The 288,358-nt window shown below is 47.6% G+C and overlaps 6 protein-coding genes and 2 non-coding genes across 9 annotated transcripts in view; 4 read left to right on the top strand and 4 right to left on the bottom strand.

Annotated features, from left to right (window-relative positions):
• Nufip (nuclear FMR1 interacting protein 1) overlaps positions 1-484 on the bottom strand; it is a 3,966-nt gene extending 3,482 nt beyond the window's left edge. Inside the window, exon 1 of the mRNA XM_075669904.1 lies at positions 1-484. This exon is cut by the window's left edge and continues 3,482 nt beyond it. Within this exon, the coding sequence (XP_075526019.1) occupies positions 1-345 (345 nt within the window). The 5' untranslated portion in view covers positions 346-484.
• Positions 485-5,316: 4,832 nt separating this feature from the next.
• On the top strand, positions 5,317-35,596 carry LOC142557788 (adiponectin receptor protein-like). The gene is made up of 2 exons (XM_075669906.1): positions 5,317-6,816; positions 35,298-35,596. The coding sequence occupies exons 1-2, from the start codon at positions 5,770-5,772 to the stop codon at positions 35,409-35,411; spliced, it is 1,161 nt and encodes a 386-aa protein (XP_075526021.1). The 5' UTR covers positions 5,317-5,769; the 3' UTR covers positions 35,412-35,596.
• Positions 35,597-105,909: 70,313 nt separating this feature from the next.
• On the bottom strand, positions 105,910-184,655 carry LOC142557784 (choline transporter-like protein 1). Its single transcript, XM_075669894.1, has 16 exons — positions 184,598-184,655; positions 164,527-164,601; positions 163,551-163,622; positions 142,856-143,004; positions 142,551-142,619; positions 142,293-142,380; positions 138,824-138,887; positions 135,049-135,157; positions 132,465-132,549; positions 128,466-128,513; positions 126,448-126,519; positions 125,156-125,412; positions 122,620-122,858; positions 120,442-120,608; positions 119,743-119,937; positions 105,910-106,080 (listed from the first exon to the last, which is right to left on the bottom strand). The coding sequence occupies exons 2-16, from the start codon at positions 164,578-164,580 to the stop codon at positions 106,030-106,032; spliced, it is 1,719 nt and encodes a 572-aa protein (XP_075526009.1). The 5' UTR covers positions 164,581-164,601; positions 184,598-184,655; the 3' UTR covers positions 105,910-106,029.
• A 16,109-nt stretch (positions 184,656-200,764) lies between these two features.
• On the bottom strand, positions 200,765-229,022 carry MCPH1 (Microcephalin). The gene is made up of 9 exons (XM_075669883.1): positions 228,644-229,022; positions 228,296-228,570; positions 227,076-227,169; positions 225,235-225,385; positions 214,937-215,175; positions 213,386-213,643; positions 212,411-212,623; positions 207,264-207,363; positions 200,765-203,737 (listed from the first exon to the last, which is right to left on the bottom strand). Exons 1-9 carry the CDS (start codon positions 228,734-228,736, stop codon positions 203,664-203,666), a joined length of 1,497 nt encoding a protein of 498 aa, XP_075525998.1. The 5' UTR covers positions 228,737-229,022; the 3' UTR covers positions 200,765-203,663.
• A 25-nt stretch (positions 229,023-229,047) lies between these two features.
• eIF3i (eukaryotic translation initiation factor 3 subunit i) lies at positions 229,048-257,773 on the top strand. The gene is made up of 8 exons (XM_075669890.1): positions 229,048-229,136; positions 229,676-229,856; positions 230,505-230,570; positions 235,593-235,742; positions 237,099-237,337; positions 237,893-237,982; positions 240,392-240,558; positions 257,662-257,773. Exons 1-8 carry the CDS (start codon positions 229,134-229,136, stop codon positions 257,741-257,743), a joined length of 978 nt encoding a protein of 325 aa, XP_075526005.1. The 5' UTR covers positions 229,048-229,133; the 3' UTR covers positions 257,744-257,773.
• On the top strand, positions 235,978-236,052 carry TRNAS-GGA (transfer RNA serine (anticodon GGA)). Its single transcript has one exon. It is a non-coding gene; the product is annotated as a tRNA-Ser (tRNA).
• A 1,118-nt stretch (positions 257,774-258,891) lies between the features above and the next one.
• LOC142557776 (aminomethyltransferase, mitochondrial) lies at positions 258,892-283,558 on the top strand. Of its 2 annotated transcripts, none has more exons than XM_075669888.1 (8): positions 258,892-259,103; positions 265,443-265,674; positions 267,286-267,431; positions 269,636-269,717; positions 272,606-272,751; positions 276,702-276,888; positions 278,449-278,571; positions 280,108-283,558. In XM_075669888.1, exons 1-8 carry the CDS (start codon positions 259,008-259,010, stop codon positions 280,323-280,325), a joined length of 1,230 nt encoding a protein of 409 aa, XP_075526003.1. In that variant the 5' UTR covers positions 258,892-259,007; the 3' UTR covers positions 280,326-283,558. The 2 variants fall into 2 exon arrangements, with proteins under 2 accessions (XP_075526003.1, XP_075526004.1); XM_075669889.1 differs by lacking the exon at positions 258,892-259,103 and adding an exon at positions 259,162-259,253.
• Positions 283,559-286,875: 3,317 nt separating this feature from the next.
• Positions 286,876-286,950, bottom strand: TRNAS-GGA (transfer RNA serine (anticodon GGA)). The gene has a single exon. It is a non-coding gene; the product is annotated as a tRNA-Ser (tRNA).
• Positions 286,951-288,358: the final 1,408 nt, after the last annotated feature.

The raw sequence follows: 288,358 nt of genomic DNA, 5'->3' as shown, positions 1-288,358 counted from the left end.
CAACTTTTCGTGGAGCGCTACAACCGCCGGGCTGGCCGCGAAGTCGCAGTCCTCCCTCGGACATGACACGTGCTCGGCGCAGTGGACGGAGAGCTCCCCCTGGCTTGCGAAGCCTTGATCGCAGTTGGCGCAGCAAAAGTCCCACACCGGTAAAGGACGCTTGAATCCCCGTTGAATGGCGGCAGCGCGCTGCTGCCGTGAAGCTTCTCCGCCGACGCTGTTTGACAGAGCTGGGATACCGAAGCAGCCATCACCGACAACACAGGGACCCGGCGACGCGTCTCCATTTAAAGTAGATGCGGGACGGAACGGGTTGTCCAGTACGTATTTCTCAACAGCAGCCATTTTAGAATGAGCATTCAACGTCGCATGAGCGAAGTTTGTCAATGCTCACAGAAGCACCATAGGAAGCATTCGTCTTGCGTGAGCAGCGCTACTGACGCGCACGTGTACGAAAAGTTCATTGGCGTGAGGTAGTGTGACCACAGAACACCTATACAAACTTAGAGAAGGGAAACTGTACCTTCCACAGTGCTACGGAAATAAGCGTAGCGGTGGCGCCGTGAACTAAAGTATGCGACCACAGGTGGCGCTGTACAACCGGAAACGGAAACGGGGTTTTGCGCAGGATGGCCGCTTTACCAGGTGTTCTGTGGCTTTACTGGGTTTCTGGCTGCTGCGCCTCGATCGTGCTCCCGCCAGTTTAGTTGCTATGTGGCAAACCTAGCGCCTAAATTTATATGTAGGCGCTACATTTGCCACACAGCAACCAAACTGGCGGGAGCACGATCGAGGCGCAGCAGAATACATGTAGCGCTGAGTCATATCGAGTTAAGGCACACTCTGAACTGACTTTTAAGGGCATCCCGAGCGGTTTTTCGTTTATTACGCCGCCGTTGCCCCGAGTTGTGCCGCCGCGCTCCAGCTGTTGCATTTCGTGTAGGGCTACTGACATAATGCGGTTTCCAGGTGGCACGATGGCCTCGACTGGAATAAACGCACACGACACCAAAGATTGAGCAAGCCTGAAAATATTTTATTTTCATTTTACAAGTACAATAAAAAGCACACGTCTACGCATCCACACAAACGCGGTTACATAGTCAAGAACATAGTCAAGAAATGGCTCATTAATAAGGGTACCACAAACGCACAAGAAAGAAGACCTAAGCTACAAAACGTACGGCCGGCTGCTAAGTATAATAATTTCCCTGTCACCGCGTGTCACTTTTATACAGCATCTTTACAGCACTACCAGGCCGGGTAGTTTGGCGGAAAGAACGCAACAGCTTACGGCCGTCAGCTGCCTCTTCCTTACGAGTGTCATAATTATCCTAATCTCCGCATCAACGTCGTGCAACTCCGCATACAGGTATCTGTATCTGAACCATATGTGCCAGCTTATTACATGTGTAGTGAAATTATCATAACCACTGCGTCTTATCAAACGTATTGGTTTTGCAAATGCGCATTACAGCTGACGGAACAACATACTGTAAGAGAAGCACAAGAGAACAAGGAAAAAAGGAGGGTACAACACTTGAAGAAGAAATGAAGAATTAGTAGGCGTACAGCAAACAAGCGATGACGGAGAACACACAATGATGCATCGGGTGTTCTGTGACATCGATTTGCGTAGTTACGGTGTTATGGAGATCAACGGCATAAAAACGTACCTTCAAGCGTACTTCCTCAACCTCCGCCGCATTCATTATGATAATCAACGCCTAAACAAAATGAGGCACTATTTTTTGCCAAGCGTAGACCTCTTTACAGCAAGTCTATGTAATGACTCGCAGACGAAACCAGCATGCTTTCGAAAATGTTTTACCGCCGTAGTATTCGAACGCCAACGGCCAGGAAACACATCGATGCCAATAGGCTGTCGGCTGTCGGTGGTTATTCAAGTACAAAAACCTTGACGCTATGACTAAAAAGCAGCTTCAACAATCCAATTTAAAAAAAATCAACTGCCTATTTGCCTGAGGTAAAGAAACATCCTTAGACACCTCGACTGTTTATGTCAATGGTTTGTGTAAAGTAAAAAATTCAGCATGTTCAGCGCCCCTAGCAGAAAAAGCACAAATTAAAGTATTCGACCAAATTACAGTAACTCCACTTGCGCGCTCACGCTGAAACACGCCTCGATTGATTTTTCGCCCTCTGTGGCCATTTGTTGAACTTGAGAGTGTGCGGGGCCTGGTGTGACCACAGAAGAGGCGCGACAAGCGGTGAAATTTCCCGGCGCCGCTAGGGGCGCTGAAGCGCGCTGGTGTGCAAGGACGAGCCGCGCCGCGGTCCACTGTAGCATGTGGACATAGCATAGCCATAGTGCAGCTTCTTTAGCGCCAGCGCGAGGTCTGCCTTGTAGCAAAATCTATGGTCTGCCGGGGCTGCAACGTTACTAGATGGGCGTAGGCGTGTAGACCGCGCTTGTTTGCACGTCGATTGTGATCACTGTGATTATTTTGAGGTGCGTAGTGCGTGATATTGTGCTGTTCATTTGCTATGTATTAGATAACGCGACGGGCCCTCTTGGCGTCGAAAGCGCGAGCATGTTTTGTACCCGGGTGCAGAAGCTGGTACGGAACGTGGAAATCCAAGGCCTCCCTTTGTAGACCGGCTACAGACGCAGCTCAGCTTGAATTGTGGTCGTGAAACATCAAACGTGCTGACAACGAGTTGACGACAGAATGTGCCCTTGGCGAACCTCGAACGGACCTTGCGGCATGTGTCACCAGAAAAGCAGCTGAATGCAATGCAGACAGCATGTTCGTGCAAAGATTTGACAGGGGAGGTCTATTGTACCCTGGAGATGAGTTATCGGACGCGCTCATTAAAGTGCTACAGGATCCATTCACATTATTTTTTTTCAACAGAGAAGCTTTATGCCTTCAGTGTGTGTGATTTTGTGCAGTTCTTGAGCAGTTTAGCACTCCGCCAAGTGGGATGCGAGCTCCATCGCAAACAGCTCACTGCAAAAATGATCCATGGGACGTATTCTGAAACGTTCGCCGCGGCGAAACTTTCGCGGCGGCGAACGTTTCAGAATACGTCCCCAGTTTGTGGTGTTAACTAGGCTGCGCTTTTTCACATTGAACATGAACAAGGTTCTTCAAAGGGAACGCCAGAAACATTTGGAGTTAAGGAGAGTGAAGTAGAGCCTACATCTAAGCTTGGTCTGATGAGTGCATGTGGATTAGTGTGCTACGCAATAAAGTACGTGTTTCCTCTCTCCTTGTGGACCTATACCAGAGCAGCGATGAAAAATATGTAGCGCATGTTGAAATTCGCCAAAGTGCCCACATATGTCCTTTTTTTTTTAAACAGAACTAAAGGTTCTTAAAGGACATGTTGCTGGCGCATGCGGACGTGAATACTGAACTTAACGACGCGGTGATGCTATTCCCCGGCTTATTCCCCATAGCCCCAGCGTTGTGTTTGTCTATTTGTGTGTACGATTTTATCTGCGCCCATTGGCTGCATTTGGGTCAGATGACCGAATGACAAAAGTCTGCGTTACGGGTTGTAAATTTGGGTTCACGGCCCACGTTCGCTTCCGCTAACACTATATGCAAGCCTTTTAGTAACGACCAACTCGTCCAGAGTGGCCTTCAAATGTGGTCTTCCTACTTTTTTTAACTCTCATATGGCTAAGCATCTGCAAATAACGCATCTTTCCATTGTTTGCTCCCCGAAGAAGTGTCGCGCCTATTGTAGTAATGGATCTATGAGCTGCAAACACTTCGTGATGCTTGCAGCGCGCATTACATTAAAAGAACTCGGTGCCCTTCCACCCTGTGAAGAAAGATGACGAGTGAAGCTGTGTATGTGGGCCCCTAATTAATGACGAACTGCACCTCCGCCGCGGGTCGGGCTGGCATTTCACCATCTCCAGGATCGGCCCACGTATGGGGAGTTTTTCGCTTGCCACGCCAACGACACGAAAATTTCTTTAGACGGTAGAGGCTGGTAGAGGTAGCTGTAAAATTGTGGGGATTTGCGCAATCGCGCTGCCGCAGTCATCTATTTTGCAATCCCTACACCTCACCCCCTTCCTATGCCCCCTTCTGACCTTATCCTGCATAGAGTAAGTAAATAGAGTGACTCTATGATATTCTGACTCCGAACCGGTTGTCAGCGGTGGCGCTCCACTCGCAATGGTTCGCGGCGAGGGCGCAGGGGCTGACGTCCCCGAAGGCCCCATAAAATTCAAACGCGACGCAAAGCATAGAGTTTCTCACTATAACACCTAGAGGGTAATCTGGCGCCACCGTCTATGGGAGTTTCTTAAGGGGGCACCGTGCCGTCATGGGAATGACGGTATATGTGTCTGCGAGGCTCATGTTGGCTGGTGTTGTAAGAGGCTTCGTCTAAAACGTGGATATGGCTACGCAAATAACGCGTTCTCAAAGTAAAATCTTCATAAAATGTTTCCATTCACGCATATTACATCTTTACTCACCCACGATGCATGACCAAGTGAAGAAAAGCAAGAACAGACGACCAACTGTTTCAAAGCGAGCGCGAAGTTTGTCGTCTGTCCTCCAACTTTAGCGGCCCGCTGACACTTTTTACGTAACATGTAGTCGTACATGTAATAACAAGTTCTCATAGTTAAACAAAACATGTTTTCGCGTAATAATAAAGCTAAAACAGCTTTTTACGTGCTGTTTTAGTAGAAAATAAATTATTGTGACAGACGGAACGGTACTTGCCAAGCGCGTCTTCAAGGTGTCCTGCCTCTACGAGAACGATGCCAATCCGAAGTCACAATATACCGGCATTCCCATGCATACCACCATAGAGTTTCCTACAAAATTTTGTAGGAAACTCTATGCATACCACAGTGCAGCAGCGCCAGATTTCCCTCTAGGTAATGTAGTGAGAAACTCTATGACGCAAAGTGACCGCGACGCGCCTGCGAGCTACTGTGCGCCGCCCCTTCAATAGCCACGAAAGCTGCACACCAGCTGCAAGTTGCGCCATCTACAACTTTCATCGCTATTCTGTGCAAGCCAGCCGGCTCCCGCCCGTTACACTGCCCCACTTCTAGCGTTTGTCTAGACCCGTGTGCCTCGGTCGCCAACTGCTGTCGTAACCTACTATACCCACTGTACCTATGGTTCAGCGTTTAAAACGCGGTGGTGTAAATGTTTAATTTTGAAATACCTATAAAACACAAGCCATACATCTTAAAGACCTAAAAGACGTCGTAAAACGAAATTATACTCTTCAACGTTCTTGATTCAAAAGAGTCATCATTTTCACCGATCGTTGTTAGGGGACGCTGCAGTCGTGTTTCCGTTAAGATTCTTAGAGTTTCCGCTTCATATTGTGTTGGGGTGGTCGTGGTGCTAGCGTCGTTATGTAATGATTTCAGAAATTCCCCTTAGATGCAACTGTCGCGCATGACATAGCTGGAGGTTACTTGTGAAAATTATCCGCTTATGGGTGACGGGTTTCTCCCAATGTCAGCGTAACCCGACAGCGTTGTTCTGTGACCCGACGTCAAGATATAATCGTGTGCTGTTTGCACGTAAAGGAAACAAGAGTCGCAGTGTAACATTCGATAACGACGGGGTCGGTTTCGCCCTAAATTGCGCTCTCCCGTCAGGGCACCACCGAAGAGCAGCGGCGGCCCGCGGGTGACAAGAGCGGTCTCGGCCGGGACACTTGACAATTTTTCGTCGTCGGAGGGACCCTTGTGACCGACGACAAGCGCGGACGGGTGACCTTGGCGGCAGCGTTTCGTGATCAGCTGCAGCGATGATGGAGGTGCGCGAACGTCGCGGCGCGTCCGCATCGGCGGCCGCCGCGGTTTCGGGCAGCGGCGGAGTCGTCGTACTCCGACGAGGAGCGACCACTACGGCGGCGCCCGAACTCGAGGGCTTCCTTGACGAGGCTTGCTTGGACGAAGACGAGTCGTCGCTCGCGCCACCCGGCACCCCTGCCGAAGACGAGGAGGAACAAGGCGTAGACGAGGAGCTGTCGCTGCCGGCGCGCGCCGCCGAGCAGGCCGAGCACCTGGTGCGCAAGGTGCTCGAGGAGGCCGAACAGGCCGAGCAGCTAGTGCGCAAGGTGTGGGAGGAGGCCTGGAAGGTGTGCCACTTCAGCTCGCTGCCGCAATGGCTGCAGGACAACGACTTCCTCCACCGGGGTCACAGGCCGCCGCTGCCGTCGTTCTCGGCCTGCTTCCGCTCCATCTTCCGCATCCACACCGAGACGGGCAACATTTGGACGCACTTGCTGGGCTGCCTGGCGTTCGTCGGCATGGCCACATATTTCCTCACGCGGCCTTCGGCCGAGATCCAGTGGCAGGAGAAGGTGGTGTTCGCCAGCTTCTTCGCCGGGGCGATCATGTGCATGGGCATGTCGTTCACCTTCCACACCGTCAGCTGCCACTCGGAGAAAGTGGGCAAGCTGTTCAGCAAACTCGACTACTGCGGCATCGCGCTGCTCATCATCGGCTCGTTCGTGCCATGGCTCTACTACGGCTTCTACTGCGACACGCAGCCCAAGCTCATCTACCTGACCGTGGTAGTGGTGCTGGGCATCGCGGCCGTTGTGGTCTCGCTGTGGGACAAGTTTGGCGAGCCGCGCTACCGGCCGCTGCGGGCCGGCGTCTTCACGGGCTTCGGGCTGAGCGGCGTGGTGCCCGCGCTGCACTACCTGATCGCCGAGGGCTTCCTCAGCGCCGTGTACGAGGCCTCCTTCGGCTGGCTCTGCCTCATGGGCGCGCTGTACATCGCGGGCGCCCTCTTCTACGCGCTGCGCGTGCCCGAGCGCTGGTTCCCGGGCAAGTGCGACATCCTGGTGAGATACGTCGCCCTCTAGCGCTGCTTCCAGTCTCGCTAATACGCTACGGCGCTCTTTTCAGGTTCATTCGCACCGGCGACGAAGCTGTATGATATTCTAAAAAGCTCATTCACACCGGCGACTTAGGTTGCGCGACCATTTGCGAATGGCGACCGTTGTCTTGCCTCTGACCTGCACGTGCCTCCTCGGCATCCTTGTTGGTGGAATCTGCATAGATGAGCTGGCATGGCGAGGTGTAGGAGTCATCCGAGAGATAAGAGTATCGTTTACACGGAGGAGTGGCTGTTCACACTGCCTGTCGCTTTCCGTCAAATGCTTCTTTGGCGACTAAGGTGACACACCCGCAGTCAAGTTGGCTGTTCGAGGTGTGCTGGCTGTCTAAACGTAAGAAAAAGAAAAGAAATTGGATGAATGTCAATACCAGTGCTATTGCTTCTTGCCTCTTACCTGCATTTGCCTCCACGGCCTCTTGGCTTGCAGAGTCTGCATTAGGGAGCTGATGTGGCTAGGCGTAGGCATTGTCTAAGCGAAAAGAAAAGGCCATTCAAATGGGGAATTATGAAAGTAAATGCAATTCTTATGTCTGCTTCTTGCACTCTTCATGCCTAAAGGTTTTCGATGATAGTGTCCAATGATAGTGTCCAGAATACACCAGCACTTCGACTGCTTTTGCTTTTTACCTGCAGGTGTTGCAGTGAGATCCTTAGTATGGCTGCGTGCAGCATTGTAACACTTGGTGGAGGATTTGCAGTGGTAGCCAAAAATATAAAGAATCATCCTTGTCTCCATGAATGTTTTCAATTTCTAAATGCAGTGATAACTATCACTACAAGGCCCCCCACATCTATACAGCAAGTGCCACAGCTCGAAATTGAATTTTTCCTTTAGTGTTTCACAAGGTGTCTGATATGTCCACATTTAATGTGATCATTTTCTTTTTATTTATCCCAGTGTGGAGAGAGCATCATTAAATTGTTTTTAAAATTTTTATTTTTGCATGGCTTTTTTTGTTTGTTTTTGAGTTTATGAAGCAGCAGTCTATTAAGGCTAAAGTGACTCATCTAATGACAATCACCAGCTTTTGTTTTGCAGAAAAACAATGCATTTCCTGACCCATTGTTTGCTATCCAATTACTCGCATAATTTTGCAGAGTATTCTACCTATATTGACTTTCTTGGCCTCCACTAAAGAGTCTTGCATTTCCAAATACCATTCTTTCTTAAAAAATCATTTGACACTTCTCATAATTTCTCTACCTTGGGCTTCTGATGCTATGCATTCATCATTTTTGCTTGTTTCCGACTAGAAATCTCTTCTGTAATTTAGAGCTTAAATTTTACCTTTGGAACACACAGAAGGGCTTGCCATTGCATATCTGCAAAACAGGGAAACATGTTTCATTAAACATTTGCAAAATCCAATAGAAGATTGATGAATGCAGCTTGCAGTGCCATTTTACTGAATGAGCCATAAAAGTAACTCATCTCACTTGGTAAATTAAAGCACATATTAGTGTGATGTACAACATATGTTACACTAATGTGGTGGATTCTCTTTCTGATACAGCAAAATAATCGGTGTGCGAGAAAAAGTTATTTTGCAGACCCCTTGTACACACTGATTTATGGAAAATGACCTGGAGCTGTCCACAGGATGTACTTATTTTACCTGCGAGTATGGTCAACAAAAATGTGTCCGAGCGGCTTAGTAGTATTTGAGATTATGTTGGTATTGCATATGTGCGTGTTGTCTAAAATAATTGAATTTTGAAAATGTTGTAGGGATCTGATGTGCATATCTGCAGTTTATGGATACATGTAAAAGACTCAGCATTAAGTGCAAGTGAACGGTCCCACATGCTCGGAGTCGATCATGCAAATAGATTCTCTGCACACATTTGTGACCAGAAAAGATATGACACATGAAATAGGATGCAAGGACGTGTTGAAAATATTGCACAGTTAATAAAATGCCTATGCTATTAATATGTGGGTTCATGCACCCGACTTCGTCCGTATTAGGCACTTGCCTTTTGATTGCTTCCTGACACAGAAATACTCGGCATCAGGCTGTTTTTCCGCTGTGGCCTTTGTAGAAGCATGATTGTTCAAAGTGCAACAATTAAACACATTCTATGACTTGCTTGTAGATTCTCCAGTACAATTCCGGTGCGCTGGTCCGCCTGTCCAGCAATTTCCTACTAAAGGGAAACCTGCAAATAAAAACATTCCGCATGTAAAAAAATGCTCTACTGTGACGCTTCTCAAACGATTGTGATGTATGACAGGAGCTGTCTACTCGCGTGATGTTCTGAACGAGAAGATACATTCGTTTACCTACATGTGAAGGTATACGCCAGAGCACTTCTGGGCTTGGGTGGCACAAAAGGCAGGAATGTGCCATTGCGTCCGATGTCGCCACGCGATCACATGTCAAACCTAAACTGTACGAAACTACTACGCATCCAAAAAACAAATTGGAAAGCGAAATTCGCGCCATGCTTTATTGCATGGATGCGTACATCGTGACTTATATAAGTCACACACTTAGCAAGTGCTTTCTGTAAACTTAATATTAACGCATCACCTTCATAAAGCCGTCAGGTATGCGTTTTTAAATGACAAAAAGGTGACCTGGGAGGGTATTCCGTAAGAGTCCACCTAGTGGACTGTCCATTTCGGCCGCTGCTGATTGGATGCGGCTGTACGAGAGAGGTGCAGACGAGCGGCCCTGGCCAATCAGCAGCGGCCCAAATGGACAGTCCACTAGGTGGACTCTTACAGAATACCTCCCCTGTTCTTGTTTTCAACTCTTTCAGTAGTAACTGCGCTGGCCGCATTGACCAGTGGCCACAGGGCGGCGTCCTAGCGGTTCCCACTTGGTCGGGCCAGCGTTCCCTCTAGAGTTGGCCATGTATTAGACAGTTTTAGTATAGCGTACGCTAAAGAATAGCGTGTCGTCACTGCGCATGCGCTGAACGCTAGACGAAATAAAGGGTATAGCGGGCGTACGCAACGCAAACGAGTTAGCGCTCTTGCGTGGTTTGCGGAGTTTGCGTGAAACATGGCAGCGGTCCCGGCTGCCCGCTTCGAATTGAATTTGGCGTTGCTTCTGTAAAACGCACTTCGTCCGTAGCAAATGTTTGTGTAAACGACTTTCGCTTTGTCTCAGGCCGCTTCGACGACAGAGTATTATGGATAACCTCGTGGTGTCTTCGAAATCGCTTCTCGTTTCAAACGAGTCGAAGCCTAACGAAAGAAACATTCGAGATGTCAGCGCCAGGCGGGAAATAGCCGCAACGTCGGCATATAAGTTTTCTCTCTCCCTCTCATTGACAGCCATGGAATGAAACCGTTCACTTTCATAAGTATCAGGATGCAAACATTCTGAAATTTGTCCTGAGCACTTGTCTGCATCCTATAGTGTGCATGTTTGTATCAAGTTCTGGGGTTACAATCGCAGTGATCTACACATATTGTTATATTGCAACAAACAAATTTATTTAACTTTGTTTTCAAATCTACAATGTGGCCATGCACTAACAACTACATTAATAAGCAAAAAAAAACTGCAGATTCAGGGTACGTGTTGGAATCTATGCGAAGTGAAGTTTTTGTGAAGTGGTCAATTAAATGCTGTTAAAGTAACTGTGATATATACAATTTGTCTTAATTTCAACAATCGAACATGTCATCTTTTGCAAGGTTTGCTTATGCACCGCATAGGTCACAACCTTACTGTCATGTAATCTTTATGCATTACACTGTTCACAAACCATACCGAAACGCAAATGGCAGTTAATGTAGATGCACGCTGCAAGACATCAACACAGTGACGTTTGTTGAGCAAGGAATGGTGCGAGGTGTATGCAGATGAATGAATGACGTGCTTATGTACTTATTTATTTATATACCTCGCAGGCTGCAAGGTTGGAGTATTATGCGAGGGGGAATAAAAAAGTTGTTACAAAAGGAAGAAGGGCACAACATTAAGAAAAAACCCAGCAAAAGAAGCAGTACCAATACATTGCACCAACTAGCCCAACGTGTTTTACTGGCACAACATTATACAATACTTAACAATAACAGAAAAAGTTACTGCCCATGCACCCTGTACAGACGGTAAACCAGCGAAGCTGAAATATGCAGCCCCGGTGTTTATCACTGGGTTAATTCCAATGGTTTGTTCAAGTCTTTCTATATTATTGGTTATGTCTGTTTCTTAATGAGGTTATGCACATGTTTGGCTTGGGTTTATCACATTGTTTATTTGAAATGCCACACATTGCGCTTTGCAAGATCACCATCATGGAAAGTGCAATGAGTGGTTCATTGTGTTAATCCAGCGGGTCCTCTTTCTGAATTATGTTACGCACTTGTGTTTTGTAATGCGTTAATCATAATGTTTATGACTCAGTTATGCACTGTAGTTACGAAGTGACACACCGGGGCTGCACATTTCATTTAATTAAATACAGGGACACATTTTCGAACCTATTGGGAAGTCGGAGAGAGACTGCTGCACGCGCGCTCTGCTGCTAGAGAGAAACGACGTCACTATCGGTCTTGCCAATGGCCCACCACACCTTTGCTGTGAGATAATAATGACATCATGATCTTGTCTTAACCCCATCCCCCTCTGTGTCCCTTTCCTACAATAATATGCAGATAAATGTATGTTTGAAATGGGCATAAGCATTTCTATGTCTACCCAACAAGAAATTTCTCCATCCATCATGCAAGACGAATGCAATGGCTCACACCCCCTCAAACAATGGCTCATACCCCTACACTAGGGTTTTTGGGATCGGACCATGAGTGCTTCGCCTAGGCATATACAGCTTCACTGTAAAAAGAATGAAACAGGCTTAAAGCCTGTTTCACATGATGCGATTTTCGTCGCACCGGAAGTGCGATTTCCGTCGTTTGCGATGAAAATCGCAGTCGCAGTGCCGACCCCCCGATTTTCGGCTGCGACCAACCGGTTGGTCGCACAGTCACACCGTCGCACCGATCGCTGCGATTTTCCGTCGAAATTGCGCGGAGAGCTGTCAACGGAGCTATTTCGCCGGTTTGTTTTGGAAAATGGCGTCTCGCACGACAAGTGCAATGCGCGGAGACGTGGATCGTCGAATTCGGTACGTACGCGAAGAAAGAATAAAAAACTTGTACCGCAGATTGCATTCTCCGATTTCTATGCGATTGTTGACACACTACACAGCAAATGAAGTGCATTTTCACGTTTGCTTCGTACGCCTTTGCGAGTTGTCAGTGCTAGGAGGTGTTCGATCCCCAGCAGTCGACGAGGTCGTCAGAATTTTCTTTTGCTGAGTAGCATACAGAAATCGCGCTTACGGAGCAGCTTGAATTATTTCAACCTTGGCAAGGGCAAATTACAAGACAGCAAAGTACCCGAAGTTTCAACGTTGCGCTGAACGCGGTACCGTTCAGTTGCATTTTCTTGTCCGTTTTCAAGCATGAATTTCCCGATGCATCTTGAAAGCTTATCTTGCCTCTTATTAAATTTGACAGAGCGAAAGTGTAGGCTATCGTAATGAATTTGCTACGTTAGCATTAAATCCGTGGCTTGAATAAAACATGACATGCACGTTAAGTTGCACCTCTTTTCTGGGTAATTTTTTTTTCTTGCACAGAAACCAATAAACATTGACTATGTTGCGGGCTTTGTATCCTTACTGCATCTGTATGAACACTTGCTCTGCAAGGTAATTAACTGTACAGCTAGTAGATTAAGTAAATTGCTTGCTATAGTGGCACAGCGACAACGTACCCTCCTGCACAATCATATAGAACTCGTGCAACAATGCGAAAAGTAGGCAAACGGCCTGTTCTTATGGGGATAAAACAGTATAAAACGACACGCTGAAGAAAAGTAAATCAAAGCTGTGCAGTGAAGTCAGCCAGTACAAGCAGTTCTTGCATGTTCACGGCTGATTGAGTGTGCAGAAACATTCATGCCTTACATGTTTCTAGTAAGTTTCTAATAAGTTTGTGATCACATATATTAGTGTGTAAAACCATATAACGATATCGGCTGCGATTACTATCTTTATAAGTAATTAAATACCATGCTACTTGCAAGAACATATATAACCCGAGGATTTTAGAACAAATTTCTGCATTTCAACTATACGCAATATGTGGTTTATTCAATAAAAGAACACAAACTGGGCTTTTTTGCAATGACAAACTTATTCCAAACTTTACTTACATACAGGCAAGAAAAAAAGTTTTCGACAGAAATATTGTTCAATTTGTTCACCTGCCACTGTGGCTATAGCATTCTGCTGCTAACACAAGGCGAGGGGTTGTTTTGCCAGCCATGAAGTCGCATTTCGATGGGAGTCATAGGTAATAAAAAAAGCTCTTGCACTTAGACTTAGTTCATCACCTTTTATTGAACCCTTACACTTCAAAATACTATTGCATAGGGGGGCATGCTTATGCAAAATCTAACACCAATAGAAAGCAAAGGGCAGAATTGTAAAACAACCATGTTTCGTGATAATTCGAGTGTGTAAATATTCATTGCATCAATATGTATTGTTCAACAGCACTGCACAAATAAGCATGATCAGGTATAGCAAGTACTCTGTCAGGAAGCTGGTTCTACAGATGTATAATGTCAAGGCATGAATGCTCATACTACATATATGTCGCACACATAGCACAAAGAAAACCTTTTTCAAGAGTTGTCCCTTCTGGCAGATATGAGTGGGCCATAAGCAGCAGAAACTTTATTGCAGGACATTGTGTAATACCGCTTATGAAAGAATTGAGAGTGAAGAGGCTTTTAACAGCAGTACCTCATGCTGCTCTAATAAGAGGAATGATGAGCAAAAACATTTCTGGTAGAGCACTTAAACAGTAACTTCCTGAAAGGCAGAAAATTCCAGGTGAGAGTTGGAGGTACATTTGGCCCACACACACCAACAACACGGGCATACTACAAGAAACACTACAGCCTATGGTGTATTACAGTCTATGGGAAAGCTATCTTATACAGAAATCAAGAATGATGCAACAAGCCCTCGACAACACTGCAGACTTTCTTGGCCAGTCTGGCCTCTCGCTTTCTGATGAGTCAACTCATATCAACGTCGGAAAAAAAAGAAAGACTAGAATCAAGAACTACCCCAGATTGCACATTGTGATCCACATAGCTAGACAAATATGCCCACAAGTCAACATCCACAAATCCTCAGCTAGTGTAAGCCCATGACGGCAGAGCCAGCACGTGGATGAAACAATTATGCAATGCCTGGACGCAACTTCCACACATGGTGAAAAGAATAATCTCGAAATAATGGGGGTGGACAAGTGGATACTATAGAAAATCGCAGATGCTGTGCTTGTGTCCAAGGTATGGTACGGTATGAATTACCAGCAGCACACAAAAAAGACAACTCATCGAATACAGGCATCGGGTAGTAATAACAGGTCTTTCCAACTTTACCATGCTTGAAGACCTCTATGAGAAAGAGCTAACGAACAAGCACCTAGACAGTAGAGTTGCAGCCTGCAGCACAAATTCTTTGTCTCAAGAGCTCAGAACCTCGTCCCAAGGTACTATGCCAGCTAGCATATGAGATGCAAAGACGACTACCCCTCCCTTCAGAAACACAACCTCGGGAGTGCCTGAACTTGAAACACAACAGGCCCATACCGTGGAATATGGGGGCAAACAATTAGGCCAGGAGACTATATGCAACTGCCAAACACACAGAGGAGGTTGCTAATCATGAAGCTGCAAGCAAACATAAGGCACATATGGCATGGTAATAGCAGTGTAACAGTAGTATGACACTACATAAAGCTAAACCCCATATAAGTGAGTACCATTCCAGGTCATCCTACACCTAGAAAAGCTGAACTGAAAGATATCAAAGCAGCACTTGTAGTGCAGATTACACCCTGCACAACACCCTGCATGGATTCACCAGAAACTATTTGGGCCTGCACATCACACAAGATTGTCAGGACAATCAGGAGATTGACACGCGACTTGCAAGCACATGGCCAGAAATTATATTACAGGATACATAGCCGTGCAGATATTCCAGGACACAAGCGGGCTTATAAGCCCGACATAATAACTGAAAACTAGATGAGTTTCTGTGTATTCATTATTAACTAAAGTGCAACAGATTGACAACAGACAAGAACGAAGCGCTCTGTGTGTTCACTTCGTTCCTGTCCATCGTATTTCTGTTGCACTATAGTTAATTACTATAGATTCTAACACCAGAACTTGATACAAACATGCACACTATAGGATGCAGACAAATGCTCAGGACAAACTCCAGAATGTTTGCATCCTGGTACTTATGAAAGTGAACGGTTTCATTCCATGGCTGTCAATGAGACGGAGAGAGAAAACTTGATTGTGTTCGTGGAATAAGAACGCATTGATAAGCTTAGACATATAGTCATTGCTTAACACTTTCGAAATGAATAATTATAGCTTGCTATCGACATTGAAGCAGCCTTTCGACAGCAAGAAAAGAAATAAGTTTTTCCAGCTCTGAACATTGAATTGCAGGAAATGCAAGCAGACACAAAATTCTGCCAATATAATCTGTTTAGGAATACCAAATTGGAACAAACATTGAGGCTTGCATTTGTACTTTCTCTGGCTGAGCAATCTAGTTTGAAATGACTCCCATAAGCATGTTGTAACAATGTTGATCTAATACAGGTTAAATGCATGACTAGCTAACACGCCCTAACCTACGCTCTTTCTAGCTTAAGAAATCTGGAAGATTGCTATAAATTACAGTGAAGAAACTATAATATCTAATAACATTAATAATATAATAATAATATTAATTTCCACAGAACAGGCTAACCGTGAGAGGCGTGCGAGGCTGAGCAGAAAGCTGAAAAATTCTACGGCAAGTGCGCCTGCCGTGGGCCTACGATCCTGCATTATGAATAACGCGTACTGATCTGGTCTTCTTGTTAGAAGTTCCGAGTATACTACCAGCGCGAGACACGGGACAACAAAGTGGACGAGAAGCGTGTCTTTTAGAATGCTATGTTACAACGTACAGGTTTCTACAAAAGTGACGGTAACTGCTCGAAACATTTGATGCGTCGGCTTTTGCGCCTTTAGAAATATTTATAGAGGGCTCCCATATATATATTCGCAGCGCAAGCACGGCGATGGACGAACCAGGCTAGCGCTAAGGTTGAATTTCACAACACAATTTTCATTCCACGTCGTAATCACACAGATCGTTTGAGGCTTCGTTCAGGGGCACACGCGGGCGTTCGGGTTGGTGCTTCTTGATGCGTTTGGCGTAAGAATATGGCTAGGAGCAGGCACCACATATGCGCAATGACGGGCAATACACACGCATCATTTCTCCAGAAGCTGACGCCTAGCACGGGTAGCGCGAGGATCTTGTTGGGCTGACACAACTTCGTGGCAGCCGAATTCCGAATACTGCATATACGGTGAGGGCAGCTATATGAACTTGTCGATAGGCCATCTTGTAGATTGTTGTAGCGCAGGCAAAACTAAACGGTCATAGAAGGTAGATAAGACAACACACAGCGCTGAACCATAGAAAAAAGAATTGCTGAACCACCTGCAAACAGCTGTTTACGTGCGCGATGTCGCACTGAACTACAGAAACCGCCGTCGCGCACTCCAAGACAAATCTTAACTAACGGTTTCAAATTAGTAAGCGTACATATTATTTGCTTATAATCAAGATAAGTCAATAGTATTATAGCGTAAATGTTTTATTCACTAAAATGAAATAATTATGCAGCGTGTGCCACGAAACCTGGCAGTAAGCAACCCAGGGCGTCGCACCAGTCGCATTGTTGAAATCGCAATCATGTGAAATGAGCCCTCTACAAATCGCATTGCGACGCGTGCGACAGCACCGATTTTCGTTGTTGCAGTCGCAGCATGTGAAACAGCCTTAAAGGGACACTAAAGGTTACTATTAAGTCAACGTGGACTGTTGAAATATCATCACAGAAACCTCGAAACGCTTGTTTCGTTCCAGGGAGAGACTTATTTTAAGAGAAAATGCGTTCTGAAGCGTCCGCGTACCTCTAGCGCAGTTCAAATCGCCCGCCCTCCGATCGAGGAGTACTGACTCATAGTGACGGTCTCATAGTGACGTTGCGCCATCGGTGAGTAGAACGGCGTCCGCAGACGGCGCTACGGCTTTTCTGCGCAAAACGCGAACGCGCGGCCAGAAACAGAGCCAAGACAGAGCCGACAGCAGAGCGAAAGCGGGAGTATGGTGGCTAGTGGAAGGAGAAACGCGCGTCCATAAGCCGGTACTTTATTCTATGACGCAAACTTCGACGCTCGTCGCAATGGACCCTGACAACGACAGATTGGCTCGCGATGGTGGGCTCAACTTCAGCGATTTGAGCACCGACGAGCGCGACCTGCTGCTGACGGCTCGCACTGCCGGCGTCGTTGCGTACTACGACGGCGGCCTCGACACCGGCTCTCCGGAGCGGGAAAGCAACGAGGGCTTCCCACGACATCACATGGACGTGGCATTCTCGCTGCTTGTTCCAAATGAAAGCTTCGTGAACCAGCGGAACCCTCACAGCACGACGCGATAACGAAACTACTGAAACTCCAAAGCGTGCGCGGCGCAGAGTCGAGCGCGCAGAGTCGAGCTTAAACGAAACCTTTCGAACACCCATATTCTGAAGGGTAACGTCAAAATGTTATTTTTTCTTAGAATCGAATAGACGTAGACAAGTAGCATTTTCTTCCGTCTTATAATCGAATGAAATGATATTTTTAATACGAGTAGTTGAGTATTAGTAACACAAATTATGAGGAGTCCTTTCGTCATCGGGCTAGTACCAGAATGTCGCTGTGGGGTCTCAAATCGTGTCATGCATTTACCTCAATTTCTCGGTTACTAAAGCTCTGTTCGCGATTATATTGACGCCTTAGACGTTCTAGAACATTGCTCTACCACTTTAACTTGAGTTTCTGGTAACCTTTAGTGTCCCTTTAAGACGTGCTGCGCTATGGCGCTGCAACGAGGTGGGCAACGCAGTCCGCACAACTTCGAGAGAACGGCCTTCGTAGCACGGGACGGCCTCTACCAGTTCAAGGTTAGGTCGTTCGGCCTTTGTAATGCCGCGGAATCCTTCGAAAGAATGATGGACTCCTTACTTCGCGGCTTTAAACTTGTTTAGAAAACACCTTACAGGCCCTGTCGGGCATTGATTAAGGGGGGCAATGTAACAATGAGCTGTTGAGTACAATGGAAACAACTCAAAAATAAAGCTAACACAAATGTACAGTGGCTGAACTAAAAAAAACAAAAAGCACATAATGCTCAAGCATAACAGCAAGTAAGATGAAGGAGATTAAGTAAAACGCGCGCACAGTCTTTCACGAAATATTTTACGATCGGTTATCGAGACGATTTCATCGGGAAGAGAGAGAGAGAAAAACATTTATTTATCATGAGTTTGGGCGACTTCCTCGCAGGACCATTCCAGTGAGATATGGCACGAGATACAGCAGATAAATTGATAGCAGTAGTTTTACCAAAAATGCGCTTGAAGCTAAAATGTTTATGTAATCTTGAGGACGTACGGGCGGGGCTTTCGAGGGGTAATATGCATGGCTTATCGGAATGAACATATTTGTGAAGTAGATTGAAGCAACCTTGGGGCGAATTTCTCGGGGCTGTAAAAAAATATCGAGCTTAATCTGCGTTATACTGGAGTTCCGATCAATATTCCGAGTGATATATCGGGCAGCTCTGTTCTGTATGCGTTCTAGCATGGTTATTAAATATTCTTGGATTGGTGACCATACAGCGGATGCAAATTCTAATTGTGGGCGTACAAACGTCAGGTATGCTCATTTGCGCACGTCAGCAGATGAATTTTGCAAGTCGCACCTCAGAAAGCCAAGCATCTTAGATGCAGTTGTGCAAATTGTAGTAATATGCGAAGACCAAGAAAGGTTACTGTGAGGGTTACACTAAGGTATTTGTAGGTAGTGGCAACGTTGGGTAGTGGTACGTGAGAAAGTCGTATTATTTAAGCTGTATGTGAATATGGAGCTCGTGCGCTTGCGTCAGAACGATATTTGGACATTTGGAAGGGTTAATAAACATTTTCCATATGTCACGCCAGTCGATAATAATGTGAAGGTCATTCCGCAAGGTGGTATGATCGTTAAAGGGACTCTGGAACGATTTTGGCGATTTTCTACAAACTTACTGAGTCGTTAGAGTAGGTCCTTCCGATCATTAATTGAAACATCCAAGTGCTCCGCGTAAAGCGTGTAATTTATCATAAAGTTTTAAAAATGCACATCGCTGCCGATCGCAGCACACTGCTCGGCGGAATTTTAAGCTGCCCCTAGCCATATGACGGATATCACCCATATGACATCACTGGGGCGAGCTATCCGATTGGCTGACCAGGGCGCGTGATCGATAATTTTTCCAACTTTGTATGATGTTGTTTGTAATAGTTGGAATGTTAGTTAATTTGTTTTTATAAAAAGAAAGTAACATAAAGGGAATGCACAAGAATAATTTTTCAGTACACTTAAGCACTTCCGGCACACAGCAAGTGTCGTCTGCTTGTGTTACAACGTGCTCCCTCTTTGAAGAGAGCTCCGCCGTCAGTGTCGGTCTGTCTTTTCGCGAGCGCTATGATTCGACTTTGTTGCGTTGTGGACTGCAAACGTAGCGACTGGCAATATGTCAAGCTGCGACATCGTGTCCCTCTGCAAGCCAGTAGACGAGCGGTCTGGCTGCAGCGCACTTGACTGCCGCTATCCGATGGGCGCCAGGATTTGCGCGATTGCGGCCGTCACTTTACACCGGAAGATTACTAACGCAATAGCGTTTCGCGAGTCCGGTATTAGGGTAAACGCAAGCGCAAGGGGACAGGGCCTGGCCGTGTCCCCTTGCGTGTCGTTGCAGGGGATGAATAGAAGCGCAAATGTGAATGGTCTGCACGGTGCAGCCACCTGGTGGCATAGAGCTCAACCAGACACAGTAGCAGTAACAATATGTAACAAAAAACAAGTAACAAAAAATTCAAATTTTTAGCAGGAGTGTAATCGTTAACACGGTTGTTTTTGTAAATGTTTAAAATGTTTTGCACTTGGTTAGAGCAATATTAGCTCTTTCTTTAGCTGGTTAAGCTCTGCGCCAACGGGTAGCTGAACTGTAGAGACCGATATCAGGCAGCTCACGTACGTCTATGCTAAAGTTCCTTCATCAGCTTGAGTTTATGCCTCCGCTGTTCCGTCGAAACGTTCACCGAGAGTGTGATTACCGGAATACCAGACACATTTGGCGCTACGACAGAATGCTCGCAACGCACGCTGCTTCGATAGCTCCCGCTTGGGGTTGACGGCCAAGCCGCTAGCGGAGACGTTTCGCGCGGGCGAGAGCGGGCTCCAAAACAACCGGAAGTGGACGATGTGACGTCGCATCGTGACGCAGAACCAGTGAAGGCGGAGCTTACCCCCGATCGCTCGGCGAACGAGTTGAGAAGGAAGAGCATGGCTAAAGAAGAGGGTAACTTGTAATCGCTTGTAGCTCCATTAATATGTAACGCTTCGCTCAAATTGTGGTGCGAATGTTCTACTTAAGCTGTACCCTACGCGTCTACAAAATTTGTCCGAACCGTTGCAGGGGCCCTTTAATGGAATTAATCGATCGGTAAACAACGCATTCGTCGGCAAACAGTCGTATGCAAGAGGAAATGTTTGGAGATAGATCGTTAATTAACCCTTTGGGGTAAGATTTTTTTTCGCCATATGCGACCACGCAGGGTCGATTTTTTTTTATTGCACATTTAAATTCTTCAGAGGGACCTATTTCGAAAAAAAATTGCCGTAATTTTTATAGGGTGACCGTAAAGTGAGAAAAAAATGTTTTGCATTGGCGTATATGTACTGTTTATTCATGAAGAACAATAAAAAATGGCAAATAGTGTTATAAGAATTTAAAAAAAATGGCGCATTGTTATACACAATGTCCACACGAGAAAAATACACAAGAAGAATGCGCACACGAAAATTTTTCGCAAGTCTCAAATGTTCCTCTTGCACTAATATTTTTTCAGCGTGTGGTAGCCCTTGAAGCATGGCTCCACACAGAGCGGTTTGTTTCACTCAGCGCGCATGTACCTTGTGCTCTTGCGACGTTTTTGCTGCCGAGTGGTGTTGGCGCAGACGTGGCACCTACTCTGGGTACTGCTTCCCTGAGCAGCCGTGGGAGGCAACTTCTGAATAAAGTGCCAAAAAAGGAAACGCATGCACGGCGGCATCCTTCGTATGCGGACCCCTGGGAGCAACAAACGAGCAACAGGCCGCCACCATTTTTGAGTGATAAGAACGAGATATCCATCAGTTTTGCGAGCGAAAGAAGCCGAAAGCGCATGCGAAACGAAACCAAAACTAACAACCGCGCGCCCGCGAGGTTGCCAATGCGCTAGCGGTAGCAGACGCGCCGTAGGGAAAAAAAAACTATACAACGAAAACCGAAAGAGAGAGACGCGAGAAAAAAATTCCATGTATTCTCACATAGTGGCAGCACATGCCAGGCAAGAAAAAGTTAGGAAATTAGCGCGCGTTTTAAACGTACAGACGGCGCCGTAAATATACGGCTTCGACCATTTTCGGACCTATTCGCGGTGCCGTATATTTACGGCATCGACCCTCAAAGGGTTAATATTAAGAAAAGCAGAGGCCCCAAGACGCCCCCCCCCCTCCGCTGTGGTACACCGGACGTGACCTCAGTAATAGGACAATCGTTAACAACGGTTAACTGGCGACGAAGCAATCAGAACTTTCTAAGCCAAGAAAGGGTTAGTGAGTCGTTACCTACACTCTAAAACAAAATTATATCCTTTGGTTTATATCTTGCCACACAACAATAAAGGTCATCTGTCTTGTCCGCATTTCCTTTCTTTAACGCTGCGAGCCCGGTAATTCCCAGTAAAGGCCGATCCACACGACGGACCAAGTCTGCGGGCCGATCGGTCACGTGATGCGACGTCACGGCCCGCCGCGGCCCGGTCCGGCGCAGAGCACATCCACACGGCGGACCGCCATATAGCAGACGGCAGACCTACCAGCGACACTAACGCTTTCCCCCGGCCCGTGTGCTTAGATTTAGGCGCACGTTAAAGAACCCCAGGTGGTCGAAATTGCCGGAGTCCTCCACTACGGCGTGCCTCATAATCAGAAAGTGGTTTTGGCACGTAAAACCCCATAATTTGATTTTTTTAACGCTTTTCCCCGTTATCTTGTGATCATTCCGGCTCGAGTCCCACAAAGCAGGGAACTGCTAAATGAGGGATACAAAATAAAAAAAACTTCCTCGTCACTCCAAGAGGACATGGTGTTTAAAAGATATCTGCTGCACCCACGTGTAGGCCGAACGGCGGACATGAAACGACCGGCTTTTGCTGAGCCAAAGACTAGATTGGATTTGGCTGAAGACACTGTGTTGCCGGACAACATTCGTTGGCTACGCCAAAATCGCTGCTGTTTGCATGCGGTCCGCCGCCAAAAGTGAAGCGGGAAAAACCTCGGCGATTTGTCGGACCGCGAGGGCCGCGGTCTTGCGCGGGCCAACGGTGGGCCACACGAACTGGTGACGACCTATCACATGATGCGCGGACCGTGGTCCAAAAGAGCAAGTTGGTCCGTCGTGTGGATAGGCCTTAACGAACGGCATGCGCGTTATCAGCATGACATAGCATTCCCGACAGGAAAGTAGCGGGCGCGGCGTTTTAAAGAAAGGAAACGCAAGCAAGGCAGATGACGATTACCGTTGTGTGGCATATATACATACGAAAGGGTGTACCTTTGTCTAAGGGTGTAGATCAGATATTTTAGAAGTGAGCCGGCAATGGGCAACGTCTATTGAGAAGTCCAGGAAAATTGCGTCTATTTGTTGACTGTTATTCATACTGATGTGTAGATAGGTGGTGAACTCCAGTAACTGTGTTTCCCCAGATAGGCCTTTCCTGAAGCCATGCTGTTTCTGAGGAGGAGGAGGAGGAATAAACTTTTATTCTAGAACCAGCACTTTATGATGGCCGGGCCTAAGCCTCCCACGAAGGGACGTCGAGGGCTTGCCTCGCCGCCGCATCGCGGGCGTGCTGGGTCGCCCAGGTTTGGTCGTCGAGGGCGGAGCTCCGCAGAGCCTCATGCAACCTCGACGAGAGAGTCGTGGTGTTAGTCTGGGTGTACTGTGCTGGGCACTCCCATAGCATATGCGGAAGCGTAGCCGGGTGAATTCCACAGCACCGGCAGTTGGGGGTAGTGTAGACGTCCGGAAATATACGGTGGAGGCGGGCGGGTGAAGGGTACGTGTTTGTTTGTAGTAGACGCAGGGTGGTAGCCTGCGCCCGGCTGAACTTTGGGTGAGGCGGGGGAAAGATTCGGCGACTGAGGTGAAATGCCTTAACGAGATCGTTATAAGTTGTCAGACTTTCCCTGGTGTCCAACTCATCTCCAGTGACTCCGGCGCGGTTGACTAGACCTCGCGCAATGGAGTGGGTGACCTCGTTGAAATTGGGGAGGTGTGGGTGGACAGGGCCCGCATGGGCCGGGATCCATGTTAGGGAGATTATGCTGTCTTTAGAGTGTGGTGCCTGGCAGAGGATGCGAAGAGCTTGGGGAGAAATACGGCCTTTGCTGAAGTTAGTAACGGCTGAGCGAGAGTCACACACTATGGTGTGACAGGTGGGATCTAAAGTGGCCAGGGCGATGGCCACTTCTTCAGCCGTCTCGGAAGTGGGGGTAGTGACGCTGCAGGCGTGGCGTAGGGCTCCATCGCGTGTGGCGACGGCCACAAATCGTGTGCCATGGGAGTATTGGGCTGCATCAACAAATGTGACGCCAGGTACGTGGGCAAGGGCTTTTATGATAGCTCCGGCCCGAGCTTGGCGCCGGGCCCTGTTGTATTCAGGGTGCATATTTCTAGGGATAGGGTTATTTTTTTTTTAGGTGCGAGTACATGTGCAGGCGATTATGTGTTCAACTAGTTCGTATGACACAGATGTTAGCGATATTAGGCGATAGTTTTCAGGCCTGTCTATCTCCAGTTTTAAAAATAGGGGCAACCTTCGCAATCTTCTGGTCAATGGTCAAGACACCAGACGATGAGAGACGACACCAGGGGTGCGATCGGAGATGGTTGTTCGGCGCGTTCGTTCGGTTACAGGCGCGCGCGATTGGCCTACTCCGCGCAGACGTCGCCAGCCGCGGGGCGCCGCCCCGTTTTTGGTGACGTCAAAATGACGACACGCTGCTGTCAATCATCCGCCCACCGAGCATTTCGTCCGAACGCGACGGGAGTTGAGAAGTTTGGAGCGATCATACGGCTTCGCATGGTGCGTCTGGTGGATTGGATTGGATCCGACAGGCGGCCTTTTCGGCTGCGGAATGGCAGGTTTGAATCCAATCCATAGTTTAATTCTAGAAAATGGCGCTTCCGTTGTAAACTTAGGTTGTTGCGCTGGCTTTTCTAGAGGAAGGAGGAGAGCAGGTGGCGGTGCGAAACGCGTTTGAAGAAATGGCAGAAAGTGAACTCCGGCGTCGTTTTTGTTTCTCGAAACAAACAATTCGTTGGTTGTACAGAGAAATCGACAAGATCATCGGTGCCAGCGAGCCACTGGGATGTTGTCGCTGCCTCTTGAAAAGTGCGCCACTCTTCCCGTCGTTTTTTTTTTTTCCTTCTCGCCGTGCGCGACACCACCTAGGGACGACGCAAAGAACCTAATAGTTATAAATTGCAGTAGTCACACGTACTACTATTTGAAAACGTGTTTGGGCTTGAGAAGAAAAAATACATTTTTTTAGATAAAGATTTCATTCAATTGGAAGACGAGAAACATTTGGCTTTGTAGTATACTGTTTGCAAGCAGACGAGAAACGACGGAGGTAAACTTCCGGGGAGGTCACCGCTTCCTGATTGGCTGCTCTCTCCGCCGCGCTGTCACAAATTTTGCATACTGCAACTTTGTGACGTTGCAGCAACTGAACAGAACGCGTATCGAACAAAATATCTCCGATCGCGCCCCTGATGACCACAGCATACCGCAGTACGGTGTGGTAATGGTCCACATGTCTGCGTTATCTAGACGATGTCACAGTTAAGACTAAGATGGGCTAGTTGGCTGCTGGCTTGATGGAACATGCTTATAACGGCGCGATTTGAGGACAGGACACAGAAAGAATGCGGCTGTCCTGTGGCGACTGTCCTGTGTGCATTCTTCGTGTCCTGTCTGCAAATTGCGCCGTTATAGTCATGTTCCATCAAGATGTCATCGTCTTTTGAGCAACTTTCACGAGTCACCTCACGTGTCTATCGGCATTCTTGCTGTTTTCCGACGCGCCGGCCTGCAATTGAAGTCATCCAAGTGCCACTTTGGGCGTCGTCAAATTACCGTTCTTGGTTGTGTCGTCAGTGCCGCTGCCGTTCAACCTAACCCTCACAAGATTCTTGCTGTCCAGAACTCTCCTAAGGAGGAGCTTTGCTGGGCTGTGCTCGTATTTCCGTCGTTTTTATCAAGAGTTTCGCCGAAAGCGCTCGCCCACTCACCGACTTACTTAAGAACGACGTTCTTCAAGGGGAGTATACGGTAGCGCGATTAAAAGACGGGACAAAAGAAGACATAGGGACACACACAGCGCTAACTTCCAACGAATGACGTTCCTTTCAGATGGGGCCTTGCTCATTAAAGGAAAGCTGAAGAGTCTGTCGAATTCAATAAGACGCTCATATACGGATACGGGAACCTTATAAACCATGCAGGTAAAATTTTGGGGGGGATTTTTCACTTAGGAGCGACGTAATCGTCGGTTAAAATTGCGCTCTAGCTCCGCCCCCCGTCGAGCGCCGCGCGCTGCTGCTGACGCTGACGATGCGAGCGGAGACCGGTGTGTGTGTGTAGTGATTTTTAGAAGAAAGGAAGAGAGAAGTGCAGTGCCGTAACTGTCTCTCAAAGGAGGACACCTCAACAGCACTGCACAGGGTAAGGGGAGTGGGGAGAAAAGGATCAGGAAGAGAAGGAAAGAAAGCGGCAAAAAAAAAAAAAAGACAAGGTTGAAGAAGGAGCGATGCGGGGCTTATAGCCGCGCTCTCAGCTGCGTTTCGCAGCAAAAGTCAAGGAGGGCAGCAAGCACTCTTTTGACGATAGAGGCGTGCGCTGCGGGAAACAAAAGGGCTCCCTCCGTGTCGCAAGGCAGACCCACGCGACGATACGAGGCACAAAGCGCAGTGCGCTCAACATCAAAGGATGGGCAATGCAACAGGAGGTGCTCGAGAGTCTCTTCTTCGCCGCATTCCACACATGCGGGGCTGCCAGTTCCGTGCAGTCTGTGCAATCGGGCGGCCGTGCTGTAGCAGCCTACGCGCAACCGCAGGAGAAAGGAGCGGTCCCAGCGGGAGAGGCTGGCGCGGGGGAGGAGGCGAGGGGGAGTCCCCGCAGCAACACGTGAGTCAGGATGATGAGCGCGGAGGGTGCGTAGAATAGCCGTCTTCGCCACGTCGAAGCGAGTGACAGAGGTGGCGAGGGGGAAGCGAGCCGAGAGAGCTTGCTTCGCAAGGGTGTCGGCTGCTTCGTTTCCGGGGAGGCCAACGTGCGCGGGGACCCACTGCAAAACCAAGTCGCAGCCCTGATCTACGACGTGGCGCAGTTTCGATCCCACGCGCTGCACAAGTGGGAGACCGGCGTAGTCTTTCTGCAGCATAGACAGAGCCGCGCGCGAGTCTGTCAGGATCGCAGCAGACGAAGCACCGCACTCGTGAAGAAGGTCAGCCGCGAGGTCGATGGCCGCGAGCTCGGCGACTGTCGATGAGGCAGGGAAACGGAGACGGCACTGCCGGGACGCAGAAATGTCCGGTGCCGTGCACGCGGCAGCAGCGGAACCATCGCTGGAAACGTCAGTGTAGACGAGGAGGCGGTCGCGTAGGTGTTCGTGAGTCAATGCAGCCGTCTCCTGCTGCATGGCACAAAGTGCTGTTCGGCGCTTGCTCGTGACGCCCGGGACGCTGGTGTTAACGTCAAGCAGCGGGGAGGCGTGCGGCGATGGCGGCAAGGGAAGGAGCTGCGGCAGAGACGCGATGCGGGTGCTGAAGTCGGTGGCATGCTGACCCATGCCCGAGCCCTCGAGGTTGTGGAGGCGGCACACGAGACGCTGGCCCTGTGGCGACCGTTGCAGACGCTCGATGTGGTGAAGCGCCTGTTTCCTCGCACGAAGTGAGGGCGGCCAGTTTCCCGCTTCGGCGAGAGTTGCCCCCACTTGCGAGAAGCGGGGAAGCGCGTACATCTGGCGAACTGCAGTGCGGTGTTCGACGTCGACGGCCCTCCAGTTGGCTGCACTGGCGTTGGTAAGAGGCAGCGCGTAGAGCGCTCGCGAAGTTGCAATCGAGTTATAAACTCGGAGCGCAAGGTGCGGTGTGCAGCCACGGCCACGGGAGCGGAGACCGGAAACCGCGGCGTAGTGACCTCAGCACTGGTGTTCCGTTCCTTCGCAGTCTCGGCGACCGTGCCTGACCGTGCTTATTTCTGCGTGCATGCCGTCCTAATCTGCTTCGCTCGACCCTACATTCCCTTGTTTATGTGTATGTAGAGTGGTAGTTGACGTGCGCAGCATCAATTGAACTTGTAGGCCGATCATGCCGGCGTTCTGTGCAGCCTACGGTTGCACGAAGACCGGCGGCCGCGACGATGTTCGGATGTTCCATTAGTTCCCGCAAGACAAGAAGCTTTCAGCTAAGTGGGAGGCTGCTGTGAAGCGAAAGAACTTCAAGCGCTCAAGAACAACAGTGCTGTGCTCTAGCCACTTCCGTGACGACGATTACTACGAGAGATTATCAATAATGCGTGCTTTGGGTTCTTCGTGTTAGCACGCTGAACGGAAGGTGCATGTTTATCTCCCACCCTTGACGCAAGTTTCATCGCCAAGCGCTGCGAATTTTCTATTTGCACGTGTGTTGTGAAACAGCCTGCATGCAGCTACCGTAACGAAGTGCAATTGTAAGTTTGCATGTGTTGGAAAGCCGGCTCACGCCAGGACGCTGCGCTCCCCCTTCTCTCGCACACATAGAGAAACGTAGCCGACAGAATTCGCCGGTTACGAGTAGCGCGCGAATGGCGCGCTGATGAAGGTTCTATACTACACGTACTACAACAGCCGGTAAACTTTTCCTGCGTTTAAACCGTCTGCGTAGATTGCCGACAGCTTTGGGGAGCGCACAAATGCCGAAGATCGCATCACCGCTTACGTTCTACGAGGAGGCATGCAGGAACATAACGCTACAGTTGTTTGCCCGGAAACGTACTCACTGGATCGCTGAGTGCAGCTTAGCAAAAAACATACTCGCCAAAGAACATTTCCAACACGAAGTGATGCTAACACTTCGCCTTCGTTGGCGTGGAAAGCACTGCTTGCACCAGCATTTCTTGCTTCTTGGAGAGGCCGGCTCTTCGCAACCGGCTCGTACATATAAACCCCATACAAGTGATCTTGCACGCGACAGCGACGAGCGAGGCGATGGCTGTCGCGTTCACTCGTCGCCTACAAACCGAACTCCACGCGAGCGACGGCTTTGAGCGACGACTTCCCGGTATGAGGCCAGCAATATACGCGCCGAAACTAGCGTGACGCGTGCTTTATCAATTTAAGTTGATGTATTTTACTGTAAAAAGGAGCACAAAATATTTCTGAAGGTCTTGCATTAGGTTCCTATTCTTGCACGTGCGAAATTCAATAATTTGCTCGTTCCGTGCGACAAACAGTGGTATTTGAGTTATGTACATCCAGTTCCGGCTTCGCACTATTGGCTAGTCGCTCATAGCACTTCCGGGCGACGAGTTCTAGATTTCTAGAAACGAGCGATCGAGCGACAACACCGAGCGATCTGCTCATCGACGGCCTGTTTTGTCGCTCGAAGCCGTCGCCGTCGCGCGCAAAATCGCTCTCGTGTGGTTTGGACTTAACGCCCAAACTCCTCAGAGAAACGCAAGCTCTCGAAATTTTCCATGACCGTCTCAGCAAAACAGCACCAAACTACCTTGCACCGTGCTTCATGTGTAGCGGCAGCAGTCGGTCCGGACGAACACCATTGTTGACTTCACGAGGCGCCCGACCAATCACAGGCGGAAACGAGGCGCGCGAGCTGCCCCGAGCCTGCTGCTGCAGTTTTCGTCGAAATAAAATCTGTTTGCGCTTTCTTTCGCCCGATTTCGATGCGATATTCGAATTCAGAGGGTTGAAAACCATGACGTACTGCTCTTCACTCATTTTTTCTGGAAAAGCTTTCAGCTTCCCTTTAAGTCAAAGCCTTCTGCGCCCTCGTACGCTTGCTCACGGCTCCCGCATTGCTGGCTCATTATGATCTGCCGCCACTGAACTTCATATAGATGCCAGTGGCCATGGAATCGGGACTGTACTTGTTCAATGGCAGCATAACGCAGAGCGCGTAATTGCATACGCCAGCCGCCTCCTGTAACTCGCCGAGAGGAATTTTTCAATTACCGAATGGGAGTGCCTGGTATTAGTTTGGGCAGTTGCCAAATACCGCCCCTACATGTACAGCCACACATTTTCTGTGGTTACCGATCACCACGTCTTGTGCTGGCTCTACTCACGTAAGGACCCCACTGGATCATTGGGTAGATGGGCGCTACGGCTCCAAGAATATTAAGTTGGTGTTTTATGCAAGTCGGGCCGTTTCCACAAGGACGCCAACTGCCTCTCCCGTTATCCTGTCGACCGCCATGAATATGATGCCTATGACGCCGACTCTTGCGTCCTGGCAATTTCTGATCTGCACGACATCCGCACTGAAGAACGGCATGATGACTGCTTACGTGTTCTCATCGATCGTCTCAATTCTGGACATTTGGAGCCCACGCTGCACATGTTTGTGCTCCACGACGACTTTCTCAATGGCCGCAGCTAGCGCCCCGAAAGACCAGGATTTTCGCTCGCTGTACCACGCCATCTCCAGACATAATTTCTTGAGCAGTTGCGTGACGCCCCTACGGCAGGCCACCTCGATGTTTCGCGTGCTTACGACTGCGTACGGCGCCGCTTCTACTGGGCCAGGCCTGTACCGCTCTGTGCACCGCTGCGTTGCAGCCTGTGCGCTCTGTCAGCGCTGAAAAAAAAAAAAAAAAAAAAACCTGCTGTGCTGCCTGCTGGACGCCTTCACCCCATCGATGTGCCCTCGCAACCATTATTACGCATGAAAAAGTAAAAAAGAAAGATTATGGTTCAGTAATTATTCATAACGCTTCTAAATAAGGCAGAAACGTTAGAACTATACGACACACTTCAATTAAGATGCTGCCTATTCCTTCGAAGTATTAAATATATGAAACACAGAGTTCTCTTGGGGCATTGGGAAACCTAGCAAATAACAGCAGCGTGACACTTTCGAATAGTTGCTTACAGATTTTTTTTAAAGGGACTGGCAACCAATTTGTATGGTACCCGTTTTTTTCTTTGCAACGGAAAGCTTACCAATCAGTGTCCAATCATGAAGTGATAATGCGGAAAACGCCTTGGAACATTTTTTGTCAGAATTTTTTAGCCTGCATTGAGGATGTCGTGCTACAGTGTATTCGTGGTCTGTAAACATGCTGGAAAGTGATAGGCGAGCACAATAGCGATTATACGCCGGCATTGGTGGGAAGCAGACAAGTGTGGCTTTAGCTGTAACAAAGTAATGTTTTGCTTATCAAGCCGATATTCCTACAATACATGTTTTATGAAGCTTTGAATTATTTTTACAATCGAAGATGGTGTCCGAATCTACGCTCCAGCAACGGCTCCCTCCAGTTAACACAAACCGATCTCGAAGGCTATGCTTAGCCAAACCAGGCTAAGTGGTAGGATATGGCAGCAGTGCTATTATTGCGAGGCTGGAACCCCTTCACGGCACAACTCGGGGCACTAATTAACCAGGGTTGCAAGATCTCTCCAACCACAGGTAGCCAAATTGGCCTCCGCAGTAGCCCACATGTAGCCAAAAGCGAAATTTTCGGGTAGCCCAAAAGTAGCCAAAAAGCTTCGTCTTTTTGTGAAGTCATTTCTTAAGCATAGTGAATTAATTTTCTGCAAGAATACCTACGTATCAGTTTTTCCACGCATGACCTCCGCGCGCATCGTCACAGAGGCCATGCGGCGCGGACAGCAGATGCTGCGCAAGCGCAGAGACGTAGGCATATGGAGGCAAATTCACGATAAGGCACACGCGGTCTTCATTGCAAATGCACTGTTTTTTTTTTTTTTTGCAGAGCACCAAATAATCACGAAAAGAACAACACAAAGATAGCACCCCGCAATAAACACGCTAAGTAATGGCATGCTTCAGGCGTTCAGTATTGTTACTTACAGCTCATAATTTCGCGTAACACCACACAGTGCACTAAACAAAATACTACAAAAAATTTCAAGACAGTCTAACACAGTAGATGGCGGTTGGTACAAAATCTAGTACGATATATAGGCATAAACAGTATGCTATGATTAAGCATCACGTGCTTATTGAGAAGTGGAACTGCTTGGTCCGTACGAAATGTCAGAGCTGAAACGGGACAAAAATTCTTGGCCCGGTTTAAAATCCTTGCAGCAGCCTCTGTTCCTGGCCAGGCCAAACTTCCCGTGGAAGAGCGCAACCAATTTCACTTTCGACATTCTATTTCGAAGGTCGGTTTTAATTAGCGAGACCTGGCTGAACACTTGTTCGACGGCGGCATTTGATAAGGGTGGCGATAGCAAAGACGGGAGGGGGGTTTGGAGTTGTTTCGGGAACGGATGGCTGTGGGGCAACGGAAGAGGATGCGTTCTGCGTTGGCGTTGGAGCAGGGGCAATTTGGACGGGAAGGGTAAGAGCGAATTGCCACGTAATGCGGCAGACAGAAAATTCAGCAAATTTCGGTTAGGTTCAGCCCGGTGTTCTCCCTCCGTTCTGGCGCCGATGTCACCCGCGGCATACCGTCAACGGGAGCTAAAAGCTTCCCATGCTTAAAACGTAGAACGGCGAAAGCTCACATGTGGAGACAGCATGGGTCTATGTTCGCTGGCGCGCGCGCGCGCGGGTAGCGTTAATTCGCGGATGGAGACGTGTTTCCTGAGGCCAGCTTTCTTGATTCAAATTATCAAAAGGCCGCGATCCTTGACCTTTTGACATGCATATGTGTTCTCTAACATATAATTTCCAAATTTTGATCTTGTAGCAGACGCGCTCAATTTCTTCAACCAGCTATCGTCTGCACATTGATTCCAGCGTGCTTTTCATTTTTGCTTAACTATTTTTACTTTTTTTTACACAGGAAACAGATGCAGCCCAAAAATAGCCATATAGCTAAAAGGAAAATTTAGACGCCAACTCGGACAAAAACTAGCCCAATTCGGCTATTAATAGCCCAATCTGGCAGCCCTGTAATTAACTCGCATACTCGTGCATGCACGTACAACAGCCCTCAGTGATGCATTGAACAGCTCTGCACGCTCCGCTCGTTACCAGAAAAGCAGCGTCGCTCGTTAGCGTGCCCTTTTTTACTTCGTAACACACATAGAATATGGGGCAAAAACCTAATAATGTATGAACTCCGCTTTTAAGCCATACACATGCCCTTATTAACAGCCGGCTCACGTATACTGTAATCTCATATACGACATTCAAAGTGGTAAGACTTCACCGCCAGGCTGCGCGACTTACTTTGTTACTCTTTGCCAATTTAAAATTATAATTCCTACTTAAATCGCGAGCAGCGTGGTGGATTGTATCGCTATAAATCATGGTCATTTCATTTCCATCGACGTCTCACAACACTTTCTGCCAAGTTGTCTATCCATTTAAAGGTGTATTTGATCAGCACACATTTACCATCGCTCGTAAACTTGGCGTATTGTTCCTCCTATGTTCGCAAAATTTTACCTCAGTTGTAGTTGTAATTATGCCGGAGCAGCTCTCTTAAACTGGTCGTAAAATGGTCTGGTTGACCTCCCTGCCTTTCCTCTCTTTGCTATCTCTCTCTCTTAAACTGACTGACAACCAATTTTCGTGGCTCTTTTCTTTAATGCAATGGAAAGCTTACCAGTCAGTGTCTAATCATGAAGTGCCAATGCGGAAAACGCCTTGGAACATTCTTTATCGGAATTTTTCACTCTGCAGTCGGGATGTAGTTGTTCACTTGAAGCATGCTGAAGGTGGTGATAGGTGAGCGCGATGTAGCCATTGTACGCAGGCATTATTAAGAGGCAGACGACAAGTGTGGCCGTAGCTGTAACAAAGTATCATTTTGTTTATCAAATCTATGTCCCTGTGATTCATGTTTTCTGAATTGTTAAATGATTTCTGTGATAATAGCTACGTGTTTTCGTGGCTTCCTGTCCAACTACATTGGTATTTAACCAATCAAAACAGAACTAATTGGATCGAAAACGCAACGACGCCTTTACACGTGATACGGAGTTCAGCTTGTTGCCGTAGCCACGCTTGCGTTTTTGATTTCCGAAGCATAAAATAATGCGCAAGTTCCTAATAATATGGCAACTGCAATTTTAAGCAGTAATTATGATGTACTTAACAACAGTCGACTTCGTACAGTAATCTCATAGACTACATCCGAAGTACGAAGACGTCACCGCCAGGTCTTGCCACTTACTGGTTCTTGAGACTTTGCCAATTTCAACTTACAATTCTTGTTTAAATCGTGACCAGGGTGGCTTGTATCACTATAAATCATAATCAATCAACGTCTCGCAACAGATTCTGCCAAGTTGTCAGTCCCTTTATAACAGTGGAACGCGATAGCATTGAAAGATCCCCGACTGCTTCTCACGCTTTCCGGCAACTGCAGTTTATGTAACCGTAATGTTTACCGGGAAACGCTGGTGGCGAACGCTATGCACAAAGGCGAGCCTTCTGGTGGGAACACAGCCTCTTGCGTTGGCCGATCCCGAAGGTGGTGCACAGCCGCGCCAAATTGATTACATCATTTTCAGGTTTCTGTTGGTGTTTCACGCTTTTAATATTTAAGTCTGAGAAGATTTAAAATAAAAGGCATGCGCTGTCGGTGTTTTGTTTCATGACACTTGTTTGTGGTCTGTCATTCTCAAAATTCCGAGGAATAACTTTGTCAAGACTGTAAGACGAGGCATGAGAAACTATAGTGATAGAATGGTGCGGCAATATAACCCGCATGTACCGTATGCCATGTAGCAAGGCGTGATATATACGTATACCTAAAATTTTCGCTCACAGACAACTCTGCCGACACCAACACTGGATTTTCTGCGACACGCGGCCCTCAGCGCTATCGCATTAATATAGTTTGACTTGCTCCGTGAAAGCGACGCCAAACAGCTTCTTGGTTCCGTACAGCTACGTGGCTCGCATATTTTTAAAATTTGGCACAAATTACGTGGGACACCCCGTATATGATATGCAGAATCTGGAAGCGCTTGCCTCGATATCAACGCTGACAGCATCGTGAACGCACCCTGCAAGATGCGATTCCTCCGCTGCCTAGGATTTGGCGCTGCTTTTCAGCTTGAAAATAGGGTGCCCGAACGGTCTCCCCCTCGCCGCCGTGGTGGCTTTGGCGTTGCGCTGCCCGAGGTCGCGGGATCGAACACAGCAGCCGCGATGGGGGCGAAATGCGAGAACGCCCTTGTGTGCCACCGCCCAATGGGTGCGCTTTGCAAGGAGCTCCAGCTGGTCAGAGTTAATCCGGAATGCCCCACAATCAGCTCTTGGTTCTGGCACATGAAGCCCCAGAATTGAATTACACTTGAGTGGTCACGTGGCATTAAAAGGTTCGACGGTGCGTTTCGGCTGGCTTGCAGTGAAGTAGGCCAATTAAAGTCTCAGCCGGGGCTTTGCCGGTGGTGTATGTGCGTACACTACGGCGACCCGGAGTGTGTGCATTCTGTGCGCGCTCGGTCCGATCGAGTGAGAGAGCCCAGTGACGGGAGGCTTGGCAAGTTGAGCTCAACGCGGGGGCAAGTGTTCACTAAGCCCCGCAAAGGGGATGGGGGGGGGAGGTGAGCGCTTCCGTGTGTCGGCACACAGCCTGTGTGACACGTTTTCGCGACCTGCACTTGTCCCATGTGCATCGGTGTTAACTCACCAATAAATGAATGTGAATACGCTTTATTCTCGCCATCATCTGTTTCGGTAGAATTTCTTTCTGCCGCTGTTCCAGCTTTGCTCTTTTCTCTGATTGTTGAGCGAGTGTGACGATGTAGCGCACATAGCTTTTGGAGCACCTCTTCCCCAACGCACTCTATCATCGTGATAACGTGACCACCTTGGTGGTCTTTACGTAGACTTTATTGTGAGCACTTCTGTGGGTTTGAACTTCCCCGTCTGTGCATCGTGTCTGTCTCAAACCGCTTTACCTTTATTATTGTACCAGCGCCCCTTTTTTGTTGTTGTTGTTCGCAGTTCCACAGCCACCAGATCTTCCACATCCTGGTGATTGCCGCCGCCTTGGTCCACTACCACGGCATCACCGAGATGGCCATGAAGCGGCTGACCATGGGCGAGTGCCAGGACTGAGGGCGCGGCGCTGCTGCATCGGTGGCGGGAATAAATGGAGAACGCTAGGCTTTTTTTTTGCAAGCACTGTCTGGTGTCTTTGAGGAAAGTGTGGATCGCCGGGTGTACAAACGAACGCAAGCAGACAGAGGCGATCTGAGTGCGCTATATTGTGCATATGTAAATATTTCTTTTATTCTACCCTCTTTCCGTGCCGTTTCGCTCCTTTCTCCACTGTTGACTGCGTTTCAGGTGTCAGCATGAGAGCGCTGGATGGGTACTGCGGTCAGTAGCAATTCTTTCTTTATTTATCTAGTTATTTAATATAAACAACCAATTACTACTATATACTGTCACTGTGCTTGCGGGTGCGATGTACACGGGGTGACTGTTTGAGGTATCTTGCGAACCTGTTGCACTGTCGAGTGCACTTGAGTTATTATTAATTCAAAGTGCAGATGGAGCGTTGCTGTACATGTTATCTTGAAGCGTGCTTCGTACTTGGCTCCTGCTGCGCGCACTGCGCTTCGATCACTTTCTCGTAACTCCAAGGCCAATTGATTTCATTGAGGATTGCCCGTGAGGCAGGACCGTCAGATGTCTGCTGCAGATAGCAAAAGGGAGCTGCGTTTGTGTGCGCGCCGAGGAAAATCGCCTGCGAGCCGAAACGTCGGGCGCGAGGAGCCGCGTTGGCCGGCGCACGTCGCTCGCGTGACCGCATCCGTGGACGGGGCACGTTCTTCTTTTTTAATGCAAAAGCATTATACATCCCGTGAGGCAGAAAAGCCAATAACCTCTGTTTCGCAACGAATGGTACCAAAAGTCAATGTGATGTCATCAGCGTGTTGTACAACGTCAGCAGTAATACAGAAGATAGTGAATGGTAGAACAATGTCCATTAGTAGTAATTATGGGTAATTAATGTCAATTAGAGTGAAGTTAAGGTTAGAGCAACTTAAAGTGACTGAAGGCGGAGTAAAGTGAATTAAGGTGAAGGTGGATTAAGAGGAGACTTTAGCTCGACAACGCCTACACCGCCTATTCAAATACATGGCAAACGCAGAAATGCTTCTCTGAGAACTCTTGGGTTGATTTTAATGAAATTTACGCCATTTGAGAGAACTGAAATTCTAGTGGCTGTAAGAAGCGGAATTTCGATTCGTGGCCTCCATTCCATTGCAAGAATTTTCATATAGTTGTGTGCTTAAAAAAATGAGAAGCCCGTTTTTTTACAAACTTGTCCCTCTGCATCTAAAACATATATCGCCGTTCTGTAGATTCATCCATCGGAACGTCCAAAGCGGACAAATTTGAAATATTAATTTGTCTTATGTGAATTTATTACAATGTTCACGAGTGTTTTGCAAAAGTGGTACTCGCATATTAGTGGTGTGCTTGTGAAACATGTATGATACATGAAATTTGTCCGCTTTAGATGTGCTATTAGATGCAATTTACAGAGTTGCTATATCGTTTTTCATTGCTGAGTTCGAGTTCTAAACTTCATAGTTTTGTTTTCTCAAAAATTTGCAATTTTTGACAAGTTTATAAAGACATCAGCGGCCTAAATAAAATATCCGCTTCCTACACTCGCTAGATTAGTCACTTTCTTCTAAGTGCAAAAAAAAAAAAAAAAAACTCATCAAATTTAGTGCAGTGGTTGCCGAGGAAAACGATTTCTCCGTTCCCGTGTGTTTAGATAGAAGCTTCCGAGCTAATGCGTCGTCTTTAGGTTGGTGCAAATTAGAGCAAGGTGGATTAAGGTAGAGTTGTGAATGACACGTGACAATGTATAACGTCAAGTATCATGGACGTAACCAATTAGAGAAGTCATGTTTTAGCATTCACTTCACGTAAGGCTACTTAAGCCACTGTGAATTTTTTTAAAAATCGACCCAGGTTGTTTGAAACCAATCCTAACTCATAGGAATTGAACCCGCGACCTCTTGCGCTCCACGTGCATAACGTGGCAGCTGCAGTGTGCATGTACGCTTGTTTTCATGCACGCTTGAATGTGTTGACGCTGCTAATGCTGTCGTGTTACCTCGCCTTGCCTATACCGAACTGTCTTGTCACGTGTCACCTCGCGCGTAGCAAGCTAAGCATTGCGAACGAAATAAGTGCCGTCGAGCGGGTGTTAGGACGTTGATCATTACTGTGCATAAAGATAGGCACGGGCTCGACAGGATAAAGAGAAAAAAGGGGTCACTTGCATATAGTATAGCGTATACGTGTTTCTAAAATCTCTATAAAACCGAAAAAGGTATCGGAAGTATCGTACAAGGCTTCTGGGGACGAGTGAAAGGCACTTGAATACCTACAAAGATGTGAGCGGGAGAGCGGATGATCCTGTGTTCACGTGAAATGCACTCCTGACCGGTGGAGAGGTATTTTTCCGTGCCACCGGAATTCAGCTCGAGAATCGATCTTCACTGCCTCCGGCCCAAAGATAGCGCGCTTCAGTTGCCTCCGTGGGTTTATCGATAGCACAGATAGCAGCTGTCGTAGCGGTGTGGCCTTAGCCTGACAGGGTTTAGTCCAGAGATAAAGCACGCACGAGGTGGCGGGCGTGCTTTGCCGTGCATAAATGGCGCCGTCGACGTTCTGTTTCTTGGAAGGAAAGCCGTGAAGTGGCTCCTGGCCTTGTACTACGTTCGGCGATAGTCCGACGCTGTACTTACTGTGAAGTGTCGACCACGACCACAGTCTGTATGCACGGGGCTATATTTAGTGCTGGCGCGCAATCGGTAGGGCTTTCTTTTTTTTACCTACACTGGCTACACGAGTGCAGCTAGTGCAGGAAGTCGCCATTCTTTATTTTACTTGGTGTAGCACAGTGTAGCTCCGCCCGCCTACACGAAGCTATTTTTATAGCTGCAGTGCAGCATGAAAACTACTTTCTACACTGGTTTTGATGAGTGTAGGCAGCAGAACAAGCAGGCTGGCGTTGCAAACGCGTGACGCTATTTCGTCTGGGACTGTCTGCGCTGATATAGCGACGGTAGTGAATATTCGCTGCAAGGACGCTAGCAAAGTGCTGGCGTGACCAAGTGTCACAGAGGAAGGTTAGCTAATCTTCTAAGAAGATAAAATTATCTTACAGATGTTGCGGGCTGTGTCAGACTACGCGCTGTATTATACGCATTGGTGATTTGTCTTCGTGCACTGCGCATTCGCGATGTATTTCGCTGCAATTTGTCTGTATTTGTGGATAGAGGGAAACTCGCACATTGGCGTTTAGTTTCAGGCAAAGACGCAGCCAGTAGTAAGTGCGAAGCCAGGCGCTTTTCGTCTGCTGATGCACAAGACGACGCGCTGTTTGCTCTGATTGGCTGCAGCCCAACGAGCGAAGTGCAGAACACGACGTCATAGCCTCTGCCCGGCACTACACTCGCCTACACCAGCCGGCATGAAGTGTAGCTAAAAAAATTTGCCTCAGTGGACATCGGACTGTGCAATTAGTTCAGCCAAATGGACCGCGTTCCCACGTGTGTATGCCACAGTACGCATTCGGTGTCCGTAAACGCAGTTAATCACGAAATAAAACGTTGGCGGCTCCGGACCACATCGTACACAAGTCGTGAATTCTGCAAGGTCGATCCAAATAAGTCGCGAACTTCGGCCGAAAAGCGGTTCAGAACCGATTGTCACCGACATCAGGAAGGGTGGTTATAGCAGCAGCAACTGAAGCACGGCGATGTGAGGAGGGAACGAATATTAAGAAAGAAAAAGCTTTTTTTTTTTCGATTTAAGCGAGAAATAGTTTGATTCAAAGAAAATAAAATTCCTAATTGGATTGCATTCTTGGGTTTTACGTGCCACAACCACGATTTGATTATTAGAGGCACGACGTAGTGGTGGCCTCCGGATTTATTTTGACCAACAAGGGATCTTTAACGCGCTTTTATAAATTCTAATTCTTTTTTTTATAATTGCTTACTTTAGCTGTTTTCGTGCGGCGGCGCTGGCCGGCGGGCTTGGCCAAGCCTTACGATGCGGCCAGCACTCTGCCATACTCCACGCCCAAATATTTATTCGGCCTCCAAAGAAACAATGTTCTGTTCAGGCGTGTGATTCGACACCCGCGCGGCCGACGTTTTGCTGCGTCGCTTTCCGCGCCGGCAGCTCGAAACACCCATCGAGTCGAGTTGCGGGGCATTTCAAGATACCACCCTAATGGCAGGCCACCAGAACAAATTTCACGCCTTTAATAACGAAAATGACGTCATTTCTGTTTCATTGCGATGTCATTTATTGGGACACTCCAGGCGCATTTCTGCCGTCGGCGTCGCGTGAGGTTCCGTATTAAGTCCAACGGCGACAAAATCGTCGCCGTATGCTGTGCGTGCGAGTGAAAGCGTGCGAGGATGAGCCGGCGATCGCGGCTCAATCTCGCGCACGGGATGGAGGAAAGCTTTGAGGAAGCGCGCCGCCTTCCGTCGCGCGCAAGGCTCATGCAGGGGAAACGTATGGTGGGAGGGGGTGGGGTCGTTCTACTCCGGGCCGCTGTATCATGAAATACATGAAAGCCATCTGTGACGGGGACAGAGTCCGCCGCGCGCTGTGTTTTCGCGACTTCGCGTTGATGCGAGACGCAGCACGAAGGTCGATTCGCTCGTTGCTTCTGCCGCCGCGCTTCCTTACTCCAGCGTTTTGACAGCGAGTTTCCGCGGTCATCGAGTGAGATTTGTTCATGTTTGCTTGCGCGCGCGACACCATGCTTGTCAATGTAGTTAGTATGCCTATATTTACAAGTTTACACGGCCCATATGACTACTATCTTTACTTATAGCTGTCCACTAATTTTCTATCGCAATCGATGATTTGCCGCTTGCGCGAAACTGCGAGAATTTAACGGATGTGGCACCACGTTATTTTTTCTTTTTCTGAGTTCCCTCGTCACGCAGATGGCGCTATAAGCCCCACGCGCACGCGCCGCCCAGTGTGTTGAATTGTCACCAACTCACTTGCAGGACACCAAACAACCACTAGCGTTGGGCTTCGAGGCACAAGACAGCGTCGCGCCGTCCGCGGCGACGGCGGTGGCTGACCCGGCCTCGGAGACGCTAGAGAGGAGAGTGCGGCCCGCAGCCTCACTGACTCACGAGGCGCTCAGTGATCCGCGCTGAGAGTGTATTGTCTTGTTTGCAAACACATGCGCATATCCACTGTGGGGGATTGGCCAAGAAGCAGGCGGTTTCCAGTATGGTTAGTTCAAGCTAGATTTGTATAGTAGAGCGTGGGCGTATAGATATGTGATTTAGAAGTTTAAAAATATATTGTTAGGAATTTTGAGATAAACTAATTTTACATAAAGAAGTGAAATAATAGAAACAATTGGTAATGTTAGACATTCAGCAAGGTACTCTTTTTGTCTCTCTGACGAGCGGCTTCGACTGCCCGTGCACGCATCTGTGCCCTCTCTCTTTGGCCCCCTTCTCTCTTCCCCCTGCGTAGGGTTGCCAAACAGACTATTGACTGGTTGACATCCCTGCCTTCCTTATATTCCTTCGTATCTCTCTAATGAAATTGTAAGCTGCGAGAAAAGCATCCCTCTGGCTGGCGCCCAGTGATGTCGCCCCAAAAGAAAGAATGGTTGGCGAGGTTAGCGATAGCCCAAGTTTTCGAAATTAGTTTTCTAAGAGTTTTCTTTGTCTAGAAAATCGGCGGCACGAGTAATGTTCAATAGATTCAGGTGCGTTGCAATAAGAGCATAGAAGGGACACAGCGGGAACAGACCTGCGTAAGAAAAAATTTAGAACCGGAGTATATCTCAATTTTGTAAAGGAAACTTCCAATTGCCTTGAAGGACACCAATTATTATTCCGTGGGAAACAAAAGTGGCGGAATTCAGAACATTGCAGAATTTTGCGATATAGAGAAATTTCTGCACCTGTGACATAAGCTGATTTCGGCAAACCAGATATGAAAGGGTCATTGAGGGATGCTCGTGCGAGTGAATCGGCCATTTTCATTCAAGTGCAGCTTACAGTGTACCAGTACCCAAACCAAGTACGAAGGTACCATCGAAGAAAATGTTCGCAGAATTCTTGAATTTAAAGATGCAGTAATTGATGTGCATACACACAGCGAGTCGGTCAAAATAACAGCTAATGGGTCATTTTGAAGAAACTTTCGTAATGCTAATGAAATCTCTAATAATTCTGCCTGAAATATGGGTGCGAAGTCGGGAAGGCGAAGAGAGTTAGACCATTGAAGAGATTCATAGGGAAGATACCCACTCCTGCCTCCTCATTGCACATAGAAGAGTCGGTAGCTATTGTCAGTGGCTAGCTGGTGTAGGTGGTCTTGTAAGCTATTAATTGAATGTCTTCTTGGTAACAGTATAGCGCGATTTGGACATATGTCCTCGAACTCGATTTTGAAGTCTGGTAAGTCATCATTCGAATGGCAAACTTTACGTATGAACATGTGTAATTGTTGTAACTATGCTTGCACAAATATCTTGGAGCTGTGTAATCTCAACCACGATGCTTAAAAAAAAAAAAAAACTCTGGACGGTTCAGTGATAAATACATATTGCGTACGTCTTTTCAAAAAGCCAAATTTTTAAATATGTCTGAACCGTAAGCATGCGGAATCGGCAATCTAGGGTGGGCATATGAGCTTCCTGATATACGACAGTGTTGGCAGCAAATCTATAGGTAGCCCGAGGCATAATCGTAGAGCTTCTATTCCTACAGGTATGAGAGGTTTAATTTTGCAGGCGGGACCACCGCAAAATAATACGCAGCCGAATTCTAATATGGGCTGAACATAAATCTTGCATATTAAAGGTATCCCTGCGTAGTCCAGAGCGACGGTAGCTAAGCCGGCGGAGCATAGCTACGGCGCGTTCCGACTTTGTTTTAATATGTGCAACGCGACTGCGGCAGGTGAGTTTGCCGTCGTAAATAACACCAAGGTACTTGACTTCGTCAACTTGAGGAATGATTTCCTGTAGGTATTGCAGAGGTATATGCACCTGTGCAGTTAATGGGAATGCTAATACCGCAATTTTGCTAATATTTAACGACATGCATAACCCCTCTAGCCATGTCTCCAGCATTCCTAAGTAATTCTGCAACGACTGTTGTAGCGAATGTATATTATTTGCGGATGTAAAAAATGCGATATCGACCGCATGAACATAAACATGTACTTCCGAAGACAAAGGAATGGTGCTTAGAAAAAGGTTAAAAGGACACTAAAGTGAAAAATGATTTCTTCTGCATCAGCAAATGACCGTTCTACAACACCAAAAACACCACTCTTACAACGATAAGACGTTTGGTAAGACAGAAAAAGCGCAAGAACGAAATACGGGTGGCGACGCCTACTTAAGTTCCCGCACCTGGGGGCTGTGACGTCTTGGATTTTGACGGCATCTTCTAGGGCCTACTAATTGTATATAGCGGTCTAAAGGAACCAGATATTAAACATGGCAAGTTTCCGGAACCTTTATTCAGCCAACACGGCCCAAATGCGAAAACATACTTTGGAATCCCTGACGTCACGCTGACGTCCGGAGCTGGGGTTTCGGCGCGAAATTCAAGTACTGATACTTGGACCTTCATTTTCTCATGTAACAAACTATTTTTTTTTAAATGACTGCATGCAGGGTTCTAAAACAATGCTTCATTAGTCGAAACTGATTTATTGTTTCGCTTTAGTGTCCTTTTAAATAATATATAGGGGAAAGAATGGAACCCTGTGGTACACTTCCTGTCCGCTTGTTGTTTAGACGTCGAAATACAGTGTTGGTAGCAATAAAACTCTCTATTCGTTATAAATTCATAGATCCAAGCGGTTATATATTTCGGGAAATTCGTAGACTGAAGCTTATCGAATAGAATACAATATTCTAGAGTCGTATGCTTTTGATACATTTAGCGTCACCAAACTCTCGTTTGCGGTGAGCAAGTTTAATGCGGCTCTCTAAATCTACATGGGCGCACCATATGGAGTGGCCGGGACGAAACCCAATCTGAGTAGCACTGGGAAGGGTATCGTCCTGCATAAAATCTGTTATGCGGCCGTGAACAACCCTTTCTATTAACTTGACGACATAGGAAGTAAGAGAAATTGGTCTTATGTTGTCTAGGTCAAGTCAAGCTGCTCTTTCTTCAACAGTGGAATAATTTTAGCTACTCTGTACTCTCTTGGAACCCAGAATATTTTAGACAAAAATTTACTATATTTTGTTGGTCCTGAGGCGCATAACCAAGCAAAAGTTTTAGCATTCCTATTGTAATCCTATCTGGACCTGAAGCTGACGCTGGTAATGATCTAATAATGCCCGCAAGCTCTGTCGCTGTTACTTCTGCAAAGTCGCCTCCCGAGGGAGGTTTGGATAGTCCTATCGGTAATTTATGCGTCAAACGTCGCGCAAGTTCTTGAGCAGTTTTCTCAGGTAACTGATAATTATTTTGTTGATAGAATGACAGAGTCGATATTCACGGGTGCCAGTATAACTTTAAGGGATAGAAGAAATTTGAACAGCGCTTTTTGTTGCTACGCTTCGAAAGATATGTGCAGTGCTTTGAATCATACTCGTCCTTAGGTTTTGAGGCTGTTTGCTTAAATGTAGCCATATATGTATGATCAGCCCAATTAACAGGACATTGGTTTTATATAAGTTTTTTCCATGCAGATTTTTGACGTCTAAAATCTCGATCGCAGTCATAATTTCACCAGGGACAATGTGATCCGACCTTAGTAGATTGCACAACAAATTGAGCCGTTTTTATGATTGTTTTAGAATTGAACAGAGGCTCATTGCTTTAATATCCGTCTTTACGCCTTGCTGAGCGTTTAAAGCTGATTTTAAGCAACTTTCAGATTTGGAATAATTAACAAAAGTGCGCACATGGCTATCTAAACTAGTCAACGGGGTAATCTGTTAAAAAATTATAGGGAGGTGATCACTGTTAGTACCGGAGCCAACAGCGTTCCAGGAGATGACAGAAATGCCCGAGGTAGCAAACGTAAGATCTAGGGCAGATCGCGATTGACCCCGAACGAAAGTATGTACTCTCGAACTTAAACAACTGAAATGACTTGATAAAACACAATCCCACAAGCGCTTGCCACAAGTGGCCGTTCGGAAACTGCGCGATACATAATGAGAATTAAAATGCGCCATAGTATGACGTTCTTCTGGCTGCAAGCAATAGAGGTATCGAGATAACTGGTATCTTGCACTTCAGCGGGGAAGTAGGTGCTAATTGTATGAAAAGGCGTGCAACCAGGAAGTGTTATATCCATTGCTAATATTTCACAGTCTGGTGACATCTGGTATGCTATAGAAGCTTTATGGCAAATCTTTGCTGATTAAAAAAAAAAGAATACCAACGCCTCGGGAAAAGCGATCCAATCTAAAACATCGGAATTTTTTTAGATGAGAAGTCCGACTAGCTGGAAGCCAAGTTTCTCGTAAAATAATATCGGCAGAATATTTAGAAGCAAGATATAATAAATCTGTTGCAGCGGAAAGAATGGAACGAGAGTTCCACAAACTTCCTGTGGTGAACAAATCAGAGTAGCCAAGACTGCTTGGTCTCAAACGCTCTCCTTCAAGAAGTCCTTCAGTAGGAATCTCTCTCGCGTACTTTTTTGCCTTGGAGTTGGTGGTAGAGCTAGATTTTTTCTCTATCGGTGACCTTGTTCGTTTAAGAGATCGGGGGTCCATTTCTACATCTTGATTTTATCTGTGTCAGAGAGACAGATGTAGTCAACTTTCTCAGAAGTTGATGGCTTTGGTGAATCATTGCTAGTCAACGGCTGCGCTGTCCACACTTCACTGGGTGGATTCCGCGGTAGATTCGGCGCCTGATCCTCAATGTTAGCTTTATTAGTAAGCTGAAAACACTGAGCTATTTGTGAGGACATCACCTGAACAAGGGAGTCGGTGAGATCTGTCACAGTGCGCTCCATTGCATTTTAACGCGACAGCGTTAAGGAGCTCGTGTCGCAGAAAAGCCGGTGTCGTCGGCGTCGGTGGCGTTGGCCGTGAGCGATAAATCCCAGCAGGCACTTCATGAATAAAAAACAACTTGCAAGATGGGCTGGGTGGGAATCGAACCAGGGTCTCCGGAGTGTGAGACGGAGACGTTACCACTGAGCCACGAGTTTTTTTTCTTTATTGCTCACTGAGCCACGAGTTCGATGCTTCAAAGCGGTACAAAAGCGCCTCTAGTGAACGCGGTGTTGCCTTAGAAACGAGCTGTTTCTAAGGCTCAGGCGTGCGTCGCTTGCTCAGGCGCGCATTTCGTTGTCGTGCCGAACGCTGCGTTGCTCCACGCTCACCGCGTCCGATGCGGGGCGCGTAGTCGCTGCGCCGTAGCCCATTGTCTTACACCTCTTGGCGGGTCGACGGGAACGCTGTCGCGTTCCATTCTTGAAGGCGAAGCTTAAGCGTCCTCCAATTTTTTTCAAGTGTCTTAAGTATAGAAGCTGCAACAGTCTGAGGGGTTGAATTTTCCATACACAATGTTTGACGGGCCGTTATACCAGCATATCCTTGAGTCCTGCTCTGAATTTCTTCAAGGGCCTCGCGACGAGAGCATCGGCGTCTATCAGTTATTTCAAGGATTTGCACTTCTTTTGACCTTGCAGGGCACTTAGGCTCATCTGCAGGGTGAGCACCACTGCAAAAGCAGCAGGACTCATTACGGGAAGAACAGCCATTTGAATTATGACCTTCTTCACAAATCCGGCACCGTGTGTTGGACCTGCAACCTTTTATGGAGTGCCCAAACCGCCAGCATCTCAGACACTGAAGTACACGGGGTGATAAAGGCTCAACTCGGTGTATCAACGGTCATGCCTTGATTTCAGATGAGCGGTTCATTCCAGCAAATGTGGCAATGACTGTTTCCGTGGGCATACGCTTATTATGAAGGACACGGCTGCAACGATACACAGAAATCACGCCTTCCGCTGAAAACATTTCCAAAATTTGTGCGGGAATTATGTCGGCACCGCGGACTAGGCCTTTGATATATGCAAGGTGATGAGGAATGAAACTGCTCACCCGATGTGTCTCAAAAACATTGCACTTCAGTGTATCTTGTGCACAAGCCTAGTCTGGCGAACAGCAAAGAATGGCCCCTCGGCCAAACTGTTGAACCTCGATGATTTGTTGAAAATTGGCCGAGGCCATGCGGAGTTCGGTTTGAATCACTCGGGAGTGAAGCCACGGGTACGCTGCTGGTCCCACAGCGTAAGAAAAGCTTTACCGGGAAATCAGGTGGAAGAACAGAACCCGACCAGGCGGAAGCCTCCTGGCGGGACGATGAGAGAGACGGTGCAGATAAGTGGGAAATTGCTCGAACGACTTAACAGATATTGCAACAAGAGGTCAAAATCAACTAGGTCCCCTTCCACTCTGTGAAGTTGGTTGAAGAGCGAAGCTGTTTAGCACACGACACATAATTTTGAACAAAGGTACGTTGTTCTCTCGATGGGCGGTCATCGTGACTAAACGTACGCACACTCACTCATTGTCTTGAACGGTGGTCATTATTTCACTCGCGACCGCATTCTTTGATAATGTCAAATCGACGCACGTACGCCGCTGGGTGGTCGGTTGGGCCGGATCGGTGTGGCATCGCAAGGGATATGTCTGCGACACGGAACTCGTAAACCGCTCCCTTTTCGGTACCGACACATCCACATTGAAATCGCCGACAACGACAATAGGTGTGGTGTCTTCACAGCTAATTGACGCAAAGTGAGTAGCCATGAACCTTACGGGACTATGAGTCGCTGCATTTTTTGCTTAGTCACGGGGGTATGATCTATCTATGATGACAGTTTTCGACATGCTGTTCTGTATGTTGTATGCGTGATTAGAAAGAATTTAGGCACTGCTTGCTTCACTTTGCTGAGTGCTTGTAGCCTCTGCCTTACAGGGCTATGAACCATTGCATTTTTTGCTTGCTTACGGGTATGAGCCATTGATGATGATAGTTTTTGTTCACGGAGAAGAAAAATGCACGATACCGTAGCCATATACAGCTTTGCTGTAAAACAAAGAACAAAAGAAAACCGCCAGCTACTAGAGCAGAACCAGCGTTCCAAGATGAGACTGGGCACACGCTCCCCTTGTCATTTCTCGTCTTCTCGATTTACTCTCGTAATTTCTCGATTCTATTTTCTTATTCTTTTAGCTGTTTTTTACGCAACGGCTAAGGTACAAAATTGTCGCCCACGTGATACAAAGGGAAAAGCCATATCATTATCATCGCCGATGAACGGCCATGTTTTGAACGTATGGGCTTCTATGGAAGCTTCGATACCAGGCATATTTGCCTTGGATTCTGTGAGGAGCTCGCTGGGGCGACCTCAATATGTTACATAGCTGCCAACTTTTATTATTTTATCGCAAATTTCCCTGGCTTTAGAGCTTGTTTACGATTGTCGAATGTCCCTTCGGCATTTAATGATTTCACATGGAAATGATAAGAATTGATATCCACGCACTGGTGGATCTATGCGGGCTTGCGCATGCTTTTCCCCGTGTCCGAGATAAATGCCGGCACGACGGCAGTGGCAAACTGGAACAGTGCCTCTCTACACGCCTTGATGATGATGATGATGACGATGTGGTCAACCCATTGTGTCGGGTGGACGTGGCAACCACGCCCAAGCCAGGATGACGTTCTACTGCCTACCTGTTAGAGCAAAGCAAGCGCAGGTAGGAAAAAGGGAAGAGAACGCCAAAAGGAAAGGCGAGAACACTGATTCGTCGGTGCCCGTCCGCAAGTGCCGCTCGCCATAGAGTTTCCTACAAAATTACTAGAGGGAACACTGGCGCTAGTGTCTACGTGAGCTACAATGGGAGCGGTTGTCCCAGCATGGGAATTATGGGAAGTACATGGATTTGCCTAAACTTCGTCCTTTTTGGTTTCAAACGGCTTTGTGACTTAGTAAACTCGTCATTTTCAACAGTTTATTGCGTAATAAATAATTAAATAAACATCATTAAAATTGCCCGACTGCAGGATTCGAACACAGGGACTCTAGTACAGAAGCCTGATATTGAAACCATTAAGCCACGGATGCATGTATCGACAAGCGAATGAAACGCACTTATGAATTTATCGCGGGCATGCCAGTGCTTTGAGACGCTTGGTGCGTTTCGATTTGGGCACATAAACAAGCTCAATCATTGCAATTAATAGCAATTGTACGCGTTCCCCGGCGTCTTCTACACTTCGAAGAATATAGATTGCGCTGAAATATACGACAATAAGATTTATATAGCGTAATATACAAAGCCACAAGAACGTCTGAATCCACAAGCACGAAGATCAGACAAATCCATGTACTTCCCATCATTCCCATGGTAGGACAACGACTGCAGCACCAGAGTTCCCTCTAGTAATTTTGTAGGAAACTCTATGCCCTCTAGTAATTTTGTAGGAAACTCTATGCCGCTCGCCACCATTCGAGGCGCTTCTTCGTCTCCGCGACTGCGGCTCTGTCTACACCGCATGCACCGTCCTCTCCACTAGTCTGGCCAAGGGCAGCCTCCAGGGGTAAACCCTGCGCGACAGATGGCCCAATGCCGTCGCACCGTGGCACCACATGTTCAGCGTTTTCGCCCTCCTTTCCGCACGCCCGACACCGCACGTCACTCGCGTCATTGTTTATGCTTCGAAGGCGCGCAAGCGTATACGGAGTGCACTGGCTCTTGCTTCAAAGAGCATCCTGCTCCCAAGGGAATTGTCATGTAGGTGCACCATGCCAATAGTGTTCTTATGACAACGGTACACAGCCAACGTCGACGTCGCTGCCATATTTCTCATCCAACGTGTTTCTTCTTCATCCCGCGCCCGTTTTACCCAATCCGACGATGAGTTTGCACCGATAGGGGAGCGAAACAGGCCGTATTTACTTTCTATGCGGTGTAAGCGCCTCACCCACGGTGTGCGCATGCATGTCGCTGTCAAGTAATCAAATACACGCCGCGCCCACCGCTCCCGAGGCATGTCATGTCGAGCAGGCGGCCACGGCATGTGCGATTTTGCTGACCGCCTCCCGAGCCTCGAAGCTCGACCAGCCTAGGTCGCCCTGTATAGCCTCGTCGGCCAGCGCACCATGGCAGCCGAGAGCTATCCGACCAACCTCTCGCTGGCGCTGCTCCAGCCACTCACGCGTGGGCGCCGAGAGGCAGTGCGCAGCGTTTGCGAACGTCAGCGCCGGTATACGTTAGCGATTTTCCATAGGTCGCGAACCATCACAAACCGGTTGCATCCCCACAGACATAGGCGACGAAGGAGGCACTGCGCCGGAAGTGCCTTCTCGCGGAGGATGTCCTCTTGAGGGCCACAGAGCTCCGGTCCACATGATATTTGTACTCCCACGCCGAGCACACCATCAGAACCTCGTGTCCTAGCCTTATATCGCCCTCATTCATGCCTCCATGGGCCCGCGAGGGGGACTAAGGTGAATTATCTCTGCCTGACAGATGTCAATTAGCTCCTGTAGGTCCTGAGGGCACTCCACCATCTATGCAAGATCGTCAGCAATTGTTAGCGTCCCCTGGAAGCCACCCTGGTTCAGCCCATGCATCCGCATTCCATTCAAGAGGGAAGGCCGGTTAGAAGGAAAGATGGTTGTTGATTTCGAGCTAAACCTGACGTGCGGAGACATTCTACTGTTTGATTCCTTGGCCAGAACGAGTTTTTCTGCATGTAGAGACATTAGCGCCGGGTCGTTCTTCGAGGACCATTATTTCTCATTCTTGGTGACCCTTGCCTCTCACACACACGATGTAAAGAAGACAGTATACGCGTGGTGTTGAAATTTTCGCACTGCACCGAACTAAGCCGGAGGTTTAAGGGACGCCGAACAGCGACACGACACGAACAGCGAACAAGAGCAGTGTTACGTCAGTTTAACTCTCCATTTGTTTTGGTGAGACAACCTCCCTGGCGCCCCTCTGAGGCCATCCTGGACCCACCCGTACTATTGTATTTGTGGCGTCTAAATTAAGACACTACATTTTCATTCATTTGGCATTCATTACTGACGTAAGAAATGTAGACAAAACTTTGGAATGGTGCCTCAGCGTGTCATTGCGCTGATGAAAAGCGCGCGCAGTTGCCGCGTTGTCTCTTCGGCTCCATTGCAGTTCGCTGTCAAATAGCTTTTCCACATCGTTGGAGCAAGTTAACGGTGTTACGTTTCGCCTACGACGCGCGGTTTAGCCGGCGCGACTGCAACAAAGCGGCAGACATTTTGGCCCGTTCGGCGTCGCCGCTACGCTCCCCGCCAAGCGCGTCCAGGCATGTTCCGATGCCACGTGTCTTCATGTGCGTGTGTGAGTGTATGTGCCATTGTGCCCGACCGGAGGCGCTACGAGAGTAGAAGTCACCTTCTCCTCCCAGCCATTGCGCCCGACCGAAGGCGCTACGAGAGTAGAAGTCTCCTTCTCCTCCCAGCCATTGTGCCCGACCGAAGGCGCTACGAGAGTAGGAGTTACCTTCTCCTCCCAGTCTTTGCGCCCGACCGGCGGCGCTACGACAGTATGCGTCACCTTATCTCATTGTACAATCACGTGCTCGTCTATTGAGGGGTTCCTTCTTGCCCTCAACTGCGAGAGTATAAAAGCAGCTGCCCCCGGACGCCAAAGGAGGGCTCCGATTTCTTCTGTGGAGTAAAGTGCTCTCCCGTCTCTCTACTTCGGTCAACCTGACTGCCAACTCTTTGCGATGTTAAAATAAACAAGTTGTTTTGTTGTTACCAGTCGACTCATGCTTTGCCGGGACCTTCGGATGCTTCCAGTTGTACCCCAGGCCGCCAGGCCAACGCTACCCTTGGGGCTTGCGACCCAGGTGCAACCACGGGCGTCAGCGCCGAGTTCCCAACAGGTCGTACCATCGGTGCGACCACAACAACCGTTGCCATCGGTGGGATTCAAACAACGGCCATCCAACTCGCTGTGGAGGTCACGCCTTGTTGTTTTGAAGATAAGCCTATCTGTAGCCCATAGTTACGTGCAGAGCCTTATCACGCCAAAACGAAAGAAAAAGGAATGATATTTGGTTGTGTCGGTAGTTGGCGCGCGTGTTAACGCTTCGCGGCCAACTTGCCCGAAAGACACGGACGCTGATGATGAGTGATACCTTCGCTGATGCGCTTCGCTTTCTGAAACACTCTAGTCAGAGGTGCACGTGGATGCGCTTAAAATTTCGGGGCGGCTTAGTTTCGCGTTCATGCGGTACATCCAACTGATGTTCATTGGACATGGGTAAGTACAACGTCGATCTTAATGCAACCGTGCCTGAAGGCACCGAAAGGCGTCCAAACTTTTTGAGCACGTGTACGAACCAGGGGGAACTAGTGAAAGTCGGCTGCCTCGTGCCACTTGCGCTTTTCCTCTGCGTACCGGATACCCAGTTGTCGTCTTCGTGTCCGGTGACGCCGATCCACACTCGCAACGGGTGACGGCGGTTGGCGTCGACTGATCGACGCGGCGAACAGGCACATCCCGCAGCTGTAAAAGAAAGGAAGAAAAAACGCTGCGAGACGTGTCAACACCTTTAACATCCACAGCGCTTGTCTCAGTGTCCGCATGATTCATTGAATTAATGATGATAAGAGCGGTTGCTCGTAGCTCTTGTTTCGCAACGCAGAAGCGTTTCTTGGTTAACCCTTAATCCCAACAACTTCTTGTCAACGGAGCTGACGTCATCGCCGGCACAAGATTGCTGCACGCGAATTGGCTCCTCGACATTTACTGCTGACCACGCGCGTATAGCTTTCGTGCGAATGTATTTAAATATATTCTTTCTCTTCTAGCTTTTTCTTTTTTTAATCGACCAGTGTCACGGCTTGTCACCTGTTCGCCGTCGGCGCGACGTCGTCGACGGGGTGTACAAGCCCGTTGGTCGTTCCGTACTCGAAGCGAACACAGTGAGGGAGTCAGAGTCGGGAGAAAGCTCACAACGACACACAATTTAAACTAAACAAAAAAAACACGATAACACTAACACGCATGCACTTAATCTAGATCAATTATGAAAACGAAAGAAATATAACGAACAGGTAACAGTGCAGCGGAACTGATAGTTTGGCGAGTTGGTACGAATTTATAGTAAAATATTTTTGCGCGCACAATTGACGACACAATGAAGGTATAGTAAAATATTTTTGCGCGCACAATTTACAAGGACACAGTGAAGGCGCTCGTGTGTCCCCCTTCACTGTGTCCTTGTCAATTGTGCGCGCAAAAATATTTTACTATGAGTTAACAGTGGATATAGAAATTAACACTACACAAAACGCACTTAACGGTAGTCAACTAAACAGAGTTCAAAAGAAAAATGATGGCATACGGATGGCCAGGCAGCAGCAAGTCCATAAAGCATGGAGTCGACGGCATAGCTTTCCCGAAGGATGCTGGCCAGCCGATCTCGTGGATGCGGTTGCTGGACTGGGTTTCCCGGGAGTCTAGGTCTGACGCCTTGCCTCGAGCAGGTTGAGCTAACTTGAGGGGAACTACCGTGAGCTTCGTTGCAGACGTTGGTTTGACCTCTCTTACGTCAACTAGTAACTCGCTGTGCAGACAGGGCTAGGCGGCCCAGGCGATACCGGACGGCACGAGCTCCTTCACGCTTTTCAGCAGATTGTAGGCTCAGCTTCGAGACTGCCTAGCTCTGTCTAAAACCTGCGTTGAAATAACTTATCATTTCCCTAGTTCCCTGTGTTGGGGAACGGCAGATATTGGTGACGATCCAATCAAGTTCGCTCAATTGTATCCCGGCTCCTCCCAAGGTCTTGGCCGCGCCCCTTTTAATTAGGGGCGAGTGAACGGGTGGTTCCCCCCTGCTGTTAGAGGTCGCGCACTTGTACTGCACCACACAGGCACACCCTTGAGTGCGTGGTGGGCCTCTATTGTCCGTTCACGAACACAGGAGAAACTACGGCAGCCGGCCATACGGCGCCGTCGTCACACATACACTGTCAGCAATTCGAGGACACAGGATTCCACAGAGACGCCCCACATTTCGGAGTATTCGCACCCGTGCCTTCTTAGCAAGCTTCTCTACGCACGCGCGGGACAGAGAACGCACAGCGGTTCCTACAGAAAAGCCGTCGGGGCGTCACGGCCGCGCCGACGACAAGAAGACAATAATACCTAAACTTCTTTCGGCCGCTTGCCGGAGTAACCGTCTCGCTCGCCGGTTCCTATTCTCGCGACCTTTCGGCGCCCGTTGATCGGTGCTTCGCCCGAATAATGCCGCATCCTGACAACCGGGTTCAGTCGATTGATATTTTGGTGTCAGCAAGGTGTTACGTTTCGCCTACGACGCGCGGTATAGCCGGCGCGGATGCAACGGACGCCGGGGCTTCGTTCAAAGCGGCAGACATTTTGGCCCGTTCAGCGCCGCCGATACGCCTCCCCGCCAAGCGCGTCCAGGCATGTTTCAATGCCACGTGTCTTCAAGTGCGCGTGTGTGTGTGTGTGCATGTTGGTGCCCACGCTTGTCAAAGCGCGGCAGCCGGGGAGAGGAGCTCCCCCAACTGTGACGCGAGGAGGTCTGACGGCGCCGGCCCGGCGGATGCGTCACCTACTCGTCTCAACGTGCCCGAGCGGCGCCGTCACGTGCGCGTCTATCGAGGCGTTCCTTCTTGCCCTCAACTGCGAGAGTATAAAAGCAGCTGCCCCCGGACGCCAAGAGAGGCTCCGATTTCTTCAGTTGAGTTACGTGCTCTCCCGTCTCTCCACTTCGGTCGACCTGACCGCCCGCTCTTTTGCGATGCTAGAATAAACAAGTTGTTCTGTTACCAGGCGACTCATGCTTTGCCGGGACCTTCGGATGCTTCCAGTTGTGCCCCAGGCCGCCAGGCCAACGCTACCCTTGGGGCTTGCGACCCAGGTGCAACAACGGGTGTCAGCGCTGAGGTTGCAACAACTGTCTGCCAGCGGTGAGATCGCGACAACGGAGGCCAGCAGCGAAGATATGCAGTTGACTGTATGCTGAGCAGCACAACGACCATCCGGGAGCAGTGCAACGAGCCCTGTGTGATGACTGGTTGCCTGCAGCGGAACGACTGCGCTGAATTCTTGGCTGCGAGGTTTGGTGAGTGCGGGACTTTCTTCTTCTGAGTTTTGCCAGGCTTTTGTTAGTGTCAGAAACAGAGCTGGTAATTGTGGTTGTCGTTGCTGCCGGGTTAGTTTGCGGCAAGACAATAGTAGGCAGTAGAGAAAGCAGCATTCAGAGCAGCCATGGATTTGAAGTCGTTGCGCAAACCGAAATTGCTGGAGCTTGCAAGAGAGTTGGGTCTGGATGTCTCAGACAAACTCAGAAAACCAGAACTGCTAAGGGCTATTTTTGAGTTAGAGGCTGAGGATGACGAGCTGTCGGAATGCCTTGAGACTATTGAGGAGAGGGCAAAAAGACAGGAGCGCGAACTTAAAGAGCAAAAAGAGAAACAGGAGCGCGAACTTAAAGAACAGAAAGAGAAACAGGAGCGCGAACTTAAAGAACGAGGCCTTCTCTGTGCGCTGCGCTCAAGAAACGCCGAAGGACGCCCGACTTCGGTTATGAGCATCATCGAGCGACATCCCTCCGGACAGCGGATGCAGTCCCCTGACCATCGGGATCTCCTTCCCCCGGCGGGGCGGTCTGTTACGTTTCGCCTACGACGCGCGGTATAGCCGGCGCGGATGCAACGGACGCCGGGGCTTCGTTCAAAGCGGCAGACATTTTGGCCCGTTCGGCGCCGCCGCTACGCCTCCCTGCCAAGCGCGTCCAGGCATGTTCCAATGCCACGTGTCTTCATGTGCGTGTGTGAGTGTATGTGCATATTGGTGCCCACGCTTGTCGAAGCGCGGTAGCCGGGGAGAGGAGCTCCCAACAACTGTGAAGCGAGGGGCCGGCCCGGCGGATGCGTCACCTACTCGTCTCAACGTGCCCGAGCGGCGCCGTCACGTGCGCGTCTATCGAGGCGTTCCTTCTTGCCCTCAACTGCGAGAGTATAAAAGCAGCTGCCCCCGGACGCCAAGAGAGGCTCCGATTTCTTCCGTCGAGTAACGTGGTCTCCCGTCTCTCCACTTCGGTCGACCTGACCGCCCGCTCTTTTGCGATGCTAGAATAAACAAGTTGTTCTGTTACCAGTCGACTCATGCTTTGCCGGGACCTTCGGATGCTTCCAGTTGTGCCCCAGGCCGCCAGACCAACGCTACCCTTGGGGCTTGCGACCCAGGTGCAACAACGGGTGTCAGCGCTGAGGTTGCAACAAAGGATATTCCTGTTCCTTGGTCGCAAGCTGAGAATGGGAGGCGAAATGCGGCGTACCACGTGGCTAATAATGGCTGCATTTCCCACGAAAATAGCGTGGCGTGGACGGGGTGCAACGAGGTCGATCGCCTGCTGCAGAAAACCAATTGCGGCTGGTCGCACTGGACGGTGCAACGTGTAGGCGGGTAATTATACCATATTTATTTATTTATTTATTTGAGTACCCTAAGGGCCCGTTAGGGCATTGCGTAGCGGGGGACGAGAAAGTTCAAGCGTAAGTGGAATGTGTACAATGCAAATATATGAAGGCACTAAGAACCTTAAAAAGTGATCTAAACATCTAGCTGAAACAACTTGCAACATAATACTCGAAGAATAAAAACGTGGCCACAGTGGGATTTAGAAATACAAGTGTGGAAGCGCAGTATTCTGAACACATTTCTTTAACTTTTTATGCAAGGTGAGTGACAATAATATAACGTTCCTCTTGGCCGAGTTGCGAAATAATGTGAACTTCGCTTGTTAGTGGCGGTGTGCATGCTTAGCCGATATATTGTAAAGGAGAAACAGGCAACACGCGTTCAATTAGAAATAGGTGTTACAATTATAAAGTTGTATATCGCTTTGCAAAACGTCCGATTAGACAGTTTCTATCTTTCTATTAGGCATTACTGCTTTCCCGTTTACTGCAGATGCCCCGAAATACAAAAACATACCCCGTGACATGTCCTCTTGTGCACCGTGATTTCAGCGTTGCCCAGCAGAGCGCTTGGCAGCGCTGTTGAAAACGAACATAGCATTTAGCCGGGTGCGCTGCCGCTGCGCCTGCTTATCGCTATCGTGAACCGCCGCGAGGGAAGCACATCGGTGGCATAAATCGCACAGCTTACGCCTGCGCCACCGCCCTGTCGCCTTTTAAGCGGCAGTAAATTTACTGCCGCTTAAACCCTGCTAGGTGCTATTTTCGTTTGTGCGAGAAACGAAGACGACGAAGTGTCTTCTTGGCAGAACACTTGTTTCTGTGCTCTGTGAATTTTTTGTGAAATCTTCGCCTTTCGAGGTGCCTCGCCTCCCCGTCTTGCGGCCATGGACGCGGAGCATGGCAGAGGCCCGCCTGGCCAGAAGTCATCACGGCCGTCAACCGCAAGGAAGCGAGTTGGCTCCCCAGTGACACCGAAGCCACCGAGCTGTACTCTATGTCGGAAGGGGACTTATCCGACGACAGCTTCATACCCGTCCGGAGTAAGAGGGCGAAGAGGAAGATCGTCAACACAGCGCCGTCAACTCCTGCGAGTACAACGACTATGAAGTCAAGGCCTGCGCGCTGGCCACACGTCATCATCTTTATGCCGTAAGAACCCTCAAGCAACCTACGATTGATGAGCAGGCAAGCCCTATTCATTTTTTTTTGGAATGTGCGGTGCCGGATCAAATTAAATACATCAGAATTACTCCACCCAAGAATATACTCGCCATAGACGTGTACAACGCGAGTGCGCTTGGAAAACTTCTAGAAATCCCGGAGCTAGGCGGAATCAAAATGCGCCCCTTTATCCCGATCGACGACACATCCATAACCGGTGTAATTTACGACATTGACATTGTCATTCCCAATGATGACTTGCCTATAGCCTCACAAGCCGGCAAACGAGGGCACGATCGTTACGCAAGTGCGTCGCCTTGGGAATACGCGCTGCGTAAAAGTAATCTTCAAGGGGGATTGTATACCAACCCACGTTAAATTCGGACATTTCCGACATCCGGTTCAACCATTCATCCAGAAGCCTCTTCAACGCCATCAGTGTTTCAGACTAGGACACGTCAAGGGCGTGTGTCCCAATTCACTACTGTGTCCCCGTTGCGCTGAATCTCATGCAGAAGAGACCTGCGGTGCCGCGGTTCTGAAGTGCGCCAACTGTAGCGGCCCTCACGCGGCCTCGTCGAAAGACTGTCCCCGCATCAAGAAGGAGCGCGGTTCTCAAGCGAATGGCCAGAGACAATTCGGCCCACAGGGAGGCAGCCGAAGTAGTCCGGCGTCGACGTTGGCACCATCGTACGTCTTCAAAGAAAACACATGCGTGAAGTTATAGTACCCACTGCACTGCGGCACCACTTAGTCGCGCCGCGAAAGGGCCCAACACTTCCACGAGGGAATCAGATAAGATTCTTTCTTTAGAGGAATGGCTTACGCTACTGAGCCGCCTCCCTTGCTAAGGAACCTCGGAAGGTCGCGGCCTCACCTGAGCTTTCTCCGGCCATGAATGATTCACCTAAAACAGATCCTCCAGTCATCTCGGTGCTACTTTCCCTCATGGAGGCCATCCGAGCGATTTTAGTGGACATGGGGACAACGTCTTCTCGAAGCGCACTTAAAGTGCTGGACGCCTTAAGCCCAGTGCTTGATCCCATCAACTAGAAAGATGGCTACCCATACCCCATCCTTCCGAAAAAGAAGTCAAGGCAGCATCCGTCATCCAGTGGAACGCCAGAGGGCTAAAATCACGTCTTTCAGATTTTCGTCAGTTTGTGTACACCAATGTGTTTCCACTCATCGTCATTTGTGAGCCTAACTTGTCGAAACCAATCAGACTGTCAGGGTACGAAGTTATCATGTCATCAACAAATGGTGCATGCAGCAAAATCATCGTTTTTGTTCGTCGTGAACTTACCTATGTTTTGCAACCAAATGCGCCCCACGACGACAATCAATATATGTGCATCACTGTTAAAAAGAACAAACTCTTGTTTACTCTCATAGGCGTGTGTATATCGCCTTCAAGCAATTTCGATACTAAAAGTTTAGCGGATATGTTGAGTGTTTCTCCCGCCCCATGGGTCATCATAGGAGATGTCAATGCACACCATCCAGCATGAGGAAGTACAAGGACAAATGCAAGAGGACCAAGATTAGCAAGCATCGCCTACAACTATGGCCTTACTCTCCTGAAAGATGGTAGCCCCACCTTCGAGGCGTGACATACGGCAGCTGCCTCGACCTTGCTTTCGTCTCCAACTCCCTCGCCAGATGTGTGAAGTGGTTTCCAGATATTGAGACACATGGGAGTGATCACATTGCCACCTATCTGAATATCAAAGGCTTGTCGCCTAGATCTGGTCCACGGAATACCATTCGGACGATTCAATGGGCCAACTTTAAATCTGATATCGAAGATGCTTGCCGCGAGGGTCTACCTTCTGGGTTAGAGCAAACAATTAATATACGATGCAATACGCCATTCGCATGATGATCTCTTGCGCGCGAAACGACTTCGACATGGAATTAGAGCGACTTCGAGCACATCGTCGCCGGGCGGAACGTCGATATCGGCGTATAAAATCAATCCATGACCTTATGGCAGCCAGGAGGATGTAAAATAAGATTCAGCGTCGTATGGATAGATTAGAGTCGGAACGTTGGGCAACGTTTTGCCAGACACTAGACCCCTGCAAAGCCACTGTCTCACATTTGGAAAATGGTGCAAGGTCTGCGTTGCCTTCCGGAACAGCGTTTTCCATTCAAGGTGCTCGCGCTTTTCCAAGGGCGGCAAGACATCGATGTCGCAGAAGACTTTTGTGCGCGGATTGCAGACCAAGCGACTCATCTAGATCCTTCAGCCCGAGGTGACGTCCCCCATTCCCGTAATTGCCGCATGGACCTTCCTTTTACAATGGAGGAGCTCGAGGCGTCACTATAGCTCTCTGCAGGCGCTCTTCATCTCCGGGTCCAGATGGTATATCATACCGAGCCTTGTGCTATCTCGGAAAATCCGCAGGAATAGAATTGTTGAGCCTTTACAACTCCTCATGGCAGGAGGGAAATGTTCCTAATGAACGGAAAGTAAGCCGCCTGGTGCCACTCTTGAAGCAGGCAGATCCCCACTAGAACTCACCTCTTATCGCCCAATAGCGCTGACCAGCTCTGTAGGAAAGATGATGGAACGGATGGTCCTTGGCCGCCTGGAATGGTACCTTGAACACTACAATATTTATCCGAATTCCATGGCTCGTTTCCGACGTGACCGCTCTTCCATCGACAATGTAGTTGATCTCGTTTCATATGTCCAGTACGAAAGGTCCCGTAAGCGTTTATCTGCAGCTTTATTCATAGATGTGAAAGGGGCATACGATGACGTATTACATCAGGCCATTCTCGACGCTCTTGCGACGGTTGGCCTAGGTGGTCGAGTCTTTTTGTGGATTGCAGATTACTTATCTGCAAGATCATTCTTTGTGTTAACTGGCGATGGCCCAACTACGCGACGCTATACCAGCAGGGGCATTCCTCAAGGCGGTGCTCTCAGCCCGACGCTATTCAACCTCGCTCTTGTTGGACTTGCTGAATACCTGCCAACTACCATCAACATTTCAACGTACGCAGACGACATCTGTGTCTGGACTTCAGCAGTCACACGTCCTCAGATACGTGCGTGGCTTCAAAGAGCGGCAACTATGACAGCGAGCTACTTGTGTAAGCAAGGTCTCATCATATCACCAGAAAAACGTGCACTATAGTGGCACTTACTCGCAAACCAATGACGCTTTATGTTATCTGAATCAACGGGCGGACAATTTCCTATGTCAGAACTCACAGATTTCTTGGCGTAATTATTGACCGAGACCTCTGTTGGAGCCCGCACGTGGCCTACATGAAACTGCGCCAGACAGCAACTTCCCAGTTGTTCGAATACTTGACAGGAAAGACGTGGGAGATGTCAGTCGACGCAATGCTGAAACTCTACAGAGCTCTCTTTCTCGGTTTTTTAAAGATATCGTCTACCTGTACGGAACAACACCCGCAAGACAAATATTCGTGTTCTGCAGGCAGCACAAGCTCAAGCACTCCGAGTTTGCCTTGGTTTGCCCAGATGCACGTCAACAGAGGCAACTATTGCGATTGCTCGGGACCATCCAATGCAAACTCAACTCACATTACGGTGGAAGCCCTGAGAGCGCACATCAGACATTTTGCAAGTGCCCCTATCACCACCTTGCAACACTACCTTCAGACAGGCACCAAGCATCATTCTCTAAAACTGTCAAGTACAACGACAAACTTCCCTCGGGCTTCGCCGCTGCATCTAAACCATCGGTACCCCCCTGGTGTCTTATCAGCCCGATAGTACATCTCAGTGTACCAGGCATCGGGAATAAGTCTGAGCTGTCGTCGCCTGTGCTGAAACAACTGTCTCTGCTTCTGCACGAGAGGTACGGGTACAGTGTACATATTTATACTGATGGTTCCAAAAACATCCAGTGTTCGTGCGGTGGTGTGGTTGTCTCAGCAAAAGCTATTACCATCAGCTTTAGGACTGACAACCCAACGACATCGACATCTGCGGAACTAGCTGCTCTTCGCGCTGCACTTTGTTTCTTCAATCGGGAACCACCTCGACAATGGTCAATCTTCAGTGACTCAAAAGTAGCCCTATATATAATCTGTGCTATCAGCTCTGCGTCGGGGGCCGTTCGAACAGCTCGTATTCAATATTAGGTGCCTACTCCATACATCACATGAGAAAGGACACTACGTTGTCATATGTAAGAGGCATGGGACACAAAAAGAAAAGAGGACGATGTGCGCCGACCGGTCCGAACCGCACGAGCCCTCGAGGCGCGTGACCTGAGGTGTGATCGGAGGAGAAGCGGCGCCAAGCTGGCATTATCGACATGGCTCTGGGCCAAGAAGGTTGGAGCGCCAGCTTCACACTGGCGACGGAAGCCATGGAGGTTCGGACAGGCCCGTGAGGCTGGCGACCCAGGGTATGACCGTCGACCTCGGCGACGTTCGAGCGAGGCTTCCTGGACATGCTGCAGCCTTCCACGGCAGTGCCGGGCACTCCTGGAACTGGATCCCCCTTCTTCGGCAGACCAGCACGGACGGTAGTCGCCGGGGCGTCCCGCCGGCACTCGGAGAAGCGGCGTAGCCCGATGTTAGGCCTAGCCAGGCAGGCCGGAGTGCCGCGTCACCGACATAGTTCGGGACACCGACATCCGAGACGGAGGAGCTGGCCGGCCGATACCAAGGAAGCAAAACTTGCGCAGTCGGCGGGAGCACTGACGGTGACCAAGAGCCGACGCACATCGGACTTGGAGTGACGTGCGACAATAGAACCTTGTAAGAGCGTTCCTTTTTGTTAGCGTGCAGCCATAGGCCAAGGTTGCCGGACTTTCGCGCGAAACGCGCTAAGGACGCACGTAGGCGAGGATAAGGACATTGTTTTGGCTAAGCAAGTGTGGATTTTTATATTTTGCCAATTGAATATTGACTGTTCCTTTTCGAGTGTTTTATTTTGGGTTTGTTATTAGTAAAGTCTACTTGCTGTGCTTGCCTGCGTCTCCCGACTCCATCTCTTCCAACATCCGCTAAGCCTCGAGATCAGGGTGACGTACTTAACGTTTCAGTGGCTGCCAAGTCACTGCGGCGTCATAGGAAACGAAGACGCCGATACTACCGCTCGGGCGGCTCTTGAAGACACACAGGAAGAGGCCATACCACTTTCACGGTCCGACGCAGCCAGCGGACTTCGAGTGCTTGCACAGGAGATCACGCTCTCTCTATGGTGCTCACCAAGCGGCCAGACTAACCGTAGCAAACGTCAATACCACATGCCCTCTTTGATGCATCTCTGTATGCCAACTGGACTCCGCCGAAGAGAGGCCGCTCTGCTTTATCGTTTATGGCTTGGCGTGGCATTCACGAAATCTTACTCATTTCGCATTGGAATGGCCGACAACGCACTCTGCAATGCCTGTATTTGCGAGGAGACGCTAGAACACATTCTGTGCGACTGTCCTGAATAGAATGTTCAGAGACAGTCCCTGGCGTCCGTTCTCGCGCACCTTGACAATAGACCATTGTCAGTTGAAACGATTTTCACATATCGCCGACCGAAGACATCGCAGCTGAAGGCGACGAATGGAGTACTTCGGTTTTTGAAAGAGACGGACTTGGACAAGCGGCTGTGACACTGATGTCACGTACCACTAAGAGTGACGGACTGTAACTGACGATGTCTGTGCTGTGCTATGTGCTCTCTCTCTCTTCCCCATCTTTCATCCCCCCAATCCCGCTGCCATGTGTAGGGCAGCAAACCGGTTGAGCTAAACTGGTTAACCTCCCTGCCTTTCCTTCTCCACTTTTTCCTTTCTCCCTGTGCAAGAAACGTTTGGGAGCGCTGCAATCACGACGCGCAAGCGGGCATGTCACTTGGTATTTTTTTTATTTCGCGGGCATCTGCAGTATATAAGCGGAAAAACACCAATACTAAATAGATAGAAAGACAGAAACTGTCTAATCGGACGTTTTGCAAAGCACTCTACAACTTTCTGATTGGAATTTTTTGCCTAACTTCGTTGTTTCAGAAGTTCGTTAATTAACCTCGACTAATTATTCATTAAGCATAATAAAAAAAAATTACCGACGATTGCGTTACTTCCTAATGCGAAATTTGAGCGCAGCAAATAAGCTGTTTCACCTTTTCGATAGATTGAGGCAAAGAAATCGAGCAACACATGTATGCGCTATCACAGAATTTTTTTTTTATATTTCCCGTACTCCTGGATCATCTCGACGGCGGCGACGGTAAGCTTCTGCTTCGGCGGCACGCACCTCTGCATTCTGACGGCGACGGCGCTGGGCCTCTACTCTGGCAGCTCGTTTAGCAGCAGCAGCAGCAGCAGCAGACGGAGGACTTCCATCGGTCGTCTCGCTCATGGCTCAGAAAGAACTGGCAGATAATTTCGCAGTGGCGAACGGCAGCGGCAATTTCGGCTCGGGCGGTGCACATATACAGATCCGCCGCCACCGATCTGGCTCTCTGATTGCCACCGCACAGGGCGAACGGCAGCGGCAATTTCGGCTCGGGCGGTGCACATATACAGATCCGCCGCCACCGATCTGGCTCTCTGATTGCCACCGCACAGGGGTTGCATTGGAGGAGGAGCGAAGAAAGGAATTAAGTTCGAGCCGGCGCTTTGACAACCGGAGACTCGCAGGAAGAGGGGGGAGGGGGGCGGCGTGTACACCCAGCGGCAAACGATGGGGGCAGAAGCGCGCGCAGCAAGCGGACAACACGATAAAGGGAGGAGGGAAGAGATAGCAGCGACTGACTGATGCCGCTGACGCCGATAGTGAGTCAACCCCAGCTGCGGAGTTGGTTTCAGGGACAACGCCGCCGATGCCGACACAAACAATATGATACCCTCGCTTCCGCAGCGCTAAGAACCAGGTGTTACGTTTCGCCTACGACGCGCGGTATAGCCGGCGCGGATGCAACGGACGCCGGGGCTTCGTTCAAAGCGGCAGACATTTTGGCCCGTTCGGCGCCGCCGCTACGCCTCCCTGCCAAGCGCGTCCAGGCATGTTCCAATGCCACGTGTCTTCATGTGCGTGTGTGAGTGTATGTGCATATTGGTGCCCACGCTTGTCGAAGCGCGGTAGCCGGGGAGAGGAGCTCCCAACAACTGTGAAGCGAGGGGGTCTGACAAGCGCCGACACGACGGCTGCTCCACCTTCTCTTCCCATTGTGCCCGAGTGGCGCCGACACGACGCTGCGCCACCTTATCCCATTGTTCCCGAGCGGCACAGTCACGTGCTCGTCTATAGAGGGGTTCCTTCTCGCCCTCAACTGCGAGAGTACAAAAGCAGCTGCCCCCGGACGCCAAAGAGGGCTCCGATTTCTTCTGTTGAGTAAAGTGCACTCCCGTCTCTCTACTTCGGTCAACCTGACCGCCAACTCTTTGCGATGTTAGAATAAACAAGTTGTTTTGTTGTTACCAGTCGACTCATGCTTTGCCGGGACCTTCGGATGCTTCCAGTTGTACCCCAGGCCGCCAGGCCAACGCTACCCTTGGGGCTTGCGACCCAGGTGCAACAACGGGCGTCAGCGCCGAGTTCCCAACAACTCGCGCCAGCGGTGCGATTACAACAACTGTCTGCCAGCGGTGAGATCGCGACAACGGAGGCCAGCAGCGAAGATATGCAGTTGACTGTATGCTGAGCAGCTCAACGACCATCCGGGAGCAGTGCAACGAGCCCTGTGTGATGACTGGTTGCCTGCAGCGGAACGACTGCGCTGAATTCTTGGCTGCGAGGTTTGGTGAGTGCGGGACTTTCTTCTTCTGAGCTTTGCCAGGCTTTTGTTAGTGTCAGAAACAGAGCTGGTAATTGTGGTTGTCGTTGCTGCCGGGTTAGATTGCGGCAAGACAATAACAGGCAGTAGAGAAAGCAGCATTCAGAGCAGCCATGGATTTGAAGTCGTTGCGCAAACCGAAATTGTTGGAGCTTGCAAGAGAGTTGGGTCTGGATGTCTCGGACAAACTCAGAAAACCAGAACTGCTAAAGGCTATTCTTGAGTTAGAGGCTGAGGATGACGAGCTGTCGGAATGCCTTGAGACTATTGAGGAGAGGTCAAAAAGACAGGAGCGCGAACTTAAAGAGCAAAAAGAGAAAGAAGAGCGTGAACGTAAAGAAGAGAAAGAAAAAGAAGAGCGTCAACACGCTTTGGAAATGAAGCGTCTCGAGATAGAGATGGAACGCGCTCGTAATGGAAGTCAGGCACACGGTGCAGGAGAACGAGTATTGTTCAAAATGACTGACCTGATGCGGCCGTTTAAGCTTGGAGAGGACATTGGTTTGTTCCTGGTTAACTTTGAGCGAACGTGCGAGAAGCAGGGGTTCTCTCGGGAAACGTGGCCACAGCGCTTGCTCACTTTGTTACCCGGCGAGGCGGCCGACGTAGTCGCTCGCTTGGATAGAGAGGAGGCAGAGGATTTCGACAAAGTGAAATCGAGTCTGCTAAAAAAGCACAGGCTGTCAGCAGAGGCGTTCCGTCGGAAGTTTCGGGAAAATGAGAAAGGCAGAAGTGAGTCATACACAGAGTTTGCGTACAGGCTTATGTCAAACATGCAGGAGTGGCTCAAAGAAGAGAAAGCGTTTGGTGACCACGATAAAGTTCTGCAGTGTTTCGGGCTAGCACAGTTTTATAGTCGGTTACCTGAGAACGTGCGGTACTGGGTCTTGGATAGGCCAGACGTTTGTACGGTGGCTAAAGCCGCTGAGCTAGCCGAGGAGCTTGTGACGCGTCGGGCTCGCGGAGCTAAGGACGGTCAAAAGGGTGAATTTGGCTCGAAGTTTGAGAGGCCGAAGTTCACACCCATGAGAGCAAAGGGGAACACACGTAGTGCGGATGCGAGTGAAAACAGTGCGACCGAACCTTAGGAGACGGCGGCAGCCGAAGCCGAACGCAGAAAGCGGTTCGAGATGAGGCAAGCGCGCGTGTGTTATACGTGCCAGAAGCCGGGTCACTTTTCGGCGCAGTGTCCGGACAGAAAGCGGGTCGAGATGAGGCAAGCGCGCGTTTGTTATACGTGCCAGAAGCCGGGTCACTTTTCGGCGCAGTGTCCGGAAACAAAACCAAAAGTTGTGTTTTTGTCAATATGCAGCACTGACGAGAACATGAAGCTTCTCGAGCCTTACATGCGAGACCTCCTCGTGAACGGGAAAGAGTGCCGAGTGCTTCGCGATTCCGCAGCTACGATGGATGTAGTTCACCCCTCTTACGTAGAACCCCATATGTTCACGGGCGAGTGCGCATGGATCAAGCAAGCCGTGGAAGCTCATAGCGTGTGTCTGCCCGTAGCAAAAGTGCTTATTGAAGGACCTTTCGGAGCGCTTGAGACGGAGGCGGCAGTGTCATCTATGCTGCCCCCCCAGTACCCGTACCTATTTTCAAACAGGTCCGATCACCTCCTGCGCGAGAAGGGGCTTTTGTTTGGTGAGGCTAGCGTTCAGGCCTTAACCAGATCGAAGGTTCGGGAGCTCGCTGCAAAGGCGGTAGTTGCGGGGCCGACGTTATCAAACAATGAAAAAGGGTCAGAGGCGCAGCAAGCCGATATTCAGAGCACGCCCGAACTGAATAAAATTGAGTCTGTAACGTTAAAGGCACCAGATACTGGAGAGGAAATTGCCGATGCGGGAAAGTTAGAAGAGCTATCTGCAGATTTGCTCATCGCGCCTACGTCAGACGGACTTGATAGGTTGCTAAAAGTCAGCCGGTCGGCTTTGGTAGCCGAGCAAAAGAAGGATGGCAGCCTAGAAAACATACGCTGCATTATCAAGGAAGGTATCGCCAAGAAAAATGCTCGCTTTGTGGAAAGAGGTGGGGTCCTGTACCGGAAGTATCTAGACCGCAGGGGAGTGGAGTTCGATCAGCTGATCGTGCCTCAGTGCTACCGCCAGGATCTGTTGCGCTTGTCGCACGGGGGTTCGTGGTCCGGACACCTAGGAGTTAAGAAAACTAAGGACCGTCTCTTGCAAGAGTACTATTGGCCAGGGTGTTTTCGGGACGGAGACCATTTCGTGAGGACATGTGACACCTGTCAGCGGGTGGGCAAACCAGGGGACAAATCGAGGGCGCCGTTGAGATTGGTACCTATCATTACGGAGCCTTTTAGACGGCTCGTTATTGATACAGTGGGACCTCTGCCGGTAACAGCCACAGGGTACAGACACATTTTGACTGTGATCTGCCCAGCGACAAAGTTCCCTGAAGCAGTGCCGCTTAAAGAACTCAGCTCAGTTGAGATAGTCAATGCACTACTGTCCATATTTGCGCGAGTTGGTTTTCCTGCGGAAATCCTATCAGATCAGGGCACAGTGTTTACTAGCGCTTTGACGACAACTTTTCTCGAAAGGTGTGGGGTAAAGCTGTTACACAGCTCAGTGTACCACCCACAGTCGAATTCCGTTGAGAAGCTCCACTCCGTCATGAAGCGCGTGTTGAGAGCCTTGTGTTTTGAACATCAAACTGACTGGGAGCTGTGTCTGCCTGGGGTGATGTTTGCATTACGGACCGCGTCGCATGCGGCTACGGGGTTTTCGCCAGCTGAGCTGGTGTACGGTCGCTCGCTTCGGTCTCCGCTTCGCATGCTTCGAGAATCGTGGGAAGGCAGGGGCGACGACCCAGTCGTGGTGGAGTACGTGCTTAAGCTCCTCGAACGCTTAAGAAGGGCACAGGAGTTGTCAGGTGAAGCAATGGCAAAGGCCCAGCAGAGGGCCAAGGTTTGTTATGATCGGACCGCCAGGGCCCGTCGTTTTGAGGTGGGCGATGAGGTCATGATATTGCGCACATCGCTAAACAACAAACTAGACGTGCAGTGGGAGGGCCCAGCACGAATTGTTCAGAAACTGTCGGACGTTAACTACGTGGTGAGTCTGCCAGGAAAGCGGAAAGCACAGCAAGTTTTCCACTGTAATCTGCTCAAACCTTATAGACAAAGGGAAGCAGTGGTGTGCATGATGGTAAACGTTCCTGAAGAGCTTCCGGTCGAGCTTCCGGGACTAGGCTCAGTGACGAACAGGGAAGACACCGATCAAGTCATTAGTGACTTAATCAGTAGAGCATCGCTGTCGCCTGAGCAGAAAACCGAACTACACCAGCTCTTACAAGAGTTTCAAGGTCTGTTCTCTGAGAGGCCTGGTAGGACTTCTGTCCTTACTCATGACATAGAACTTACCTCCCCAGAGCCAGTACGATCCAAGGCGTATCGGGTGTCACCCCGCCAGAGCGATATTATGGAGGCTGAGGTAAAGAAAATGCTACAGCTCGGTGTTATTGAGGCAGGTGAGAGTGATTATACCTCCCCTTTGATTTTAGTTGAGGTACCGGGCAAGGAACCTCGTCCTTGCGTCGACTACCGCAGGCTTAATTCCATCACTAAGGATCAAATTTATCCGATCCCTAACATCGAGGAGCGCCTTGAGAAAGTTAGTAGCGCTCAGTTTATTTCCACCCTAGATCTTGTCAGGGGTTATTGGCAGGTTCCACTTACAGAAGAGGCTAGTAGGTATGCGGCGTTCATTTCACCAATGGGAACATTCCGTCCTAAAGTGTTGAGTTTTGGTTTGAAGAACGCGCCATACTGTTTTTCAAGCCTCATGGATAAAGTGTTGCGGGGACAGCAAGAATTCGCTTTACCGTATCTAGACGACGTAGCGATATTCTCCGCATCCTGGTCTGAGCATATGGCACACTTGCGGGCAGTGCTAACCCGCCTGCGCGAAGCGGGCTTGACAGTCAAGGCTCCCAAGTGCCAGTTAGCACAGGCCGAGGTTGTCTACCTCGGTCACGTGATTGGTCAGGGTCGTCGCCGCCCCTCTGAAATAAAGGTGGCCGCTGTGCGAGACTTCCCGCAACCGCGCACGAAGACCGATATTCGGTCGTTCTTAGGTGTCGCCGGCTACTATCAGAGGTACATCCCCAGGTACTCTGATATCGCGGCTCCCCTGACGGATGCTCTAAGAAAAACAGAGCCCCAAACAGTCGTATGGGATGAGACAAAGGAAAGAGCTTTTAGCGCCCTAAAGAGTGCCCTAACAAGCCAGCCTGTGCTACGATCGCCAGACTATACAAAAGGGTTCGTTGTTCAGTGCGATGCTAGTGAGCGAGGCATGGGCGTTGTACTGTGCCAACGGGAAAATGGAGAGGTAGAACACCCCGTCCTGTATGCTAGTCGTAAGCTGACCAGTCGTGAGCAGGCGTATAGCGCCACAGAGAAAGAGTGTGCGTGTCTTGTGTGGGCCGTTCAGAAATTGTCATGCTATCTAGCCGGCTCGAGGTTTATCATTGAGACGGATCACTGCCCTCTCCAATGGCTGCAGACCATCTCTCCCAAAAATGGCCGCCTCCTGCGCTGGAGCCTCGCTTTGCAACAATATTCCTTTGAGGTGCGTTACAAAAAGGGGAGTCTCAACGGTAACGCCGATGGCTTAAGTCGAAGCCCCTAACGTAGGAATCAGCCTCAAAATTGTTTGTTACTGATGTTTTTCTTCCTGAGGCAGGATTTTTAACATATTGCTTTTGTTTAGTGTTTCAAAGTGATGACATGCTTTCTAGTGCAATTTTCCAATTTGTGGACGCGTTCTGAGTGCTGCTAGACTACTGTAGGGAACTAGGCAGTGGTATAAAAGGGGAAAGAGCCTGGCAGGGCTTAGTGAGGGTTGTGCCGTGCTTGCTGACTGAGCGGTTGAGTTTCAGAGTAGTTCTAACGCTTGCCGGGAACGAGAACAAAAATGTGAACTCTCCCGAAGTCACTTTGCAGTGTCCCGTGCGAACCTGAACGAGAGAACGAGGCCTTCTCTGTGCGCTGCGCTCAAGAAACGTCGAGGGACGCCCGACTTCGGTTATGAGCATCATCGAGCGACATCCCTCCGGACAGCGGATGCAGTCCCCTGACCATCGGGATCTCCTTCCCCCGGCGGGGCGGTCTGTTACGTTTCGCCTACGACGCGCGGTATAGCCGGCGCGGATGCAACGGACGCCGGGGCTTCGTTCAAAGCGGCAGACATTTTGGCCCGTTCGGCGCCGCCGCTACGCCTCCCTGCCAAGCGCGTCCAGGCATGTTCCAATGCCACGTGTCTTCATGTGCGTGTGTGAGTGTATGTGCATATTGGTGCCCACGCTTGTCGAAGCGCGGTAGCCGGGGAGAGGAGCTCCCAACAACTGTGAAGCGAGGGGGTCTGACAAGCGCCGACACGACGGCTGCTCCACCTTCTCTTCCCATTGTGCCCGAGTGGCGCCGACACGACGCTGCGCCACCTTATCCCATTGTTCCCGAGCGGCACAGTCACGTGCTCGTCTATAGAGGGGTTCCTTCTCGCCCTCAACTGCGAGAGTACAAAAGCAGCTGCCCCCGGACGCCAAAGAGGGCTCCGATTTCTTCTGTTGAGTAAAGTGCACTCCCGTCTCTCTACTTCGGTCAACCTGACCGCCAACTCTTTGCGATGTTAGAATAAACAAGTTGTTTTGTTGTTACCAGTCGACTCATGCTTTGCCGGGACCTTCGGATGCTTCCAGTTGTACCCCAGGCCGCCAGGCCAACGCTACCCTTGGGGCTTGCGACCCAGGTGCAACAACGGGCGTCAGCGCCGAGTTCCCAACAACTCGCCCCAGCGGTGCGATTACAACACAGGTCTAGCCGTGGGAAGGTGGTCACGTATTCGTCGACGTGCCGGGGCCTACGTGAAATAACCGGCGCGTCGGCAACTGAAGAGCACCCTATCCGCCACACAAGAACAGGGGGGGGGGACCCTTTCCTCCTCTTTCTGCATGGCGGCGACGGTGTTCTATGCAGTCACGTTATCTTGACTCTCTAGCGGCGTCAGCGGCATCCAGCGGTATCAGTCGGTCGCTGCTAGCGCTGGGGGGATGAAAGGGGGGCGGAGCTGGTTACGAGGCCGACGACAACGCCGACGACGATGCGAAACCCAGGAACGGACGCCAAAGAGCTGCGCTCTAATATATTTTGACTTACTCCATACAACATTCGGCAACATGCATTTGGTCACGTCTACTTAGAGTGCATCGGCATGCTTTTTTAACTCTGGCTAAAGTTAGCAGGGGCACCCTGTACATTATTGGCGTTGGGTTACCCGCCGCGGTGTAGCTGCTGGGGTGTTGCGCGGCTGCGTACGAGACAGCAGGATCGAATCCCGGCCGCACCTGGAACGACCGTGTCCCGTGCATGGGCAGCGTGTCGGTCAAAATTAATCCGGAGTCCCCCACTATATGGCGTGCCTCAAAATCGAATCGTGGTTTTGGCACGTAAAACCACGGAATTCAACTCAATGGCGTTGGGATGGTCGATTAATTTTTATACGATTGACGGTTACTCATTCATATTTTTAGCCTGTAATCGATCCAATAATCGCTTTTGATGCAGGGTTTTCCATCGATTAATTTATTAATCGAAATTCTCGCCGGACACTTGTGAATAGCTCGAAGAGCAGTTATCTACTTTTGTATGATCCTACTTCAATTTTCGAGAGGTGGGCACCTCTCAAACAATGAAATAGGGTCCTACAAAAGTTTCAAACACAAGTGCATAAACGTTTGATAAAGATTAACTTCTTAAAGACTACATATAGTTGGCACTTCTGGCTTTTGAAAATCTAAACAATATATGTTATTAAATGGCACCTAGTGCACAATTAAATAAGGTACATGGCACTATAGTAAATCCTTGTACAGTACAGTTAAACGAGAAATAAGAAAATCGCGGAAGTGAAAGGTGAAGTCCAACTGAAATAAGCAAGAAATTGCAATATGCACAGGGGGAAAAAATATTACTGGTTTAGGACTTGAAAGCACATGCTCTTTTCTACAAAGCACAGGAATGTCAATTGGCTGGGATGTTTGGTTGAAATGTTCGGGCGCTGTAGTAGATATGCTGGAATCGACGTGAACCCTATCGCTATGTCAACCTACGTGCTCCAAACCGGCGCGCCTACTGTGCCATCACGTCTTTAGGGAACTAGTAGTGGCACGGCGATCGACAACTGGGAGGCCTGGAACAACAGGAATTGCGAGGGAATTTCAAGCCTACAGGCGGCGTGGTGGCACTTTAGGGAACAGCACAGCGACTGTCGCCATTCCAATGCGATTTCGAATTTTCGCGCCACTCCTGTCAAACCCTCGAAAACATCGCTTATTAAATGAAAGACGGACATAGATGAAGGTCCATCGTGTCGCGGGATGCACGTAGTCGAATAATCACACATCGACCATACCGGTCTGCGCACACGTTTCGCGCGGCGCTTCTGAACGATGACGCCGCAACTGAATATTTACGCTGAGCAATTAAATAGTGTAGGCAATCTGTCCCCTCACTTTTGAAAGTGTGCTGCACACTGGAAAATCCAAGGAAACAACATCTGAGGCCAAGTTTTCTTTCATAACTGCGCCCACACAAGTATGCTCTTTTTGATAGCGCAGCTCCTAGGCGCCCGTTCCTGCGGCAAGCGTCAACGTTATCCCTCGTAACCGAGCGAACGAACACAGCGAAGGATGAAAGCGAACGCGGAGCGCAGCGGGAGATGAAAGACTGCGTGAAGAGAGTGCGAGGAGGAAAGCGGAGGAGGAGTGTGCATCGAAACCGTGAGAAGACAAGCATAGTGCCGCGTACGACGGGTTTTGCGGCGACGACGGCTACGAGATGGCCCCAGTGCAGCGCGCGTCTTCGGCATGGAAACAAAGCGCTGCGTGAGCGGAGATGCGGCGGCGGCTGTGAATCGCGCCCACGCTTAACCCACGTGCTGCCTCTCGCGATCTCTCGATTAGCGAGGCAGTCGCGCCACACTTCGCTCCGTTTGCAACGTGCCGCACGAGACAGGTTGTTTGCGCCAGGCAATATATCGCGGAATGAAAGCACGTATACAGCTGCACTCAAATTTCACATTAGGGAGTATTGTAATCGTCGGGGATGTTTTTTTACGGGACGGATACAGTGCATAAGTACAGCAGCCAATGAAAATGGGAAGTAATCGAAGCTTATGCTATTAAAGGGACCCTGAAACGCTTTTGACGATTTTATACAAACGTACTGAGTCGTCAGAGTAGGTCCTTCTGATCATTAATTGACACATCTAAGTGCTCTGCGTAAAGCGTGTAATTTATTATAAGGTTTTAAAAATGCACATCGCTGCCGATCGTAGCGCACTGCTCGGCGGAATTTTAAGCCGCCCCTAACCATATGACCGAAATCACCCATATGACGTCAGTGGGGCGAGCTATCCGATTGGCTGACCAGGGCACGTGATCGATAATTTTTCCAGCTTTATGGTAAACAAATGATCTTCGTAATAGTTGGAATGTTAGTTAATTTGTTCTTATAAAAAGAAAGTAGCATAAAGAGAATGCACAAGAACAATTTTTCAGTACACTTAAGCACTTCCGGCACACAGCAAGTGTCGTCTGCTTGTGTTACAACGTACAACGACGAGAGCTCCGCGTTTAGAGTTGGTCTCAGTCTTTTCGCGAGCACTATGATTCGACTTTGTTGCCTTGTGGACTGCAAACGTAGCGACTGGCAATATGTCAAGCTGCGACATCGTGTCCTTCTGCAAGGCAGCGTACGAGCGCGCTGGCTGCTGCGCATCGGACTGCCGCTATACGATCGGTGCCAGGATTTGCGCGTTTGTGGCCGTCACTTTACACCGGAAGATTACTAACGCAATAGCGTTTCGCGAGTCCCGTATTAGGGTAAATATAAGCGCAAGGGGACAGGGTCTGGCCGCTTGACTGAGCCGTAACGGGTGAGCCGAGATGAGCAGAAGGGCAAATGTGAATGGTCTGCACGGTGCAGCCACCTGGTGGCATAGAGCTCAACCATACACAGTAGCAGCAACGAAGCGTATTCTTCTTTGCTGCTGGTGCGTATTTTTCGCAGGAGTGTAATCATCAACACGTTGTTTTTATAAATGTTTAAAATGTTTTACACTTGGTTACAGCAATATTAGCGCTTTGTTTGGCTGGTTAAGCGCTGCGCCAACAAGTGTCTGGACCGTGCAGACCGATCAGGCCGCTCACGTACGTCTACGCCAAAGTTCCTTCAACAGCTTGAGTTCATGCCTCCAGTCATTTGCCGAAATGACCAGCTTGCCTGTGGTTAACGAAATACCAGACACGTTCGGCGCTACGACAGAATGCTCGCAACGCACGCTGCTTCGATAGCTCTCGCTTGGGGTCGACAGCCAAGTGGCTAGCGGAGAGGTTTCGCGCGGGCGGGGGCGGGCTCCAAAACAACCGGAAGTGGACGATGTGACGTCGCATCGTGACGCAGGACCAGTGAAGGCGGAGCTTAGCTCCGCTCGCTCGGTGAACGAGTTGAGGAGGAAAAGCGTGGCTGGGGAGGAGGGTAACTTCTAATCGCTTGTAGCTCCATTAATACGTAACGCTTCACTTAAATTGTGGTGCGAATGTTCTACTTAAGCTGTACCCTACGCGTCTACAAAATTTGTCCGAACCGTTTCAGGGGCCCTTTAAGGTTGCTCCACATTGCATATGTATCATCGCGCCTTCCTTAGCTCTCACCAGGGAAGAGATTGGCTTAATCGGCGACAATCAACGGCATCGGTAGGCTTGGGAAGCAGCCTGGGCATGCGATGATCCTGTGGCCGCATCGCCCAAATGTTGCCATCTTTTTCTGTGAAGGTCCGCGGGGCTCCCGGTACGAGGATGAACTGACTGAGCGGGGCTGGGAGTTTTCGTCCGAGCTCATCTCTCGGTATACTGCGGTGCAAGACCGGCAAGTAGGCCTTTTTATTTTTGTTACTGAGACGGTTCAGAGCGAGGAAATGTGCACAATGGCAGAGGTGTTCGCTACTTGCTGTCCTGATGGCCCGCCAAATGCTCAAAGCGAGCAGCGCGTATCGGGCTGTGTAGGGTTCAGATTTTCAAGCCAAATATTTTTTTTTTGTTTCGGATCAAAACCTGATCGGTTTTAATCCGCATATATTATTTTCGGTTTGTTCGTGCAATAATTGATTCACATAAAGGGATCTACTGGTACCTTTCAGTTCAATAATATATTATGCTTTGCCGGTGTAATTGTCGGCGCCGCATGTTCTGACCGCTGGCTCCTCGTTTTGTTTAGTTTGTGCTGTGGAGTCACCGGCCGCGTGGCGCCATCGCCATCGCAGCGGGGCTCGTGCGCCCGGGCCGCGAGCCCGGCACGGCGACTGCACGAAGGTTGGCCCGCACGCCGTCTCCGAGAGCCTCGGCTGGCCACTGGCTCTGAAACCACGCGCAGTGCTCGGACACTTGGGTGCGCAATCATTCCCAGATAGCGAAGGGTTAATTGTAGGACTAGATGTTCGACGAGTAAAAATGGTAACGCCTGGCACTTGCCGATCAGCCTTTTTGTCCATATGTCGCAACCTTGCGATCTCAGTAAATACGGAAGCTTTCGTCCGTAACGCTTACCATTCTAGCTAAGCTATATAAATCCACAGCGTAATTCCCGTAAGGTTCAAACTTGTGTTATTCCTGGACATAATTTACTGTGGTGTCCTTTCTTCCCGCGTTTCATGTTTCTCCCAAACATCGACCTTTTTTGATCAAAACCAAGTTAAAGAAGGGGGGGAACGTGTGTGTGCGCGCGCGTGTAACTCTGAACCTCGCTTAATCGTGTTCCTTATTTGCCAACGATTGGTGCCCGAACGTTGAGTGACTCACAGTGCTTGTATCTGTAGCCGTCTGCAAGCCATTGTGATTTATCTATGTATCTTCACCCCTGGTTCCTCGTCAGCAGTGCCTTGTATGTGCGTGGCCGTCGACGTTTCTTTTTTCTTTGTGCCACGCCGGTCGCCAACAGTGCACCAGGCATGAATCACGGCACTACAGCAGCGAGTTCTATTTACATTTATTTACACGGGCAGCAAAACGGCAGTCGCCGACTCCACGAGCACGTCGCACAACACATTGTTGCCCTCAACAGGGCGACGCAACGCAAGAGCAGTGGTTCATATAACGTTTCGGGAACGGTCTGTTGCTCTGCACTGTCATGCATCAACAAGACCGGAGCGGAAATGTAACGAGGCAGTCGCTCCTTCCATAACTCGGTCTCCTCCCGTATGATCCCTTTCTTAAAGCGCCGGCAACCTCGCGGATAAAATGTCCAATTCTAGGAGCGCGGTTCCTTGTCGAAGAGACAGCTCTCGAAGTTTGGACAATTGTCTTTGCAAAAGGTTTCCAACGAAGAGGATTAATCAATCGTCCACATATGGAGGCAACGCCTGATCAGTATTGAAACGCTCCTGTACTTTATGTTAATTAAGAGATACCTGCATTAAACGCAATATCAGTTGCATTCTTTCTTTCTCGCAAAGAAACGTTAAACCTATACGCATTGACTCGAATATTAATGAGGCGTTTCACCTGGCCTTTATAAAAATAAACTTAGTCTATAGAATGTAGATTGTCTGTAGACATCATATAGGCAGCTCTGGCTTGTTATGTGGCCTAGTCCTTTTGATTTAGAGAACTACACATGCTGCCTGTAGAGAGAAGTCGTAAAATACATATCATTTGGTCTATTGTGGTCCGTGCTTCGAATACGTTGTTTCCAGAAAGTATGTATAGACATTAGTCAGTAGAAAGTGTGGGGTCATAAGTGCCCCGGATGGCTATAGCCAATCCGTACACATAACCGCAAAGCATCTGTGTACTTTTTATGCACTACCCAAATTAATTTTCGGGAGCTTAAGAGCCTTGCACACATCGAAGCATCAATGGGCGCTATTGTTTCCCGCACGTTCGCTGCATGCCGCGAGGTGGCGCCTGTCGTCTCGGAAGCCAGCGCTCGAGCGTTGCGCGCCGTCGTCTGCTCGTGGAGCGGCGTGGCTTGGAATCTTGCATCAGGGCGCGCGGTGCACCACGGGTCCTGCTGCTGCCGCGGCGGTGACGTCTCCACGGTGACAGGTCTGTTGTGCAGGCTCGGCTAAAGTGCGGGGATGGTGCCCGAGATGGGCGGTGACGACGACCCTGGGATCTGCGCACGCGCACAAAGACGCTGTTTGAAATACCACATAAGAGAGACATCAAATCAAGTCCCGCGATCCATTCAACATATCTCTTTGGCGGAAAACTGTTGGCGATAACGTAGAATGCGAAGACCAAGAGGTCTTTTTTTTTTTCGCCCTAACGGCGGCTCCATTTCTGTGAATGTGACGTCACCAATTTCATTGTGTTTTTGTCTATTTATGCCATGGAGGAAGTTTCCTTCCTCCATGATTTAAACACTTCCATGCGGACAATGTAGTAGCCGGGTTTAAACGTGTCCTGTTTCCCAACGCACTTTGCTTTATCAACATGCGATTGACTAGTCTCGAGCGGACGCTTTCGAACATCGTGTCACAGGAAGCTAAAATGGGCATATCGATATGACGTCGAACCTACTTTCTCACTCTGCGCCCTTTTCCGAACTTCAAATTACGGTGAGGAAGATCCATTTGGTATTAAAGTATTGCCATGTACCAGTCTAGCCTAAATGTTTTTTTCTCCGGTGTAACGAAGCCTCAAAGAAAGCTTCAGATGCAGCTTGTTCAGTCACTTCATGGACGCCATAATGGAGCACCATGCCAGTGCGGCTGAAGACAAGCAGCTTTACAAAATTTCATTTTCTCTGTTGGTATCAGTGGAAGCCATTTCCTCGACGGAAATTATCTATTGCTTTCGTTATGATAGTTATTTAGTCATGCAAGCGTGGTAAGCTGATACAGGGGGAAGAAGGGCTTGTGACAGTGTAATGCTTTTATTCATTCTATTTCATCCTGGTTTCAACGTCGAGTGACCTGATGAGACGAGAATGCGGTTAATCAGTTGCAGCACACAGATATGTTGGTGCGTGAACTAATACACGAACGTTCGGCAGGATGACACAACTTAGAGCGAGATGGCCCTGTTGTGCTTGCGCCGGCTTCGGCGGTGCGTCCAGTGTTCGACTCACTTATATATGGAAGCCACACGCTCAAGAGAAACAGGTGGGAGAAGCACAGCTGCTAATGTTCGTGTTTCGCGAGCGTCTTTATATTGTCGACAATATTATTCATGTGGGACAATTGTACTTAGGAAAGGCTGGCCGGGTCGCGGCCTTCACAATTTAGCACTGCGTTTATTATAGACTGTTTGCTAAATTTAAAAAAATTAAATTATGGGATTTTACGTGCCAAAACCTAGACATGATCATGAAGCACGCCGTAGTGGGCGCGACTCGGGAAATTTTGACAACCTGGGGATCCTTGACGCGCACCTAAACCTAAGTGCACGGGTGTATTCGCATTTCGCCCCCGTCGAAATGCGGCCACCGTGGCCTAGGCTGGTTGCTACATGAATATATACAGGGTGCTTTAGCGAAAACTTTCAAAAATCTTTAAAAGTTGCCTGTGGCAGATATTGCAATTCTAGTTCATGAGCTGGTCAACTCGAAGCGGCGGACAATACTTGCACAAGAAAATTGAAATGCAAAATCGACTAATTAATAAAATTGTACTAATTAACTTCTTAACTAATTGCATTATGGCCCATAGTGCAATTTACAAATTCTAGCTGCGGAGTTCACGAGGCGGATCGACTTGAAAAGAATTCTCAGGACGACACCAGTTTCGAGTTCTAAATTTCCGAACTTTGCGGAGAAATGCATTGGCGTTCAGTTAATTTGTTCTCAAAACGTCGTTTCATGCACTGAAGCACGCAAGTAACTCGAGCCTTTACTTGCGACCTCCTGGCAGAATATCACCAAGGATTAATCACAGCTATGCTTTCATGCCTTATTCCTCCAGAGTTGATGTCTTTAAGCATTCTTTCTTGGCTAAAACAATTGTTGACTGGAACAAACTTAATTCCGAGGTTTTTGAAAATGTTGACTCTGTGGTTTCCTTTGAAAGAAATTTGGAAATGTTGTTTCACTAATCCTAAGCGTATATATATATATATATATATATATATATATATATATATATATGCCTTGTATATAATTACTGATTAATTATTTTTTCGCATGCAAAAATAATTAATCATAATTAAAATAAATAACTTTGTTATAAGATTGTATTTCCCACCCTGTAACAGCCCGAAAAGGGCTCACAGTATGGACAAATAAATAAATAAATAAACAGCGTGCAGACGGGCACAAGGAAGGGATTTCTTTTTTTTCTCAGCTCGGTCCTGGCACGCTGCTCGCGCGATCGTCGACTGGAGAGCCTTCAGTTCACATCGCTGGACAGTTATTTCATTGTCGCGTTTTTCTTTCTTCTTCTTTCTTTTTCTTTTTTTTTTTCGTAAGCAGGTCTTCTGTGCTTCGACTGTCTGTGTCTCTCTCTCGTCGCACTGTCTGTGGCACCTTGGTCGCGTGCTAACACAATCGAGCAGTCCTATTCTTCTTTCTTTCTTTTTTTTAATTTTTTCTCGGGCTCGTGGACACTGTAATAGATAGGCCGGTATAATCCGCTGAGTAATTTTTGTAAATGCCGCATAGTGTTTTCTCTGACTAGGCTTAATATCGAATTTTATTACTTTAATTATTTGCACTTACTCGTTATTTGATTAGAGTGAGATATTTATTTATATTGTTATAATAAATAAATGGCGGCGAGAATTAATGACTAGCGTTTTCTTTTTTCATTTCGAGCCTGAACTGTGACACCGTTATTGATGACGTCAGTCTGACCTCACTACAACTTCAGGTATATTTCTGACCATATCTTGGCAAATTTATACAGCTAAATTCGTAACCAGCGACCGGGGCTAGGGCGAGGGGGCTGGGAAAGCAGCATACCAACAAAAAGATTTCGGGGACGGGGAGGGAGGGGGGGGGGGGGAGTCCACCTTTGGCTACGCCACTTTGTATACGTGTGAGTGAAACTTTGTAATCAGTACAGCTAAAGTCGCACGGTGATTTGGCGCGCAAGGATAGTACGCGATAGCTACACACGGTTTCAATAAGCCTGCTCCCGCTAAAAAGATCAACCGGGCTTCGGCCGCCCGAATGCGAGGCAATGAAGCTCGAACAACGGTTGTGGACTAGAAACGCTCGGCGTCACCATTACCATGTATGCGGTATAACATTCGTACCAACGAATAGCTACAGATAGACGTATTTTTCTGGAATAAGAGATTGCAACAGTTTACAGACATGCTACTTGACACCACAGAATCTATACAGGGTGTCCCAATTGTCATGTACAAAGATTTAATACTATGCAAATGCCACGTAGCTGGACCGAACAAAGGTAATGTTGTTTACTGTCGCTTGGAGATACTAAGACTATCTTTTTCATTCTGCCTAATTGCATAATTAGGCTTAATTAATTAATCAACTTCTCGAATATTATCATTAAATGAAAAGCGTCAATGACAGAATTGTAGAGCGGCATGAAAAACTCCCGACGCGGCTTTCTGTTGCTCAATACGCGCTACACCAGAGTGTTTTTCCGAGCGCGAAAGAAGCCTGCGAATACAAGCAAAATTGCCGCGCGACTGGCCGGTGGAGGCCGGTCACATTGCCTTGGTAACAGGATTACCTTGGTTCGTTCAAGCCACGTGGTATTTGTATGCTTTTAAATGTTTGGCTCAAGTTGCGTGAAACACCCTGTACACCTCTTCAAGAAGTTTTCCGTACGTCATGTAAGTTGGTCGGTTGAGTGTAAATGGTTTCCGCGCTATGTTTCGCTTCCTATCTGCGCACATTGTACTCGATCTCTATTTACTTTATTTTTATGTAGGGATTATTGTGTCCGTATTATAGGCGGATACACTGTATGTACTCCTGCTTGGGCCATGCCGATGAAAACCGAAAGTGTTGATACGCTGATGCAAGAAGCGAAATACAATTTCTTTGTGGTGGACAGCTATACCGAGGCCTGTGTACTCCAGTCTAGGGAGGATGCGATTTTCTCAGCATCAAAGGTGTTGCGACAATGTCGCGAGACGTGCGACTTAGAGGAGCGTCAGATCAATCTTTCGGCATTGAGAATGTGCTTGCCAAAAGTAGCATCGTTTGGGACCCCAGTGGTCTTTAGTCAACGCATGCGTTCCGCGAGCTTACTTTCTTGTATAATCAACTGACACCTCACAACGAAAGGAAGTATCATTCACGACAGCGCAGCCACATGTACTCTGCTGCCTCCAGTAACGCTCGTTTGACAGTCGGGGACAAACATATATTTCTCGTAGTAGGTGACACACTGGGGAAAAGCTGCGCCGTCCAGACGAGAAAAAAATAATATTGTCGGAGCGAGTTGTGGAGCAGTTGATTGGTGAAACCATTTCGATTTTCCACGGTTATGTTTATTATGTAGCTTTTTGTCCCGAAGCCACGTCACACATACGGCTGTCCATGTGGCAGCGGGTCCGATAGCGTTGCGTCAGCGCCTGCGATGACAGAGCGTCGACGGTCGCTTGCTACTGCAAACAAAGAATCTGCTTCCAATCGACGATTCAGAAAGAATCTTGTCTATGTCAGCGCCTGATCGAAGGAGGACCGCCTGACGACAGAGCAAGAAGAGCGATAGAGCTTTGACGACAAAGCGAAGCCGATGAGTGAATCAATACAACGGACAGAGAGGTACAGGACCGAAAATCGAAACATCACTATCGAAACTGGCTGCGGCCAGAAATAGCTGAAAGCACAAGACACGTGATTGAACGTATACCCTTTTAAAGGCGCAAACTGTGCAGAGAGATTATAAATGTCCAGCCTCAATTTTCGACCAAGACCGCCAGCAGCGCCGGCGTCCAAGTGGCGCCGAAGGAATCGTCGGATGCTGAAGACGCGCGTGTCTCCGCGCGAAGGAAACGAACGCTGTCCTGCGTGTCACACTGCATGCACCGTTCTGCTCGGGACCAACCTTTGAGGAGCGGACGCTAGGAAGGCACAGCGACAGCAGCGGCTTCGGAAACAGCAGCCGGGAACACAAGCGAGGACGACGAAACGTGGGCCGCCATATTGGTCCTCTCTAGACGACCGCGCAGCAGGCTGGCAACAAGCTCCACGGGGGCGCCGCAGACGTCCTTTGATGCCTGCGAGTCGGCGGCGACGCCTCCGCCGCGTCCTGCGGCTGCTGCTCGGCCGCCGGGAGCGGGGAAGCCGCCGGTGGAGGTCCGATGGCCGCGGACAGCGCGGCGGCCACCAGACGCGCCGCGAGGTGGGCCTCGGCCCTCAGCTGCGTCCGTGCGCCGGCCAGGGCGTCGCGGACCAGGCGACCGGCCAACGGCTCCCACAAAAGCCGCTGCTCGTCCGGCATCGCGGCGGCGGGCACCGGCCGCTGCCACCGATCGATCCGCGGGGCTGTGCGCGGGGGGGGGGGGTTGCTGGCGGCGCTGCCGTCGCTCACCGTCCGTGCGCCACGGGACGAGCGAAGCCGTTGGGCCAAGTCCACTCGCCGAGCGATTATAAAAGATTCACGGCTCCTTGTGCAGAGCCGACTGGCGTCGTGGTCGCTTCCCATCGACCGCCGCGGCAGGAGCCTCGCTCCGCCGGTCGCGGACTGTTTTGAGCGCACTCGCGCTGCCTGCGACGTGTTGCCTCAACGGAGGAAACATCGGACTCGGGCATGGCTGCTGCGGAACCACGCGTGGACATTGCGTACGCGAGCATAAAGGGTTCGTTTGCGGTGCGTCAAACCCATATGCGCACCGTGCAGTTAGGCCGAGGAAATGAAGAATTGAGGTCCATTCACTGTGTCTCGTGAGCAGTGCTCCATCGTGCGTCGTCACGGTTGGTGCCAACTGCCCTGTAGGCCGCGTTCGGAAGCAAACTCCGCAGAAACAGAGGAGCTCACCCTGAACGTGTCAAGCTGTGGTGGTCGTCACTATCAACCTGTTACGCGTACTCACTGCAGGTCATTTGATCACAAGTCGAAACGGCGTGGACTTGAGCTCGTGTCGATGATGCCACGGATCTGGACCTCTTTTTTGTTTGGCCGGCGCTCTTCTCAATAGAATGCGGCTTACGTACTTTCAAGGTAACTGTACAAAGCCTACTTTCGGAGTCCACGGCTAACGAACCACTCTGCAAGGCACCACACACACTGCCATACGGGAGCCTGTTTCTGTACCGCTGTATACAAGACGAGGCGAAATGCTCTTGATCTACGGCATCGCGAATGTTGCAACTTCCCCCTACGTCCCATTCTCTCCTGCAAAGTAGAGTGGGGGCGAACGTACGCTGGCTAAACGCTCGATAAAGAGCTTCCTCTCTCTCGGCGTGCGGACCCTCACACTGTCGATATTGTTGTTGGTTCTCGTTTATATCAATATATTTGCAAGTGTTAGTCGCGCCGCGAGCCAAGGCAGTATGACGCTTTCTTTGTCTTCGCGTGCCTATTAATTAATTAAGTAATTTATTTATTTATAGAGTGTCTCTGCGACGATGAGCTTACGTGTCGATCACTAGTCGGTTCAGGACCAGTTCGCGCGCGTGTTCTCTTTCAGATCGAACCTCTCCGTGCTGGATCGCGCATGCCTGCTCCGCTGTTCGCGGCCCGCATTGGAGAGCGCGCGTCGCTCGTGTCCTGCCGCGTGCGACAAGTGCTGCAGCTTCCACTTGCAGTTCAGGGTTTGCGTAATCCGAGCTGTCGCTCGACAACTCAGCTATGGTTGACCAGTGATATTCGCCAACGTGCTCCGCCATGCCGGGTACGCGTGCGGGCATCGCGTTGGCACGTACGCCCCTCTTGTCGGTCAACGTCACTGCGCTGACGTGAAGGCTGCGCGTGCATTGCGCGTGCATTGCCGAGTCGTGCGGATGGTGCCGCTCCAGCTCTGTGATGACGTCGAGGAGACTCCGGGAATTTCGGCTGATCCCGCGCTGCCGTTCTACGTCCGGCAGCCTTCCGGCTTCTTCCAGCGCGCAGTCAACGCTTCGCGAAGCCCGCTTCAACTTTCGCCCGAAGCGCCGACATACGCGCACACGTCTCCCGGCCCGTGCAGAGAGTGACGCCATCAAGGTGCATGCGCTGCAGCTGTCACGTTTCGTAAGATATAAGAGGAAAGATTGTAGACGAACTTTACTGGTGCGAGGGAGCTTTTCGGAAGACAATACTAAGCACGTGGCCAAGTTCGTGTAGGCACATGGTTTGTGTAGGCACATGGTTTGCACACGAAGAGAGACGAAGTTTAATGATATTCGGCATTCATTAGTATTAAATGTGACCCACAGCGGTCAACAGTTGTTCTCCCTGTCAATGCAATCGTCCGATCTGTTCTTTTGTTGTTGTTTTGCTTTTTTTGTGCCTGCGCTATATATGCTTGGCCTAATTATTTGCTTACAAACATGCAGCTTGTCTATTTAACTACTCCGCAATAGTATATAGGGCAAGCAAGGGACAAATGAAGGCTCATGTGCGTCAACTGCACCATCCGCAAGGTTTGGTGACATGAAAAAAAAAAATCACCGACGATTACGATGCTACTGCGATATTTTAGCTCAGCTCGATACGTGTTTTCATTTCGCGATATATTGGCTGGCGCGGACAATCTGTCTCGTGCGGCACGTTGCAAACGGAGCGATGTGTGACGCGACTGCCTCGCTAATCTGGAGATCGCGAGAGGCAGCGCGTGGGTTACGCGTGGGCGCGATTCACAGCAGCCGCCACAGACAGACCTCCGATACGCAGCGCTTTGTTTCCATGCCGACGACGGGCGCTGCTCTGGCGCCATCTCGTCACCATCGTTCCCACAAAGCCCGTCTTGCGCGGCACTACGCTTTTTTTTTTCTCACGCTTTCGTCATACCCTCTTCCTGTGCTTTCCGCCTCATATTACCGCTGCACAATCCTCCTCCGCTTTCTTCCTCGCGCTCTCTTCGCTATAGCAGTCTTTCATCTCCCGCTGAGCTCCGCGTTCGTTTTCATCCTTCGCTCTGTTCGTTCGCTCGGTTAAGAGTGGCAACGCCGACACCGCTTGTGTACCTGACAAGCCGTGCTCGCTCTCAAAAGGCGTTCTTGACTGGAGCCGCACGACACACACACACACACACACACACACACACACACACACACACACACACAAACAAACATATATATATATATATATATATATATATATATATATATATATATATATATATATATATATATATATATATGTATATATGTATATATATAAGCAAGAAGAGTAGCAGCATCGCCACCGACATGAGCTCGTGGTTGCTGTCCATGGCAGCACGCTTGTGACTGCTGCCTGGTCGCCTGCGTCCGTTTCTAATAAATCTCTTAGTAAGTGGTGGAAGTGCTGGCTTTCGACCGCCCTGGAACTTCGGAGTCGCACTCTAACCCCCATCATGCCCAACGACGCATGCACTCCTCCAACGGCGCCGCCCACCCTTGTGTGTGCCGGTGCCGTGCGTCAGCGAGATCCCTATATCTTCTCCGGCACCGATGACAAAAGACGTTGAAGATTGGATCTCCTCTTACGAGCGAGTGAGTGCCCATAACCGAGTAGGACGATGTTACCTAGTTTAGAAACGTCGCATTATATCTCTGGGACGTTGCGAAACCATGGTCTCTAAACCATGAAGCCGACCTCACTTCGTGGTTGGTCTTCAAGACCAGCTTTACCCAAGTTTCCGGTCGGCCGGCAGTACGAAAGCTTCGCGCAGCACAACGTTTGCGTACACGATCCCAAGAGGTCGGAGAGAACTTGACGAGCTACATTGAGGACATTTTTTACCTTTGCGAACGGGTGAACGCGTCGATGTCAGAGGAGGAGAAGATCAAACATATAATGAAGGATATTGTTGACGACGCGTTCCAAATGTTATTATCGAAGAGTCCTCACACTCTTGTCGAACTGATAGAATTGTGTCAGAGTGACAACGATTTGCGCAGGCAACGGCGCTTCACACCCAACGTCCCACTACGCCCGCCGACTCTCTGGCAATTGCTTTGAAGTCGGCGACAGCCATGCTACTCTGTTCCTAAAGATTCAGCATAGTTCGTTCGCGTAGAGGTCGCTCGCCGTCTTTCTTTGATGTGTCCCGGAACCACCGCCCGCGTTGCCGCCTATACGATCTGAGCAAGTTTCTCAAGCCGTTCCTCCAGCCCGTGAACAGACACCAGTAACTGCACCTTTCACGTACGCTGAAGCAGTGTCCCGATCTCGTCCACAAAAGCACTTGTCACCTCCTACGCATCGACCGCCGCCGTCGATGCCGCTTCCAGACCGACGGAATTTCGCTCCTATGCCGCTGCCCGACGGACAGCACTCCTCAACCACGGCTCCGACCTGACCCCCACCAGTGGTGCACCTTCGATGACTGTCCAATGTGTTTTGCTTGTGGTGGGGCTGGTCACGCGGCGCGCCATTGTCGTCGTTGCATGCTTCCTTTTTCCGAACATCCGGCGGGCGCCACCAGGCCTCTCCCCGCTCAGTTTTCGCCTTCCAGCCTTCCTACCTCTTCTTTTCCCCCTGATCGTTCACCACCCCGCCGTCGCTCGCTTTCCCCGATGCGGCGCCGTCCCGTGTCCACCGAGCAGGAAAGCTGATGGCCGCAGTTCCCGAGGCACGAACTGCGTCCTCGTCGCAATGCCAAAGTCCTTGCCCCTCTCCACCCAATGTGATTAAAGTGCCTGCCGAAGGAATCGCCGTCCTGGCACTTGTAGATACAGGAGCCGCCGTATCCGTAATTTCCGCCGAACTCTGTCGCATGTATACCACGAAAGGTTTTGACGCCTGTCTCCGACCTCTCCCTTTTAACCGCGAACGCTAAAAATATTACGCCTCTCGCTGCCTGTACTATCTTCATTCAAGGACTACTGTATACCGTCGAATTCTTCGTGCTGCCCTCGTGTTCCCATGACATTATATTAGGCTACGACTTCCTTGCACATAATAACGCCGTTATTGACTGTTCTCACGCCGAACTCAAACTGTCTGCACTTCCCGACCTCGAATATGCTATCCGGCTGCAGTTGGTTGGCGACCACAAAATAGACGCGCGTACATCTAGTGCTGTCTGGCAAATGAATGCTTTATGCGAAGATTGTACAGCGGCAACATTTTCCATCACCCGTCATAGCGCTGCTTATTTATTTATTTTTCAGAGAAACGTACAACAGGGTTGCTGCTGCCGCTTACGCAGTCGGTGTGCGTCCTCGCGCGCTGGCGATATTTCTTGCGCGCTGCGTCTCGTTGTGCGTGCAACACGCGATGACCTTTCTCCCGGTTGCACAACGCGTCCTGTCCTAAGGAAAAAGAAACCGGTCAGCGGAGGTCGCTCACTCCGCGCCGACGTCTCTCGGTAGCGGCATTTACGAAGGTGCTTATCGGCGCGTCCATTGCGTCACCGATTCACCGATTACGCGGCGCGATCAGGTATACGCGATCCGGCGCGCGATAACGAGCGCGCTGGCATTGACCTGCATCCGAGCGCCTTCACGGCCGCGCGTCACCCAACCGTTCTTTCAGGCTTCGCTCCTCGAAACGGGCGAATGCGCGAGAGGCGTTCGCATGGCCAGTTTCGAATCGAGGTGAATACGAATATGCGAGAAAGAAAGAAAGGAAGAAAGAAAATGCGGTGACTGAAATGCCGCTAAATTCTTTTATACCTGCGTTATTGTTTGGTTGATGGGGGCGTCTTGCGCTGGAGTTTGAGGTATAGTAGCGGCGCCTGGTGGCGGAGCGGGAAACGACATCCGGGTCGTAGCAGCTTGGGTCGTATTGAGCGGTGGTTGTGGCGAAGCACGTTTCTAGGCCGAGTTTTGCGTCGATTCGCACTTTTTTCTGCCCTGTTGCGAGTGCGAAAAAGCTCGTCACTTCTCACAGACCCTGCCGACCACGCTGCGAGCTTGCCGCAGCCTATAGTTTAACGAAAACGGACTCTCCGTGTGCCGTGGGACGTAATGCTGGGAGCAGAAGGAATCGGTGACGCCGATCCGGAGAGACCTAGCCCAGCCTCGAAAAGGCGTCACCGTCATTACCTCTGCGTCGTGGGCTGCCATGAACAAGAAGGCCTGAATCCCAACATCAGATTCTACCGTTTTCCTTCAAGGCCTCACGAAGCGGAGCGTCGGGCGCGCTGCATAGCTGCAGTTCGTCGCGCTGAGTAAGCGGAACTTCGCGCCATGCTGACTTCTTCGCCTGTCTTGAAGCTTGCTTGATTATCTGCGTTCTAAATTTCGGTGTTTTGCACCTACACTCCCGACAGCAGACCGACATAGCAGCAGGCATGGCTGATAATTCATGATTCGAGACCCGGCCACAGCGACAATTAACAATTCGACCGATGCGAATTGGTGAAGTGACCAGGTGTGTGCAAATGACCATAAATGGCAGGGCTGATTCGGTGACAATTCACTACCCCACTACGGGCAGCACAGGTTAGAGAGTTAAATGTGCTCATACTTGATCTCAAGCCAGCATGTTGAGGCAGCGCAGCAAGGTAATATTGATTACAGCAGATCGATGTTCGAGCGCTGTCATTAAAAAGCTACGTCAAGCGAGCAGCGCACGAGCTCGCGCTGCAGCGCGATTCCCACGTACGTGCGAGCTCATACGCATCGCATCAGTTATTACGAGTTACTAAAAGGGACAGACAGCCGCTACTACGACGCAAGCATAACTACTTGTTTAGTGGCATGCAGTCAACAAAGATTGCAGGAGGCCTGCCCTTTCGCAGCATGTCGAAAGACCGCTGCCGTCGCGGCGCGTACGATCGTGCGCTCGAGCGGTTCGTACATCGCGGCGCGTACTGTCGTGTCCTCGAGCAGTTCCGTACACATGATGTCTGCTTATCGCTGCTGTGGATTCATTTACAGCAAGCATTTCCTCGCGTTTGTGCACCTGAATCTAGCAGCGTGCAAACCTTACATGAAGTTCCACTTCGTACGCGACTCGCTTCACTTGCGATTGACACCGCGCTAAAGCTTCGCCGCCTAATTCTTGAACTGCGTGCACATATTCGGCACTGCATAATTTCTTGCCTTTGCGCAGCGTGCCACCCCTGAAAAAATCTTCGGCGCCCGATATTCGCTGCAGGCCGTGATACAACACAACCGAAATTGGCGGGTCCGTATTGTAAACGTGCTTTCCGAAGCAGACGACCGAGCTCGGTACGACCCATTTTAGGAAAGAGGGCGCTTTTTAGCACCTTTTTCACAGCGCCCCTTGGGCAATGCAAGAACCCCATAGGTTATTTTTGACTAACGCCAACAGCGACACACCACACATTCATTAAGTCAGGTCATATACGTTTTTTTTTTCCTTTACGCCATAATTTTTTTAATCGCCTGTGGCAGTATTCGGGCTGAATTTTTCGAAGCGGCGGACATTACTCACACGAGAAATCGAAATGCGTTATTGAGACATTAACGAAAATTGGCTAATAATCTTTTCAATTAATCACTTTACGACACATTGCAGTTTACGAATTGTAGTCGGTGAGCTTACAAGGCGTATTCACTTGGAACGAATTCTAAGGATCGCATGGGTATGCACCGTGAAACGTGCGCTAAAAATGTGCTACTTTTCCACTTACCTTTTTAACGAACCGCTGTTTTATGCCTTCCCAGTTTATAGCTCGAATACTTCTTCTAAGCACGCAGTGAATAGCATTGGAGAGATTGTGTCTCCTTGTCTGACCCCTTTCTTTATAGGTATCTTTCTACTTTTCTTGCGTAGAATTAAGGTGGCTGTGGAATCTCTATAGATATTTTCTAGGGTATTTACGTAAGCGGTCTGTACTCCTTGATTACACAATGCCTCTATGACTGCTGGTATCTCTACTGAATCAAATGCTTTTTCGTAATCTATGAAAGTGAGCACGAGGTCGCGGGATCGAATCCCGGCCACGGCGGCCGCATATCGATGGGGGCGAAATGCGAAATAGACTTCATACTCTGCGCTAACCCTGGCATCATACAAGATGTGGACGTGCTCGGCAAGGTGCGCTGCAGTGACCACAGGATGGTAAGAACTCGAATTAGCCTAGACCTGAGGAGGGAACGGAAGAAACTGGTACATAAGAAGCCGATCAATGAGTTAGCGGTAAGAGGGAAAATAGAGGAATTCCAGATCAAGCTACAGAACAGGTATTCAGCTTTAACTCAGGAAGAGGACCTTAGTGTTGAAGCAATGAACGACAATCTTGTGGGCATCATTAAGGAGTGTGCAATGGAAGTCGGTGGTAACTCCGTTAGGCAGAATACCAGCAAACTATCGCAGGAGACGAAAGATCTGATCAAGAAACGCCAATGTATGAAAGCATCTAACCCTACAGCTAGAATAGAACTGGCAGAACTTTCGAAGTTAATCAACAAGCGTAAGACAGCTGACATAAGGAAGTATAATATGGATAGAATTGAACATGCTCTCAGGAGCGGAGGAAGCCTAAAAACAGTGAAGAAGAAACTAGGAATTGGCACGAATCAGATGTATGCGTTAAGAGACAAAGCCGGCAATATCATTACTAATATGGATGAGATAGTTCAAGTGGCTGAGGAGTTCTATAGAGATTTATACAGTACCAGTGGCACCCACGACGATAATGGAAGAGAAAATAGTCTAGAGGAATTCGAAATCCCGAAGGTAACGCCGGAAGAAGTAAAGAAAGCCTTAGGAGATATGCAAAGGGGGAAGGCAGCTGGGGAGGATCAGGTAACAGCAGATTTGTTGAAGGATGGTGGACAGATTGTTCTAGAGAAACTGGCCACCCTGTATACGCAATGTCTCATGACCTCGAGCGTACCAGAATCTTGGAAGAACGCTAACATAATCCTAATCCATAAGAAAGGGGACGCCAAAGACTTGAAAAATTATAGACCGATCAGCTTACTGTCCGTTGCCTACAAAGTATTTACTAAGGTAATTGCAAATAGAATCAGGAACACCTTAGACTTCTGTCAACCAAAGGACCAGGCAGGATTCCGTAAAGGCTACTCAACAATAGACCATATTCACACTATCAATCAAGTGATAGAGAAATGTGCAGAATATAACCAACCCTTATATATAGCTTTCATTGATTACGAGAGAGCGTTTGATTCAGTCGAAACCTCAGCAGTCATGGAGGCATTACGGAATCAGGGTGTAGATGAGCCATATATAAAAATACTGGAAGATATCTATAGCGGCTCCACAGCCACCGTAGTCCTCCATAAAGCAAGCAACAAAATCTCAATAAAGAAAGGCGTCAGGCAGGGAGATACGATATCTCCAATGCTATTCACAACGTGTTTACAGGAGGTATTCAGAGACCTGGATTGGGAAGAATTGGGTATAAAGGTTAATGGAGAATACCTTAGTAACTTGCGATTCGCTGATGATATTGCCTTGCTTAGTAACTCAGGGGACCAATTGCAATGCATGCTCACTGACCTGGAGAGGCAAAGCAGAAGAGTGGGTCTAAAAATTAATATGCAGAAAACTAAAGTAATTCTTAACAGTCTCGGGAGAGAACAGCAATTTACAATAGGCAGCGAGGCACTGGAAGTCGTAAGGGAATACATCTACTTAGGGCAGGTAGTGACGGCGGATCCGGATCATGAGACGGAAATAATCAGAAGAATAAGAATGGGCTGGAGTGCGTTTGGCAGGCATTCCCAAATCATGAACAGCAGGTTGCCGTTATCCCTCAAGAGAAAAGTATATAATAGCTGTGTCTTACCAGTACTCACCTACGGGGCAGAAACCTGGAGGCTTACGAAAAGGGTTCTACTCAAATTGAGGACGACACAACGAGCTATGGAAAGAAGAATGATAGGTGTAACGTTAAGGGATAAGAAAAGAGCAGATTGGGTGAGGGAACAAACGCGAGTTAATGACATCTTAGTTGAAATCAAGAAAAAGAAATGGGCATGGGCAGGACATGTAATGAGGAGGGAAGATAACCGATGGTCATTAAGGGTTACGGACTGGATCCCAAGGGAAGGGAAGCGTAGCAGGGGGCGGCAGAAAGTTAGGTGGGCGGATGAGATTAAGAAGTTTGCAGGGACGGCATGGCCACAATTAGTACATGACCGGGGTTGTTGGAGAAGTATGGGAGAGGCCTTTGCCCTGCAGTGGGCGTAACCAGGCTGATGATGATGATGATGATGATGAAATGCGAAAACACCCGTGTGCTCGTTAAAAAACCCCAGGTGGTCAAAATTTCCGGAGTCCTCCACTACGGCGTGCCTCATAATCAGAAAGTGGTTTTGGCACGTAAAACCCCAAATATTATTATTATTATTAATCTATGAAAGCCATACAGAGAGGTTTATTGTATTCTGCGGATTTCTCGATAACCTGGTTAATGACATGGATGTGATCCATTGGAGAGTAACCTATCCTGAAACCAGCCTGCTCCCTTCGTTGACTAAATTCCAGTGTTGTGCTTATTGTATTGGAGATTATTTTGGTAAATATTTTATATAATACTGGGAGTAAGTTAAAGGGCCTATAATTTTTTAGTTCTTTAATGTCGCCCTTTTTCTGGATTACTATAATGTTTGCATTCTTCCAGTTTTCTGGGACCCTTGCAGTTGATAGACACTTCGTATAGAGAGCCGCCAGCTTTCCTAGCATTATGTCTCCTCCATCTTTGATTAAATCGACTGTTATCCTCTCCTGCCGCTTCTTCCCGTTTCATGCCTTGCAAAGCCTTTCTAACTTCATCTCTAATTACAGGAGGAGTTTCTGTATACTGTTCATTATTGTTTTGAATAGAGCGCTCTTGAGTCGTCTGGGTACTGTAAAGGTCAGTATAGACTTCTTCCACTGCATTTGCTATATCTTCGAGATTGCTGATGATATTACTCTGCTTATCTTTAAGTGCATACATCTTGGTTTGTCCTATGCCAAGTTTCCTTCTCACTGATTTCAGGCTGCGCCTATTTTTTACGGCTTCTTCAGTCTTTCTCACGTTATAGTGTCGAATATCACTTATTTTCGCCTTGTCGATCAGTTTTGACAGTTCCGCGAATTCTATCTTATCTCTTGAGTTGGACACTTTCATTCTTTGTCGTTTTTTTATTAAGTCCTTTGTTACTTGGGAGAGCTTGCCTATTGGTTGCCTTGGTGCCTTGCCTCCCACTTCAACTGCTGCCCAGCCTCGTTACGGTTTCATTCATTACATCTATGTCATCATCATCATCTCTCTGTTCTAAGGCTGCATATTTGTTTGCAAGTACCAGCCAGCCTCAATTTGTCTGCTTTTACCCATACTGCCTCTAAGTTGACCTGTCTTTTCTTTACCAATTTTGCTCTTTCTCTGCTTAAATTGAGGTGAATCCTGGCCCTCACTAACCTATGATCACTACATTTTACCCTACCTATTACCTGTACATCCTGCACTATGCTGGGATCGGCAGAAAGTATGAAATCAATTTCATTTCTTGTTTCACCATTAGGGCTTTTCCAGGTCCGTTTTCTGTTGCTAAGCTTCTTGAAGAAAGTGTTCATTATTCTCAGCTTATTCCTTTCTGCGAATTCTACCAGCACCTCACCTCTAGCGTTTCTAGAGTCGACACCGTTGTTGCCAATTGCCTGTTCACCCGCCTGCTTTTTCCCCACTTTTACATTGAAGTCCCCCATTACTACTGTATACCGCGTTTCCACTTTTCTCATCGCTAATTCAACATCTTCATAAAACTGATCTACTTCCTCAACGTCGTTATTGGACGTTGGAGCGTAGGTTTGTACTATCTTTAATCTATACCTTTTATTGAGTTTGATTACGAATACTGCTACCCTCTCGTTGATGATGTAGAATTCGTCAATGTTGCCCGCTATGTCTTTATGGTTTAGGAATCCTACTCCGTATTGCTTCTTATCCGGGAGACCTCTATAGCAGAGGACATGGCCGTTATTCAGCGATGTTTAAGCCTCACCAGGTCTTCTAATCTCACTAAGGCCGATAATTTCAGATCGCAGTATATATAAATAAATATCCCAACCAATGTCTGATAATTCTTCAAATAGTCCTGCTAAGCTTGCCTCACTCGAGAGGGTTCGGGTGTTAAACGTTTCAAGGGTCAATTTCCATTGGCGGCCTGTCCGGACCCAGATATTCTTAGAACCCTCTGCTGCGTTGCAAGTCTGACCGTCGCCTTGGTCAGGAGCTCCGCAGCCACTGCGGACTGAGGGCCATTTTATTGAGGATATCATTTCATTTGGGAGGTTTCATTCAGGAGTCAAGATCGACGGTGAATACCTGAACAACCTTCGGTTTGCCGGTGAGATTGTTCTATTCAGCAACAATGCAGACGAGTTACAACAAATGATTGAGGACCTTAACAGGGAGAGTGTAAGAGTGGGACTGAAGATTAATGTGCAGAAGACAAAGATAATAATAGATAACCTGGCAAGGGAACAAGAGTTCAAGATCGCAAGTCAGCCTCTAGAGTCTGTGGAGGAGTACGTTTACCTAGGTCAACCAATCACAGGGAACCCGGGCCATGAGAAGGAAATTCACAGAAGCATAAAAATGGGTTGGATCGCGTACGGCAGACATCGTGAGCTCCTGAATGGGAGCTTACCGTTATCATTGAAAAGGAAAGTATACAATCAGTGAATTTTACCGACGCTGACATACGGCGAAGAGACTTGGCGGTTGACAAAGAAGCTTGAGAACTTGAGAAGAAGCTGGTGGAGGTGGACGCTCCCTGTACCTCGTCACGGAGCTTCGCAGTGGACGGTACGTCGAGCCTTCCTTCATGGCTCCCGGCGACGACAACCCGACTCCGCCGGCTCCGACACCCGCTGCCACTTCGACGACCTACATCACTCTCTCCATTCCCCGTGATCCTGGCGTATTCTCGGGCAAAGATGGGGAAGACGTAGATGACTGGATCAGCCTGTATGAACACGTCAGCCGCAATAACCGGTGGGACCCTACTATTATGCTCGCCAACGTAGTCTTTTACCTCGGTGGCACACCTAGAGTTTGGTATCGCACGCACGAAAATGAGCTCACCAGTTGGGATTCACTTAAGACACAGCTTCGACACTTGTTCGGCAACCCCTACGGTCACCAACTTGCCGCGCAGAACGCGCTTTCCGGCCGTGTGCAGACGTCAACAGAGCCCTATGTCACGTACATTCAGGACGTCTTGGCTCTGTGCCGCAAAGTTGACAACCACATGACTGAGTCAGACAAGGTTACCCGCATCCTCAAAGGCATTGCCGATGACGCCTTCAACTTGCTCGTTTGCAACAACGTAGCGACGGTGGATGCTGTTATAAAAGAGTGCCGCCGCCTGGAACTCGCTAAAAGCCGATGTATTGACCAGCAGTTTGCCCTTCTGCCCAACAGCCCAGCGACATCTTCCTGTGCCGACACTCCTCGTCCCAAGAACACTGCCGATGTTACCAGGATCGTCCGGCGTGAGATCGAGGCCGCCTATCCGGCTGTCTTCGACTCCAGTCCCACCAACACATCTGCAGTCACGGTCTCACTGATCCAGGCAGTTGTCCGCCAAGAGTTCGAAAACATGGGTCTTCACACCATCTGCTCGGCCCATCGTCCTGATACCCGCCTGGCTTCTTCGATTCCGCCCCGTCCCGCATCTTCTTACCCACCACGTTTCCGCAACCCATCTGAATGGCGCACTGCTGACGACAAGCCCATTTGTTTCCACTGCCATCGAATCGGGCACATTTCTCGGCACTGTCGCAGTCGCTGAAGTTCCCCGACCTGGTCTACTTACACTGCCTACTCTCGCCCCCCAGGTTGCCCTTCTCGTCCCTATGTCGCACGCTCCGATAACGCCGCCGCTGATTCTCCTGCACCGAACCGCTCCTATTCTCGTTCGCCTTCGCCCCAACGACGACAATCTCGCTCTCCCCAGCCCCGTCGCTCCTATTCGTCGACTCCCTTCGGACGCCGCTCCCAGCCGGAAAACTAGACGATGCAGCGCCTCGAGGTGACGCTGCATTGCTCCCTACGCCGCCAAATCCTCTACTGACGTTGCCCACTCATCTGAACCTTCTTGACGTGCAAGTCGACGGTGTTTCTGTGTCTGCACTCAGACACTGGGGCGCATTTGTCCGTAATGAGCGCTCACCTTCGTAACCGGCTCAAGAAAATTATCACGCCCTCCACGACGCCTGTTGTCCGTGTCGCCGATGGCGGAACAGCCCCCGTAATTGGTATGTGTACCGCCCACGTCTCCTTCGCCGATCGCTCAACAATCGTACTATTCACAGTCATCGCCCACTGTCCCCACGACATCATCCTCGGCTTAGACTTCCTTTCCGCACATTCTGCTCTCATCGATTGTTCCGCCAGTACTCTCCGCCTTGACCTGCCTGTTCTGGATCCCGCTGAACAACACCCCACTCGCCTCAGTTCCGTCGACTTCGTTCGCTTGCCACCTTCGGCACTGACCTACATTGACCTAGTGTCATCCCCATCAGTCCCCGACGGTCACTACATCGCGGCTCCTGTGCAAGACGTCCTCCTCACACACAGAATCACAGTACCTCATATAGTTATATCTACTACGGCGAATTGCGTCTGCCTGCCAGTGGTCAACTTTGGCTTGACGACACAAGTGCTGCCACGCGGGATGTCTCTGGCCCAGCTTTGTTCATTCGAGGATCACTCAGTAGCATCCATTGCAGTAGACGACACTTCATCCGATACTCCTCTACCATCGCAGTCGGCAAATTGTACCATCGCTGATTTACAGAAAATGATCGCGCCCGACTTGCCGTCCGAGCACGCTCGTGAACTCTACCGCATTCTGTTTTCCTACCACGATATTTTTGACTTTAACGATCGTCCTTTGGCCCAAACTACAGCTGTCAAACATCGCATTAATACCGGCGATGCCCCTCCTATTCATCGCCGCCCGTATCGAGTGTCACCAGCTGAGCGTCAAGTTATTCAAACAGAAGTTCGCAAAATGCTTGCCAAGAACATTATTGAACCTTCATATAGTCCATGGGCGTCACCTGTTGTACTGGTCAAAAAGAAGGATGGCTCATGGCGCTTTTGCGTGGGCTATCGGCCCCTTAACAGGGTTACCAAAAAGGACGTGTATCCCCTACCTCGGATTGATGACGCCCTTGACTGCCTCCACGGTGCTCGCTATTTCTCCTCTATTGACCTTCGCTCCGGCTACTGGCAGATTGCCGTGGACGATCTCGACCGCGAGAAGACTGCTTTTGTAACACCCGACGGTCTTTATCAATTCAAAGTGATGCCGTTCGGTCTATGTAACGCCCCTGCCACTTTTGAACGCATGATGGACTCCCTTCTTCACGGTTTCAAATGGTCGACGTGGCTGTGCTACTTGGACGACGTTAGTGTATTCTCCCCAACGTTCGCTACGCACCTCGAGCGCTTCTCAGCAGTCCTGGACGTTTTTCGTCGAGCCGGTCTGCAACTCAACGCATCGAAGTGTCAATTCGGCAGTCGCCTCGCCAGATTACCGTCCTTGGACATCCCGTTGACGCGAACGGAGTGCAACCGGACCCAAGCAAGATCCATGCTGTTGCGCACTTGCCTGTTCCGAAGTGTGTCAAGGATGTGCGCAGCTTCATCGGCCTTTGTTCGTACTTCCGCCGTTTCGTGAGAAATTTCGCCGCCATAGCACGACCACTAACCGAGCTTCTGAAAAAAGACGCCCCTTTCCAGTGGGGCGATAACGAGGCCTCTGCATTCTCACATCTAATCGACATTCTCACAACGCCTCCCGTTCTGGCCCATTTCGATCCTTCTGCGCCTACCGAAGTCCGTACTGATGCCAGCGGTCACGGAATTGGCGCAGTACTGGCACAACGCCAGCGTGGCCACGACCGTGTTATCGCTTACGCGAGCAGGCTCCTCTCACCCGCGGAGCGCAACTATTCCATCACTGAGCGTGATGTCTGGCCCTAGTTTGGGCGGTTGCGAAATTCCGCCCATACTTATATGGCCGACCCTTTTCCGTTGTCACAGAACATCACGCGCTTTGCTGGTTATGCTCACTAAAAGATACTACAGGAAGACTTGGTCGCTGGGCCTTACGCCTCCAAGAATATTCGTATATGTTACCTATAAATATGGCCGACTACACAAGGACACTGACTGCCTGTCTCGCTACCCGGTCGACGAGCCTGACGACGCCGACAGTAGTAGCGCCAACGGCATTTTCTCTGTGTCTGCCTTCGCTAACATCGCCGATGACCAGTACCGAGACCTATCGCTGCGAGCACTTATCGAGCGTCTGCGCTCTACACCTGCCGACGCATCCGTTCGCCGATATGTCCTCCAGGGCGGCATTCTGTATCGAAGGAACTTCCTCCCTGACGGCTCTGATCTTCTTCTTGTCGTGCCAAAACAGCTACGACAGACTGTGCTCTTTGAGATGCATGACGCACCTACTGCAGGGCATCTCGGGGTAACCCGCACGTACGACCGCGTCCGCCGCCGCTTCTATTGGCCTGGTCTCGCTCGCTCCGTTCGACGCGATGTCGCTGCCTGTGATCCCTGCCAGCGTCGAAAAACACCTCAGGTGCTACCTGCCGGTCATCTCCAGCCGATCACCGTCCCTGTGGAACCGTTCTTCCGTGTTGGATTAGACCTGCTCGGTCGCTTTCCCACGTCATCCTCTGGGAACAAATGGGTAGCCGTCGCAACTGATTACGCCACCCGATACGCTATCACTCGGGCTCTCCCTACCAGTTGCGCCACTGACGTCGCGGACTTTCTCTTGCGTGACATTATCTTGCTTCATGGCGCCCCGCGACAGCTGCTTACTGACCGTGGTCGAAACTTCCTCTCGAAAGTTATCGCTGACATTGTGCGTTCCTGCTCCATTCAACACAAACTGACTACCTCATAGCATCCTCAAACCAATGGCTTGACAGAGCGGTTAAACCGTACTCTTACCGATATTATGTCCAAGTACGTTTCAAAAGACCACCACGACTGGGACATTGCCCTTCCTTACGTAACATTTGCGTCCAATTCTTCCCGGCACGAGACCGCCAGATTTTCTCCATTTTATCTACTGTACGGTCGCGAACCTACCTTGCCCCTAGACACGGCGCTTCCTCCTGCTGCGATCTCAACAAGCGAGTATGCGCGCGGCGCCCTCGCCCTCGCCGACCACGCACGCCAGCTTGCCCGTGCTCGACTGACGGCCTCACAAACCACTCAGCAGTGTCAGTACAACGCCCGCCATCGTGACGTACAGTTTTCGCCTGGTGCGCTCGTGCTCCTGTGGTCGCCCTCCCGTCACGTCGGACTTTGAGAGAAGCTCCTTTCGCGATACACAGGGCCCTACCGCGTGCTGCGCCAGGTGACGCCTGTGACTTACGAAATTGCTCCTGTGGGTTCAACCTCGTCCTCTCTGGCATCTAGTGATGTCGTGAATGTCAGTAGGCTCAAGGCCTACTACAGTGCTTCCGAGTCCGATATTTAGTCGCTCCGGGACGGCGCTTTTGCAGCCGGGGGTAGTGCTACGGAACACAGTTTTAGTATTGGCGGCGAGGAGTTACGGAGTCGCCATCTATATCGGAAGCGCCTCGCTGGCGTAGTATGAGGGATCATGCGGCGCGCTCCTCATAGGTTTTGCTGTCAGCGCTCACTGAAAACACCACGCGCGAGCTCTCCCGGACATTTCTATAAGTACTTTCGAAACGAGAGAAGTTTCTTACTGTCTAAATAATAATCTTGGGCAAACTGAAAGCACACAATCGTTTACAGACGCTATCTCCTTACCGAATACGTACAGTGAATGCCACTGCGCGCGGTCGCCGCGATGAAGACTCCCGAACCGGCTTCTTGCGTGAAAGGTAGGCAAACGCTGAGAGTAAACTATGTGAAATGTGTTGTTAGAGTGGGCTGTCTGTATAACCAAATGGGGCATAACAGAATGAAGCCTCAATGCAGCGATCGCACAGCTTCGCAGCGACCGACTGCGCGTCTGCATGCTTGTCCGCGCACTGTTTCGCTTTCTCCGCGCGCGCGTTTTCGCACCGTGTCATGAGCTTTAGGCCGCACAATATGAGCATTTGACAGTATACAAGCAACCATTGTTGCGTGGGCGCTATCAGAGCTGTTCAAAAATAATTTCATTGTAGAAACTTCGACGCCTACGGGGACTGTGATGTCCCGTCGCGACGATTCAATCTTTTTTTTTCTTCTAAATTCTTTGACCTTTCAATATTATTTCTCGAGTTGCGTCGCACTGTATGTTTATCGGTGTTCTCAGCGTGCAATTTCCCGCTGCTCCTTTTTTGTAATCGAGTGCATTAATTCATAACACAAACATGACCATATGCCATGCTTTTTTTAAATTTGCTTCTTACCGCTGCCTTTCCACTCCACTGAACTGGCGAGTATCTATAGCATCGACAAGTTCATAGACCAAACCGTCATGACATTAGTCGGGCAGCGGACTCGGGCGAGCGTCTCAGTGCGCGTTTTCAGAACATCGCAGACCGGGCGACGTAGCAGAAATCTTCCTCGCGTCTGTTCTTCCTGCATACCCGAGTTGTAGCCGATGACTGTTTGTCGGTTTTATGTTTCGCGAGCCAAGCTTCACGCAGCTTGTTGTCCTGTGGCTACGTGTGAATAAGGCTGACACCGGCCTCCGTTACGTGCGTCCGGCCCTGCGGAACCGAGCAGTAGCCTACCATGTTGCGCGCCTTCAAAGGCAGCCACTACCTATTGTAGTGCTTTTAAGCGTTGTAAAGGAGACACTCGAAGCGGGAAAATTTCGCCACTAAATGAGGACCGCAGCGTACGAGGGAATTTAAACTCGTTTTCAGCTCGCTTCGGCGCGCCCGAAGCAGCCGACGCGGCCGCTATGTCCACGTGATCCCTCCTAGCACGTCACGCCGACGGTGGCGCCAGCTTTTCCAGTGGTGGAGCTCGAGGCCAATAGCGTAAGATCCTTGCGTTAGCGTTAGCGTGCGACGCAACGCTAACGCAAGGAACGACTGCACTGCGCGGCACAAGGTAGTGTTTTAGAATAGCGGAACGGAGAAAAGCGTTAACGTTAACGCAAACAAATACAGCGCCATCTAGATGTAAAAACACAAAGTACTGGAAAGCCAAATCCACACGAAATGTCGAGCTTATCGAATGCCGAATCCGCAGGTGTGTCCCTAAGTCAAGCTTATCGAAAGCCATAGTCGATGCGTTAATTACGCATGTAGGTGTTTGGTTTGAGTGTTATTTTGTCGAGAGTCGCGAAACGCACCGATTATTCTTAGCATGCCGCGATCGAGTGTTCTGTGGGGCCCATATTACGTGTCCTTCTTAAGTTGGGATGACATAGACGCCCTCATGCTTCGGGAACGAGAGCGACCGCGCAGGTTCTACGTGTCCTCAAGATCCACTCAACATCGAAGCTATTCCGGAGGGGACGTTTCGCCGGCAATTTCGCTTCCAGAAGTGCGATTTCCCACTTCTTTCCACTTTTTTGCAACGGACGCCCATCTTGACGTTCGTCCGAATGGGTTCAAGGCGAAAACCTCCTTCAGGAGGTTCATATCGTCGTCTTCGGTAAAACGCACACGCATTGTGACCACAGCACCGACCACACTGCTGTGTTTTGCCGCGGAAAACGTGACATGCATCGGCTTGACATGCGGCTTTACACCAAGCGAACGAGCGAAATACACTTGGGCGCCATCTCGAGGCGTATACAGCAAACATGAGCAAACATTACCAAACCTTCTCGTTAAGCCTACTGCGCCGCTACTCGAGAACGTATATCGTAAACAACGCCCATTTGTCACCTGTGCGCCACTGTCGAAGCATCATCACACAAATCTAAAGCAAACACGAGCATCAGTGGGGAATGAATGAGCCGAACAGTGCAGGCCGACGACTCGATAGATCCGAAGCGGGCTGCTCTCACTTCGACCGGCGCCGCCATCTTGCTGTACGTAAGGCTCCCCTTGCGTGCGTTAGCATTTAACGCTAAATTCTGAAAATAGCGTACGTACGTAAGAGCTCCAGCAGCGTTTACGTACAGCGCATGCGCAGTGTGGTGCACGCAACGCTTACGCTAACGCTAACTCTTTGCGTTTGCTGCTTTACGCTATACTAAAACTCTCTCAGTGTGAAGACGACGACGAAGATTAGAAGCTAGCGCGGGCTGTTGCCTCTTGGCCAAGCACAGCGTATTTTCTGGTAAATATACTTGTACATAGCTTTTCGTCTGCGTCTTCCTACGTAACAATATTATACATAACCACACAACGCAGTTTCTTGACAAACATAATATTTTAACGAAGTATCAACATGGATTTCGACAAGGTTATTCTACGTGTACGCAGCTAGCAGAAAATATACATGACTTCGCACTTTCAATTAATAACGGAAAACAAACCGATGTAATTTTTAAGGACTTTAAAAAAGCCTTTGATAATGTCTGTGATAAGAAGTTATTGCACAACTTAGGAAAAATATTAAGTAACCACTAACTTTTAAACTGGATTGCCGCAAATATTACCAATCGAAAACAATTTGTTCTCTTTAATTGGAGAAACTTCGGAAGTTGTTGATGTGGACTCGGGCTTTCCCTAGGGGTCGGTGCTTGGACCTCTTCTTTTTCTTTTGTTTATTAATGATATCGTCTGCAAAATTCCTGTCAAAATATGATTGTATGCATGCCGATGACTGCGTGATTTACACGGAAGTGAACAGTACAGCTGACCAAACTCTTTTAAATGATACACTCAAGAAAATTGTTCAGTGGTGTGATATGTGGCAAATGTGTATTAACTATGAAAGAACAGTGTTCATGAGAGTTACTCACAAAAAAGTCCCTTAACTTTTATCTATTCTATCAACAGCAGTGTTCTTCACGAAGTACCTCATTACAAATACCTGGGCCTCTGGATAACAAATAACTTAGACTGGACTAAACACATTGATTATGTCGTAAGAAATGCAAACTGTAAGTTGTTCTTTTTACGAAGAGCTTTAAAATTTACTACTCCTGATGTCCGCATGACTGCATATAAAGCGTTTATTCTCCCATCATTAGATTATGCAGCCATAATCTGGGACCCCTTCACTCGGACCAATATTAACAAGATTGAAAGCATACAAAAAAAGGGGTGTGCGATTCATATATAACAGCATTGGACGTTCTTCTGTTTCTGCCCTTTTAACCAGAGCCAACTTGCCACAAATAACCCAAAAAAAACAGTCATCTAGGCTAAAATTTATGTATCAAATTGTAAAGGGGCACTATAACTTAGACACTTCAGACGTAATAACCTTTTCATCTGGGTGTGCCCCTAGACAAAGACACCAATTAACAATTGCTCCGTTTCGCACACGTAACAACACTTCAAATACTCTTTATTTCAGCGGACAATAACTGAATGGAACCAGCTTACTAACATCCAAGTTAAACAGCCTTCACTTACCTTGTTTACATCGTGTCTTAGTACTTACCGCACGCCTTCTATTTTAGTTTATATTAGTTTACTTACTCTTATGTATCTATGTATTTGGTGATTGCCTTTTTTGTGATGTTTTCGACATTTGTACCCTCTTGCCAAAATGCCCAAAGTGGAATTGCGGTATCAATAAGTATATAAGTAAAAATAAAAATGTGTAACTAAAACAATCGTCACCTCTCCGCTTGGTAAAGAAAGCCTCCGAGAGCTCGATCACGTGCCGCAGTTGTACTTGCTTCCTACTACATGAATATGTTTATTTCAAGACAATCAAGCACCAACCAGCACAACAAGAAGATCAGTGAGATTTAAAGCCAAGTTTGCTCCACAAATTGTTACTTATGCAAGTGCTAAGAAAAAACTGACCTCTGTGTCCGCATTTTGGTTGCATTCTGTGCGCTCGGTCACGCCGTGCATGTTGGTGTGCCTCGCGTAGTCGTGTCGTGGTTTGGCACGCGCAAAACCCCAGAGCGGATTAGTTAATTCATCGGCAGTCCAGCATAATTTGGTGTTGAAGGGGATAAAGTTCGGGAAATCTATACGTAACTAATTAAACTGTTTATGTATAAAGTATGAAGGGGGTATGACGTCTGATACGGGTCTGCCACGGACAGCGGCCCCCGGAGCGAAAGCGTAAACAAAGTTCAATGCCAAGGGGGTATACACCGTGTCTTTTCTTTTTACTTTTGTTTGCGTATTTGTTTGCTGCCTGCATCGAAGTCACACCGGCAGCCATCCTTCGAACCGCCACTCTATACTTGAACGGTTGTGCGTCAGCGGCGCTGTAGGTGTAGACAAGGAAGCAAAGGGGAAAACCTCAAGGACACCAACTCAGCATATATGCTTGAAGACGCAGCCGGAACAATGAAAACACTTTCCTCTTAGACGTGACACTTTTATTGCCTACCGGTGTAAGGCCGGCTTGTTGCTGTTGTCATTAACACGTGTCTTGTTTTGCCCTATATAAGAAATGCATTCCCCCCCCCCCCCCTTGAGCGATGTGATGAGCCTGTCCTCGCACTCCTTTTGAATCGACGAACGTTAAATGCCATTTTGGTTGGATCGTGTCGCCTCGCGCAATGGATCTAATTCGGGGCTCGTAATACCAAGAAGTAGTTCGTGTCGTTAGGTTGGTTCAAGAACCGGCACCGATAATAGGGCTTAAAGTGCAGGTACGGCATCGTTCGGTTCGCTGCGATGTTGCTTCGCCCAAAAGGGGTACAATGAAGAGACGAGTGATTGCGCGTCCTTCTCCTTTTCTCTCCCTCCTTTGTGCGAAACACTCAGCGCAGCTAGTGAACAGGAAAAAATAGTTCACGCATGAACTCCTCTGGGAGTTGTTTAAGTATGCGTAAGCATTGTGCCACTTGCTCATTTCCGCGCATCCAGGTGTCATTATCAATGTTATGAAACTTGATATGACCTGTATAAGCCCTTGTCAACCCTTATCGGACTAGATCCTATCCTTATCGCCACTTATCGGTTGTTATCAACCGTATCGGACTCGATCCGAGCGTTATCAACCTTTAGGTCGGTATCAACTTATCGCAATCGATCCTATCCTTATCAACGTTATCGGACATGATCCGACGCCTGTCAACTCGTATGAGTCCTTATCAACCCGTATCGGTACTTATTAACCTTATCATAATAGCTACGACCATTATAAGCCCTCATCGCTATTTAGCACATTATCCATCTGCGTCGAACAATTACTAACCGTGATGAGACCTATATAACCCTTCATTACTCTTTATAATCGTTATCGACTCATTGACTGATTTTCTGTCTGTGTTGCGCGATGTGAAGCGCATGAGCGCATGCATTTGCGTTCCATTTAATTTCTCAACAAAACGTTGGTTTATGCATTGAAGCTCAAAAGTAACTGGAACGCCAACGCATTTCTCCGCAAAGTTCGGGAATTAATATCTCGAAGCTGGTGGCATCCTGAGAATTCGTTCCATTTGGATCCGCCTTTCAGACCCCACGGCTAGAATTTGTAAATTGCTATATGGGCCATCAGGTAATTAGTCCAGAACTCAATTAGTGAATATTTAATTAGTCGATTATGCATTTCAATTTTTTTTGTGATGTCCGGCTCTTTGAGTCGACCAGCTCATGAACTAGAATGGTGGTATCCGCCACAGGCAACCTTTAAAAGACTTTTTGTAAGCGTTCGCTGAAACACCGTTTATATTGACACGGGTGCTTGTTTATCTTTCTCCGGTGCCCGCTGTTCACCGGCTAACAAATGCTAAACGTTATCGCTCAGCGCAAGGCGCGCCTGCATGATTTGGACCTTACGCGAATGTCATCGTTCATTCTATCTGTTGTGCATGTGCTCGCCGAACCTTGTATTACCCTATTGCATGCACGGCACGAATCGTGTAGTAGTTTCTGGAAACCACACGGGCACCAGCGATTACACTAGAACCATCGTCGACTGTTGTATAGACGCACACGCGCTTGACCCGCCGACCAGATTTTCGACGATCGCCGACGGCCTTCGCCGCTATCGTTGTGCTTTCAGTGTAGCCTGTTTTTGACGTTTTCTTTTGTGGGCACATTAGCCCAAGTAAACGTGAAGCTATTCACAGTTTTGCTGCTGTGTTCTTCCCCGTCACTACTACGTGACAATGTAAGAATCTATAACGTAACATCTGTCCCCAGCCTAAAATGGCTTTTCGCTCCACCGCGAGACGTGCGGGACAGCTGCTCATCGGCGAGAGGTGGGCGGAGCCACGCTGCCACTCTTCTCCACGAAGGCCTGCAAATAGAGAGAACACGTACTGCACCGTTTATGCCGCCGTCGCAGTGTGTCGATAGCGACGTCATTCAACCGACTTTGACTCAATCGGAGTTTAGTCAACACAGAAGACGAAGCCTTCAATTCACCTGATAGTATGCCCAGTGTCGTATGCCGTCACTTGCACAGGGTTTCGTAAAATAATCACTAAACGGAACTCTGGCGCTGGTGTAGAAAGCAGACCGTTGTATGTGGCCTCTTTAGACATTACGGGAGCGTACGAAAACGTAGACCGCAGCATCTTGTGGGATATTCTGGAAAGGGAAGGCTTAGGCGACGATTGTATACAGCTTTTCAGAGAGCTTTACCTAGAAAATAGCGTTTGCGTTGAATGGGAAGGGAGGAAGAGCGAGGATAAAGCTGATACCGACAAGGGACTGAATCAAGGGTGCCCTTTGTCCCCACTGCTCTTTATGATGTGCATGGTGAGAATGGAGAGGGCGCAAGATGGAAGTGATATCGGCCTTAATCTCTAATACAAACAGGTGGGTACCGTAGTAGAACAGCAGCTTCCAGGTTTATTTTATCCGGACAACATTGTGTTGCTAGCTAACAAGCAAAGTGATTTGCAACGCCTGGCTAATATCTGTGAGCAGGAAGGCGACAATTTAGAAATTTAGCGTTAGAAAAACAGGTGTTATGGTATTCAACGAAAACAGTGAAGAGACAGTGACACTACAGAGCCAGGAAATACCTTGGTATATATGAATAAACTAAGGCAATAGATATATGGGAACACAGAAAAAAAAAAGAACAATAACAGTAAAGGGGAAGAGAAATGCAGCCATAACGAAACACATAGCACTATGGGGATACAATAGGTAGGAGATGCTCCGGTGTATGTGTAACGGTGCAATGGTTCCAGGACTTACTTTTGGAAATGCAGGGGTACAATCAGGACTCGATGGGAACCAAAGCTCAATAGGACGCCTCGCATTGGGCGCTCACGGGTGGAAAACCACAAATGAAGCTGTGCAGGGCGATATGGACTGAACAAATTTTGAAGTGAGGGAAGCTCACAATAAAATTGATTATGAAGAACGACTGAGGAATATGGAAGAAAGTGAACGGGCTGGAAGAGTATTGAGGTATCTGTACAGGAAAAACATTGATTCACAGTGCTGGAAAATAACTAGAAAGCTTACCAGCAAGTATGCGGCCTGTAGGGTGAGCATCACAGCAACATAGAACGTCAAGCGGAAAACCAGAGAGGCTGAAATAATCTCATGGGTGGTGGCAATGGAAAAGAAACCTGCCATGAATAACTACTTAAGAGGAAAAAATGAAATCATGAAAGAAACTATTTAAGGTACCTTGCAGGGAAGCTCATTACTTTTCGAAGCGAGATCGGGATGCCTTAGAACGCACACCTATAAAGCGAGATATAAGAAGGAAGAAGCATGTGCTTGCTGGGGTAAAGCTAGGGAAACGATGGAGCACCACTGGCCTCCTCGAAGCCCTTAGGTTCAGCGAGAGCAGGGGGAAATTAAACTTGTCCGCAATAGAGATTAGTAAGAGGTGATTGAAAAATTGGTGGAAGAAAAGTAGGGAAACGACAAAAAAAAAAAGAAAAAAAAACGGAGACGTGCAAAGTTCACAACCGGGGGTCAGGAAACTTGGTTATGGGAATTCATCGTTGTGTTTTTTTTTTTTCAACCCAGGTAGAACATCAGGCAGTATAATAGGCTTGGTGGCACCACCCACCGCCCCGTTCCAAAGGGGATGCTCGTAACATCCATCCATCCATCTACGGGAGCTACCAGCGGGGCGCGGTTCAGCCAGCATTGGAATGATGGTGAGCACATGAATTTGCCAAAATTTCATCTTTCAAATGGATTCATCATAATAAACAAAGTACTGTGTTGTAAATAAATACATGAACACCATTAAAGTGGTCTGAAGGCAGGATTCGAACACAGGACGCCTAGTGCAGAATTCCAATATTAAAACCATTACGCCATGGACGTATGCATCGACAAATGGCATAGAACACCCATATAAATTTCGCGCGGAAAAGTGAGCGCGTTTTGATTTGGCCCCTCGACAGGCTGAACCGCTGCCATTAGTAGCGATTATGCGTGTACATAGGGTCCTCTGCATTTATACAAGTATAGATTGCTTAGAACATATAGGATAATGAATGCAGATAAAACGTAATAAACAAAGCTACAAGAACGTCTCAAGCCACAAGCATGCGTACTATGCCCGTCATTCCTATGGTGGCTGGGCGATGGCCACGACAGAGTTCCCCTCTAGTGATTATTGTATAGGAAACTCCGCGTTCAATGGGACTCGTGTGCGTTTCTCCGAAAAGCAAGTCACTCGACGCAAGATTCGCGCAGCGCCTCGTCGTCCCACTTGTGGGCGCCTTTGCCGAACTGTCGCTGTCGTCGGCTCGCACGGACGACGCTCCTCGTCGCATTGCACGTGTGGCGCGATGTGCTGCGGCCATAGAGTTTCTCACTACATTACCTAGAGGGAAATCTGGCGCTGCTGCGCTGTGGCATGCATGGGAATGCCGGTATGTTGTGACTTCGGATTGGCATCGTTGTCGGAGAGACAGCAAACCTTGAAGACGCGCTTGGCAAGTACCGTTCCGTCTGTCACAATGATTCATTTTCTAAAAAAACAGCACGTGAAAAGCTGTTTTAGCTTTATTATTACGCAAAAACATGTTTTGTTTAACTATGAGAACTTGTTATTACATGTACGACTACATGTTACGTAAAAAGTGTCAGCGGGCCGCTAAAGTTGGAGGACAGACAAGCTTCGCGCTCGCTTTGAAACAGTTGGTCGTCTGTTCTTGCTTTTCTTCACTTGGTCATGCATCGTGGGTGAGTAAAGATGTAATATGCGTGAATGGAAACATTTTATGAAGATTTTACTTTGAGAACGCGTTATTTGTGTAGCCATATCCACGTTTTAGACGAAGCCTCTTACAACACCAGCCAACACGAGCCTCGCAGACACATATACCGTCATTCCCATGACGGCACGGTGCCACCTTAAGAAACTTCCATAGACGGTGGCGCCAGATTTCCCTCTAGGTGTTATAGTGAGAAACTCTATGGCTGCGGCATTCTCGAACCTACGCGAGCACCAGCGACTGCACTCGAACGCACGGTGACGTGTGCACGTATAAAGACCGGACCGCGACTTGATTCCCGAGATTTTTACGACCGCGCTCGCCGCTGTCACTGCGATTTCAGCGCTGCTCGCCCGTAGCTTGGCACAAGTTCTACCCGTATAGGGTTACGCTCTCGTATTTTTTCCAGTGTTTCTGGCTCTTTGCCGTAGCCACGACGTGACAGTATCGGCCATGCCTTCCGCCTCGGCGATGCGCTCGATTTACCTTGGGGTGTCCTCAGCACAGCTTATCAGGTGCGTATGACTCCTGGATTCACCTACTTTCATCTGATTTAGCACGTAGTAAAATTTAATTACTCGCTCATCGTGTTAAATGCTGCGGTCGTGCCTGATCGTCGCGAGCATTGCCCGTGCCGCCGGTGTGCTGTGCAGAAATGCTTAACGCCAAGCTTGTGACAGCCGTGACAAACAGCACGAATGGCCCGCTCTTAGCCAAACGAATACAACTGCAGCGTCTCGTCAACATTATCGGGAAGGAGAGGCTGATAAGGGGCGATAGGCAGACATCTTTACATTAAAGTTATTGTGCAGGTCTTCTCGTCAAATCGTCGCTGTAATCGTTGGGACAAGACAAACTGAGTGTTTCCTTTAAGAAAGAATGTACACGACAACGTTACTTTTCAAGGGCAGCTGCACTGATTCGGTCTCGCGATTGGCCACCTGCTGGGCTCGACGTTAAGGCAGCAGATATCGAATGGCCGGGAATGGCGGCGTGCCCGGGTTCGATGCAAGAACATTCGTCTACATTGCATTTGTGGATGAAAGCCCAGCCAGTCAAGATCAGTCGGGAGCGACCCCACTACGGCGTGACCCATAAAATCGTTGTTTTTTCACCCCTGAATTTAAAAATTTTACCCCCACTCTCGGACTAGCTCGTCTGGTGTGACAAATATTTGCAGAGCTCGCGAGTTCCTGTGCCTCTTGTAAGGCGCCACAGGTGCAGCACTGGCGTCGAAAATCGGTGAAGCTATTTTGCCACAATATTTGCTTTCGTAAAAGGTCGTGCATCCAGTTGGCTGAAAGCGCTCCGGTGTGCCTGGACAGTTTCCGCTATAGAGTGAGGGGTTCGTAGGGACGTAACAACAATGTCGTGTGTCATATCGCACCGCAAGACATAGATGGGAGAAGCAGCGCTGCTGGCGACATCTTGTGGATTGGTGCATAAGAGAAGGCATAGAACGTATGTTTGCAATGAGGTGTAGCTTTGGACCAGTCAGTTAAGTGAATTACGGCGACCAGCGCGTGACACGAGACGACAAATTATGCGGATCCCACGCGCTCTGTGAGTCGATCTAAGCGAGCATTTCTGTGCTGTTTGCTTTGACGCTAAATAGCGGTGATGTTGACGGCGAATGTTTAGTTTCTTTAACGTTTAGTCCAACACGAGAGTGGGGAGTAGATGTTAAACGTTACTTTGCGTGCACCACTGCTGTTCGTCTGCGTAGTAACAGAACACGCAGCGAGATGTGTTTGCTTGAGGCGTTGTTGTGCGCCATTTCTCATACATAACCTCTGCGAGGCTTGAGCATTGTCATTACCTTACATGGAACATCGCATCGTGGCTGAAGTGTTCGCAGAATTATGGGGCTGTACTATCGTGAGCAATAAGGGCGGAAACACGCGAACGGGTGGCAAATAGCCTCGAAACCGAGTAAGAACGATACGCGGATGGCGCTGCCGAAAACAGTGGTAAGTGGGGGGGGGGGGGGGGTGAGGGGGCGCTCTTCCGCTAACTGTTGGCACTTCAATCGCGCCTGTTGCCTTTTTTTTTTCGAAAACGGTAGCTGACGCCATTTCACTGGCCGCCGACAGTCGATAGGACGGTTATGTGTCGCAGTGACTTACAGCTATAGCCCTTTTTTTTCTTTCATGCTTTTTTATCTTTACAGCAGAGCTCTTAGGCACCCGTAGCTGCGTTTAGCGTGAGGTGTTATATACATCCGCAGGACGTAGTGTATTCCTTATGGAACGCATCGTGTCACGCGTTACAGGCAGAGAGACTAGGCAAGTAGCTCTAGAATGCTTACGCATCGAAACAGTGATATTAGGCGCTATTCTGGACATTCCGCCATTTTCTTCGATGCGTGACGTAGACGCGACACGAATAAAATGGCGCTGATGGCCCCATTTTGCTTTCGTAACGTGACGCCAACTTGACGGTTTGCCTAAGAAACTGAAATGAAGGCGCCGAACATAAGGTTCTCGGTAAAGCAAAACAGTTTTTCTCCGCAGTAAAAATAAAGCAGCTAGCTCAAAGCGCATGATTACTCCGTCGGAAACGCTTCTCGCTTCCGTCGTCTGCTGCGTACGAGCCGTCGTCTGCTTCATTAGCTAGGATGCGTGTCCCCGGGAAATGGAATGAGTTATCGTATGCTGGCGCCCACGCGCTTGTTTTCTTCCTTGAGACAGCATACGCGACCTACCAGTGGTGGTGCGCGCACGTTCTAGGCCACGTTGTCGCTATCTCGTGAAACGTAAGTGACTCAGCCCGACTCGGCTGGCTGAGAAACGGCCGAATATCACCGATAGCGTTGCGCGCGCCAGAGATATCCGCGTACGCGACGCAAGCGCCGGCGCGGCCATCTCTTGTTCAGTTCGCCGGTTACTTGCATCGCGGGAGGAATCTTCAAGGCACCGCCTTGCGTATATTCCTTTTTATACATTAAAGCGACGCCGTTGTCATAACTTCTGATTGTGCGAAAAGGCATTAATCTTGTTTACAATACAAGCGCAGCAGCGAAAAGTGGGCAACGTTGCAGAAAGTTTGCGATGTTCAACTAAAGTTATTTCGTATAAACGCGTTCTTTTAAAAAAATGATGGCCCTAAACACAAATGCCAACACCACCCGAGAACGATGCCAATACTTGAGCACGCGTTATGAACAAAAGATTTTCATGGCGCCAAACGACGGGGAAAATATGGCGATACGCATTCCTCTCGGCCGCCATTGCATATGGCTGCTCATTAGCATAATTCGCGCGGCTCGTCGCACCACAAATTATGGCGGAAAATCTCTGTAATGGCGGCCCTGCGCAACGTCACGCAACGTCGAATTGACGTTTGCGAAAAGGCCTTTTCGGCCTGAAGGAATATGTCTTCCCACGGCGTATTCCTTCAGCCAATCAGCAAGCTGACATGGCGTCTATTTGGATCGCCACCACATATTCGCGAAATCGCAGGTGCATTGCAATGGTTTCTGTACGCTACCGCTCACTTTCTTTTTGAAGCGCTAACGTCGCTGTAAAGGAGCAAAAAAATATATATATTAGTCTATAAACTTTGCAGTTTCACGTCACGTTTTGTCATCTTGATGAAAACTCAAAATTGCCATTTGCAAAACTTCCGTTTCCTTTCACAAATTTCAAGGCACGTGGGCTCTCGACAGCCAATCAGAGAGTAAACATGGCGGATAATGGCGGCCGTGCAGCCGCCATGCGTGTCGAGAATAGCGCCCCTATCGCTCACGCTTCGGTGCACAGTTACCAGTGAGCGCAATATCAAACATCGTTATCAATGTGCGCTGGCGATGGGAAGTTCCGCACTTTGTATAAATAGACGTACGGTTGGAGTGCCAATGGTTATTAGAACAGCGTCTTCCTTTCCACTTTGTTTCCAACTGCGGCCGCCACGTATCGCCCATAGCAGGGTTCGAGGCTATCTGACACGCGCTCCTATGTTGCCGCTCATATTACTCACGATAGTACGTGCCAAAAGCACAGTCGGATTACGAGGCGCGCCGTAGTGGCGTATTCCGGATTAACAGAGACTATTAAGGCACGTTCACACCGAAGGCGGAGCGGACAAGCGGATCCGGCCAAGCGGCCGCGGATTTTCCGCTTTGCGGTAAATACGCGGCCGCTTGGCCGGATCGCGCTGGGCCCGATTTTTTCCGCGCGGATAAGTTGGCCGCTTTGGCCGCAGCCAATCAGAACCCGACACTGCGGAAGCGCTGGTGAATGAATGTAAACGAATGTCTTTCTCTGGTCTTTTCGCTGCTGTTATTCAAAAGCGTCAAAACAGCAAGTTGGGCCAGTTGGTTCGGATTCATAGTAAGGTTTGTTACAGCGCAACACAAGACAAGGACGAAAGAAGGTATAAAACGACGACACGGCGCCGTGTCGTCGCTTTATACCTTCTTTTGTCTTTGTCTTGTGTTGCGCTGTAACAAATCTTGAAAATCGACTAGACAAGTGGCGAGTAAAATGCCAACGATCTCGTCTTCTTCGTCTGAGCTCATTTTGCAGAAGTAGATAGCGGACGGGAGCGCGCCGACCCACGAAGAAAAACATATCGAAAGTGCGCGCACAAACCGAAAGTGCCGCGAGATGGCGGCACGTCCTTGAAATTGCTCAAGAAATTGCGAGATGCCCCGCCTTCCCGGCGGCGCGGATAGCCAGACAACGCGGCCGGTCTGAACAGGCGCGGGCGCTCGCCGCCTCGCCGCTTTGAAGATCCGCTTGTCCGCTTAGACAATCCGCCCGGTAATCCGCCCAAACCGCTCCCGTTTACCGGAATAGCGTACAAGCTAAAAGTCTCAATGCCATACCCGCAAAGGTGTACCGCGGTGGGCACAGATGTGTTGATTTGACGTGCGGCCGTTTCCGTACTGTCGCCTAGACGCTACGGAGCTTTAATGCGGCTTTGTGTCTGCAGGCCCTGCGTGAGTTGTCCGCTTGACGAATCTGCACAGTGTTATCCTTCAGAAATAGCAGAAACGTATACTGTAGCGTACATTAAGTTTGCTCGCAACCGCTGTCGTGTCAATAGTAGTAGGGTTTCCTAGAGCTTCCTTGCCATCTCGCGTCGCCTTTCCCCTGTCCCGCCCTTCCCCCATGTACGGAAACTGCAAGCGAAAAGTGACAAGGCCACTCTTCTCTCACAGTTCACTCCCTTCGCGACTGCGCCGGTTCTACCCATTCTTCTCCCTGCCTCCCCTCTACCATTATGTCTACCTCTTCGATGGAATAGGACGTGAGTAGAAGAGTTTCTGCGATGCCTCTGCAGGGGGGGATCACGGATAATTACAGCTGTCAAGAGGCTAATGTGACGACGCCTAGGGAGGTCCAGAGAGCATTGTGCACATGCGACGCGATCGAAAGGTCCAAATGAGTTTCTCGCGTCGCCTTTCCTCTCTGCCGCGCTCCATCTATGTATATACACGCTCTGAACGACCCCCACCGCGGCCTACGAGACAGCAGCAGCAGTGGAAAAGTCGAAGGAAGAGGCAAAGAAAGCTTCGCTTTAAAGCACTCAAGGACGCGAAGATGGGTGGTGTCTTGCAACTAACTCTATTGATATTCCCGTATTTATATACATGCCTCGTGTACTGACGTCCAGCGTAAAGAAATCTAAAGCAATTTAGCGCCAAGCAACACATAAATGAAGATAACAAAAAATAGGATAAAATGACCTGCCCTGTATGCAAGCTACCTATGTAACCTAACGCGGACGTGAACTATAATATAACGCGTCTATGGACGGCGACAACGAGCTCACTCGATGCTCGCCTAGACTGGTTATTTCTTTGGACCCGATAGTTTCCCGTGTCGTCTACTTCCTTCCAATGATATACTTGGAGATTCAAGATGCGCTGGCATCAGCAATGTCTTGCAATGTATTTGAAACATAACAGCGCGGTTTTGACGGGAATAAGTAGGGAGACACGACACGGACGACCGCTGACTTGCAACTGAAGTTTATTGCTTGGAACGAAGAATATATAACAGCTCCAACCAGCAGGGAAAAAAAAACATACATATATTCACAGTCAATCATACATGCCGCACTGAACAAGGGAGATAACTATAATCATCATATCCCCCCGCTAAAAATGCCAGTTCCTTGGACGTAATCGATGAGGGGGTACTGACGCATGTGTCTTTTGACCAGGCGATGTGCGTTTCTTCGATGATTTCACGCGTTAGTTGGTTACTATGTTTACTTAAAACTTGTGTTCGAGCGAAGTCAGGGTGGCAAGCTTTGCTGTCGCAGTCTCTACAGTGGATGCCAAGATGCCCTTTTACAGTGTTATGCATGCACATTGTTGTTGTGCTCCTTCAGGCGTTCATTAAGGCATCTCCCCATTTGACCCATATAAAGCCTGCCACATGACACGGGAATGGCGTAGACAACTCCCTCTTTACAAGAGATGAATTGATTTTCATGTTTGATGTTGCACTTTCTTGGTATGAAATCGGTGTTAACCATTTTGCACATCTTCCCAAGCTTATCCGGAGCCGAGAAAACTACTTTGACACATGCTCTGTTAGCTATCTTTTTTTATTCTATGGGAAACAGATGGATATAAGGCACTACAGTGGTTCTTTCTTTTTCCTTTCCTGTCATCGAATCTACCCGTTGTACTTTTGTTTTTGCTCAAACTACTGAGGATAGTTTCTGACACTGACACTAGCAGCTGCTTGGGATAACCAGCCTTTACCAGACGATCTGTTTGATCACTGAAGCTATCTTGCATCAAGTGCATGCAAGATTTATTAAGCGCGTTGTGATAGCATGATTTGGCCACGGCTCGTTTAACCAGCTTAGAATGAGATGACGTAAAAGGTAGCAATGGCTTATTGCTTCGTGGTTCGTAAAACCAACGCGTGTGATGTTGCATTAATCTGAGTTTGATATCTAAAAATCTGATGACATCATTTTCTTGCACTTCAGTAGTTAATATGAGCGGATGAAGGCACTGAACAAAGGTGTCTGATCTGCGTAAATACTGTGTCAAATTTTTCCATACTTGTGTTTGTAAGAACAAGAAAGTCGTCTACATAGCGAAAACACTGTAAAACCTTTGACCCTTTCAATTTATCTTAGAGCCTTCTACCCTTTTGGGCTAATAACAAGTCACTAAGCACTCCATGCAAGATAGCTTCAATCAACAAACAGATCGTCTGGTAAAGGCTGGTTACCCCAAGCAGCTGCTAGTGTCAATGTCAGAAACTATCCTCAGTAGTTTGAGCAAAAACAAAAAAGGACAACGGGTAGATTCGATGACAGGAAAGGGAAAAGAAAAAGCCTCTGTAGTGCCTTATATTCATCTGTCTCCCATAGAATGAAAAAGATAGCTAACAGAGCATGTGTCAAAGTAGTTTTCTCGGCTCCGGATAAGCTTGGGAAGATGTGCAAAATGGTTAACACCGATTTCATACCAAGAAAGTGCAACATCAAACATGAAAATCAATTCATCTCTTGTAAAGAGGGAGTTGTCTACGCCATTCCCGTGTCATGTGGCAGGCTTTATATGGGTCAAATGGGGAGATGCCTTAATGAACACCTGAAGGAGCACAACAACAATCCACTGTTGAGACTGCGACAGCAAGGCTTCCCACTCTGACTTCACTCGAACACAAGTTTTAAGTAAACATAGTAACCAACTAACGCGTGAAATCATCAAAGCAGCGCACATCGCCTGGTGAAAAGCCGCATGTGTCAGTAGCCCCTCCTTATCGATTACGTTCAAGGAACTGGCATTTTTAGCGGGGGAGGCGGGGGATATGATGATTACAGGTATCTCCCTTGTTCAGTGCGGCATGTATGATTGACTGGGAATGTATGTATGTTTTTTGTTTCTCCTGTTGGTTGGAGCTGTTATATGAATAAAGGGAAAATCAGACATCCACCCGATCGTAGCAATTGCTACAAAGGAAACCCATACGGGTTCCTCGAAAGAAAAGCTGTTGTATATTCTTCGTTCCAAGCAATAAACTTCAGTTACAAGTCAGCGCTCGTCCGTGTCATGTCTCCCTCCTTGTCCCCGTCGAAACCGCGCTGTTCTATTTCAAATATGACTCACTAACTCGCCCAAACGTCCGTTTTTGCGATGTAGAGCCGCTGCGCACGTTGTTGCTTCTCTCGCTTAGATATCTGCTTGTTTGTCACATGCGCGTACTTCTTCCCTCAGGAAAGCGGTTTCACATAGGTTGCACACGTATATACAGTGCATGAAACAAGCTTGTTTCCGTGCTTGACTTGGCACGGATCTACACGTTGCTTTGCACAGGCGTGACAAATGTCGGGAGCTAAAACACGGCTCGACACGTCCGCCTTTTCCCCGACCCTTTGAGCACGTGCGAGAAATCGCGCATATATGAAATAACGGACAACTTTTTTTGTGACCTCCTACATGCGGTCTATTATGTTGACCTTGATTCACGCTTTTTATATCTTTCACGACACATTCCGAGGTGGTTGGTCATAAACGTGCCGACGGCAACGTGATCGTCAAGGTGTTCCTTTCTCCACCCCCCCCCCTTTGTTTTTAGCAGAGACCTGCCGTGCAACATTAGAACATTTCTAGCGCATCAAGTACGGCACGTGGAACCAATCGGTGTGCGATCCGCCCAACGGCTATTCGTACCACCAGCCATCAACAGGTTCCAACAATGGCAGCAGCCATCTGTCCGACGCGCTGTACACGTCGTATCGTATGCCTCGATGTACAACATCTCTCCTGCTTTAAGAGCGAAACAGATTTGCGCAGGAACTACACTTCACGACTAGTTGTACCAACAACCGCACCCAACAGGTTCTTAACAGATTTCGCTCGATTCCAACACAGGGTGTCTACCAAGTTGATTTTTCCAAGTTCCCTGAGTTTTCCAGGTTTTCGCTGAGTGCCTTTGCGAAATTCCAGGGAATTTCGCAAAGGACTTAGTTTTCGCAAGGACTACACAGGACTTCGTTTTATGTCAAGACGGGCTGACACCATGTCGCCCAATGCTGTCACTGTCTAGTAAGCATCTAAAAAAAAAAAGACTTAATCTAGTTTTAATAGTAAGGAGCAGTGTTTATTTTATTCAAAAATGAAACAGAAGGGACGGGTTAGCAAATGCACAGCGAATAATACATCTCCAAAAATAATAGTAATACCTATTGCAAGACGAGTCGAACATTCTCAAATACAATTGAAAATGAGATGCATATCGAAGCAGATATTTCCGAATATGAGCTATTTCTATCAATTGATAGCAAACTCATTGGTATGAGACCCAAACTTGGTCACAAGTGAGATTCTCTCTTAACTGCTGGTAAGTCAACCTCAACTGTCCTGGGACTCCTGACATACTCTCAGCCTGCGCTCAACGACTCAGTGTTGCATTTCACAGCTTTAAAGAGTTTATGTTGGTTTGGATGAGGGATACCTGCACCTAGGCGTCAGCCAACACTGCTTTTTGAGCTCGAGCTCCTTCTAAGAAGCGGCAGCACACTTTCTTTCCCATTCATTCCTCAATGCGTCGGTCCTTCCTGTTTTCGTCTTTCTTCTGCCACGAGTTCGCCTCACGGACCATTTGAAGCATCCTCATGGTCAGTTGTACAGTCAACGTCCGATTTTTCGGACTTCCTAGGGGCCGTGAAAACGTGCGAGAAATCGGGCAGTTCGAAAAAAATGGGTGCACGTCTTTTACTGCCCTTCAATGCTCAAATCGCTACAGGCATATCCGAAAAAGCTATGAAGGCCTGTCAGTACACTTATTAGGCATATTGGTGCTCGTACTGTGACAGGAGATGGCGGGTGCGCGCGTAATTCAGGAATACATACTGTGTCCCGTGACAATTGCCCCTTTCCACGCTTGTTAAGCTTCACTGCAACACTTTTATGTATGCTTCGCCGCGTAACAATGCTGTACTGAGGCGAAGCTGACTTTCGAGAACCGGCATTATGTAACGCGTTGTGCTTTCCTCACGTCGAAGCCAATCCCAAGGACCACAAAGAAGGAGTTGGCGCCATTGCTGACAGAGGGGAATTCTTTCAAGCAAAACACGGCACCGAACGGCAAGAATACCAATAGCGAACGCCGAAACAGCTAGGCCTATCGTTGCCCAATGGTGGCTACGGTTGGCGGCGGATCTGCGTGCGAGAGTGCCGTTCGAGGCGGTGACAATCAAAATGGTGGCGGTGGTGCCGTTTGGGACCTGTGCTCACGGCAAAAAGTCTGGAAAATCGGACTGCGAAGAATTCCTGCACCCGAAATTTCAGACGTTGTTTACATTGACTCTGTGGTGCCGCGAAGCTGTCCGAATTGTCGGACGCCCAAAAAGTCGGTCGTTGACTGTACACCGGCAACTCCCCCAGCCGACTACAAGGCGTCAAAGACGATTCGTTGCGATTCATCTTTGTTACTTGAGCCAGCATTCCCGCGACTTTCGTTCCCTTTCAATAAAGTTACAGCTAATTTTCCCTCATAGAAGTGCAAATTCCCCGAGTTTTTTCCTTGAGTATTTCCAGACTATTTAAAATCCCTGAGAATTCCCGGTTTTCCCGGCTGGTAGACACCCTGCAACAGTACAGGCGTAGCCATCTTTTCGTCGCGTCGTCTGACAGATGTCCCCACCCGTAGCACTGCTGTTGTCGGATACGTGTCGGCTAGTCTGCACACTCGACTGAAGTTGGATGCCGAAGACGGGCAGTGGCAGGGCAGGTCTTTCTCAACACACGTTCAACGTTCACGCGACACGAGGCTCACCGCGAGAGCGTCGGGTACTGCGATCGTGGCGACACCACCGCGGCCGATCTCCTCGCACTGGTGGCAGAAGCACAGGAACAGCGTGTCCAACGTCATCTCGTACACCGAGAGGAAGCAGTGCGCCACCAGGAACGAGCCCAGGGCTCCCGCGATCAGGGGAACCCACTGGCCCCAGAGCAGGTGGCCCACCTTGTCCTGAAAGCAGGAAAGGAACCGCTTGGCCCCGACGCCCCACGTGGATGATATGCATTTCGGTGCGAGGGCATAGACCACTTCCGCCGCCTGCGCGCTTTTGCTGTCCGAACGCAGCCAAGTAGACCGCCTTAACTGCACCTCGTGGACCACGGTGATCCACCAAAGAACACAAGTCCCGGCACCAACAGGGAGACATGTTACGTGAGCCCGTCGCGAGCTTTCAATCCCACGGTTGCCACAGTGCACGGCGTTACAGTGTGCGCAGAAAGCATGGTGGGCTATTGGAGAGCGGCTGCAAGAATTTTCCGGAAGCACGGAGCTAGGCCATTGCGACGTCCTTAAATTTCTCGCCCCCTTAACTCTAGTTTCTCATCTCTCTACTTTGCGACGCAGTACCCCGTACAGGTAAAAAATGGCCGCAGTGGCTTCGAAGCACGCTGTGTCTGCATTCACCGAGAAACACGGATTTGCACAGTGGTACGCGCCCAGTAGCTGCGATCGCACCTGAGTGAGCTTTTGTCCAGCTAGCGTGGTGCCGACAACTACGGCAGCCTTGGCCAGCAGCAGCACGAAGTCGCCAACGCAGTTGACGGTCGCCACGCGCAGGGCGTTGCGCGACAGCAGCTGCCAGGCCTCGCGCGCCGCCCGGCACAGGCTGTGGCCGCGGGCCGCTGCGACGCGGAAAGTGTGTGATGCTTGTAATCATTTTATACACTACGCGAGTTACACATGCGCAGTGCGCGTACGCCGTGTGTACAGCCTCTCGCAATTGCGACTGGATAAGCTGGCGCCTCCGTGGGCGTGACGTGGTATATAAGGGATCACGTGGACGCGTCGGCGGCTTCCGCAGCGCCGGAGCGAGCTGAAAACGAAGTCCCACCTGCGCTGCGGTTCTGATTAGGTGCGAAGGTTTTCCTGATTCGGGTATTCGGGTGTGTGCTTGACAACACTTGCAAGCCCTATAATCGGTAGTGACTGCCTTTGAAGGCGTCGAACATAGTAGGGTACTGATATATGTGCCGCAGTGCCGGACGTACACAACATAACCCGGTGTAAGCCTTCACACGTACCCGCAGAACAAGAAGATGCGTGAAGCTTGGATCGCGAAGATCCGGCAAGCAGCAATCGGCTACAACTCGGGTGTGCAGCAAGCACTTCTGCGAGGAGGATTTCTGATACGGCGTCGGAGTTGCGATTTTGGCTGAGTAGCAGAAAGGCGCGCACTTTGGTCTATGAACTTGTTGATGCTAGATGCTGGCAAGTTCACTGGAATGGCAAGGAAACGGTATAAAGTGCGTTAAAAAAAGGAATGGCATATGCCCATTCTTGTGTACCACCAAACAATGAAATGTACTGGACTTTGAAAAAAGAAAGCAGCGGGTAGTTGCTCGCTGGGAAGACCGATAAACATACAGTGCGGCGCAACTTGCGAAATAAGTTTATTTAAACGTCCAATACTTTAGAAGAAAAAAAGAAGATCGAATTATAATCGTCGCGACGGGACATCACTAGTCGCCGTCGTAGAAGCCCCTAGCTATAACGAAATTATTTTTTAACAGCTCTGAGAGTATCCACGCAAGCGTGGTCGCTCTTGTACTGTCAGATGCTGCGGCCCACGGCACGGTGCGAAAGCGAAACATTGTGCGCGGACATAGACGCGCAGTCGGTCGCCGCGTGCCCGTGGGATCGCTGCATTGAGGCTTCGCTCTGATCCATTATAGGCTTGGTTATACAGAGAGCCCACTATAAGGACATATTCCACATGGTTCGCTCTCTGCGAATGCCGACCTTTCACGCAAGAAGCCGGTTCGGGGGACTCCATCGCGGCGACCGCGCGTATAGTGGGCGTTTTGACAGTAAAAAAAAAAAAAAAAGCTTCCTTCGTTTCGAGAGTACCTACAGGAATGTCCAAACCTATATGAGGAGCGCGCCGCGTGATCCCTCATTCTATGCAAGCGAGGCTATTCTGACAGATGGCGACTCCGTAAGTCCTTGCCCCCAATACTGCAGTAACTCGAGACTGCGCTAGGGCACCGTAAGACCGCAAGCCATGTCAGCACTTTACGGTGGCGATAATCTGCGACACGTACCGGCAGTAGCACGCGCACAAAGCTTGTCCAAGTGCGAGCGTCGTTGGGTTCCCTTCGCGGGAGGAAACGCTCGGTGTGCGCGTGACTTTGTTTTTGTTATCGTTCTTGTTTTGTTTTTTTTTCTGGCGCATACGCAGGCTGCAGTAATACGAAAGGAAAATGAAACGCCCGTCGGCAGATATCGCACATCGTAGTCGTGCACGTGTTTCTTTTTACCCCGGTTTCGTTTCATCTTTCTTTCATCATTATTGTTATTATTATTATTACTTGCAAGATGCACGATCAGACACACTATGCTAGGGCGTGCGTCGTCTTGACGGGAACAGCCCAGCACGCGACACCAGTACTACTTTGTGCGCCTGCGCGTATACTATACTGCGGGTCTCGCAGATCGCGGCGCTGACGTATATCGTGCGGTCGACGCTCGCGCGATATACAGTTAAATATGCGAGAGGCTGTACGTAAACAGTGACACGTGCGGCCCGCTTAGTTCAACACGGTCGTTGTGAACGCAAACGCAGGAAGTGCGGATCTTTTCGTTCGCCACTCGGTTCGTTCATTCGACGGCGCCGGGAGCGGCGCGAGCACCCACCGAGCATGACGAAGGCGTTCCTGTTGAGGAACCTGAGCGCCGCGACGCAGCCGCCGCACGGAGCGAGGCAGCAGCAGCGGCCGCCGGGCCGGCGGCACCGGCGGCCGGCGAGCCTGCAGGCGAGCCTCAGCAAGCGCGCCACGGCCACCAGCAGCGAGCCCAGCAGCACGGAGCCCAGGTGGTAGCGCACCAGCCGCCACAGGCTCGCGCACTGCGCCCACCGGCGGGCTGCCGCCGGCCTGCGAAGAGAAGGGGGCTCTCGTCGTCGTTCATGCGTGTCTGATGCGCGCTCGGAAACGGGGATGCACCGACGGGAATTGACGTTTGTCGGTTACGAGATTTCTCTTTAATCGGGCAGTGCGCGTATGTATGCTTTCTTTAGGCCAGGACCGGTATACACCGGGGCAAAATCAGCGTGCTCGAGCACGCAGTCTATATAAAGTGCGCTCTAAGCTCGTTAATGAACTCGAAGGGCTCCACTTGTCGTTTCACGTGATGACGTTATAAACGCTCGCGAGGCCGAGGCCAGCGCTCGGGCGTGCGGGCACCACTTTGTGAATGTTCGCCCCCGAATTGCGGCGCCAAGAGCGTCGCACGCGTAATGCGAAGGCGCGGGTTCGTATCCCACCAGCGGCCAGTTGTTTTTATGCGTTGCATATTGCAATCACTCAGTTCAGCCCTTGGGCGCGGCCGGGCAGCCACCATTGACCTTTAGCGCAACCACGTGACGTGACGTCACGGCAGCCGGATTAAAAGCTGGGCCCCAACTCGCGCGGTCGCGCGCGGCCGCAGCCACCACCTGACTCCCGCTCCTCCCGCTAGGGGCGCTGCGCCGGCGCGTGACGTCACGGAGGAAAAGCTGGGCCCCAACTCGCGCGGTCGCGCGCGGCCGCAGCCACCACCTGACTCCAGCTCCTCCCGCTAGGGGCGCTGCGCCGGCGCGTGACGTCACAGAGGAAAAGTTGGGCCCCAACTGGCGCGGTCGCGCGCGGCCGCAGCCACCACCTGACCGCGCAATATTTCTTCTGATCTGGCCGATTTGGCATTCTCGGATTGGCTGCCTGACGCCCCGTGGTCTTTTCTAATTGGTTTGCTTTTCTTTTATGCGTTGCATATTGCAATCACTCAGTTCAGCCCTTGGGCGCGGCCGGGCAGCCACCATTGACCTTTAGCGCAACCACGTGACGTCACGACAGCCGGAGGAAAAGCTGGGCCCCAACTCGCGCGGTCGCGCGCGCCCGCAGCCACCACCTGACCGCGCAATATGCAACGCATTCTTGGCTTAACCAAGCTAAGCCTGGCCATTTTTTTTCATCCACTTTCGTTTCCGTATTTATTTATCCTTTCGTCATTTCCATTAAGAAGTGCAGCTAATTTCCCCTATGCTGTCGATGGTGTCGTTGTTTCTTCGTTTCTTATGATATGACTTATAAAAATCGGGCCCCTCGGTTTCCTTTCTTCTCATTCGTATATAGGGAGTCCCAGATAATTTTAGCCAGTGCTTAAATATATGCGAATGTCACGTAGCCTGACAAAACCGAGGTAACGTTGTTTGCCATCGCTTGAAGATACTCAAATTATTATGTTTAATTCCGTCCGATTACATAATTAATCTTAATTAATCAACTTCTCAATTACTATATTTAAATGAAAAGTGTCGATAAGAAAATTGTAGATCGTGAGAGACTGCCGATACGGCTTTCTGTTGCTCGATACGTGCTATCGTGTTTTTCCTGGGCTGAAAGCAGCCCGTGAGTGCCTCGAGCGGCCAGTCGCGCGGCAATTGTGCGCGCATTTGCGGGCTTCTTACGTGCTCCGAAAAACACTTTCATGTAGCACGTATTGAGCAACAGAAATCTGTACCAGCAGTTTTTCCTGTCGCTGAACAATTTTCTCGTTGAAACTTTTCATCTAACTATAATATTCTAGAAGTTGATTGATTAATACTAATTATCTAATTAGGCGGAATGAAAATAAAATCTTGAGTATCTCCGAGCGACGGCAAACATTACCTTGGTTCTGTACAGCTACGTGGCATTTTTAAACTCTGGCTACAGTTAGCTGGGACACCCTGTATATACATACCTCATACTCGTAACATCGTTTCGGCACGTAAAACCCTAGAATATCGTGTGCGTGGTTGTGCGGGTGGGTGCGTGGGTGGTTTTACGTGCCAAAACCACCTCACGATTATGAGGCAAGCCGCGTGGTGACTGACTCCGCATTAATTTTGACCAGCTGGGAGTGAAGTGCACCCAATGGGCGATATACTATACAGTCGTTTTTTTTTTTTTTTCATTTCGCCCCCATCGAAGTGCGGCGGCCGGCATTTGATCCAGCGACCTCGGACTTTGCAGCGCAACTCCGTAAGTGCATGGGTATTTTACAACGCTCCTATGGCTCCACTCCTCGAGAAAGTGGACAGCAGCTCCGCCGATCGACGGAAGAGGTCACTGGGCCTCATTGACGGTCCAACTGCAATGCTCGAGAAGCGTCGGAAGAGTGGACGAAGAGTAGAGGGTTGTTTGTTTGATACCTGTAGAAGTACCAATCGGCCGCGGCGCCTGCAACCACGACTTCTTGGCAGCTGACAGCCAGTTGGAGCAGCCAACCCACGACCAGAGCCAGGTACCAGGGCCCGAGACGAAGCAGCGAGTCCCGTTTCAGCAGCACCGTCACGTGACCGCCGCTGTCGTCGTCTGCGCGCCTGGCGACCGCCGCGTCGCCCGCCGTGAGCAGCACGAGCAGCGCCGCAGCGCCGGCCACCGCCGTCGCCGCGCAGAAGCACAGCGTCTGCGGCGAGAATCGACAGGCGCTCGTCGTTGCTGCTTCGACGTAGATACCAGCCTCGGCGTATTCGCATGCTAACCAAATCTGTTGTTGCCGCAGTTAACGGGGGCCCTACATAAAGTTCGGACACCGTGGATGTATGCGAAGGTTCCTAAGTGGTACTGCATCCCCGATTACTCGGCAAAATCTTATAATTCAATTTTCACCTGTTGGTAAGCGACAAGCGTCGGTAGCTAAGCAGTGTCATAGTGCCACCTTCAGAGTTGGTGGATGCTCGTCTTGGTGACGAAAAACAAGACGGACGCGGTGGGAGGGGGTGTCTACACGTGCAGGCGGGTTCAGCCGGACAAGCCGGTGGTTGCTTCACACACTGCGCGTCTCTTACGCAAGCAAAAGTCGCCGCGAGTGGCCCGGTGCTATAGCATAGATGCAAGAGTCCCATGTGTCTCGCAGGAAAGAAGTATGCGAGCTGTGGGCAGCCGTTCCGGAAGCTAAACACATATGAAACACCTTTCTTTGGCACGCCGTATTTTTTTTTTTTTTTTAAGATGCACAATAATGTTTTTGCATCCCACTCAATATTCGTGAAATGTGCAGCGATACACTTTAGTAGCACGTTCTTGATGGTTAGTTGGTTCGCTGTCCTCGTTTTTCGCGCATTTTCAACCTACCTTCAATGCAGCGATATGAACGAGCATGCCAGGTGGTTGACCAGCCGATAACATCATCAGTTTATCGTTTCGCACTCCCTTTGAGTGTACCCTGTCATTCATCCACGTGTACACAGCGACGTTCCTTCAGGGCACTGATATCGCGGAACTGTGGTCGCTGCCCTATATACATGCGAGTCGTGGATAAACGTGACCGTGCAGTGCAGCAGCGAGGCTGCTGCTGTACCTCATGTTCTACGATGTAACGCGTATCCATCCAGTGATAAGGTATATTGGTTTTTGAAACAGCATACGGCTCACCACCGCGGGGACGTTTCGATAGCGCGGCACAGATCCGCACGTGTGACGGCGTTTGTGGGCAACGTACCCAGGCGGGCTGCAGTAGTAGACCAGGCATGGCGGTCAGCGCCTTCCCAGCCTCCCCGAACAGCGCCGTGACCTGGAAACGAGGTGTATATGCGGACTTTGAAGGCGCAGCAGAGTGTTTGGAAGATAAACATGGCCGTCATCGTGTATTTGCGCACATTTCTACACAAACGTAAGGAGGTCTTGCGAGGTGCCGGTGTAACTTTTTTTCTTTCTTTTTTGACAGCGAAGCCAAATGTGATTGCGACTAAATGTGGCGGAGCTAGAACGTCCCCTCCAACAGTCATTTCCACATGTCGTCATCAATAATTAAGGGACCAATAAACCCAAAGACATGAAATTCGGAGGCAATATGGGGTATTTTAAGAGTGATGTCTAGAAAAATGGTGAAGTATGTGTAATTATTAGACGCGTTGTAAGCAATTACCGAATTTTCGTTAAGTGCACTATGTTTTTTTTTTTTTGTGGATATGTTATCGTATAAAACATCTCGTCGTGCTAAAATATCCGGAATATCAAACTTAACAGAAATAACCTGTGCTTTAAGAGGAACTTGCCGGAGTTGTTTTGTTGTTCTGTAGGAAATGTTTGAACTTATGTTAATCGTGCCCCTTTGCGATGCTTGCCGGGGGGGGGGGGGGGGACTAAAACGTTTGCTGTTCGTGAACCCACGGTAGGGAATGTGGTTGTTATCCGGTATTGAAACATACTCAGATTACCTTCAAGAGTTATTAACCAGCTAAACCGTGAAATGCCAGAGGCCCTTGCGTAAAGAAAAGAGATAACTACGTCAGTCAACCCTCGGTCATGCTACATAAGGAATTTAATTTTCTTGATAGTTTTTTTTTTTAATTTATCACGTTGCCTTCGAAAGCTTTAACCCGTGATCGTTGGCAGGCATGCGCAACCCTTCTAGTCTGTTCTTTTATTTTTTCGTGCGTATATTCGTTTCCTTTCAATATTTTTCAGTTGTGAGTAAGCGCCTCGTCATGTCTTCTCTCTTCGTTCTTCTCTTTGTGCGATTTTGCAGCTTGAAGACGTAACCCAACTAGCCCAGTTCTACGTTCTGTCACAATAATCAGTCATCAGCAGCAGCAGTGATTATCGGTGTAATGCATAGGAACTGGAATAGGGTGCTGGGTTGACACTCCACCATGTTGACGCGCGTACATTTTTTTTTTCTGGCCAACAACTGTTATCGCTCGGCGCAAGACGCGCTTGCACGTATCGAAACATTTTCGGCTGTTGCCGCAGATTCCACGGCGAAAGAGTCTTTCTGCACTGAGATTGCGTGCGCGAAGGGAATCGCGGTGGACAGCGTGCTCGCGAGCACCACCGATGACGCTGAAATGTACGCACGATAAATATGGCTGAAGCGTCCGACACGCGCGTCAGATTCCGGTGATCGACGAGTGTGCTCGCCGCTGTCGACGTGTTGCTAAGTCTTGGCGCGCACAAGTTCGCCCTTCGTCACGACAGTACGACGCTAACCATCCAACTTGTGGTTGGGCTACAGGGCGGCTTCCACATTTCTCCACAATGTCACCCCTGGATCGTGGCGGCACATGTTAGCGCGCCGTCGGAAACGGGGCGGATAATCATCGGCAACGAAGGCCCGCGTGTGGATTAAGTCAGCGGTGTGTCGATGTGTGTAATTTGTCCGCGTGTGCTAAGAGCGTTGCATTTTCCTTCTACATTTGTCGGCATACGCCTTCTGAAAAGAGTCCGCTCGGGAGTGTATAGAGATAGGCAATGGCAAATATTGCTCTTCCCAATAAGCTTGCTCATCGCCAATCTGCATACTTTGTCTAGTCGAAATGGCGAGTCTATAAGAACTCAAAGTGTAACTTCACCAACTGGCGCCCATAGACAACACTGTTTAAATTCATAATACGATTCCACACGATGACCATGGATGGTCCGTAGACTGGACAGAAGGACAATGCCGCTTTCTGTCAGCCGTGTGCATAATATTTTGCGAAGAGGTGCGTATAGCTGCAGCCGCAGTGAGGGACTTACCAGCTGTATTCGCTTGCGTAGCACTAGCACCGTGAGCATCAACAGCACCTGCGTGCGACAGCGAAAACAATCGAGGAGGCAGCAAGGAAACGTCAACAGCGACAAGGCATTGGGTGGACGCGGAAGTACGGCCGCTGTCAATCAACTTGTTTTTCGTTCGTTATTCGTCGCCCTGTGAAGAGAGCTAGCTTCAACCAATGACAAGACACCGACAGCCAGCTATTCAAAAACTGGACAGACAGCAATGTTTTTTGCGGACGTCGGCTGAGCGCAGCGTGACCCATTGAAGCTGCACGGGAAGTTGGAGCATGGCCTCCGAGATCGGGTGGCAATAAAACGGAAGCTCCATCTCGGAGGCCATGCTTAGAGATTCGGGACACCAACACTGCTTCCGTCCGTAAAATTGTGCCTTGAGGTGTTTACGTTTGTCGTTACATCACTCAGGCGATGTTAACCCTTCTAAAAGTTAGTTTATTAAGTCTGTCGACTGTCTGTAGAGTTTAAGTAGGCTATACCTTGTCTCTTGACCGAAGTTGCTAACGTTTCTTTTTTTTTCTTCTTTTTTTGTGTGTATATATAAAGTATCTATAAAGTATTTAAATAGGCTGTTTGTTGGTCTGCACACAGAAGTCGGCACAAATTGCAAGACCACAAATACACAAGGCATGTGTGTATAGACTTTCTGTACACGTTATAGTAAACCATCTGTGGGCTGTTGAGATTTTTTGTGAGAGTAGTTACACGGTTAGCTTGTTTCTTCAGACTGCCTCTTCAAGAAATATCTATGGAGCCTACAAATTTAGACGCACATTTCTCTCGAACGCTAGAAGTGAGCGATCATTGTATCGGTCAACATACAAGCCTATAGCCTGCGTGTTATCGTCACGAAGAAATCACGCACTTCTTCGCACTGTAATTGCGAGACAGAGAGAGGTGGACTGCGAGTAGAAGGCTAATCGGGAAAGCGTGGCATTTGGCTACCACGCACAAGTGAAATAGAAAGAGGAACTGGATAAGCGCGAAGTTCCCTGAACACATGCACACACAAGGAAAAAGTCACGTGCTCAAAGGACACCACTCATTAAATAAAGGTGCCTTCAGAGCTCCGTGCGCCTGTATAGTACTGCGGGTGCGAACGAAGAAGACCTGTGCTAGACAAGGTGTGCCGACAGCGTTCTCCTCGCGCTGCCGAGTCCGCTTCGACGTTCGGGGCCGCTTCGAGTGTTGTCGCGCACACACACGTGTCTTCGGGCAGTCGATGCGTGTCGATGCTGAGGCGCGTATTTCGTCCCTGGCGCTTCTCCATCAAAGCAGCGTTAAGCCTTCGACATCCTGTTCACTTGCCGTGATTTAATTGGCTACATCTCAAGGCTAATTGTCATTTGGACGCAAATGTATATCATTTAAAACGTCCGCTGAAACCAAAGTGGCAAGTCATGCTTGTTTCTTTAATTTTTTAAAAAAATTTGCTGTTCCCCCCCTTCAGATTCATGTGGCCTCCAACTTCTAAGGCCTATATCCCTTTCAGATTCGCGTGTAGGCGAGTACTTTTACGCTGGCAAACCGCTCTGCCAAAGGAAGTATTTTTTATTTTTTATTTTGCCGCAAATTAAGGGGAAGCTGTAGCTCGGACCATGGCTCGCGCCCAACTCCGACGCGGCCTGTTCAAGTACATGTGAAACGCAAAATAACCCCTCGACCGATTTTAATGAAATTTGTTGCATTTGAAAGAAAATGTTACATTCTAGTAACTGTTGGAAGCGGAATTTTAATTTAGAGCCTGAATTTTGTTAAAAAGGTTTTCAAAAATCCGAAAGTTCGAAAAGAAAATAGAAGCACGCAGTCTAAAAAGTAAGAGCTCTCTGTCAAGAATGGATATCGCGATTCTGTAAACGGCGTCCATTAGATAATTCAAAGTGGACAAAGTCAATTTGTCAATTTATATATTACGTGATTTTTTTCACGTTGCCTATAAGGCCTCTGCAAAAGACGTGTTTCCATATTACTAATTTTTTTTGAGATTCACGTGTGGCATATCAATTTTGTCCGGTTTAGATGTACTGTCAGATACAATTCACAGAATTGTGATGTCATCGTTCATTGCTGAGTTAGAGTTGTAAACTTCATAGTTTAGTTTTCTGAAATTTTTCCATTTCTGCCAATCTTTAATAAAAAAGAATGGCGACCTAAAAAAAAAATTGAGACCAACAGCCACTAGATTTCAAGTTTCTTCTCTTTTGAATGCGCCAAACCTCGCCAAGTATGGTTGCCGACAAAAGCGATCGTTCTCCCTTCATGAGACGCGTTCGCGCAGACTCCTCGAGTCGCGCACACAAAAAGGAAGAAGGGTAGGCGACGGCACGGGCGGCTGCCGTCTGTGTTTCCTCCTGAAATCGAGAGTTCGACGTAAATTCGTCTGGTCGGGATTGCTCGTAGTCGAAGGTGAAACGGACGCCGACCAAGAAAAAAATATAAAAACGTTAAAAAAATACATCAGGACGTTTCGGGTCCAATACGGGTGCCCTGTTCACAATGAAAGCAAGCGACAGGGGAAACGATTATGCGCGCATGAACAGACGGCGCGAACAGGGGGCATAAACGGAAGGAAGGCTGCCGTCAGTGCGGTTCGGCGTGGAATCAGTAGCCTGGATTTGTAACGACTCGAGGTGCAAACGCGAGGTTAGATTACTTTCAGTGGCTAGCACATGCTCCCCACCTCAGTCACTATCTGTTACACTATCTGCCGAGCTCCTGTTACAGAATGCTCGGCAAGAGCGTTAGAGGACACGTTTTGTTGAGACAGCGATTGTATGAACACTCCAGGCGCATGTTTTGCCGTCGCCGTGAGGTTCCGCATACAGTCCAACGGCGACAACGCCGTATGCTGTGTGTGAAAGCACGCGAGGGAAGCCAACGATCGCGGCTCAATGTTGCACGCGAAGAAGGAAAGCGGAGAGCAAGCGCGCCGTCTTCCGTCGCCCGTGGGGGGATGGAAGGATTAATTGCTGATGACAGACTAATGTTCTAGCGGTAACTTTCTCGGTAGAATTTTCACGCAACTACCTCCGCTGTGTACGCTGTCGCCTCTGAAACGTAAGAAAATCCAGAAGCTGGCTCCTCCTTCTAATGACCAATCATGCGGAGAAGCCAATTATAAAGGCTTTTACTACGTTTTGCTTCACCACGGGAATGCGTGCAGACAAATTGAAAATCTCGTTGACATTCGCGTGAAAACAAGCTATCACCTGATCGCTTGCAGAATATTTCAGTGTATACTGGAAGCGACTCGTTACCTTTGCTTGCGAGTTGGCACGCAGAAATCGGCACCTATGTGGAAGGTTTACGTACTGTGAGCACCGGAAGACACCAACGTTTATTTTCACTATAATTTTACACTGGAGTGGAAGCTGGGCACCTGTGTTAAGGGCTATATATGCTCCGCAGTATAGCAGACGACACTCTGGAGTGGAGATGCACGCGGCATTGGTGCGGCTTCCGTTCGCACGAACGTGATTTTGTTCGGCTCTCTGTAACAGTAGTTGCCGTCCTTGTATCGCCCTATTTCTATTTCAGTTCGTTTATTAATACCGTCAGCGCAGTATAAGACTACAGGAGGAGCAGAGCTCATCACAAAACTGAAGGAGAAAATAATGTCGCTGGCAAAGCATCTTTCATGCAATATACGTTAGTCGGAAAACTAATGTTTCTAAAAAGAAAATGCACAAAGCATTCCGCACCAACGCAGAATAAAGTGTACACTTGAACTAAAAGGAAGAGAAGCGGCGCAATGTCTATAGACTGAATGGAGGAAAACGCCTGTGCCGGGGCACGGCGGCAACAAGCGGATCTTGCGATGCGCTGCTGGAGGCATTTGCACGCTTCCGACTTTCGCGCCAGGGTTCGAATACTCTTGACGACACTCTTCGCAAACGTTTCTCGCGAACGCAAGCCCGTCATCGCCGCCGTCTCGATTTGACAGACGCGCAGCGTGTCTCTCACCATGGCCGTGGTTCCCGCGACGGCAGCTACCAGCCAGGCTCCCGCGTTCGGCTGTGCGCTACGCCGCCTTGCATTCCACGAGAACCTGGGTGAACGTGCGTAGGGGAGGAGGCAGGTGGGAACACTTCAGGGGAACTGTGCGGAGTGCCGAAGTGCAGAGGCACTTCCCACTTCGTGGCAAGGAAACCTCTTTGGCAGTCCGTGCGTTCGTTCGTTCGTTCTCGCAGCCGGGGCCTCGTGGTTGAGCGCCTGCGTCGGCTGCAGCAACTCGTGAGTTCTAAACCCAGCTGTCGCCGTTGTGCACAAGCCGTCCCGCGGCCCTCTATTTTTCTGCCTTAGCTAAGAGCCGTCGCGCATAAATGGCGAACGCGTCCAGCGAACGCCCCTGAACTCGTGGAGGAGACGGATAGGGAATAGTTTTTCACGTGCCGCCATATTTCCCAAGTTCACTTTGGCCTTGTCTGCAAGCTGTTTTCGTAGCATGCACTACTTCAGCCCTGTGAGCTATGGTTGCTAGGAAAGTAGATGTGCCGACCCATGGTCTCCGAGGTTGCGCACGAAAATATCGGAGGCCATAGCCAACCGAGCGTGGTTCATTACTTCTCAGCATTATTGCACACTAACGTCGCTGCTGTCAGTGTATTGAAACGTCCGCAGAAGAAAGGATACCGTTACGTGCTGCCCTTTTAGACATTACCGGAGCGTACGACAACGTTAACCGCAACATTTTGTGGGATATTCTGCAAAGAGAAGACTTACGGAACGACTATATACAACATTTGATGGATATTTACCTAGAAAATACATTTTGCGTTGAATGGGAATGGATGAGGAGCAAGGACCAAAACACTAAGACAAGGATATCCTTTATCTACGCGGTTGTTTATGATGTACATGGTAAGGATGGAAAAGGCGCTCGAAGGAATCAATATCGGGTTTAATCTCTCATACAAACAGGCGGACTCGATAGAAGGGCAGTTTCCAGGTTTGTCTTATGTGGACGACATTGTGTTGCTCGCCGACAGGCAAAGTGTACGCATCTTCTGGCTAATGTCCGCGGACAGGAAGGTGAGAATTCAGGATTTATATTTAGCGTTGAAAAATTAGGTTTCGTGATATTCAATGAGAACAGTGAGCAGACACAGTTAATACTGGGCCAGGAAATACCCCGGGTAAAAGAATACAAATACCTGCCTGTTTATGGATAGGCGAAGGCAATGGATATATAGGAAACACAGGAAAAAACAATAATAGCAAAAGGGAAGATAAATGTGGCCGTAATGAAACACAGCGATGTAGGGATACAATAGGTACGAGGTGGTCCGGAGTATGTGGAAAGGTGTAATAGTTCCACGACTTAATTTGGAAATGCGATTGTTTGCTTAAAGCCAAAGGTACAATCGGGACTCGATGACAACCAAAGGTCAGTAGGACGCCTCCCATTTGGCGCTCGTGGGAAAACTATGAAGCCGTGCAGGTGGCATGGGCTGGACAAGTTTTGAAGTGAGGGAAGCTCAGAGTAAAATTGATTGTGAAGAATGACTGAGGAATGTGGAAGAAAGTAAATGGGCGGGGAGAGTGTTCATGTATTTGTACAGGAAGAACATTGATTCACAGTGGAGGAAAAGAACTTGGAAGCTTACCAGCAAGTATGCGACCGGTATTGTAAACAGCATGGCAACAAAGAAAGTTACATGTAATGACGAGTAAAGTCAGAGAGGCTGAGAAAATCTCTTGGGGTGGCGGCAATGGAAAAGAAACCTGCTATGAGTAACTACCGAAGAGGTAACAACGAAATCAGGAAAGGAACAATTTATAATAAATCAAAGGGAGGCTCTTTACTTTTCGAAGCGACCACGCGACTGGCTGCTCGAGGCCAATCGGCTTTCACTGTCGGAAAAACAGTTATGTAGCACGCATTGAGCAACAGAAAGTTGTATCAGAAGCTTTTCATGATCCACAATTTTCTTATTGAAACTTTTAATTTAATTATAATAATTTAGAAGTTGACTAATTAAGACTAATTATGTAATCAGGCGGAATGCGAAAAATAATCTGCGTATCTCCAAGCGACGACACACAACATTGCCTTGCCGCTACGTGGCACTTGTGTATTTTAAATTTTGGTGTGTTGTAGTTGGGACACTATAACGCAATCATCTGCTAACAGATGGATGTTAGGATTAATCATGGAGGCAATCATACACATGAGAAATAAGAGGCCCAATGATGGGAGCTTGTGGCGCACCAGACTCTACAACTTCTAAATAACAGTTATGGTCATTAGCAGGAACAAATTGTGAGCGATTAATTAGAGAGCATTCTATCCATTTCAAAACATTAGAATCGAGGTTTAGATGCTCATGAAGTAGAAGTTTATGACTTTGTCGGATGCTTCGAGAAATGTAAAAATATTCAATCGCTAACTGAATATCTGTCTAAAGCGCGACGTAGTTTATGAGTCAGAGATCAGTTGCGTCTCGCATAAAAGTGATTTTCGAAAGTCGTGCTGCGCTGAAGCGAAAGACAAAGTCGACTCGAGGAAGTTAAGTAGGTGCGGGAAGGTTCCGTAGCTGCGACGTACCAGAGGTAGAACGTCCCTCCGACGCATCCCAGGGACACCGCCGCCAGGAGGAGCCACACGAGCAGGGCCACGCAGTAGCGCAGCAGAAGCAGTGCCGCCACGCTGAGCCCTGGACGAGAGCCGCCGCGTGCAGTGGGTTCGAGCACGTGTAGATGCGTGTGGACGAAGTAGTTCTTCAGGCCCGGGGTATAACAAATTGAAAGGAGTGCAGGCGCACGCAAAAAAGCAAAATCAAACATTTAGTTACGACGTTTCGGCCGCAGTCCTGCCTCCATCAAGAGTGCGAGTGCAAGCACCCAGAATTCAATTCGTAACATTTCTCTATTAGAGTGAAAAAAAAAATATTAAAGAAAGAGAGGAAGCGTAGATAGCCCATAACTACAAATACTTCCATATTCATAGTAGCCGTGTAGAACACTGCATAGAGAAGCAATCCCGTGCAGCCAAGCTCTTCGTTTCAAGCGGATATGCACTAAAAAGGGGACTTTGCATCGAACTGCGAACAACTCCGTAACAACTTACTAGGCCAACGTTATCCTCCCTCTGTTATCGGTGACGCGATTAAAAAAAGTGGGGAATCTTGATCGTCATGCGCTCATCAAGAGCAAACCAGCTCCTCCAGATTGATGGACGAACCTTATCCTTGGGTATTAATTCGCCATCAACGCCTGACATAAATCGCATCCTCCGGAGACACCGTGCCCTACGCTTGCACACAGAATGCACCAACCTGCCTCCGTGAACCTCCGAGGGTGCAGTGCACCCGTAGACGAGCCACCAACCTTGGAGATGATGTCACGTGCCTCCAAATTAACTCGGCTGACTTCAAAGGCTGCGCACCGCGCGGAAAACTGCGATGCAAGCTCTGCCCATGCACGATGAGCATCGCTAACGTTGTTGTTGTTGTTGTAGCCTGTCACACGTGTGGCTCCTACCCACGATGGGGGATTGGCCAAGAAATGGGTGGATTGTTCCCAATTAATATGGAGCATAAATTTGCAGATGGCACCGCGTCCTCATTTTTATTTGCAATCCAAAGGGATTGCAATTGCGACCCTTGTAACGTACACCTCCTGGAATGCACCATTTGCCAGGCAAAATACACCGGACAAGCGGAAACCTTCTTTTAGCCGACGCTTCACTAATTCCAAATCGCATGTAAAATCTATACCGCAGCTCCCCCTCTACAATCATGTGAACATACTAGGCCACCCTTTCCAAAAATTTAAGGCCGCTATTTCGAAACCAGGATTCTCCACTCACTACGACAGATAGGCTTGCGAGTCATTTCTAATCCACAAGTTCAGCACACTTTCTAGGGGAATTAGTGAAAGCATAGGTAGGCCGACGTGTATGCCCAAGTAGCAAGAACCACGTTTCCAAGATTTCCTACATGTTCCATCATTAACGAATATTTTTCCTGTTTGTTTTCTGCGTCTCCTAACGCTGTTATATATGATATATAATATATAGCATGTTTATGACGCTATATGTACATTTTCGCATAATTTATTAGAGATTCCTCTTGCCCGTTTGTTGATGTTTATTACTTTGTGATATAATTTTTCATTCATCGTTTATTTTGCTTTTATACACACGTAGACATTGAACAAAACACAGTTAGCACGTAAGTTCAAATAACGCAATGGAATGCAGTTCGCGCAACTCGGAGGTTAGTGGAGGTCACCGTATGGGTGTGATATAACGAAGTCAGAGTGTACTGACCGTTAGTGGTCTCGAAAAGGTTGCAGTAACTTTAAACAAAGAGCAAGAGAAGCACTCCTCTGGCAGCTGCGACCCCTTGCGTGCTGTACGCTAGCATGCGACGCCTCTCTCCTACATTCCACTGGCTTGCGGCCGCCACTGAATGCATGCGTGTTGGCATTCGGAGGCTGCCTGCGCTTTCTCCTTGCTTGAGTCTATGTGCGCGTGTTTGTAGTCACGGGGTGTACCCACGCGCTTGCTCTCTCTCTCTCTCTCGCTTCGCTCTCACAGAGAAACTGGATCGATTGAGCTGTGGGTGCGTGCGATCAAGGCCGTTCCATGGCCAAAACGACGAAATTAAATGTGCGTGCTTTTTTTTGCTTTTTTTGCTTTTTTACGTGCACCTGCACTTCTTTCGATGTGTAGTGTGAGCTATTCGACAAGACAGCAGCGGCTACGACCAGGAAAGTCCGGGAGGGTTCGCGATGCAAGCTTCGATAGAAAAACAAAAAGAAGACGCTAGAACGAATAAATGAAAGACATGCGACAAGGGGGCCATCATACTAGCGAACAAATGCGCTAACAAGCCAGTAAAGGACATAGAAACCACGGACGACAAACCACTACAAATAATTGACTCGACGCTTTCTAATGTGAAACTCCTTTCCTTTTGAGGAAAGGAGTTTCTGCGTGCTGAGCCGCATCTGAGCACACGTGCATTATCAAAGCACGCGCTCTGTACTGCCCCCTCTCTTTCTTGGTTAAATTCCGCCTCCTCCCCCCCTCCCCCCCCCCCTAGAAACTGTGTTGCAGCAAAAGCAACAGCACCAATTAGCCCGACTCTCTCCTTTAGTTACGCTAAGCTGCTTCTAAAATTCCCTAGTACAGTATACTGTAGAGTTTTAGAACAGGTACGGGCAAAACGTTTCAGGTTCCCAAAAGACTGCGTCGTCGCCAGTGCGCATGCGCGAAATGCAAATGGCGCTTAGGTGCCAGTGCCCCCCTTGATCCCCACTCCCGGTGTGGAGCAAGGCTTATTACATTATATGTCTCACGAGGCAGGAAATCCGGCTCGTCGGTGTTTGCGTGACCACACGATGATTCAAAAAGGTCACGAGCCCTCGAACTTTGGTGGGAGCCGAACCCACGACATTTGGTGTTAATTAATGCACATTTAATTAACATAGTTAATTGAGGCACTCGCACCCACGACATTTGGTGGGAGTCGAACCCACGACGTCGCGTTGTGCGCAGCTTGTGAAGAACACCGTTGGTCACGTGACGTCGCCTTCTGCTGACGTGGCCGCAGTGATTTCACATTCATCCACGTAGTATAACTAAGTGCGCTTTGAATTTATTTATTTATTTATTTATTTATTTATTTTCTTATACTACAGTTCCCATTTGAAGATTTAGCAGAGTGGGAAGTACATATATAGATTGCAATATGTTACAAATAGAGTACAGATTACAGCAAGCTAAAAAAAAGTAAATAGCACAAACCAAACACACTTCACTGTCACGTGGAAGAAGAAAAAGAGCGTTCATTACGCTAAATGCGTCACAAATAATGTTATGGCCGATTGTATGACTTGGACGTTTGTTCTAATCATTTGCAGATCGCGGGGGCAAAGAACTATTTGAAACAGTTGCTTTTGCTTCGAAGGGGGCTCATAGTCGGCTCCTTTCTTTGCCTTGTGGCGTATCTGGAAGAAAATGAGATACCTTTTGTGATGTCAGTTTTATAGTGTACTTACATTAATTGGTATAGAAATCATGGTCGGAGCTTCCGATTTCATTGCACTAAGAGTTCGAGTTCAGATCTTTCTAATAACTGTGGTATACGTCCGAAATTGTTGTAAACAAAGCAAACGGATGTATTATTCACTCGTTCAAGTTTATCTATGTTAGCTTTAGTGTACGCGTCCCAGATTATACAAGCCCAGTCTAACAAAGCAAGAATTGCCGATTTACGGGCAAGAAGTCTCGAGGAGGGTGCGGGAAGTGGCGCCCTTGTTCCGCATGCTGTGCACGTGACCGCCACACCCGGACAGGTGCGACGCATACCGACCTATCGCCACGAGGCCCATGTAGCCCAGCTCCCGTCGGCAGGTGGCCAGGTCTTGTAGAACCTCCTGCACCGCACAAGCAAAGTGCACATGTTGGCACGGTGCCGTGCACGACACGAAGGCGAAGGAACATTTGTTCTACACACTAAGTGCGTCAACACTCAACAGGATTTATTTATTTATTTATTTATTTATTTATTTATTTATTTATTTATTTATTTATTTATTTATTCAAAGTCCCATATTTCTTGGACAGTACAGTGGGCTTCCAAATACAGGATTTACAGGCATATAACAACAAAGATATAACCGCTTCCTGCTGCTCGTTTTCACTTAGATCCCTCAGCGTCTCACCTTTTCAATCAAGCAATTGCACGCTTGCGCGCCTCCTCTTTGTCGCCTCGGGAGAAGCGAGGAGCCGCACAAACGCGTGGTCTGACTTTGTGTACCTGTCGGCATGGTAAACACAACAAGCCTGGAGGACTACTCAGGCAAACCACAATGGCACTTGTTGCTTTACTTAAACGGCGCGAAATCAGAAATGCAATTTTGTTGCGAAATATGAGTGAAAACAGAGCAGCACATTAAGCGCAAAATTTTGTTTCGGTGTTATAACTATGCAGGTCGCTGGGCCCCATTGTCGCATGACGTGTTTCTCAGCGTTCGCACGCATCGGCGCGCCATTCGCTCGGAGACCACGCGCAGTCTTCGCGGCGGCGGCACCAGACGGCCCCGGGTGTCTTCGGCGCGAAAGACGAATCCCGCGGCGGTGTGTGCGCGCCACGCACATTGCTCGCCTCGACGGTGGCGACGCTATGTATCGCTATATTGAGTCTATGCTGAAAGAATCCATTGTGACCCTTTTTCTTCCCCCCTTCCCCTACGTAGAGTAGCAGGCCAGATGCTCCATTTTCCGGCGGACATCTCTACATTTTCCACTCATTACACTGCTTCTTCTATGCTGAAAGCATTACTGTCAACAGTCATCGTGAGGTGGGTTCCGCCGATTTTCTTTTATTGCGACAGCCATTACATGGACACTCCAGGCGCGTTTATGCCGTCGGCGTTCTACACCGGGTGGCCCGGGCAGGCGCGCGCCCGTCCGGGCCGCTGTATCTCCAAAGCCATCTGCGATGGGGACACGTGCGATTCATGGGTTTTAATGGCGCAAGGGCATCTTCGGCAGCGAGCAAACTCGCCGTCGAAACGCCGGAGTGAGGAAGCGCGGCAACAGCAACGAGCGAACTGACCTTCGTGCTGCGTCTAGCATGCCGCGAAAACACAGCGTGCGGCCGGACAGTACGTAACGAGCGAGTTTCCGCGGTCACCACACGTGTTCATGCTTGCTTGTGCGCGCACGACACCATGCTTGTTAATTTGGTTATAAGGCCTATGTTTCCAAGTTTATACGGCCGATAAAACTGCTGTCCTTCGTATAGCTGGCTGTCGTCCACTAATTTGATAGCGCAATCTATGCTTCGCCTTTCTTTTTTTGACGTGGAAGTATAGTGAGAACTTTCGAGCACACAAACGCCACGTGCCGGCCACAAAGCTGCGCGTACCACACATTCGCGCAGTAACGAACCGCATCTTGCTCGACCTCGTCAAGCGCTCGCTGCGACCCTCACTACCGCCGCTTCGAAACGGCTTTGGTCTTTGTTGCGGAAGCAATTTCCAAGTATTTCGCGCAATTAGCCTGCCTTTCACAAAAGCCACCCGTGGAAGACTGCGCAGACGGGGTAGCAATGTTTGTGGTCGCCTAAATGTGACGACTAGGCGTTTGACAATCACTGCAATGCACGCGCTGTTATTGTACTGTTGATAACGGATAGTTTAGCAGTGGGCCGCATAATATTCTTCAAAAAGCTTACAAATGTGTCATAAATCGTTTGCCAGCGTAATTCACCGCACATGACGCAAACACGGCATTGTATGCATACTACGATTCTCGATCCGGTGCCCGCTTACTATACTCGGTAGTGGCGCTGTATACAGGCAATTTTCCAGTGGGATATAGTTGTGCAGAAATTCATCTAAAAAATAACGACCGCGTGTGATTCAAACACGTCATCCTGTACACGGCCGGTCATTTGCAGCGTCCTACTTATGACGTCGTGCGCTCGCCGCCATTATTAGGCCGCGATACGAATAATGAACCGAATGTCCATTCTTCGCATGGAATATTTCGTGTCTAATGATTCGATAGAGCAAATTAATTTTGCGCATACCCACAACACGGAGAAAGTTTTGAGGAATGGAAAATTGGCGTCGACCTGAAAGTTGCTCGAAACCTGTTTGTTTACTGTTTCAAATGTTTTGTAGAAATCGCTCATGACACCTTGTAATAAAGATTTTCTAGTGATTGTGCTTTGCTTAAGCTGTTGTATGGGACTAATTAATGTTAATTGCATGTTTGTGAACGTCTTTTTCTCAATTAGTTTGTAAGTTTTCCCCCGCCCTCTATGCAGTACCCTCATTTGAGGACCTTTAGAGGAATAAATAAATAAATAAATAAATAAATAAATCCGGGGGCACCTAAGCACTTCTTACGAGTTCTGATTGCGACAGCATTAATGCCCATTTGAACGCCGCTGGGCTGTCCTTCGAGTTATGAACTCCTCGCGGGCAAGCGAACGCGTTGAAACGCTTGGCTGGCGCTAGTACAATTAGCCGGTGCACGTGACCCCATGGAATCTAACGGAGACGCTGCCGAGTGAGCCACAGTGACGTCACCGCTTTCGTCACCGCGGGCTTGGCAGTGAAAATTCCGGTTCGGGTAGCGTGATGTCATAAAGTATGCAGATTGCACAGGCCCGCTATCTAGGAGGCGCTGGTTTTGCCCAGTGGCTCATACACTCGGCTTCCGAGCGTGGGGTCATAGGCTCGAACTCACTACCGCCAACGCTTTTCGTTTCGAATTTATTCCGTTCCTTATGTATTGCTTTGTTTATAGTTATTACCGAGACGAAGTTAAACGCACGCGAGAACTTGCGAGGACAACACAGGATTACGAGGGTGGCTTGGCGTCGCGGCAATGCCCTCTTCCTCCACCTGGCGCGCGAGCGGGTGTTCGCCCGCTTCTGATCCGCGCGCCTGGCGTGGCGTCGCAGCCAGTGGGAATTTAGGGGTCGTTTCGCTGCTACAGACGCCGACCTTTTCGCTCACTGGGCCCCATTTGATGCTTTCCTATAAATAAATAAATAAATAAACCTGTACGGGCTTTTCAGTAAAACGATTGCTCCAGTCCAATAAATCTTTCTTCTTCAGCTGTGAAGCTCTTTCTGGAGAACTAGTATGGGTTTCTTTCGTTTCTAGCTTCGTGCTACTTTGGAATGGAGGACTTGGCGCTCTGTGAGTATTCGATTGGTATTCGAAACTCGCAATGATGGCGCACCCTTGACCGTTTGGCTACGACGGCGTGTTCCGTGCACGCGCTTCGGATCCGCGTGTGGAGGCAGCGAGTGTGCGCACCTCGATCACCGCGCCGCTGGCGTTGAGTGTGCGGTGCACGAGGGCCACGGGACCCGAGTCCAGCACGCACCTTCGGAGCACGGTTTGCCTGCGAAGACGGAACAGGGGCCCATGCGAACACCAACAACCCTGCTGCCCGCTGACTGGTTTGTGTGCTACAGCTCGTGCATACTTTAGGTCACTTTCGAGAACGTTCCCGCGAGAGGACCTGCCGGCGTTCGCTCGGTGATTGCGCGGTCGTTGCCGTCCTCCCCCTACCTGTATCCCGGGGGGCAGCTGGCGGCGCAGTGTCGCTTGCGGCCCAGCGCATCCTCCAGCACCAGGAGCCTGCGAATGTAACGCGAACGAATGCGTGGCTTCCTTGGCGATGTCCGCCTACGTGGAGTCAGCGCACCTGCTTCGCATCTATAGTTATTACAACATTGTGCGTCAGTTTTTACGAAAGAGTTTTTATTATATGCAAGAAAGAGGTGGACATTTTTTTTTTTATCGAGCACCGCATGGCCACCGTTCTGCTAAAACACTCTAGTGTCGCAAGCCACAGCCGCACGGCAAGTGCTCACGTGAGTCCCGTGGTGTTCTGACCGGAGCCCGGCACGCCCGGCAGCGGCTGCTGGTCACCGCGGCCGCACACATTGCCCTCGCTGTCCACGCCGTGGAGCAGCCGCCGTGGGTCGCCGCCCTTGCGCACGGCCCAGCTCAGCAGCGCCCCCTGCGGACAGCACGTGTGCGCCGGCGCACGGCGACATACACGCTTACTCGGAGAGCGAGAGAGAACTTTTCATGTGCTACTCCGTATATCAAGGGTGAAGGATGGAAAAGAGCAGGGAGAAACAAGGAAAGGAGGAAGGGTGGGTCGCAATGCTAGATGTGCCATGAAGAACAATGAAAAGCACAAAAGTGAGTCGCACACGCTCGCAAATCAAGCGAGCACAGCTCCGTGCGGCAGTTCACGCACCTGCGTCCCGCAGTGGACAAGTCGCATTCGCGGAGACATGCTCCAAGAACGCGTTGCGAAGGAGCGAGTGAGGACTTCGCACCCGTGTTCACTCACGTTCACAAATTCCATTGTTCCAAAGCTCGGAGCCAACTCCGATATATTCGGAGAATTGCTTCTGTAAAATAACCACTAGACCGGTTTGAATGAAATCTGTTGCATTTGAGAGAGACAGTTCGAAGCTAGTGACTGTATGAAACAGAATTTTCGTCTAGGATCTGGAGTTCTTCTCGCAACGCGATGTTGATAAATCAGTAGCTCTGCACTAAAACCAGATATCGCAGTTCTGTCAACTGCTTCCGCTAGAATATCTAAGGCGGACACAGATGGTATACAGCTCACTTGAATGTGTTGTTATGTTCCGCAAGGTTCTGGGAAAGTGCTACTCATAAATTAGTAGTATATTTCAGAGATGTCTATAATACATCAATTTTGTACGGTTTATGTGTCTCAGTAGGTGCAGTTTAGACTTGTAGTATCGTTCTTCATTGCTGAGTTAAAGTTGCAGACTTGATAGGCTCGGTTTTTCGTTTCTTTTTTTCAAATATTGCAATTTGCAGTAATATTTGTTAAAATAACATGACGGCGTAAATAAAAATCTGCTCTTTACACTCACTAGATTCTAACTCTTAGCTTTTTTTTTCAGTGCAACATTCCTCTTCAAAATTGCTACAGTGGTCACTGAGAAAAACGATTTCTCCACTCTCATGTACGTAGGTACTTAGACATTCATAGGAGCTTCTCGAGCACACTTGACTGACGATACTAAGCGTCTTGCTGTTGAATAATAATAATAATAATTATTATTATTATTATTATTATTATTATTATTATTATTATTATTATTATTATTATTATTATTATTATTATTATTATTATTATTTTATTATTTTACAGCCAGCACGACACGTAATTCAAAATATTTCTGGAGCTACGTGCGCTCTCTCTTCTCAAAAGAGCGCCAGACGTCTTGGTGGTGAAAATGGCGATGCTGTCTCAAACACTCCTGATGCCTTTGCAGAACATTTCTGTATTTGATGTAAGAGATGCCTCTTACTCAAGTGTAGCGTTCATAAATTGATCCACTGAGACATATCTGTCGATAGATGGGTGTCCTCCGCCAGTTGAAATTCTGCTCTCCTCAGTCGGGAGGATAGACCGCCTCAACCTTCCTTCTGGTACATGGTGCGCATACGCTACCGGTCAATGCAGACCTTGTTTCCAAGTGTATGAGGCGCCCCCTCAAACGTTCCATTTCTTGTTGCGCTGATGGTATCCCCCCTGCACTGTTTAAGACGTACGGAAGCATACTTGTCCCTGTTGTCACAAGCATTTCGAACAGTTACCCAAAGTCTGGTGCGTTTTCCTAGCGCTTGGAAGGTCGCAGGGGTAGCGCCCGTACACAGATCCGCAGTGCTGGACGTGTAGTTACAATAACTGTCGACTTATATCTATTCTCTGCGCTGCGTCAGAAGTGTTCGAATCCGCACTGCATTCCCTGCTTTCTGTTAGCGTTAAGAATATTTTCATAGATGAACAGCGTGGCTCTGTATCAGGGCGCTCGACAACAACGATATTCGTAACATTTATGACCCATGCTTCTAGTATGTGCACTGTATACGGGCCAATGAGACGCGCTTTAACTTGACGTAAGTAAAGCACTTGATGTGGTTTGTCATATAAGCTCATTACAAAGCTCACGCAGATGGACATACCTTCTTCTATCACTGCCTTGGTATTGTTGTGATAGGCCGTTTACCCCGCGACAACCGTCGGTCACGGATAACGCGATAATGGGGAACAGGCCGACGGCCTGGTCAAAGCTATCTCCAACTGCGAAGATTAATGGCCAATAGTTGGACACCGCCAGGAGGGGCTTGGGCAATTAGCGAGGCGACAGTCCTTGACCTGCCATCCGCCCAAGCTGGCGCGTCCATGTCAGAGAGGGGGTCAGTGTGCTATCCCCTGCCTCTATGCTCGTGCCCTGTGATGTGCGTGCGTTTTACACAAAGCTGTCCTCGGAGGGAAAGGGCAACAAACTTCCGGATTGGTGGGACTTGATGTCATCCGTCTCCTGATACCGGATTGGGGGAAGGCGACTGAGCAATGAGAACACAGGGGTGTTATGATCGACCACTCAAATGTGGAAAAGATTGAAGCGGGCGTTCCGGTGTCGAGATGATTTGGTTCGTCCCTGAAAAGGCTGTCAAAATCAGCCTGGTCTTCGACCTTTTAAGCATGGGAACGATTAAAATGGGCGTTCCCATGTCGCGATAATTGCCCTCTTCTCCGAAAAAGCGTCACCCCTCTACGCCCTGAACAGACACAAAGGGGAGTAGCCGAAGGAGGAGAAACGAAGAGGAAGAGCTCGTCGACTTCACAACCTGACAAAGGCACTGACACTTCCACAAGTTCACCCAGTTTTCCAAGAAGACATCGGCGACCACAAGACCGTGAGAGGTTATTTAAGGCCGTCCTGGCGCCCGTTAGCCAGAACGGCTCAAGACTCGGATAGTCGCAACCACGTACCAAAGTTTGGTTGGCCCGCTGTGAAGCTGTTTTAGGGGGAGGGGGTGGGCGAACACCGGGCCCTCACGAAGTGTTTGGGAAAGCACGGTAGGAGGCTTGGTTCCATCTCACCTGGGAGCAGCATCAGTCAGGCGACAAGAAGTTTCTCGAAGTGTGGGCTCACCCTGCCGTGATTTTTCACGTGTCAAGTGGAAAGCTCTCCATTAAGTTATGATGCATACTCGACTTAGCCGTGTTTGCCCGTCGATCCACGAGGTTTTGTTTGGCTCAGTGGAAACCAGAGCTGGAAGCGGTCGTGGCGCAACCCCGTGTGGTCGCGCTGCTCCGCGGATGGCTTTGGTGGTCTCCATGGTTGTATGCCTTGGCCTCTCTTGTGTTAAGGGAATACGAGGGCCTGTCAGGCTCGTGTCCTGTAAGACCGACACGGCTGTTTGGGTGTTGAGTACAGTAGCTCAGTTGGTGCTGCTCCACAGCAATACCGTGGTCCAGGAAGGACCGTTGGCCCGAATCAAAGCACCATGCACCCCCCCGCCCCACCCAGTCAACCCGGTTAGAGGCGGAGTGCCGGGGTCAGTGTACCGAATGATGTTGGATTGATGGGTGCATCTAAGCTCTGGGACGCGGCACCTCCAGGTGCCAAGTCCTCTTCCTGTCTGACAAAGGCGCCAATGAAGTGAATACATTCTTTTCTACTTTTTTCGTCATCACGATGCCCGCTTTCGTCGTAGTTTCCCGATTTTTGTGGTGAAGACCCAACTCACCCGGTCGAAATCTTATCAGGGGATAAAAAGAGAGACGGACGCTTGGAGAGAGCGGCTGCTAGAACTTCTTCATGAACTTATTTTTCTGCACCTTTTGAAAAACTATTGTAAATATGTAGTATAAACGTGTGTGTAAAACGTTTTGGATATAAGGCCCAGCCCCACGTTTCCTTACTTCTCCACGAGGAAAGGATACGCCAAATCTTCGGACGCCCCGTGGCAACAGGATCTAATTACCTAAGAGCACGGCAGCTTACCGGCGGACCACATGCCTAAAGCGCCATTACTGCTTGTGCAAGTTTTGCCGTGGTTTTTCGCCGTGGTTTTTCGCCGTGGTGTCTACAGCAAACAACAGGACTCAACCAGGATTCTTCGATGTGCCGCAGTGTGGCAATGACACTGCGGACCGTCTACTTGTCGACGCCCACCCTACAGGAGCGACGTCATCGCTGGACAACCTACAAACGGCCAAGCCCGGCATCGATTTCTTCAGAGTGCACGGCAGCTTACCGGCGGACAACATGCCTAAAGCGCCATTACTGCTTGTGCAGGTCAGTCAGCTGGGCAATTTGCCCGCTTATCGTAGCGATGATAGGTTTCTGCTGGTCCTGCCGTGTCCTCAAAAGTGTTTTGCTATTTTGTCTGATTGCTGGTCGATGCTCATGTTATTGCTTGTGTCAGGTGACATAGAACAGAACCCTGGGCCCAAGGCTAATGAAATGTCGCAGGTCATTATCGATAGACTGGAAGGAAGCGACCGCAAGATGGACCGCATAAGAGAGGAAATTGCTGCTGTTAATGCTAAAACTGATAAGCTACAAGGAATTTCGACAGTGTTTGAGGAAATGAGCAACAGAATTGATAAATTGGAAAAGGTTGTCCAACAGCAAGCATTGAAGCTAATTGGGTGCGAAAACAGAAGCAGGCGAAACAACCTCCTAGCATTTGGAATCGACGAAAGTGCTGATGAAACAGAAACCAAACTCAGAGCACAGGTCCTGGACGGTATTTTTGACAATACTTTGGGGGTCCCCGTCAGGACAGTAGAGAGAATTCACCGTATTGGAAAAGCGAAACCGGATAGACCAAGACCAACTATTATGAAGTTCCTTGATTTCAGGGAAAATGGCAGTGTTCTAAAGAACTGTTTTAGTCTGAAAGGCAGTAATGTTCGGGTCAGCCAAGACTATGCTAAAGAAACAGCGGAAATAAGAAGAAAGCTTTGGGAAAGTGCAGCTTCGGATCGGTCAAAAGGCACCAAAGTCAAGCTTATCTACGATAAACTTAAAATAAAAGACAAAATGTACACTTGGGACGTCACCCACGATAAGCCCATACCATATGGACATAAATAAAGTACATTCGGTAAAGAAAATAAAAAAAAAAAGTTTGAAGTGGCAGGCTGCCCGCCTGACCCAGACGATTCAACAAGTTCGATGGTGACGCCCGGCTCGTCACTTACGTCATAGCTACGTTTTCTTGTTTTAAATGCACGCAGCATAGTTAACAAAACAACTGACCTAGAATTTCTGCTGCTTTCACAGAAACCTTATATGGTTTTGATAACGGAAACTTGGCTGCACTGTGGTATACAAGATGACGTAATTATTCCCCCTGGATACAATATGTTTAGGAAAGACCGCGATTCATGTGGAGGAGGGGTGTGTATCATAATAAAGAATTCTGTCCACGCGGCTCTAATTGATAGTGACATCACTGAAACAGTTTGGTGCAGAATTTCCTTTCAAAGTGTCGTTTATCTAGTCGGTGCAATATATCGGCCATCTTCGACTTCGCTGGACTTGCTAAACCGATTGAACACATTCTTGTGCAACAATGCACATAGGAACGCACGGTTAATTATGGCTGGAGACTTCAATTTACCGCACATTAACTGGCAGGACCTACTCTGCAGCGGCGCTGAAGCATCCAGCGCTGATGAACTACTAGGTATAATGTTTTCTTTTAATCTAGATCAAATCATTCAAGAGGACACAAGAATAACTTCTATTGGGCCCCGTGTTCCTATCCAATAATATAGAACATCATTTGTTGACAACTGAAGACGGTATTTCTGATCACAGAATGATTGTAGTGAATGTGGCTACTGGCAGTATGTCCCGTATGAAATGCTCCCCTGTAATTACGAAAAGGACTACAAACGTGCTGATGACAATTCAATATTAGATTTTTTGGAATTCTCGTTTGGCCAATTTGAGCACCATGCAAAGGAAAAAACTGTAGGTGAGCTTTGGAATGAATTTAAGGATATAGTAAACCATTGTGTGGACCGATTTGTGCCAACTCGAAAAAAAGAAGTCTAAACAACGCCGACCTTGGATTAACCGCGGCATCATTCACATGAAAAGAAAACTAAAGTGACTGCGTAAAAAGAAAAAGGGTTCGGACGAAATACCGAGACTTCGCGCAGAGTTGAGGCGTACTCTGACACTATCCAAAAAGCAATTCTTTGAACAAACACTGACAGGGTTCATAAAAAGTTCTCCACAAAAATTCTGGAGATATCTCAGCAGTAGGAAAGATAAAATTGAAGAAATCGTAAAAGACAACATAAAGTTAACAAAGTCTGCGGACATTGCCGAACATTTTAATTACTTCTTTCAATCTGTGTTTACTAATAATACAAACATGAATACAGACGAGCATTTACCCTATATTACGCGTTACCCAATGGAAAATCTGGAAATCAAACAAGAAGGGGTGTTCAAATTGCTGTTGAATTTAGATGGAAAAAAATCTAGTGGACCTGACAGAATTTGTCCCGAATTTCTGAAGCGTTATGCTGAATTGATTTCCTACTACTTAACGCTAATTTTCGAGAAATCATTACATACGCATTCTCTACCCACAGACTGGCGCAGGGCCGTAGTTATACCAGTGTAGAAAGGCGGTGATCGCACACTTGTAAATAATTACCGTCCCATTTCACTCACATGTATCAGTTGTAAACTTCAAGAACACATCATCGCAGAACATATTTTACAGTTTCTAGAAGTGAATAGTTTACTTTACTCATCCCAGCATGGCTTCCGTACTGGACTATCTACCATTAAACAATTAATTGAAGTAGTTCATGATCTCGCTGCAGCCTTAGATGAGAAGCACCAGATTGACGTCATTTGTATAGATTTTGTGAAAGCCTTTGATAAAGTTCCGCATAATAAGCTGATCTTTAAACTGAGAGAAATAGGTATCGATGAAATATTAGTGCTATGGATAAAAGAATATTTAAGTGATTAAACAGACCGTAAGTTTAGATGGCAGCCTGTCGAGTCCACTCCAAGTGCTTTCAGGTGTTCCTCAGGGGTCAGTCTTGGGCCCACTGTTATTTCTTATATATATAAACGATATCTCCTCTGTTGTTGAAGAACCAGTAAAAATGAAGCTTTTTGCAGATGATTCCCTAATTTATTCTACCGTAACCAATGTTCAGGATCAACTCAGAATTAGTCGTTGTTTAGAAAATTTCAGCCGATGGTGTAAATTATGGGGTATGAATATAAACTACACTAAATCTAAATACACACATATGACCAGGAAAGTAAACGTTCTGCCTTTTAACTATTACATCGATGGTAATTAGTTCGTGCTAACCAGTTTAAATATTTAGCTGTTACAGTCACGCATAATCTGACATGGCATACACACATAGAAAATGTGTGCTCGAAGAAGAATCAGAGACTAGGTTTCTTAAGGCAAAAACTAGGTCAAGCTTCGCGAGATGTAAAGCTGATAGCTTATAAAGCTTTTGTTAGACCTTTACTTGAATATGCCTCAGTCATCTGGAGCCCTCATCAGAAAGAAATGGCTACAAGGTTAGAAAAAGTTCAACGTCGTGCCGCGCGCTTCATATGCTCAAAGTACCGCCGTTTAGATTCTGTCACACTGATGTTGCAGTCTTGTGAACTGGAAGCACTAGGAGTACGAAGACAAAAAATCGTCTGAAAGTGTTTTTTAGATTGCTACATGGACATTTAAAAATCAACAAAGATGAGTACGTACAGCTTCCAGGAAAACGAAGCAATCCTGTTAATCATCAATATTGTTACGTCCAAGCGCGTAAAAGGGACGCGTGGATCAAGAAGAGGAAGAAAGAGGAGAACGAAGACTGTGCAGCGGCCATTCCTGTTGTTCGTAGCCTGCCGTTCCTGCTCTCGCCCGCCTAAATAAACCCCTTTTCCCCGTGCTTGTAACAAATTGGTGGAGGTGCGGGGTACACCTCGTAACCACGGAGCCTACGCTGCTACAACTTCGCCGAAGCCGTCGACTTGCCGGACTTCCGCCACCATCACCTGACATGACTGAATACGCCTGCCAGATTCCCGAAGGTTCTGACGCGGCTTCAAGGCAAGCACCTGGCGTTCCGTGGCAATACTACCGGGTGCCACTCACTTTCGGAGGAAAAGCCGGAGAAGATGTCGACGAGTGGCTCACAAACTACCGAAGGGTGAGCCGATCTAACGGTTGGAACTCGACCGCACAGTTGTCAAATGTTGTGTTTTCCCTTACCGACACAGCACTCGTCTGGTATGAGAATCACGAAGACACGCTCACTTCATGGGAGCTTTTCGTAGAGGAGCTCAGAGCGTGTTTTGGAGACTCTAGCGCAAAAAAGAAACGCGCCGAACAGACGCTTTCGCAAAGAGCTCAGATTCCCGGCGAGACCTGCACGACTTATATCGAAGAAGTGCTGAAACTATGTAAAATAGTCAACTCTCAAATGTCTGAAGATGACAAAGTTGGACATTTGTTGAAAGGAATAGCCGAAGACGTATACAATTTTTTGATCGGCAAAGAAAGCTTGGATTCCGTGTCTGACGTCATTCGCCACTGCAGGACCTTCGAGACGCTGAAGATGCGACGGATAATACCGAAGTTCGGTCGCCTGGCTAATGTCACAACGGTGGCAAGTGTAGACCCGAGTTCGTGTGTTGACCTTCCATCAACAATACGGCAGATTGTTCGCGAAGAGTTGCTCCATCGGGAAGAGATGTACCGTTGCACACCCGGCATCGCTGGTGCGTACTTACCACACGAGATGCGAAACACGGCCGTTTCGACCGCATGGCAACCCACGGTTCACTCAGCGACCGTCGAGTATAGGTCTACCCCACAAACGAGAGGGACCCGAAGCTATCAAGATCATGACTACGACCAACGCCCTCGCCGCACGCACGCCTCCGGGCGGCCGATGCCTAGCCATGATGAATGGGACCCACCTGCTGGCTATGCAGTCGACAGCAACATGCGTGACTACGTGCAAGAACATCGAAATTTGCGGCATCTGCCGGTGTGTTTCCAATGCGGTGTCGCGGGCCACATAGCGAGATCTTGCAATCGTCGCCCAACAACGTGGAATCGTCGATCGGGGTCTTCAACAAGGACCACACCTCCTACGAGGACAACTCAACAGCCATGCACCACCTCTTGGTCAGCTGGCGTCCCTCCTGGCAACGATTACTGGCAGAGAAGCTTCCGGAGCCGCTCGCCGGCATCTGACAGGAGTTTGACGCCACCGCCAACTTCTCGTGCACCGCGTTTACGTCAATCTCCATCGCCAGTGCGGCGCTCAGCCTCGCCTTCACAACCGGAAAACTAGCTAGCGCGGCCGATGGGGGTGAGGTCGCTCGACACGTGCTATCGACAGAAATGCCCCCTGCAGTTGCTATGATTAAGAACAAAGTGCATGTACTTGTTGATGGTGTTCCTACAATGGCTTTAGTGGATACCGGGGCAACTGTATCCGTAATGAGTCTCGGTTTTAAAGGTCGGTTGGGGCGCAAAGTTGTATTTCCGTGGGACCAGGCTGCAACATTTTGTGGAGTGAGCGGCGAGTCGTTGCGCCCTGTTTGTGTGTGCACTGCTGAAGTGTCCCTGGCTGGTGGAGTTTTCGCGACGGAGTTTGTAGTTATTCCCCGATCGACGCACGAAGTGATTTTGGGCATCGACTTTTTGCGGCAGTGTGGTGCGACCGTTGATTGTCGCACGGGGGAAGTTTGCGTCGATGACCATGTTTCGTCCGGGCTCTTAGAGGAGACTTGCAGTCAAGGTGAACTTTGTGTGTCTGCAGATACTGTTGTGCCTGCGTCCACCTCGGTGTGCGTGCCGGTTGTATGTCGCGGTGAAGTTCCCGGCAGTTTCGATGCCTCCGTAGAGCCAATGCTTCTAAATTGTGTGAAGAAGAACGTTTTTGTCCCTCATTGTGTGGTATCCATCGACAACGGGCGTGCTGGCTTGTGGACGGTCAACTGCTCGGCAGAACCCGTCCTGCTTCCAGACGGCTTGAACCTCGCCTACTTTACAGAATACACGTCTTCGTCCGTAGCCGTACTAACAGACTCGCCGTGTGAACCTGCTGACGCTCGCCAAGTCTCAGACAAAAAGCTTCTGTCGATGATAAACAAGTCGCTCAGCACAAGGGAGCGCCATACCTTGGTGGATACGCTTTCTAAGCATCTGTCAGTGTTTGACTTTGCGCAGCCGGACAAAGCGTTCGCGATTCCCGAGTCACGAACGCGCCATACTATCGATACGGGATCTGCGCGCCCGATCAGGCAAAAGCCTTATCGCGTGTCGCCTAACGAGCGCAAGATAATCGGGGAACAAGTGAGTGACATGATGAAAAATGGAATAATACAAGAGTCCTCGAGTCCTTGGGCAGCTCCGGTCATACTCGTCAGAAAGAAAGATGGTAACTGGAGATTTTGCGTCGATTATCGAAGATTAAACGCCGTGACTAAGAAGGATGTCTACCCGCTGCCCCGGATTGATGATGCAATTGATTGTCTTCATTCGGCCTCTTATTTTTCTTCAGTGGACCTGCGCTCAGGATATTGGCAAATCCCGATACACCCGACAGACAGAGAGAAAACAGCCTTCATAACCCCGGATGGATTATTCGAATTCAATGTGATGCCATTTGGGTTGTGCAACGCTCCAGCAACCTTTGAAAGGTTCATGGACACCATTCTGCGTGGGTTAAAATGGAACATCTGTATGTGCTATCTTGACGACGTTGTTATATTCGGGCGCACATTCAATGAGCACAATACGCGCCTGGATATTGTCCTCGACTGCATCAAAAACGCCGGCCTGGTCCTGAACTCCAAGAAATGTAAATTTGGTGACCGTCAAACCCTTGTGCTGGGTCATCTTGTTGACAAAGACGGTATCCGGCCTGATCCCCTCAAGACGGCAGCTGTTGAGGCATTCAGTGCGCCGCAGTCAGTGAAGCAACTTCGTAGTTTTCTGGGTCTTTGCTCTTACTTTCGCCGATTTATTCCTGGTTTTGCTGACGTCGCTTATCCTCTGACAAATCTGCTACATAAAGACGCACGGTTTGAGTGGACACCCGAGTGCGAGTCTGCATTTCGTCAGCTGAAGTTCCTGCTGACCTCCCGACCTATCCTTCGCCACTTCAATCCTACTGCGCCGACAGAAATCCACACAGATGCTAGTGGCGTCGGTTTGGGTGCCGTCTTGGTCCAACGTTATGACGACCGTCAGCACGTGATTGCTTATGCAAGCCGCTCATTAAGCAAACCTGAACGAAATTACACGGTGACAGAGCAAGAATGCCTCGCTGTAATCTTTGCAGTTCAGCGATTTCGCTCGTACTTGTACGGACGCCCATTCCTAGTCGTCACAGACCACCATTCCCTGTGCTGGCTCGTGAATCTTCGCGACCCTTGTGGTCGCCTTGCGCGCTGGGCTTTGAGGTTGCAGGAATATAACTTCACTGTTGCCTACAAGAGTGGCCGAAAACATGCTGACGCAGACTGCCTTTCCCGTATGCCGCTTACTACGACGGACTGCGACGCAGACGATTTTGATCATCTCGTCGCTTCTGTGACATCCGCGTTTCCAGAAATCGATGCGTTCAAAGCAGAACAACGGACAGACACCAAATTGGAGCCACTCTTCACTTCTGCCCATTCAAGTGCAACAAGCAGCTACTGTCTACGTGACGGGCTCCTGTACAAAAGGAACTACTCAAGCACGGGTGCACGCTTCCTTCTCGTGGTGCCTGAGCGTCTCCGGCCAGCAATCCTTCAGGCTATGCACGATGACCCTACCTCCGGTCACTTAGGCACTGTGCGCACCCTTTATCGCATTCAAGAACGCTTTTACTGGCCCCGGATGCGACATTCGGTTGAGTTGTATGTCGCCAGCTGCATACAGTGCCAACGTCGGAAACGCCCAACCACTGCCCCATCTGGTCTGCTTCAACCTGTGCCACCTCCCAGCTCACCCTTTCGGCAAGTTGGAATTGATCTGTTAGGCCCTTTTCCAAAGTCATCTAAGGGGAACCGCTGGATAATTGTCTGCGCCGACTATTTCACGCGCTATTGCGAGACAGCGGCTATACCATCAGCCACCGCCACCGAAGTATCGCTCTTCTTACTTCACGCTATTGTTCTGAGACATGGACCGCCTGGTGTTATTATAAGCGACCGGGGACGTCAATTCACGGCGGATATCGTGGAAGAGCTTGTGCGTTTATGTAACTCGCACCTCAGGCACTCGACGCCGTATCATCCGCAAACGAACGGCCTCACTGAGCGCACTAATCGGACAATCACAAATATGCTTTCCATGTATGTTGCGTCCGATCACAAGAATTGGGATGAAGTTCTACCGTTTATTACTTACGCCTACAACACCGCCAAGCACGAGACAACCGGCTACAGCCCCTTCTTCCTTCTATATGCTCGGCCGCCCCGGTATACGCTCGACACTGTCCTCCCTTTTTACCACCACGACAATCCTACGGTCGCCGATACGCTATGCCTTGCTGAAGAGGCTCGGAGACTTGCGCGTCTGCGGACGTTGGCATCACAAGAAAACTCCAAAGCCCGCTACGACGCACGACATCGGCCTGTTGCATATCACCCTGATGATCTCGTTTGGCTTTGGACTCCTACAAGGAAGCGCGGTTTGTGCCAAAAGCTGCTGGCAAACTACGATGGACCGTATGTTGTCATCGACAAAGTCAGCGAAGTGAACTATACTCTCGCGCGCCTCACGAACAATGGTAGACGTTCTGCTAGGACACAAGTCGCGCATGTAGCACGGTTGAAATCATGCACGCCACGACCAGCTTGTTGACTCGCCCAGTGGGCTTTGTCTGCGAGGAGAGGTATATGTTACGTCCAAGCGCGTAAAAGGGACGCGTGGATCAAGAAGAGGAAGAAAGAGGAGAACGAAGACTGTGCAGCGGCCATTCCTGTTGTTCGTAGCCTGCCGTTCCTGCTCTCGCCCGCCTAAATAAACCCCTTTTCCCCGTGCTTGTAACAATATGTTTTACGCCCATACTTTGCTCGCAATGATGTGTTCCACTTTTCTTTTTTCCCTGCCGTGATTGAACTCCGGAACGCGATACCAAGCTTTGTGGCAAATGCCAGTGATGTTTGTGAACTTGAAAAATTGTTAAACATGTATTTTTGTGATTCCGCTGCCGCTTGATGCACCTGCATATATGGTCTGCTTGTATTTAAACCATCCCTGTAAGGACCCTCAGCAGAGGGTTGACAGTATGAAGAAATAAATAAAATAAACATATCATGCTCCGTTGGCATGATATAACTATCTGTTCTTGGCCTTCTTCCTAATGTTCATAAATGATACTTCCTCTCGAATTCGACACGAATTGCTTCTTTATGCTGACGACTTAAAGCTATTTAAGACTGCAGTCAACAATGTTCACGACTGCATTGACCTCCAAATGGACATTTATTTTTTTCAATTTCAAGTTGGTTAATAGACAATAAGGTACTCTTAAGTGCTTCCATAACTATGGTATTAAATTATATACCCGGAAAATACAGTATGTGCAATTTCAATACACCCTTCGGGATGCTACACTGGCCAGGGCCTCGGTGTGTACTTGGACAAAATGCTACGCTTCTCTTCACACGCTAAATATGTGAAACAGTGTGCAATTCGCGCTCTTGGTATTGTTTGTCGTACATCGTACGAGTTCCGCTTGCCTGCTGCCTTTCTAAAATGTTATTCTGCCGCGTGCCTTCCACTGCTAGAGCAGGCCTCTCTAGCTTGGGGCGGAACGTGCACATCCAATTGAGCGCGTCCAAAATAAATTGCTATCGTTGGGCTAGGGCGACAGCAAGGACGGAGTCGTGGCCCAGCGGTAAAGTGCACGCCTCGACTGCGGGGGTTCGCGGGATCGCCCCCCGCTCTGCACGACACCCCGGGGCTGGCGACACGCTTGGGAGAGGTGCCCGCGCCCGCAGAAATGCTCGTGAACACAGCGCCACCTCTTGGCGAGTGGGTCGGGTACGGACCCACAGAGACGCTCCTCAGTGAGATGGCGCAACCCACTCGTGGGGATTGGCCATGAATCGGGCGGTGAGAAAACTCTTGTTATTAATTTTTTTAGGAAAACAAAGTGAAAAGAGATATGTGTTTTTTAAATGTCAATTAGAATGCCTACTTTTTCAGACATGAATGATCAGATATCTAAGTATTTCACTAAAGTTATGTGATCACGTGAAGTAAAAGAACGATTTTAGCATGCCATTCTTTTTGTCTCGCGCAGGGAGTTGTAGAGGTCTTCACAAACGTTCCTGTAGCTATAAGCCGATATGGTAGCCCCACAGCACATAATTACCGGAAGAGTCAAATTCCAGCCAAGGTTTTGGAAGGGATCTTCTAAAAATCTTTTCCTTTCGATAATGAACCGGCGAAAGGTCAATAACAAGCGTCCCTTACAAAAATTTTTGTAAAAAGTCTATAGACAGTCTATAGACGTCTATAGACTGTCTATAGACTTCCTACAAAAATTTTTGTAGGGGGTTGCAGACATTCACTCTCATTGCATAAAGGGCACAAAGGTGATATATCCAGGCCAGACCTGTGGAGGTGAAAGTTCAGTGTGGAGACTCGGCACCATAATCTCGTAATAGTTACTTCTATTTTTCTAGTGGAACGCCATTCGTTGTTACAAGAAAAATTCAGATGCGGGAAATCGGATGTTGACAACGATGACTTGGCGAAGTTATTTGTAGTAGAATATTTTCTGAATCACGCCGCAGTGATGAAGGCAGACGTAGGTAAAATTAGGATTACAGGACCATCGTGATATGCTACTGCGAGTGCATCTGCATATTCATTTAAGGCTAGACTTCTGTGGCATGCAGGGCGCCCACATTAGACGAACGAAATGCAAACGTATTGGGAGGAGAGAGAGAGAGAGAGAAGGGAAGAAGGGAAGGCAGGGAGGTTAACCAGACTGAGTCCAGTTTGTTACCCTACACGTGGGGAGGGGAATGGGGAGTGAAAAAGAGAGAGAGAGAACTTAGGTGTAGGATGTCTATAGTCGGGCACTCAAGTCTGTTGTCTTCAGGTAGTGAAAAAGCGCTCGAACTGCTTTTTGGGATAATGAACTGTGAGGCTAGGCTCCCAAGATCTTCGCTTCTGTAAATGGCCTGTCATCCAGTCTATTCAAGGCACACTGGAGAGTATCACGTTGATTATCGAAGCGAGAACAGTCGCACAGAAGGTGACTGATGGTCTCTTCACACTTGCACTTTGCGCGCATTGGTGAATCCGCCATTCCAATACGATAGCTGTAGGAGTTGGTGAATGCTACTCCTACCCACAACCGACACAGCAGTGTTGCGTCACGTCGTGGAAGGTTCGCTGGTAATTTAAGCTTCAGTGATGGGTCGAGGCTGGATAAACGACACTTGGAGTTCTGTGGTGTAGGCCAGTAACTTAACGTGATGGTACGAGGGAGACTGCGAAGCTCTCTTGCAGCGTCGACTCTCGATAAAGGTATAAGGAGTGTCGGTGAGCCAGCCTGGGCACGTCGGGCAGCGTCATCGGCGAGGTGATTACCAACGATGCCACAATGTCCCGGCAGCAACTGAAATATGATTTCATGTCTTCGTTCAGAAGCGCAATGGCAGGTTTCGTTGATTTGTGACACCAGCTGTTCATAATTGCCACGTCGTAAACTTCGCAAGCTCTGGAAGGCTGCTTTCGAATCACAAAATATTGCCCATGTGTTGGGCGGTTCTTTTTCAATGTATTCGACAGCAGCGCGAAGAGCTGCCAGTTCGGAACCTGTAGATGTCGTTACGTGTGAAGTCTTAAACTTGATGACGACCGACTGAGATGGTAGAGCAACGGCGCCCGTAGAATTTTATGAGACGGAACCATCCGTGTAAGCATGGATTCGATTAGCGTATCAACAATGCAAAAGTTCCAATGTGATCTGCTTGAGAGCCGCGGTGGTCAGGCTAGCCTTCTTCACTATTCCTGGAACAGCAAGGTACACAGGAGGCTTTTTCAAGCACCACATAGGGGATGGCGTTCTTGTTGCAGGTGAGTGCCTCAAATACAAAGAGTGCCCGTTAGCCGCAGTTGATCTGGAGAACGCTACCTTGGGTCTTTTCTGAGGCAAGCGAGCGAGATGGTGGTCAGGGACTCTGGATATATGGTGAACATGCGCCCGGAGTGCGTCGATAGCTATATAGGTCATTATTGGGTGGTCTCTCGCGGTGGCGATTGTTGCCACGATTGAAGCATTTCGAGGTAGCCCCAGACATGTTCCAAGAGCTTGGCCTTGAATGCTCTGTAGGATATGGGTGTTAGTTTTGTTAGCATTGGACAGCACTGGTGTGCTGTATCGCAAGTATCCTAGGAAGAGCGTCCTGTATAGTTGAAGCATAGATGCCACGGATGTGCCCCACGTTTTACCGGCAAGAAACCTTAGTATATGGGAGATAGAAGTAAGCCTCTTCTTCAAGTATGATATGTGGGGGCTCCATGAAAGGTCTCTGTCTATAATAACGCCTAGGAATCAGTGAGTTTTTGCGTAGGAAATTGGTTGGTGGTCAATAGAAATGGGGTACCAGGTCATGGGCTTGTGGGTAAAAGCGACTAAGGCGCACTTCTCGGTCGAAATGCTGAGGCCTTGAGCACGCAGGTACGATGATGTTAGGGTCACTGTTTTTTGGAGCCGTGCACGCACCTGGAGACGTGTAACTGCCGAGGCCCATATGCATATGTGGAAACCTTTCCATATATATGCATATGCATATATATGGAAAGGTTTACTGTATGTGGTAGAACGTCGGCAAGTCGAAGGATTGCAAGGTTGAACAAAGTGGGGCTAAGAACCCCACCCTGAGGGACGCCACGGCAAGTGTAATGGTCAGCGGTTCGGCCATCTGCACTGTGCACAAAGAAGGATCTTTCGAATAGATAGCTCCGAATCCACCGAAACAGGCGTCCACCAATTCTATTATTTTCCAGGGCATCAAGGATAGCTTCATGCGTTACATTATCATAGGCGCTTTTCAAGTCGAGGAATAGTGCAACCGATATACGCTTGTGGTGTTTTTCTTGTTGTACAGACATGACGAGGTCGATGACGTTGTCAATAGAGGAACGGCCTCTTCTAAAACCAGCCATGACCTCGGGGTATACGTTGTGGCGCTCAAGATACCACTCTAGGCGGGTGAGAATCATTCTTTCCATGACCTTCCCAACACAGCTGGACAGTGCAGTGGGTCGGTAGGATGCTAGGTCAAGTGGGGACTTTTCAGGCTTCAGGAGTGGTATAAAGCGGCTGGACTTCCACCGCTCAGGGACGACGCCATCATTCCATGACTGGTTATAACATTCCAGAAGTCTGCTTCGGCCATCTTCACCTAGGTGGCATAAAGCAGCGTAGGTGATGCCGTCTGGTCCTGGCGACGATGAGCGCCTGCATGTGGCCAGAGCAGCGTCGAATTCCTCAAGTGAGAAGGACACATTTAATTCTGGGAAGCGTGTCGCAGGAACCTCACCCAGAATTTCGCTATTGATGGTGACCACACTGCCCGCAATCTTCACACAGAAATCTTCGGCTATATCGACCTGTGAGCGGCCTTGATGGAGGGCTAGGGCTGAGAATGGGTGTCGTTGCTGTGGAGACGAGCCAAGGCCGCGCACCGTCCTCAGAGACACAGAGACACCACAGAGACATGGCGCTGTCCTGAGGTCGGGACAAGCGCACTTCATCCTCCTAATCTTCCGTATACGTCCTTTCTGTCGCTCTACTCATTATAGTACCCAGCTGTTCCTGGGTGCACTGTAATAAACATTTTATTATTATTATATCCCCTCCCCAGGAAAGGTTTCCAAGCAGACACCCTCGCCGTTCTAGCGCTGTTTCGTTGCCCTTATTTCGCTGCCGACGTAATCACGCTGACCTGCTGTTTCTTTTCAAACTCCTCTCCTGCCCAAAACGGCTCAGTTGTATCGCGTATTCCGCGCAAGATCATCAGATAACATATAGACCTAATCAAGGCTCCGCCAGGCTACAAGAAGCGCAACGCAGCACGGACCTGGCGGAGCAGGTCTGGGCCGTCCAGCGAGCCCACGATGCGGCCAGGGAGTTGAAACTCCCGGTCCCAACGTGGGAGCAGTCCGCTCTATGGGGCCTTGCGCCCCGTAGCTCGCAGGACCTTTCAGTAAAGTTATTCCATCCATCCATCCATATAGACCTTTCTATCATCCCTGCCTCTCATCGCCAAAACTCAACCATCCACAGAATAGTCTTTATAGCGCTCACTTTCGTGATCTCGATAGTTTACATAACTCGCTCTCATCGTTCTTTTCTGAGCATTGCGTTGTTGTGTCAGTTTCACAAATGTTCAACAGCCATCCTCCTTTTTATTTCGTATTTACCTTGCGCTTATTTGTATGTGCTCTCTTTCTTTGAAACTTGTTGTTTTTATTCAGTTCCTTACTTATATTCCTGTGCAGTTTCTTGTTTGTTTTTAATGCATGCGTGCACCAGCACTCAGACCTTAAGGTTATTCTTGGTCACGGTAAATGATTGATTGAGTGGTTGATTGTTTGGTTGATTCGCGCCTAAACCCCAGCATCGGAGCATCAGTCTGCTCATAGTTAGCAAATTATTTTCTCATATTTTAAAATTCGTGACGATGTGCCGGCGTTTGGGTTTAGGTGCCTGCATTTTCCCCTATACTTGATTGCACTTGCTCTTAGAATGCCCAACGTTCGACCGTTGTCGCTCTGCTGTGCTGCCTGAGCAAGTTCCAGCCACTCGACCTTTTTGGAACTGCACTTAGTGATTTGTTATTTCCGAGAGGTCATGCTCCAACTCGATACGAGGCTCACAAATCTGTGCTAGAATTCTCGTAAACTACCGGGCCCGTAGTGTTCGTCATCTGCGACGTGACGTGCTTCTCTCTCTCTCTCTCTCTCTCTCTCTCTCTCTCTCTCTCTCTCTAGCGCTCTCTCTTCCATATTAGGAGACAATTGCTAGTCCACTCCTCTTCCTCCCTGTGTGGCGTCTGTGTACGTATATTTACACATTCGCTCGATGAGCAAAACGAGAACAAGGTCGGCCAACGTTTCGATAAGCGTACTTGTCTTTTTCGAGGCTCATCATCTTAAATTTCCATCTCCCGCCGTCCCCCGGTTTTCCCTACACATTTCCTCGTAATTCGGCCGTTGTTGGGCAGTTCTTGAAACCCTCTTTAGGTTCGATCGATAGCTCATTTAGAAGACAATGTAGTCCATCTTTAACGATGAAGAACTATGCCTGTACAGACGGAGTCGAAATCCGTGACGCCACGGCTCCCTGAACCCGCCGTGGTTGTTGCTTAGTGGCTTTGGTGTTGCGATGCTAAGCACGAGGTCGCGGTATCGAATCGCGGCCGCGGTGGTCGCATTTTGATGGGGGCGAAATGCAAAAAACACCCGTGTACGCTATGTTTACGCGCACGTTAAAGAACCACAGGTGGTCAAAATTAATGCGAGGTCCTCCACTACAGCGTGCCTCGTAATCAGATCGTAGTTTTGGCACGTAAAACCCCATAATTCTTTAAAAATTTTACCGACGGCCTGATGCGGGAAATTCATGATGCCTCTGCGCTTTGGAAAGAGTATAAGTACATAAGGTGTAGCTCATTGGGGGGGAGGGCGGGAGCGCTCGCTAATTATGTTGTTAGTAGCGCTTGTGACTGTGTCCTATGCGTTTTCGTGGTTGTGCCCTTACGCTACATTGTGTCATTGAGTAACCACTAACTGTAGCCCAGCAGCATGTCCTTTCTGCACTGGGGACAGTCTCTCGTTTTGTGAAATAATGCGATGGTGGACAGCGACACATCAATGAACGACGCAGACGACCTACAAAAACTTTTCTACCGCTCCGAGATTCGCTTCGTTTGGGCACAGAAGCGAAAAAAAAAAATGCTCGCTCTCCCGTAACCGAGAGTAGATGTAAGCATGAAGTGACAACCGGCAAAGCAGATTGGTTAACTATGATACTAGCCACAATCTTAAAACGTGTGCCGTGCATGTTCGCAACGGCACACCGCACCACTCCATACTGTGCACACTGGTCCATACGGACGGCCCAGCTAGAAGAAGAAAACCGGCCGAAGGCGGCGCGACAGGCAGCGAAAGACGCCAGGGAAACGGGGCACTGCCCAGCTAGAAGAGAAGCGCCTGAAGGAGGCGGCGCAAAACCCGCGCCGCGACACTCCCGGACCGCTGGCGTCCAGAAGAGCACAGGCAACCCTGTCTCAGCGCCAAAAGATGACAACGTATGCTGCCCTGTATCTGCCTTTTGAACGTCGCTATTGGAAATGACAAATGAAACTTCAGCTTGAGTGATATTGTGAACAAGCATTAGAAAGAACTCGTAAGCAATATTTTTTGTAACTTGCTTGGGCAGTAACTAGCGTTAATGTGATCCCGTACAAAGGGTTGGGGGCCAGAGACCGCATTTTCTTTAGTTTTCATTGGTTGCCCGGATGATCTCGTTTTGTTCTGGCAACTTGCCCCACTGTGCTCATTTGAGTGCCCGGATAGCGGCTCTGGCTTCTGGCGCAAGGTCACTTGAAGGTCGCCGACAACGGGAGCTAAAAGCATTTCAGGCTTTAAAAAAAATTGACAGTGTACACGCACCAGGCCGGCGCTGAAAGCGGCGAAGACGAGCAGCCAACCAACGTCCGTGCACGAACGTTGCCTCTCCAAGCCCTGCAGAGAACGATGATGCCTTATTCAGTGGCACATACGCCACCAAATGGGGGACAGGCTAATTTTGCGTTACCCCAATACGCACGTGTACGGTGCTCTATGCATCGTCATAATCATCATCAGCCTATCTTTGAAATATGTTTATAAATATGCTCTACGCTTATGTTGCAGCATATTGGGTTCGCAGACGATATATAGGATGCAGCTGCAGGAAGGAACTGAATGCACAAAAGGCGTGAGACCTCGGAAAGTAGCTAGCTACAGTGGCGTAGCCGGAACCTTTTCTCGTATAGAGCGGGGGTACATGCACTTGACCGGGGTCGAAAAATGGGGTTGGGGGGCGGGGGTGCCACTGGCCAGTTATACCTTTGGGTACCGCTCTCTACAATAAAAATAAAAAGCAGACTAATGGGTGTACACAGTTGGTACTACACGACGTCAGCTTCATGGTGAGATGTAGCGCGAACGGGACGCGCAAGACGACAGAGAACAGATGACAGTGTGGCTTCGTCTTTTGTCATCTAGCGTGTCGCGTTTGCGCTACAACTCGCGTAACTCTGTTAACCATACCGAAGGAGCACCAGAGGACCAGGCTTATGAGCCATCAGGAAGACGCTTTCGTACACTCAAACCGGACCGCGGCGGCGTTCGTCATTCAACCTGGTAACGGACGCACGCCATCAGCTTGATGGGTCGAGTACACACGCTTACGGCTTGCACCATTGCGATCCGAATTTCGAGGCTCACACCATTGTCCTCACGCATAGTGTCTCAATCCGCAAGGCAAAGTTTGACACTGTGGTTCTATATTTAGAAGATGGCGGCGAGCACAGTTCGGTCTTGCGTATATGCGCGAAGAGCTGCCATATTGTTTTGTCAGATTGCGTGCACGCGCGAAACTTACGCCCGCCGAGTGAACCTGGTTGTTGCGGTCGCAGCAGCAGCAGCAGCAGCCCATCAGCCGGCTGAAGGAGCTGGCCTGCGAGCACGCGAAGCGATGCCGCGGTTATGTGAGGGTAATGGTTACGTGCTGCGAGAAGGCACAAAACAAGTTTAGAAAGGGGCAGCGAAACACTGAACTGTATTGGCAGATCACGCTTCAGCAATCACTTATATAAACATGTCTAATCGTAAACGAAGGCATGCGGTATGTCCAAAAAAGCTGGTACAGCCATGTAAGAACCAATAGTATAGAGATACGATCGACCCACCCGCTATATACACACACATGTCCCTCATCCACCGTTTACCGGCCGGCAATATGTTATTGGCGCATGCGGCGATAGACCTGCAGGACACAGACTGGCTTTCACTTTGTGCGAGTGTCGTTTCGTAATCGTAATCTCTCAGGAATGTCCTCGGGAACCGAGTTTAGGCGTAAGCATTCAGTTGTACTGTAATGCATTTTAAATCGTTAACTCGTGGGTTAAAAGTTACTGACGTTTTACTTCGTGAAAGCGGGTTACGCGCAAGCGTGTGGACGCCGCGAGCATGCGCAGCGACCACCACGGCGTCAAAGCACAAACGGAAAGGGCGCGAACGCGGCGATTCCTTTCTGCACCTCCAGGCGCCCTTCCTCCTCCGACGCTCGCTTCCCTCGCGGCTTCATAGTCTCGCCGATATTTCACAGACGAGCCATCTACGCCTACGCGTAAAATGAGAAAGACCACGACAAAAGAACGCGAAGCTCTTCTGTACTCCATCTCACAAGTTGGTTGCAGCACTGACGAAACTACACGATTTCTTAGCCAATAGGAAGGCCGAATGATCCCCGAGATGTGCTCATCAGCGCCGCGTCGTCTGTTCAATGTCTGTTTGTCATCCTCTTGCATGCTCCATGGTTGGTGGATTGACGAAAGAAAAACGTTTTGACGCCACAACCATATAAGTTGAGTTTGCGTGCATGCGATGGCAGGGCTTCGCGTTACCTGTACACCATCCCTGCAGTTACCTCTCAGCCTACTTTGAAGTAGTACGGGCGAAAGCCCTTACAAATGTTCACCCGCGCCACAGAGCCTGCTCGGCATCTTGGCGTTTGCTCGCTACCGTCATCATACGTACCATGCTAGAGCGGGCTAGTAAATTAATGATGGACTGAACAGTTAGACTTTTATAATGTTCCGCATCGTCAACGCATCACCAATGCTAATGCTGTGGCGTCATCTGCTGACTAGATATCAAACCAATTTTACGGCTCAATGCCGTGTCTGTAGTCCTAGCAGCGTGAAAACAAACAGCCGATCTCAATAATTATACGGCAAAACATACTTAATGATTTTATCTGAGCTTGAGACTTATAGCGATGACGGATTTTGCCGCTTGTTTTTTGCAGACAGGGCGGAGAGCCAGTGACAAGCGCGAATTCGGATCGAGGCGGGTAGTTGGCGCTGTATGGGCGCTGCAATGTTTCCAGGGTTAGGGTGGCTATTACGGTTACCGGCGGTAACTGCCACAGTAATTCCCTGTATACAGCCAATAATCAGCCAGTAACGCCCGGAACTATACCACTGCGCAAAGAATTGCCTGTGTACGCCTCGTACCTTCGGCACTGGTGCAAGCAGCTTGTGAGACGGAGTATTGGCGGCGAGGACTTACGGAGTCGCCATCTGTCGGAAGCGCCTCCCTTGCGTAGTATGAGGGATAACGCGGTGCGCTCCTCCATAGGTTTGGCTTACGGCGCTCAATAAAAACACCACCCGGCAGCCCTCCTGGATATTTCATTAAGTATTCTCGAAATGAGGGAAGATTTTACTGTCGACATAATAACCTTGAGCAAACTGAAAGCATAGAATCGTTTACAGACGCCATCTCTTTACCGAATACGTACAGTGAACGCCACTGCGCGCGGTCGCCGGGATGGAGTCTCCCAAACAGGCTTCTTGCGTGAAAGGTCGGCAAACGCTGAGAGCAAACTGTGTGAAATATGTTCTTACAGTGGGCTGTCTGTATAACCAAAATGAGCCTCAATGCAGCGATCGCACGGGTTCGCTGTAACCGACTGCGCGTCTTCATGCATATCCGCGCACAATGTTTCGCTTTCGCTGCGTGCGCGTTTTCGCACCGTGCCGGAGCTTTAGGCCGCAGAATATGAGCATTTGACAGTACACAAGCAACTATTGTTGCGTGGACGATATCAGAACTGTTCAAAAGTAATTTCGTTATAGAGACTTCGACGCCTACAGCGACTGTGATGTGCCGTCGCGACGACTCAATCTTTCTTTTCTTCCCTTCTAAATCCTTGAACGTTTCAATTGATTTCTCAAGTTGAGTCGCACTGTATGTTTATCGGTCATCTCAGCGTGCGATTTCCCGCTGCTTCGTTTTCGTAATCCAGCGCATTAATTCATAACACAGACATGACCATATATGCCATACCATGTTTTAATGTGCTTCTTACCGCTCCCGTTCCATTCCAGTGAACTTGCCAGTATCTAGCATCAGCAAGTTCATAGACCAAAGCGTCATGACATTAGCCGGGCAGTGGGGGCGAGCGAGCATCTCAGTGCGCGTTTTCTGCTGCTCACCGAACATCGCAGTCCCGGCGCCGTAGCAGAAATATTCCTCGCGTCTGTGCATGCTGCATACCCGAGTTGTAGCCGATGGCAGTCTGCCGGTTGTAATTTTCGCGAGCGAAGCTGCACGCAGCTTCTTGTCCTGCGGCTACGTGTGAATAATGCTGAAACCGGACTCCGTTGCGTATACGTCCGGCCCTGCGGCACCGATCAGTAGCCTACCTTGCTGCACGCCTCCAAAGGCAGCTACTACCTATGATAGTGCTTTCAAATGTTGTCAAGCAGACACTCAAGGCGGGATAGCCTCACCAATGAATCAGAACCGCAACGCAGGTGGTACTTGAAACTTTCGTTTTCAGCTCGCTTCGGCGCTTCCGAAGCAGCCGACGCGGCCGCTGTGTCCACGCGATCCCTCACGCCACGTCACGCCGATGGTGGCGCCAGCTTTTCCAGTGGTGGTGCTCGCCCCCAATAGTCGTGCTATGAGGCGGATGTTTCGCCCTACGCGGAATCAAACAACAGAATCCTCCCAAGTGCTGCTGTACTACATCTCTGCCGGTGCTCAGACTTTCAACGCCTACGCAAGGGGTGCATATAAGTTAAAGCGTTGGCCGATTTACACCCTTCCTTATTCGCATTTAGGGCGTCAATTATTATGCAGTGTGCTCTCGCGCGCGACCAAATTGCAAAGCGCGTTCGTCGCCGAACGCACTCTGTTTCGCAGACGCTGTGGTGGTAACAACTTTATTGAAAAATCCGGCAAATCCGTGGCCTGCGTAGGCCGCACCCGAGAAGGGCCGGAGATCCTGTCTCGCCGCCGCCTCACGGACTTGCCGGACGGCCGCCGAATAGTTGACCTTGCAGGTTTGAGGTGTCGCCATCTATCGGAAGCGCCTCGCTGGCGTAGTATGAGGGATCAGGCGGCGCGCTCCTCATAGGTTTTGCTGTCAGCGCTCACTGAAAACACCTCGCGCGAGCTCTCCCGGACATTTCTGTAAGTACTTTCGAAACGAGAGAAGTTGTTTACTGTCTAAATAATAATCTTGGGCAAACTGAAAGCACACAATCGTTTACAGGCGCTATCTCTTTACCGAATACGTACAGTGAACGCCACTGCGCGCGGTCGCCGCTGTTTTGATCGCACCGCTGGTACGATCTGTTGGGAACTCGGCGCTGACGCCCGTGGTTGTACCTGGGTCGCAAGCCCCAAGGGTAGCGTTGGCCTGGCGGCCTGGGGTGCAACTGGAAGCATCCGAAGGTCCCGGCAAAGCATGAGTCGACTGGTAACAACAAAACAACTTGTTTATTTTAACATCGCAAAGAGTTGGCGGTCAGGTTGACCGAAGTAGAGAGACGGGAAAGCACTTTACTCAACAGAAGAAATCGGAGCCCTCTTTTTGGCGTCCGGGGGCAGCTGTCTTTATACTCTCGCAGTTGAGGGCAAGAAGGAACCCCTCAATAGACGAGCACGTGAACGTACAATGTCGTAGCGCTGTCGTAGCACAATGTCGTAGCACAATGTCGTAGCACACTGTCGTAGCGCTGCCGGTCGGGCACAATGACTGTAATGAGAGGGTGATCCCTGCTTTCGCATCGCCTGGTTCGGGCACAATGACTGGAAGGAGAGGGTGCCCCTGCTGTCGCATCGCCTGGTTCAGGCACAATGACTGGAAGGAGAGGGTGATCCTTTGCGGTCGCATCGCCGCAGTCGCGCCTGGAAACACCTGGCGGGGAGCGTTGCGGCGACGACGATCGGGCCAAAATGTCTGCCGCCCCGCCGCAGTCGCGCCGGCAAAACCACGTGTCGCAGGCGAAACGCAACACCGCGATGGAGTCTCCCGAACCGGCTTCTTGCGTGAACTGTCGTCGCACTGTATGTTTATCAGTGTTCTCGGCGTGCAATTTTCCGCTGCTCCTTTTTTGTAATCCAGTGCATCAATTCATAACACAAACATGACCATATGCCATGCTTTTTTTAAATGTGCTTCTTACCGCTGCCTTTCCACTCCACTGAACTTGCCATTATCTATAGCATCGACAAGTTGATAAACCAAACCGTCATAACATTAGACGTGCAGCAGACTCGGGCGAGCGTCTCAGTGCGCGTTTTCAGAACATCGCAGACCGGGCGCCGTAGCAGAAATCTTCCTCGCGTCTGTGCTTGCTGCATACCCGAGTTGTAGCCGATGACTGTTTGCCGGTTTTATGTTTCGCGAGCCAAGCTTCACGCAGCTTCTTGTCCTGCGGCTACGTGTGGATAAGACTGACACCGGCCTCCGTTACGTGCGTCCGGCCCTGCGGCACCGAGCAGTAGCCTACCATGTTGCGCGCCTTCAAAGGCAGTCACTACCTATTGTAGTGCTTTCAAGCGTTGTAAATGAGACACTCGAAGCGGGAAAATTTCGCCACTAAATGAGGACCGCAGCGTACGAGGGAATTCAAACTCGTTTTCAGCTCGCTTCGGCGCCCCCGAAGCAGCCGACGCGGCCGCTATGTGCACGTGATCCCTCCTAGCACGTCACGCCGACGGTGGCGCCAGATTTTCCAGTGGTGGAGCTCGAGGCCAATAGCTTATCTGAGGGGACTGCAATTTCTCTGCCTCACATTCCCAGAGAATTCGTCTAAGAGATGCGTGGGCCCTGCCGCATAGCTTGCAGTTATCGTCTGAATAGATGTCTGGATATATCCTCCTGAGATGGATGGGGTCGGGAAAGGTCCGGGTTTGTGACTGCTTCCAGTCCGCCACTCGGGCGCTGTTGAGTTTGGGGTTAGGGGGTGGATAAACATGCCTGGATTTTTGACAAAATTTTCTAATGTCACAGTATCTGGTCATTCTGTTCCTCTGTGTCCATCCCTCCATTGGATCTCCATGCCGAGGATCCTTCTACACGGGCGTGGAATATGAGACCGCTCGCTACGCGGCGGACCTCCTCGTTGAGTTTGGGTACGGGGCACGTGTGCATGAGTCGGGGCACGTGTGAGTCGGGAACCGTCGTTCCTCCGTCTCCTCGGAGGTGACATAGTTCGCGTTGGCTTTGAGTGTATAGCCTCGCCATTAAGTACGTATCTGAAACCGGGGTTAACGATGGCTGTCGCCACCTCTTCGGGGTCCACGCTGGCAAGTCTATGAAAGCAGCGGTGTGGAGAGCTTTCGCGCGAGAGCTCGTGCGTCTCGTCGGGTGCGTGCGCGCGCGTGTGTGTGTGTGTGTGTGTGTGCGTGCGCGCGCGCGCGTGTGTGTGTGTGTGTGCGCGCGCGTGTGTGTGTGTGTGTGCGCGCGCGTGTGTGTGTGTGTGTGTGCGCGCGCGTGTGTGTGTGTGTGTGTGTGCGCGCGTGTGTGTGTGTGTGCGCGCGCGCGTGTGTGCGCGCGTGTGCGCGCGCGCGCGCGTGTGTGTGTGTGTGTGTGTGTGTGTGTGTGTGTGTGTGTGTGTGTGTGTGTGTGTGTGTGTGTGTGTGTGTGTGTGTGTGTGTGTGTGTGTGTGCGTGTGTGTGTGCGCGCGCGTACAGACAAGAACAACCGAGTGCGGATCATTCGTCGCTCCGCGCGTTCCTGCTATCCTCTCGCCAGCGGCGTCTGATCCCGCGACCATGCACGTGAGGCTGCCGCGGCCCGTGCTGCAAATGAAAAACGCGAAAAGAAGTGCAACAAAAAACTGAGTATCTATGATAGCGTGTTAGCGGCAGTCTAAGTAGCGCATATATATATATATATATATATTCACTATTGAGCCTATATAGAGAAGAAGTAGTTTAATGACATATAGAGGACGGCCGAAAAATGGAGCATCTGGCCTGGCTCTACGTTAGGGAAGGGGAAGAAGGGAGGAAAGAGAGTCACAATGGGGGATGATAGTGGGAGGAACGAGGTGAAGGACACATTGCATAACTGGTATCACAAGCGTGAGTTCAGGCCCGTGTCGCCTAAATAGAGAACTTTTTCGCAAAAATCGGTCTAGGAAGCCCGCACTGCATGTGTTGACTTCGCGGCGGACAAGCCTTGCCGCTTGCAAATGAAAAACCGTGCACATCCGGCGCAATGTGCACGGAATTGAGTAAGGGAAGCTTTCTGTGCTGTTTGCTTCGATTTACGGTAAATTAGCGGCGACGCTGACGATGAATGTTTAATTTCTTCAGCGTTTAGTGCAATACTAAAGTGGTGAGTTGATGTTAAACCTTGCGTGCACCATTGCTGTTTGGCACCGCGTAGTACACAGAACACACATCGAAACGTGTTCGCTTGAAACGGTGTTGTGCGCAGTTAGTCATAACGTTCTTAATCAGTTATTCATAACATGATGTTATTTTCTTGTTTTTGCTGCTTTATTTGCATTTGTATTGACGTGCACCCAGCTTGGACCTTGAGGCGGCAGTATTGAATAAATAAATAGAAAATAGATAACCTCCGAGAAGGTTAGCATTGTCGTTTCGACACACGGCACATCGCAACCTGGCAGAAGTGATCCATTTAAATTCGATTATGAGGCTTCCGTACTGTCGCCTAGACGCTACGGTGCTTTGATGCGGCTATGTGTCTACACGCCCTCCTTGAGATGTCTGCTTGAAAAATTTGCACGGTGTTTATTCTTCAGAAGTAACAGAAACGTACTGTAGCGTACCTTAAATTTACACAATTTGTCCGCGCTTCCTTGACTTCTTACGCCGCATTCCCTTCTCACCATTCTCAGTGAATGGGAGTAGCCAGAAAAGAGTCGCAAGGCTATTATTGTCTTGCTTCGCGACTACGTCGGTTCTACCCACCTTCTCTCTCCACCTCCCTCTACCGTTCTATCTACCTCCCCTCTGGACTGTTACTACAGACGTAAGCGCTGCCGTTTCTGCGGTGCTTTTGCGGGGTGACGGATAATTGCTGCCCTCAAGAGTACTCAAGAGTGTATCGTGGCGTCGCCTAGGGAGCTCCGGAGGGCATTGTAGCGACGCGATCGATATAGGTCCGAGCCAGTTTCACGAGTCGCTTTTCCTCTCTTCCCCACTCCTGCCATGCATACGTACGCTCTGAACCACCTCCAGACGCGGCGTGCAAGACAGCAGCAGCAGCAGAAAAGCCGAACGAAGAAGCGAAGAAAGCTTCGCTTTGAATGTCGCCAGGTAGCGCGGTTGCGTACAGGCGGGTTTATAGTATTGGTGGAAAAAAAGCAGGGAAGACATTGGTACGACCGGATACGTTACAGGCATAGGTAGCGGTACAAGGTAGATACAGAAGTTTTGAGGATTGAAAAGAAAGCTTAAAGTGATGTCGCAGTCGAGGTGTCACACACAAAAATAAAAAAGAAAAAAGCCGCAGTTTGGCCCGAATAGCGAAGCGTCGATTGCGATAGCAAATTAGTGGGCCAAGTAAGGATAGTAGTTTTATCCGCCGTATGAACTTGCAAACATAAGCATATACTGACTACATTAACGGGCATGGTGTCACTCCCGCACAAGCAGACATGTATACATCTCACTCGATGACCGCAGAAACTCGCTGTCAAAACGCTCGAGCGAGAAGGCGCGGCAGCAGCAGCGTGCGAATTGACCTTCGTGCTGCGTCTCGCATCCCCCAACGCGAACCAAGCCGCGAAAACACAGCGCACGGCGGACTCTGTCCCTGTCGCAGATTGCTTTCATGATACAGCGGCCCGGGGTAGAACGACGACTCCCCATTCCATACGTTCCCCCCGGAGCCTAACGCGCGACCGAAGACCAGCGCGCTTCTTCCCCGCACGCGAGATTGAGCAGCGAGCGCCGGCTCATGCACCCTCGCACGCTTCAACTCGCACATACAGCATACGGCGTACGGCAGCGATTTTGTCGCCGTTGGACTTTGTGCGGAACCTCAGGGCGACGCCAACGGCAGAAATGCGTCTGGAGTGTCCACATAATTGCTATCCCAATAAAATGCTAGAATGAAAAAGCATGTATAGCATACCTGAGTAACTCAAAACAAGCCAGGTGATCACGATTTGTCACCGCCCCGTTTCAAAGGGTGTGCCGACGATCTACACTTCACCTCGTAGGTGAGTGGAAACGCGAACCAAAATATTGACCATGTGGGACTCAAATTCAAAAATTTTCGGTGAAAACGCAGATCGCTTCTGTTAAAATTTCCGGGGTTAAAGGTATGCTTCGCAATGGTTCGCAAATGCTTCGTAAAGGTTCAGCGGCAGCTCTTAGTATGTTTACACCCCCCCCTCCTTTTTTTTATACATCCCATTCAATTAAGTGCTGCTGCTTGTTATACTTACTATACTTAATTTCTGTGTACTATATTATCACCACAGTCTTCCAATGGACACTAATACAATGGGTTCTAGTTCATCTGAACTAAATTAACTAATTGTAGACCAGCGCATATCGCCCCTATAGCTGTGCTTCACATTAATATACAGTCTGCTCGTTGCAAGGAGGACAACCTCTTTGTTATTCTTGATGAGGTTAAATTTAATTTCTCCATAGTTATGCTTACGGAAACGTGGTACCGCAATGGCTCGGACGTTATTAATATTGCAGGTAATAATCCAGTTTATTTAATTAAATAGGAAAATAAGTACAGGTGGTGGCGTATGTATGTATGTTAAACATGAGATGAGAAACGAATGGCTTAACGAGTTGTCGTAATAATGCCCGGATGATATTGAAATAGTATCTCTTAAAACAGAAAACTGTGTTTGCTGCAGTATGCAGACCACCCGACGGCCGCACTAACAATTTTATACAGTTCTTATATTACATGTTTTTCATTGTAAATGACCACGGACTCGTGTTGGGAGGTGACTCGAATATCGATATTTTAGCAAGCACTAATAAGCGAAAGGATCTTTCCACACTCCTGATTCCGATTATTTATTGAATGTAATTGTCACTCCTACTCGTCCTACTGACTCGAGTGCAGCGTTAATAGACCTGTTCATAACAAACCAATTCCCTTCAATTCCGTACGTCCTGGCACTATTTGTACCGCTATCAGTGATCACCTGCCTATACATTTTATTGTATCTCAGTTCCGCTACGCACCCAGACAGGCTGCTTCTGGCATATGTTATAGAGCTGTAGATTCAAACCCTCTTTCACGCTTTCGTGACGAAGTCGAGCAAACGCAATGGGATGACTTTTCTTTCTCCTGTGTTGATTTTGCGTACGACTATTTTATCCAAACGACCAGTTCAGTATACAATAAAGATTTCCCACTTCAGCTTTTTTAAAAAGCCAAAGCGTGCCCGCAATCCTTGGATGACTACAGAGATCCTGAAAACGATGAAGGACAAGGATAGTATATTTCATGCATTCCTAGTTAACCGAAACCCAGATGCTTTGAGGATGTTCAAGAAATGTACGAATTTGGTTATTAAGTTACAACGGCAAGCAAAACGAAATTACTATTATACAATGTTCGAGGGAGCCACATATATCAAACAAATGTGGAATAAATTACACTCCGTCATATCTCTAGGTAGAGTAATAAATAGTTTAGAAGAACTTGTAGCTGACAATGAAGTAATGAAAGGCAAGGAGTTCGCTGACAAATTCGATGAATACTTATGTAACTGAACTCACATCAAGATAGCGCCTTTAATTTCTTACCCGTGCCGCTCAAGGAATGAATATTTATTTGCCCAACTGATGAAAATGAAGTATTAAGAGTATTTAAAAGCTTTAAGATGACTAAGAGCGAGAATATAAATAGTCTAAAAATGAAGCCGAATAACTATGTTATCTTATTAACCCGTGCGTGACACATATTTACAACCTTTTCCTAAAAACTAGCATTTTCCCACACAATATGACAAATGCTAAGGTGACGGTAATATACAAAAGTGGTGATAAAATATTCTCGGTAATTATAGGCCCATTTCAATCCTTCTCCTAGTCTCCCCCAAGAGGACTTGAAAAAATTATTCATCTTAGACTGTCAAAATTTTTTGACAAACATTCCCTCATAACAAAATCGCAATATGGATTTAGATCATGTTTTTCAACAGAAAGTGCTCTGCTATTTCAAAAAGAATTGGCCCTTCAAGATATTGGAGCATAGAAATTCACACTAGGCATATTTTTAGGTATGTCCAAGGCCTTTGACAAAATTATCCATGAAACATAATAATAATAATAATAATAATAATAATAATAATAATAATAATAATAATAATAATAATAATAATACATTTATTCATAAAAACAAGTGGTACAAAATGCCAAGGCATTAAGAAAAAAGTTGCTACAAAAGCATCTTGACTGGTCCTAATAACCAGAAGGTCCAAAAGGCAGCAGACAGCAAGGAGCGAGGAAAAAAAGAAGAAAAGAAAGGAAAGAGGAACAACGAAAATGGAGAAAGGAAAGAGAGTAATGGCATGTAGTACATAGATATCATTTAAACAATTTGCTTCGCACATGAAACAGCTCGGGGAAAACAAACAATATAGATATATAGATACACAAAACTCTTTAAAAAAATATTAGGTAAACGGTTAAACCCAATTCTTGGGGCAATAGAAATTATACAGTTCTCTGCCAGAACAATTAGGTACATCGATGGACGCAAATCTGAGATTATTCAGCAGAGTGGGGAGAGTGTAACAAGTCATTTGGTTACCACAGGTTGAACGCACATGCGGCACATGCTAGTATTCCGGGGACCTGGTGTTATAACATGGGATGTTGTGTTTTAATCTAGCCAGAGATGAAACAAGGCTTAAGTTCTGTTTGGTTTCTTTTAGGTATCCAAGAGCAAGGCGGTAGTTAAATATATCACTGGCTTTAATTACCCGAAGTTCTTTAAATAGGGGCGCAGATGGGGAGTCAAAGGGCATATCACTAATTACGCGAACAATTTTCTTTTGTATTACAAGCAAATGGTTAATATTTGTAACAGATGTGGTGCCCCAAATAAGACAGCAATAATGAAGGTGGCTCGCAAACAAAGCATTATAAATTAACATTTTATTCTTCCGAGGCATGTAGCGGATAGAGAAAACGCGTCCAGTAATTTGGGAGAGTTTGACTGCAAGAAAATCAATATGATCGCTCCAGCTTATATTTTCATCAAAAAAGACCCCGAGTGTTTTCACAGAGGGGACGAGTTCAATTTTAGAAGACCCTAACACCAACCCTACAGAGACACGTATTCTTATTCTTCGGTTGAAATAAAAATGCCTTTGTTTTTTCAGCGCTAATCTTGAGACCATTTTCTAGAGACCATAAATATATTTTTTCCAAACAAGAGTTAGCCACTGACACTAGCTCCGGAGCATCATTGGACGAAAACAGGACAGTAGTGTCGTCGCCATAGATTAGGAATTTGGCATCGGGATCAATATTAACGAGATCATTGACGTAAACATTAAACAGAAGAGGCCCAAGGATACTGCCCTGGGGAACACCTGCCGTAAAACAAGAAATTTTGGACGTTTTGTTGTTAATGAACACATATTGGCATCTGTGCGGCAAGTATGACAAACAATTTTAAGGCGACACCGCGGATACCATAGTAGGTAAGATTATTTAATAATAGTTCATGACTGATGGAGTCGAATGCCTTACTAAAGTCAATAAATACCCCCAAAGTAAGCTGGCGGTCCTCAAAATTTTATAAAATGTATTCTTTCTGCTGAAGAAGTGCAAGCTGAGTCGATCTGTGCTTGCGAAAGGCATTTATAATGGGAAAGCTGCAGTGTTATGGAGTTCTTAGTGCTGCCCTCAATCTGATTCAAAACTACGCAGACATCAATGTGTATCGGTAAGCAGAACTGTCTTCTATGCGACTTGTTAAATACGGAGTTCCCCAGGGCAGCATATTAGACCGCTATTGTTTGTTATATTTATTAATGATATTGTAGATGTCGACCCTTAGGCCCAATACACAATGTATGCAAATGATACAAGTCTTTTCCGGAACAAGTATACATCATCTCGTGAATCTATAGCGAACATAAAATTAGACAAAATATGTACCTCGACACTTAGAAATGTTTCACAGATTAGCTGTTCCAAAACTGACGATGTTATTTTTCGCTCTAAATCCCCGCTTTAGCCCACTCATTCTTATAGCCTCACGTTAAATAATAAAATTGAATTTTTTTCTAAACAAAAATTTCTAGGTGTTATTTTTCGTGAATATATGAAATGTAATCACCATACAGAATTTTTACAAAACACTTTGCATGCAAGGTCTTGGGCGTACTCAGAAAATATCAGCGTGTATTGCCAGTTCCTCAAAAGCTTTCGATATTTAAGGCGCTCTTCTCATCTCATCTGCGCTATTGTAGCTCAATTTGGGGTAAGGGAACAAGGCAATCCATAAATAATCTTCTTGTCCTACAAAAAAAAAAAAAGAAGGCTCTGCATTCTGTCGCAAACCTACCATATGATGCACACACTTCAGAACTGTTCGTTAAATATGGCGCGATTAAATTAAACGTGCCATACGAATACACGCGCATTGCTTTCCTTTAGAAGCGCGAAATATCGCGGCCAAGCACTCGGTGCACGCACGAAGCTGTGGCCTCGCAAGTCGCCGTCGAACAGTTTCGAAATTTCCCACCGAAAAGCTTCGCACACTCTCTGACACTTCTGTTTTAAGCACGCTATCTTAAACATGTTCTTAGTCAAATTCTCTTTTTTGTAAAATAGATTTCTGTTTATATCACGTGTATTCTAACTTAATCGCTGACGTTGTAATGTACTTTTCTTTTACTGTCATGCTGCCATAGTGAACAGGAGACGTACGGCTAGTCACGCTGTTTCTAATGCAGCTTTCTTTTAGAGCGCAGCTCTTTGGCGTCCGTTCCTGGGTTTCGCGTCGTCGTCGGCCTCGTAACCAGCTCCGCCCCCCTTTCATCCCCCCAGCGCTAGCAGCGACCGACTGATACCGCTGGATGCCGCTGACGCCGCTAGAGAGTCAAGATAACGTGACTGCATAGAACACCGTCGCCGCCATGCAGAAAGAGGAGGAAAGGGTCCCCCCCCCCCCTGTTCTTGTGTGGCGGATAGGGTGCTCTTCAGTTGCCGACGCGCCGGTTATTTCACGTAGGCCCCGGCAAGTCGACGAATACGTGACCACCTTCCCACGGCTAGACCTGGTTCTTAGCGCTGCGGAAGCGAGGGTATCATATTGTTTGTGTCGGCATCGGCGGCGTTGTCCCTGAAACCAACTCCGCAGCTGGGGTTGACTCACTATCGGCGTCAGCGGCATCAGTCAGTCGCTGCTATCTCTTCCCTCCTCCCTTTATCGTGTTGTCCGCTTGCTGCGCGCGCTTCTGCCCCCATCGTTTGCCGCTGGGTGTACACGCCGCCCCCCTCCCCCCTCTTCCTGCGAGTCTCCGGTTGTCAAAGCGCCGGCTCGAACTTAATTCCTTTCTTCGCTCCTCCTCCAATGCAACCCCTGTGCGGTGGCAATCAGAGAGCCAGATCGGTGGCGGCGGATCTGTATATGTGCACCGCCCGAGCCGAAATTGCCGCTGCCGTTCGCCACTGCGAAATTATCTGCCAGTTCTTTCTGAGCCATGAGCGAGACGACCGATGGAAGTCCTCCGTCTGCTGCTGCTGCTGCTGCTGCTGCTGCTGCTAAACGAGCTGCCAGAGCAGAGGCCCAGCGCCGTCGCCGTCAGAATCCAGAGGTGCGTGCCGCCGAAGCAGAAGCTTACCGCCGCCGCCGTCGAGATGATCCAGGAGTACGGGAAATATAAAAAAAAAAATTCTGTGATAGCGCATACATGTGTTGCTCGATTTCTTTGCCTCAATCTATCGAAAAGGTGAAACAGCTTATTTGCTGCGCTCAAATTTCGCATTAGGAAGTAACGTAATCGTCGGTAATTTTTTTTTTCATTTTTTCTTTTTTTTTTCTCGTCCCAACCACTTATGCGAAATCCACGTATGTGGTAAAATAGATGAACTCAGACTCAAAGTACAGCCGCTTCTCCGCGTATTTCTTTTGTGGACCACCACCTTAGAGCACGCATTATCGACGTCTAAGCGTATACACGTCCAAATGACGTCTATGCCAATGCCAGGCTTTTATTTTTTTTAATAGTCTGTGCGCAGAGCATTGGCGAAAATGAAATTCTAGAAGACGGACACTTCTATCAAAACAATACCAGGTTTCTTCCCGCGACTGTCCCCCCCCCCCCCCCGCCCTCCCAAAAAGAAAACGCTACAATTTGCGCACTTTTACTTCGGTGATAAGGACTCAAAAACATACAAGTATTTTGTGAAACTGTTTATAATGAAAGCACAATGTTCAGACAACGCAAAAATTGACAAAAATCGACCGTTCAGCACACTCTTTCAAATTTTTTTCGCCCCTGATCTTCCACCGTTTTGTGAAATTCGAATAACCCTCACGGGTGCAAAAAAAAAAAAAAATGTTCGCTCAAAACATTTTGCAAAAATACTGTGCAAGTAATGCTCATGTACGTGTATATAATATTTTCGTAAATTTTTTTCTAGAGAAATGGACATTGCTCGAGCGCCAGCCACGGTTGGGACAGTTGGCGTGGAAGGACCCGGAAACAACAAGCAACGCCTCGTTTCGCCTCGCAGCCTCCGTGAGGATTCGACGCTTGCCGAGAGGTGGATCCGCAGTCGGCGCGGTACCGTGGGTCACGTGACGATAGTGTGCACACGGTCACCTCAAGAATGCTTCGCTAAGTTATGCAAGGGTCAACAGGGTCTGCCGTTCCTTTGTTTCCTTTCTTTTTCTCGTGTAAGATCTCTACGCCACTATTTCTCGATGCTTGCTGAGGAGGGCCGTTCCACGCGAAGCGGACGGGCATCCGAGTCGACCGGCGTCCCCACGCAGTTCGCGCAACTCCTCCCAGTCAGCCGACCGAGGAGAGCGCCCCGTTTGCAACGCATCCGACGCGCGGCAAGAGCGCTCGCGGCGCGCGATGGATGCGTGCCGCGCCGGGAATGTGCGTCCCACGTGGGCGAAACGTATAGTTGCGTATCTGTGTCATTTTGCGAAGCTTTCTTTCTTTCTTTTTTGCCTTTCTTGCAGGGTTTCGTGGGACACTGCCTGCCTGCTAGGTCGATCGCTATCTCGGCGGTTACATTTGTGCGTATGCACCAGTATACATGCATGCACGCAGGTTATATGAAGCTACCAGCGAAGTGGCTTATATACAACCTTTCTGTATTGACAAAGTATGCGGATGATGCCTATATTGTACATTATCTTCTTACGTAAAACCTGGAGACATATTAGGGCATCCCAAGTATCTCTAAAGCATGCCGATCGGCTAATGTAATGGTGAATTATATTTACCGGATTCGTTGATTTATCTGGTTTGATTCAGCCACTCGGCGCGCGCCACTGGGCTTATCCGATCCTCCAGGACAACCGAAATATACGGGCTCCAGCGCTGCTCTGCGCATGCGCCTGTCACCCTCGACAAGCGTCGCTTGCTCGTCACCTGTGCATCCGCCTGATTTGTATAGTTTCCGTTTGGGCATAGCTCGTGAACGATGCTGTGCGTAAGCATAAAGATATTGCAACACAACAAAGTTGTGACCTTTGTGACGGATAAACAAAACGTTTCCTGAGGTTACATGTTGCATATAGATGAAAGTAAACAAAATTGTCGCATCGCCTTTAGTTGTAAAGCATTTAACTCGCGGTTTTATTGAAGCTTCGCTTCACATAGATTCCAACACGTGTGATTGCAGCCGCACTATTTTCTCGGCTGCAGTTCAAGAGGTACCGCACACCTCTTTTTGATGGAAGTAGGAAAATCGCAAATTAAGATTCTTATTCACTTGGTGCTTCCGGTCGTTTGTGCGCACCTCTAATTTGTTGTTTGTTTGTTGAACACCTGGGCTGCTTTTGTTTATGCGTGCGACACCGAGTAAGACGCCCCTGCGCGTGTGTGCGAGCCCCTCCACGGAGTGCAGATTTTGTGTTCAGACACGCCGGCAGCCATCGGGATCACAGCGCCAAGGGCCAGCCACGTGACCGCTTCATCACAACTGCATGCGCGCAACTCTCTGCAGCCATCTCGGTGCGCGTCTCACCAGGTGAACGATCCGCCGAGAACCGTGCACCACCATACGAGGGCCGCGATCGCCGCGATGAGAATTTTGCCGAGGAGACCGTGCGGTCATTTTCTTTACGACCCGAACGACTCTGACGGTGGCGATCGAAGCTTTCCGGGCGGCACTGCGGTCGATGCGTGTCCCGTGCGCTGCCGCCGTGCGCGCTCACACACCGCAAGCTGGACGTGCCCGTACTTCGTGGAAGCCCAGATCGTCCTCCCGCATGTCTGCGAACGAACGGCGAGCGCGTCGCCTGGCTGTGCAGTAACGGCTGACCGCGCATCTTGACGATGCCGCTTAATCGACCGAAGAGCCTCTCCGTGAGGATCGACGCAGCTCTTGCTTCAACGTTCAGTCCAACGCGAGAGTGCCGAGTTGACGCTAAACGTTAGCTTGTGTGCACCACTGCTGTTTGTCTGCGTAGTACACAGAACACACAGAGAGAGGTGTTTGCCTGAGGCATTGTTGTGCGTCATATTTTATAAGCTCTGGGTTGAGCGTTGTCATTGCCTCACATGGCGCATCGCATCGTGGCAAAAGTATTGAACTTTCATTGAATTAAGGGGATGTACGTGCCAAAACCACAATCGGATTATGAGGCACGCCGTAGTGGCGGACTCTGGAATAATTTTGACACCGTGATGTCCTTTAACGTGTCCCAACATCTAACTGCACGTGCGTTTTTTATTTCGCCCCCGTCGAAATGCGGCTGCCGCGGTGGGGATCAAATCCGCGACATCGAACAATGACGTAGCCGCAAAGCTAACGCGTCGGGCACAGAAGTGTTAATTTGACGTGCCGACGTTTCCGTGGTGTCGCCTTGACCCTCATTAAAACTCCTTTCTGGCCGAGTTGGTGCATACTTGACTTGAAAATTGTAACAGCGCCAACACATGCATCCACAAAGTAACAAGGACGAGACTCAGCGCTTGTGTCTCGTCCTTGTTACTTTGTGGATGCATGTGTTGGCGCTGTTACAATTTTCACGCCTAGACCCTGCGGTGTGCTTTAATTAATGCGGCTCTACTTCTGCACGCCCTGCGTAAGTTGTCCGCTTGACATATTTGTATGGTATTTATTTTTTAGAAATAGCAGAAACGTACCGTACCGTACCTTGAACTTAAATTTATCCTGTTTCCCCACAACCGCTGTCGTGTCTGTAGTAGTAGTGTTTCGTTGCCTTCTCGCGTCTTTTCCCTATCCCATCTCCCTTCCCGTTGAATGGGAACTGTGAGCGAAGAGTGGCAAGGCTGTTATTCACTCGTTTAGCGACTGTGTCTGTTCTACCCTGTCTCTGCTTCATCTCCCCCCTGCTCTCTTGTTGAAAAACGTTGGAAATGGGAACAAGAATAACAAAACAAATTGAAGAGAGGAGAAAACTGCATAAAGAGAGCACGCGACAGCCATTACAGTCAGTGTCATTTTTGGCCATACAGTACAGTATGTTTCACAAGCGCAAACAGCAGCTCTCCGACTATACGCACTATTCACTACACAAGCTAGGCCACCGAGATGGTCTAGCTTGAAACAGCTGTGTACACGCACACAGCGCTGTCCAGCGGTGCGCCGCAGCGTGCTCGATCGGTTCTAACCGGACGCATTGCAGCAGAGCTGCACCGCTCGGCTCGGGGCGGAGGGGCGCCCGCTGCTGTCGCGGGCTGCGCGGCGGGCGCGAGGACGTCGGCGGACCCCGGCTGTGCGGTGCGTGTGCACGTGGCAACCATCATCATCCCTGATCTGCATTTTATCGGGCTTGAGCTGGCGTGTTTCCTTTTTGGAATAAAATGCGCTTAGCAGCTTGGTCGGTCTCGCTGTCATAATGTGCAAATGCCACGTAGCTGTACAGAACTAAGATAGTGTTGTTTGCCGTCGCTTGGAGATACTCACACTTTATTTTATTGCATTCCGTATAAATACATAAGTAGTCAATTAATTAATCAACTTCTCAAATATTATCATTAGATCAAAAGTGTCAATCAGAAAATTGTAGAGCGACGTGAAAAACTCCCGACGCAGCTTTCTGTTGCTCGATACGCGCCACATAAAATTGTTTTTTTCCAATTTCCGCAGTCCCCCGCTACGGCGCGTCTCCTAATCGGAAAGTGGTTTTGGCACGTAAAACCCCGCAGTTTAATTTTTCGTTTGAGCCTGAAAGAATCCCGCGAACACGCACAAAGTGCCTCGAGTCGCGCGGCAATTTTGCGCGCATTTGCGGGCTCCTTTCGCGCTCGGAAAATTTTTTATGTAGCACGTGTTGAGCAACAGAAAGCGGTATCAGTTTTCCATGTCGCTCTACAATTTTCTCGTTGACACTTTTAATATAATTATAATATCTGGGAAGTTTATTAATATCTGGAAAGACTAATGTAATCAGACGTAATGAAAAATAATTTGAGTATCTCCAAGCGACGGCAAACAACATTACCTATATATACGTGGTAATTGCATATTTTAAAATCTTGGATAGTTCGGACACCATATTATATACATATAGGCACAAAACAAGTTACAGAAGTCGCAACGACTTAATGGAGAATTTCATTAGCGATTCGAAGAAAACGGTGTGAAAAACCGACTAATATATTAGTGGGGTTTTTACACCGTTTTCTTCGAATCGCTAATAAAATTCTCCAGTATAACTTGTTGCGGCTTTTGTAACTTGTTGGTATTCCAGAATCTTGAATATCACCGCGTTCGTGAGTACCTTTCGTACGACCAAATTTGGCACGTTCCGGGTCATCGATTCATAGGTCTCCGACTTCTTGGAAGCTATAGAAGTAATGGGAAAAACTAGCACCGGCATATAACGCCAGTTAGCGTTGGTAATCAACGTTTACGACTATAGTGTGTCAAAATACTTCGCCCGCACGGCAGCAGCGGTGGTTAGGTTGCCGTTTGCAGCTGAGCGCGACGCCGCGCGTTCGATTCCCGCGATGCAAACGAGCGGCATATTACTCGAGGTAAAGGAACCGAAGCGGGCTCAAGAAAGCCCTTCACTGCGCCGTAACCCGTAAGTCGCAATTGTTTGGGACATTAAGGCCAATTAATACACTGTCAGTTCGAATTTCTATTCCGGACAAGTCGAAAAGGTCTCCGACGCGTTGTTCAGTTTCAGTGCTTTGCTTGCACTTGCAACAGTAACTCGTAACACCTGTCATCTTCCACTCGAAAACATACGGTTAACCGTCTGCAGAGCGACTATACGGCAAACTTCGTCCTAATCTCGCGTAACAGGCTACGTTATTCCCTATTCGCATTGCAACTTGCGCCGGTGTACAGTTTTTCGAAGCAATATACCGGCTCTTCTGTCATGTTTCCGAACGGGCCGCGCCGCCTCTTTATTTGCTCTTGTCTAGAACGCGATCGGCTTGGGTTCCCCGTAATGTCTATACATTTCTGGTCAACCCGTTAGCCGAAGCGTACACTTGGCGAGGACCACTCACCGCTCGACGCCGCCCGAGGAGAAGAAGCCCGTGTTGTGTACCGCGGCGGGCAGAGCGTCTCCCGTGGTTACCGCGCTGCAGGGTCCGCTTTCCGCTGCGCTTCCTCACGGCGAGCGCGGCAACCGGCGCCCAAGGGCCCGAAGCTCGGGAGACGCGGAAGTTTGAACGCGCCAGAATCAATCCGGGGTCGACGACCCGAACAACGCTTCGCTCTGTCTGCCGCGGCCTATGCGCGCACGACGTCGTCTGTTCGGATGTCGTATACGCCTGCGTCGTCGTGTATGTACGTAGCGCACTTCTGCACGCTCAACAAATTTACGTGGTGATAACAACAACCGGGAAAATCGTTTCCTCTAAACCGCACTTTGCGCAGATTATTCCATATTGCATATTATCTTGACACAATCAGAATGCGTCTCAAAATGTATGAAACACGTGTTCAGGACCACTGTTTTCATTAATTGCTGCCATTTCGAAATGCTAGCTTGTAGTATGCGTGTACACGTGCATCGCCTCCGATTTTGCGGCTGTGACATTTTGTTCCTCGGATGCTATCTAATTTAATGGATGTGTCGGCGTTAGACCGATACGGACAAAGTATCTGGAGCACGCTTAAAACTCGTCAGTGAATATTTCTCCAAAGTATTCCGGGCACTTTGGGGATACATACATTACGAAACTGTCTCCGCAGATCCTTGGCAAATTTACGAATCTTGAGCTCGCTTCGATTTTGCTATTGTAGCCCATGCACTAAGTTAAATGGTGGTTTGATGACCTTATCAATCGCAGCAGCGGAAGACACAAAATGTATAGCACTCACTGATGTGTTACCTGTTTCTTTGTAAGCCCTCTGTCGGCATATATTATAACTTATTAACTGTATACAGCCTAATTATGTGAAAGCCCTCCCCGAAACGACTGATTTAGTCTGTGTCACTGCGTTGCCAGCTATGGTACTTTTCATATGAACCCAACAGATAACGAAGCCAAGGAAAGCATGGGGGAAAAGTCATTGTTCTTTTTTTTTTAAGTTTAAGTATATGCAAATGTTAAAGGGAAACAAAAGTGGACTGTGGGTGTGGGTTCACTTCCCATCCCCGTGCTTTATCCTTGGCTCCATAAGCTGTTGACTTCATATGGTTGTGACTGACAAAAATCGGGACCCTCGCCACCCCTTCTTCTCGTTCGTCAACCTTTGTTACTCTTCATAACATTGCGCCTATCCATGGTAATCCGCACCATTGCGTGACTGACAGACTGACCTACCGATTAATAATACTTAAGCCAGTGAGTAACTTTGGTGTAGATTTTCTGCGTTAACCGACACAGCAATGCCTATTTCATGTCGGGAAGCATATAGACCGCATTTTCGATCACAGGCTCCGCCATTGTCAGTGTGCTTCCCTCCGAAGAAAGATCGCATCTCTCCCCAATAAAGCAGACTTGGAAAATAGTGTGCAAGAAATGTTGGGCGATACTATAAAACTTTTTTTTTTTTTGATGTCTTACGAAAGAGATAAATAGCCCGCGATTACAAGACCAGCCCAATTTGGCGCGCGGTGTCCGTGCGTGAAAAGAAAAAGGGGTGGGGGCGGAATCCACGCACTGAAATGCACAAAAACGGTGCTTTTTCATCGGTGAACTCTTTTAATTGGGCCCCGTCCAAGGGCGGTATGTATGACGCATTTCACGGCCTTTGCGCGGTGCGCCCACTTGGAATGGCCGGCACATACCACGCCGGTTATCGTTATGGTGCGTCATTTTTTCACGATTGCACATTTCACGCGTGGACGCGTTGCTCACGGGAAGTAAGAGCGACAGGCCCGCGCGGCACACGCAGCACAGTTGCAGCTTACAAGCTGCAGAGGAGCCGCCTCCATGTAGGAGACCGTCGTAAACCGAGTGAACGCGGTAAATGCAAGTAGTAAGTATATCGAAAGTCGTGTTTTTATTTGTATACATTTATTTAAACACACTCGGGTGTGTTTTATGGTCGGAAAAGCGGGTCGAGAAGGACGTGCAGCGGGTCGACAAGGGCGCTTTGTAAAAACAAATTCGGCAAGCACGAACCGGTGCGCGAAGAGCTGCATTCGACACAAATTCCAAGCCGAGGTCTTCGTGCACACATTGTACGAGCCAGGCGTTCTGGGTATCCCTCGTGTTGAGTTCACCCGTAAAAACTAGGGGCACATCGTGTTGAGGAACGAGGGTTGATCCTAGGGTTCCCGAAGCCGCACGGGAAGGCGAAATCCGGCCCCGCTTCGCTGCGCCGCTCGTGCTGGGCTCAGCAGCCGCCCGGAGGTTCCCGTCGTTGATCCCGCCAAGTGCGAGATTCGTTCCGTAATTCGCTTTTTGCACGCCAAAGGGGCTCCACCCGTGGATATCCGTCGTGAATTGAGACAGGCGTATGGCGACAAGTCCGTTCAACACGTCCGAAAGCGGTGCAGGGAGTTCAGTGCCGGTCGGAAGGAAGTCCACGATGAAGAACGGAGTGGAAGACCATCAGTTTCGGAGGTGCTTATCGAGATGGTCCAACGCGAAGTGCTTCAAAACAGGAGGATCACTGTCGTGAACTTGTTGCTCAGATTTCTGGGAGTTCTTACGGTACAGTGGAAGGAGCTTTGACTGAAAAATTGGGGTATATCACAAGTGTTGTGCTCGACAGGTACAGCGGCTATTGACATCAGACCACAAAGAGAAACGCCTTTTGACTGTGCTCGCCAGTTTTTTTTCAAAAGTGTCAAGAAGATAAGCAGTGGCGTAGCAACAGGGGGGGCCGGGGGCCCCGGGTGCAAGGGGCCCATTAAGGGGGGGGGGGGGGGGTGTCATACACGTCTGAAGACACCCCTCTTTCCGCCGGCTACACCCGGGGAGGGGGGTGACAGAAGACCTATGGGCCCCGGGTGCCAGACGACCTAGCTACGCCACTGAAGATAAGGAAGGATCGTTGGACTCCATTGTTACGGGAGACGAAACGTGGTTGTTTCATTTGACTCCCAAAACGAAACAAAAATCCAAAGAGTGGCGTCACCCAGAGTCGCCAGTCGCAAAGAACGTCAAACAAACTTCTGCTGGCAAGGTCATCGCCAGTGTGTTTTTGGGATTGTAAGGGGATATTACTGATCGATTTCATGGAACGTGAGACAACAATCGACTCGGACAGTTATTGTGCAACACAAACTCAGGCGAGCTATGCAGAACCGCCGGCGAGGACGACTGGCAGCCGGTGTAACGCTGCTTCAGGACAACGCCCGACCTCACGTCTCCCGTCAAACCCAAAAAACTTTTGACAAACTATGGGTGGTCTGTCATGCCGCACCCACCGTATACAGTCCAGACCTCGCGCCTAGTGATTATCGCTTGTTCCGCAAGTTAAAGGAACATTTGAGTGGCCAACGCTTCCGGAGCGACGATGAAGTCTAAGAACAGGTGAAACGCTTCCTCAACGGGCTGGCGGCGGAGTTCTACGACATTAGGATACAGAAATTGGAGCACCGTTTACAAAAATGCGTAGAAAAAGATGGCGATAACATAGAAAAATAAAGCAAAGTTTAATCTTTCCAATGACGTAAATTTCTATGAGAATAAACGATGTTGTCAATTTCTAAAATTGATGGGAACATTATTTCTGGATCAACCCTCGTGTGTGCATTATATAGGAAGCAAGTGGAGGTGTGCTACGCCTGTGGCCGCCTCGGGCATCGAGCGGACGTCTGCCCCTCGCCGGACGAAACTATGTGCAGGGGATGCGGCATCGCCAACCCGGACGAACAACACAAGTGCGACTCCAAATGCAGGCTGTGCGGAGGCCGACACTTCACCGCTGCCAAGGAATGCAAGCAGAGGTACCAGACGCCGTACCTCGTCAGACGCAGACGCGGGGACCGATCCCGAGCCAATAGAAGCAAGTCTCCGGCCCTCGCCATGGGCGAGCGACAACTCCCGGCCGCCGCTGGTCGCTCCGCGGCTCGCGGGAGCTCTAGATCCAGGAGCCCCTCTCCGCCTTCCGGACGCCGTTCCAGGTCCAGGGGCAGATCTATGACCAGGGGCAGATCCGGAAGCCGCTCTGTCTCGAGGGCCCGGTATGGGTCCAGTGCCGGCCAGCAGAGGAAGAGAAAGTCGACGCTATCGTGGGCAGATATGGTTGCTGGCGGCGCCCACGCGAGATCCTCCCGGGGCCCACGCGACCCGCTTCCAGAGCAATCCAGGGACGCCGAGGCAGCGCGTCTTATGAAGGAAAACGCGGACTTAAAAGAAATGATCAGAAAGATGGCTAGCGAAATGATAGAGATTAAGAAATTGGTAATCAGTAAGAGTGCTACATCCAACGCGTCGGCGCCTACCGCCACAGAAGCACCAGTTCCGGCCTGCGACTCGGCCGGCGCCGCCAAGCGTAGGGCAGTTTCCAGTAAGGACGATTCAGATTCGCAAACTTATGAGATCAAAGGCATGCTGGCCACGCTCACTGAGAGCGTGCAGCAGTTACAACAAGGCTTAGCACAGGTGCAAGTCGCCCTAGGAGATCCGAGGAGAGGCCTAGGCGCGCTGGCCGATCGCATGGACGCCCTCGAGCGTCTGGTGATCCCGAATAATACGTCCGTAACTCCGATGCAGGTCGTTGTTCCGAACGCGTCGGGGTCTTAAATCGGGGCTACGAGCACATCGGCACGTCAGAGTGGGGGGAACTTCTTGCGTGCACCTGTGCTTACAGCGGGTACCCCGGACAATTTATCTAATCATGGATAGTTCCAAAGAGGAGTTCAAAATTTGGCAGTGGAACTGCAGGGGGTACTCCAATAAGAGGGCTCCTTTGCAGCAATATTTAAGATCGCTACCTAACAAACCACAAGTAATAGCATTACAGGAAACCCTCGTCTCTGCCGCATCCCTCTCTGGTTATCGTGCCGTCTCCGCGCAGGCCGAAGGTCGAGGAGTGTGCACGTTAGTTGACAGGAGGCTTACACACTTGTCTCACGACCTGAAGCTGGCGAGTTGCAAGGTCGAATACGTCATGGCGGAGGTTCTGCTCAACACGAGACAACGCAACCAGCGGAGAAACAGCGTGTTTATACTCAACGTCTACAACAATCCTAGGGACTCGCAACAGCAGTTCAAAACGATACTCAAGAAGTCCGTCGACCTGGCCGGCACCCATCCCATTGGTCGCCGTCGGAGATTTCAACGCACCGTACGGAGTGTGGGGGGTACGTCTACGACACGAGCAAGGGCCGTGGTCTTTGGCAGAACGCCAACGAAATGGACCTCACGCTCATCACAGACAAGGCGTTCCCCACCCGAATCGGCAACTCGGTGAGCCGGGACACCACCCCCGATCTAGCGTTCGTGAAGAACGTCGAGGGAGCCGAGTGGAGTAACACCGCAATAAATTTTGGTAGCGACCATTATGTGCTCGAAACCCGCTTCGAAGTCACCCGAAGTAAATCCAGAGAATTCACTGTCACGGACTGGGACCTTTTTCACAAGCTCCGCGGCAACGACAGCGCACCCGTCCCCAAAGACCTGGAAGATTGGTGCGAGCGAATCAAGAGTGACGCCGAGTCATCCACTAAGAAGATCGTCAGCGACCTGGAGGTAGAAAAGATGGACAGTAGGCTGGCCCATCTGATCGAGGCCAAGCAGGCGCTGCTTCTAAGGTGGAAGGGACAAAGGTTTAACCGAAGATTGAGGAAAAAGATCTCCGAGCTTAACAAGGCCATCGAAGATCACTGTCGGACCCTCGGCAAGCAGCAATGGGACGAGGTCTGTGACTCGATCGACGGGCAGATGCGTAACGGCAAGTCCTGGGGCATGCTTAAACATCTCCTCAACGAGGGCAGCACCAGATCTAGTCAGAGACACGCGCTCGCCAGAGCCCTTCACGAAGCTACCACATCCTGTTCCGTGGACGAGCTGGTTGCCAAGCTCATGGAAAAATACCTTCCCATAAAGCATGGAGACGAGGAAGACCGGTTTCCCGACTACCTCGGCCCAGCCCGTCCGGAATTGGACGAAGACTTCACCGTGGGGGAAATTAGGCAAGCCATTTTCACGCTCAAGGGGAAGTGTGCGCCGGGTGCCGACAGAATCACCAACAAGATGCTGCGCAACCTTGACGACGGTTCGATCGCATACCTCGTCGGGAAGATCAACGAGACGTGGAAAAACGGCAGCGTCCCAGAGCAATGGAAGACCGCCAACGTCGTCCTGATCCCCAAACCCGGCAAGGTTCCAAACGTGGACAACATCCGACCGATCTCTCTCACCTCCTGCGTTGGGAAATTGGCGGAGCACGTCGTCCTCAACAGACTAAACAGATATCTCGAAGAGAACAACATCTATACTCACAACATGATTGGCTTTCGTGCCGGCCTCTCGTCGCAGGACGCCATGAAGGTGATCAAACATCAAATCATCGACGGCAGTACCAGAGACACCAAGGCCCTGCTCGGACTCGACCTCGAGAAAGCGTTTGACAACGTTCTCCACGAATACATTCTGGCCTCCATGGCAGACCTCGAGCTGGGCCCCAGACTATATAACTACGTCCATTCGTTCCTGACGGGGAGGAAAGCGAAGCTGCGGATCGGCGACTTCGTCTCCAACGAGGTGCTCCTGGGCCCACGGGGCACGCCGCAAGGCTCGGTCATTTCGCCTGCTCTCGAGGAATCTGGCCCAAGTTGAAGGTATCAAACACACCATCTACGCAGACGACATCACCATCTGGTGCACCGGCAGTAGCGAAGGGCAAGTGGAAAGCGCCATGCAAGAGGCGGTAGACGTCACGGAGCAGTACCTGCTACCCACCGGACTCAGATGCTCCCCGACCAAATCAGAGCTTCTCCTTTATAGAAAAGAAAAAAAGCCGCAGACCCAAGGGCTGGAAACCGGTCTCGGAAAGTGACATTCACCTGTTCACTCGGAGCGGTGACCCGATACCCAGGGTCGACACCATCAGAGTCCTGGGTATGTTCATAGAATCACATGGCAGCAACGGCACTGCGTTACGCAAGATAATTGCGAAAACCGACAATGCTTTTCGCCTCGTCCGAAGGGTCACTAACAGACATCGTGGCCTCAAGGAGGACAACCTGCTTCGGCTCATCAACGCCTTTGTGCTGTGTCACTTCACCTACACGGTGGCCATGCACAACTGGCTCAGAGCCGAGCGGGAAAAGCTTAATGCCCTCATTAGAAAATTCTTCGAGAGCCCTCGGGCTGCCCGTCAGAACGCATACAGAGGACCTCCTTCGGCTCGGCGTACACAACACCATGGAGGAGATAGCCGAGGCTCAGGAACGGGCCCAGCTAACTCGGCTGTCCACCACGCCGGCCGGCAGGCGTATCCTCGAGGAGATCGGACTCACACCAACCAAGAACTTGGCTGAAGACACCCAAATCCCCAGAGAAATAGGGGAGAAGATCGTGGTCGCCCCTTTGCCCCGCAACGTTCATCCCGTTCACAACGCAGGTCGTCTCAAGGCGAGAGCATTGAATATACTAAAGCAAATAAACAAGGACAAAATCGCAGCAAGCTTCGTGGACGCAGCTGCATACGGAGACGGCAAGGCTTTTGCGGTTTCCGCCGTTGACACGCTGGGCAACGTCATCAACTGTGCTTCCGTCCGGACGACGAACCCAGAGGTGGCCGAGCAAGCGGCCATTGCACTCGCCATGCAAGACGGTCGGAGAGACAGGGTGTATAGCGATTCGAAAGCCGCCATCAGGGCATTCCAGAGAGGCCGGGTAGCCCGGCAGGTAGTTCAAATTCTGAAAGGCGCCAAACACGGCAACACCTCCATGCACTCGATCCTTTGGTTCCCTGCACACGTCGGGGCGATTGAGGGGGTTCCTCTGAACCTCAACGAGTCTGCCCACGAGGCTGCGCGTGGCTTTACCGACCGCGCTGCCCTCGGATCGGGCGACTCTCTCCCCGGACACAGAGACGCTCCTCTCACACACAACGAAATCACTGAATTCTTTTACTTAGAGAGAAGAGTTTTCCCCCCGCCTCACTCCAAGTTAAGCAGGCCGCAGGCGGTCACAAAGACTTCTGCAAAGGAACTCGTACTCAAATCTGGCGTCCCTTAATAGCATATATCCCGAGATTTATCCGAATTGTTCTTGCGTGGCCTGTGGTGAGGTAGCTACGTTGCCTCATATGCTCTGGGAGTGCAGGTCGCTGGGCCCGAAGTTCACCAAGGAAGAGTGGGACGCGCTCCTGCGAAGTCCCGTCTTTGAGGACCAAATCCTGGCCGTCCAGCGCGCCCGCGATCGGGCCGGCAGACTAGATCTGTCAGTCCTGTCGTGGGATTAACCGGGTGCGCGTTTTATCGCGCTTTGCTAGACCAAATAAAAGTTTATTCACTCTCTGACTCCACGTTGAGCACCTGGCGACACGTGCACTGAGGCAATCGCGATACCCTCGGCATTGCACACTGCGCGCACGTCGGCCAAGTCTCCTTTGACTGGCGCGCACTCGTTTCCCAGCGTGCATTGCCACACACGAGGCCCGGTGCGCAGTTATGTTCGCCGACACGACGCGCCTACAGCCGGTGGTGTCACGTGGGTGACCCCAGGTCTCGGAGAAACAGAGTAGAGACACTCGCATTGAGATGCGGTCGCGCATGGCCTCAAGCCTGTGTGCAGCCAGAGGACGACGTACGTTGAGAGAGCGGGTGGCAAATCGATGGGCTGATCGAGCAGTGCAAAGCATAGAGGAAAGAGGCGAAGAAAAAAAAATAGGGGGGGGGGGGGGCAACATCGGCGAAATTCATCAGCGAGCGCATTGCAAAAGCTTACAAGCTTCAGATCAGCATTAAAATGCCACGGACAATTATCACAATGTTGTGATAAAAAATGCTCTCCTTTCGTCCTCAGAAAAGTTCTGGCACCATTCCACTCCTAGAAGGAGCGCTTACTTTTTGTGTAAATGACAAAGTTGTAACCGATAAGCATGCGATGGCGGAATCTTTTAGCTCCTTTTTCTGTTCAGTATTCACAAACGATACGTATAACCGCCATACCAGGATACATTTGGTAATATACTTCCTATCAGCGACATATCAATATCTAAAGAAAGCACCTTTGCACTTCTGCTCAACATTGATGCTAAGAAATCGCCTGAAGCCGACGATTACTATACACTATTAATCCGAAATTTGAGCGCAGCTCTATACGTGTTTCATTTCGCGATATATTGGCTGGCGTGGACCATAGGCGGAGGCTTTTCATTGTGTGTGTGTGTGCGTGCGTGTGCGTGCGTGTGTGTGTCAGGCTCGTACCCAGGATTTCCTTTCGGGGGGGCGGGAGGCTTTTCTATGCAAATGAGGGAGGGAGGTACCTTTACTAGTACAAACGTGAATAATTTCCACCATTCGCCATAAAGACGCGCAAACCTGCAAAAGAGAATCGAAATAAGGTGTATCTTACAGATACGCCTGTGAGATACACCTCTCATTTACTTGGCAAACAAGGAGCAACATCAAATGGACTCGCGCTAATCGGAAAGCTTTAAAAATTGCACCCTTAATAACAAAAGCCTAAGTTTACCCGCCATGTCACCTGTAAATATTAGTATCAGGTCCACTCGGACATTTCATATTTGTTTTTCTCCCACTCTTTTCTGGAATCTTAATCCCATTCCCCATCCCTGTACAGAGTAGCATGCCAGCGGTTATATACGCGCCGGCAAAATTCTCTGTTTTTCCAATAAAGAGCTCTCTCTCTCTCACTCGCGCATGAAAGAAGCGCAGGAAGAACACTGACAAGAGCAAACTAGTAAACAAAGGAAAGTGTAAAATAAAGATTTCTAGTAGCATTTTTTGAATTAGCTCTGGAAGAATTGTACATGGAAATATACATTTGTCAAACAGTCACAGTTCTTTTGGATTCTTCGTTTATCACTCTACCAAGTCACGTGCCGAAACAAACTCGTGCTGTTGTTTGAGAAGTTGTGTAACGATGCGTGGTCACCAGTCTCATACAACCGCGTAGAGCACATGACGCTGCAGTTCTAGACGTACTGCGCCCAACGCAGAAGGTTAGAAAAACAACCACATTAGCACAGCGGAGAAGTGGCTACATCAGGCGGCTCGACTGATAACTGTAGAAGTGTCATTCAAAACACACGGAATTATTTTCCCCTTCTGGCAGTGTTTTCTCTACTTCCTTATTAAATAAAAAGATGTTGATCCATAAGTATTTCCCCAAACAACGGCTAAATTTGTTAATTTTCGCTTTTCCTTTCTGTATGGTTGTTGCCTTGGTTCTCTCCCTTAGTAGATCGCTTAATTTCTCAACTCTTTGCGACTCTTGTTTCCAGTTGCCAATTTTGCACGAGAAGTGCTGTACAATTAGGGAAAAGCCAGACGAGGTAACGGGTGACAGTCATATTGCTTATGGGTTTAACGGCTATTGCAGGGTCTGATGATGGACGCTGTTTCGCATGATTTTATTTTTCACCTTATCTAACCCATATCGCGGGTATATGGTTCCGAGAATCAGCCACTGTCGCGGCGAGCTCGAGGAAATAATGAAGCAAAAGGAAAAGTTGAACGGAACTGGTGTTTTCTCCGACCGCAACTTGTTCCACGAGCATACAGACCAGCTGGCTACGAACTGAATCCATTTGCTGGTGGGCTATAACGTAAAGCTATTACAAACTTTTCTATTCCAATTCTGCAATAAGCCCTCCATGATTGGCAAAAAAATTTTCGGGTCACCCCCACTTCGCCTGTCTCTCACACGACGCCATGAAAACCGCGAAAACGCCCCGTCTGATGATTTTTTTTTTCATTTTCTTATTTACAATACTGCTACTCTCATTTGAGAGCGTGGCAGTTGGGCGATATAGTATACATGTATATCAGTAAGGATCTAGCCGGAACAGTTAATTGAAAAAAAAAAGGAAAAAAAGAAACAATTGCCCAAGGATGGCAATATAAGAAGGAAGCTGAGTTTAGGAACAGAAATGCATGTTTTCACATGACAGTTAATTAATATGATACTAGCAGTGAAGAACATGTAAGTAACCAGTTATACATGAAATAGGAGCGAACTGAAAGATAACACTTAACGCGTCAAGAAATCTTTAGTTGTGTGAAGAGATGCACTTAAAACACATACACTTTGAGAGCGAGAAGAAACGAATTTGGGGGGGGGCAATGGGACGTCGAAAGCACGGAGTAAGACATTTAGGAGGTGAAACTCCCGTCAGCGCGAGCTAGCGTGGGCGACCAGATAAGGTCACAATTGTTGTATGCGCCGACGGGGCCAAATACAGTGCCACAGCGCAATTTCTTTCCAGGCCGCCAGCACGATAACGGCTCCGCGGGCTTGTGACCTTTTCTGGTCGCCGCAAACAGCGGAGTTTCCTCTCCTAAATGTTTCTTGCTCCGTGGTCGAAAGCAAGACAATGCAAAATTTGTAACGATGATTCATGCGATGATAAATGATTTTATTTACGCACTGCAGCTTCTACTTGTGAGGTAAATTCGGACAGCTATACGATGGCAGTTATAGCAGCATCAAGTCGGCTCCATTCAGCTACTGTAAGGGGGAAGAATGAATACTTACACGTGTCGTTTTTGCATGTGTATTCTGTTAAAGTGTACGCATGTTTGTTGCGTTTCTCAAGCCTCAGAAAATTAAACGTACCTGGACACATCTATAGTTATCTTTTAGAAGCTGAAACAAGAGCTTCAGGCGAGCGTGTTTTGCTCTGGTAGATAGCGTTTGCAATCCAGATTGCGTTAAAAGATTAGTCGGTGAGTCAGCGCGTTTGTATTTGTTGTCAACGAACCTTATAGCCTTTCTTTGTACTGCCTCTAATTTTGTTATGTTAGTCGTTGTATGAGGAAACCAGACTGTGTTTGCATATTCGAGAACTGGCCTAACGAACGTTGTGTAGGCCAGTAGCTTCGTTGTTGTCGTAGAGAGCACAAGGCTTCTTTTGAGGAAGAATAATTTGTGTAATGCTCCTGTGGTGATATTCGAAATATGTTTATCCCACCTGAGGTCTGAGGTTAATGTAGCTCCCAGGTATTTATGTTATTCAACTTTAGTTAGTGGTATGCCATTAATCTCATATGTAAAGTTAGATTGTCTTGTTTTCCTTATTACGGTCATGGCCACAGACTTGTTTAAGTTCATTGACATCTGCCAATTAGGGCACCAAATAGAGTGTTGAGGGATGTATTAAGTGCGATGTGGTCACTATAATTTGTGATTTTGCTATAAATAACGCAGTCGTCGGCGAACGGCTTTATATTACAACCAATGTTAGCTGTGATGTCAGTAATATAGATTAGGAAGAGTAATGGCCCAAGAACTGAGCCTTGGGGAACTCCGGAAGTAACGGCGACAGTGTTAGATTGCATTCTATCGTAGATTACAAATTGTGAACGATTGGCTAGAAATTCTTTTATCCAGGCCGTGTGCATACTGATTATGCCTGGTTAGTCCGAACGAAATAAAAATAATTATGTCTCATTCGATGCCTTTTTCAGCATAATACTCTTCCATTGGTCAAACGTTTTCTGGCTGCGCCCATTCCGCCTGTCTGTCATGCGATGTCACAAAACCGCGAGAAGTCATAGCGCCAAAGTGACGTGCACGCGTAAAGCACGCAATAATATGCCGAACAAAACTGGCTTCTTTTCTCTGAACGGCCGGAGGCTGCCCCGTTCCGAAAGGAATAGAAGATGGCTGCCCACCGATTGCTCTGGCTCTATATATATACTGGGAGCACTCCAGGAGCATGGATTTGCCTATAATAAACATTTTTCCCTGGCACTATAACCTTATGAAGCCCTTTCGGCACGTATGCGACGTCACTTTGCCAACTCTTATTTGCTGAGGATCTGTTCTGGTGGCATTTTTAACGTTACGTCGCACGCTGCCGCGATTTTCGACCATCCACCACAAGCTAAGGGGTCAATCATATACGCCGGCATATACCTTCTTCAGTCGGTTGTCTATACTTTCAGTTTTGGCTCGGGACCATCGAACCCCACTTCACCTAAGCGTCCTCCTCGCCTCTTGTCAACCAATTCGATAAGGAAATCTGCTCGATGTAGGCAACACTATTGGCTTCGAAAGCAAAAAAAGTGGCCTTCTATAAACGAGGAGCGTGCTTCATTGGGCTTATTAAACAACGCTGCGCATTACCGCCCGATCTTGTGTCGGCGGTTATGTAAATTTGGCACCAGGAGATTAGAATAAAAACAGATTGCAATAGTTTTACGTTATAGGGCCCCTGGTCTCCGGATCAGTCGTCTAAGCAAAGAAGGTAGGACTAACGAAGTAACAGCGATGCACTTGATATTTGGATAGATGGTGACAACCGAAATCATCTCGAGTTAATCGCGCAGGCACTGAATCCATGGGAAAACTGGCCTTCACACCCCAAGAGATGCCACGACTGCCGCCTGGCAGGCGGCAGTCGTGGCCACTGTATCCGAGACGATTTTCACCTCCGCCCCAGTGGTATTCTACCGTGAGGTCACCCAGTCCCCGCCTGAAAACTAACTAAACCGATCTTTGGGGGCGAGGTCGCTGGCGATCGAAGTGCTCTGAAGACCCCCGACCGATGCAGACACTGACAGATCCCGATTAGACACCACCTGCACCTGAACAGCACGACCGACTTTCTCTCAATATAGCAGCGACTATTGACGGTTACGCTGTTACTACTTTAGCGGACACCGGCACAGACTTCCCTATATTAAGCGGGAAAATGGCAACACAGCTGAAGAAAGTAATCACGCCGTGGTATAACTAGCAGATTCGGACGGCTGCCGGCCACATCGTTACCCTACTGGGCACCTGCACTAGAATTGAAATCCAAGGATCTACATTCGTAGCATGTTGCCTTGTGTTACGCAAATGCTTGAGCCACGTTATTCTTGGCGTTGACTTTCTGCAGGAGTATGGCGCTATTATTAATCTTCAAGAGCGTTGCATCCCATTCCCAGCCGACCGAGCAATCGATGCTCAGGACAATCAACGGCGTGCCGACGTACTTCGTGTTTCTGGAGACAGTGCAACGCTCTCTCCATGAACCAGTGTCCTCGTCGACGTCACATGCTGTGGCTTACGCGATGGCGAAGCGGTGGCCGAAACTACGTAATTTGGAACACCTCTTGAGGCAAGGTGTTTGTGTGGCTAGAAGTGCTACACAGCTTCGGGATGGCCAATCGCAGTTGCTCGTTACCAACTTTAGCAACGAGTATCAACACCTTTTCCACGGCACTTCAATAGCATTTGCACATGAAGTAGCAAAAGTTAACAGCTGTTTCATGTCGAAAGTAGTGGAGACAGCAGACAAGCCTCTGGGCCATATCGACATCGATTCTGAACTGTCTACCGATAGCCAGACAGCACTGCGCAAGCTCTTGCATGAATTCTGGACCTGCTTCGCGAGTTCAAAGGTATGCCAGACTCCCATCACTAGATACAGGATCACCACGTTCAAGGATGCATGTCCGATACACCAGCAGCCTTACCGCATGTCAGCAAAAGAATGCAAAGCCATACATATACAGGTCCGGGAGATGCTTGACGATGGCATCATCGAACCTTCCAACAGCCCGTGGTCGCCTCCGATCATTTGTCAAAAAGACTGAACGCTCTGCTTCTGTGTCGACTACTGAAAGTTTAACACAACTAAAAAGGGCGTGTACCTGCTGCCGCGTATCGACTTGTTAGACAGGCTACGGTGTGCCCACTGTTTTTCTTCTCTCAATTTAAAATGTGGCTACTGGCAAATCGAGGTAGACGAATGAGACCGCGAGAAAAAAGCCTTTGTGACTCCAGATGGTCTATGAATTTCGAGTCCTTCCTTTTGGCTTGTGTTCAGCCTCGGCTACTTTCCACTGAATGATAAGACACTGTCCTCACTGGACTGAAGTGGCAGACTTGTCTTGTGTACCTTGATGATGTGGTCGTACTTAGAAACTTTTGAGCAGCATCTTGACCACCTGCGGAGTGTGCTAGAAGCCAGAAAAGTGCCACTTCGGTTACAAAAAGCACAAGTTCCTCGGGCCTGTAGTAAGTGCCAAAGGGGACCGACCCTATCCCGACAAACTTGCCGCTGTGGCCGCATTTACAGCTCCTGCTGATAAGAAGGCTGTCTGGCGCTTCCTGGGTTTGTGTGCCTACTATCACCGGTTTATTAAGGGCTTTTCGAAGATAGCGGAGCCTCTGACGACACGTCACTTGTCTGGCATAATGAGCAATAGGCAGCTTTTGCCGAATTACGACAGTGCCTACAGTCAGCACCCGTTCTTGCACATTTTGACGATGATGCCGATACAGAGGTGCATACAGACGCCATTAGCATTGGACTTGGCACAGTGCTCGTCCAGCGTGAAGATGGAGTGGAAAGAGTTACAGCCTATGCCAGCCGCTCACTGTCCTGTGCCGAGGTGAATTATTAAACTACAGAGAAAGAGTGCCTCGCAGTCGTGTGGGCGATTATCACGTTTCGCCCCTACTTCTATGGTCGTCCCTTCAAAGTAGTGACGAACCACCATGCTCTCTGTTGCTTGGCAAGCATGCGCAATCCTTCAGGATGACTGGCATGGTGGAGCTTGCGGCTACAGGAATTTGACATCACCATCATTTATAAGTCTGGCCGTAGGCACAAAGACGCTGTTACATAGTCTCGCGCACCCGTTGATCGTGTCAGTCAGGAAACGGAGGACGATGACTGCTTCCTGGACACCATTAGTTTGTCAGACTTGATCACACGGCACAGTGACAACACTGAGATTCGACCGTTGATCGATCATTTAGAGGGCTGTGGCACAGCCATACCACATCATACCCCGCTCGTTGACTTCCCTTTGTCTACAAGACAATGTGCTGTACAAGAAGAATGCCCATTCAAACAGCCGTGCTTACCTTCTGGTGGTCCCAAGAGACATGCAAGGTGACGTCCTCTTCGCTTGCCATGATGAACCCACATCTGGCCATTTAGGCTTCTCACGAACACTCACTAGATTAAGCAGGATGTACTATTGGCCTGGGCTTTCGGCAAACGCCAAACAGTATGTTAAAGGCTGCCGTGAATGCCAGCGCTGAAAGACACCTCCCATTAAGCCGGCTGGCTTCCTTCAGCCAATCAAAACAGCTCGCATGCATTTCAACCAAGTTGACATGGACATTCTTGGACCATTTCCTCTTTCTGCCGACGGCAACAAATGTGTCATCATCGCGACTGATTATTTACCATGTTATGCTGAGACGCAGGCGATCCCACGAGCGACAGCTTCAGAAATAGCGCAATTCTTCATGCGCCACATCGTACTGCATCACGGTGCTCCTTCCACTGTCATAACAGACAAGGGGACAGCATTCACTGTCCTGCTTATGGATGAAGTTTTCGAATTAAGCAACACCAGGCATCGAACGACGACTGCGTATCATTCACAGACCAATGGACTTACCAAGCGACTGACTAAGACGATCGCAGACATGATCTCCATGTACATCAACGTCCAACACAAAACGTGGGATTGGATCTTGCCTTGCGTGACCTTCGCGTATGACACCGCTGTGCAAGAGACTATGAGATTCACACCATTTCGCCTTCTCTACGGCCGCAGAGTCCAGACAATGCTGGATGCTATGCTGCCGTGTCAAGACAGCGACCACTTGACAGCCGACGCTGATGAATTTGCCGAGCGTGCCGAGGAAGCTCGGCAGCTCATATTGGCTGCACATCGGCCAGCGGCAGCAGATGGACGCACGCCGCTACAACATCTGCCACAGGGACGTGTTCTACAACACTGGAGACCAAGTTTGGGTGTGGACCCCTGTTCGTCGCCGTGGCCTCTGTGAAAAGTTACTGAGCCGGTGTTTTGGTCCGTATAAAGTACTACACTGCGTCAGTGATGTTAACTACGAAGTGGTCCCAGACATAAAGACAACTGAGCTCGGAGATAGTTCATTTTGTGCGTATGAAGCCATACACTGCACATTCATAATTTTTTTTTTCTCACATTCACCCTTCGTTTTTGCTTTTCGTTTACTGTGCCAGCAGCACGTTTCTTTGTTCTTTTTTCGTACTTTCGCTTTGTCTGCGTTGTTATTTTTTCGTTTGTTTTGTTGCTTACGCCTATTTTGCAGCATCAAGACGATGCTTTTGTTCGGAACGGGGTATGTACATGCCATGTATCCCACATGTAGGTAGTCGGTTGAGGGCAAGTGGGTCGATTCCAAAAGAACAAAGAGGACCGCGCTTCTCTTCCCTGCTCGGGAGCCAACCTCGACGAATGTGTTTTCCAGAAGCCAGCTGCTCTGCAGTTTATTAAACCCCCAAGAACACTTCTGAAGGCTTGTGACAATATTCTCAAAGTTGTAGAAACTGTACCATAAGCTGTCAACATGTAAAAGGATGACAGTGGAATTATGAAGGTTGGCAAACACATAAGACAGCAGGTACTTTAATTTGATAATGGATGTGCCGCACGTCACATCAACACATCATGACACAGGAACATTTCTAGACTTGTCGCAATAAAGCTAGGCACGAGGACATTTCTCACTAAAAGAATAAACAAGTGTGCCGTGTGTGTTTTTTCTGGCTATGGTCAAGTGGCAGCCACAGAAATGTAGCTATTCATTGGCATGTGACATAGACAGCATGAAAATAACTTTCATGCTATGTTTGTTTATAATAACAGATCACTCGTTATAACTGGCATCACAAGTGGGTTCCACAATACCAATAACAATTTCCTCACAGCCCAACATACATCCCAAAATTAAGAGAAGCTGTGTTCAACCTGACACAAAATCACCTCTATGTATCTGCAGCATTCTTAATCATGGTTCTAATAATTCTTAATTCCAATAGTGCACCTTAATTCCAGGATGGTCAATTAGGCAGTGAGGATGTCCTGTGATCTGCTTAGTTTTGTCCTTGGCTGCACTGGCTTTCAAACTGTTAGTGTACAGCAGCAGTGGATAGCATTACACAGACATGCTGTGCACACATCTCGGCAATAAATAATGGTGGTCATCATAAGGCAGCACTGAAAGTACAGAGAGCAAGAATTTGCACGTTGTTGCTAAAAGTCATGAAGTGTGCACATCCAAGACAAACAACTCGTATAAATTCATAAAAGGTGGTAAAAAGTAGGGGTGTGTGAATAGCAATTTTTGAGACCAAATCGAATATGAATCTAATAGTGCCAGAGGCAAATCGAATCGAATATTGAATACTTTTCAAATAATGAATAACCATAAAACGAAGTTCACATCCTAGTGTTCTTAAAGCTGGCAAGTTTCTGTCATTACATAGTACGTTATGAAGTGATCTTTATTAAAAGCACAAATGGAGCATTAGGAGCAAACAAGCACTTACTTCGCATGCACAGGGCTCTTCAGAGAGCACTGTACAGCCTGCAATGTATGGCTACAGAAGTGACACAGCCTGCTCCACTACGCAAGTTCACATTTTATGTCTATACTATGCCCGCAGGGGAGAAAATTTACTGCACCTTTGCTACAATTTTGTATTTATTTGGGTGCAGTTGAAGTTTTGAAATAGTAAAGCATTGGAAAAATATTCACATTTACGAATAGTGACTACAGTCATACCCCGATATATCGAATCTGAAAGGGATAACAAAAAAAGTTCAGTATACAGGTAATTTGATATATACAATCAAAATTTTACACAAAAATTTTCAAGGGGATTTTGCTACTGTTTTTTATATACAACAACTATTTCTATGTGGGTTTGATATATCCAGGTTTGACTGTACTTAATTCGACGACAGACTTCAATAAGACACTATTTGATTCATTATTTGAAAGTTTCGAATATTCGCACACCCTCAGTAAAAAGGTGCCACTGTAAAAAAAGAAGGCATCTCACACAAGGCGTCGCACACCTTGTAGCTTTCACACGTCACTACGACTATGTATTAACATTGTGACTATGAACAAATACCATGTTACGTTGTCCTCTATAAAAGGGAAGATAAAATCATGAGACTAAAAGAATGAAGTTTCAAATTTTGTGCGTAGAAGGTATGCTTGGATGACTAGGTGATGATCAATGGTTACTGCTAGATGGCTTCTGCAGCAGGTAGTTGTCATAGGGCAGAACCTGATGTTCAGAGACACAATCTGCAAACAAAAGCAGAACATTCCTTACTCACTATCAAATAATGCCTGTAAAGCATTATTGCTGGCAAACACATATGGGGCTCCTTTGCATCTCCGTGCTACTGTTGGCTGGATGACAATTTTCTTTCTGCTTTGCTCCTAAATGATCTTCATTCGGACAAAAGACTAGGGCTGGGCAACTAATACTTTGACCTTTGTATAAATTACTGTTTTAATTGAGGTAAATTTCCTTTAAACTTGCTAACCAGCCGAAATATATTCAAATGAAAGTCCGCAATGAAAAATTTTCATCGTTAGATACTGAAAACTGTGAGGACACCATTACGTTTGTGTCAAAAAAGAAATGCCTAAAGAAAAATTTGTCCTGCTCTGGTGACTGAACCAGAACTGTTGCATTTGAGAATAACATCCATTTTTTGGATTTCTGCAGGTGGAAAAAGCTGTTAGCGAGTCCTCTCAAAATGCAAAAAAGCACTTGTCTTGGAAAAACTTCTACATCCAAGTGGAACACTAAATACAGTTGTACTGAATTGAAATTTTCTCCTACAGCAAATTTATTGCTTTTTATCACAACTGACATTTAGAGGTGTGATATTGCTGGTTTACTATTGATAACACTCTAAGCCATTTGGTGTTATGTCCAAAAGCTCGCATAGTGTGCGACAGGTTAAAGATGCTTGTAATTATGCCAAGAAAGGAAATTTTACTCCTGAAACAGTTGTCATTCAACTATGATCCAGATTGAACTAGAAGTTTGTTTTGCTTAGTGCAGACTGTATAGTCAAGATCGTACCGGTACACCAGTAGTACTATTAGTATACTACTTTTTATAGCATTTACACATTTATTTAAATATATTTTACAAGCCCCTATAGGCATTGTGTAAGGGGGGAGAGTACAATGAAAGATTATAACATACAATAATTAGAATACATATGTGAATACATATACACAAAATTCAGGTTAAGAAATGCGCTAATATACAGTAATATAGTATTACAATATACACAAGGAACAAACCTAATGCTTTTGAATGCGACTGCTCATTCAACAACAAAATTTCACACGGTAAAATATAATCACTAGAACTACAGAGTGAGCAGGATATAATTAGGCTATAACAAAATAGTATTTAACACATAGTTGCACATTAATAACAGGAAAGGAAACAACAAAAATAATATGTAAGGTTATGTAGAGTTTGAAAAATTCGTTGTTAGAAGAAGACGGAAATTTTCTTGGTCACTTTCATAAGCTATGGTGTCAGAAAAGTCATTCCAAAGGTGATGGCTCTTGGAAGAGCGGAGTAGTTAAATGCATTACTCTTTCCGCAGATGCGCATGAAATTGAACCTACTGTACAACCGTTGTGACCTGTAATGAGGAGTTACAAGAGAACTGATGGTGCTGTATTATGGATGTATTTATGAAATAATGATGGCAGGGCTACACCACGACGATCATGCAAGGGCTGTAGTAAGACATTGAGTTTAATTTGTGTTATGCTTTTGTTATAGTTATAACAACGTCAAACGGAATGTGCAGCCCTAGTCTGAATAGATTCAAGTTTTTCAATCAAATATTTCTCATGGGGAGACCAGTCGGATGCAGCGTATCCAAGCTGAGGTCGAACAAATGTTAGATAAGTTAGTTTATGAATATCTTTAGTATATGTAACTTGCGGCGTATGTACCCTAATGATCTCAAAGAATCGGCACATATGTATGCAATGTGTGTTGACCATGAAAGAGTCAGAAGTTAGGTTAACACCAAGATATTTATATTGAGTATCACGCAAAATAGTGATGTTAGTTATGTGATAAAGAAACGTAGATTTAGAATGCTTGCAGCTAACAGTTAATTTTATATTAAGAAACATTAAGCTTCATTAGCCAAGTGTTGCGCCAAAGAGAAATGAGTTCTGGATCTTTTTGGAGGATTGTATGACCATCAGCACACTTGATGGAACGATAAAGAATGCAGTCGTCTGTAAAAATGCGCACATGTGAAAAAATGTTATTCAGTAAGTCATCGATGTATATTAGAAACAGTAACAGCCAAAGAACGCTGCCTTGTGGTACATCTGAAGTAATGTGTGAAAAAGGAGAGGAAAGATAACTGCTGTGAACTGCGAATCCATGTTAGTGTAAGAGAATCTAATTTAACAGCAGATAATTTCAAAATCAAACGGCAATGTGCTAAGAGGTTAAACACTTTTGAAATATGTAGAAAAGCACAATCAGTTTGTAGATCCTCTTCAATGTTAGTATGTAAATCAGTTGTTAATTCAAATAATTGCACCTCACATGAGAGCTTTTTTCAAAATCTGTGTTGATCAGAAAAGAAAAATTTGTTGGCTTCCAGGTGGCTGTAGAAATTTTATGCAATTACATGTTCTAGCATTTTGCAGCATATAGATGTTAATTATATTGGACAGTAGTTTTCCATTGTGTATTTATTACCTGACATAAATGTAGGTATGACCTTTGCTATCTTCCAGTCTTAGGGCAGCATGCCAGTCTCTAATGATTGCCTGAAGATGCGAGACAGAATTTTACTAAAGACTTTCTGGGATTACATTTTAGAAGAGATGGTAAGTCACGAGTGAAGTATTTATCGTTACGAAGACAGGGCAGAACAATACATTTTTAAGCTTTCTTTGTAAGAGTCCCAAGCAGCTCCTGTGTGCAAGTGTGTAGCACTTTCCGAGTGGTGCTTCTTCCTGTTTCTCAGTAAACGTAGGGATCTGGCAAACCATGGATTAGATTTATCATTGGTTAGCCTAATGAGAGGAACATACTGGTTAACCAAGGTATTTTATTCCTGAAGAGCATCTAATTCTCCTCCACCAACCTACTATGAAATGAAGGTAACAGCACCTAGGAAAAGAATATATCTAGTTCGGAATTCATAATGTAATTGGCTTTATTATAATTACATCTTTTAGTAGCAAAACCTTTAAAAAATGAGTACGTTAAGAATTACTTGCAGTAAGGAATGATCACTAGAACCATTAATAGACAATTTGGTCAACTGTCTCGGGGCAGTTCCGAGAATTAAATGCAAGATATTATTACCCCGTGTAGGCTGTGTAATAACCTGAAAAAGGTTGCTAACCAAGTTGTTTTCAGATTATGAACATAAAACTCTGCATAACTTAAGAACAATGTGCAGTACAAGGAAGTAATGTCTCATTCAACAGATCAAAATACAGAAGTGCAAGTGTCGTAATTTGAAATATTACACAAACAGTCGATATGATGGGGTTTCTCTGGGCAACAGACAACTGTAAGCCATGGTAAATACTGAAATTACTTTTCACAAAAATACAGAGACTTCTGTGAAAATAACGTCACAGTGCCACAACAGACAAAATGAAGCTGGTCTAGTTGCTTGCTTGACTTGTACGGCATAGTCAAAGTTAAAGGCGAACACAGCGACTACCTCATGTTAAGCATTCATCTTTAGTGCTGTAGATATCTCACAAGACAACGAAGCAGCAGGGAGAAAATGCGAGAGGTGCATACCGAGAAGCCAGCGTTCGGAGAGGTGTGTGATCTGGGATAGCCATTGGCCACGCTGCGGGTCACCCAGGGCTATCTGGCAGCGCAGATATGATGGAGATATCTGCATGGGTGTCAACTCCCTTCTTTCACACAATTCAATGTACTATAAAAAATACCACACGCTTTGTTTTGTGTTTTACCACCAAACAGGTTATTTATCTGGCAGATATAGAAAGACCAGATATTTAGGGGAATTACAAGAAAAAGCAGCCATTACTTGCATGAAAAATCTGCATGCATTTAGGTAAGTCATAAGGTTTTATTAGCTCTTAAAAATCATGTTATGCCATAGAGCCTAAGTCCATTCATTAGAAATTCTAATTATCACATATTTCATGACATCTGCCTCCCACAAAATGCACTAAAGCAAGCTTTTGTTTCAATTATTTAAAGATATAAAAACATCCTCGAGCACTGCGAGACAAAACTAAGAGGAATGTCAATGTACCAGCATTTTGCAGCTCAGAGGAAGCTTTAGCTTGGGGCCAACACCGACTTCCACATTTCAATACACATGAAACAACAGTACTTTCATTAGACATCTGCCAATCTAAACATCTTCCCAACCTATGTTAATGAAAGAAACTTGTTGCATACAAGAAAGCTAAATTGAATTGACTGAAGCAGAATTTTGATCATGGGTGAAGCACAAAGCAAGGCTCTCGCCATACCAGGTTACTTGAGGCACTCTTCAGTCTGCTATAGTACCGCGTTCATGTGGGCTGCTTGGTCCATGGTCCCCACACTACAGTTCAACCTCTATACAATGAGGTCGGTCAAGCTGGCCCTTTAGACACACAGTAGCCAATGAATTTTTAGACTTGATGGATATTCCAGAAGTCAAACGCACCGTCAGGGTTCCCATAAAGCTAATGCATTGTTGCTACCGATTTTTCTGACGAATTGAGCCATGAAGTTCGATTTTCCTGACTAAATCGCTCGTTCTGGGCAACGCCACCCGATCTTGGAGGCTGCGATGTTGAATTTTCTGCTGGCTTGGCTTTCAGTGGTCCACTCTACAGGCTCCAAGATTTGGAGGTGGACGCTCACCATCTTACTGTCTCGGAGGCCATGCCCGCTCTTCCTCAGTTGACAAGACAGACGTAAACTTGGCCTAAACTGTATTGGAGGTGTAAATTATTATTGAGGGCCTGGCAGAGGAGCACTGTTAGAACAGTTGCACCCTTTGCAGGTGCATATTTGTCCCACAACAATAATCGTCATCTATCTTGCTTGCGTTTCCTTTCTTGAAAAGCACTGGGCTCACAGCGTTGAAGCAAGGAAATGCGGGCAAGACAGATGACGATCGTTGTGGGACAAGATACGCTCCAAAGTGTGCAAACATTAAAGGGATTGGGACACCAAATTTTGAGGCTATAGAAAGTATGTTGTAGGCTGCTTCTGTATGCAAAGACACCTACAACGAGGTATTGGACGCTGCAAACATTTCAAAATAATTTTAATTCAGCTCTAAAAAGTCATTAAAAGCTCCTTCTCATGGTCGAGACCCATCGCTAGGGCGGCAGTTATGACGTCACAGCGGAGGAACGAAAATATTGACGTCATAGCACACTAGCACAAAAACGTGACGTATGATGAGTAGCGATGAAATGCAGATTACGGAGCCTGCTGAGCCGAGCGACCAAGCATAGCCTCCACTATGACCGAGCCACAGGCGTATAGAAATTCCTTCTTAATGCAAAGAAGGGGTAAGGCGTGCAGACACGGACACAGGAGGAGAGAAGTGGACAAAACAAACGCTGCACGGCGGCCCGCGAACGGCAAACTGCGTGCGGCGAGTTGCCGTGCCGGTAATGTGGACGGGCCTTTACACGTTGAGTGTAACACTAGCCGGCCAACTCCAAAAGGGACCAGGATATGCGGCGTTCGTGTTGTCCGCTTCTCTCCTCTCGTGTCAATGTCTGAACGCAATTGCCCCTTAATTTGCATTACGAATCCTAATTAATTAGCTCAGCTTCCTGTCATTCTAAAAATCCTTTCGCTATGCTACAGGCTTCTAGAACACTGTAACCGAGCTAACCCTGGCCCCTGGCTAACCAAGACATGCACAGCACTGTCGCGGAGAGCAGTTGGCGTAGCATCTGCCAGTCACATAGTTCGGCAGCTCGGAGCGGTCTCTCGTTCGCTTGGCCTTTCTCAATGTGGAGGCCTGTCGACGTTACTGGCACGGAAACTCGCCGCACGCCGTTTGCCATTCGCAGGCTCCCGTGCGACAGCGGTTTTGCTCGCAAATGGTGAGATTTCCTTGCCGTAGAGGCCCATTTGTGCGGCAGCTGTACAGCGAAGTGGCCGATCAGCAACCGAGGAGTGGTCACTCTGGCACCGACGGCAGCCTCACCGCCTCTGATCGTTCAGCGCCGCCGATATCGTCGCTAGGCCTTTTCCGGTTCACTTCAAAGCTAAAGCTCACGGTGCTTCGGTATGAATCACTGACTCTCACAAGCCGCAATATTTTCTTACTGTTGTTGTTGCTCTTCACAATAATTATAATAATCGCGACATGCACTTCGAATTGCCAGTTGTTTACCTCTGCTGGCAGAACACGCTTATGTGCGAGCAGACGACGTAGCATAGTTTTACGTCACTATTTTTGTGACCCATGTGACCAAGCCGTGTTGCGTTTCCTCTCCTATGACGTCATAGCCCCCATCACCTCGAGCCCAGAAACCAAAACCGAAATCGCTTGGTATAATAATGCCATTATTAAATTATTTATCGGGTATATATGAATCCCGTGGTGTGTATCGTGCTTCATGAAGTAGTACGCAATGCTTGAATTGAAGAACGCATGAACGAAAATTTTCATGTCTCCACCCCTTTAAATGAGCTAGTATTGCAGCCACATGGCCTCCTCAGACGATACAAATGCATCAGGGGACACTTTCTTTTTTTCCGGTCAGCACTATCGTCATAATCACTTAATGCAGAATCAGTTTTATTTATTTTTTAAAACTTTGGTTGCTATTTTGCACAGGGTGCGCCCACAGAGCAGAGTTGTGTCTTGGAGACACTGTCGCATTATTGTGCGTGTTTGTGCGGTGCCACCTTCTGTGCTTTTGCAAGAGCCTAGTGGTGCAACGTAATGTGGCTCGTTTCTTCTATCTCCATGGCAATCTCCACCAACGGAGGTCACCAATGCAGTGACACTCTTGTTGACTGTATATGGAGACATCACTCTTGCGTAAATCCAAGCAAATGTGATTGCCTACAAGCACGGTATGAGGCAGGGTATCATAAGAGATTTTTTATTGAGATAGCAATTATATGGACACTCCAGGCGCATTTCTGCTGTCAGTGTTGGTGTGAAGTTCCGTACAATATCAACAGGCAACAAGTGTGCGACAAAGCTGTATGTGTGAGTGAAAGCATGCGAGGGTGAGTTGACGAGCGCATGCAACGGCAGAAAACGGGAAGGAAGCACGTCGCCTTCAGTCGCGTGCAAGGCTTGGGGGGGGGGGGGGGGGAGCATTCTATCCCGGGCGGCACAGGTGGCTGTGCCCTACCGGCCAGGCCGCTTCATCTTGAAAGCCATCTGCGATGTGTACAGAGTCCGCGCTGCGCTGTGTTTTCATTGATGCAAGCGGCTGCACAAATGTCACTTTGCTCGCTGCTGCTGCCACATTTCCTCATTGCAGCGTTTTTACAGCGAGTTTCTGCAGTCGTTGAGTGAGATGTGTTCATGTGGGCTTGTGCGTACATGACACCATGCTTATTAATTTAGTTCTACTCGCAGAAAACTTTCTGTGGTTATGAAAAGAAAGCAACGAAGGCAAAGCGCACACAAGGAAAAGCGCTTCTGAAAAGAGTGCAGTGTTTTAATGCACATTAGTTTAGGCTGGAGAAGAGAAAATAGACACCTTATTAGCAACAGTTGAATAAGACAGAACACACCACCGAGTGTAAAAGTTCGCATATTTTGCAGCTTTTCCCTTTCACATCTGGGGAAACACGAAACCGTCGCACGTGGAAGTTGAGTCGATTCAGCTTCTGTTCCCAGCAACCAAAAGCACAGTCAAATGCTGCCGGACTACTTGGCGCAGTAACACATGTGCAGCAGCCACGCGCCTGTACCTTCATAGCCACAGAAAGTTGCCCACGAGTATAGTACACCTATGTTTACAAGTTTATACGGCCGACAAAACTACTATTCTTACATCGTATAGCTGTCCACTAATTTGCTATCGCAATCAATACTTCACTTTTCAGGCGAAACTGCGACTTTTTTAAGCCACTCTCAGCCTGATAAATTTTATTCTTTTGGGTGAACAAGATTTTCGGACTATTTTTCCGAGGTCCGACTGTGTTATGTTTCCATTTGATACGCTGCTATTCTGTAATGTTCCCACATCTTAAACTGCGATGGACACTGATCACAAAAAGAAATATTACCGATGCAGAAGTAAATTTGCTCACATGTTGCAACAAGCGACCAACATGTAGCAACCAAAGCTGCAAAATGCTGCACAAGCACATCAGGAGGCAATAGGCACAGAGAAGTTGGCAAAGCGCCCAAGGATATCTTCATTGGTCAGAACCAACCAGGAACCATGCACACTGGCCCAAATCCGCCAAGCAAAGGGCTACATTTTGAAGCAGGTAAAATTTGCATAATTGCCGGTTCCCTTTAGTCGGCTTCGCCACAGTAAAATCATGTTATGCAGTGAAGCATATGCTAAATATTGCGGTGAAGCATGCTTTGAGTAAAAACGGTCCACCGTTGCGAAACATCCTACATGTCCTTTAATTATACACATGCTCATGTGTAGTCCCCAGTCACAGTACGAGCACCGAGATGTTTAATAACTGTACTGGCAGCCATTGAGAGCTATTTCCGACACTGCTGTGGCGATTTGAGGCCTTCCTTAATATTACATTTTTCCAGCTGTTGTATTTTCTTTTCCGCAGTCCCTCGAAAGAAGTATGAACAGGGATTTACTGCATAAGCAATACTGGAAGGTGTCCAACATCTAGAAATATTAACTGCTCTTCGAACAAGGTTGCCTGGAAAATTCTTTTTTCTGCAATTCACTTTCAATACATTCAACCTAGCCATGCAAAGGCGACACTTTGAGGTTTTCCTGCATTACCTCCGCGCCCAGAAGCAGTAGCAGATCACGGATGCGCTGGGGGGGAGGTGCTGTCGCTGGGCCGACGTAGAAAGGACCCTGGCCATCCAGCAGAGCAGCAGGTACCACGAGGCACCCCGACGACTTCCGTTTTTTCCCTACGGCCGACCTGGGCCGACTCAATGCGAAAGCGCCCTCGTCCAACCAGCGGCCACTCTCTAAGGATTGGTAAGCCTGCGGCAAATTACACCCCCCTCATCAATTTATTGGTGGAGCAAAAGGAATGCCAAACAAAAGCAGTAAGTCAAGCTATAGTGCTGCATTTGGAAGCACTTGCATAAACCCACATTAACAAAATGTAAGACAAAAGTAGGGCTAAGACAAGTTGGCTGAATAACATTTCATAGTCACTACCAAACGGTGAATAACAGCTCGCCGGTATCCTTGAGAACAAAAACGTGTAATGATTATTCTGCAGTAACAACCTGTAGTGTCAAAGGCTACCAAGGAAAGCTGAATAATAGACATCATATTGAGAGAAATTAGTTAGAAACATGGATAGATGCGTTCTTGTTGAGACTGGAGTTAGGCAGGTCACATAATGCACAGAGCTGCTCCGCTAGGTCCGATGCGGCCAGGGAGTTACAACTCCTGGTCCCAACATGGGAGTAGCCTGCTCTACGAGACCTTGCGTCCCGTAGCCCGCAGGACCTTTCATTAAAGTTATTCAATCCAATCCAAAAATAATGCACAGGCCAAAATATCCGGTCTCTTATAGCAACAAAATGACATTGCATAGAACCTTTAAATGTGTTGCAAAGTCACTGCACTACTTCATCTGGGGCAAGTTCCACATATTCAAATGTTTAAGTTTTTTCATGTTCCCCATTGATCTTGTGGAGTTTCAGAGAAAATGCAGTTGTGCCGTGTCATCTTAATACAAGGCAACTCACTAACAGCGAGGAGGAATGGCTGCACTGGTTTGCAGACACTTACCCACTGGATAGGCAGCAGCCAGCAGCTGCCCCTTGCAAGAGCAAACAGCACACTGAGGGTCCGCCGTGGCTTTCCGCCCGCGGTGCCACATATGATGTGTGTGGTGCGATCACTGACCTCAGCTTCGGTGGTGAAACCGCCCAGGGCCTTCACTATAGAACTGACAGCATCACGGTCAACTGCTTCCAGTCCTGTCAGGACGATGTTTGGGCCTTCCAACCAAGAAGCCCTGCTCAAGGCACAAGCCCTTGCCCGGCACTGCAGTTGTTTTTAGTGAAACGTAAATGCAACACCACAAAAGTATCAGGGCTATCACACGAAAGAGGCAGGCAGTGGGTGATAAACAGCAGCTAGTTGGACAAGTAGACACATTTATATCTTTACCGACAGCGCTGACCAGAAAAACTGGGCATGAAGGAAAGATGACACCATGCAGTGCTCGTGTGGCGTCCTTGTTCATTTGCGTCCAGTATGTTTGCACTGTAGGTGAAGATGCGTAGGATAGATAACCGGTGGACCATTAGAGTTACAGAATGGCTGCCAAGAGAAGGGAAGCGCAGTCGAGGACGGTAGAAAACTAGGTGGGGTGATCAAATTAAGAAATTCACAGGCGCAAGTTGGAATCTGTTGGGGCAGGACAGGGGTACATAAAGATTGCAGGGAAAGGCCTTCGTCCTGCAGTGGACATAAAATAGGCTGATGATGACGATGTGAAGATGCAATGGGTGGAGAAGCACTTGAAGGAAAATTACTGGGTGAACTTGTGCCACAAGAGAAATGCTAAACTCTGAAGGCAGGCTGGACACATGAACACTAAGCATGGTGGACCCCTTATTTATAGGATGTTATATAGTAACTAGCTATCATGAAAATTCCAGGATATGCTACCAAATTGCTTAGATCTGATAATGACAGGCCCGTTATGCAAGAAACTACACCTGTGAAGCAGATGTAGATTGTAAGCAGATGTAAAAGTATGATAACACAGACAATGTGCAGAAGCAAGCAAACAAAGAACGTGCAATGTGATGTTCTACAGGCGTTTCAAGCTTGTAGTCCAAAAGGATGCCATCGGAGGGAAAAGGTAAAGGGGACCACCTTATAATGAAAGTTTCTGTTATGCAATAAAAAGGTGCTGTTCTAATTGGCTGCAATATGTTTAGTCACTGGGCGAAATGTGGGAGAAAGCCTTTCTCATGTACCGGCATTTTTAATTTTACAAGTGAATAACCCTAAAAACAATGCAATGTGGCACCAAAGTTTTGGTTAAATGCAATCCGCAGGGCTGCAAGTTGGGCTTGTTGCTTTTTTCATTGATCAGTGGAACTGAGTGACAGTTGGGCAGCACAGAAGCTCCAAAAGTGCCCTGCGTGTATGTTGCCGTTTTTCCTAATGGCAGTTCACAGGGTGCGAACAAGAGCCCTCACAAGGACTAGTTCCAAGTTCTTGCAAGCTAACACTTACATAACTTTTCATGCAATGCTATGTGCTCCTGCCCACCAATTAAAAGTGTCTCAAGTGGTCTGAACATGTCTACATGCGTGAACTCACCACATTTGTACTGAAGTCCTCCAAGCTGCGCCGGCAGATATAGCGGTCCTTTTCTGAAGACAGTTCTGGCAGTGGGCTTTGCCTCAATGCAGCTAGCTCACTCATTGGGGTGTATGGTTCCGGTGCCTTTAGTGTGAACATCGTGTGACCAGGAGTTGCCAGTGGAAAGTTGGAAAATGCTTCCCTCTTCTGTGGGGTAGCCAGTGTGCCCAAAATGGTGCTTGGAACGTGCGCCTTCACTGTACAATCAATGAGGACAGTTGTAGAGATTACTTTAGAATGCAGTCAAATCATAATGCACAAGTAAAAAGAAGTGACCACTGAGTTTATGGTGCATGACTTGGTGCATAGGTGGAGAGTTCATTTTTCCGGGAGGGGGCTGGGGCCCGACCAGCTTTCCGAACCCTTTGTGTGTGTGTGTTCCTTGCACTTGAAGAAACTTCGTGTGACCTCAAAGAACTGAGCACTGAATTGACAGCATTATATCAGTACTGTATATACAAAATCTCATGGTAGGAGACAGTTCAATTTCACAGCCCCGAGCCCTCTCGGTGGTGTAATCTTCCTTCATGTAATTGTCGCGTACTTGGCTATTGCTAATACTGTTTCACCTTTCCGGCGAAACTGCAGCCTCTCTCTCTCTCTTTGTTTTTCTGTAAGTACGAGTATAAGCGCTGCTATGCATGACTTCTGTTGATTCTGATTTCGAGTGAATCCGGCTTGGCCTCGTTTCGGTTACTGAGTGAATTATACAGTGTTCAACTATCATGCCCCAAGATTAAAGAAAAGAGCAGTTGCGTTACTCTAAGAAAACCTAGTGCATATTGTTTCCGGTACAGTGGAGTAGCTGCCAGTAATTATTTCATTACTGAGATTTAATTTGGTAAATGCAAGTAATTTACTAACTCGAGAAGTACTGTCATAATTATCAAAGTGTCAACGAGGCATTTGCAGGCACCCAAAATGACATCTAAAAGTGGTGTTTTCAGCGATGTACTAATTGCATACATTTTTTTCCGACTGGCAAAGAAACCTCACGAAGTATGGAAAATGCCACGTGACTGCGCTCCCACCCGCATCATAAAGCAGCGCCCTCAAATAAGCCAATTGAAAACAACTGCATTGCCTATCGCAAACCCAAAGATACAGCACATCAGCTTGATAACGGTACGGAAGGAGCAGCTACAGCAGGTTTTGCAGCTTCACAGCTATTCCTTCCTCTCATTTCTATGTCACACTTATTACCTGTCTCTCATGGCCGACTGATCACATTGATAACAAAAGCCCCTTGATACCGCAGCCGAAGCGCTGCTCCAACCATGCACAAAATGTGAAAAGCAATGTAGTAGGCATTGAATGTTTCAAAATCCCAGCTTTGCTCGCACCGCATCAGAAGGACACGCGCGAAGGTTCATTTTGCATCAGAAACTTGCTTTGGACTAGAGCCAAATTAAAGTGATCGTTTTATTTTTCATGAGAGTGTATACTGTGGGGATGCGCGACTCTCGCGCGTCCCCCGACATGTTTTTCCCGCATAGCGCGTCTCCTGTAATCCGGCTTCGCGGCGTGGCCTGGCGTGAGTGTTGCGCTGCGGCGGGGTTACCTGGGCGCAAGGGAGAACACGCTCGCTCTTGGGTTTGGGACAGCAAGCAGTACGGACGTGCCGTGCCGCGCGTGCGCCGATCCATGCTTCTGCGAGACAGTCTTGCGTGGCCGCCTTGGAACGCGCTACCGTTCGCGTGACCGTACGTGCAAACGACCAGGCGTTGGGATCCAGCATGGGGCGAACATATTCGCTCGCTATCCGGTCGCAGTGAGTCGGACTTCTAGATTTGTCGCGTGCCCATCAGCATGTATTGTGGATAGTAACTTGGCTAGCAGGCATTGATCTATGAAAGGTGCAATAAATGCCCTTGTGATTGTTTGCACTACTGTGTTGTCGTTCCTTTGTCCCAAGAGTACGGAGGAGAACCCCACAATACATGTTGCAAAAACAGGTTTGTATCAAAAAATAAAAGCGAGATAAACAGACCTTGAAGTGAACGTGTAGAGAAAAAACAAAACCGATGCATTCAAGAAAGTAAATACACCACTTCTACGTAAGCTGAATTGGTGCGCGCACACACACACACGCACAGAATATTTCAGTGTGCCCTTATTACCTATGAATTTGTAAGCTTTGTTGAACACCAGCTGCTGCCGAGAAGACGTGTTCGAATAGGTCTCCTTTTGCAGCTAAGCAGTACTGTGTCCATTTTATCACACCTTCAGTGGCTTTCTTGTTGACCGATGCCGGAATTCTGTGGCATGTATCCGTCATCGTTGCCTTGAACTAATCTGACATCCCTCTCGATCATGTAAGCACAAGCTTTCACATAAACTCAAAGAAATAGAGTAGAGAGAGGTCAGGTGACCTAGCTGGCCAATTTACAGGCCTGTGCCTTCCAATCTACTGCACATGAAAAGTCGCATCCAGCTCGTTTCGTGCTTGGCTGCTGCTGTGTGCTGGTGGTCCATCTTGCTGATACCACAGAAATGGAAGACGTGACAGCGGAACTTCGCTAAAAAACTCATCCACTACTCCTTCAAGAATTTCGTTCAGGTAATGCTGTCCAGTTAGAATGTGATCAAAGAAAATGGGACAGATTATAGCACCAGTGTAAATTCCGAACCGCGCATTGACTGACCACTGGTACAGGTGCCGATTGTGCTTTACCCAGCGTGGATTGGAGTCCCTCAAATAGTGTGCAATATGCAAACTTAACTAGGTGTTTCTGCAAAAATTGGCTTCATTTTTGCACATGATGTTGCTCAAAAAGTCCAGTGACTCATCGGCTTTTGTGAAGATTCAATTCGAGAAATCTAGACAATTCTGCAGCTCCTTATCTTCCAAGCATTGGTGCTGGTTAAAGTGGTATGGTTGAAAGGCCATCATTTGTGTTGACTTGGAAATTGGTACTTGGGCGGCCACGTCTCGCAGGCTAGTATGAGGGTTTGGGGCCATTTATGCTAGGACATTCGTGCGTAGGCTAGAACTCAAAGATGGAGTCTTCCGCCGCTGTTTCTTCCAGCTGCCGGTTTGTCTCAGGTTCTCATAATTTCTGATGATAGTCGATGCATTTGGTCTACCGCCACACTTCCATGACTGATACATATATTTGCGGCCTTCCTCTTGTTGCCATTCGCAGATTTCAAGGCAAGGATCATGTTTACTTTCTGCTCATTAGAGAAAGACATGTGACTGGGACGAAACAAAATGCACCTTTAAATTTTTGCACTGGCGTTGTCAATTCGCTCTTGTGGCGATAGGTATCGTGGCAAAAAAAAGAAAACATGCGTGGACTTTATCTACGCTAAGACAACAGCTATCACAGCTTGTTTCCAACTAACACCAAACGTGATGTGTTACTTCGGCCAGGGCACGGCAGATAAGGCATTCGCGCGATCACGATGTCTTTCTTCATTTCCTTTATTTTATTGTGGATAACTCAGAGGGAGGTAGTTCGAGGGTGCTGCTTTAGGATTTGAGTGGGAGCACAGATACATGGTATTCTCCATATCTCGCGGGGTTTGTTTATCAGTCAGAAAAAATGAGTATGTAATTAGTACGTCCCTGAAAATACCGCAGTTAGATGTCCCTTGGCTGTGCCTTCAAATGCCCGACTCACACGTTGATAATTAGGATAGTATGTCTCCAGTTAGATAATTAGTAACGAAAAAATTACTGACAGCTGCTACAATATACTGTCAACAATATGCATCAGGTTTTCTTTAAGTAATGCATTGCTCCGTTTTAAAATATTGGTACATGGTAGTTAATTGGGACACCCTGTATATATTTATGGCCTTTGCATGCAAGTGACGGTGTTTCCATCCCTAATAAATGTTGTAAATTATTAAAAAATTTTTTTTTCATGAGTCGTTAGCATTGCTTAGTGGAAAGAGAAGCAATACTGAGACATGTGTCACAAGCTGTCATGAATCACGCTTGCCGCGCAGACAACCAGATGAAAGAAGGAAGAGAACGACGTTAGCCAAGCTGCCGCGAGACCGCTCTTCAAGAACCGCGCCTATCAACCAGATTCATCTGGTTCTGCATTAAAACACCTCCTGTGTAACATTTGGCGGAGCTGTGGGGGTAACTCCCACGACCTACAACGGAGCCACCAGCACAAGAGCTACGCCGAAGCCGTCGCCTCGCCGGACTTTCGCCGTCGCGCTCAGTCATGGCCACAGAGCAAAATACCCTCACCAGCAGTGCCTCGGCGAGCCCAGTCCCTATCCAGCACTACCGAGAGCCACGCACATTCTCGGCAAAGGCAGAGGAAGATGTGGATGAGTGGCTAACCCATTACGAAAGGGTAAGCCAATACAATAACTGGAACGCTGCCAGTCAGCTTAGGAACGTTGTTTTCTTCTTGGCCGGCACGGCGTTGGTATAGTATGACAACCACGCAGACATGCTAACTACATGGACACGCTTCGTTGAGGAGATCAAAAAGTGTTTTGGGGACTCGTACGCAAAGAGGAAACGTGCGGAACTCACATTAGCCCAGAGAGCTCAGGTACCCGGCAAGACTTGCACTACCTATATCGAAGAAATTTTGCAGCTGTGCCGCACTGTCAACCCTCAAATGACAGAGGAAGATAAAGTGGGGCACGTGGTAAAAGGAATAGCGGAAGACGTGTACAACTTCCTCATTGGTAAAGAGAACTTGCACACTGTATCAGAACTGATACGGCACTGCCGTACGTTCGAGGCGCTGAAGACTCGCCGAATTACACCAAAGTTTGGACGGCTGGCCAATGTAACGACTGTAGCAAGTGTTGACACGAGTCCTCCTCTCTCAGACCTTTCGTCCGCCATCCGCCAGATAGTCCGCGAGGAGCTCCAGTGACATGACGAACAGGCACGCTATGCGGCGCCACGTTGCAGCTCCTCCGTTTTCCGAGACACTCTTTGGGAACCCCCTTCGGCTACTTGGAACCACTCGGTAAACGTCGCGGATCTTAACGGCTCCAGAGACGAACCGCATTGCATTACGACCGAACCACCACGCAATGATTCGCCCCCTGAACGTTTTGATCCACGCCCACGCAACTTTCGTCCACGAAGACTCGCCGCTACCTACGACTTTCAAGGGGAAGAGCCTCGTTACCCTCAACTGATGTCTTCGGCAGAATACTTCAATCCGCATTCTGAAGTTCGCCCTTCGCCAGTGTGTTACTGCTGCGGCATGCCTGGCCATATAGCTAGGTACTGTAGCCGACGCCGAGCATCAAACTACGGATCGTCAGCGCCGACTATGCAGTTTAGCGGTCGTACACTGCGCAATCAGTGGCCAGGAGACTCCACTTCAGGAAGCCACTTTCGAGAGGACCAATGCACCGCCCAGGAGACCTACTTTGGAGAAGAAAGAACCCGGAACCGCTACCGCTCCCCTGCCTCTGACCGTACTCTGACGCCACCACCGGCCTTCCGAGCCTCCCGATCACCATCCCCTCGGCCGCGATTCACGTCACCATCGCCTCGGCGCCATTTTGTGTCACCCCCGCCGGGAAACTAGCCAGCGCGGCCGATGGAGGTGAGGTCGCTGGAAAATGTGTGCTGCCGACTCAACTGCCTCCAACTATTTTCATGCTAAAGAATAAGGTTCATGTACTGATTGATGGGGTCTCTACAATGGCTTTAGTTGACACGGGAGCAACTGTCTCGGTCATGAGTGTAGGGTTTAAAGGCCTTCTGGGACGCAAGGTTACGTTTCGTTAGGACCAGTGCACAAGTTTCCGTGGAGTCAGTGGTGAATCATTATACCCGGTTGGTGTGTGTAACGTGGATGTGTCATTGGGTGGGAAAGTTTTTAATGCAGAGTTTACTGTTCTTCCTCACTCCTCGCATGACGTGATTCTGGGGATTGACCTTTTGCCATTGTGTGGTGCGAATGTTGACTGCCGGACGGGAGAACTCAGCGTCGACACCAGTGTTTCAACTGTGCTCTTTGAAGGTGAAGCTTGCCGGGAGAGTGTGCCATGCGTGTCTGAGGATACAGTTGTGCTCGCCTTATCCGCGATGCGTGTTGCCGTCGCCTGTTCATCTCAGACTCCTATCTCGTTCGACGCTGCAGTGGAACCTGTACATCGGAACTGCCTCAAGAAAAACGTGTTAGTTCCGCACTGCGTAGTCTCAGTGACCAATGGATGCGCGGGCCTGTGGGCGCTAAACTGTTCCACTGAAGCGGCAGTGCTACCTCAAGGCCTAAAGATTGCCACGTTTCAGGAAGACTCTCCCGTATCGGTGGCAGTACTTGCAGAGCTCCCCGATGGAGGAGCAACCAGTGTCTCGAGCCCCGGGAGCTCAAAGATACTTTCCATGATTGATAAGTCACTCAGCGATAACGAGCGTCAAGTTTTGATGGCCCTGCTTACGAAACATACCTCGGTATTCGACTTTGCGCAGCACGATGGACTGCCATCAATTCCTGCGTCCAGAACTCGTCACCGCATCAACACAGGAGCCGCCCAGCCAATCCGACAAAAACCCTATTGTGTATCCCCATCAGAACGCAAGATAATCAGCGATCAGGTCCAAGAAATGCTATGCAAAGGCGTCATTCGAGAATCATCTAGTCCTTGGGCAGCCCCCGTGATATTGGTGAAGAAGAAAGACTGTACGTGGCGGTTCTGTGTTGCTTACCGTCGCCTAAACGCCGTTACTAAGAAAGATGTATATCCGCTCCCACGAATTGACGACGCCATCGACTGTCTCTTTGCGGCATCTTACTTTTCCTCAATCAATTTACGGTCAGGTTACTGGCAAATTCCTATACACAAGGACGACAGAGAAAAGACAGCATTTGTAACACCCGACGGACTATTTGAGTTTAACGTGATGCCTTTTGGGTTGTGTAATGCGCCCGCAACGTTCGAAAGGTTCATGGACACGATATTACGCGACTTAAAATGGGAAGTTTGCATGTGCTACTTAGACGACGTTGTGATCTTAGGGCGAACGTTTAGTGAGCAGAACAAACGTTTGGATTTGGTCTTGAACTGCTTGGAGAAAGCGGGTCTTGTGCTCAATTAAAAAAAATGCCGTTTTGGGGAACGACAAACTCTTGTGCTAGGCCATCTGGTCGCTGAAGGCATCCGACCAGATCCACAAAAGACTGCGGCCGTAGAAGCATTCAGAGTACCCAACTCTGTCAAGCAGTTAAGAAGTTTCTTGGGCTTGTGCTCCTATTTTCGCCGATTCATTCTCCGGTTTGCTGACATAGCTCATCCCCTTACACGCCTTCTCCAAAAAGGCGTTCCCTTTGAGTGGACTGCAGATTGTGACTCATCGTTTCGCCAGCTCAAGTTCCTGTTGACATCCCAACCAATTCTTCGCCACTTTGATCCTTCATCACCAACTGAGCTTCACACCGATGCCAGCGGCGTAGGCATCGGTGCTGTGCTAGTTCAGCGTGTTGGCGACAGTGAGCACGTGATCTCTTACGCTAGCTGGTCCTTGAGCTGCTCCGAGCGCAACTACACAGTCACCGAACAAGAGTGTCTGGCGGTCATCTTCGCCGTGCAACGGTTTTGTTCGTATCTCTATGGGCACCCCTTCACTGTGATAACAGATCATCATTCGCTATGCTGGCTTGTGAATCTGCGGGATCCCTCAGGACGACTAGCGCGCTGGGCCCTCCGTCTACAGGAATACGATTTCGTTATTTGCTACAAAAGTGGCCGGCGGCATGCTGACGCTGATTGTCTCTCTCGGATGCCACTTCAAACAACTGAATGTGATGCGGACAATTTTGATGAATACATCGCTTTTGTGTCCCCGGAATTTTCGGATATGGGTACCGTCATATCCGAGCAGCACAAGGACGAGAGCTTACAACCGCTCTTCGCGGCAGCACAGGAGTCGCCTGCAGGCAGTCGCTTTCGCCTACGGGATGGTGGCGCGCTGTATAAGAAGAGCTACTCGACCACCGGTGCACGCTACCTTTTAGTTGTCCCCAAGAACCTTCGCCACCAAGTATTACACGCCATGCACGATGACCCAACTTCCAGTCATCTTGGTTCCACACGTAGACTCTACCGGGCTCAAGAACGTTTTTACTGGCCTAAGATGCGGAAAGATATCGAACAGTACGTCGCCAGCTGCTCTCAATGCCAGCGCTACAAGCATCCGCCACAAGCACCACATGGCCTGCTTCAACCAGTTCCCCCTTCTAGCGTCCCCTTTGAGCAAGTTGGTATAGATCTTCTGGGCCCTTTCCCGCGATCCTCCAAGGGTAATCGTTGGGTTATCGTTTGCGTAGATCACCTTACCCGCTATTGTGAGACCGCCGCATTACCATCGGCCACAGCTACGGAAGTTTCTATCTTCTTGCTGGCTAACGTTATACTCCGACATGGACCTCCTCGCATAGTAATCAGCGATCGTGGGCGACAGTTTACCGCGGACATGGTTGAAGAAACCCTTCGTTTGTGTTCATGTAGCTTCCGCCATTCTACGCCCTACCATCCACAAACTAATGGACTGGTCGAGCGCACAAACAGAACGCTTGCCAACATGCTGTCCATGTACGTTGATTCAGCACGCAAGAATTGGGACAGTATCTTGCCTTTCATTACCTATGCCTTCAATACCGCGAGACACGAGACCACTGGTTACTCACAATTTTTCCTTCTGTATGCTCGTCCGCCGTGCTACACCCTCGACACAATATTTCCCTACTTCGCTCATGACAACGAATCAATCCTATGTCGAGCAGAAGATGCGCGACGCCTCGCTAGGCTACGCACCATAGCATCGCAGGACCGGTCCAAGATACGCTATGACGGGCGTCACCGCCACGTTTACTTCAATCCTGGTGACCTTGTGTGGCTCTGGACGCCGTTGCGGAAGCATGGTTTATGCCAGAAGTTTCTCGTCCACTACGTCGGCCCTTACATTATTCTGGAGCGCCTCAGCGAAGTAAACTACCGCATTGCGCGTCTCACGAGCAGTGGACGACGCTCAGCCAAGGCTGAAGTGGCACACGTCGCGCGTCTGAGGTGTTACAACCCACGAGATGACTGACTCGCCCGGCGGGCTTCGTCTGCCAGCGGGGAAATGTCGCAAGCTGTCATGAACCACGCCTGCCGCGCAGACAACCAGATGAAAGAAGGAAGCAAACGACGTTAGCCAAGCTGCCGCGAGACCGCTCTTCAAGAACCGCGCCTATCAACCAGATTCATCTGGTTCTGCATTAAAACACCTCCTGTGTAACACATGCAACATTCATGTGCATCTCACACGCCATTGATAAAAGACTCTGCCGAAGTGGTCACTGAAGTCTATAGGTTTTTTTCATGGTCAAAAAAGCATGCAAAGCAATTTGAAGCATGGTAAATATACAGCAACATATTCATTCTCTAGGCATAGGCTATCCATACCTTTAGAAATAATTTTTAATTGACTACCTCCATCTCTTTCAAAAATATGATAAACTTTGTCCTGTGTGTAAATTTCAATATGTTGCGTATGTGCATGGTGTTTACAGTGCAAATTTAAAGCAATGTTGAAGTGAGAAAATACGGATGAGACAGCCGCCACTAGGACTTCTAATGTGTGTGTCCTCCTATTGTCAGGATTTGCAGAAATAAAGTGAAAATATTAATTAAAAGCTGCGCACGTCTGTGCCAACAATGATGCAGTAAGCTATTAGCCCCAGTAAAACTTCAAGTGAAAAGGTCGAGGAAAGTCAAAAGGAACCTCAAATGATGTGGGTGACAAAGCTCTGGTAATGGCACTTTAGGTATGTGCGTGTGTGTGCGGCATGGCCTGGAGGGGGGTGGTGGTGTTAACTTTTTTTAATCTGAAGTTCGAATCAACAAGATTCCACACTGTACTAGAGAGGTTAACTTAGCACTATTCCTCTTGCTTCTATTTAACTGGCGGTATTCCACTGGGAGACGGTCTGTCTGAAGACATTCGCCTGTTGCCAAGCATTGTTATAAGTGTTGCCTCCTCTTTATATACTACAACTTGCTCTATGTTTCATTGTTGCTCTTTTATGAAGTGGCTTATAATTCCTAGTACAGTCCAGTTCCGTCACTGACTGTTTTCATCCATGCATATTTGTGGAGGCGCCTGTGCTAGCTGCACTCAATGGGTAGATTGACCTTGCTCAGTATGCAAACTTAAAGTTGGCAAGTTATATAAAGAGCCACCTGCTGCAACACTGAGAGAATGGCTACTACAAATGCCAATGCATGCACAAAGAGCTCACTGAAGGAACGTTGGTTCTGCCTGTGCATACCTTTTGTGACAATGTCCTGCAAGTGTTGCGTGCTGGGCGATAGCACTGCTTCATCCAGCAGCACATTGCGCCTCAGGTCCAGTAAACGTGGCCTCTGCTTCCGCCTAACTGGAGATGGGGAGTCTGTCTTGGTCCGCCAAGAGCGAGGCTTCTGCAGAGGAAACCATGTTGACACCATGCACCACTCGTGCACTGCCAGTGTTATGCATCTGCATCCAAGATTGAAGGCCAACTGGGCAACGAAATTTCACTTTGGCTAAATCTGTTATGAGTAGCTATACCCCTGAACTTATCTTGGCAATGTCAGAGCTGGTAATTGCATACTTTTTTTGTTAGCAGCATTTAAACAGCACCTAAGCAGACGATGAATGCACCTGGTGGCTTGCTGCAGCACCTCGAGCACTACCGCAGCCACAAGTGCCCAGGCCACACTGCGCGATCCCCCTCTATCGAGATAATTTCACTTCTGTTCTGGTTCTTACATTTGAAAGGGAGAAAATAAAAAAAATTGGCTGAAGGCTTAGCTTGGTTAAGCCTGGAAGATTGCCAAAGCAATACCCTTGGCTGCGCCTTGGTTCGGCTGATGGTGTGGACATGGTTGCCCTTTGTTAAGCTTATGGCTATACATCATCCGACATAGCGCAAGGCAGCGCGCCGATCACTGCGAGGAGCCGAGCTGTAGCGCCATTTATCCTCCTAGCGTGACGTCACACCAGCGAGCGCCCTCTCTCGGTAGCGCCGCACCAGCGGCGCGCAAGGCTTCGCCTCCACCATCGATGCCGCGAGCTGGGGCCCAGTCTCTCGGCCTGGTGTGACGTCGCACGGTCACGTGACGCGCAACTGTGTAAGAAGGCGCCACGACCACTGATTGGTCGAAAGCACGAGCAGTATTGCTTTCACAATAAAAATGAAGCTAAAATATTGCAGTTTATGGCGAGTCTTGTCGCACAGGTCGCCGAAACCACAAGTGCTGTCGGTGTGAACAGCGGTGCGTGCGTGTGGTGCAGTTTGCACCGTCATCGCAAGGTAGATTCACCCGCATGGCGCGGGCCATGACGGTGCAAACTGCAGCATGCGCACGCATGCACCGACAGCACTTGTGGTTTCAGCGACCTGTGCGACAAGACTCGCCATAAACTGCAATATTTTAGCTTCATTTTTATTTTCTCCCTTTCATATGTAAGAACCAGAACAGAAGCGAAATTATCTCGATAGAGGGGGATCGCGCAGTGCGGCCAAACAGGATGTGTGCGCCTGTCAATGGTGATGATTGGACGGCGTGCACTATATCTTCACTTATGCATGGGCCACGCGCTCCGCTGTTCAAGTTTCATTTGATGCTGATAGCACACAGTCCAAAATTTTGTTTCATTTGGCCTTTAAGGCTATGCCTTGCTTAGGACTTTCACCATTTGTTCACCAAACATCAATGTGTCTGGACATGCATTCTCAGTATGCCTTAATGACTTCTATAATGGTTTACACGGTCCTTGTTCCTATCTGAACAGGATGAAGTGATGGCAATTGTGTAATGGAGCAGTGCTGAAGATGGTACACACTAAAAAGGAAAAAAGGTGCAAATGACAGGATGAAGTGCAGGATGAAACACAGCACTGCCTAATGGCCCGAAATGAAGTTGCTTGCTGCGACCCATGTGTTCTTTTATACGATGACTCATCTTTTGCACTGTTCATTCCTTCTTTTGCGAGAGTTCGGGTTCTCTGCATGTCATGCCTAAAGCTGCAGGCAGGCAGGCATAAATGCATTTTGAAGGGTATGTGTCCCCACATAGAAAAGATGTGGGGCACAAATGTATGTCATTGCAAATGCTGACTGCTTACCCTTATTTTGCGGCTGAGAATGGGGCAGTCATAGGCTGCAGAAACACGTGCTGGGAACCTCTCTGGAGATGCCAGCCTGTCTTGGGCAAGGCACCTGCAAGCCCCAATTTATTTCAATGTCACACTGCTCATCCATGCCCCCTACACATCAACTTGTTAGGGGCAGAAAAAACAACCTTTATATCAAATCTGCCTGCTACATTCCTGAGATTATGTGATAGTTTATGCACATATGGAATTACAACCAGTTTTTTCTTCTTGTCGGCAGGCTCTGGATTATTCATTCTTGTGGGTGCTCCTAGTTTTACACGTTTAACAAGCTTCTGTACTATCATGAGGATAATATCCTCTCGAAAACCTGCCGCTCTCAAATGCTCCAATTGTGTTAAGAAACTCTTAGACGTCTTGTGAAAACAAGATTTCGAAAGTGCGGAAAATGGAACCGAAAACGCAATGCCGTTTTTTACCACCTTGGAATGTGCAGAGTGAAAATTTAAAATTGGTTTTTCTGACCTTGGGCAATACATCCAGCACACATGCATATCACTTAGCTTGAGCTTCGTATCTAAAAATTGTAGTTCGTTCTTATCCGGCACTTCATGTGTGAAAACTAATCCTACATTGTCCTTGGTATACATCGGTCAAACAGGTCGTTGCCTCAATATTAGATTGTCTGAACATAGGCGCTCACTAACGGGTAATGCCTACTCGCATGCCGCGCGGCATTGCTCTGAGCATGGGTGCACTCCAATATGTAACGACACCACAATACCTTCCACGCACAAAAATCAGGCTACGAGGGAGATAATTGAGGCCTTCTATATCGGAAAGAAAGGGTCGCGTTGTGTAAGCATGCCATCGATAAATTTGCACGATAGTGAATTTGAATTTTTAAGCCGCTTCATAACGTAGCATTAGATTGAATGGTTTTGCGTGTTTTTTTGCCTGCGCACTGATAATGATGCCATGGATGGGAGAGCACGTGGCTATGGGTTGTGTATATAAGTGTATGTATGCTTTCGAATAAAGTTAGTTGAGTTCAGCGCTGTCCTGTGTGTTCCTGCCTTGTGTCATCGTCTTTTAGCGCTGCCCCTTCAAGATGTTCATCCGTACATTGCCCAACTGCGAGGTAGCATGGCACACAACACGGTTATGCTCTGCAAGTGCACCTTCGAAACTGCGTTATTATTAGGCCAGACCGCGGCTCAGACTCGACTCACTCCTCGACCCAGAGCGGGCCCACGATGGGGACGCCCAGCTGGAGGGCCCGCTTGCGGGTGGACACGCGGCCCTCGCGGAACACGACGTGCGTCACGCTGGGGCCAAGATAGCGTCGCACCGTGGCGCCCAGCCGCGTCATCAGGCTTTCGAACGTCGACGACACATCCTCGGTGCCGACTCGGACTTCGATGAAAGCGCAAACATCGCGCATCAGTCCATCGGGATCGTGCGGCGGCCGCGCCAACAGCGCCCGATACATAGACTCCGGAACGCCCTGCGCGAAGAAAACTCGAGCAATGAATTTTTGAGACTCGAACGACATACCTTAGTAACGCCTTTATTCTTACCGGCCCCGTTCTCGGCGTATCTGAAGTCTTGCATGTAGCTGCGAATCTAACTTTCTTTGGAGGAGGCGTTTGCTGTGGGTTCACAGTCCCCATCGCTGCCTATTGACTTGAGAGAACAAGGAACAAGTTTGGGAGCAAACGAATGACGCGCCTTAATTGCCTTAGCTTCTTTTTATACGGCCGTTTTCATTTTATTGCATGGTTGCCTGATCGCCTGATTGGCAGTGTCGCACACGGTCACACATACACGTTAAACGCATATACCTTGGTTCAGAAAAAAAGTTAAGAACACCATACTGCGCCTATAATATGCGGTAGGACACGTATACTTTCAGCTTACTTAAAAAGTTAAACGCTGCTTTTACAATTGCATGCTTTATGTTACAACTGCGATAAAAACCGAAACCAATCCAATCCAGCCCTTATCCATAAAAAATCGGAGAGCTTGCGAAGTGCGAGGAAACGTGGTGCCTGCCGTTAATTCTCCAATATGGCAAGATTTTACTGATACTTCTCGCCTTTAGAATAAGCGCGCTAGCGTAATCGGCTGTCCGCGACAGCGGAAAGCCAATTTTTTTATGCGACCACCTCTTGGCACGCTTCGGCCACTGCCGCCCCAACCCACGGGCCGCTCTGCTTCCAGCTATGATCCTCCGCTACCCTTTGAGTGCCCTAGTAATCCTGCGCCGCCTGCTTTATTATAACCTGAGGTGCTCTCCTGAGGCCACCGTTTGCCGGTTACATGTGCCCTCCAGGAGCAGTGCGTGTAAAAAATGCAATCTATCGTCGTGACGAAAAAAGCGACCCGTGACTTGCACATCACCAGTCAGAACCTTGCCCGCTGACATACGTTGCCCGGCAGCGGCAGCGCCTGTCAAAAAAAGTCGTCTTTCTAGCGGCATAGCTACGTTGGCCCTTCAGGCAGCTGCACCTTTGTTCTTAGTTTTGATTAATGCCAAAAGATATCGCGCTGTGATTTCTTGCGGGTGCTCTAAACATCTACGCTAACGGGCTGCGTCATTTCGATCGCAGAAGCCGCTTATGCTGCATGGCCACGAGAGGGCCATCACGCAGATCAAGTATAATCGCGAAGGGGACCTGCTGTTCTCCTGCGCCAAGGATCACTCGCCCAATGTGTACTACTCGCTCAACGGGGAGCGCCTCGGCAACTTCATCGGCCACGCTGGTGCCGTCTGGTGCATCGACGTCAATTGTATCCTTGCGCATCATTCGTGGCATACTGTTGACGGCACTGCGGTGGATACTAGTTGTACGATTGGGCGCGGAAGAGGCCAAGTGCAGGAAACGTTACGTGCGAATTTAGCCTAGCATTTAAGGATTCAACGGCTTGTTAACCCGAACCGCGAATCTTTAGGAGCGAGACCAGACGCAGCAGAGCTTGGTGGCACCAGCCGCCCCCCCGTTTCAAGTTCACACAACCAAGTGACCAGCGGTTACTTGTGCGCTTACCAGTTATGGCTTAGTTTGTACAGACCTCATCATTTTTTTTTTTCTAAGTAATGTGAGAAATTAGTTTACTGTCCACACGAGTGTCTGGATAACATTTTTCAATACCTGGATGCTCATATGTTGAAAGGCGCATTCAAGTGTGCCGCCATAGTAAATTCTTGAAAGGCTCTATGATTGCATCTTCACGGTCATGGAAACCGAAGTTATTTGCGCAGATTTCCGTGGCACATTTTATTGCACAATATGTATTGCAAATACTTGCTCCTTGTTGATGTGCTTATTCTTAGCAGTCTATAATTAGTCTGCATTGGCACCCCATTTCTCTCTATCTCTCTCTAACTCTGCCTATCACTACACTTTGCAAGGTCATTGTTTCCTCAGCTCCTAGCAGGGGACTCGACAAAAGTAATCTCGGGTGCTGGTGATAACACTTGCCGTGTCTGGGACTTGGAGCGAGGTAATTATTGTGTTTGTTTATGGATATGCATGGGTCACATATTATTTGTAACAAGCTAACTTGCTGGGATCTCTGACATTCCTAGTAATATTTGCAAAGTGATGCGGTGTTACTTTTTTTTGTCCCAACAAGAATGTCTTTTGTAAACAGCAGGCTTTGTGAACATCTCATGAGTAACCAACAACTTGGGTATCATGCATGCTGCAAGTTTGGTTTAGCTGCCCCATTCTCTGTCAGACAAGCTTGAAAAAGGAGCCTTCAAATGTAGTGAGCATGGCAGGTGTATACATTCACCATTAAACCCCACTGCTTTAATTTTTGTAATCTTATAATGGCCCTAGTTGCAGGTTTATTTTGAAACCACACACAAAGACGTTTGAATGGGAGAAAACCTGCAATAATGTATCGCAGCTATTGAAAAACTTTGGTGTAATAAGTGGAGTTCGATTTATTACAAGTCTCTTAAAAATTTGATTAAAACATCCTTGATTGACTATATTATAGCTTCAATATCAAAACCGGATCCCTTAGTTCGCATTCTAAGTAGACTTATTTTTTTTTTACTTTAGGAGCTTGACACAAGCAGAAAGAATATATATTGGTCCTGTTCTTCTGAAAGCTGTTTGTTGCTTTTGTTGTCATTGGCTCTTTAATCACAACTGGCCCCACACAGTGTCTTGTAAAAATAGCTGAAATTGCCTTTTTCCGACGTACTCATCACAATAATGGTGCTAATTAACAGTACAGTACGTAAAATCATTATATTTTGTCACCAGATTTCTTATCTTGCAACAAAACAACCCATAACTGCATGCTGTATCCTATGACACAGCAATAAATGCTCACATCACAGGACCACCGGAACAAGTTTCTCATTCAAAGCCCCTTGCTGTTTTTCTGCGCTATTTTCAAGGGTAAGGATAATGAAAATGACCTGTTTACGAATTTCTCGTGAATTGTGTGACAAGCTGGCAGCACTTATCTTGAGAGAAAAATACCTCAAATGTAATTTCCAGAGTTACAGCTGCTATCAATTTCATTGCTATAGATGATGCTAGTTCCAGGTAAATATGTGTTGATTTCCTTTTCATTGATTCTACGAAGTTAGGAAATGTTATTCTGTGTGTATCATACATGATACACTGTTCAATAAGCGTCTTATTTGTTAAACCATGTGAGAACAGACATTATTGCTTCATTCAGACAGGTCACTATTGCACCATTCTGAATTTTTTTGTCATGATTCCAGTCAAAAATAATCACCCATTGTACTACGGTGCTGCTCTTTCATCTGTAACTTTTATTTTTGTCAGAACAAGCTTTCACTGCATTGGTCTACACACACCCCAGAGCTTCATGCAAACTTAGCTCTAGAGAAATCTAGCACTTTTGTCAATGTGGATTCCCACAGTGGTGTTTCAGCCAGCACAAGAATTACGAGGAGTGGAGTAATCAGTTGTGACGGCTTAGACTGTGATGTGTGTGCAGCTCGTTTCAGCAATATAATCATGGTGACAGATTGCTGAAGCATTCTGTTATACTTAATGAGCAACAGTGATCACTAGAAATGTCACACACATAACGCACCACAATGCTGCAAAGTTACGAGTTCCTTCTTCAAGAACACTACTTGTCTACAAGCTCACACAATAATGGTCACTATTGATGGCAGCACCTATGTATTTGCACTGATACATTACAGGGATGGAAGTGCTGTGCCAGTTTCACCAACTTGTGCCAAACCATTGAGCTTTGTCAACCTGTGCCAAAACAACAATTTCTAATGAAGTCAAATTTAGCAGGGTGTGCGTGTCCAGTGGCAACCAGGCAGCCATAGTCATGCATTGGCTAGCACTTAGCCCTGCAATCCAAGCCTACGCAGTCTGTTTCATTGTTGGCGCCATTAGAGTTTGGGTCTGTTTGGTGGCATAATTGTAACTAGGCCACGAAAAAATGAAAACAGTTTTATCCAATATATTGCATTACAAATGTTTTATAAAAGTGTTGCGCATTTGCATATAACGGACCAGCTAAAGATGAGTTGAACTGGCACTCACTGATTGCTGCATTGATTGAATAAGGTTGTAGTCTGCTCAGCGTGTGGTTCATCAGTTTCATTATAAATTTTAGCACTTGATTTTGCACCCCATTGGTAAATCTACATCAATTAATGGGCGAACGCCATACGTGTAACATTCTAAATCTATTTTGGATGTGCACCACGTCCGGTTACCGGTTTGACAGTGCAGCACACTGACAAACAACCTGCTTGCTTTCATGAAACTTCTTGGTCACAAATGTCCAGTGGCAACCACAATCGTCACTCAAATTTGCACTCGGGCTACACTATTTCCTGCCCGGCCACACCACACAAAATCGAGCTGTTGCCACCACAGAAAGCAAGCCAAGGCTGTAAAGCTTCATATTTAGTCAACCTTAGCGGCCAGAGAAAGAGAGAGAAAACATTTATTTCAACCATTGAGGTTGTTGCTCTTGAGGTCGAGTAGGTGATGTCCTCATTCTAGGACTCCACCAGCCAACTTCTGGTCATAATTAAACGTTCGGTCAAACTACAAACCTCCGAAATTGCGTTCGCAACAACGATGTTCGCAACGCAACTTGCACAGATTGAGTCCAAAAATTTTAATAAACCATCATTTGATGAATGAAATATCAGTTGCTGTTTTACACTGGCTTTATGGAGCCTGTGGCAGAACCGCGAATCGAGCTGATTCAAAATATTGGACGACAACGCAGACTGGACAGCCAGTAAACATTTTTATCCCTTCATTATTTTCAAAAATATCTGGGAGCTTTTTCTCGGCAATTGATATGAAGTACTGGCAAACATGCAATGACCAGTACATCACTTCATATTTATTCTGCGGTATTCCGCTATCTTAACTGAAGGTCGCCAAGAATTAAAAATTAACTGAGGGCACTATGCGAACAATATTCACTGTACCTTGATAGGTTTTGTGCACGAACACTTTTAATTAGTGAAATTTATAAATGTAACTAGTCGATACGATGTCAGTGAAAAAGTTGTAGATGACGTTTACAAATGACCGATAACAGCATTTAAAACAACCTAGGATTCGTCAAGAACCCGCTGTGGTGGCGTAGTGGCTTTGGTGTTGTGCTGCTAAGCCTGAGGTTGCGGGATCAAATCCTGGCTGTTGCGGCCACATTTCGATGGGGGCAAAATGCAGAAACACCCCTGGGTGTACTGTGCATTCGGTGCACATTAAAGAACCCCAGGTGGTCGGAATTAAACTGGAGTCCTCCACTACGGCGTGCCTCACAATCATGTAGTGGTTTTGGCACATAAAACCCCAGATTTTAACTTTAATTTAATTTGTTAAGTCTTTTTTTAATGACAAAGAAATCCTGAAATAAAGAAAGGCCGCTGCGCACCAAAGATTGCATCAATCTTTACAGAAACCTCGTCAAATATTGGCACTGGGAACAAGCGCCTGTGCTTTTTGCCCGATGCATCAGCAATTTTTGGCTCACATCTTCAATCCCTATCATAAACGAAGCAGCACAATCTTGTAATGATTTGCTTTCGGAGCCGTTACAAGACCGTGGCCCAAGTTTGCACGTTCGTAACATACACAATGCACTAATGACGACGTTTGCATCTGAGACAACTCATATTACTGGTGCGGGGACGTGTTGTCATGTGGATTTTTCTTTTTAATTTCACAGGGCTTCTTTTTTTCGTTTTCTGTGGGAAAAAGGGATCACACAAAACCTAACTAATATTCCACAACCTTTGCATTGGCACCTTATTGAATAAGTAAGATAGTAAATGTTAGTTCATTAAAATTAAATATCAATTGCTTGCTCACAATGAAAAAGGAAAATTCTTGACTAGCATTAACACTAGCCTGTCAACATAGAGTGAGCGCTGTTCACAGAAAGCCCTCGATTATTTTTTCTTTTTTATTTATTTAGCAGGCACGTTCAGTATGTAATTAATTGTTGGTCTATGAGAAACCCGTATAGGCTCCCTCTGTAGCTTCATGCTACAGTAAGGTGGAGGACAATTTTTCTCTGTCATGGATGTTGCTTGCCTTGTGGGCTTCCGCAGAACTGATCTGCCATAACTTAATAGTGTTCTGCAAAATGAAATAAGGAACACCTTTCCTTCATATGCCTGTATTTCGCTCATACTGACATTTACAAAGCTGCTCCAAAACTGACAATACCTGCTCCAAACTTGCTCCTAAGTGCCAAATTTGCTGCTCCCAGAGCTGCTCCAAATTTTCCTTGGCTGCTTCCATCCCTGCATTATGAGGGTGTTGTATGAACAAGCATATATTTTGTTGCTTATATGCAGTGTTTTATTTGCTTATTTAGCACTGTGTTTTACATCCCCTTGTTGAATTGTATTATTGTGCAACCTTATTGTACATTTACTTTTGTATTTATGCATCCTTTCATTTTGTATGCTACCTACGCTCCTCTTGCTTGGGCTCTTACAGGGGCCTGCAGTATGTTATAAGTTATAAAAAATATAAGTGGGAAACAGGTAAGATTTGCTACAACTTGATGACAGCAGTGCCAAATTGCCAAAACGTGGTATAGAAACTCAACACATGAAACTTGCAAAACTTAAGAAGTGGATTCATACTGCAGCATACAAGTAAACAAATTGAAATCTGAAGCTTGTACACCATGCAGGTGTGAAGCATCATTTCCCTTGCTGTAGGAGGATCACAACCACCAGTTTCTTTATCAGTAAACCTAAGTGAAGGCCTATGGCACACCGGATTTTTAGACTATTGTGCATGACATGATTTTATATGCTCAGTTTGCACAGCGGTACAAAGGGTATTTTTGCTAGTAAAGTTGTGTGGTTACCTTGGCCAGTGAAACTGAGCATTGTGTGTTTCAATGTGACACACCAAATCATGTTGGTGGCATGTTGCAGCGGAGGTGACAAAAATATTTTTCTAAATATTCGCACATGTTCTTGGATTCTTTAATAATGTGAGATTTTTTTCTTGTGTGCAGGAGTGAACATAAACACAATCGAGACAGCAACAGCAGTAAGAACATGCATGTTCTCGTTCAGCGGCCGCATGCTCATGTACAGCACAGACAAGGCTATGGGACGTTTCTGTGAGATTCACATTGTCGACATGGCTGACCGAAGACAGATGGGTGAGTGTATGGAGGGGATGTGTACTAAGTTTCCTAGCTGCAAAGAGTGTTGCATGGTGGTTTTAGAATGTGGTTGCCGACCATCAATTACACCAGTTAATTTGGAGGCCTCTAAGGTGCAATTATTTTTACCTACGTTCTCCACCTTGCGGGTTTCCGCAGAACTATTACGTCAAACTCTTGCCTTTGCTTCGAGTTGTTGACAAATTCGACTTTGCCCTACTATCTGCTAGGCGCCTGGTTAGCTCAGATGGTAGAGCGGCTGCCCCGGAAAGGCGGTGGTCCCGGGTTCGAGTCCCGGACCAGGACGACTTTTTCTTACACTGCGAGGCTTTTCTTTTGAGGAACCCGTATGGGTTTCCGTTGTAGCAATTGCTACGAACGGGTGGATGTCTAATTGTCCCTTTATTCATTACTTCTCTCCACCTTGCGGGTTTCTGCAGAACTATTTTGTCAATTATTTTTACCTTATAACACAAGCACAGCTTTAAGTGTGACTGAAAGTCACCCTTCTAAAGACCTTGCAATGCTTGTTTTATGCTGAAATATGAAGTGGCTGCAGGTAGAATTGGGAATAAAGACGTCGCACAGATGTCTAATTGTCCCTTTATTCATTACTTCTCTCCACCTTGCGGGTTTCTGCAGAACTATTTTGTCAATTATTTTTACCTTATAACACAAGCACAGCTTTAAGTGTGACTGAAAGTCACCCTTCTAAAGACCTTGCAATGCTTGTTTTATGCTGAAATATGAAGTGGCTGCAGGTAGAATTGGGAATAAAGACGTCGCACAGTTATTTGGCCGTTCAAACTGCTCGCACCTAACTAGCTCACTTAAGGGATGATGACCTAATCAAGTGAAGTGATCTTACAATTTGGGCATGATTGTACAGCGATTTTATGAAGTAGGTGGTGGTACCATGAAGGTGTTTGCATATTGAGCAGGTGTGAAAAATCTGTCAGTGACTGTGCGACAGGTGTGAATGAATGAAACCACGTTTATTCCACATGCAGCGACAGGTTTGTGCTGCATCACGGGAGCTGGCACCACACTGCTCTCTTAAAATTTTGCTTTTTATTCTTTGGAACACTGATGAGTCAGTTTAGCATAACTTAATGTTTGCTTTCAGTGAACCTTTGTGGTTAGATATAAAGATTTATCTATAAAATGGCTGAATAATAAAAGCACACATCTGATAGTGACATAATTTAACACACAGTACAAGAACACAGGATAGGCAGGAAAGAAGACATGTCTGTGTTCTGTGACCTTGTACGGTGCATTAAATTATGCATCCCCAGCAAGGCCCAGCTTTTCACTCTTCTGTAATGTCGAGACTGCATTGTCCTCTTGCAGAGGGCCAAGACTCGGCCATGGTGATCCCTGTCAACCAGAGCAAGGTGACAAGTGCCCTGTGGTGGCACTACGATGATGGCATCCTGTCAGCACATGAGGACGGCACGCTGGCCACGTGGGACGTCAAGTCAGGCATGCAGCTGAACCAGATCAAGGGCCACAACCTGACCATCAATGACCTACAGTATTCTAAAGACCAAAGCTTTTTCATCACTGCTTCGAAGGACACCACCTCAAAGGCAAGGCTTTGCTCTGAGGCTGCAAGGATTGCCACAGTGGAGAAATTGTTTGATTGATCTTCACTGTGTAGTCTAAGCTTTCAACACGGAAAACACTCTAGGCAGTGTTGTTTGTTTTGCTGGTCGCTTGACTGTGAACTCTCTCAGCAAGCTCAAATATTTTGCCTTGCCTTCAGAGTCTTGCAGCTTCTCATTATATTAACATTGACATTTATGCTTGAGAAAATATTTGCTCATTTAATATTCATAATATTTCTTCCCTGATAAAGGTTCACTGTTCTCTGCTTCTCAGTATGTTCATGCTTATTGTTTTGAAAAGGGCAATCTTAAGTGTTGCTGTCATTTATTTATTTGCTGTCAATCGCTAACAGATGCTAATTGTTTCCCATGTTCATGCACTGCAGTATGCCTGCAGTGCACAGCATACCACTAGTTTCCAAGCTTATTTAATGGGTCTCCTGTAGTCATTCTCAAATGATGTAGCCAGTGTCATGTGTGAGTATAGTACTTTTCATCGCTTTTATGACCAACACTCTGGGTTTCCACGCCTTGCAGCTATTTGATGCGGACACCCTGGAGCACCTCAAGACTTACAAGACAGAGCGACCTGTCAACTCAGCCGCCATCTCTCCTATCAGGGAACATGTGAGTCCCCCATTGGTGTGTCTGAAGGAAGTCCATTGTTCCATAGGGGAAGAACATGCACCTTCCACGCAATATTGTAACCCCAGGGCTCGAAATGGGCAATGATGCTAATTTGAATTCTGCCCCCTTTTGCACTTTGTCATTAGCCTAAGTTGCAGACTGCCTACACATCACTGTCATAAGCCAGTCTGGAGAGGTGAATGGAATGATAAGAACGGAATATTATTGAGCAAAACGAATTGTTGCAATGTACTTTTCCACATCAGAATTTCATCATAATTGCAGACTACTTCTGGCAATGAAGCCAAAGCTGTGAAACCAAAGTGCATGTGTGGCATTGATAATATAATAAGAATATAATTTATTGATATCCTTGCTAACAGAGTTCACAAGCTACTTACTGTGCATCTTCTAATAACACTATGGTTGTTTAACGTGTCCCTGAAACAGTTCGGACAAATTTTGTAGACACGTAGTGCTGTACACTACGCACCTATTCTACTGTAGCTGTACTACAGTAAGACATTAGCGCCGTAATTTAAGCTAACTCTCTTATATTAAGAGAGCTACGGACAATTACAAGTTAACCTTCTCCCTTGCCATTCTTTTTCTCCTCAACTCGTTCACTGAGTGATTGGGGCTAAGCTCCACCTTCACAGGCACTGGGTCATGATGTGACGACGCGTCGTCTACTTCCAGTCTTGGCGCCAGTACGTGAAGCCTCTCCAACCTCTCTGCTGGCCACCTAGCCATCGATGCCCCGCAAGAGCTATCCAAGCAGCATGTGTTGCAAGCGTCCTGTCATAGAATCGAGCATGTCCGGTATTCTGGTAACCACAGGCGAGCTGGGCGTTTTGCCGGATTGGCAGAGGTGTAAACTAAAGCCCCTCCACACTGCTACCGCTGTGATGAAGGAGCTTTAGCTGAAATGTGACCAGCCTGAGCAGCCTGCATGGTGTGGCCACCTGGTGGCACAGAGCTTAACCAGCCAAACACAGAGCTAATATTGCTGTAACTAAGTGTAAAACAATTTAAACATTTAGAAAGACCGCATGTTCACGATTGCGCTCCTGCCGAAAATTTGCACCAGCAGCAAAGCAGAATATACTTGCTTACTGCTATATTAGCTATGTGCCACCAGGTGGCTGCACCGTGCAGGCCGTTCACGTTTGCGCCTCCAGTCATGCAGTAAAACACCCAGTCCACTTGTGCTTGAGTTTGCCTGAATACTGGACACGCTAAAGCTCTCTATTATGGTAGTAATCCTCCGGCATGAAGTGAAAGCCGCAAACGTGTAGATGCCGGCACCGATCGAATGCCGGCAGTCCGATGCACTGCAGTGACTCTGCTCATATGTTGCCTGACAGACGGGCATGGTGTTGCAGCGATGATCGCTTTGTTACCTTGTTCATTGAGTGTGATGTGTTCTCGTTTGCCTGTGCATGCTGACACCATGCTTGTTAATTCAGTTAGTCAGCGAATATTTTCAAGTTTATACTGCCAATGAAGCTACTATCCTTACTTCGTATAGCTGTCTACTAATTTGCTATCGCAATCGACACTCCGCATTTCGGGCGAAACTGTGACTTTTTTATTCCTAATCTTTCATTAGCCTCCGTGATAAGTCAGGATGGCTTGGGCCCAGCCCGTATGGACGAGGCTCAAGCCATTTTGACCAATCACAGAAAGCCAATAGCAGATTTAGGATAAAAACAGATTGGAATAGTAATTTTACATTATACTATCCCTACTGTCCCTAAAAAAGTCAAATACAATAAGGTGCATTATACCGTTGTTTTGCTGCATTGCAATTTATGTACACTTATTATTTGTAACTCTAATTTATCTGCTTGCTATTGATATTGCGACTCTGTCTGCAATGCTAATATTTACAAAAATAGTATCGGTTGTACCATATCTTGTTGGTTTATCGCTGTATTGCTGAGTATGTTAGAACAACATAATTTCATTGATATGATTTCCATACATATTTGCAGCTACTATATCTTGAAACTTCTCCGGCATTGCATGTCAGTTCATCTGATCCTTATTCTTCACAAACCTTGAATTCTGTGAAACTTTCAATACCTAACATTTATGGAATAGAGGGTCTCTGCAACAATTTGTTGTTACTGCTAGTTGCTTTGCAAGGTTTTGCAAAGTTCTTTTAGCAAGTGGCAAGTAACAGCACCAATGCTGTCAAGCACAAGCTTCTTGTCTAGCTTGTGAATGAGTGGGTGCGGCTTTCTTTTTGGCTATAGTAGTCGGGTTTATTAATATGCATGAACTTAACATGATCACTGATCAGGCATGAACATGAGAAATCACTCATGTGCCAGGAGCACTGCCATTGGTGACATATCAACGGTTAACTGTCAGATGTGATTCAGCGTGATCATATTTTGGCAGGTCGTGCTTGGTGGTGGTCAGGAGGCCATGGATGTGACAACATCATCCGTGAAAGCCGGAAAGTTCGATGCCCGTTTCTTTCATCTCATCTTCGAAGAGGAGTTTGGCCGAGTCAAAGATCACTTCGGTCCCATTAACAGCGTTGCATTCCATCCAGATGGCAAGAGGTATGCATTATTTCGTATCAATCTGCTTTTCGATAAATCTTGTTTGCTGCCACAACAGCAGGAAAGGTGAGACCTTGACAAAGTTAAAAAAGATCGCAAGCAATTCATTGCGGCAGACATATCCCCCTCTCATGACCAGTGACGAAAAGGGGAAATGCAAATTCAATTTTATGGGCTTAGCTGTGTGAGATGTCAATGTAGTTTGCTTGATGGTTGTTGTTGCCACCAACGTAATTCCCCAAAGGGAAACCTGAGCTGACAGTCGTTGCTTTAAAGGGACCCTAAAATGATTATGACAATTTTGCTTAAATGTACTGAGTCGCTAGCATAGGTCCATTATTAAGCGACAAATTTAGGCGCTCCACATAAAGTATGCAATTGATGATAAGGTTTTTGATGATAAGTTGGGCGAGCTATTCAATTGGCTACCCAAGATTTCATCATCGGTAATTTTTTAAGCTTTATGGTGAAAAAAATGTAGTTTGTAATACAGTCGCCGACTGACTTTTCGGACTCCAAAAATTCGGACATGCTCAATTATTCGGTCTGCTTCACGGCACCGCCATTCTCCCCATAGACCATAATGTACAACAACTGCTGAAAGTTCGGACACCTTGTAAACTCTCGTCTGATTTTTCTGACACTCCTTGAGCCAACTCGATCAAGAGCACCATGCACCTGACCGGTACATGGTTCGACTTGCTGAACGCCATTTTTGTTTTGAACGGAGCCTCCTTGCTGGCCCATGAAGTGGCGCTGCTGCAAATCCCCGCTCATCATCATCGTTTCTGCTTGGTTCGTGGTCACAGCAGTTCCGGTCTCAGCTTAGTTATGAGCCATGTGAAAAGAAAAGGTGACAGCAGCTGATTTGTTTCTTTCTTCATGCACAAAGAAAGCTGCGAGACATTTTTCGTTTGTGTGACTGGTGTCGGCGTGATGGTGTGGTGATGTTTGCATTGTGTGCTGTGTCGAGGTTGTGGTGATTCAATGCGGCATACGGAAACATCGCGTCAAGTGTCTAATGGCGGCGACAGTGCCCGCGCAGACTGCGCTGGGGAATGCCGGCAAGCGGGTGCTGGAAGGCCTAGGATTTGTCGCCTTCGGATGTGCTCCCTACTGACGCCGAAAATGTTCTGCCGAGACCTGCGCATTGGTTCCATTGCGATTCCGGACACTGTCTCATTTGACAGTTTCACAGGTGCTGACACTGCTGTACTGATGTGCGCAGAACTCGACGACGGCGAGATCATTCGTCAGGTTCCTGCTGCACCGCCGGATGATGACTCCGAGTCGGAAGATGATGCACCATGTGCTACGCTGCCGTCGCATGCGGAGCGTGTACAAGCAGTGACTGTGCGTTGAGCCGCCTATAGTGACCGTACGACCCTCTCCGAGATTCAGGCTTATCTGATTGCGCGTAAACGGAACAGCGTGCAACGGCACATTCACGATTTCTTGAAGCCTACTGCCGAGCCCGAAAAAGTGTGTGGAAATAAAGGATTTCCTTTTTTTTTCTTAATCTGCTTTTTCGGACACCTGTTTATTCGGACATTTCCGCAGTCCCCGTGAGGTCTGAATAAACGGTCGGCGACTGTAGTTGGAGTATTGGTTAACTTCTTTCTCTCAAAAATACAGTAAGAAAAGAAAAATAACATATTTATTCGAATCGAAGTCACTATTGCAGCAGCTACTAGCCATGCCAGTAGCCAACCGTACACAAGTGAGGACGCCATTTTGACCTGTGTTGTGTCGGCTGTATCGGTGTGCAGCATGGTGTTATCGCGATGGCACCAAGCAGGAGATGCCACTACGGTGCCACTTTCAAGCGAAAAGTTGTGATAGCCGCAGAGGCATCGTCGAACCTTCAAGCCGGGCGGGACTACAGCGTCGACGAGAAAAACGTTCGTCGTTGGAGGGGGCAACGACAGCAGCTTTTCGCGTGCACCGCAACGAGGATGGCATTTAGTGGACCAAAGAAAGGCCGTCACCACGAAGTGGAGACAGTTTTGGCTGACTTTGTTCGGACGCAGAGAGCAGCTGCCCTTACAGTGACAACACAAGTGCTCCAAGCGAAAGCTAGGGAACTTTCGAGGGGGCGAAGCCTAACGCCAAAGGATTTCAAAGCCAGCCGGTGCTGGCTTCAGAAATCCATGAAGCACTTCGGCTTCAGCCTCCGACGTCACACTTCAATCAACCAGAAGCTGCCAAGCGATTTCGAAGAAAAGCTGATAGCTTTTCAGCGCTACGTGCTGCGAAAGAAAGAAGTGGCAGGTTACAACCTTGGGCAAATCGGCAATGCCGACCAGACGGCTGTGTATTTTGATATGCCGGTGGCGTACACCGTGAATGAAAAGGGTGCCAATTATTCTGATGCATTCTGGGTCATTGCTCCCAGGCAGCATTGCAGAAGAGAAGCCTGTGAGAGGCGCTCATAAACAGGTAGCAGTGCTTCTGCAACATAGCCTGGAAGATTGTACCGATGCTTCGGAGGTGGCACACCATCACTCTTGCTGGCATAATGACGACTCCACGAGTCTGCACCCTCAGGGCACAAGTCGTGGTGAGGATCCTCGTCCGCCGATGTCACGTAGTGGTACAATGCCGTGACTGCACGCTGCATTACGGCCACATTGTTGGAATTGTTCTGTCGGGCACAGCCATAATAGTCGGTCAACTTGTCCATGAGGGTCTTTGTCAGCCTCCCCTTCCCTCCTAAAGCCTTGTCACTTTTCTGCACAAGGTTGCGCAGTGCTGTCCCCATCCTCTTCTGGACGTGGTTCAGGCATTTCTCTTTTGAAATGGGGACCAGTCCATAAACATTTTCTTGCACAAGGGCAGAAAAGGTGGCACTATCTCCATCAGACATGAGCATTGTGTAACGGAGGTTGTTCTTTGGCACCGAACGTGAGAAAAGGATGACAGCTGCCTCAACCTCCATCCTCCCAGACTTAGAGTCTGTGTTTTTTTGGTGCACATGATCCTCTTGCCAGCTTGCGTAGCCTGGGTCTTCAGTCTTTGGTTCTACTTGGCAAACAAGGCACTGGTTTGATAAAACAATGGCGTCCAAGATGATGCCTGTATGATGTTCAGTTATTGCACCAACTCCAATATGGGACGTGTGGCCACGCTTGTGCCATGTTCCATCAATATTTACTGTGATATCGCTGCTTCCATTTCCTTGTACAGTGAAACCTCATTAAACTGTAGTTGGCCGGAGCTCAGAAAAAAGTATGTACTAAATGGTAGTACTAAATGGTAGTACTGTTTAACCGAAATAGCATGAGATGCCCACATACCTGTCGAAAACAGAACTCAGAGAGAGTGCGCGACAAAAGTATTATTTTCGTTTGATGCCGCGGCGGCATAGCACGGCAACAGCGACCATAAACTTACTGAAGCTGCTTGTCAGCTTTTCAGCCAGCCCCCTCTTCTCTGCAAACACTCGCATGGCAGATTCCTCGTTGGCGTTACGTATTCTCCGTGCACGCGCGCAGTAGTGCTGCAGAAGTCCCAGGGCACCTTTTTCATTGCCAGGTGCCAGAGTTTAGAATACTTTTTGTTTGGAATAGAGTTACGTTATCGCGCCCCTGTTCTCGTCGCAACGATTGCATTCATGAGGCTGACGTAACACGCAGCTTCTGCCACTGTCTGGCCTGAAACGCCCGTGCTGTCGCTTTTCGTGTCGTCCTCATCACTGTCACTAGTCGACACTTCGGCAACAGCAGAGGCAACGATGGCGAAAAGTCGAACCTCGTAGCCGACATCTCTTTGCAGTCGCAGCAGCGCTTCCGAGCAACTTCTTCGCATTCCAAATGCCACACACCGTAGTCAACAGCAGATCCCTGTCGCGTGCCAGCACCGACTTCGGCGCCGACTTCGTGTCACGTGCGATAGCACAGACGATGTATAATTTTTCTTCTATGCTGAGCACCCGGCGTCTTTTTCATCCGAGCTTCGGCATGACGCGAGTCCTCGCTAGCATAACGCCACAACGCTCTCTGGCACGGCGTCGAAATGATGTTGATGTTGATGTGGCTTCACGCGCAAACGCACAGAGCGCTTGGAGGCCATTGTTCGAATCTCTGAGGCTTGTTGTTCTGCCGGGCCGCCCGATGGAGACGACGCACCGCCGTGTTTGCCTTATGAAAAGTGGAAACGCTACGTTTTAACTGATGCGTATGCAATAAGCTGGTAAGGTTTATTGCGGATACAAAGCACATTATGTTCAATGGCCGCTGAGCCGGGGATTTGACTTTACTACTTTTAAAACGAAACTACTGTTTAAGCGGGTACAGTTTAACGAGGTTTTACTGTAGGTGGTTTTCATAGCAGAAGCAGATTCTGCATAGAACTTGTCTATGCGCTATGTCTGTGGTTCCCTGAATTTCTTCAAGTGCTTCTGAAAAGTCTTGTGATGCAAGTGAATACGATATGGTTTTCCAAAAATAGACTTTTTTGCGATTTTTCGCTTTTCAAAGGCCGCGTCCCCCCTTATTAAGCACTTCCAGTACGCAGCATGTGTTGTCAGCTTGTGTTACAACGTGCTCCATGTTGATGCAAGTTGTGTGGTCAGTGTTGATCTCAAGGTTTCCTTTCCTGAGCACGATGGACCATGCTTGTTGCGTTCTGGGCTGAAAATCTAGCGATTGGTGAGATGCAAGCTGTGACATCATGTCCCTCTGCGAGGCAACAAGCTCAACACACTTGCTCAAGGGGTGTTGGCATGCGCTCACGAAGCCTACAATCGCACTTGCATCATCACGAATCATTGGATGTGGTCTGTATGTGTGCCAAGCATACACTGCGAAACGAACTAAAGAGCGTCTAAACGAAATCATTTAGAGCCCAATCTAATTTGAATGTAAAAGTAGTAAAGACAGCACATCGTACAGCAATAAGCTAGACAGTTCTGAAGAGACAGACGCATATAGAACAGAGAAGGCCGGTTTCTGTATCTACGCTTACCTGTGATTGTTGTCCTCATGAGGGGAATCCGACGAGTCTGGCGGTGGCGAATTATTGTTTCCATTATCAACGTGGAGTCCAGGATTGTGAGAAGGCTTATCACTATATAGGTCAAAGCCCAACTCTTATCTCAACGGCTGCAACCGCTCCTTGAGGTCTGGGTCCATCATGCAAATGACGGGCAAAACTAGGGTCAAAACAGAAAGCTCAGAATGCGCAATACTTGGCTAGCATTCGCTGGGGATTGACGACCAGGTGGCTAGCAAAGAGGTCGGAGAGGCGTTTGCACTCTGGCTCCAGGACAGCGGAAGTAGAAGGAATGATGTCACATCATGAAGCAGAACCAGTGAAGATGGAGCTTAGCCTCGATCGCTCGGCGGACCAGTGGAGGAAAAGCATGGCTAGGGTGGAGGGTAACTTGTAATCACCTGTAGCTCTCTTAAAGGGGCCCTGAACTACCCCTTGGGCTTGGTGAAATAACGTAGTCCGTGGATAGTATACGCTGCTATGCACATCTCAGCTAAGTTTTGCTGTTGTATGTAGTGTGTGGAGCTCGCAAGCAGATCGCGAAGTCACCTTTCTCTCAAGCACTCTCTTTTCAACAGAAGGCGCTGTCCTCACTTTCTTCTATACGCACTGTTTCGTCATCTGGCGCCTTGTTGCATCATTCCCTTAGACGGCTACTATTGGTCAATAGTTGACATCAAGCTGCAGTCGGCTACATGGCGTAGATACTGCGGCCGCTACGGGTTACCACCACGAGTCCACTGGCTGAGTTCTCTGCAGCTCGCTGAGGACAACCACGTTTGGCTTATACTCAGCGCGTCATAGCCACCTAAGGCGGAAGTCATGGCGTCTACGATAATATCCAAAATTAAATTTGAACTGCATTCCCCACTGTTCCGTAGCCTTCGCAGTGCAAGGCATTGAAGAAGGAACGGGAGCACAGTGGAGGCCGTGTTTGATTTCCAATAACTCTGCTTCGCATTGAAGTCTTTTTTGCGGCAAAGTATTTCTGAAATAGTCTATTTTCACTTCAAGTGTCTTTCTCCACTTCGATAAAACATGGTTCAGGGCCCCTTTAAAATGAGACGCTTCACATAAGTTGAGGTATGAATGATTTGCTCTGCCTGTGCTCCACAAGCCTACAAAATTTGTCCAAACAAACAAACAAACAAACAAACAAACAAAAATTCCTCTGTCGTTTTTGGTGAAAGTACAAAGTAAGTTTTGAATTGTTTTGGGAACACTTCATGTTTCTGCTTGTGAAATATAAGTAGTCTGAAAAATATAATGTGCAATGATTTTAAAGCTGTAAGTGTAGCTTAGTAAACCATAGTTGTTAACGCTACATTACATATAGCTTGCACTAGCTTATGTATTTTTGCAGACGCATTTTGTTGCTATCCATAATTAAGGGGGTACACGGGTCTTAGAGACTTACAAATTGCGGAAAAACCACTTTTTCTTTTAAACATTATTTTTGGATTTTACAGTGTCTGATGCATTATCTCAGAAATTTTCATGCATCTTAGACCAATATTTTGGTCGTAATGGCGTTTTATGTCATGTCGGCGAGCTGTATTTTTACTGATGAATCCGTAAAAAAGGGCTGCACTTCTCGTTTAGTTTACGCGCCACCGCTACTCTGTGCGCTAAATGGTTCTGAAGAAAAAGCCCGCGAGAAAGTTCTCTCGATGTGCGATTCCATTCGTCGACTAAAGACACGTGACCGTAAGCACGCCATGTGATTGGCAGATTTTCGCCGTCATCTGCTTGGGCGTGCAAAACTCGACACAAAACGATGTCAATTTCAATTTGCTACAAGCCATAAATTCAGCAATCAAAAGAAGAAACGAGGGATTTTAAACTTTCGGAAGTGCGCAGTACCCTTGGAAGATGCCAGCAATAGTTTGCTACACATGCCGACCGCTGCCGAAGCCTCCCCCAGTGACAGCAGAATATAGGCTTAGCAGATGAAAGTGGTTCTGGCAGCGGCCTGTGTTCATGTGACATTCCAGCAAAACTACTGCAACCCGATGATTTTCAGAAAGTGAAGAAAGCTCAAGAAAAACTGCTACTTCAACACCGGCTACCAAGCAAAAATAGGATTTTCTCGCTGACACTGATGAAGCCACGGCTGGTCTGGATGCGATGGAGCCGCGCTTTTTCTATAAATGCTTTGCTGCCTTGTGTAAAGCACAAGTGGCGGTGCCGCAGTGGCAAACGGGAACGTGACTGCAGTCTCGCCATAGAGATAGTCATCTCGTGTGCAATATGCGACAATCCCTTGTCGGCACAGAGTTCGCCTTGCATGAGCGGCGGCGAAACGTGCACCCTGTTGCTCATGAATAATTTCACTGTGCACGAAATGCAGAGCACCGGCAATTGGCAAATGGCATTAAGTGAAATTTTTTTCAATTAAATTTATTCATCCCCTGGGCCACCTGCGGTGATGCTGTGTCGACCAAACGTGCAACCCATTCCTCGTGAACAATCTCGCTGCGCATGAAATGCGGAGTACCGGCAATCGGCAACCGACACTACTTTTTTTTTTTTTTTTTTTTTTCAGCAACAAATGTTTCGCATTGGGACATACATACTGGGGCATGTGCCAGGAGCATACTAGTCTGTTACAACTAGCAACATGTAAATACTTCATCATTGTTACGTTCTACCGGCCAAAGGCTGGCAGCTACGCAATGAAATCCAGGCCGATTCGCAGAGCAAAAAGACGACGCTTTATTTCCAGTTCGGAAATATATATAGAAGAGAAAAGAGAGAAAGAAGGAAAGAGGGACCATCGACGCATGCGCGGAGAGGCACACGTGGCTCCGGATAGGTTATCTGCAGCATTCCTTTCCCCTAGTAGCCGTAGCGCTCCACTGGCTTTCTGGTTCGTGTGGAACGACGAAGGTCAGGAAGAGGCGCTTTGGGAGGGTCTTGAGCCTCGTTTTTCGGTGCCCCTAAGGTCGTCGGAGGCGATTCCTCGGGACTTGATATTTCTATGCTTCCGTCTGTGTCTGATGAACGTTTCCGGATCTGGTCGACATGGCGTCGAACGACACCATCCTCGGTAGCCACAGTGACTAAACGAGCACCACTCGCCGATTTTACTTTGCCTGGTGTCCACTTTTCTCCTATGCTGTAGTTGCACACATAGACGGCATCTCCAGGGGCGAAGTACCAACTGGCGGAATCAGCCGCTGGATTCTAGGGCTTTTCGTGGCTCCTGGGAGGAAGACACATATCTAATCTTGTACGCAAGCGGTACCCAAGAAGAAGTTCAGACGGTCAAAACCCTGAGGCCTGTTGCGAATTTCGGTAGTTACAAAGAATTCTAGCCAAAGCAGTTTCCAACTCCACACCAGGCATTCTCTTCAAGCCCTCCTTGATAGTTCTCACGGCCCGTTCGGCGAGATCATTGCTTTGAGGGTGATAAGGCGGGGTGCGAATATGCTCGATTCCATTTTTCTGCACAAATACAGCAAACTCTGAACCGGTAAAGGGCGTACCGTTCTCCGTAACTATGGTGCGGGGCAACCCAAACCTGCTAAACAAGGTTCGCATGCAATCGGCAGTTGCATTGGCGATTGCTCGAGATACTGGAATGGCTTCTATCCAATGGCTGTGTGCGTCGTCGATTACCAACAACATCTTGTTTGCAATGGGCCCTGCGTAGTCGGCATGTGGCCCCCCATGACCACCTCTCTCGCGAAATTCGGCCAGCTAACGGGGTTCCGTGCAGGTGGCATGGGCAGAGCCTGCACGCAGCTTCGACAGTCTGAGACCATTCAATCTAGACCTGGCCACCAAAATCTAGCCCTTGCCCTTGTCTTCATGGTAGACGTCCCCTGATGAGACTCGTGCAGCATCTTCAACAGTTTCTCACACGCCTCCCTTGGTATCACCACACGATGGCCCCAGTACAACAGCCCCTTCTCTACAGACAACTTGTGTCGTCTTTTCCAGAATTCCGCCATTTCTCTGCTGTCATCTTCTATGACGGAGGACCACCCTTCAGTCCTGCATATTGTTTGCAAAAAACTGTCAGCTGCTGCGAGTGCTTGAATCTCTTGGTGGGAAACCGCTGGCTGGTCCCATTCGTCCATGATAAGCACCATTTCCGACAGATCTTCGGCTTCCGCTAGCGGCTCCTGCAGCGATTGAGGCAAAGTATTAGAGCGTCAGAAATTAGCGTCTGTTTGCCAGGTTTACAGATCGGCTTGTACTGGTATGCCCCGAGCAAAAGCGCCCAGCGCTGGATTCGGGCGGCAGCCATGGCAGAAGTTTGACGATCCTGTCTGAGAAGGCCCAACAAGGGGCGGTGGTCCGTTACAAGCGTGAACTCCCGTCCCAACAGGTAATCGCAGAACCATGTCACGCCAAATACCAGGGCTAAAGCCTCGCGCTCAATTTAGGAGTATTTTCTCTCTTCTGAGGTGAGCGTTCGTGATCGAAAACCAATTGGCCTGTCTTCACCATTTATTCGATGGAAAAGGGCAGCACCGACACCGTAAGGTGACGCGTCGCATTCCAACATCAACTCCAGCTGCGGATTAAAGTACGTTAGCACTGGGGCTGGACACAAAGCATCCTTGGCCTTCTGAAATGCCGCGTCTTCTTTTTCGTGCCAAACCCATTTTGCACCTTTTTCAAGAAGGCTGTACAAGGTGAAAGTATTGTGGAAAGATTTGGCAAAAGCTTATTGTAAAATGTGACCATTCCCACAAAGGATCGCAACTCAGCAACATATTGCGGTGACGGGGCTAGCCTGACTGCATCCACGTGCTTCTCGAGTGGGTGTAGCCCTTCAGCATCGATACGATCGCCAAGATATGTCACTGATTGTTCACCAAACTTGCACTTGTCGGATCGAAGCTTGATACCGTTCTCGCGGAAACGCTGTAGCACAGCTTGCAGGTTTACGTTTTCAGCATCGCTGCTCTCGGCTATCAGGACGTCGTCTAGATAAGCCTGGGTCCCTTTTAGCCCTTGCAGCACAGATTCAACTTTCCGTTGGAATATCGCTGGAGCTGATGCGATGCCAAATGGTAACCTGTTGTAGCAAAAGAGCCCCTTTTGTGTGTTTATCACTGCTAATTTCCGTGAGTCTTCATCTAGCTTGACCTGATTGTAAGCATCGTGAAGGTCTAAAATACTGAATTTTTTTCCTCCACACAGGTTTGCAAAAATATTGTCTATGACAGGCAAGGGGTACTGCTCAACATCGCACACAGGGTTTAGTGTAACCTTGAAGTCCCCGCAAATGCAGACTGTTCTGTCCTTCTTCAAAACTGGCACGATGGGCGTTGCCCATTCGGAATGAGGGACTGGAGATATTATACCACCTGAGACTAATCTGTCAAGCTCCTTAGACACTTTATCACGAAGTGCAAAAGGAATTTTCCTTGCCTTGAAGAACTTGGGGTTTGCGCCAGCCTTGATGTGCAGTCGGGCTGGCGGGCCTTTCATGAGACCAGCGCCTTCAGTGAAAAGGTCGGAGTGTTGCTGGAGCAGCGTCGGCACGTCCTCCAAGGCTTGTTTTGGCACAGGAGTTGTCGAATACACGCTCAGCACCTGAATGCGTTCGTCTGTTAATTTTTTTCAGCAGGTCCCGACCGCATAGACTGGGGCCATTGCAGTCTAAAACTGTCAGACTGCACTGCACTGTTGTACCTTCATAAGAAACTGGCATTGTCAGTGCACCCAGAAGCGGCAACTTTCCGAGATAGCATGAAAGCTGCACTTCCGCCTTTTGTAGCTGCGGCCATCGGTGAGAGTGCAATTTGTAAATGCTCTTGGGAATGACACAAACAGGGGAACCAGTATCGATGTCCATCATTATTTCGATGCCATTCCACGCAAACGATTTCCTGATGAGCGGTATGAGAGAGCGCGTGGTGGTCAAGGACCAGTTTTGTGACGTGCTGCTATCACTCTCTTCGCTTTCCATCGCCTGAGCAGTTACTGCTAGCATTTTGCTTGTTTCATTTGCCACACACATTCTCGATAAATGCCCTGGCCGTGCATACTTGTAACATTTGCGCTTGATTAGTCGACAAGCATTGGTCTTGTGACCACGCTTACCGCAACATTTGCATTGTTGCACGCCTTGCGACCTCGCGCGCGATTCGTATTGACCAGAGAGCTTTAGCAAACTTGCTTGTTCTTGGTCCGTAACAATACCTTGCGAATCGCATTCAGCGCTCTCTGCGGCAAGGGCAAGAGCCTCGGCTTCTTCAAGATTCAGATCTTTCTTCGCTAGCAGCTGCTTCTGCACATTCTTGGATGTGACGCCGCACACAATACGGTCCCTTATCATTCTGTCCAGCATAGTTTCAAAATTGCAGTTGTGTGCCATCAGCCGTATTGCCACTATGAATGCATGTACAGATTCTCCTTCTTGCTGGCAGCGATGGAAGAACTTGAAACTTTCAGAAATTTCATTCGGTACCGGGTCGTAGTAGCTGTTTAACGTCTGCACAACTTCTTTGTAGGTCAGGGCATTAGGCTTTCGCGGGGCTACCTTTCCGTTCAAAATTTCTATTGTCTTTGTTCCATGTGCAGCTACCAGCAGGGCTCTTTGCTTAGCATCGTCCTTCACATTATTCGCTTCGAAATAGGCTTCAACCTTGACTAGGTACGCCTGCCACTTATCTTTTTCGTCTTCAAATTCCGGTAGCCTGTGTGCCATGGCCGGTGGTGGGCTCCTTCTGCTTGGTTTTCTTGCTGCAGCAGAATCCTCGTTGCCACTGTTACTTTCTACCGGCCGAAGGCCTGCAGCTACGCTATGAAATCCAGGCCGATTCGCAGAGCAAAAAGACGACGCTTTATTTCCAGTTCGGAAATATATATATAGAAGAGAAAAGAGAGAAAGAAGAAAAGAGGGACCATCGACGCATGCGCGGAGAGGCGTACGTGGCTCCGGATAGGTTATCTGCAGCAATTATATTCCCAAATAAATCGAGTTGTCCATTTTTCATGCTCAGCCTGCTTGTTTGTGGCAACAATATCTCACAATCTAGGACAGCTACAACTGTAATTTTTACAACGAAGCTGTATATGGCTAGGGTTCCGTGCATTTTTGTTCTGCGTGAACAAAAACTATCATCTTCAATGGCAATACTAGCAATAGCAATACCCCCGCAAGCATTCATGCTCCCGTAAGCACGCAGAAAATGCAATGGCTCATCGCCCCGTAAGGCAGAGGCTACAAGCACTCAGCAAAGTGAAGTGAACGGTGCTTGAATTCTTTCTAATCACGCATATGACATACAGAGCTACATGTCGAAAACTGTCGTCATCAATGCTCATAACCCCATGAGCAATGGCTCATACCCCTGTAAGCAAGCAAAAAATTCAATGACTCATAGTCTTCTAAGGTTCATGGCTACTCACTTTGCGTGAATTAGCTGCGATGACACAACTCCTGTTGTCGTTGTTGGTGATTTCAATGTGGATGTGTCAGTACCGAAAAGGGAGCGGTTTACGCATTCCGTGTTGCAGACATATTTATTTATTTATTTCACAATACTGCAGGCCAGATTGGCCCAAGCAGGAGGGGCATGAAAACACAAATCATAACAGCACGCATATGCAAAAAAAAGAAAAAAGATTACATTGCATGTAACATACAAGAGAATCAAAAATTAAAAAATGACAGCAAGAACTAAAGCAATGAACATTGAAACTGCCTACTTTCTACTGAAGAAATAAAGTTTGAAGGGCCTGTTCCACGTCAGGAGAGCGAAAAATCGATTCAGGAAGCGCGTTCCAATCAGCTATTGTTTGAGGAAAAAAACTGCGCTTAAATGAGTTTGTTTTAGCAAATATAGGCTGTAATGCGTGTTCGCTATAATGTCGGGTCCTTCGAGTAGTGGAGTGCCTGAGGAATGAGGGGGGAGCAATGCTAAGCTTTCCTGCCAAAATTTTATGAAGGAAAGAAATGCGGCTCAGTTTTCTACGTCTACTAAGCAACGGGATATTATTGTCCTTCATAAGTTGTGTTGGGGAGTCTGACCTTCTGTATTTATGAAAAACAAAACGTACTGCCTTTCTCTGAATGAGCTCTAATTGATAGATGTCTTTCTTTGTGTGGGGGTCCCAAATTACGGACGAGTATTCAAGTTTGGACCTGATGAAAGTTTTATAAGCCAAGAGCTTAATATGGCTAGGAGTATGTCTTAATTTTCGTCTCAAGAAACAGAGCTTCGAGAATGCAGTTGAACAGATCTCAGAAATATGAGTGCCCCAGGTTAATCGGTTGTTAAAGAGTTATTCCTAGGTATTTATATTGTGAGACCTCGCTAATTTGACTGTTGTGGAGGCAATATTAGTAACAGCTAATATTTCTTTTTCACGTAACTCGGAGAAGTACACTTTTATCAATGTTTAAATCCATGTTCCATTCTTCACACCAGTGATATATTTTAAGCAAAGATTCTTGGAGCAATTTATGGTCTTCTATTGATATATTTCTTTATATACAACGCAGTCATCTGCGAACAATTTTACTGACACTGACCGTGGAATTACATTTACTAAATCATTTATATATATTAAAAACAGCAAAGGTCCCAACACGCTACCTTGCGGAACACCGGAAGTAACAGCAAGCGATTCAGGAAGGGTGCCATTCACATCAACAGACTGCGTTCTACCACTTAAGTATGCTCTGACCCATTCTACAAGATACAGCGGAAGACCAATCAACTGCAATTTATAAAGAAGCTTTGAATGCGGTACCTTGTCAAAAGCTTTCGCCATATCAAGAAAAAGAACATTGATCTGTCCCGAGTTATCCAGTACGCTGAGAAAGTCATGAACCGTCGTAATTAGTTGAGTAGTGGTTGACATGCCCTTCCTGAAACCATCCTGAAAAGGTGATAGGATGTCTTTTTCCTTTAAAAAGTCATTTATAAAGCGGGCCACGATGGTGCTCTAGGAGTTTGCAGGATGTAGAAATAATTGATACCGGTCGGTAATTAGTCACAAGTAGCTTATCCCCTTTTTTTATAGATCGGTACAACGCGAGCCTTCCTCCAATCCTTAGGCAACTCACTGGTTTGCAGAGATAAAGTGAAAATTTTAGCAAGATGCTCCGAGATCTGGTCGGCATAACGCTTTAAAAAAGCATTTGGAATGCCGTCAAGACCATGACCTTTCCGAATATTTATTTTACGAAGCAACGACAAAACCCCTTCTGTGGTAATGACAGGAACCTCGCTAGGATCAATGGATCGTTTCGGTGCATCAAAAACCATATCTGAAAGGCCCCCAAAAACAGTTTGAAAGTATCCATTGAAGAGCTGAGCTATTTCCTTCCTGTTGGTAACGAGGCTCCCATCATCACTTTTAATTTCTTTTATGACCTCTTTTTGATGGCCAAGGTAATTCCAAAACTTGCAAGGATCTATTATTATGAATGAAGGAAGAGTAACCCTAAAATAATGGGATTTCGAAGTGGACAGTTTCTGTGCTAATTCATGTTTTAAATTCTGTAAATACTGAGGAGATGTAGAATGATGTCGCCTAAGATGAAGTCTCCGCTTGTGATATCCCTTGTGATGCCACACTGGTCCGGCACAACCGACCACCCAGCGGTGTACATGTATCGATTTGACATTATCAAAGAACGTGATTGCTGTTGCGAGTGAAATAAAGACCACCGTTCAAGACAATAAGTGAATGTGCGTACCATTCGTCACGATGACCACCCCTCAAGACAATAAATGAGTTTGTACCTTTGTTCAAAATTATGTGTTGCCTCCGTGTCATGTACTAAACAGCTTCGCTGGACAACCACCTTCACAGAGTGAAATGGCTGATGATTTTTTTTTCTTTTTGCTATATGAAGCTATATGAAGCAGTACTCACCTACGGGGCAGAAACCTGGAGGCTTACGAAAAGGGTTCTACTTAAATTGAGGACGACGCAACGAGCTATGGAAAGAAGAATGATGGGTGTAACGTTAAGGGATAAGAAAAGAGCAGATTGGGTGAGGGAACAAACGCGAGTTAATGACATCTTAGTTGAAATCAAGAAGAAGAAATGGGGGGGGGGGGGGGTGCATGGGCAGGACATGTAATGAGGAAGGAAGGTAACCGATGGTCATTAAAGGTTACGGACTGGATTCCAAGGGAAGGGGAGCATAGCAGGTGGCGGCAGAAAGTTAGGTGGGCGGATGAGATTAAGAAGTTTGCAGGGACGACATGGCCACAATTAGTAGATGACTGTGGTTGTTGGAGAGGCATGGGAGAGGCCTTTGCCCTGCAGTGAGCGTAACCAGGCTGATGATGATATGAAGCTAAATGCATAAAGCTTGAATACTGCGGGGCTTACTATTCAATTCCTTATGTAAATATGTAAATAGCTTTTACTGTATAGCACTGAGCAACAATTTCTTTCTCATTTGTTTTTTTCAGAACGTTTTTGGTCTTTTTGCTTGTTTGCTGCATCAGTATCTTTGGACCTAGGATAGCTAGAGCAACTTTTTTTTTTTGCAGCACAAAGCTAAATATGTTGGCAATGCAAGATTGAGAGCTCATTTTTCATTTTCAGCTCCAGAAGTTTTTTATTTACATTTAAATTTGTTCTTATTATTCATACTGTGAACACAGAACTTCAATGGGTTGTGAAATAACAAATAATTGTTCAATTTCGAATCTGTTTCCAGCGTTGCCATCTGTATGCACTGTAGCATCCAACTATATGTTGTTTGCAACATTCCATTAGCTGGTAAATTTTAATTGTTGAACAAACAATGGAAAGTCATTATTAATTGTCTTGGCAACTACTATGTATGTGCAAAATATAATTGGATATTTAGAGTTAGTGACAACCAATTTTCATGGTACCCACTTTTTTTAGTGTAATGGAAAGCTTACCAGTCAGTTTCTAATCATGAAGTGCCAATGCTGAAAATGCCATGGAACATTTTTTATCAGAATTTTTCCATCTGCAGTTAGGATGTAATCATTCACTGGAAGCAAGCTAAAAACGGTGATAGGTGAGCGTCATTGTGACTATACGTCTGCATTAGTGGGCAGAGGACAGGTGTGGCCGTAGCTGTAACAAAGTATGTTTTTTTCTGATCAAGTTGATGTTTCTGCGATAATAGTTACATGTTTTCGTGGTTTTCTCTCCGACTGCTTTGGTATTTAACCAGTCAAAACGAAACCAGTTGGATCGAAAATGAAATGACGCCTTTACACGTGATACGGAGTTCAGCGTATTGCCATAGCCACACTTGCATTTTGGTTTCCGAAGCTTAGAATAATGCACGAGTGCCTAATAATATACCAACTGCAATTCTAAGCAATAATTATGCTGTACTTGATAACAGTCGACTTGTGTGCGGTAATCTCATAGAATACATCCAAAGTACCAAGATTTCACCGTCAGGTCTCACCACTTACTGGTTTTTGAGACGTTCTTTGCCAATTTAAAGTTATAATTCCTACTTGAATTGCGAACAGCATGCTGGATTCTATAACTATAGATCATGGTAATTTCATTTCCATGAACATCTCACAGCACATTCTGGCCTGTTGTCAATCCCTTCAAAATAAACACAAAAACTGAATGAGCATATGTAGTTTCATCAGATTTAATCGAGAAATAACAAGGTTATCTCGATAATCCATGTCTGTTAAGTCAATGTTTGTGCAGAAATGTTTAGTGGTTTTGCTTCCACTAGCAGATGTGGTGAGCTCATCACAAGTGACAATGAAGGGGCTGAGAAAAGAAGAGCGGGGCAAAGATGAACAAAGGGAAGCGCAATAGTGCATGGCCATCATTCTTTTGGGGAGACACACGCTACGAAGTGTCACAGTATATTAGCAAAAGCAAGTATACTGACTGACACTACTTGGCAATTTTCACAGGGACAACACCAACCGCACCTTTTTCTCTTTTTCTTTTCTTTTCCACATTTGTGTAGTGCAACCTGAATAAATTGCTGAATGTAATGATTAGGAGGAATACGATGAATTCAGCAACTGAATTAGTTGTCTGTGGTCAGCAAGTGGCTGTCATATAATTTTTGTCTATCTTTTGATTTATATGTGTGTGCATGAAGCCATACTGCACACTGAGAAGTTGATGACATTTTGTTTTTGTTTTTCTCCATTGCAGCTACAGCAGTGGTGGTGAAGACGGTTATGTTCGGGTGCACTACTTTGATCCATCGTACTTTGATTTCCAGGTTGAGGTTTAAGTTGCGGCTAATAAAAAATTATGTCCTGTCTGCATGTGTCTTGTTGCAGTATGCTTTGCAGGTGGCGCCTTCAAGGGGCACCACAATGCACAAACTACCAAAAGTTTGTTCTGGATAAGTTCCATTGTTCATGTCTTGCAGCCAGGAACAACCTAGAAGCGAAAGCATTCCGCATGATAGCTAGCTTTCTTTGCTACTGCTCGTCAAGCATTCAAAATCTCCCGATTGTGGAAGTTTTTAAAATGCCTATCACAAGGTTCCAATGTATTCTTTTTTCTCCAGCCACCAATATTTATCTTGTATATTACTACCAATGGAAACAAAACCATTTTGATATAATTTTAAATGCTTTTGACCTTTCTTGTCATTATTTCAGCAACTCCCTTTGCGGCTCTCGAACACTTATGTATGAAGTATGAAGGTGCCGATTGAAAGCAAAACATCACCTGGTATTGAATGTTCCTAATAGGCACTGTTTTCTGTATTTCCAAGCAAGTTTTTTAACTCCGTGTGAAATTTCCTAACAAACCTAACTTTCTCTGAATGGAAGTTACACTGACTTATAACAATGTTGACATGGCTACATGCAAGTGTTTAAATGACTGGCTGAAATGCATGTGTAGTGCTCTCGAGTGAAATTATTGTTCGGTGCAGAAAGGATGGTACTTATAGCGAAATCCTGTAGGGACCGCGTCATCGGTGTAAAGTTTCGACTGGCTTCGCATGTATTGCGTAAGTGGCCCGTGCGAGTACGGGTTGGCGCCGATCATAACGGGCGAGCAAAAGGATCTAGCGAAACTCTGAAAGCACAAAACACAAGGCATAATTTACGCAAGTTTAGGTGGTTTGTGATGCTTCGTGTAGTGGTGGCGACGTTTTCGTTCGGTAGCTTAATTAAAGGATGAGGGAAACTGCCCTCGGCCAGCGCTGCACGCAATTGTTGAGAAGCACTGTGTCACTAGGCGCGCGGTTCTATTAAATTTTCAAGAGGTTCGTAACGCCGGACGGAAACGGCGTTCATGTTTACATGGGCGAAACAAGACCCTCAGCCAATCGGTAAAAAAGCCCTGACCCCGAGCAGCGGACGCTTGGCAACCTTCGTCTGTTCTGCTGGCCAAGGCGGTCGTCGCGTCTTCAACGTTATCATCATCGCAGCCTGTTGTCGCGCGGCGCTTGATAAGGCCAAACACGTCGGAGGCCGCCCCGACAAGCCAAGCGCGCGCGCACGTTCCCGTAATTGTCGTCAGGCCGTCCGCACAATACGATGCGAGTCCCCAGTTGTCGAGTCATCCTGCGTCGCGGCGGCCCGCGCTCGTTGTTCCTGATCGCGCAACAAGCGCGTCGTGCCAGCAGCGACGAGGTAACCCTGTGACGACCGTCACGCAGGCGGATTCTGCGCTACCGGCGCCCCGCCTGTGACCCCGCGTACTCGGCCGCGACCTTGGTGCACGTGCTGCAGTTTCAAAAGTTAATTCATTTCAGTTTCACAGTGCTCGCGCAAGTACGGGAGGTGTGTTTAGACGTGGTCGCACGGTTACAGCCAAACAGTTTAGCGCTGTGTGAAAAGCTAGAATGAGCTGCTGTTGAACGCGAAACGCATGCACTACACATACACACTGTGTGAATGTGTAGATGGCTCGGGAAATAATTAGCTGGGATCAGCTCGATGCTAGGTGTTATTAGATCTGCCCACTTTGTGCGCGTGCTTGCAGGCATATATTTAAGGCGAAAGCGCAAAAAACAAAGTGTCCTGTCCGAGTATGTGCTCCACACATGTGACAGGCTACAACGACAGGATGCTCTGCTCAGCGCTTGAATTTCCCGCGTTCAGAAAATAGCATGCACGGGCGGTAGTGGTGAACCAAGGCGTTGTGGTACTGGTGAGTAGTTTGAGCAGACACTATGGATGCTTGTACTGGCCCTCAAGGCTCCTGCTTTGCTGGGAGACCCTCCCTGCAAAGCTTGCGATGGGGGAGATGGTGGTGGACCCGTCTGGCGGCAGGGACAGGCCTCCCACTGTAAGTAAGCACGTCAGCCCTTCAGTGGCATCAGAAGCTGGCGATTCCGAGTCTGAAGCGAGGTCCGCTGGCCCGGATACCTTCATACCTGCTAAGCATCAGCATTCAAGATGGAAGTCCTCGACGTCGTCCTCATGTGAAGTGACCATCATATACAACAGCATCATGACTACGACAGTAGCCGTCGTGCCTGTTGACGTTGTGGTAAGCTTGAATGACATCTACAAACAGAAACTTCATGACTTTTTCTTCAAACTGGCCCCTGGTCTTATTCAAGAGGTTCGAGTGAACCCATGGAAAAATATCATTGTCATAGACACAACAGATGAGAAGACGGTGCAAACTCTACTTGGCCTGGCCCAACTCTGTGGTGTCGACATGCAGGCTTATATACCACAAGGCACGAATGTAACAGCTGGTGTCATATCTGGTGTTGACCTAGAACTTCAAGACGATATGTTGAAAAGCATGATTGTTTGCATGCTACCATGCAAAATCAAGTGTGCTCGAAGGCTCAGCACGTCAAAGTGTGTGAAGATACTCTTTGACTGTGGAAAGCTACCAAGCCATCTAAAGGCTGGACTGGTGCGATACCCAGTTCGACCTATTTTGCCAAGGCCTTTAGAGTGCCGTAAACGTCTCAATATTGGTCATGTAGAGGGTTACTGCAAAACTGCTGTGCTCTGTGCCGAATGTGGCAAAAATATCAATGTGAATTCTTGCGACAGTCCCACATCTTGCTGCCCTAACTATGAAGGTGAACGCTTGGCAACAGACAAAGACTGTCCCACACTGAAGGTAAAACTAAAAGCTCTAAAAAAGAATGCTAAAAAGAAAACATCAGGAGAGAAGACATGTAGCCATAGTGCCCGTCCCGCGGCTACAAATGCCACAACTGAGTGTGTACCCGTACATTCGAAGAATAGCACATACACCGTGCATGGGAGGGAACGAGGGAGGTGGATCTTCTGCCTCTGAGTGACATCGTGGCCGGCACTTCCATCCAAAGCATCAGAACCTGACTCTACCGAGATCACCCCTCCGAAAGCGTCTGAACCAGCTTCTACCAAGGCCCTGTCTACAGCAGAAAACACTGTAAATAGGGTGCCCAAAACAGTCTCTGTCAACGACAATGCCCAGCTTATCAACCTTCTTAAGACACTTGTCAACATCATTAAGTCTCTAATTGCCAGTCGTCGGACACCAGCAGCATTAGCCGCAGAGCAACTTATTGGGGCTCTTGTTCCAGTTCTTGATGGTTTTCACTAGAAACAATATGAACACTTGTCAAAAGCCTCGTCCATTTGTGCTGCAGTGGAATGTCGGGTCCCTACGACAGGCATGCTGATCTAGTCCTTCGGCTCCTTGCAATGAACACCCCGCCAGATGTTATAGCACTTCAAGATACCAATGTAAGAAAAGATGAATTCAGACTTCCAGGCTTCGCAGGCATCCACAGTAACACTCGATGCACATTGCCAGCATGTGGTACTTTCCAGTGCATGGACTTCATGCATCCACGAAATGCTTCAAACGCATCGTTATATGTACGAGCTGACCTACGTGTCACAGTTATTGACACAGGCAACATCTGCAATGCCATTTTTGAATGTGCAGCTGTTGCTATCAGTCTCAGAGATACAACAATGACTGTGGCAAGCATATATTATCGACCGACGTAGTCTTCAGACACGCTTAGTCTCTCATTGCGGCCCATCAATTGTGCTGTGCTAAGACTTCAATGCTCACCATCCCCGCTGGTGTTCTCGTCTGCAAGACAGTTGTGGCGTGGAGATCAATGAACTTATTGTTAGAAATGATCTACAAACCCTCAATGATGGCTCACCTACACTTCTTGGCAGAGGAAAGGAACAATACACCATTGACCTTGCGATATCAGTGAGAGATGTGCGCCTAACCAGGCCATGTGAAGCTGACCCATGGGGCTCAGATCACCTACCAATTTGGTTGGTTCCAGAAAATGCTCCTAGCTTCCAGACTGCTGCCTACGCTGTGACAACTTGGGACAAGTTCCATCAGCTGATTTCAAAGGCGCAATCAAATGACAAGCTGTTCAAACTGGTGAGTGAGTGTCTAGAACAAGCTATGGTACGACAACGGCGGCGCATAGATAAACCAAACCCTGATCTTAAGCTCTTGAGGCTACGCACCTGTTGACGCCGTGCTTACGGGAGGGCGCAGCGCTCTAAACAAAGCTCTGATTGGATGGTATATAACTGCCTAGATGCAGCTATACAACGGCACACAAAAAAACTTCGTCGAAAGAGCTGGGCCGCGCTTTGTAGTTTGCTGCATATGGCAAGCGGTTTCAGAAGTGTATGGCGCATACTGATGGCTCTCTGAACTCCTGAGATCTGCATGAATCCAACTGCTGCTTTGTGCATAATGACCGGCTGGTCACCAAAAATTCTCACGGAAGCATTTGATTACCTTTTCTTATCTGCTGTGTCAGGAGACAACACAAACGGCGACCTTAATTCTCCGACAAGTCACGGTACCATAACCTCTTGCTATGATCCAGCTTGCAAGATGGATGAGGCAGACTACTCTCGAGGCCTTTCATCAGCTTAATATAATGGAGTGTGGCAAACGAGTCAGATCCCCAATGAATGGAAACCATCTGTGGTGATACCTGTTTTAAAGCCCAGGCATCCTGCGAAACACCAAGTCATACCAGCCAATATCACTAACATCTAATGTTATCGCGCTGATGGAACGAATGATACTGCTTCGTCTAGATAGCAGATTACAAGAATTGAATTTCTTTCCTGATGTCATGAGTGGCTTTCATTGCCATCATTCAGCCCTCAACAGCATTGCAGACCTTGTATTATCGCTTGAATCTGCTCGAGAAAACAAGCACTCTGCATATATACTATTCCTAGACATACAGCAAGCATTTGATTCGGTACCACATAGGGTGATTGTTTTCACACTTATGACTGCGCGAATTCCGGTTCGTTTGCTTCGTTTTGTGGGCCATTTCCTACGGAGCACAAAATGAAAGTGTGCGTTGGAAGAGCAACAAGTGAATTTCGCACTGTTAAGTGTAGTGTCCCACAAGGCAGCATCTTATCGCCACTTCTTTTCAACAGCATACTTGCTGGACTTCCAAGCCAATTGCGTCATGAATGTGACTTTTCAGTAGGCATAGCAATCTATGCTGATGACATCGCACTGTGGATCAGCAGTCCTTCGCACCACGGTCCACGTCTTCGTGGTATCTTGCAGAGAGCTCTAAATGTCACATCGGAGTGCGTAGATGAAGTTGGTCTGCACACTTCACCCGCTAAGTCAGCCGCATTTGCGTATCATCCTAGACAACACGCTCATTGAACCATGAGCCGGCTATACCTCGGAGATACACTGATAAATTGGGTACAGCAACACCACTACCTGGGCGTAATTATCGATGATCGCCTATCATGGCACCCTGCCGTCGCATCTGTGCGGCGCAAATCTCAGTCGCTACTCAGCTGTATGGCTGCCTTATCTGCTATGGGCGATGGCTGTGACCAGATGACTGCACTACAGGTATATCAATCATCTGTACTGTCTGGCGTGATGTATGCCTTGCCATTGTTGAATGTGCCACCTAGTTTGATGTCTCAATTGGAACGGGACCATTGTGTTGCCCTCCGAGTCATTCTTAGCTTACCTCGTGAAGTGCAGTCTGTTCCATTACTTGCTGAAGCACACCAGCTGCCCCTGAGACTGCAAACAGACCAGAGAGCGTTACATCACGTTGAGCATCTGCACTCAGCATCAAATGGACAATCACTTTTAACCGGCTGATTCAGTGACTGTTCTCCTGCATGGGGAAAATGGTGGCATTGTTCGTTGCCAATGCTGGCGGTTCAGAAGATAACATCTCACTAACAACTTCGAAGGAGCACTACAACAAATGCCTCTTCCCTATTCATCTTTCGATTCCTGAGATTCACAAAAAGTCTGACCAGCCTGTTTTGGCACTATTCCAGTTAGCCCAGCTGCACTTATTTGAAAATGTGGAGACCATCTTAAAATATTTATGGGCACATTGGTAAGTACCAACACTCAAGGCACTGCAGCAGCTTTCTTCTGCCCTTCAACTGGCATAAGAAGGGTGTTTTGAATACCTCATCCATCCTCATCAACAACCGCGGAGCTGGCAGCGATTGATATTGCTCTGAAGTATGTACAGGAAGAAATAAGCACGTCGAAATTTGTCATCCCTATAGACACTGCTGCCCTTAGCAGGCTGTTGAGAAAGGATGCAAATAGCTCAATTCTACGCAGTATAATAGTCTGCCTACAAAATTACTTCTCATGGGGTGTCCCTCATTGCCTAGTGGATGCCTTTGAACATGGGTATTGCTGGAAATGAGGAGGCCGATCGCCTCGCTTCAACTTGTGCTCACAATGGGAGTGACTGCCCAGAAAGTTCTTGTATGATTCATAACACCTGTGTGTTAATCCACCGATACCTCCTAAAGCAGCACCCAGACCACCATGTTGCAAACGGCTCATTCCCACCCCGTGTTCATGGTCGTGACTTGCCTCGCAGTGCTAGAGCACTGTTAGTGAAATTAAGAGTTGGCTATGTGTTGGTGTGCGAATGCTTGTATCTAAGGGCATGTGGACAGTCCCTCGTGTACGTTTTGTGGCTCCTGTGAGACACTTGAACACCTTATATGGAGTGCCCCACATGCGTCACACAATGGACACTGCTAATTAAGGAATATGGACTAATTGGACTCAAGTGTACGACCCTTGACGATTGGCTGTTTCCGAGAGGGAGTGCTGCTCAACGCAACCAGGCCCACAGAGCCTTGCTAACTTTCATGCAGAAAACTGATTTGGCTTCCCATCTATAGACATTTCTTCCGTGTTCCTAGTTTCTTTTGTCCGTGTCTGTCATTTGTTTATTTCCTATTTTCTTTCCTATTTGTTTCCTATCTTCTTCTCCTCTTCTCATTCCCTCCTCCCGAAATAGTAGGCAGGCATTGTACTCCTCTCTGTGGCAGTTGTGCTCCCTTTCTGTACTTGTATGCTTCCATAACTAATAATAATAATAATAATAATAATAATAATAATAATAATAATAATAATATAGTTGTGTTGCCATTAAAATACTGTAATGTACGTATGTGCATACAACAGTCATAGGTGAAGAAAAGTAAAAAGAAGGACACTGACCACTGAATGAATACAAGAAAAGACATTTTGGCTCGCCTGATGGGAGCCTTGTCGAACAATTGAACTATTGAACAAGGCTCCCGTGAGGGGAGCCGAAACGTCTTTTCGTGTATTCATTCAGTGGTCGGTGTCTTTCTTTTTACGCTTCTTCATGATGGCCTGCCGACCAGACGGGCTTCCGTCAAAACCTCGACTTCAACAGTCGTAGGTAATTGATTTTTCCACTGATAGAGCTTGTGGATGGCTTCAGAGCATATTAGGTTGCCATCTGACCTTATCTATCAAAACCTGGAAAAACTTCTGCTTTATTGGGGTACTTGCAGAATGCATGCAGATGTAAAACGTTTTTAACATCACCATATGTGATTGAGTAGGAACTGCCATTCACTCACCTAGGATATACTGTCCAGAACAGTTCAAGGGCCCCATGGCACTGCAGTCCATGTTTTCCAGAGCATGTCTCTCACATGTATACATGACAGGCCCTGCAGCGAACAGCACTGTACGACTTCCACGTGAAACATGGCGGCAAGATGGTTCCATTTGCGGGCTATGCCATGCCTGTGCAATACAGCAACCTGAGCCTCAGTGCCTCTCATCTGCACACCCGGCGCCACGCAAGCCTGTTTGATGTCTCACACATGCTGCAGAGCAAAGTGCACGGCCCAGACAGGGTGCGCTTCGTTGAGTCTCTGGTGGTCTCCGACATTGAAGGTGCACAATTTTTACTCACCTTTTGCCCTTCTCTCCTCTAGGCAGGAAGCAACTTTGATGAGAGAGAGTGAAGATTGAGCAGTGTTATTGTTCACATTGTTGTTTGTACTTGACTTGGAAGAGTTGCTTGTTAGCATTTAAGAGCTTATTTATGCCACTATTAATATGGTAATCTGCAGTATGAGCAGAGTGCTAAGTTTGAAAGATTTAATAGAAAAGAATAGCTGCGATGCAAACTTTGTAAAGTGTTTGAGAAACAATATTATGGTGACTGAGAAGAGTTGTTTGTAGGCCATTTGCACCATTGGTACACAGTATCGCATTGCATAAAAATGTGTCACTAGACGATTTCTACCTGTGATACAAATGTAATTTATAAGCGTAGCCTCAATCTAAGTACAGGTAGCATAATGCTAGAATGAAATTAGTAAGATTAGTAGTCGCAGTGAGCTGTCAAAGATGGAAGAACTTGAAAGCTTCATCTTTCTATATTTGTGTGCAAGAAAGTGAGTAACAATTTTTTTGTTTATATTTCTGTAAAATATTCTTTTGTAAAAGTAGGGAATGTTTGCACAAGGCTGACGACAAGCCAAAAAGCCAAGAAAAATAAAGACATCTAAATTTTAAAAATAAGTAATATTTTGTGGCTCATCGTATGCCAAACAGTGCATAAAACGACTAGAAGCAATACAGAGAAAAGCCATCAGATTCATTTATAATAGGTACAAACGTAATGATTCTCCGACAGAACTCCTTGGTAAAGCTTGCCTCCCGACTATTTGCAAGCGTGCTAAATTCTTACACCTCAAGTTTCTATTCCCCCTCCTTAACGGGGGCTACTAATTAAACAGTGGTGCATATGTATCTTTCACTGAACAGCGAAACACTAGAACTAAACATCTTAAACATTTAATTGAATACCGGTTCCACACAGACGCATTCAGGTATTCTTTCTTTCTTCAAACAATCAGAGACTGGAATTCATTGCCTAGTGATATTATAATTTGATCACCTGACGATTTCCTTCCTATGCTGGAAAAATATGTCTATGAGTACTCATCTTGATTTATCAGTATCGTCTACAGACATCGCATTTTATCTCTAATTGGTTTTGATGTACTTTTTTGTTGTTTATCTTATGCTTCTGTATTTCTGTTCATTAACCTTTAAGGGCTGACTCAGGAAGGTCACACCCTCATATTGTATTGCTCAACTACGTCTTCTTGTAAACTACAATATTAACAAGCGTACAAGTTTGTCATTCTTATTTTGATGCAATGTATTGTCCCATGTCCTGCAACAGCCTCCAAATGGAGGCTAGCAGTATGTATGAAATAAATAAATAAATAAATAAATAAATAAATAAATAAATAAATAAAAATCTTTAGAGCGCTAGGATGAAGAGTGACCGAAACATGCAAGGAAGAGGCAAATGTAGAATTGCTTGACTTGTGCTATTTTTGTGGTTGCTCACTATGGGTAATGCGTTTACATAAAAAAAGAACAGTGTAGCTGTTGTTCAGCTAGATTTATTGTGCTGCTCGTGCATCCAAAAAAAAGAAAAAAGCGAGCTTGATTTGCTCATGTGTTGTATCTTTGCTGGCCTTGCAGGCTTGACAGAAGATTTAGGTACGCTGACAGTGTACACCAATGAAAAGGGTGGTATCATTGATGACCTCATAGTAAACAAGACCAAGGATTGGCTGTATGTTGTTTCCAACGCTGGCTGCAGGGACAAAGACTTAGCCCACGTCAAGGTGTGTGTCCACGTACAGTTGCCCTGCGAGCTTGAGATGCTATTATATTGTGGCCTTTTGAGTATGATGCCACTTGTGGCATTCATATCGAGACGAGTGCACACAAATTCTGTGTTATAATGGTGAGGTGTTTTTTCCCCCTACGTAAATTTTTTTCAATATTTATCACCACTGTATTGTGTACTATACCTTGCTGCTACCTGTTGGCAAGTGAAATAGCCCAAGGTTCCCCAAAAATCCCAGTAAAGATCACATCCTCAGTTTAGTATAATCAGCTGTGTGTTTGGTATATCCGTAATCTGCAACCAGGCACTCAGTCTGGACCTACTGAAGGGTATCACATTGTGCACAGGCTGCTTATGTTGCTACGCCATAGAGAGATGCACAGTAATGTGCACATATGCTTGCACGCTGACAAAGTAATTTGGGAGTTAGTGTCCTTAGCCAACACTAGAGGTACTATAGGAATCTGTTGCAGTGATACTGATGCTTGGGCTATTTGGTAAGAGTTAATAATAGTTAATCTATATGCTATGGCACGGCAAAGATGAGAACACAACGACACATGAAATGTACACCACAAGCGCCAACTTCCAACTAAGCTTATTCTTCAAATGGCACACAAGAATTTTCAAAATCTACCAAGTAGTGCGAAGCATCCCTCGCTGATAATCATTGGCAGGTGGCTCGCTACACATACAGCTGCCACTAGTACTGATTTTTTTTAACATGCTCTTTTAGGACGTCAACTTCACTTTGCAATAGATAGATGAATGAAATGCTAACACGCTTTTCTCCCCCATTTTTGATAAAGAATGGCTCTATGATTTCATGTGTTAACTTGTGCCTCTTTCATTTTGAGAATTCCATGCGACCTTGATTGGGATTACAGTTGGAAGCAGGCACATGTGGCGTATATTTCATGTGTCTTCATGTCCTCGTCTTTTTTGTGCCATAGCAAATTTAGATTAATCGTAAAAACCAAGTCATTAAAGCGCCAGCCATATAGGTAGAATGCAATTCTCGGCTTTCCCCCACACATAAATAGGTAAAGGTAAATAAGTTGTATGCAAGTGATTTGGTTCAACACAGGGGCAGACCAAAGGTGGCAGCAAAGGGTGGTGCACTCAACAAAAGAAACAGAAAGCACAAATGGGCCGCTGACCAATTGCGCACTCACTTTTGTCAGTGCATAAGTGTGAGCATGTCTGGTAGAGGGAGCTGAAATGGTGCTGAAAGCAAAGTGACACTGAAATGCTGGAACAAGGTATAACAGAAAGACAGTTCTAATTGTGGAGCCTTGCTGGACTTTCTGCATGATGCAGCATTGCATTCATATCCATGTCTTTTCTTTTTCTAGTTTTCAAAGCAGCCCTTCTCTAACAAAAAAAAAAGAGGGGGAAGGAATGGACAAAAGAAAAGGATAAGACTTGCAGGCATGCACTCAATGAATAGTTGAATAAAGCTGTGGATAGTTTGCTCATTATCCACTATGTGCACCCTTGCTCTGTTGCGCGTTATTAGAGCATTGCAGTGCAACTTTCACATCGTTGAACAGGCAGTGTTACAAATTTTCTGGCCATCATTATGCATTGAAGGCTGTTGCCATTTGGTGGCAACATTGCCAGTGCATAGTGATCATTTGACGGCGCAGGAAGTTTGTGTTATTCTCTGTCATTGAATGAAGTCAATTAACCCTGTACCGCTTACGTATTTATGTATTGATCATATATGGGGGGGGGGGGTGATACACATAGAACAACTTCTTCTAGCATAATAGAATCAAAAAGAAAGCAAACTCTACATATTTACCTGAAATTTATGTCCTCTCTAATATTGAAATACGTAGCGACAGTAGCACTAAAAATATTTTTCAGTGATATTTTTTTTCTTAAAAGATATGTGACAGAAGTTCGTCACTCAATATGCAAAGAGTTTGTATATAAACAGGTTATTAACACAATTAATACATTCCAAATCAGTGCAGAAAAATTTCAGGGTGCTTGATTGCTGCTTATCAGCTTACTGTGATGTTTTTATAGAAAAAGACATTCTGGCTGTACTGTGAGGCAAGCATTAATTGCTGTATCATATATGATATAGCATGCAGCTGTGCATTGTTTTTCTGAAGGGGAGAAGAGATCTGTTTCCTGGTGAAAGAACAAATTTACCCTGACAGTGTCACCGTGCTTCTCACTGTGCAGGCCAAGCTGGTAGGCTTCCAGGCTGCAGGAGGTCAGGCTACCCTGGAGCTCATGGACTCGTGGTCGCTGCTGGCCCTTCAGGGTGCGCACAGCTAAATTTAGCTTCACAAAGCAACTGCACAACTCATTTCCTAAGCTGCATAGACGACAAGAGCAGCTTGTTGGGCAAGTTGGTACGTGGTATTACAATAAAGGTATGCCAGAAAATGGAAAGGAAAACCAAAAAAATTCATGAGGCAAGACACAGAGAAAGGAAGAGGAACAGGAAGCATAGACCAAGATAGAGAAGTAGAGAAGATAAAGATGGGTTCAGACTTCTAGCTGATGTTTAATTAAAGACTCTGAATATTGTACTCAATGCTGCATGAATAGCAGTGCCAGGCATACATTTTAAATAATTTATTTACTCTCAGGGCCATGCAGGCATTAAAGGGAGGAGTGGTTATACAGAAAAAATAAACAAATCTAATGAATCAGTACCCCGTGGGCGGGTTCATCCATCGGTCGTGCGCGCTCTCTCTGCCGTCAGCCTCCTGTCACAGGTGGCAGTCTTGAAAACCACAGGATGAGTGATGGAGACAATGAAGCAGAAAGGTGATTTCAGTCTTGGCTTGTTTTAGGAATAAAATATTTGGAGTATAGGTTGCTCTTGTGCCACATTTGCTTAAAACAAAAGCCAAAGTGCACATTGTCTGCTATGATGCTGCTCAAAAAATGTCAATTTTGATATGATGGACCAGTAGTGCAATCTGTCGCCACTATGGTGAAATGTTCCTTTCACCGTACTAATGGCAGATGCCACTACTGTTGCATTGCACCAAAATCAAGATTCTCTTTTTAATGACAGCACTGTGGACAACACACACTTCGGTTTTATTGTGCACAAAACAGGCAAGTGGTGCACACAAATGTGGCAATAAACTGAGGTCACTGCAAAATGCCATGTCTGCTGTCCGTGCAAAGTTTGAATGGAAGCCAGCCAGTGCTTTAGCTGAAGTAGTTGTGTATATCTAGTGCTTGTATTTATGCAATGTTCGCTAGGCAGGTAGTTACGCGATACGTGCCTCTTCTATCTTGAGCAAGAACGCAGTCTTCAAAAAAAAAATTTAAAAAATGGGCCGAACCATTCATATGGTGGCAAATTAGCCAGCGAAGCTGCTTCTGCCGCTTGGACGCAGACTCGAACGACCTAGCTTGATGCTTACAAGTGGCCTCCGGTACGGTATCTTCATCGGTAGCTTACGCTAGACACTGGCAATTAATTGGACTCTCGCTGACGTTCTTTGGAGGCAAAGTCACTGGCCACATCTTCTGCTTTCACACAGGAACGTTGTCGTTGGTTATAGTCACGTCACTTCTGTAGATGCCACTCCTCATACTCAGCTTGTTCTTTGGCCATACATACAATGCGTGGTCTTCCCATTTTCCCCATTTTTGTTGGAGTTACAACTGTTGCAGTGTTCTACCTCTACAATGCACAGTCTGGTTCTTACTCACTGCAGCAGCTACCACGACAACTGCCACACCGTTGTATTTAGTGCAGACAACAGCAGCCGCAGCCGTCACCAACAGCGGCCAGCGTGGGTGTACTGCCCTACTGTGCAGGTGCAGTGCGCTGGGAAATCACGTGTCATTTCTTGCTTTCACGCCCTACTATCGTTTGTGAACTTTTGTTCACTTTACAGACATTAGCCAGCCCCTCCCCTACGAAACCACGCATACGGCTCATTCACACAGGCCCGTCAGGTAAACGGCTTCGCTATAAAACCAAGAAATTAAATAGAAAATGAGGCAACAAAAATGAATGACAAGGCCGTTGTCTTGGATTCTGCAACTTAAAATGAATTCATTCCATCTTGCGCAGCTATCCATTTTACTGCAGCTGTAAAAGCTACAGGCCTGTTATTGACTGGTCATCTTATTTCATGTCCTCGTTCAATTTACATTGCGCGATTTGTAAAGAAGTATAGCCCAAGCAATTGCTACCTAACATTTACAATTTTAATGCTTGCACTCCACTTTGGTTATGAACTAATACCAGCATGCATGAAAATTTCAGTAGTACAATATAAAAACAGGAAGAGGCCTATCTGATAGTCTGTGTAACCTGCTGTCACCTTCTTAGTTCTTTAAAAGAAAAGCTAGTGACACAGTACAGATATAGCACATTACAGACAAGGATGAGAGCAAGTCAGTTTAGTTAAAGAATTGTAAGGTTAATGTGACTGAAGATAAAGATTGATTTGATGACAGAAATAGACAAATATTACACACATGGTGGACATACAGTGTGTCATTCTTCTCTTTACATTGTCCTTATCTCTAATGTGTACATAATATGTACTAATGGCATACCTACAGGCCCAAATGGCAACCTTAGTCTAGTGACACAGGTTATGACCATGGCACTGAAACATTTCACTTATCTATGGCAAAATGCATTGTGGTTGAAAGTTTCTAATATAAATGTGGGTTTCTACTGGCGTACTGCTCTACTGAAGACCTACCCTTTCGTGGTAGTATTGTGCCAATTATTGTAAAAGCACTTTTCTAAATAACAGGATTCAGAGTTCAGACATGCTACGTTGTGACCTCTTTCACGTGCAGTGTGTACTGTGCTTTGACTGGTAGCCTGCACCAAACTTCGCTACTGCTTTTTCAGTGCACAAGAAAAAGAAAAGTATGCGCACAAGCTTACACATAAATGTGCAGATGCACACTTTGGCATCGATAAAGGAGTTATAAATAGAGGGTGATGACCTGTGCTGTCACAGTACGAAACGACCAAGAAGGGAGACAGGGTTTGAAGATATGGTGTAGGGGCTCTTTAGTGGTGTGCAGTGACTTCACACCACCAGCCACCAAAGCTACCAGCACAGAGAACTGACGGTAAGTTGTGGAGCTCATCAGTATGGCACTGAAGAATGGTGCAAGTGAGGCTCTGAACTGAGGGCCTTTTCAATCTTGCAGGACCTGCAGCAGCCGAGTTGTTGCAGCCACTTGTTGACTGCACGCTGACATCGCTGCACTTCATGCGGGGTGCCACAGTGACCTTGGCTGGCATTCCAGGCTGCAGGATCACCCGCTGTGGGTACACAGGCGAGGACGGCTTTGAGGTGTGTTATATCTTTGCTGCTGGTATTACTTTATCTTGGCCTCTTCCAAATGTGTGGCGGAACAAATTTGAGACAGCAAAAAATGACAGCAAGCAACTACTAGTGTCCAAGACTTCACTCTCTGGCATAGCGGTTTAGGCGAGTTGGTACTTCATGATTTGTTGTTGGTAGCACATTAAAAAAAATGAATTCAGAGGGAAGAGAGGCTCGTAGCACTGTATGTGTACCCATGCCTTTCCTTTATATTCGTGTTGTTATGCGATACGTACACCATTATGCACTCCTTGGTGTGGCCATTAATCCTGAAGAAGTTGTGGGCAACCCAGAGTTTATTGCATGATAGCACAATCTTGGGCTGTATTTCCACTTGATGAGAGAGAGATTTTGCTCCTGTTGACAAAATTCTAGGGAATAACTTTCAGGCCATGCTGGCTAGCTGTACCAGTGGAATTATACATTTCAAAGGAACTCTATGGGCAGATATGCCTTCTGTCATCATTATTTAGTTGTCATCTATTTAAATCTATTCAATTCAATTGTCTTTATTTTCTCTTAGACAGAGAAGGAGACGGGACTAAAAGCTTGCAAGCTTGACAGAGGTCCTGCCCCCTTTATCAACTTGGCAGTACAGTACACAGACAGAGATGTTCATTTTTCCAAGTAAACACTGAAACAAGATAACAAAACACTTTGTAAAAAGCAGCGCTATACATTGCAGCACAAACACAGGCATTATAAAAACAAATAAAAGGTTATGGGGAAACGAAAAAAAACAGTATAGCTTTAAACTGAGTGCAATATCATCACGTAATTTTGCTAAGAAAAAATCGCTTAATAGCATCACTTGAATGCTCAAAAGGGCCAAACAATCCTTTGTATAATTTATTTAATAATACTGGAAGCGTATAATAAAGAGACTGCTCGGTATAATATGCCCTAGTTGTCGGCACTAACCAAATTTCTTTATGTCAAGTCTGCAGGATATGCATGTTTTTGCCAGATAACAGATATAATGTTCATCACTTCGTGAGGAGCATTTATAGATCATTAAAAGTCTATAATTGTATAAATTGTAGATTGGCAGGATTTCATATTTTAAGAACAAGTCATGTGTGGGGGAACAGTAAGGCAGACCAGCAATGCATCGTACAGCTCTTTTTTGAAGAAGGTGAAGCTTAGATAAATTTGTGACACCCATAGTGCTTCAAACGGTACAGCAATATTGCAAGAGAGAGAGAACTAACGAGTTGTATAGCAACAGCCTAACCTTGACAGGAAGAATACCGTGCAGGTGCAACATAACACCGACAGCTGAACACACTTTCGATCTAATATAGTCAGTATAATCATTCCAAGTCAAATTCTTTGAAAATATAATGCCAAGGATATTAACAGAATCTACTATTTGAACAGTATCAGAGATTAAGAACACGTTCAACGGCCTAGAAATTACCTTCCCTTTTGGAAAGTGCAATATTATTTTTGTCTTTTCAGAATTAATCTTCAAACAATTTGATTTTGCCCATGTATTTAATGCATTCAGTGTTCTGATTGCTTTCTCTTCAATGTCACTTTCTGATCTCCCGGATATGAACATGATCTCCCGGATATGAACACTGAAGTGCCATCAGCGTAGGATACTATCTTACCATCAGTTACACATTGCACAATATCATTTATATAGGTTAAAAATAAGAGCGGTCCCAAAATGCTTCCTTGAGGGACTCCTGCACTAATATTTTTATTGAAGACAACAAATTTTTAGTCTACATATTGTGTTCTGTTCGACAAATAAGGTTTCATAAGGTTGTGAGCTTTTCCTCGGACACCATAGTTTGCCAGTTTATGCAGTAAAATTCTGTGGTTCATCAAGTCAAAAGCCTTACTAAAATCTATATATATGCCTGCACCTATCTCCTTATTTTGAAACATATCTATTGTGATTTCTTTTTGAGTCAGTAATGCTGTTTCAGTAGATCGATCCTTTCGAAACCCGTGGTGAAAGTCAAGGAGCAGGTTATGTTTTTCAAAGAAAGATAGTACCCTACCGTGCATTAATTTTTCCATACCCTTCGAGAACACTGGCAGTATAGAAATCGGATGATAGTTACTAATCAAATTCTTGTCACCACTTTTAAAAGCCGGTATCACTCGAGCCATTTGCAGAGCCTTTGGAAATACAGCGGTAGATAATATGAGATTGTAAATGTGAGTAGCAGCCGGGCATATTAGGTGAAAAACATGTTTAATGGGCACTATTTGGAAACCAGTTTCATTTACCGACTTGCTATTTTTAATACTCCTTATGCACGAGAAAACTTCTGTGTAGTTGGCGGGCACAACGAAAAGGGATGATGGACAGCTGCTTCCCTTCATGGATTCAGTGTAATTTTGGCTGCACTCTACCTGACTCTGAGATGCCTGTAAAATAAAGAAATTGTTGAAAGCTCAGCTAAACAGGTCCCGTAAATTCGTTTTCCTTCATGGTGAAAGTTATCGGAAATATCATGGGTGTTTTGTCGCAGTAAGCGATTCAGTTTCCGCCAGATTACATCCGATCGCTGTTCATCAAGGCTCAAAATACATTTGTGAAATAGGCACCTTGAGCCATTTTTAGTTTTGATGCTATTATTTCTGTACTTTTTGAATTGCTGAAGCAACTTTTCATCTTTTGATTGTACAAACTGTGCGTACAATCTCTTCTTATGCTTGATCATTTGGAGCAAGTCGGATGTTGCCTAGGGTTTCCTTAATGGCATGGCTGTCTTTCTTAGTGGAAAATGTGCTCACTGTGTCAGCAGGAATAATGTTGCAATATGAATGTTGGCCACTATTTAGTGAAGCTTAGCAGTGGATGTTCTATCATGTGAAGGTGAATGTATAGCTGCAAGTGGTCAACTGAGCAAGGAGATGCATATCACCGCCTCACTGCCAAGATTTCCAAGTGATAACCTAGTAATTTTTTGCTGCATTCCTACCATGCAGCAACACCCATTCATTCTATCCTGTATTCTCTTTGAAGCAGAGCAGTAGCATGATCTGTGCTGAACCATTGCCCAGTGCAATAAATGCTGGTGCCTTCCTGCTAACTTTTCTGGTTGCCTGTTTTGGCTGATGAAAACAGCTTTTCCTTTTCCAGTGATTTCTTGCTTCCTTCTATCATGTTTATCCATTAGTTCAGCATTACCCACTCATGGTATAAAATTCACCGATTCTCTAAAAACCATTTAGTTATATACATTGCAGAATGACTGTGCTGAACTGCAATGGTCTTATTAAGTTCAAGTATTCGTGAGATAACTTACAGAAAAAAAGAAATAAAAAGCTTCGTTCAGTAAAGTGTGTGATTCATTAGAGAACCTAAAAAAATACCATGCTTTATGGTGCTTCATAAATTTTCTTGTGGTGTAAAAATACACGCGACTATATGAAGAAAAAAAGAGGACAAGACAGCAGTTTGTAATTATTATTATTTTTTTTTTACTTTTATTTAGCTTTGTGCATTTTTACACCACAAGAAAGTGTGAATTGGCTAGCCCAGCAACAAGTAGTAATGTTACACTACATTTCTTCACAGCCTGCATAGGTGCTTCTGAACCTTTACCGAATACCATGCTGTGAGCATTTACTTGTGTGCTTTTTGCCCTTTCAGTATATCAGTGATTTCTTTAGGTGCTTGTTAACCCTGGTCAGTAAAAATTAATCAGGAGGCCTCCAATACATCTCTTGTAACTTCTGTATTGATTGATGATGTTAGACCACATAAATTTGTCACTAAGTTTGCCCATAAGTATGATGAGGGTCGTAACAACGCTCAAGCCCACTAAGCAGATTGGCCATGCAGTTTATACTAAACTTCTTATTGTTCGCTTCAAGGAAGGAGAAAAATGCGCGTGGCAATTTTGCAAAAGGCACACATTAGCTGCGACCCAAGGAACGTCTTGATGCAGCTGTCGGTGCCCAGTGCTGAAGTGACGCCACTGGCTGAGCAGCTGCTGTCGGGCTCTGGCGGTCGGCTGCAGTTGGCTGGTCTTGGGGCTCGCGATTCCCTTCGCATTGAGGCAGGTCTGTGCCTCTATGGTCAAGACATTGATGAGGAGACCACCCCTGTTGAGGCCGGCCTAGCCTTCACCATTGGTAGGTTTGACAGAAAATATACCTGGAGAAAGTGCCTGAGCTGTAGCATTTATGTGTTGATGCACACAGCAGTGCTGAATTAGTGCTGTAGCTAGTTACTGTGCTTGCATGGACAAACATTTTGATGCCTGAAAATTAAAACATTATTATCTTTACTTTTGGTAATGTATTTACTTGAATCTAAACCAGTGCATTTTTACAAGAAGTTGAAAACAAGACTGCAGAGTTGGCTTCAATTTGATGATACAGTTCTAAAAGTTAGTCTAATGATTTCTGGTTCAAGGATTCTGCAGGTAACTAGCAGATGCTAATGTTGACGTCAATAATCTGTTTGAGGACTATGGCTAAGTTACTACACCAATTGGCTGACTGAGCAAATGCACCAGCTAAACTTAAATTGCCATACAAAGTTGGTGTTGCTAAAGACAGCTGTTGGTCTTGAGACCAAGTGTATAGGAAGACGTTCTTTCAAAATTCATCTCACAACATCTTTAAAGAGGATCCTGGCTGCATACACATTTCAGCATTGGCAATACCTTTAATTACATTACAATACATTACATCAATTCTAATCGCATTAAGGCCAACATTCATTGTTAGATGGCTTCTGCTGGAATTTTTCTACCATGGACTACACATGACCCAGCTTTGACAGGAAAATGGATAGCGACATAGATAGGCAGACAGATTGATAGGCAGTCTGCTCCAGAAGATGCATTAAAAAGAATGTGTTTCAAAAGTAATGGGCATAACCAAGGAGAGCATGTTATTTGAGGAACAAAATGGCAGGTGATGCCAATGTAGGTGACAATTAGTGAGCTTGTGTCATGAGAGTGGCTGTTAATTTTTTCACACACAGACTTTTGTGAAAGTTTTTGAGACTTGCGTAATAGGTGAGGATGTACGTAATATCTTTGTTGATATTCTGGCTGGTTTACATTCAAGGAAACTTTTCTGACCTAGCTTCTAGTTATCAGCTTTGATTGAGCACCAGTTATGATTTGTGTAAATACTGTATTATAACACGATCTGAAGCCATGTACTCTAGCTGCAGATGAGAGTTTAGAAAAACAGAAATGATGAGCACACAATGATGCACTTGTAAAACAGGTGCCTGTGAGTTGTTAGTTCACACTGTCCATCACTTCTTAGCCTCTCCTTGCAGTCTGTGAATTGGGCTGCTGCGCCAGTCTCTCCAATGCTGTTGCCGCCATGGTTGCACTGTGCTGCACCACTTTGCTCTTTGAGTGTGTGGTGAAACCTTCCTTTCAGTCTCGCTTTTGGTCTTAAAGCCAGCTTTCTCTCATCAGTCAGAGATGCATTGTACTTAAGCTCATAGCAAGGCGAAAAAAGATCGCCCTCTGTGGAATGCTTTTTAGGAACATTTCCAACTCTTGCAAGGTCTGTTCACCAAAACAAACTGCCAGGTGAACTTGTTTAGAAAAAGCACTAGATGATACAGTGTTACAGTAGATGGCCCTCTTTGGTTTTATGAATGCATGTGCTGAATATGGACTAATTTCTTTAGTTATTTCAACTTAATGCAACTGGACTGCACAGGCAAGCGCAGACGTCAGTTGGCTGATTTCCCGGGTGCACCAGTCATCCTGGATCAGTTGAAGCAGAAGCCCAGCAGGCGGCGTGTGGGGCTCGTTGCCACTAGTACCGGACCACCCGCACGCAGTGAGTGTTTGGTTTGGTCCTGGACTCGCACAGTGACAGAGTGAGAGCTAAAGCAAGGGACACGTAGTCACCGGCAGCATGGGAGAAATTTAGCAGATTCAGGACAGAGATGATTTGTTAGTGATTACGCATTCAGCCACTGCCATAGTTCCCACTGACTCTCTTGACGTGCTCTGTCAAACACGAAACAACGATTGTGTTCTGTTTAATCCCTCAAATCTTTGTCTCCAGACTAGTGACAATGTTTCTCCCCTCCTGCTCAATTTTCATCTCTTCATAGAACTGCCAAAATATTTCATCTAAATTCAGGACTACTTTAAGCGGTACTGAATTTAAGTAGTACTACTTTTAGTATTTTATAGATATTTTAACTTTACTACAATGTGAATTAATTTTTTGTTGCCTTATTTAAGGGAAACTTAGTGGTTTGCGTTGGATCAGAGAGTGATGCAAATTATGACAAACTCTTACCTAATATACTTGCAAAACTGTGCTGCCACTATGTCAGCACATGACAACTTTCTACTGCTGCTTTCCTGGGTTCATGGTTGTAATGTTTCAATTTGCCTTCCACGTTTCAAAATCACAGCAGTGTTGATTTTCCACTTGTTGGTGGCAATAACTAAAATAGTTGTAGAGATTTAATTTTTGGCCAGATCTTGCAACTTTGGGCTGTATGGGCATAAAATAAAGGACATTGCAGAAAAAATGTTGTGGAATTATACTAATTGATATTGTTCTCTTTAATTAAAGTGTGTGTGAACATTCCAAGGTACTGATGCTCTATAAAATGTTATGTTACAAAAATTGAGTAACTTGAGCATATTTTGCATGTTCCACTAGGATTAAATTAATTGAACTTGACTATATCAAGCCTAGTAAGATTTGTAAATTACACTCGTGAAGTATCAAGTAGCAGAGGCTTGATTCGCAACAGTAAAAGAACACAAAAGTGAATGACTGCTAGCAACGCCACTTTATAATTTCTGAGCCAATGACTGGCAGTGAAGAACTATTCGTTATTGATAACTAAGAAATAATGCAGCACATTTCTAATTAAAAATCAGCCTGTTAACTTTTAAAGAATTTTTCATCTAGGGGAAAGGCCCAATGCTTCGAGGTGCAAGGCTGCAAAATCTAGGATGTGAGAGCTATTGAGGAAAATAAATTAGGCTTTGATGACTTTGTACTCTGGCCTGCTCAACACAAGGTGGCGGGCTTCATTCCCAGTTGTGGCAGCCACATTCCAGTGGGAGCATATCGCAAAAACACTTGAGGAATTAGATATCAGTGCGTGTTGAAGAGCCCTACATAGTCAATATTAATTCAAAGGCCCACATTATCACACCTCTCACAGCCCATTAGTTGACTTGGAAGTCTACTATTCGGTCGGCAAGTTGGTCTGCATTGGAAACTGGCTTCCTTCCACTGAGCAAGCGCCCCGGAGACTTCCAAAACAGCGGCCGATCCGCGTAGACAGCTTGGCGACTCCTTTGGGTGGAGGCGCACCACTCACTGTGTTGTTATTACCAACAGATGGCGCAGTGGTGTACGACTCGGCAGGCTCAAAGGAACTTGGCCGCGTGACGAGTGGGCTGCCTTCACCTAGCCTGGGCAGCAACATTGCCATGGCATATGTGCCACGCGAATACAGCACGGCTGGCACAGCTGTGCAGCTTGAAGTGCGAGGCCGCCGCATTGAGGCTGCTGTGACACGCATGCCATTCGTGCCTAGCCATTACTACAGTGGGTAGGTTGTGTACGTGATAAATAAACTCATGAAATTGTGTAAAGTGTGCTTGGATGCTGATCTGTGCAGTTTATGGAACTAGAGAAAATTTGCTGTTTCATCACCGGTGCTGGATGGTGATAGCACTAGCTTGTGCAGCTATGCCTTTGGTAGATCTTCCACTTCAGTGGACTGTTCTTCAGTCTCCATCCTCCTCTTGAGATTTTCACTTGGTTTGTATGTCTGACAACACCAATGGCTTTGTGGTTGAGTGCTCGTTTCATATGTGGGAGGTGCAGAGTTCAAAATTGTGATGCTGCTGGGAATCCGTCTGATTATTTTAAAGATAGTGACGCCACATGTATACACGGAACAACGGAAATTGGACTCTTGCTGTATGTGGAGGAGCCTTACCGTGAAAGTTGTTACAGTGGTGGATTATTGTCCACTTTTGACACTTTTTGTCTACTGAAGACACTGAGGCACTGCTTGGATTGTCTGGTGAAACGTCTAAGTGCAATACACTGCAGTTTTCATGATTCAGCAAGATTTTACAAACATCACGGACGATTGAGTTACTGTTGTTTCATTTTCCAGGCTCTCGTTTGCGAGACTTGCATGCAGTGTTGACCACGTGTCTGTTGTCACAAATACCGATAAAATACTTTCAACGAGAGTATAGGAAATACAGATTTTTGCTTTTGCCGAGAGTCTACTTTATATGCTTAGCTGCTTAGTAGGCTCACAATATTCCTAATTGCGATGCATTGATGGCAATCCAGGTGCTTTTCTGTAAGCTCTTGGAAAAATTAACAAGATGGGGAGACAAACGACAGTCTCTTGAATGTGATCAAAAACGATGTTTTCAATGAAAGGCTTGGACTTACCATTAATAACGTAGAAAGATGTCACAGGCTAGGAAAGCAAAAAGAAAAAGCATGCCCTGTGATCTTAAGGTTCTTGGACTATCAGTGCAGAAAGAGTGCAAAAAGCTTAAAGGGACAACGCTTTCTATAACAGAGGACTTTCCTTTGAAAGTTCGGGAGATAAAAAAAAAATTATGGCAAAGCTCAAAAGAACATGATCAAGGCTCAAAGTTAAACTGGTTTTGATAAGTGCAGTATAGCTGGTGAAATGTTCGTGTGGGATGTGGAAAAGGACAAACGCTGTAAGCTAAAGAGGTGCAAATGACATGCTAACCGTTGCCAGTCACCATTCGCCATCTTAAACCTTAACTGCCGCAGCTTGTAGAACAAGCTGCGGCAGTTAAGTAGAACAGCTTGAAGGCATCCTTTGCTCGTTTGACCCCAATATTGCCGTATTAACGGAAACCTGGTTAAATGAAGATATGTATGATAGCGAATTTGTCCTGATAAACTACAGAATAATGCGCAAAGACCGTGATAGAAGAGGAGGGGTCGTAGCCATTCTTTCTAAACATTCCCTTCAAATTTTAAGAATGCCGAAGACCTCGAGAGTAGAAAGCGTTTTCTGCAACTTTTGTATTACCAATGTCGAATACATTCTTGGTGCTGTATACAGGCCCCCTAACTCGCCTGTTGCGAACTTGGAATGCTTAAGAGAATACATGTACACCCATATAAAACAAGCAGGTAAACTAATCTTAACCGGTGATTTTAACCTGCCGAATGTCGACTGGAGCACATTCACGCACCGCTCCACCACAAATATTAATAGTGAAATAACTGATATTGCTTTTAATTTTGGCTTGCTACAGGTAGTTAAGGATTTCATTAGAACCCACAAAGATTCAAATGCAGTTCTCGATCTATTTTTGTGTCAGTGGAAATATACAACATGACGTCTCATGTATAATCACACACGGCATTTCAGATCATCAAGCAGTAGTATAGTCGTTGCAATGTGCCCCTCGCAGTAAAAATGATAAGATTCAGTATTACCCGAATTTTTCTCGTGCAGATTACGCGTCCATAATTGACACACTAGCATTTTATCTGGACGACCTTAAAAGTAACACTGCTAGCATGAATGATCTGTGGCTTTCATTTAAAGGCGTTATATTCAACTGTATGCAACAGCTTGTTCCAAAGATTGCGAAGAAGGCTATGCGTCGGAATCCCTGGATTTCCCCGGAGACGTTGGGCCCGGAGACGTTGGGCCCGGAGACGTTGCCCGGAGACGTTGGCTGAAAAATTCCGCAAAAATGGAAACTTGTTCAAATTCTGAAAGGGTCATTGAGGAAGTGTCAAATAAATTAAAACAAATGATCATAGATGACAAAGAGAATTACTTTAATGTACAGCTTCCTAGCTTTATGAAAATGTCTCCAGGGAGATTCTGGAGGATGATGACTCATTCTTCTTCCCTGTCCGATATGTTTATAATAGACAGTAAGAGTGTACACGATGAGCAGGTTGTATGTTCTGCTTTTAACAATAATTTCAGTAGTGTATTCACAACGGATGATGGTTGTCTGCCTTCATTTTACATAGATTTGCCTTCCATTCCTGATATTGTTATTTCTGAGAATGGTATATGTCACTTACTGTTGAAAATTGATTAAAAAAGAAATCCCCCGGTCCAGATGACATACCAGATGCCTTCTTAAAACGCTATGCCGAGTGGTGTGCGAAATAATTCGAAATTTCGTTTAGTAAATCGCTTCAGGATGGCATGCTTCCGGATGACTGAAAAACAGCAATAATCAAACCCTTACATAAATCGGGAAACAAGAATTGTATAAAAAACTATCGACCAATTTCTCTGACTTCAACAATATGCAACATTTTTGAACACATAATCTATAAGCATTGTGGGGATTCGCGACTCTCGCGTGTCCCCTGATATCTTGTCTTCCCGCATGGCTCCTGTCTTCTGCAGTGCGGCGTCGCCGCGTGGCCTGGCGCCCGCGGCGATCGGAGTGGTTGAGGCGCAGTGCGAGAGATGGCGCGAGTGTTGCGCTGCTAGCGCCGCCTCACGGCAGGGTTACTTGGGGGTGCGGGAAAGATAAGGGTCTCTCTTGGGTTGCGGGCCGGCGAGCGCTGCGGACGTCTCGCGTGGCCGCCTTCGAACGCGCCACCGTTCGCGTGACCGTACGCGCGAACGACCAGGCGTTGGGATCCAGCATGGGGCGAACATATTCGCTCGCTATATCCGGTCGCGTTGAGTCGGACTTCCTAGATTTGTCGCGCGCCCATCGGCATGTTTTGTGGATAGCAACTCGGCTAGCAGGCATTGATCTATGAAAAATGCAATAAATGCCCTTATGATTGTTTGCACTACTGTGTTGTCGTTCCTTCGTCCCAAGACCACGGAGGAGAACCCCACAGCATGTAATCGGTTTTTTTGATGAGCATTGCGTATTGACAGACGCTCAGCACGGATTTCGGCAGGGCTTTTTTTTCCACAAACACTCAGTTAGTAGAAACAATTCACGATTTTGCCAACAAAATAAATAATAGAAAACAAACCAATGTTATATTCATGGATTTCAGTAAAGTATTCGACAAAGTAACCCACAGCAAATTACTTTACAAATCAAGTTTTATACTTAGAAATGATAAGCTATTAAAATGGATACAAGCGTACCTAACCAACCGTTTCCAATTTGTTAGGATAAACCAGACTTCCTACAACACACTACCTGTTGCTTCTGGCATTCCCCAGGGATCTGTGCTGGGTCCTCTTTTATTCTTGCTTTATATAAATGACATTGGCAATAATCTATCTGTCAAAATTAAACTTTACGCGGATGACTGTATGCTGTATGACAAAATTGACTCACCCCAAGATCAAATCAGGCTAAATAGTGACTTAGGCAAAATAGTTGCATGGTGCCATCAATGGCAAATGGCTATTAACTATGAAAAAACAGTCTTTATGAGAATAAATCTGAATCTGAAAAAAAAAAACACTAAGGAAAAAGCCCCTTCTCTTCCACTATTTTGTCCAGAACACTTATATCTCCGAAGTATCTCACTGTAAATATCTCGGTATACACATATCTCGCAATCTTTCCCGGTCAAAACATACCGACATTGTAATGGCCAATTGTCTTCGCAAATTGTTCACCCTCAGACGGTCGCTAAAATTCTCCACACCAGCTGTCCGCCTCCTGGCATATAATACAATAGTTCATCCTACTTTAGAATATGCAATAATAATTAGGGACCCCTACACAAAAACAAATATTGGAAAATTAGAATTCAAAAGAAAGCTGTGTGATTTATCTACAATTCTTATGGTTGAACTTCTATAACAGATCTCCTTAAACGTGGCTTCTCTTCAATTACAGAACAAAATCGTGTTTCCCAATTAAAATTCTTTTTTCAGCTAATGAACGGCCACTACCATATTGATACCTCGCACATCTTAACACCTTTAACCGGTTATGCTACTCGTCATAAACACTCCCTAGCAGTAACCCCATTAACACCGCATAACAACTGCTTCAAATACTCTTACTTTACAAGACCAATAGTTGATTGGAATAAACTTCCTGATAAAGTCGTTACACTAAATTCTTTATCCCGTTTTCAGCACACCTGCATTCATGACTCAACCGTACATAGTTTATTTGCTCCTTTGTTCATGCATTCTGTCCTTTTGCCATGTTGAATTCAAGCGTCGGCATGATTGCTTGAACTGTATGTTTGTACGAATGTACTTGTATGTTCCCACCCTGCTAAGATCTTGTAAAAGATCGCAGTGTCTATAAATATATAAAAAAAATGCTGACAATTTTTATTATAGCAATCTTGCAACTGCCTCACAGACAAGAGCACTTTCACAAACAGTAATCTGTACCAATATGCTATACTTCATGGCACCTAAATTTTCACCAGGGCTCATTTTCGTACATTTCACAGACTCCCATAATTGGTAATGATATGGTCCCACAAAATTCACACTTGTGTCGAGCACACAACCTGCCCTTTCCTTCTGCAAAATTTAGTGGCCACAGCTTACTACGGCACTTAATATTGGACTGAAATGATGAAATATTGGCATCTTGAATAAAAACTAATTTACTGTAACCCCTGCATCCTGAAGCCAGATAGTCAACATAGTTATTTTTTGAGCATGTTAAAAACAGACATTTATGGTACAATGTCAGAAATGCTTCAGTATATATAGTAATCCAGTGCTGCGCTCTCTCGACAAGAGAAAAAACATCAATACCTTGAGCAAGTTGGTTCATCGTGACAGTGTTCTTAAAACAGCGCTATGGATGAGGACAAATATTATTGCCGTTTATGTTCTCTTCATCTTTATCCATAGCACTTTTTGTCCTTTCCACAGAACGAGGACGACAAGTCCTGTCGTTTGTGTTATCTTCATCCTCGTCCATAACACCTTTAGTCCTGTCCACAAGATGAAGACGCAACGTTAGGACGACCTGTCATTGGTGTTCTTTTCATCCTCGTCCATTGCGCTGTGTAAGAATACTGTCAGGAATAAAATTGGGCATGGAAAGATGACACTTGGGTATTCACCTACATCTGATGTTTTCTTTTGTAAAGTAGGTTAGCAGCCATGGTAGAAAAACTGCGCTAAAAACATGAACAGAAGGAGAAACACAGGACGAGTGCTCGTCCCGTGTTCTTCCTTCTGTTTGTGTTTTCAGCACTGTTTTTCTACCATGGACGCATACCAACAAGCTCGCCTGCAGACCCTTTTCGGTTAGCAGAACAGCACAAATATTTAGAGGTTTCAGGCATGATATAGTCAGGAGGATGAAGCTGAGGCAAATCCATGTACTACTAACCATCATTCTCATCATGCAGGCTGAACCTCCACGCTTGCAGCTCCTGTATAAATCTCCGTGTACATGCAATATGATTGCAAACTGTTGCACTTGTAACACAATATTCCATTGCAAATGAGCAATTTGCAAAGTCTTGAAGCCATCTGGAGCCAGGAGGATGAAGCTGAGGCAAATCCATGTACTATGAACCATCATTCTCATCAAGCAGGCTGAACTGCCGCGTTTGCAGCTCCTGTATAAATCTCTGTGTGCATTCAAAATGATTTGCAAACTGTTGCACTTATAACACAATATTTTGTTGAAAATGATCAATTTGCAAAGTCGTAAAGCCATCTGGAGCCAGGAGGATGAAGCTTAGGCAAATCCATATGCTACTAACCATCAGTCTTGTCATGCAGGTTGAACCACCACGCTTGCAGCGCCTGTACACACTAGTGCCAGAGTTCCCTCTAGTAGTTGTGTAGGAAACTCTGGGGCTCATGTTATTATGTAATGCTGTGTTCCATTACATGCCGGTGTCATCTTATGGCTGAAGCAACTGCCCGCAGTCCCAGTAGCTGTCGTAATCAGACACAGCTTCTTCTTTAATATGCATTGAAGTGCAGATGACCTTGTTTGATAGTTCCTGGACTCGCTTACATGTTGACAATGCACTAATGAAATCATGTGCAGTTGCTCATAAAACTAGCCTGTGTTTCATCCTATAACGTGCTAGTTATACATTTGAATAAAGGGAAAATCAGACATCCACCCGTTCGTAGCAACTGCTACAAAGGAAACCTATACGGTTTCCTCGAAAGAAAAGCCTTATAGTTGAAGAAAAATTTGTCCTGGTCCGGGACTCGAACCCGGGACCACCGCCTTTCCAGGGCAGCCGCTCTACCATCTGAGCTAACCAGGCGGCTAGCAGATGGCAGGGCAAAGTCGAATTTGTCGACAACACGAAGCAAAGGCAAGAGTTTGACGTAGTAGTTCTGCGGAAACCCGCAAGGTGGAGAGAAGTTATAGATTTGTTTTGGAAAGAAGGATGAACACTCAAATTTTAGGAATGCAATGAGAATTCATCAAGAATTTTGAAAGCTACACAGCCACTTATTGAAAAATGCTGTATCCAAAAGTTATGCTTAATAATTCTAAGTAAATCTTATAGGCTCCAAAAGAACATTTCCACATCAACTCTGCAGAGAGACATTCAAACTGCAAGAAAAATGCTTAGTTCTGTCATTCTTAATCCGTTCAGATGCAACAAACAATCATTTTGAACAGAAAGAGAAAGTTGCTCCATTTCTTTTACCACGGCGGTTCACAGAAAAACGATGCACAGCAGTAAGATGTTCTTACTACAAGTATATCATTTTAATCGAAGAGCATTATCACCTCTTCAGACAGACAATGCAAATTTAGGGCTTCAGTGATGTTTTCATGATGATCTAGTTTGTGTCGCTTCATAAATCTGCAACACAAATACAGAATGCGAAGCAATAGCCAATGAGCTTGCTGAAAACACAGCATTCCCAGGTTGCCATCCAGAAGGTAAAAGGCAGCTCTTGTGCTCATTCCTTAAGTGCAAGCAGGACAGGTCAAGGCCTCATGAAAATTTGGTACCGAAGGTTTGTCAATATCAGCATGCTTGAGATAAATGTCATACATGTGATAAATACTACATCTGATAAATACTACACTTAATTGAGAATCTAAGACAGATGATAAGAGTAAATCTAGCAAACTCGTGACTAGTTCAAAGACAAAGCACTCTGTTTACTTCTATGGAAGGTTGAATGCATTTGCATGCTACACTTGTGAAAAGGGGAAATATGAAAGACGTGCACAATTTTACGATGTGGTTGCGTAGGCCTTGACAATAAAGCTAGAGAGGACTTCCCACATCACAATGATAAACAGTGAATAGGATAGTACAGTATCTAGACGGAAGCCTGTGCTCAAAGTGTGGAGGGATCCAGAGGAATAAAAGAAGCTTGTTATTGTAAACGAACAAGAAGACCAATTGTGGATATCACACAAAATTTGTGGAAATAAGACAGTAAAGGCAGAGTACATGACCCTGTCTCTATTTTTTTTTCCATTTTGATTTTTCCGTCTTTATTTTTTTTTCCAGTTTGATTTTTTGCAAGCATTTCAATTTATTAGCTAAATTGAATTAACCAGCCAACAAAAAGTAAGTTCTTTTTTTTTCTTTTTTGCTTTGGTGTGAAGTGTGGAGATAGAACAGAAGGCAAGATGATGCCCAACAAGAGGAAACAAACCCATGACCTGTTACTGCTGTACCACGCCACACCACTTGGCAGTGT

Source organism: Dermacentor variabilis, chromosome 9 (genome assembly GCF_050947875.1).
Source record: "Dermacentor variabilis isolate Ectoservices chromosome 9, ASM5094787v1, whole genome shotgun sequence".
Classification (NCBI taxonomy): Eukaryota; Metazoa; Arthropoda; class Arachnida; order Ixodida; family Ixodidae; genus Dermacentor; species Dermacentor variabilis.
The sequence above is the reverse complement of the archived record's forward strand: the minus strand, read 5'-3'. Positions and strand labels throughout refer to the sequence as shown.

Excerpts from the sequence above, each read along its gene's own strand:
- LOC142557788 (XM_075669906.1), top strand. The coding sequence starts at position 5,770 with ATGATGGAGGTGCGCGAACGTCGCGGCGCGTCCGCATCGGCGGCCGCC. Across the intron at positions 6,817-35,297 it reads CGGGCAAGTGCGACATCCTG|TTCCACAGCCACCAGATCTT; the intron begins GTGAGATACGTC and ends TGTTGTTCGCAG.
- LOC142557784 (XM_075669894.1), bottom strand. The coding sequence starts at position 164,580 with ATGGGCTGCTGCTGCTGCTGCTGCGACCGCAACAACCAGGTTCACTCG. Across the intron at positions 128,514-132,464 it reads TCGCGGGAACCACGGCCATG|GTGCTGTTGATGCTCACGGT; the intron begins GTGAGAGACACG and ends TGTCGCACGCAG. Across the intron at positions 106,081-119,742 it reads CAGTACCCGACGCTCTCGCG|GCCTTCGTGGAGAAGAGTGG; the intron begins GTGAGCCTCGTG and ends CTCTATTTGCAG.
- MCPH1 (XM_075669883.1), bottom strand. The coding sequence starts at position 228,736 with ATGGGGACTGTGAACCCACAGCAAACGCCTCCTCCAAAGAAAGTTAGA. Across the intron at positions 212,624-213,385 it reads GGCTGCTGCCTATCCAGTGG|GCTTACCAATCCTTAGAGAG; the intron begins GTAAGTGTCTGC and ends AATTTGCCGCAG. Across the intron at positions 207,364-212,410 it reads TACTGCTTCTGGGCGCGGAG|ATATCTCCATCATATCTGCG; the intron begins GTAATGCAGGAA and ends ACACCCATGCAG.
- eIF3i (XM_075669890.1), top strand. Across the intron at positions 229,857-230,504 it reads CTGGTGCATCGACGTCAATT|GGGACTCGACAAAAGTAATC; the intron begins GTATCCTTGCGC and ends AGCTCCTAGCAG. Across the intron at positions 235,743-237,098 it reads GGCTGACCGAAGACAGATGG|AGGGCCAAGACTCGGCCATG; the intron begins GTGAGTGTATGG and ends GTCCTCTTGCAG.
- LOC142557776 (XM_075669888.1), top strand. The coding sequence starts at position 259,008 with ATGCGAGTCCCCAGTTGTCGAGTCATCCTGCGTCGCGGCGGCCCGCGC. Across the intron at positions 259,104-265,442 it reads GTCGTGCCAGCAGCGACGAG|GCCCTGCAGCGAACAGCACT; the intron begins GTAACCCTGTGA and ends TATACATGACAG. Across the intron at positions 269,718-272,605 it reads GTCGCTGCTGGCCCTTCAGG|GACCTGCAGCAGCCGAGTTG; the intron begins GTGCGCACAGCT and ends TCAATCTTGCAG.